The 288,358-nt window shown below is 42.1% G+C and overlaps 2 protein-coding genes, 1 long non-coding RNA gene and 1 other non-coding gene across 11 annotated transcripts in view; all 4 read left to right on the forward strand.

Annotated features, from left to right (window-relative positions):
* Positions 1–13,228: 13,228 nt before the first annotated feature.
* Positions 13,229–25,148, forward strand: LOC121139273. Its single transcript, XR_005876182.1, has 3 exons — positions 13,229–16,163; positions 17,329–17,499; positions 23,166–25,148. It is a non-coding gene; the product is annotated as an uncharacterized LOC121139273 (long non-coding RNA).
* Positions 25,149–29,799: 4,651 nt separating this feature from the next.
* Rps6ka5 (ribosomal protein S6 kinase A5) lies at positions 29,800–181,734 on the forward strand. 4 transcript variants are annotated; one of them, XM_005068407.4, is made up of 17 exons: positions 29,800–29,921; positions 75,384–75,455; positions 101,993–102,211; positions 120,520–120,635; positions 124,090–124,197; positions 140,776–140,859; positions 142,927–143,030; positions 155,653–155,803; positions 158,703–158,864; positions 161,300–161,425; positions 161,818–161,951; positions 162,572–162,665; positions 168,051–168,221; positions 173,574–173,765; positions 177,993–178,152; positions 179,396–179,559; positions 179,936–181,734. In XM_005068407.4, exons 1-17 carry the CDS (start codon positions 29,828–29,830, stop codon positions 180,173–180,175), a joined length of 2,391 nt encoding a protein of 796 aa, XP_005068464.1. In that variant the 5' UTR covers positions 29,800–29,827; the 3' UTR covers positions 180,176–181,734. The 4 variants fall into 4 exon arrangements, with proteins under 4 accessions (XP_005068464.1, XP_040598561.1, XP_040598562.1 ...); XM_040742628.1 differs by lacking the exon at positions 29,800–29,921 and adding an exon at positions 30,090–30,221; XM_021226201.2 differs by lacking the exon at positions 29,800–29,921 and adding an exon at positions 30,269–30,287.
* LOC121139647 lies at positions 107,049–107,155 on the forward strand. Its single transcript, XR_005876549.1, has one exon. It is a non-coding gene; the product is annotated as a U6 spliceosomal RNA (small nuclear RNA).
* A 29,447-nt stretch (positions 181,735–211,181) lies between the features above and the next one.
* The window catches only part of Ttc7b (tetratricopeptide repeat domain 7B), a 204,623-nt gene continuing 127,446 nt past the window's right edge, over positions 211,182–288,358 (forward strand). The window contains exons 1-6 of one of the 5 annotated variants that reach the window (XM_040742629.1): positions 211,182–211,344; positions 234,431–234,585; positions 239,904–240,072; positions 266,598–266,728; positions 278,236–278,357; positions 279,211–279,234. In XM_040742629.1, the coding sequence (XP_040598563.1) occupies positions 211,224–211,344; positions 234,431–234,585; positions 239,904–240,072; positions 266,598–266,728; positions 278,236–278,357; positions 279,211–279,234 (722 nt within the window). In that variant the 5' untranslated portion in view covers positions 211,182–211,223. Of the gene's footprint in view, positions 211,345–234,430; positions 234,586–239,903; positions 240,073–266,597; positions 266,729–278,235; positions 278,358–279,210; positions 279,235–288,358 lie in introns of those variants that run through there. The other 4 variants (XM_040742631.1, XM_040742630.1, XM_040742632.1 and 1 more) reach the window with 4 other exon arrangements.

The following is a 288,358-nucleotide window of genomic DNA, read 5'->3' on the forward strand; positions in this document are numbered from 1 at the left end:
TTTCAATCTAATAATTCTCTGAATGCCATTTCTCTCATTTGTAGAACTTCATATTGGAGAAGATGAGCAGCCATCAGCTTATAGTAACATGATAAGAAACCCAAGCTGGTCAGCTAAGATGGAAATGAAACCATTAGTATGAGTTTAGTGAATCCATTGTGAGTTTGGTACAACCCAAGTTCTAGGTGAAGCAATAGGGTTATGAATAAGCAGCAGGTGACTTTTACTCTACTCAGTAGCCAGGAAGACCAGGCATGGGTCAGTGTGACGGTGATGTCAGTGTAGGACCCACGACTAACTCCATCCTGTAGAGAATAAATGGAAATCAACTCAAGCCAGAGTCATCAGGAAAGGCTTCAGGGAAGAATCTGGGAGGATAAACTAGGTTGGAAAAGGGCCTGGGGCTCCAGGTAAGGCAGAGACCGAGATGAGGAAGGAGCATGTGGCTATAAAGTTGGTTTGCCTGAAGCACAGTGTCCGATGTGGAATGGAATTTCCACAGTCAGTAGGTCAAAAGACAGAGCACCAAGGCTGGAAGGGGGCTTGACAGGAAGACAAAGGCTGCTGGAAGGCTCAGAAGAGTTGAATAAAGCACGGAACCGGAAACTAAGTCTAGTTGAAGCAGAGACTAGCACCAGGAATGGGTGTAGGATGCTCAAAGATGTTGTCATTACCAGAACTCCACCAGGGATCAGGCTCTGCCTGCAGCACTGCCTCTTATGGCATGGTATCTTTGCCTTCCATACTAGCTGTCTTCTGACACAGATATGCAAATTTGCATTGCTCAGACATGCAATGGACCTTGGCCCCATTGCCAGAACCTCTTGCATTATTTCCAGGTTCTGGAAAGGGCGTATGCCTTCTGGGAGTAGACGAATGAATCCAGGTTGGCTTTATAGATGTCTTCTGGATAGTCTTTAAGGCAATGGCTTTCATGTGCTGAAGTCCACCCTGTCTGTGTTCCTCCCTGTTTTGTAGAGAGCAAAGGGCAGAGTACTGAGAGGCTGGTCTGTTCGGAAAGACCCACATCATCAGGAAAGACTCATATCATCAGCTGATTTACACCCCCAGATGCAGCCTCTTGGCAACACTCTGATAAGTCACCCTGACTTGTCTTCACATTTCTAGGCTCCTGAAAGGGACAGTGTTAAGGAGACACTGGCTGTAGAAGAAGGCATGGGCATCCCCTCAAAGTCTTCTAACCTGTGCTGGAAGCTCATCTGTGTGAGTCCTCAAACAGGACCACCTGGGGTCAAAAAGGTGGCACACCATGCCCTGGTGACACTGCTAGATACTTCCTTAGCATCTCTAAGCCTGTATGACTGCCTCTTCATTTTCTAAGCAGCACAGACTTCTCCAGAGCCCTGGCAGGAGTCAGAGCATCCTCCTTGGCCCTCACAACCAAACACTATGCAACCTGCAGGAAGTCCTTGTCCCCTTAGCACAGCGGACACAATATTCACAAAGTAAAAAGTAGCAAAGTGTTTTTAAAAGGCACTGGGAGAAGCCATGTGTAGAGGCCTTTAATTCCAGCACTCAGGGGGCAGAGACAGAGGCAGGAAGACGCCTGTGAATTCGAAGCCAAGCTGGTCTACATAGTGAGTTCCAGGACAGTCAGGGAAACATAGTGAGACTCTGTCTTGAACAAAACAAAGCAAACAATCAACCCAACAAAAAAAGCCACTGGGAGAATTTGTCTTAGGATGCAGTAGCACCTGGGGTGAGGAAGGTTTTGGGGAGCATCACCATCGCTCTTCCCCTCCTAAGTTCTTAGGCTTCAGAAACTGAAGACACACACTTCGAACAGGCTGTCCCCTGCCCTAAACTACTCTATACTGCAACAAACGGTGGGTTTTCAGGCTGTCCTTTGCACTGGGTGATTCCAATTTATAAGTAGTACTTGACTCTAGTTTGAGCACAGATGCAGAGGCAGGGTATTTATGAATCTTGTTGTGCATGTAGACACTACCACCTGCCCAGCACCACCCACGAGGCCCAGACTGATTCACAACTGTAAATGGGCACAGCCCTATAAACTATCAAAGTAGATGGGGACCGTATGAGCCCATGAGAATAATAAAATTACGTCAGAAGAAACAGACCTGAAAATGTACTGAACATGCCAGACAATGGAAGGATACAACACCCCCATCTGGACTCTGTAAAGAAAAGGACATCTAATGTGGCGATGGTGACTACCCTCTCCTGTGTGTGCCAAGGTATTAACATGCCGACAACTTCCGACTATCTCAGGAGCTTCAGCTCAGCTCAGTTCTTATCACTAACATGACCTACTCGAATTACCACCTGCTCACTCACAGTGCATCAGTCTGGACCTGGTCCTGCACCTCACCTCCATGGTCTTACAGTCTTGCACTTGCCTATAAGGCCTCTATTATCCTGCATCTCACCTCTGCAGCTCAGCTCAGGACCACTGGCCATTCTCCAGCTATGTCTACTAATGTCTTATCTAAACTCTCTCTCGGCATCTAATTCAGCTCTCTCTTTCTGCCTCTTTGAATTCCCTGAACTCTGTTGTGGCTGTGTTAACCTTTTAATGGTCATTCTGTAACCCCCACCCCCCTTTTAGGTAGGTAATTTGATAATTACTGTTATTAACTAGGATTGGGATATAAGAACCCGAGTTTGCTAATGGTCCACTTTCAAGGTTGAGACGACTTAGCAAACTGCAGCCAAAGAAACCAGTGTTACTTGTGAATTTATTGGTAGCCAATAAATTCTGACATTTTGGAAATTCACATCTATGTTTCTAAAAGCACACTCATGACAAAGTGGTCCTTGCCAAGATCCATAACTAGGCTGAGAACCACTTGAGTTCCTAACCTGGGGCTTTGTCCCATGTGTTAGTTATCCATTACTATGATTAAATACCCAAGAATTTTCTATGTGAGAAAAGATTTATTTTAGTTCATACTTCTGGAGGTCTAGGCCTAAAATTAGGTGGACTGTTGGTGGTCTATTGCTATAGGAACCTCTCATGGGTGTCAGATGGCAATAGAAGACCAAGGCCCCACTCAAGAACATTCCCGTAGTAACTCAAGACCATTCCTCTAGGCTCTACCTTCTAAAATCTCCTCCATTCACCAATACCATCCCTCCAGTCACATTCCAGATCTAAGCCACAGCGTCCCGACCCAAAGGCTCATTTCCATCTCAGTATGCAAAAGGCTTTCGATCCATTACCAAGAATCTCAGTGGTGTTTCAGCATTGTTCAGAAGCCTAAATCCAAAATCTTCCCTGAGTCTCCCAATTTAATAACCAAGTCCCTGTAAAAATGAAAAAGAAAGTCACGTACTTCCAAGATGCATTGGTAGGCTAGTCACAGAGTAAACATTCCTATTTCAGAAGGGAGGAACGGGAAATAGTGAGATTTTCTGAAAGCAAGACCAAATCACCCTCCAAACTCCACGTCTAGCATCTGGGGCATACTGAAGTGGAATGTGGTCACCACCCTGCTTCTGTGAATTTGCTAGTTGCAGTCTAAATGGCCACTGTTTGAGTCAGCTTTAGGGAGTCGACCCTAGAGAATGAATTCAACTCTTCAGGCTTGGTGGCAGGTGCTTTTACTCACTGAGATGTCTTGCTGGCCCTAAATGACTCACTCTTACGTCTGGCTCTTCTTATTGCCTACAGCTTCTCTTAGCAAACACTGACATTGCTGGCACCTCTACCTTCCTGGGAGTCTCCACTGCAATTTAGATTCCCATTCTTAACTCTACACATTACTCTTTTAGGTACTGCGTGTAGGGCTTTGGACCCTACCACAAACTGCCTGCCTTACACTCTCCTTGGAAAGTTGGTGGAAGCTGCCATGACCTTGGAACTCTTAGATTCTGCAGGCCAGGAAAGCCAGAATCATATGGATTGTGCCAGAGTCTGCTGCCAGTGCAAGCTGTACTTGAACCTGCTTAAGTTAAGGCTTTTGCATGCACAGAACATTTTGTCAGCTAAAAATGTGAAGTGTGTGTGTGTGTGTGTGTGTGTGTGTGTGTGTGTGTGTGTGTGTGTGTGTACACGGGTGGAGCGGGGTGGGGGTGGGCGGATCATGGGGCCATGCTGGGCATGCAGGACATGACATGATTCTTTTTAAATTATTCTGTCCTGAAAAGCTACTTTGTGTTTCTACATCTCTGAGACTGTGAAGGGTGGGGCACCTCTGCAGATTTCTAAGATGGCCTCAAGGCATCTTTCCTATTGTTCCCCATGCAAAGCACTTGGCTGCTCTTTAAGGGTGCTAATCCCTTTGGCAGTCCTCACAAGGGCTCCTTTTCTGCCAAGCCTACCCTTTTTGTTTTTCTCCCTTTTGCTGCTCCTCATTCTCACTAAACTTGGCTGAAAACAGCCAGTAAAACCCATGCTTCAGTCTGAACATTTCATTGCGTTGAATTTCTCCCATCACATTGACTACTCCATAATCTTTAAGTGTCACCTTCTACAAAGCATCAAGACAAGGACAAAATACAGACAAAAGATTCCATCGTGTAACAAGAATGGCCTCTAGTCCAATTCCCAACAGAGTCCTCATTTACATTTGAAACCTCATCAGCCTGACTCTTACTGCCTATGTTTATATCAATAGTCTAGTCTTCTGAAAATTCACCAAAATTGCCTGTTAAAATTCCAGAATTCTAAAAAGCCCTTTCTTCTTTGACATAGTAGCCTAGTGCTATACCACTGAGCTATAACCCAGTCCCATCACTGAAAACATTTTAAGATTTCTCTCTCTTGTGCCATCGCTACACCATGAAGTAGCTACAATCAGCAACCCTACTCTTGGTATCAGCCTTCTATTAGCTTCCCATCACTATAAAACATGGCAATAATAACAAATTCTAGAGATAATTTATATGGGAAAAGCCTTATTTAGCTTATGGGTCTAGAGGATCCAATTCAAGATTGGGTGATTTCATTGCTTTGGCTTCTGCTATGGTACTGGATGGCAATGTCAGGAATATATGATGGACAAAACTACTGACCTCAGGGCCAGGAAATCAAAGCAAGAGGAAGGGACAGAGTTCCATAATTCCCTCTCAGGACAGGCATCAATAAGCTGATGGCCTTTCACTAGGCACCACCTCCTCAATGACCTATTACCTTCCAATTGTGGCACACTCCTGCTGAGGCTTTAAGCCACAGACTCCAGATTAGCTGGGCAGTGGTGGTGCACCCCTTTAATCCCATCTGTTGGATCTCTGGTTCAAGACCAGTCTGGTCTACAGAGCAAGTCCCAGGACAGCCAGGCCTACGCAGAGAAACCTTGTCTCTAAAATCAACAAAACAAAAACAAAAAGAAAAGGAAATACTCCAGATATAAACTATAGCACTCCACAAGAACCTGGTGAAATTTTTGTTTTTTTAGTTTCAAACTATTTTCAAGGCGATTTGGGGACCAGTTTGGAACAAGGCATGTTCTTCATTATGGTTACATAGAAAACCATGATTAGGCTGAAGGAAGAGGGGATGAGTTATTTAGACACATTTCTACATCTTCCAACTAACACTTATACAATCAGATATTTCCTGAATTACAGGAAATTATTACTGCACCTTGACACTTGATGACTTGATTGTCTCTGTCTTCTTAAATAGTGGGTTTGAAGGCGTTGGGACAGAAGAAGCTTGCTTTACTTGGGACCATCCCAGGTAGTATCTGTCATGCCAGCCTAGTTATAGAGACAGACTTACACAGGGTATAAAAGCAGCTTAAGCAGGGGAGGATTTTACTGCCCTAACCACAGGCAAGCCCAACAGGATGGGAACCACAGGCTCAGCCCATAAATACTTGCACTGGGCCTCCTTTTTCTTTTCTCTATGTGGCTTTAATGGTTGTCTTTTTTTTCTCTCTCTCTCTCTCTGCCTGGTAACTCTTTTCTTCACCACAGAGTTTCCACTAGCCAGCCCTGAGTGGTGCATTTGAGTTTCTTAGTTGATTAGAGCTGAGGAATTTCTTAGTGGCTAGTCCCTAGGAGATACCAGGAGGAACTTGAGGGGACAGGTATAAGGTGGCGTCCCAGCCTTGCAGCCAAGAGACCCTGGGAAGACTAGAGGAAAGTACAGTTTTTAGAAGAGGTCGAGGGGTGCAGTTCCTTCAGGGTTCAGTACAATAACCCCATGTCTATTGAATGCACTTCTTGGCATTCACCTACATCTAACAGCCTGGTTACTGTTTTATGATCCAAACGAGAGTCCTGTTTTCCTCTCACTCCACAGGGAGAGGTGCAATCTGTCCTGCTGTGGAAGCTTGTTTTCGTTTGCTTCGCTTTTTTCTTGCTGTGAAACATACCATGACCAAAAGCAACCTGTAAAGGAAAGGGTTTGCCTTTCATTTCCGGTCACAGTCTCTCTTTGAGGGAAGCCAGGGCCGGAGCCCAAACAGGAACTGAAGCAGAGACACTGTTGCTGTTTTTCTTCGTCTCTGGCTTCTGCACAGTTAACTTTCTTTTTTTATTTTATTTTATTTTTTCATTTTTCATACCAAACCCAGTCCCCCCTCTCTCCCCTTCTCCCATTCCCCACACCCCCTTCTTTCTTACTGAGCCCACGTAGGGATGTTGCTGCCCACAGTGGACTGGCCCCCCTTCATCAACTGTCCGGCAAGACAATGCCCATCAGACACGATCACAGGCCAAGCTAATTGAAACAGGTGCCCAGTTGAGGTTCCTCTTTCCCAGGTGTGTCGTGTTGGGTTGACAAGAAAAACTAACCATGACAGACAGGGTTGACTTTGGAACAGGAAGGTCAAGGATTTCCTCTACTGAGGGAAGATGCAGCTCCCCGGAATGTATGCGGCCTCAGGCAGGTCCTACTCTGCCCTTGGAGGGTGACTCTGTCTCTATGTACGCGTTTGTGTGTGTATATCTCCACTCACAATACCTGATAAGGTCAACATGCTAAGACTCTGACAGCAAAGATCAATGCAGCTCGCAGCAACTCCTGCCTACTGAGGGGGACCTTATGGAATAGTGTCACTTGTTCCCGCTTCTTGGCCATAGCTGTCATCTTTACCTAGAAGCATTTTCTCCCTTGGACAGCCTCTGCCTCAAGTTCCAGGTTTCAGCCCAGGTCCTGCTGGCAATGACAATCGCAATAATGGGAGAGGACATACCCTCTGGGCCACTCATCCATCCATTTTTAAAATCTTCTCTCCAGGAGGTAATTACTAACCCTGTTCCAGGATACTGAGATATGGGACTTCCCCCAGAGGATCGAGGTGTCTCCTGAAGGTGGGTGCCCAAACCATATGACCTGTCAAGTGAAGTAGGACACAATGTTCTAAACGGTTGTCTTTTCATTTATCTTTTACTGTAAATTCCTTGAAGGCAGGGTCCCTGTTTTTACTTTGTGAAACCCCGGAGCTGGCAAGAGTATTTGGCACACATGCTGAATTCTCAGTAATTACTTGCAGTTCCCAAAAGGGCCCTGTTCTCTTCTCTCCTAGCACGCCTTCTCTGCCTGGAACATCTTCCTTTGGCCCTTTGCCAGCCTAACTCCTTCGTAGAGGGTCCACTCATCTGTCACCTCTCCAAGACTCTTCCTCTGACCTAAGCCCCTCTCCCCATCCCAGCTGGGTTAGAGGTCCCTTCGGTGGATATCTCATTATGTCTGGTTATAGGGCTGTATCTCCCACTAAATGTAGGGGCCTGTGGCGGGGGGACACACAGGTCTTGGCACCCAGTAGATTGTCAGTAAATATCTGCTGAATGGGTAAAGGTGGTTTTGTAAGTAACGTCTGATTCTAGGCAGAGATAAGATGAGACAGATAGTGGCCAAGTTACTTGAATATTTTTTGAGGCTTAATTTCTTCAGTCTAAAAAGATGAGATCAGGCGACAAGACCAGCTTCCACCAATATTGTAGCAAACTTTTAGATTCTCTTTGAGCCTCTGACATTCCTAAGTGGGACCCTCGATCTGCTGCCACTTGTAGGTACTACCCTGATTTGGACCCTAGGATAAGTCCTGTGTTGTTCAGGGGGAAATTAGAGAAGTCAAGCTTCTTTATTCATTAAAAGGTATCTACAGAGTGTCTTGTCCCTGAGGCTACTCAGTCTGACAGATCATTTGAATAGCTGCGGAACAGTGACCCATGAGAGCTGGGTCTGTGGAGCCGGGAGGTAACTCTACTAGGGAAGAGGAAAGCCCAGCAGGGCTGCCCAGGGGTGGCCTTCACGTGGTCCTTGAGGACCCCATGGCTGAAGGCACCAAGGGGTGGATTTTCAGCACCTATTTAGGAGAGAGAACCACTGGCAGCTCTCCTAACTTTCAAACAAGCCACACCCTAGTCCCCCTGATGGACACAAAACCTCCAATTTCCCTTAACTACCTTTGGCACACAGAGAATTCAATACTGTGAGTCCAGAACAAGCTAAGGAGTGGGAGAGAAAGCTCTGCTCCTTCTGCCTGTAGCTCTGCTCTACCTCAGCTCCTACAGGTTCCTTCCCTCCACCATCCTGCCAATCATCCATGGACTGAACTGAACACAGGGCTTACCGAGGGAGAAGCAGCAAACAAGTTCCAGGAGGGACACCCATTAGCAGGGTGGGACAGAGTGCGACAGAAAGCACAGCTAATAGCATCAAAATCTGCTGCAGCTCCCCAACACTGATAAACATTTCGAGACGTCTTGTGAATCCCTAACTCTCCCAGGTGAGTCTCAGAATCTGCTGCCCCAGTTTAGACTCTGAGATCAGTCCTGTCTCATCCAGGGCAGTTGAGGTCTTGAAAATGAATTTGTTAAAATGTATTTGCTGAGTGTCATTCCCACAAAGCTACCTAATGTGGTGGTTTGGATAAGTGCAAAATACTGGCCCATCAGCGGTTCGGACACAGCACTGAGGGATTCCACTGAAGGCGAAGAGGATATAGAAAAAGAAACTGGGAAGGGGGGCTGGAGGGACCGTTCAGTAGGTCAAAGCACTCAGTGTTCATGCTGAGGACCTGGGTTTGGTTCCCGGGCACCTATGTCAGGAGCTTCACAACTACCTAGAATCTCAGTTCCCTGGGTACCTGCATCAAATATACACAGTACATAGTACAAAGTAAACACACACACACACACACACACACACACACACAGAGAGAGAGACAGAGAGAGACAGAGACAGAGACACAGAGAGACAGAGGCAGAGACACAGAGAGAGAGATCTTTTAAAAAGAGACAGTAATGGGTGGATAGCAGAAGGGAGCACTGTTAACACTTGGAATTCAATGCATGTGGGGCACCTGGGAGCTCAGGGAACACCCCTCATTCATTCACCAGTAAGAATTGCTGAGTGCTGGGGAGATGATAAAGGACAATAAGAGAAACCCCTGTTCTCTGGAACCTGGGTGTTTCCACATTCTGGAAAGGGAAGACAATGGGTGGCCAACAGAAGCATGAACAAGATCGTTTCGGAAGGTAGTCCATGCTGTGAAGACAGCAGAGTGACGCGATGGAGAGAGATGAGTGCAAAGAGGTCCTATCACGTTAGGAGGGACCATGGAAGTGACCCTGTGAGGTGTCGGTGGAGAAGGACTCTGAATGGCACTGACAGTGCTCCATGAGAAGGTTTGGTGACAGAGTGCTTAAGACTCTAAGGCCAAAACACTTTTTCCTAATTAAAGAAAAAAATCTAGACGTTTTATTAATAATTTTTTGACCATGTGTCTGTACATGCTCCCATGGATACACCTGCAGAGGCCAGAAAGGGCCACGGGGTGTGTCCTGCTCTAGCACTTTCTGCCTTATCGCCTTGAGAAAGGAGATGGGTGAACCTGAAGCTAACTGTTTTTGTGGCAGCTGGCTGGCCTCCCAGGATCAGCCTGTCTTTGTCCAGTTTTTAACATGGGTGGTGGGGATCCAAACTTGGATCCTCGTGCTTGTATGGCAAGTACTTTAGTGAGTGATTCATGTCTTCAGCCGCAGGTTACTTTCTTAAAAATTAAAATGAGAAGGATTGGCAACATCTCTGCTGTCAAGGTTGGCATAAAAGTGATGGAGGTCTCCATTCTTCAGGAAGGAACTCCAAGACATGTATTCTTTTTCTCCTTGCTGACAATAAGACATCCGGTCAGCACTGGGAGATGCGTTCTTTTCCGTATTTCTGTGTTTTATCTGTGAGATAAAGCACACCCTCGGATATGGAGGAGATCTGCTTAAGGCAGGCCCTCAAACACATCTGCAAGTGCGGATGAGGCTTACAATGCCTGCAGATCTTCCTGAGCTAAAGATGCACAACCTATCTGTCCATCAAAGTTCACAGAGCATGTGTTTGAACGATACAGCTAATACTGAACATGCATGCCTGGAACTCTTGAGTCTCCCGTTAGTCAGTTTCCAGCCTTGAATGGTAGGGGTTGTGATTGACTGGTACCAACAAACCTCGGAACACTGGCCCTCAATGTTAGTAAAGACTGGGAAACATCTGGTCACAGGATCACCACCTCCACACATTGAAAGCAAGTCACATGTTCCAAAGACCAGATGGTATTCCTAGTATTGTGGCTTAAGAGAAATGTCCTCTCCTGAGGGGTAAGAGAATGTAGGAGATATTTCTTCTTAACAATGTTCTTGATGTAACCATCATAACAAGATTCACCTGGCCATTTCTTCTTCTTTTTTTTAAAGACTTATTTATTATATATACAGTATTCTATCTGAACGCATGCTTGTAGGCCAGAAGAGGGCACCAGATCTCATTATAGATGGTTGTGAGTCACCATGTGGTTGCTGGGAATTGAACTCAGGACCTCTGGAAGAACATCCAGTGCTCTTAACCTCTGAGCCATCTCTCCAGTCCCTCACCTGGCCATTTCTAAGGTCCCGCAGTACAAGCCCAAGAGGAATAGAATAAAAGACAAGCAATCCAGTCAAAATGAAGAGTGGAGACAACACATTACCGCCCTTGGTCCCTGTACCCCTCTCAAAGGAAAAGAGGGGGCAGGCTTGACATTTTATCTTGGAATTACTCCCAAGAAAGGCAAATATGCAAACATCCTCTCCATGCTCTATCACAATTTCTTTTTCTCCATTTTCCCAAATCTTACCCATCAGTGGTAGACCAAGTAATTCCTCCTTTCCCAAGGTGTCCATACCCCAGTCCCTGTAACCTGTGATTATGTCCCCTGATGTGGTTAAAGGCACTGTGGAGAGGTGGTTGAGGGTCTGAAGACGGGGAGGTGATGGTGAATTTTCTGGGTGTGGCTAATCTCACTCCAAGGAGGGCCAAGACGGGAGGGAGATGTGACAAAATATGGAGACTAGAAAAATGGTCTTTGAAGAAGGAGAAAGGGCCATGAGCCAAAAAATGCAAGAGGTCTTTAGGACCCAGAGGACAAAGACAGTGTCTCCTCTACAGCCTCCACACAGATCACAGCCCCGATGAAAAGCTGATTTTAATCAGAAAGACCCGTGTAGACTTCTGGTTTCCAGAAACCTAAGGGAGTCGTGCTGTTGTAGGAACTCATTCAGCCAATAGCCTTTGGGGTACCAGTCCATCAAGGTATGATCTCAGGTACTACATGTGAACTGATAAGGGAGAGAAGATGCAGGATCTTGCTCTTGGGTGCTGGGGGTAGATCTGATCGCAGCTTCCTGCGCCCCCAGGGCAGAAGACTGGTAGTTCTCTGCCTTTATTGTGTGAGTGTTCCCCAAGTAGATATTTGATATTCTTCTATTCATGCTTTTGTGGACTCCCTTACTTACCATTACACTGTGCTGTTTGAAGCCACTATGTAAAGCCACTGATACAAGTGATGGTTTCTCACTATAGCATAAGGAAGTCAATCTACCAGCTCAAGTCCTCTGGTCTTCAGAAAGTATGTATAGACTTTAGCCCATGAATAGCTTATGATTACCTATTAACTAGTATGGAGCCATTAGAAAGTTAGTACTGAGCAGCCGAGGTGTCTTAGTTACTATTGCTGTGATGAAACATCACGACCAAAAGCAATTTGGGGAGGAAAGCTTTTATTTGGCTTACACTTCCATATCACAGTTCATTGTCAAAAGCAGTGAGGAACTCAAGCAGGGCAGGAAGCTGGAGGCAGGGGCTGAGGCAGAGGCCATGGAAGGTACTGCTTACTGGCTTGTTCTCCATGGCTTGTTCATCCTGCTTTCTTATACAACCCAAGATCACCATCCCAGGGGTGTCCTCACCCATCTTGGGCTGGGCTCTCCCCCATAAATCACTAATTAAGAAAATTCCCTACAGGCTTGATCATAGCCTGGTGTTATGGAGGCATCCGCTCAGTTGAGGTTCCCTCCTCTCTGATGACTCTAGCTTGAGTCATGTTGGCAGAAACTAGCCAGCACACAAGGGATGAGTCTGCTGATTTCTTCTAAGTACTACTTTTGCTTTGTAACATGACATTCACTCAATTAGACAGAACAAGGATAGTCCCCTCTCCTTTTTTGGGACAGGATCTCATGTAGCATAGACTGTGCCTCAAACTCACTATGTGCTAAAGAGAGCCTAATCATCTTGCCTCCACTTCTTAAGTGCTACGGTTATAGATATTCCCATCATGCCTAGTTGGTGATTCCTTAATAAATTCTTTTGAATAGAGGGGTGAAAATTGAACTGCTTTCCTGTATTTCTTGTGCATCACAGAACTGAATGCAACGTATGCAAAGACATGCATATGTTTGCTGAACATTTTTCTCAAATCCAAAATATTTCCTCTAGGATTCCACTTTTGCATATTGGTCCCGTGTTGATACTTGAAGCTTGTTGAGGGAATGGTCCTTTAATAAGATGTTGGTTAAAATGGTACATTGTTAAAAGTTATATTCTCTAAGCATTAATTTCAACTTAAAACATAAAAACATGTGATCAAGGGCTGGAGAGATGGCTCAGCAGTTAAGAGCACTTGCTGTTCTTGTCAAGGACCCAGGTTCAGTTCCTCACACCCACATGGCAGCTCGCATTCATATGTAACTCCAGTTCCAAGGAATCCCAGGACCAAGTACATGCCTAGTACCCACGGAGATAAGAAAAGGGCATCAGATCCCAAGTAACTAGAGCCCATCCCCTAGGCTCTCATTTGCTAATCTTTTGATGAGCAACCAAGGACTTACGGTTATAGTCTACAGTTTCTTATTGTATGTCTACAGACAGGAATCCTTCTTAGAGCTTTGTATATATAATATCCAAGTTTCATTTGTAATTTCGCATTCTGGTCCCTAAAGAATGTTACGTGTTTCCTCAAAAACTTAGACATAGAATTATGACATGGTCCAATAATCTACTTTAGATAGATAGCCACAGCACTGAGGCAAGGACTCAAGCAGAGACTTGTACACTGGTGTTCGTTGTAGTATTCACAGCATCCCCAAAAGTTCAGCGTGGCATACTCTTGCTTATTTGGGTTAGGAGGTCACTGATAGACTGAGAGGGGCCTCACACAATCTAGACTGGCTTTTAGCTCACTACATAGCTGAAGATGACCTTTAAGATCCTGATCCTCCTTCCTCCACCTCCCTCCAGCCACCATACCTAATTATATGTGATGCTGTGGATGGAGCCTGGGGCTTTGTGCATGTCAAGAAAGCTCACTACCTACTGGGCTATGTTAACTTCTTCTTCTTCTTTTTGACAACTGTTTTTCTTTAACTTGTAGAGCTCAAGCTAATGTCTTCAAAGTAAAGAATATTCATCATAGACAGACAGACTGTCCAGTTCAGTGAAAGAACACATGAGAGGGTTGAGGAAGAATAGAACTCCACAGCTGAGCCCCACTGTGAGGAATAACCCATTCATTTTCCTTCACTGCAAATTCAACATAAAAATTGAAGTTCCCAAACCACCAGCTTTCATTTTTTTTGGACAAAAGCAGACCTCTAAGTCACTTACCAACAAATACGGTTCAAGGTTATTAAATTTCGCTTTGAGGGGAATTCAATTAAATCGATCATTAGCTATTCAGAGTGGATTTATTGATGCTGACTCAAATTTTTAAAAATAAAAATTTTGAAAATCATTAAGACAAAAAGAATTTAGTTTCTTAGAAGCCTGCCAATATTAATTGCACCAGAAAGGCTGTAATCAGGGTCTATGTGGGGGATCTTGCTTGTATTATTAAAAAAACAAAGTTATTTTAGAATGTAATCTTTCTGAAGCAAAACTCTCCCCATGGTACCACTCTGTTTCAAAGCCTTCAGGAGTTCTTAGATCCTGAAGGTCACCTGTCACGGAGATGTGGCATATAGACTCAGTGGACTAGCTCGTGGTGCCCCCCCACCCCAGCCTCATTGCTTTGGAGCTCTGAGCTTTGGCATCTTGGTGTTTGGTGCTTTTGTTTTGACCGCTCCTCTTAGTGAAATGCTGACTATGCATTGCCTGAATCCACTCAGCCTTCAGTCTTTCACCCAGGTATCGTCATGGCCATGAAGATTCCATTCCCTGGGCTTGAGAACAAGCCCCTTTCTACCTCCCCTGGTTCCTAAGCATATTCCTCTAGAATACCCAAGGGACTGCTGTATACACTTGTTTCCATGCCTCCTGTTGCCTGGTCATGGGCTTCTCAAGGTCAAGTGCTGTCTGTGATTCATCATTCCAACTTCTGAAGCCCTGCCTCCCAGAGGGGTTCAAGAAAGACTGAATGAATAAGCAAACTAACTACCTGGGCTAACACTGTGTCTCTGATGGTAACCAGAAGTGACTTACAAGAAGGTATCATCATCTCACTGGGTAAGGAGAAAGGGATGGCCCTTGTTCCATTTCCTCTTAGCCATTTCTTTAATCAGCCATAAGTCATGCTCCAAGAATCAGTGAATTATTCTCTCTGCTGCTGTCCTCTCACAAAGCCATGTGGATCACAAGTAGTCTCTCTATGTGAAACCTACCGGTGATGAGAGATGACACAGGAGAGTGCTACAAGAAATACTCAGGGTGTTCACTGTTAACTCTGTTTTAAATGCCTTTGTGTTGTGTGTGTGTTAGGAGGCGCATGCCATGATTAACTCTTTTTTAAGAACTTTGGCAATGCTTGCACATGGCAAGTGAATGTGGAAGTCATGGGACAACTATTTTGAGTTGGTTCTCACCTTGCACTGCAGGTTCCGGAGATCAAACTCACTTCATCAGGCTGTGTGCAATTTTTACCTGCTGAGTCATTTGACGGCCCACTATTATTTGTTTTTATTTGGCACTTATTATGTACTAATCACTTTGTATATACTAATCAATGAACTCTGATACAATTCCAATAAAATATATACTATTACTATTTCCACTTAAAAATTTTTCAGATGAGGAATACATGAGACTTAGAAGGTTGCTTGATGAAATAAAGCTAACAAGTAGCTGTTTGAGGATTTGAACTTAGTAGTCTAACTACACAGCCTCATGTTGCTATGCACATCAGTACTATAGCATCTAATTTATATTAAATAGATACATATGTATTATGCATGCCTCCATTATTTTGAGAGAGAGTTCCACTATGTAGGGTGGGTTTGAATTTTCTCTTCTTGTGCCTCAAATTTCTGAATGCTGGGGTTACAATGCCCGCATACTAGTTCATGCTCCAAATTGTTACTGGTGAAAATATAGAGTGTGTGTGTGTGTGTGTAAATATATACTAATTGTTTAATATAATATTTTATTATATAGGTCTACCAATAAGAATGTAACTCTTTCTTCTATGGACTGATTCCTTTCTGTTGTTGTTTTTCAAAACAGGGTTTCTCTGTATGGCCTTAACTCTCCTGGAACTCTTGCTCTGTAAGCCAGGGTAGTCTTGAACTCAGAGATTCACCTGCTTATGCCTCCCAAGTGCTGAAATTAAAGGCATGTGTCACCCACCCAGCTTAGAGTGATTCTGTATTCAAATGAAGTTTAAGTTAACAACCCTATCACCAGATTGACTGACTATTCAAATGTCTTACCTCATTGATCATAAGTAATGAGCAGAGCTGCCCTGTAGGCTGCAGTTTGCCGACCTCCAGATCATGCCTTCCTTTCTTACCAAAATTAGTGCCAATTCCCGCACAATGCAGTTCAAAGTGTCTTCCTTACTTAGCTCTCACTGTATTCCCCAGCATGTCATTATTTTCTACCTGGAGCATTGCTGGTTCTCCTTGGATGCTTCCAAAAAGCTTCATGGTACAGTAGATTAAAAGAAGTCAAGAAGAGCTGGTCAGTCTTGGATCTACAACTTTGGGTACATTATTATTATTATTATTATTATTATTATTATTATTATTATTAAAATTGTTCTCCTTGCCTCAGTTTCCCCCATTCATGCATAACCTTGTTTTTAATCCTTTACTTCGTGTGGACAAAAATGCAACCAGTCACCAGTTTCACTACTACTCAGCTCTGCCTTCTCATATAGGACCTCAAATATAGACCTATATGAGAAGTACCTTTCTTGGTGATTTATAGGGCACTTCAACTACATATCTGTTCGAACCTACACCTGCTGAGTGCTCCCATTGTTCAACCACAGACTCTGCTGCTGCTGCTGCTGCGGCTCCATCAGGTGCGATCACTGATGCTGTGCCCAGATCCTGCCAGTGACCCAGTAGTCTGGATGGTGATCTTAAATGGACCAAAATGGCCACATATCCCATCCATGGTTCACTAGGAGAAGGACACTGGAGCAATATTATCTAAGGTCCCACATATTAAGAGTCTCTCATGATACAATCCTTATGGGAGCCCCCTGTCCTGACATAATCCACAGCTGCAATCACTGGGGCTTGAGCCACTAGAACACTCCAAGGCTCAGTCAGGAGACAATTATCAGAACCGAGCTATAACATTTATGAGTATGACTTTTGTTTGTGATCAGGTAAAGTCTCTCCATGTTTTACTGAGATGTTGCTTCTGGGTTGTTCATTCCAAAAGATTCCCAAACCCCTTTAAACACAGTCTTTCATGACTCAGACTCCAGCCCCTGGACTAAAAGTGAGACAACACACATACACACACACACTCACACACACACACACACACACACACACACACACACACACGCACGCACGCATGTATGCACACACACATACAGAGAGAGAGAGACACTGAGAGACAGGGAGACAGAGAGACAGAGACAGAGAGAGAGGCAGAGAGAGAGGAGGGGAGAGAGAGATGACCATTGCATGTTCTAAAATGAGCTTAAACTTTCTTTTGTGCTAGCTCTAGGGTAAGCACACAGAGCTTCTTTTGCATTACACATAGGTGTCTCTCCTGGATCTCCAATTCTGGTCTGGCTCTTGTTAGGGTGACTCTGCTGATGGGGTAGTAGCTTATACATAGCCCTTTCAGGAAATGCTCACTGCTGAGGATTTTCCCAGGTTCAAGTGTGTCTTTATGTCACCTTGTAGGTCGGTAGATGTGTTCTCCTGATGTGAAGAGCCTCCCCTCTGACAGCTGCAAGCCTCACCTGCTCATGGTTTCCAGAGGCTTACTATATTGCACATCCCGGGGGCATTATTCAAAGCCATGCTTCTGTATGGTGAACATTACTAAAGTGCAAAACCCTTCATTTTATAAATGTGAGTTATTTAGTCATTCCTCTACTTTCAGCATGTATCATCTTCAAATTGTCTGTTGTTAAAATTGCTTCTGTGAATGTATGTGAATCTCTGCCATTCAATATGAAATGCACACATTCTGTCTCATGATGAGTAATGACAAAGCAGACACTATCAATACAGGAGTAGGTTAGACTTTGTCAACCAAAGGAATTTCGCAAGGGCCTGCTCTTCATCACCAAGTTGAATTGGAACTCTGTCACAGCCTTGACACTATAGTTCTGTCAATTTCTCGAAAGATCATGAAATGCAAAGGGGATTCTTTGTAGCAGATCAGCACACACAAAGTCCCTGAAAACTAATAACTGGTGTTTTCAGAATGGCTCCTCCCACTTCGTTATTTAGATACAGGAACGAAGATACTCCAAGGACTTTGGATGATGAGTCTCCAGCTTTTCTGATGTATCGTGTTATTTTAAGCATCGTGTTATTGAAATAGTCTTGATTATATAAAATAAACTATAGTCTATTGCATCAGATGAAATGACATCAACCCTGAAATGACTGGAAATTTCGTCACTGAATAACCTTGGGGTGTTTTTCAGTTTTTGTTTTCCTCTCCCAACCTTGTGCAATCCAAATGCATTCTTAATTTCTCCAACAGAGGCGACGGTTTACTCACATCAACAACCCCTCCACCTTGCACATTATCTCCCTCGATTCTCGGAACAATCCTCCGAAGTACAAACAGCTATTTTTATTGTCCCAGTTTTATGGCTGCAGAAGCTTGGGCTGGATGGCATGAAATGATTTCTGGTCTGCTTCCCAGTTTCCAGGCAGGCTGTGGTTAATGAAGGAGAGGCAGCTCTCAGATAGTGCTGATTGAGCCTGGGTCCTCCTTTCAGTCTCTCTCAGTTCCACCCAGCAAGGGAGGGGCAGCCCCTGTTCACAGAGCGGGCAAACAGCAAAGCATCCATGGGCACTGGACCACCTCTCAGGGACTCTGATCTTGGCCTACTTCCTCACTCTCTGCCAGGGCTGTGTGGAAGTCATGACATGCGCTAACTAGCGGCTCTGTCAGCGCCAAAGCGTGAGTGCTCGGGTTGGGATTCTTTCTTTAAGCAAAGTGACTCAAGAGCTGAAAAGAAGAGGGGCTTCCTGTTCTTCTGAGTTAGAGACACTATCAGATTTCAGTGTTAATTTCTGTTACTACTCCAGAGGGAGGAAATCGGCATAGTTTAATATTCAGTACTTCCTATCCCCCCCCCCCAGAGTCTTCCAGTTAACAAGCCTTGCCATAACTGGAAGGTACTCTGCATGATACCAAAGGTGAAAGGTCAACATCAACCTAGCTACAAACCCTATGATGGACAAACGCGGCCCTGCATGCAATACATGCTGGTGTAATAGTGGCACAAAGCTTGTAGGAGTAACCAAGCAACACCTGATTTGACTTAAAACCCACTCCACAAGATGGAACCCATGGACTATGCTGCCTGAATGGTCAAGAAGCTGTGACTAGATAGTCCAGGGACCTAAGGGGAAGCAAACCCAATACCACTGTTCTGCTAAAGGAATGTAGCAATAAAATGACTCCTAATGACATTTGACTATACTCATAAATATGTGCCTTGCTCAGCCATCATCAGAGAAGCTTCCACCTGCAGCAGATGGGAACAAATACAGAGACCCACAGAGGATATGCAGAGCCAGAGACCTTGGGATACTCAGCCCTAAAAGGAATGTCTCCATCCAATACTTCTCACCAAGGTTCAGGGAGTTCTTCAGAAGAGGAAGTGGGGAAGCAAAAGCCAGCGGGGATGGGAGACACCAAGGAATCAAGGTCTTCTATCCACTACAGGGCAAGTACACATATGAACTCACAGAGACTGTGGCAGCATGCACAGGTCTGTACCAGATGAGGTCCATAGAACTGAAAGGAAAAGTGAGCACGTGTTCCCATTCCTAACACAGAAGCAATCTCCAATTGACAGCCAATTGCAAATGAAAAATTAGTTTTCTCCAAGGGAGTCTCAATGCAGAATCTAACCGCTCTTAAGGGTAGGCCCCATGCCTAGTAGTAGATGACCAACACAAAGCTCACCCAATGGTATCTTTGGAGGTTCTTTGTTTTATAATATTAAGTCAGGGCAATTTGTTTCATCTTACAGGTCCTTTACATATATATCATGGCTTTTATTAGTTTTGAGTTTTATGAGGTTCCTGAGTGTGTGAACGTGTGTGTCTTTGCATATGAGTTTCTTGTGATTTTTCTTTGATTCTTTTTCTTGTTTATTTTGTCCTATTCTGATTTGTTTGTTTTGATTTGTCTTATTGGATTAATATTCCTTAGATGTTTTATTTTCTAATTAGAGACAGAAAGGGTGTGGCTCTGGATGGGAGGGGACGTGGGGAGGAACTGGGAGACATAAAACTAAAATCAGAATATACTGTATAAAAAAAATTATTTTCAGTAAAAGAAGGGAAACAAGCCCTGCCATAGTCAGTTTTTCTTCTAAGGGTGAGAGGTTTCATTTTCAAATACAAATGAACAATAAAGGACATCAAGGCATAATCAGAAAAGACTTCATTATGAAATAGAAAGACTACAATGAAGAGGGAATTAAAAAAACCCAGCCCAAATCAACAAATATAGGGGACACGGTTATGTTGAGAAAGAAAACCTAAGTGCAAGCCAACAGAACCATTAATGTTTTCAGAATGACTTGTGATGAAGATGTTTTTTCCACAAAAGAAGAAATAGGATGCATGACAGAGGACACACAGAAGAGTTTATATTGATTAAAAACATGACCATTAAATTACAGAAGAACCCCTGGGACTTTGGAATATTTAAGCTGTACCACTTTTCCAGAAAGTAGAATGAAAAGCTAAGTGCTTTTGTTTGTTTGTTTGTTTTGTTTTTTTAAGGTAACAAAGCTAAACAGAACCAGAAAAAAATACAGGAGGTCCAACAGTCCATAGGAGATTCAGAAAGAAAAGTCATACAAAAGCAAGGCAGAATGAGGTGTGGTGGCTCACACTCGTAACCCCAGTATTTGAGATGCTGAGGTAGGGAGATAGCCTGGGTTTCACAGCAAGACTCTATCTCAACAAAACACAAACACCACACCCACACTAACAAACCAAGGATAACAACAACAAAATGACCGAGAGAGGAAGAGATAAAGAAGAGGAAGAGGAGAAGGTGGTCAGAGAGAAAGAGACTCTTATGTTGGACCTCAGCCCCCAAGGGGTCTCTGTAAGTCAACAAGTCCATCCAGTCCAAGTGCTTCCTGTTTTCTACTCCTGGCTTCCTGCCCTAGCCTTGACCCTCTGACATCAATATCTAGCAGGAGGAAAACATGCTGTCTTACCTCCTGGGGTTTTTGACTGTGCTGTAAGCCTGTATATAAGGCTCCTCCATCTCTACAAGAAAGAGCCCTCTTAGCACTTGCAATAAAGACACACACATACTCTCTCTCTCTCTCTCTCTCCTGACAATAAAGGCAGCACATGCATTCTCTTAGTACAAACGGCTGGACGTCTTGTCTTTCTTTTCCTGATACCTTGGACTTGCTTGTGGCATGGGTGCCACACTCTTAGTTGATGGAACAAGAAATGAAGGTGTAAGCATATGAATGTCACATATGCTTGTTTGTTTTCAGTGAACCCAATTTTACTTCCTGGGAATAAAGCATTAGTATTTGGAATTTATCATCTGAATGGATTCCTGTAAAGACTAATACTGAGTAAAATTAAGTTTAATTGTATAGAAAAGCAAACTGGATGAGGAAGAGAGGAGAAGAGGAGAAGAGGAGGAAGAGACCCTCTCAACACTGATGGCCATATATCTTGACTAAAAAGGTACAGAGTTGGAAAAACAACTAATTTGTCATATAATCTGATTTTTTTAGACCATCTAAGACAGAAAACAATTGAGGCTGGGGAGTGGTGGCACACACCTTTAATGCCAGCACTCTGGAGGCAGAGGCAGGCAGATCTCTGTGAGTGTGAGGCCAGTCTGGTCTACAGAGAGAGTTCCAGGACAGCCAGGGCTATGCAGAGAAACACTGCTTTGAAAAAAAGAAAGAAGGACAAAAGAAAAGGAAGGAAAAAAGAAAGAAGGAAGGAAGAAAAGGAAGAAAGAAAGCAAGCAATTGAAAATTTTACAAAATAAAGAAAAGGCTGGCTATAAAGGAATGGAAGCAAAACACACACCAGACTTCTCACTGACAACTCCAAACTCTTATAGAGGCAATAGTGTGATGCCTTTAGTATTCCAAGGGGAAATAACCTTTGATCTAGAATATCATAGTTAGCCAAAATATCAGTCAAAGGTGAACATAGGATAAAGATCTTCTGGGAGAAACAGGGCTTGGAAATTGACCTGTGACATACAAGTTCTTAGGAAGTTATTTGAAAACTTGTCCAGGTAGAACAAAAGTATAATGTAAGAAGTAGGTGATCCTGGCAGATCTGGAATTGACCAATGGAATTGACCCATGATGTTATGGGTTAATTTAAGCTTAAGAGCTTGCTGGCAACAAGCCTAAGCTAACACCAAGTTTTCATAACTAATAAAAAGTCTCTGTGTCATTACTCGGAAGCTAACAATATAAAGAAATCTTAGCTACATCCTTTCTTTTGGTTCATTTCTTGGTTGAGTGAAATTCCTCATAATGAACAGTTTTTCCGATGATATGGCAACCCTAAATTTATGCATTCCCAGGAACAACTGTTGGTGGCTTTTATAACCAAGGGATAACTTGGCAGAATATGAGTCACTAATCATATCTTTATCTTATTAAATTTTGTAGGGCTTTACTGTCATTTAACATTAAGTATTAATTGGTCACCATCATTATCATTATTGTTATTATTGATGGGAACCAATGAGCTCCACCCCAGTCCCTACTCTTGACTACGTTTATCTTGTGTATTTTATTACTGATTACTCTGCAACCATTTTTACCTTGACATATTGTGAAGGTTTGAGAGAAAATGCCCCTCAAATGGAGTAACACTATTAGGAGGTGTGGTCTTGGAGTAGGTGTGGTCTTGTTGGAGGAAGTATATCACCATGGAAGTGAGCTTTGAAATCTCAAATACACTCAAGCCATACCTAATGAGACAGACCACTTCCTGTTGCCTGCACAAGATGTAGAACTCTCACCTACCTCTCTAGCATTGTGTCTGCCTGCATGCCTCCATGTCCCACCATGATGATAATGGACTGAATCTCTGAACTGTAAGCCACCCCAATTAACTGTTTTTCTTTATAAGATTTGCTGTGGTCACGGTGTCTCTCCACAGCAATAGAAATCCTAACTAAGATACACACAGTATGTGCTTTCTGCCTATGGACTTAAGTTTTCGTTTAAGTTAACTTTCTTCTCTTGTTCCACTTATTCTCAGTACTTCAGGAATGCCAATTATGCACATGTTAGAACGCTATAGTCCGTTTTTCCTTAACAATTTTTATTTCTTTGTATTTTTCTCATAAGGTTCCATTGTGTTTTCACTTGTGTTTATTCTGGTTTTGATTGAGTTGAAAGAGCTTCCTCTTTTTCTTTTTCTTTTTGAGTTCTGTAGCTCAATTTACCCCCTACTTTTGTTGTTCTAGAATTCCTTATTTATAGTCCTGAAACTCCTGTTTGAATCATTTTTATTTTTCCTAATTTCAGAGAGAAGAAACTTTGTAATTTTCTCCAACACAGTGGAAAGTTATTTGTTAAACAGCATGGCCAAAGGAGGAAGAAGGATTTCCAGGCAGCTGACAGCTTACCTTTGGTGTGATTCTGAAATACTCTTCTCCTTGAGGCATGTCTCTGAGATTCTCGGATGCTGCTTTGTGGGAGGCTACTGAAGTCCCTAACATCCCTGGGCCCTTAGGCTTGCCTCATCTATTCCCCCCTCCCTTTCATCCTTCCATTTCCAGGAGATGCTTGACTTGGAGGCCACAGACCACAGAAATAGGAAATTGCAGCCTGGTTTCTCCTGGATTTTGACTGTGGAGATGAACTGTGCCCTGCTTTAAGTTACTCTCTCTTATGCCTTGCCCTGGGTGATTCCATTTTTTTCCTTTGTTGGTTTGCTTGTAAGATGATATAGCCCTGGTTGCCTGGAACTCTGTAGATCAGGATAGCTTCAAATTCACAGAGCTCTGTCCATCTCTGCTTCCCAAGATTCCTGAGATTAAAGGTGTGTGCCACCATGAAGAACTTTCTAGTGGCTCCATGAGGTGGTCTGAAAGAAAATGGTTCCCAAAGGGAGTGGCACTATTAGGAGACATGGCCTTGTTGGAGGAAGTGTGTCAATGTGCATGTTGGCTTTGAGGTCTCCTTTGCTCAAGCTAGGACCCAGTGAGACAGTCTACCTCCTGTTGCCTGTGAGTCAAAATGTAAGAACTCTCAGCTCCTTCTCCAGCGCCATGGCTGCCTGAGTATGGTCTTGTTTTCCACCATGATACTAATGGATTGAACCTCTGAACTGCAAAGTGAGCCACCCCCAATCAGATGTTTTCCTTTATAAGAGTTGCTGTGGTCATGGTGTCTCTCCACAGCAATAGAACCCCTAACTAAAACACTCCATTTTAAAAAGCAGCAACTGACTCCATTCTGAGTATAAATACAGAAGCAGAATGACTCGGCATCTAGTTTGTATACATAGACACCACCACCTGTCCAGCATGAATCATAAGGCACAGAATAATAATTATTCATACAAGTACAAAAAAAGTTCATCTATGATTTTTTTTTAAAAGTAGAATGCAATCGTATAAAAAAATCTAAGTTTGTGAACTTATGGAGCATTCTAGGCCAATGAAGGATGCAGCAAAATCACGCAGACCCCATAAAATGAGAAATACCTAACACTACAGTGACAATTGCTGTTACCTGACCACCCGATGACCATGCATCAAGGAACCAACAGGCAGAAACTGACGGTCTCCAGGGCTTCAGCTTAGCACAGTCTCGTTGCCTGACATGAGTCACACGAAATTGCTTGCTATCCACCCAGCCATCCATCCATCCATCCATCTTGAGCCAATCCTGTGCCTTCCCTCCACACTGCCCATGCCTCTGGAGACTCTCAGCAGCTCTCCAACTGTGCTAATTACGGCATCTAACCACCTGTAATGATTCTTTTGGAACCCATATCAGATCCCTGACTCAATCTTTAGAAAGGCTACTTCAACAGTTTTGTAAACATTCTGTATTTGTGTGTGTGTGTGTGTGTGTGTCTCACACATATCACTCTGTGAAATATAATGTGTGATCTGAGAGTTAATGTTAATAATTGAGATTGGAATAAAAAATGTAATAGGGCTTGAGAGATGGCTCAGCAGTTCAGGGCATACTTCTCTCACAGAGGACCAGAGTTCAGTTCCCAGCACCACATCTGGCATCTCATAACTGCCTGTCACTCCATCTCCAGGGGATCCAATGCCTCCTTTGGCCTCTTTCTGTACTTGCACTCATGTGCAAGTTCACATTAATATATGCAATTAAACAGTAAAAACTAAACCTGAAAAATAAAAGAGCCTGGGATTGCCAAAGGCCATGCTATCAAAGGAAATCAAAATTACTTGTTAAACTGCAGATAATGAAACTGATATAGTTTGTGGATTTATTGTTAACCAATAAACTCTGACACATGGAAAGATACAAACGTGTTTTTTGTGTTTTTTACAGGGTGCTCTGACATGTGCCCTCAGTCAAGGGCAACAGAAATAGCCTGCCTTGTTTTGGGAGACTCTTAAGTACCCTGAGAGACAACTAGAAAGGACGTTTCTCATGCCTGGTACTGGGATTTTTATTGGATAGTCTGTTGCACTTTTTGAGAGTAGCATTACCATCCCAAGTGACATAACTTTATTTAAATGAGCCCCCCAAATGCCCCCCAAAAAGCCAAAACATAAAAAAGCATAACTCCCCATGGCTTTTCAAACCCTTATTGTTACTTATCCTTTTCCTTTCCCTCTGTGTTGGTCTCTCCCCCATCCCCAGTTAAAGCCCTCTGTAGTTCTCCCAATGCCTGTTTCCTGCCATTTTCTTTCCTTGAGATACTTTGACCCCTGCTTGGGATCCCCCTTTCCTTTCCCGGTTTCTGTGGGGATTCCTGTTTGCATACTCACTTGTGAAGATTCCGAGCTGGAACCAAAGCAAGAGAGAACATGTGGCATTTGCCTTTCTGGCGCTGGGTTACCTCATTCAGCACAGTAGTTTCTGGTTCCATCCATCTATTGTTACCACTATTAAAACCAATATCCTTTTTTCTAGGTCGATTTCTGCTAGAGTCATACCACTATCATAATTGGAAAACCTGTATCACATTCTTTAAATAGGAATTTCCTGCCTGCCTGCCTCCCTCCCTCCCTTCCCTTCTCTTCCCTTCCCTTCCCCTCCCCTTTTATCCCCTCCCCTTCCCAGTCTTTCTCTGGGTCTCACTCTGTATCACTGGCTGTCCTGGAGCTCACTGTGCAACCAGGCTGGCCTTGAACACAGAGATCTGCCTGCCTTTTAAAACAATCAAGGAAGACAAGAAGATTCTGGCTAGATATATTTCTCACTGGGAGCTAAGTCTTTTCTTTGTTAGGAAGGGAGATTAGCACGAATTACAGCAACACGGAAGACTACTGGCATCATATTAAGATGTTCTTGATATAATCAAACTGAAAGATAACTAAACAAAATTGAGCTACTTTCAAAAACTGTTAACCTAACATAGCTAGATGGCTGTTCTAAGCATTTCCTCAGCAATGTAAGTCCCCTCTCCCTTTTGAGACACACCACTCTAAATCAAGGATTTTGTCCCTTAGGCCTGTGACACTAACATCCAAGGAGCCATATTTTCTGCTCAAGGCTGGAGGCAGTATATGTCAGCACTCAGCATTTTATTAACTTTGCAGTTTCTGGCAAAGGGACAGAAAAAGGAAGTTCTTGGATGGCGATGGTGCACACCATTAATTCCAGCACTTGGGAGGCAGAGGCAGACAGATCTCTGAGAGTTCCAGGCCGCCTGGTTTATAGAGAGAGTTCCAGGACAACCAAGGCTACACAGAGAAACACTGTCTAGAAAACAAAAAACAGAACAAAACAAAGCATTCTTCCTGTTCGCTCAAGAAGAGGAAATGAGATTGGTGAGCATTAGGCCAGTTTCTTCAAAGTCCTGGTTAAAATTTTATTCATCTTCAAAGATTCAGAATTAAAAATACTTGCAAACCAAGGCCTTGCAGCAACTCTAACCTAAACTAGGTACTCCTGATGGGTCCCATTTCCCCTTACGGTGTGATTATAATGGAAAGCCTGCAATTTCTTTATGTGATTACCTAGAATTTATTTCCATTCTTTAACTGAAAGCTCTATAAAGAGCAAGGATGGCAACTGTTTTGTGTACACTGTGTCCTTGACACCTACCACGGTAATTGGTACATAATGGGTGTGGAAGTTGTTGAATGAACAAATGAACAATTGCATCCAGCCATTGCTTGGTTCCAAATAGCACAGCTAAATAGGTAGTCACGGTGTAGAGGAACAGGCATTCTGGGCAGGTTAATCCAGGGAGCTATATCTAACGGGGGCTCCAGAGATGTTCCTGTTTTCTCTTTCATGGTAACCTGAGGCGGCAATCTGTCAACTATGGAGACCAAATAGCGACCACTGTCTATTTCTAAAGGCCCATGAGCTCAGGATGGGTTTTGTATTTTTAAACAATTGGAAAGATATTAAGACAATACTGTGTTATGACATGTGAAATTCAAATTTCAATATCTATTAAAACATCTTATGGGGCCAGACGTTGGTGGCGCACACCTTTAATCCCAGCACTTGGGAGGCAGAGGCAGGCAGATCTCTGTGAGTTCGAGACCAGCCTGGTCTACAAGAGCTAGTTCCAGGACAGCCTCCAAAGCCACAGAGAAACCCTGTCTCGAAAAACCAAAGGGAACAAAAGCCATCTTATGGGAGCACAGCCATTTATTTCTGGTTCTGACTACTTTCCAGTGGAGTTGAGTAGTTATAAATGAGAGCATATGGCTCAGAGAACCTTGAATTTGCTATCTGGCCTCTAACAGGAAAGTAGTTTGCCAGTCCCTTATTTAATCCATGCTCAATTTAGAAGATCATTTTTAGATTATTTATGTTCATGTCTTTTCTCATTATCATTTATTTCTGCTACCATAAATTAAGCTTACAGTGCCAGACGCACAGTAGATTCCTTCCCTGAGAGTTCTCCCTTCCTTTTAGTCGCATATAAAATAACGAGTTACAAGAGAATGGCTTTGCTCTTCTAACTAGTATGTGGGATTTCTCATGCACTTAATACAATCTGCAATTCAGTATAGCATTTAAGATTCTCCATTGTCTTACTGACATGGTTCATCTTCATTCTCAATTTGACTGGATTTAGAATCACCTAGACGACAAACCTGGTGGTGTCTCTTCTAAGGTTTTCTCTGGGGAGGTTTAACAGGGGAGATCTGCCCTAGCTGTGGGCAGCACCATCCCATGTGCTGGAGTCCTGGACTCAATAAAAAGAAATCTGACTGCCATGGTTCATCTCTGTCTGCTTCTGACTACAACAGACACATCAGGTCAGTGGTCTCCTGATTCTACCATTATGCCTCCCCACTCTATGATCCAATCTATCCTCAAATGTGAGCCAAAAAACCTCCCTCTTTAAGTTGCCTTTGGAAGGTTTTTTTTTCCAGCAAGAAGAATAATAAAGATACACTCACCTTGCCTATTGCTTTGTTTCTCTTACATTTCCATTCAGACTATCAATCATTCCACCTAGCAGTACTTGGTCTCCTGTTGATTGAGGCTCACAGTTACCTGTGTGAAATGTCGGCAGTGATATTTTTGTCTTACTTGTCCTTTAAATTGACTGTTCAGATTTCCTTCTTGCCCCCAAAACCTTGAGAATGATTGTTGCCATCTGTTCGATTCTCCAATGGTTTATATTGCTCCAGATTTGTTTAAATTATTTATAGTTTTCTGTGTATATTATGCAAGTTGTCCATTTCTCAATTTCTATTAAGGGCTGTTCAAGAGCAGGAATTGTATCCTATTTCATGGCTCTACACACCCTTTGGTGCCTGGGAAGAGTCTGGTAAACATGCAAAAATGTGGGATGCACATGTAGCTTAATTGGGAGAATGCTTACCTAGCATTCATAAAGCTCAGGTCCAGTCTCCAGCACCACATGCTGCTAATTCCAGCACTTGAGAGGTGGTGGCAGAAGGACCGGAGGTCAAGGTTGTACTGAGCTACAAATGAAAAAAAACAAAACAAAAAAAACCAATTTCTCATCGTGAGCCAGAACCTTGGCTTTTTATGTAGGAACTACCTGTATTTACTTAATTTTTAAAAACTTGTTTTTGCTTTGTGTGTGTGAGTGTGTGTGTGATGGGTATTGTAGAACTGTATCCAGGGCAAGTTGTTCGTTCTCTCTTTTCAGTTAAGGGGCGTTGCATTCTGGCTGTCCGCGAGCACTTTTACCCACAGAACCATCTCGCCGGCCCCTGTACTTAAACACAAAATCCACTTAACTTATTTTAGTACTAACTACAGCGAATAACATCTTACGAGGACATGGCATCTCCCAGACGGTCACGCATTTCTACATCGCGTCCGAGGTCTCTTACACGCGCGCGCAAACACGTGGGTGACAAGTGCTTCTCAGCAGGACCCTCCTTTGTCCACGGTGATTGGCGGACCAAACGGCCCAATCACCTTTCCCCGCCTCTTTCCGCAGTAGCCAATCAGAGGTCCGAAGCGCCTCCTGACTACTAGACTCTGTTTACTAACAGATCGAAGCTGGGGAATAAGGGGTGTGACCATTCTGGGGAGGTCAGGAGAGGGAAGGCCTCCGTGCGCGTGCGCACCAAAGCCAGTGGGTGGGGCCGAATCTTGGGTCTTGCCAATCGGAGCGTCCGCGCTCCTCCCTCTCCTGCCTCCCCGCCAAGCAACAACAATTCGAGCAGCGGGGCGGGGCGGCTCGTGAAACGTCTGGGCCGGCCGCCCAATGGGAACGGGCGCTCGCAGACGCGCGCGCACTGCGCCCAATAGCGCTGGGGGCTCGGGCCGTCTCCCTGGCAGGCTGTGGGCGGAGCGGCCTGGCGGAGGAGGTGGAGGCGCGGGGCGCGGGGTTGCGGCGTACTAGCGGTGCCCGCTGAGGGGAGGAGGCGGAGGAGCTGCGCGGCCAGAGCGGGAAAGAGACTCGCCTCGGCGACGGAGTTGTGGCGTTGCCGCAGCTCGGCTCCTGGGGCTGGGAAGAGACGGGGCGTCTGCTGTCCCATCAGGGTCCCCTCAGAGCGACCCGCGCGATCGGAAAGAGGGTGAAGATGGAGGGGGAGGGCGGCGGCAGCGGCGGCGGCGCGGGCACCAGCGGGGACGGCGGCGAGCAGCTCCTCACTGTCAAGCACGAGCTGCGGACCGGTGAGCGACCCCGCCCTCTGCCGGCCGGGCCGGCCGCGGAGGCGCGCCTGGGAGCCCGCTGGGGCGCGCGCGCAGCCCAAGGGGGGCGCGGGCTGGGGAGGCCGGCCGAGGGCGGGGCTTCGTGGGCAGAGGCAAGTCCGGGGGTCCCGGGAGGCTCTGGGCAGGGAGCCGAAAGTTTGCCCGCACCGGGCCCCCAGTGTCGGGTCCTGGCCTGGGAGGATGCCTTCGCGCCCCCCTTCCTGCACAGGTGACACATCTGTCACTACACGCTGTCTCCAGCGAAAGGTGCTCTTTGCCTGGGTGAGCCGCGCGTTGTCCTGGAGCGTGAACTCACTTTACCCTGCACCTCTGCCTCGGGTGGTCCAGGTGCGGAGGTGCGGAGTGTGTATGTGTGAGTGTGCGCGTGTGTGTACGTGCGTGTGCGTGTTTACCATCCCTAAGGGATAACGATCCTGCGACCGAGACACGAGGGGTAGTTGGTTCCTGGCTAGTCTCTGGTGAGGTAGAGTCTTCGAGTAGTCCTTTCTCCTAGAGTTATCGTGAAGTATCTATACTCGCCTTGAATTTCTTGCCAGCGTCTTTTGGGAAGCAGCCTGTATATAAATGTAAAGTTCTAGGTCTTCTAGGAGGCTTCAGCGCTTACATCCCCGATGCTGGAGATCAGTAAAGCTGTGTGTGCTAAGCTTTTTACTTTTTAAATTGCTTTTTCATTGTGTACGTTCAGGCTTTATTTCGGAAAATCCTTACCTGTACCAATGTTACAGTTAGGGCCTCCCCTCACACTTTTTTTTTGAACGGAGAATGTATTTTAATGACTTGTTTGTTATTAACGTCAGTGGTTTAAGATTTTGGACACTAAGTCTTCGGGCATACTGAAGCACTCTTATATTTTTGGTTGTGTGCCTAGTAATGGCGAGCCCTCTCTCCAGCCCAAAGGAAGTAGATAGAGAGGGTAAGTGGTAGGTTTCAGGTGTAAGATGGGTCCACCTTGCATTTATTTTGGACAGATTGTAAAGTTAGCTCTGCTCCAGAATTAGTTTCGTTATTTCTAATGAGATTGCTCATTAGTATTCCAGTCTTATGACTTAGCATAAGATGTCAAATTCATGCTTTCTTAATTCAACAGTTTTAAATATTGTCATTTTTGATTGTTCTGACTCTATAAAATATCTTGAGTATTTTTGAGTTCCTAACATGTGTAGATCCCCTTGGTTGAACTTTTCCTTCCAAATTTAACCAACAGCTGATGATTTCAATAGGCTTTTAAGTCATTTTCTCAGTTTACATTTATCCAGTATTAATACCTAGCTTACACCAGGTGCAGTGTCATATGCTTTCTAGAAGTGAGGATTTTGGTCCTCCCATCTTACATAACGATTCCCTGTGTTCTCGTTCTCTCTCTCTCTCTCTCTCTCTCTCTCTCTCTCTCTCTCTCTCTCTCTCTCTCTCTCTCTGAGTAATCATACTGTACAGCAAATGCTACTTGAATTCTTGCACCCCTCAGCTACTGATCATGGAGCAACAACAGTCTTTTGCACAAGGATCAAGGGGCAACCCTACTTTTTAGTAGTCATCCAGCTGCTCAGTTTCTGAATTTTGAAAACATTGCTGGTTCTGTAGAAAACAATAAGCACTGTTTTATTTCCCCTTCTCAACAAACTGTGAATCATCCGCTTTAAGTTTGCACTTAGAGGCTTTGCTGATGGGTGATGAGATTGTACTGAACTCACTACTGATGTGAAAGGAAAGGAACAGTCAGTTTATTGTATTGCCAAACACTTGAACATCTGATCACATGTAATGATCAAAAACACTGTTTAATACAACTTGAAAGAGTCACTCACCCATGTTCCTCTTAGCACTTGGTGCTATAATAGGCTCTAGACTCTAGCAATGTGATCTGATGTGGTCCCTTCTCACGCCTTTTGGACAGGTAGTGGGTGATTGTATTGTTTGCCAAAGGAAGAGTGAAAATGCAGTTAGAAACCCAGTCTGAGGGCGTGGAAATGGCTCTGGTATGTAGACAATAGCATGGCACACTTGGACGTAGAGTTGGAAGACAGTGATGGATGTTACTAGCTGTGTCACTCTGCTGTCTGTATAGTCACTGCACTCTGTCAGGGTTACTGCTTTCATCTGTAAGATGTGACAGTTGAATGAGACACTCTTGGAAAAATGTTAGTCAGCTTACCTGGCACATAGTAGGCAGTAGGAAATGTTAGTAGAATGAAAATCTAAAAAGTTACTTCAAAATCAGATCTTATTGTAAAATGTATGAATTAACCTAGTGTACCCGAAAAACAAACTAAATCACTTGGTAGTTAGTCATTACCACATGGTTTGGTTATTATATTTTTCCATAGTTGTTTTCCCTTCTCAAGCAAAGTGTAAACTCCTTCCAGTTTTTCTGTTGTTGAGCAGGCTGTGCATATCTTGCACATCACAACACATAGTACTTTAATAATTCATTTATCTGGGCTTGAGGCGATGGCTCTGCGGGGTAGAATACTTGCCATACAAATGTGAGGACCTGAGTTTGGATCCTTAGGACCCACAATAAACCTGGGTATGGTCATGTGTGGTGGTTTGAAAGAAAATGCCCCCCAGAGGGAGTGGCACTATTAGGAGGCATGGTCTTGTAGGTGTGACCTCGTTGGAGAAAGTGTGTCACTGTGGAGGTGGGCTTTGAGGTCTCCTGTGCTTAAACTACTCCCAGTGAGGTAGACCACTTCCTGTTGCCTGTATGCCAAGATGTAAGAACTTTTTAGCTCCTTTTCTAGCACTGTGTCTGCCTGCACATCCCCATGTTCCCTGCCATAATGATAATGGACTAAAACTCTGAAACTGTAAACCAGTTTTCCTTTATGTCGAAATAGAAACTCTAAGACACAGTGTGTGTCTGTAATCCTAGTGCTTGTGTAGCACCATGCAAACTGGAGACAGAAGAGTCTCTGGAAGCTTGCAGGCGAGCTAGCCTGGTATACACAGGGGTGATGAACAAAAGAGCCCTTTCTTAAACAGGGTGGAAGGTGAGGATGGATACAGTGGCACATGTGTATCCATACACAAACAAGGTGTGTGTGTGTGTGTGTGTGTGTGTGTGTACACTCGCACATATGTATGTATGGGTACACACACACAACACACACACACACACACAGAGCTATCTGTCAGATGGTAAGGTCCTTGAGGATAGAAATCATGTTTGTTCCTTTTTTTTTTTTTTTTTGGTCTATTTGTAACCTGTGTGGTAGGTGTTCAAATATTTGTTGGGTGAATTCAATTGGATGAATAATAAGGTAAGGTTTGCAGATATTAAGTCTTGATAAGTTGATGACGGTAACTATAAAAGTTGAAGTATACAGAATTGAAGATTAAGCAAGTCAATATAAATCTTGAGCATTTTGTTTTCTGGCTTACATGGTATTGATGATACCAAAAATGATTAAAAAATGTTCTGCTGTCTGTTTGTAGAGGAAGAGCCCATAGACCATAGATACCAGTAATCAGGATATAATATTTAAGTATAATAATAGAAAGACACAAAATATATAGATGCAACAAAAGGAAGATTAAACCTTTAACCTCTAAATAGTCAAATGTAACTTGGTTAAAAACCAGTGAAAAAGGGGGCTTATTTTACTCACTCATTTATTCAACAAATACATTGTCACCTTTTATGTACTGAGTGCTGTTTTACATGGTGAAGTTAATACAGTGACTTCTCCACTGGAAAGATAGGTCTGAGGAATCATACTACATTGCCTCTGCTGTGTCTGAAATCTCTTGTAGTCCATGCGCCGTCTTAATTCTTCTTCACTGTTGTCTAACTTTCCCCCAGGAGGTAGAAAATGGACAGCATTGAAGTTCTACATTTTATAGTTTCAGCTATTGAAGGATACTATCTATTTTCCAGTTTCAATTAAATTCTGAGAGAAGGACTTTATTGGCTTAGTTTTGATCTGGTGTCTGTTTTTGGCAGATTCAGTTAAGACTATGTGATAGGATCATGTCCTAATATGCCAGCAGCTACAGCAAACCTATCCATAGAGGATAAACTAAATTCTTAGAGGAGGAGGGGTTGCTGGGTGGATAATTCCTTTGATTCCTGTCCTTGGGAGAGTGCCTAACATTAATGAGAGTGTTGTAGAAGGTTATCTATTATGTGGGAACAATGGAAACTCCAGTGGCTTATAGAACATGATTTGTGTTTGTTAGGGATTTGATGGTTCTACTCAGACCATCATCAGTGGGAAAAGTCTCACTAGGCCATATCCCCAGATGAAGAACTAGGAAATTAATGATTGTTCAGAGAGGGAGAATAAGTCTTCCCTAGGGATGAGACCCCTAATGCAGTGTCAGTGGTTAACCCTAAAATTATATGCGTATGAGCAGCACTAAAATGGACCCAACAGGTGCACTTATAATTTATTTGCATATTATATAACAATAAATAGTAATGAAAGATAAAGGAGTCCCAGATTTGAGAGAGGATAAGGGAAGAGGTACGGGAAAGGTCAGAAGGAGAAAAGGGATGGGGAAAAAAAGGATGTAAATACAGTATACATATGTGAAATTTAAAAAATAAATTTAAACCCTGAAATAATTAAGATGTTAGTCAGAACTACAGTCAGCTGAACTTGTCTGCAGCTAGTGACTCCCCTTCAAAGCCTGCTCACTCATATGTATTGCAAAGGCTGTATTGGTTCCTTTCTGTGTGGACCTTTCCATAAGGATGCTTAGTATTGGAATGACACAGAAGCTGGCTTCTTCCCAGACAAGTGGTCCAAGAGAGCAAAGTGGAGGCTACATGCTGCTTTTGTTAAATGGCTTTATCTAACGTATATATATACTATATACATACAGCAAGGTACTTTTAAGTATACAGCAAATTGTAGTATAACCATCACTGAAACCTAATTTTAAAACATTTTTTATCATCCTATGAAGAAACTTCATACTCATTTACACTTAGTCATCCTACATTCCCACTACCCAGGGCTAGCCAACCAATATTTTCTGTCTATACCTTTGCCCATTATTTTATTTTAATACAATTGTGCACTTTTATAACTAATTTTTCAGCTATTCAGTTGATTGACATTTGGGTTGTTTCTACTTTTTGTGCCATGCACATTTGTAGACAACAATTTTCATGTGTCTGTTTTCATTTCTTTTGGGTATTAACCAACAGTAAAATTGTTGGATCTTATGGAGCTGAATTTTTTATACTGAACTTTTTCCCTCAGCAGTTTATGAGGGATTATGTTTTACCATAGCATAGCCAATGTTTGTTATTATCTGTCTTATGTCTTACACTTTTAGCCATCCTAGAATGGGTGAAATGTATCTTACATTATATTTTGACTTGTATTTCTCTGATGATGTTGCATATGCTTTTAAGCACTTAAGATATGCAAGTAGACCTTGTATATCTTTGGAGAAATGTTTACTTCTATCTTTGGCCTATTTTGAAGTTGGTTATTTCTACCCTCTCCCTCCCCCCCTCTGTTTTGAGACAGTCTCACTATATAAACCTGGCTGGCCTGGAACTCACAAAGATCCTAATTCCTTTTTTATTATTGGAAATTCTTTATTTTAGATACACATCTCTTATTAAATACATGATTACAATTCTTTTCATAAAATCATCTTTCCATTTTTTTGGAGGAGGGTGGTATTCTGAGTAGCATGAAAGGCTTGAATTTTGATGAAAACTAATTTGTTTCCCACCCCCGTTTTGTTCTGTCATAGACATGCCTTTGTTTTCCTTTGAGAGTTTTAGGCTTTTTAGCTGTTAGAACAAGATTTCTGAATTTGAATTAATTGTTATATATTGTATGGGTTAGTGATCCAGATTCATGTTTTGGTATGTAGACATTAAGTTGTCCTTGTGCCATTTTTGAAAAAAAATGCTCTTTCCCTATTTGTCTTGGCACCTTCTTTGAAAAATCAATTAACCATAGATATATTGGTTGATTTTAGATTTTCAGTTCTCTTCCATTGTTTCTCTTTTAGCTAACACCATAAAACTGCACTCTACAAACTTAGTTTTCAAGTTGGAAAGTACAAATCTTGTTGCTTTCTTTTTTCCAAGATTATCTTGGAAAATAATTATTATTCTGGGTCCCTTGATTTTTTTACATATGAGTTTAGTATCAGCTTGTTTCTTCAAAGAAGCTATTTGGGTATGTTCTGATATGGATTGCACTCATTTTATAGATTAGTTTTGAGAATGTTGCCATCTTAGCAGTGTTAAATCTGGCTCATGAACATGGGATGTTTTTCTATTTGTGTAGTTCTTCCATTTTTTGGACAGTGTTTTGTTGTTTATAGAGTATAAGTTTGTCCTTCTTTTGTTAAATTTATTCCTAAATATTTCATTTTTTGATGTATACTATAATAGTAATGAAATTATTCTATTTTTGGAATGTTAATTCTAGGTGTCGAGATCTATTATGTCTTGTAACCTTGCTTAACTAGTTTATTAGTTCTAATAGTACTTTAATGTATGACTTAGTATTTTTATTCACTAGGTTATATTGTGGTTATCTTTGTACACAAAATACACACATATGTGTGTGTGTGTTGTGTGTGTGTGTGTGTGTGTGTGTGTGTGAGAGAGAGAGAGAGAGAGAGAGAGAGAGTGAATCAGTTAGTTTTACTCCCTTCTTCTAACATGAATGCATCTGCAGGAGTAGGCATCCTTGTCTAGTGCCTTATCTAGCAGGAAAGTATTAATTATCCATCACTAATTACAGGGCTAGCTGTGGGCTTTCTGTGGATGCCTTACACAAACTGAGAAAGTTTCCTTCTGTTGCTGGTGTTTAATGGGCAGAGTGCTAGACTTTTTCAGATGCTTTTCTTCATCTATTGAGATAATGATGTAGTTTTGTTTTATTGATGGGGTTTATCAAATTGATTGATTATTCGATGTTAAGATGGCCTTACATGCTGGGATAAACTTGGGTGATCATTATCCTTTTTTACAAGCTGCTGAAGTCAATTTACTATTATTTTGTTGAGGACTTTTGTGTTTATTATTCATTAGAGGTATCTGTTTTCTTATTTTGTGATGTTTCTCAAAAAAAATCTTGACTTTTTTGCCACCAACTATAGAGTTTCCCTATAGAGGTTGAGTACTGAAATTCACATTTAAAGTCTTTTAAGTAAAGATGTAACAAAGGTCAGAGTATAGGCCATAGATTTGAATTTGCTCCTAATTTGTTGTGTGACCTGGAGTAAATTATTTGCCTTTCTGAGCCTAAATATTCTTATTCATAGTGACACCCAGACTACTTACTAGAATTAAGCTGGTGTTTTATGGTATTTCTGTGTAGCAGACAAGGTCAAGAATTATTATTTGCTTTTTGAAATTACTATTTTACCAGATGAATCATGTGGAATTCCACTTAAAAAGAACAGTCCCCTGATGGATGGAGTTGGTTCTTTCCTTCCACCTTTATGTAGGTTCCAGGGACTGAATCCAGGCCACTAGGCTTCAGTTTTACCTGCCAAGCTGTCCTGCTGCTGCTCTGCTCCCCCCTCCCCCAACGATTCCCTGCAACTAGGTTCTTGAGAGTCTAAAAGAAAATCACTTTTAAATTTTCTATTGTGAATGTCAAGAGATTGAGAAAATAGTCTCTTTAAACCAAGAGAGTGGCATCTCAACCCTGTGTCAAAGGAGATTCAAGTGTATTTTATATTTTCAGTCTGGGGAGAAGCCTCAGGTGACCTAATGTATTAACCCAACATTAACCTCTGCTTTACAGTGAGGGAACATCTTGAAGCTACAGACAGATGTGTTTTGATGGGCAGGGTTAAACTCTTTCATGTGAACAAGAGGTTTGTGAGAGCTCCTCTAGGGAAAATCTGACACCTTTTTGTGTTGGTTGAATTTCACAGTTAATTTCAGGTTGAGAGATGTCAGTCCTCAAATGCAGTGGGAGGGGGAGGGAAGAGGCTGCCACAGGCATCACCTTTGAATTCTGTGAATGATTTGCAGATCTTTGTATTCACCTCAAAGGTGTATTTTTTTGGGGGGGGGGGGGGTCAGGGAACATGAATAGGTTCTAAAATAGTATCTTAACCTCACTGTGTTTGTCCCTCTTGCTCAAATGTAGTTATTCCTCCCCAAATCAAATGAGTTCCCTAAAATTGTAAGTGAACTCTCACTTTTTCCTTTTTTTTTCCGATCATGTTAGACTGCAGGGAGAATAGGGAGATGAGGTTTTGTGTGTGTGCCTGGAGCTCACTTTTTCTAGACTGGCTGGCCAGAAAGCCTGTAGGATCGGTTTTTGCCTCCCAGTAAGGGGGTTACAGTCGAATGCTGCCATGCCCAGCTTCCCTTTCCTTTCTTTCCTTTTGTTTCCTTGTTTGTTTTTGGAGACAGGACCATAGCCTTGGTTGTCCTGGAACTTGCTGTGTAAGCTAGACTGGCCTTGAATTCACAGAGATCCATTTACCTCTGCCTCTGAAGTGCTGGGATTAAAGCACCACCTTGCCCAGCTTGTCTGTGGGTGCTAAGTATCTGAACACAGGTTCACATTGCAAGCATTTTACCCACAAAGCCTTCTCTCCAGCCCTCAAGTTCCCAGGTTTTAGTATAGTGCTGGGTATTGTAGTTATTTTATCAAATTCATGCTTGTCTTAATGGGCCTCTTTTTAAATAATGTACATATTCTTGACCTCTGAAAAATCATATAAATGGTATTTTTAATATCATTATTTGGAATAGAGAAAGTAAACTTGGTACTTAAAATAATTTTATCTTAACTCTTTTATTTAAATTTTTTCTGATTGGGTTTCTATTTCTGATTCATACTTTTCTAACATGCCATCTTTATCATTTAGGCAATGTTAATGAGTTTTTGTAGGTACATATGCAAATGTGTGTGTTTACAAGTGTGCAGATGAGTGTGTTTGTGCCTGTGAAGGCTAGTGAACACACTCAGGTACCATCTGTCTTTTTTTTTTGGACTTGCCACGTAGGCTTATGCTAGCTGGCTAGTGAACCCCAGGGATCTGCCTGTTTCCACCTAATGAGTATGGATTACTTATAATCTGTGTGTTCCTAACCTGAAAATTGTTAAGTAACATTTTAAATACCAAATTAGTTGGGATATAGGGGAGTGTGTATTCCAATTATGAGGCCCAGATTTTTTTTTTCCTATATGGGTTCTGATGATCAGACAGGTCACAAGCACATTACTAATTGAAGTAGCTCATTAGCTCATAATGAAGTCTTGTGTATTTGGCTGGATAATGACCTCTCTTCTTCCTAAATATACCCAGGTTCTAACCTCAGGAATCCTGGGAGTATGCTACATATTACATGTCAAGAGAAACTTTGCATGTGCGATTAAGCATCCTGGGGTTGGAAGATTATGATGGTTTGTCTAATCACACTGGTAGGAAAATTGGAGAGCCAAAGTCAGAGGTGACTTGAGAGTGGAGGCAGGTCAGCATGATGCCATTGCTACAAAGGGTCAAGACTTACAGCCTCTAGATGTTGGGTAACTGATATTTCTCTAGAATGCCTCAGAGAAGCACAGCTCTGTAGTCATCTTGATTTTTACCTCAGTTTCAGACTTCCGATTTCCAGAGCTGTAAGAAAAGAAACTCATGTTGTTAATAAACCTTCAAGTTTATGCTAATCTTCCCAGCAGCAATAGTAAGCCAGTACATTTCTTTAAGATGTATTGAACCAGCAGCTCAGTTTGCTCCAAGAGACAATTTTGTCCCAGTGTTGTGATAACAGAAATTATCACAGATAGCAATAAATTAAACCATTTACGTTGAAAATAGTGTCATTTTGTAGAGTTAGAGTGCTCTCCTTTCTGAGGCCTCCAGATGTGACATTCATTTCTTATCTTACCCTAAAGCTAGCTGTGTTGCTTTGAACCAGCTGTTCTGTTTTTCATAGGAATGCTCTGAGTGGGCACCTGAGTAGATTTTTTTTCCATAAAGGTTCTTGCTATAACTCAGGCTAGCCTCAAATTTGCAATGAGCTTCCTGCTTTAATTCCCAAAGCTGGGATTACAGGAGTGCACCCGTAGTCCTGACCCTAGGAGACTTGCATTAATTAGGTGGGTGGCACACAGCACCTGACTGTGCATATAGCCTCAGTTTTCTCCTTGTGTCAGTTGTGCTGTTCTTATTTTTCTCCTTTCATCTCTTTATGTAATCATAATAATACTCCTTTTATATTTTCCATACTAAAGCATGGATTGAAAGATAAAGATAAGTATCCTTACATTTAAATATGTATATTCATAGCACAGACAATATGGAAAATGTGGGAGGGAAGACAGTTGACTTTCTAGTATTTTGCTTTAGTAAAATCTTGGTCATTCTGTTTTTATTTTTTAACTTTATACTAAAGAAAAGAAAGTAAATTCTCTTATCAGTAGATCTTTTATTTTTTGATCAGATATAAAACAATAAATCAGTAAAATAGAGGCATACTTAAAGGAATTCTCTAGGCAAACATTCTGAGACTGTACACAGCACTCCTTTTATCAGGCACTTGTCTGCATAAATGGGAAATCCTATCATTAACTGATATATTCAGTCAGCTGAAGCACTCTGTCCTCTAACCCTGCAAGTAATCTGATGTAGGAATATGTGTTTTTCTTAAAGGAAGAATTATCTAAAGTACATTGTAAAGTAAATGTCACTGCTGTCCAAATACAATGTTTTAGCAGTATACTTGCATTCACAACTTCCATGATCTTATCTTGTTTGCCTTTATACTCATGCTATTTATTTTGTAATCAAACATCAGAGTTAGGATTAGTATGGAACAAATGTAATTGGCCACTTACATATAAAACTCAAAGTTTTACTCCAAGAACAGATTTAGAGACCCACAGCAAGACATTGTGCAGAGAGAGTGTCTAAATTGGAGGTCTCTGTCAAATTCTTCTTCCTCTGAGCTCTGGGAATCCAGTGGAAGAGGACACAGAAAGATTGTAAGAGACAGAGGAGACAGAGGACTCCAGGAGAACAAGGCCCTCTCAGTCAACTAAGCAAGGCTCATGTGAGCTCACAGAGACTGAAGCAGTAAGCACAGGGCTTACAGGAGTCGGTCACAGCAAATATGTTTTAGCCATTAGCTTAGTATTTTCATGAGCCTCCTGACTGTGGGAACAAGTGGGTCTCTGACTCTCGTGCCTACTCTTGGACTCTTTTCCTCCTGTTGGTTTGTCATGTCCAAATTCTATATGATAGTTTTTTCTTTTATCTTACTGCATTTATTATTGTATTTTATTCTTTTTGTTTGTTTGTTTTTTGAGATAGGACTTCTCTGTGTAACAGCTCTGGGTGTATTGGAACTTGTTTTATAGACAGACCAGACCAGACTGCCCTCAAACTCACAGAGTGCTGGCCTTACAGTTGTGCACCACCACTGCCCTACTGTTGTATCTTAACGTTACAGAAATAAAACAGAACACTCAAACTTTTGACCTAAGGTTTTCATTGTAAACTGGGCAAAGCAGTGACAGTGTCTATTCATCCATTTGAGATTATTAAATTTTTAGTAGAGAACAATTAGAAATGACTTCTGCCATCACTATCTAATACTTGACCTTATATATCTGATCATGTAACTAACTTTAAGACTGCAGTTGTCATAGACGGTTTTGTCTAATGGTAAGTTAGCACTGTGCAATGGATGAGCTAGTCTATGAATGCCTTGGCTGTCATGGATGGGGTGAAAGATGACAGAACAAAGCATTTCTGTCAAAGGAGCAATGGAGATGGTTCAAAAGTCAGAAATGACATAGTACACTGAGGTTTCTGGAGGAAAGACTTCTGACTAGATTATCATATCCAAGAAATGTACAGGAAATATGACTGAAGTGGTAGCCAGGACCATTTATTGCAAGATTTAATAGGTTATGATGAACTATTAAGGCATTGTGTATAAACATAAAGCCATTTGGGAGCTGATTAAATTAATTTGTAATGTACAAAACGATTCCCATTGCTTTGAAGAAGATGTATGAAGAGGGCCAGGTAGGACTCTATTACAGAAATTCAGATGGATTATAAAGGTTATGGTTAGGTAATAATTGGTATTGAGAATTCTGAGTGTATTGGAGAAGTATTTAGGAGGTAGAATAAATAGAACATGGCATTATATTGATGTGAGCTCTTTAGCAAGAGGTAGTTCATTGAAGTAGTATGCTTAATTTCAGTTTGCTTCAGTAGCCTGCCATAACTCACACTTGGGTTGCTCTTGGTCTTCATGACCTGATTGGGTTCTCTGTTTAGGGTATCACAAAATGGAGACCTAGGGGTTAGCCAGGCTTGGTTGTTTTTTGAAAGTTCTGGGTAAAAACATACTTTCAAGTTCCAGCTTCTTGTTGCTAGAATTCAGGGCCTGTAATTGTCAGCTTGAAGTTCCAGTTTCTTTGTTGGCTGTCAGTAAGGGATCACTTTAAGCTTCTAGATCATTGGTTCTCAATTTTCCTAATACAGTTCCTCATGTTGTGGTGACCTTCAACCATAAAATTAGTTTTGCTGCTATTTCATAATTAATTTTGCTACTTTTATAAATCATAATGCAAATAATCATGTTTTCAAATGGTGTTTGGGATTATAACCCACAGGTTGAGAACCTCTGTTCTAGATGGTATGCATTCCTTTTCCAGTAGCTCTCCTGTTTTAAGCCAGCAAAAGCATATCAGTTCCTTCAGGTGCTTTGACTTTGGCCTTTGGGTCTCCTCTGACCTATAGGCCCAGATTTAAAGAGACTCATATGATTAGCTTGGAGCCTACCTGGATTATTTTCCCATTTACAGGATCAAGTTATTTGGGACTTCACATTTGTAGACTCCCTTTATTATAAAGTGATTTATTGACTCTGGGAGGAGAGTATATGAAGAGTTAAGTAACTGGGGCCATTTTAGGATTTCCATATGGTGGACTAGGAGAGATGAATATATAGGTCTGCAGGAAGCATGGGGCCTTGTTGAACAGATGAACTTTACCTTTTAGGGACCTTTGACATGTACTGATGGATATATATGGTGATAGTAATTATGGGTCATGAAACCTTATATGTTACAGTACTTTTAACTCATTCAAGTCAGGAAGTAATGTTGTGAAGCTAGTCCTGTTATTGTTATTGTACAATTGCTAGTCCTGTTACTTTATCAATGGGGAAACTGAGTCTTAGAGAGGTGACTTGCCTAGTGTTACCCAGGAAGTAAGTAGAAGAATTTGTTTTGAAATCCAAGCATGTTTGGGCACAAATAAGAATTCTGGTGTCACAAAAAATGTAAATACCCCTAAAGCCAAATTAGTAGGGGAGATCTCTTTAGAGGACATAGAACTGAGTCCTGAAAAACTAAAAGAAAATCATCAAAAAATAAATTCACAGGAAGAGCCTGGAGAAACCCTTGGGGTCTGTTGTGTTATGGATGCCTACTGAAGAGGATGGGGGTGTGTATGTGGGGTTGTCTATTCTGCTGACCAAAAGGTAGCTTTGTTAAGGGCATTCTGGTGAAAGTTGAGTAGGGGAAAGTCAGATTGGAATGGGTTGAAGAGTGAGTTACAAGTGAGGTAACTTTGGAGAGACTTTGTTCTGGAGGGGATTGAAATAGGGTGTCAGGGAGGGTTATTTTCTGTTTCCTTGTTTCAAGATGACTGATGTTAGATCATGCTAAAGCACCATTAGTAGTGTCACAGAGACTGAAACTGCACTAGACCGTAGTTATGGTGTCAAGAACCCTGAGAAGGGGTAGAATTTAGTTTACTTGGGGCTAGAGGGCAGGTTGGTGAAAAGAGAACTGTTTCTGTTATAAAGGAGTGGGGGAAAGGATACAGGTGCATTTGTAGATTTGGTGACAGGAAGATAAGTTTTGAGGGCATGATTGTTTTGTCCCTCAGTGAATTGTGAAGAAAAGGCAATTCTTTATTCAAAAGAAACAACTTCATTGTTTAAAAAAATTGTTATTCGGATCTTTGGAAAAATCCTAGATACAGAAAAACATCCTAAGAATATTTTTCCTTGCAGGCTGTACAGTTCAACTTGTAGAGTTGCAGAACAACTTACTGAAGAGGTTTTCAGGCCCAGTCAACCAGTTTCTGTGCCTTCTATGGCTTATACCAGATTCTTGGCTTAATTTTCTTCTTCTTTTTTTAAGTATTCTGTGTTTATCTTAGTTCTAAATTATTCTTCCTTGGTACGTATATTGGAGGGAAAGGCAGTTACTGCTTTATTCACGCTTTGTTTTTGACTCAGTTTTTGCATGGGTTCCACCACTTAATTCCAGAATCACTTGGATAAGTGATAAAACATTGTTATTTTATACACACAGAGTACAGTAAGTCTTCAAGGTAAGTGATCACAGCAATAAGAGAAATAGGCAGCATTGTTTTAAAGTGCACAGTTATTAAATATAACATTGTTCGGCTGCGAGAGGAGTGCTCTCCAGAGACATGGTTTGAGGCCCCACCACCAATCTAAACAGCTTCAGAACAGCTTACCACATGGCAGTTAAAAGGAACCTAATGTGCTAGTGATTTTGCTGATTTTTCAAGCTCTCATGCTTTTGCTAGGATTGGGTTATTTGGATTTTGTAGACAGGAATCCTGGCTTTAGCATTCAGTTAGGTATTTGCTGTTAGGACTATGCTGGACACTTCTTAACTGTAGCTTATCTGATAAGTTGCTTTATAAATATTTTCTCCCATGGACAGGAAGGAGGAAAAAACCAAACCCTTCAAATAGCATCAATAGACTTTTTTTTTCCTCACTGCATACAATTGTCACCTTTGGACTGAAATTAAATTAGCCCAGGAATATTATGCTTTGTAATGCTGAATAAGAAAAGATAAGATTTTATGGGAAGATATATTTTATGTATCTTACTTGATTGGTCCCAGAAAATGAGATTGTAAAATACACATTTTTCTAGTTGGTATATTAAAGGTAAATGTTAAGCATATTAAATAGAGAGGCTCAATTCAGCTTGTGCTCTACACCTATTAAAAATGACTACTTCAGATTTTGCCCTCCCCATGTTCTCTTTTCCACAAACATATGTGTGCCTTTCTCTTATGAGCCATCCAGCCAACTAATCAACCATCTGAAGTCCTCTAGTTACTCTTATCGGTCCTCTTTGCACAGGATTTTGGATGGGCTGTTTATTCCTTTAGTTTCTATGTTTTTATCTCCCTTCACTCTGATGTGCTTTAGTAGCAGGCCTCCAATCTCAACAGCTCCATGGAAACTAAGTTCTTTAACCTGCTCCTCTTTTGCCTCTTTGGAGCAGCTGATGCTTGAGTGTGGATGCTAGTCTCCTTGCTTAACAACAGAATACTCTTCTGCTTGGCTCTTTCTCCCATGGACTTGCCCCATTTCCTTCCACCGCTGTCTCTGATTCTTTCTATAGTTCTCTTTTGAGTTCAGCCCTCTTTTTGTGTACCTACTCTTACATGGAGACCAAGATATTATCATTGTTCGAACTGTTAGCCAAGTCTCTGTTTTTAGACAGATCTCTTGTATTCCTCATTATTCACTTCCATCACATAAAACATTCAGATTGTCCACAGATACCTTAGTCTGTCAAGCTAAACGGTGTTTCTTCTTCCAGCTTTCCATGTTTTATTATGTGACACTAACATCCTCATCCTGCCAAGGCTCTAGCTACAAATATTGGATTTCTCTCTCTTATATGTTTCTTGCTTACCAGTTTACTATCCCTGTTGTGTCAATTATAACTGAACTGTCTCCTTTATTTATTTCTTGCTCATTATTGAAATAGAAAAGTCTTAGTTCAGTGTCTTAAGTTAATGATCACAGCTAACATTTATTGAACTGTGTGTGCCTGGTCACGGACACCCTTTTGCACTGGAGACACTTGAGGGTGGCAGTCACAGCTTGATATTGTATCTCATAACCTTTGGTGCACAGTCTTCCAACCTTTTGGTCTCACTTTGAAGTTCATGTGTAGCTGTGATAAACACTTCTGGGTCAGCCTCAGTCTTCTTCAGGTTGATGGCATTTTCCTTGATGCACACATGCTACACGTTTTGCACTTTTAATTCAAGAGCATTGATTCTTGCTTTAAGGCTTTAGGATACTGGTGAGAGCTGACTCAGCAATCGTAAATGTTTGCTAAAGTGAAAAGCATTAATAGTCCACTGGGGCAACCTTTAACTTACAAGGTGTGGGAGCTGATAATATACGTACTGCTTCTCTGTATTGATTCTTGAGTGGAAAATTCTCAGAGGCATTCCATCTGTTTTTCGGAAGAGCTAGATTAGATTGAGTTGATAATGTACCCTTGTTTCTCTCTTTTACTCTTGTCAATATCTCCTTATTTCATCTCATTGGGATTACCTTCCAAATAAACCACTTGCATAGCAGTCCGGGATAAGACTGTTAGTGTCTATAAAGTGAGTTAAAAAGCATACCCTTGGATGGGGTGTTAGAGAGGGTTACTCAATAGAGGGTTACTCTTTAGATCCTATTGTTTGTAGCAGTGGGTAGTGACAGGATCAATACTAGCATAGAATAGAAGGGGGAAGAGTTGCACATATATGATAACTCTAGGAGTTGAGTGTTTGGGGGACAGTGGTACTATTAAGACCTCTGAATTGGCTGACTCAGCTTTTGAAACCTTGGAAACAAAAAAGAGGATTCTCATGGAAGCCTTTGGGAAGACCTATAAAACCCATGGCTGTAGATAAATTATGGTAAAAATATTGGACCAGGGATATTTAATCATAAGGGTAGAAGAGCTTTATACCTTTTGTTGTGGTAAGTTTGTATTGTCAGTTGGGCTTAACTGGTATTGTGTGTCAGAACTTCCTTCTGGATTTTGGGCTAACACTTGATGTAAGAACATTTGGGGTGAATAGACAGAGGGGCAGAAACACTGATGGTTTAAAGTGATGTTCTAACCCCCACACGCTGTTGCTAATCTGCTGTGTCATATCATCAGTATGGAGCATTGGCTAGCCCTCCAGTTTCCCCAGATCTGTTGGATTACCTCCATCTGCTTCTGGGAGTCTAGGGCTAGTGTGTGTAGCTTCTCTGCAGGCCACTGACACCATTGAGGTTAGAGCTGAAGATACCTACAGATACACACTTTTGTTTGTCCTTGTGGGTTCCAGCTTGTTCTCAGGGGTCTAGTTTAACCTTGTTCTTTATATCTTTTTATTTGCCTTTCTTTTCTAACTACATGCCCTGCTGTCCTTTACTTTAGCTTCAGATGTGGAGCAGGCAGTCTCCACAGAGACCAACTCCCACACTTCTGTGAGACCCAAACCCTCTTTAAGTCTCTTATTATATATCATCTACAATAGTTATAACTTAAAAAATGTGTCTTTGACAGATGTTCAAGGCCAAAGACAGGACCCTAATATGGAAAGAGTAGGACTCTTAGAAGCTAGGAAACAAGGAGGACCCTTGGAAAGACATACAGGGTCCCCTGGAGAAGGGGAAAGGTACAAGATCTCCTGAGCAAATTGGGAGCATGGGGGTCATTAGGAGATAGAGAAGGGGAGAAGAGGGGGAGGAGGAGGACATGAGGGAGCAAGAAGATTGAGTGGAGGGAAGACTAGAGGAGAACAAGAAAAGAGATACCTTAATAAGAGGGAGTCATATAGGTTTAAAAAGAAATCTGGCACTAGGGAAATGTTCAGAGATCTACAAGGTTGACCCCACCTAAGAATCTAAGCAATAGTGGAGAGGTTACCTTAAATGCCCTTCCCCTATAATGAGAATGATGACTACCTTATATGCCATCCTAGAGCCTTCATCCAGTAGCTGATGGAAGCAAAAGCAGACACCACAGATAAACAATGAGCTGAACTCTGGAATCCAGTTGTAGAGAGGGAGGAGTCAAAGGGGTCAAGACCAGGCTGAGGAAACCCACAGAAACAGCTGACCTGAACAAGAGGGAGCTCATGGTTCCCAGACTGATAGCTGGGAAACCAGCATAGGACTGAACCAGGCCTCCTGAACATGGGTGTCAGTTAGGAGGCCTGGACAGTCTATGGGGCCTTTGGTAGTGGAACAGTATTTATCCCTAGTACACGAATGTACTTTGGGAACCTATTCCACATAGAGGGATACTCTCTCAGCCTAGACACATGCCCTCCCCAAGATGTCACAGTCTTTGATGATCCCCCATGGAAGGCCTCACCCTCCCTGAGGAGTGGATGGGGAGTTGGTGGGGATCATGGGAGGATGGGAGGAAGAGGGAACTGGGGTTGATATGTGAAATACAATTATTTCTAATTTAAATAAAAAACTCTAGAAAAAAAAGAGTAGGACTCTTAGGTGTCTTTTGGCTCAAATTTAACACATTGCTAGACAAGAACAGACCATGGTTCTTTGGAGACTATGCAACGATTCCATTGAATGGAGTGCCTCACATATTTTTGATATTAAAATTTGCCCCAAATTTTTGCTAGAACAGTAACTAGGCATAAGTCTCAATATAATTCAAACAGAATGGTAGTGTTATTGTACTGGGGGAAAATAGACAATTCCATTCCAGTGCTGGTCTTGTATATGTCAATAGAGTAGAAAGGGGAAGTGGATCTGGGAGATAGTGGATGGATTAGGAATGGCAAGGGAGATAGGCTGGATAAGGAGAGAATCTGTGCTACCAAACTCAGGATGAAGTAGCCTAGTCACTTGGTACTAATATATTGTTGGATGATCACTTGAAGCTTGAATATGAGTTTAACCTACAGTAGGTTAGATAACTATGGACTTTTTTTTTCTTTTTTAGTCAGAAGTCTCAAAGAAGAAAGAAAATTGGAGTGAACTTAGTATAGGATAGGAGAACACACTCCAGGACTGGTCATAGGTGGACTCAAAGAAGAAACTTTACCCAGTTAATAAAGAAGTTTCTGGTGAGGCATACAGCCTGGAATTGCTAAGAGATGCTATTCTGGAATTGGATTTTCATAGGATTCAATAATATTCATAGAAACAGCAGTAGTCTTCTTTGGTAGTGACAAGAGCATATGTAGTTCTTATCTTTTGGGTCAGGGTGGATATGACTGTTCTAACAGGCTGAAGTGGCATTAGATACCCTTACAGATATTCCCCTAGAATGGCTAAGTCATAGAAAGATGGGTATTGTTTGACTAATGTGAATCTAACTTTCATCTATGAGGAATATGAGCCTTCAATTAGCTTTCACTTGTTGGGTTATGGTTGCTTCAAGCCTTGATATCATTATGCAACAATCATGGAAGTAACTAGAGACATCCTAGTCTACCCATTGAGATCTAGGTAACTTCCTAGTCACCATTATGTACTACCAGTTATAACCCTTTGTAAACTCAGGGGAAAAAAAGGCGAGAAAGGATTTTCTGTTTTCCTCTTAAGCACTGCCTTTTAACATTATCTTCACATTCCTCTGTTGCAGGGTTTAACTTTGTCTTCCCCAGCAGTGTCTGGTCTCAAGTTTGCTCCTTGTGTATCTTTTCTTTTCTGGTCCAGGGTTTCTTCAGTGCCCACTGGCAGGAGATACAGATGGGGTGGTCTGTAAGCATAAAGTACTGGCAGTGTAGGAAGTTAATGTAACTCCTTTAACAACTTTTATCTAGTAGGGCAGAATCCATTGGAGAAATGTTTCTCTCCACCGTTGCATTTCAGTCATTTTCCAGAGAGGCAGCAAGATTAAGCTCCAGTATCCACAGTAGTGGCCATGTCAGCAAGGACCCTTGAATTGGCTTATGCGACACTGGTTTCACCCCCCTTGTTGGTCTTTTATTTCTTCCAATTAAATTATATTCAATACAGTGTTCTGATATCTTTTGGGTGGGGCTGCATTTAGATAGGTACAATTGTCATTTGTGTACATGTTTTGTCTGCCTGTCATCCATCCATCCATTACAGATTAGAAATAAAGATCTTTTTTTTTTTTTTGGCTTTTTTCGAGACAGGGTTTCTCTGTGGCTTTGGAGGCTGTCCTGGAACTAGCTCTTGTAGACCAGGCTGGCCTCGAACTCACAGAGATCCACCTGCCTCTGCCTCCCAAGTGCTGGGATTAAAGGTGAGCGCAGAAATAAAGATCTTATAACGGTGAAAATAATTATTATGCATAGCTTTAATAAATGTTAAAGCTTGAGTTCTGAACTGAATTCATTTGAACCCTTCCCCAAAAAAAAAGTATTCCTGATTAAATCTCTTCCTCACCTTTGAAGATGAAATTGATAGGCCTTAGCTTGTTTAAAGTCTTAGCGGCTTGTCCTGTTGCTTGTGGGTTGGACTGGTTGTTTATAGTTCACCAGTCTAAATTTTTCTAGTCACATGCTCATGGCTTCCGTCTGTCCTTTCCCTGTGCTTGGCTGTGGGGGTGTACCCCCACCGTCTCTCTGGAACATGTCTGTGTACTTGTGTTTCTTTTCAGAGTTCAGTCACTCCTTGTTTTATTTGTTCCTTTTTGGTTGTTTGCCTTGTTCTATTCTTGGTTTTTATATTTCTTCCTTAGGATTTTTTTTCATATCCTAACTGGTTGGTTGAAGATTTTAAATTGAGTTTGGAGTATTACATTCCTGTTTTCTTCAGCTGTGTGTGTTTCTTTGTTGTTGAGAAGGGAGGGATTCCTGGCATACTAGTGGGGTTGTTATGTCTTATTTCCTTTTGATTTCTGTTGGATCCTTGATTTTTTCCCTGTACTTTCCCTTCACTACAGTGTAGTCAAGGATATGTTCTTCTCTATCTGATTAACGGTAACAGTCAGAAATTGCTTTTCCAAGGTTGACCCCCTTTCCCAGCTGGTGTTTAAATCACCAACTGACCTGTTTTCAGTATGTTGATTTATTGTTGTACTCTTTCTGGGCATGATTTTGTCTTGTTTTGTCTAAGTTTTTGGTTAGTCCTCCATTCATGCTCAGTGTTGCATAAGCCTTTTTCTTCCTATACCCAAACCAGACTTCCTATGGTAGGAAACTCTGCTGGAATTTGGCTGGTTTTTCCATGACAATTTGGAGGTTGTGGTAGTCTCTGTACTGTTGGAGGTATGGGTCATTCATAATTTTATTTGCTTTCTTTGTTGTACACACACATACATGTATACACACACACACACACACACACACACTTTTTTTTTAAGGATAGATAAGGGAATTCGGGTTCAGGCAGTATTAGTTGACCTTAAAACCTAGACATTCCTTTGTACTTTTAAGGCTCTGGTTAAAGTCCTATCTTGTTTTCTTTGAAACCTTACCTGCTAAATTACTTAGAACAGGATATAAACAACTAACTGATGAATGCCACCTTCATCAGCCATGAATAATATGAATATTTTGGATCAGATTGATCTTCAATTTTAAAAGAAGTGTAGGTAGAAAAGTTGAATAATGATCAGGTTTTATTATCATAACACTAAGGTAGTGGTTCTCTACTTTCCTAATGCTGTGGCCCTTTATATAGTTCATGTTGTGGTGATCCCTAAATAAAATTATTTTCATTGCTGTTTCATAACTGTAATTTTGCTATTATTATGAATTGTAACATAAATATCTGTGTTTTCCAATGGTCTTATGTGACCCTTATGAAAAAGCCAGCCATTCAATCCCAAAGGTCATGACCCACAGGTTGAGAACCATTAGTCTAAGATCATCACTTTCTTCTATATAGTTTATAATGTTAATTCTTAAAATTTAATGTGTCTTTCATCCTTTCTTTAATATTGTTAAATAGTCTGGAATCTGAAATAACTTTCTTTTCTTATATAGTATCTGTGAAAAGGATTCTGCAAAAATATTGTTTTTTAAATAAATAATTTCAGTATATAAATGATGTAATATCTTTTTGTTATATGAAATGTATCCTGTCAAGTGAATAAAAAAATCTCATAACCTTGTGAAAAAGAACAATTTGGGTTATTTTTCTTCTTTTTTTTTTCTTCAAATTCAGGGCCTTAAACAAGCTGGGAAAGCTCCCTATTACTGAACTATCTCTCCTGTGCCAAATGTACAGTACTTGGTTTTCCAAATTGACTTTGGATGTGGGTATGGCGGAATACCATTACATGCTTAGTAAATGTGCTTTTTAGGGCCTAGAAAAATGTGGCCTATGATTTGGGTTTTTTTCTCGGTAACTGGTTTTGAAATAAAAGGTTCAATGATATAGTTATGTATCCTTAGAAAATTGAGTATATGAAAATTCAGACTCTTTGCATGTTAGTGTTTCTAGTGATAGAAATTTGGATTTTTAATTCAAATTTTCATGGCATTTTAAAAACTTGACTCTTTTTTTCTCAGATCAACAGATTCACTTAATCCATTTGTTATTTATAACATTCTATTTTATTTTGTTGCCATGAGTATTGAACACAAAAATCAGATAAGGTTTTGGGAACTGTGTGTAAGTAAAGGTCTGTGTATAACTTTATGATAGCTCTCAGAGTGCTCAAAAGAACTGACTTCTTCAGAAATCCCTAAAGAAAAAAATACTGTTACAGATAACAGGCATTAGTGTTGGGCCTCACTGATCTACTGATGTGTACATCAGAAGGAGAATGGCTCACAAATAGATTTCTAGTTTTCTGTATTCTGAAATTTAAGTAAAAGGATAGGAAGTAGGATGGATATTTGTCCTAAGATGCATTCATTCATTTTTTTCTTTTCACTGAAAGATAGTTTCTTTAATTCTGCTTATATAACTTTAACTGTCCCATTACATATGAATTTCTGCCTTTATCCTCTTCAGAAAAAGTAAGCCATATGAAATTACACTCATAAAGCAATTTTAGTTCTAGTTGGACATTATCTCTGATTGACCTTGCTGTGTTTGCACTGTCATCTGTAAGTCATTCTAGATTGTGAATGTTTGTTATCACTGGACTATAATTTCTGTTGGTAGTAGTGTTATTCGGGCAAGTGCTTTGCCTGTGTAGTCTCATGGAAATCATGATAAATACCTTTATTACCTCTGTGTTTCAGAACATATGAAACTAAGCATAAAGGCTTGTTCACATCTTGTAAATGGGGTGAATCCAGAACTCTGGACTTTGAAATCATGTTTGGGTGTTTTTCCATGAGTGAAACATGCTGTCTTTTTTGTCCTGCTTGAGAAGAACATAATTTCATTTGTTTATTAAATGCCTGTTTCTCCATTTATTCATTTTCAGATGGTAGTAGTATATAGACAGTGGTGTTGGGAATAAGAGAGGAAAGCCAAGGAAGACATTTAGTTTTAGGGATTGCTACTTTATCTTTTCAATTCAAATTCAACTCAGTTAAATTTATTTTTGAGACAGAGACTTGTCATGTAGCCTAGGCTGGCCTTGAACTGTCAGTGCTAAGATGTGTGCCACCATGCCTAGTTGGTCAGCTGGTCTGTCTCTGTCTTCTTCCCCTAACCCCTTTTCAGTTGAGACAGTAAAAAGATGATGTGTTATACACGTGTTGTCCTTTTTCATAGTGAGAACAGAACTAGTTCGGGATGCTATAGCTCTGGGGTAGAGGTTCAACAGAGGCTAGTTTGGTTGTAATCAAAGAAGTCTCTCAGAGGTGATCATGGGGATAAGATACTATGAAGTTCCAGATTCACTGAGAAAATTTTTGACAGTAGAATAAACGCTATATTCCTTGTAGAAACTCTTGCATCATGAAGGTCTCAGAAGAAAGGTGAGTCAGAGTTCCAGGTAAATGTGCATCTATGAGGCTGCAGGAGCAGAATTGAGAAATGGTGGTTATCTGGTTCAAATTGCAGCTCTCTAATTTTTAAAAATTTAAAAAAATTTGTGTGCACGCGCGAATGTGCTCACATGCACACGTGTGTCTGAGTATATGTATGTATACAACATGTATGAAAGTACCTGCTGTTATTGGAAGAAAGCCTCAGATCCCCTGGTACTAGAATTACAGGTAATAATTCGCTGCCACATGGGTGCTAGGCACTGAGCCCAAGGTCCTCTGTAAGAGCCGTAAATGCTCTTAACTCTGTTGGGCTATCCCTCTACTCATGATCTCTAGCTTTTATTTTTTGTTTTTGTTTTATGAGATCATTTAAAAAGTGTGGATCTTTTCTGGTGACTAATAAAAGTACACATTACCTTCTTCGCATTGCCAGTTCAGTTGAAGGTTACACATGTATCCCTCTGTTCATCAGCTTTGTGTTGCAGTGATATAATCACTTAAGGTGGTGTCATAGGGTTTCTATTTCTGTAATAAAACACTGTGTGCAGAGCAACTTGGGGCACTTAAGCATGGCAGGGAGGTATTTTCAGTTTACGTGTTCCATACACTATCCTAAAGGGAAGTCAGGGTAGGAATTCGGGGCAGGAACTGACACAGACCACAGAGTACTGCTGCTTACTGGCTTACTCTTTATGGCATGCTCAGCCTGCTTTCTTCATACAGCTCTGGACCACCTGCCCAGGGTTGTCCCTGCACAAAGTGGGCTGGGCCCTTCCACAGGGTTGCCATAGACCAGTCTTAGGGAAGGATTTTCTCAGTTGAGAGTCCTTCTCCCCAAATGACTCTAGTTTGTGTCTAATTGACAGAAAAAAAAGCTAGCCAACAAAATTGGCTTCTTGCAACTTGACATACAAACTCACCACTGTTCAACTCTTAACTTTCCTTCCTTGTTTATCCCCAAGATCCCTGACTAATATCAGCATCACAATATAAAACCATACAACTTTTACAAGTTCCACACTCTCTTCTGAAATATCTCTAAAAGTCTCTAAAATTGCAAAGTTTCTCTGAAATATTCAAGGTATCATAACTATGGGTTTCTGTAAAATCAAAAATAAAGTTACATACTTCCTTACTCCAAGAGGAAGAATTGGCATAGTCAAAATCAAATCAAAGCAAAACCAAAATTAAACAGTTTAAAAGTTCAGTGTTTGATGTCTGGGACCCACTCATGATCCTGGGCTCAAAGGGCTTAATTTCTCCAGGCCTGCCATTGGCAGTGCACACAGCTTGTCTCAGAGACTCAGTCTGGCTTCACTCCACAGTTGTTTCTCTAGAGGGACTCTAACCATGCCGCATGGTGCCAAGCCACAACTTCTCTCAATGACCCCTTCAGTCCTGGAGCTTCAGCTGCAGCTGAAGACTTATCTTCACCAGTGACCTCTCCTGGCTGGCCTCTCACAGTGCCAAGCCTCAGCTGTTCTCCACGACTCTTCAAAACCACCACCACATGAGAGACTTACACATGACTAAGTTCAGCTGCCAGCATGAGATGGAGCCTTGGCTTTCTCTGAAGTACAGCTTCTCTGTGCTATCCTGAGGAAATACTCCCAGAAGATTCACCTCAATACTGCTGGCTTCTTGTTTGTTTATTGTTTGTTTGTTTTGTTTTTTGTTTGTTAGTTTGTTTTTGAGATAGGTTTTCTCTGTAATTGTGGAGCCTGTTTTGAAACTCATTCTGTAGACCAGGCTGGTCTTGAACTCACAGAGATCCACCTGCCCCTGCTTCCCGAGTACTGGGATTAAAGGTGTGTGCCACCACTGCCCAGCTGCTGGCTTCTTCTTTAATCACAGCTGATTTCTCAGCCCCAGCTGACTACAACCACAATTCTCCATTCTAAATATCATGTGAACAGTCCTGGCAGAGTCTTTGAATTCTCAGACTTTCCTCTGAAGTTTAACAAGCCAGACAGCAGTGTCTACATGACCGTCAACATTCTCTTCCAAGCTTCCACAGAGCACTCATTAAGCTCTGCCTCTGACCAGTTTTTCCTTCTACATTCCTCCCCAAAACAACATGGTCAGGTATGTCACAGCCAATAGTCTATTTTCTGGTACCAGTGTCTGTAGAGTGAGGGTTTTTATGATAAAATACTATGACCAAAGCAACTTGGGGAGGAAAGGGTCTGTTCAGGTTACATGGCCAGATCACAGTTCACCATGAAGAGAAATCAGGGCAGGAACTGAAGCACAAACCATAGAGGAATCCTCCTTATTGGCTTGCTCAGCCTGCTTTCTTATACAACTTAGGACCACCTGCACAGGGTTGGCATGGCCCACAGTGGGTTGGGCCCTCCCACATCAATCATTAATCAAAAAATGCTCAACATACTTGCCTAGCCAGTCTTACTGCAGGCACTATCTCAATTCGATTTCTCTTCCCAAATGATTCTAGTTTTTGTCAAGTTGGCAAAAAGCTAGCTCACACAGATAGAAAGGTTTATTTTGGCTTGCAATTTTAGGCTCTTTAGTCTATGGTCTTTGCTGGCCCTGTTGCTTTGGGCCTGTAGTAGTGTAATCTACTATGATAAGAGTACATGCAAAGGAAGCCATTACTTACAGTTGTAAGAAAGGGCTGGAGTCTTCAAGAGCATGTCTCCTATTAATGACATAACTCCCTTCTACTAGCCCCACCTTCTTTCTGCAAGTTCCACCACCTACTAATGGCACCACCTACTAATGGCTCCTGACCAACCTTTGAACATATGAGCTTTTGGGGACCTTTAAGATTCAAACTACAACACCGTCCTTAATCCCTTTTCTCTTTCTCTTCTTTTCCAGACTTAATTACTATCTTGAGTTCAGTTTTTGTTACTCCAATTTACATCTTTACTTTTGGACACATTGGTATGTGTTCATCAACTGTAGTACAAAATAATTTTACATGTCTTTCTCTTTTTAGAAATGATGTAATCACTCACTATCAAACCTATATATATCTTTATTTTGCATATTTTACATATTTTAAGTATTGTCAGTGTGGGCACTTATAATATTTAACTTCACTGTTCAGTAGGATTTCACTAAATGACTATACAGTAACTTTTGTTATCCTGTTGATGTACATTTAGGTTTTTACTCATTATGTATCTATGTTTATGATGCCATTACATGTATGCCCATATACATACATGGTAGAGTTTCCCTATGGTATGTGCCCATAAGTGTAGTCAATGCGTGGTTTGCATACCTTCCCCTTTACTCAGTTTTGCCAAACTGTTTTCCAAAGCCCTCAGAAGAGCCCATATCTCCACCAAGAGAATGCCAAGAGGAATTTGCTTTATTTACCACATTTATATTATGAGCTTTTATATTTTAATGACCTGATAGAAATCATTTTTAAATTATTACTTTTCTGACAATCTATAGGTTTAGTAAATTTATTGATCATTTTAGTATTTTTTGTGAATTTGTGCTTCATATCATTTTTCTCTTATTTAAAAATTGGATATCTGAATTGTCTTTGGTAAGTTCTTTATGTTGTGTACAGCATAACCTTATATTCTTGGGTTTATCGATACTGTTACATATATGAATATTTTATTCATTTTTGTGGTTTTGCATTATTACTTGTATTAAGACTGCAATTTAGTTGATTATCCTGTCAGTGAACATTTTAAGCTGTTTTCTTTTTCGTGTTAAAAACCAGTATTGCTGTGAACATTATTTGTTATGTCTCCTAGTGCATATATGCTAAGAGTTTCTCTTGAGACAACACCTTTGTTCTCTTTAGTTATAAGTTGTTTGTGTATGTTCTAAGTGTGATTACTATTGTTAGCTTTTTGTTATTTATATCCCTAGCCGGCATAGAACTCACTTACTCAATAGACAATGCTGGCTTTGGACTTGTCTAGAGTTCTAGAATTATAGATTTGTGGCATCACTCCCAATGTTCAGTACTTTTTATTGTCAGTTTTAAAAAGTAATCTTTGGTTGGGGATGTAACTCAATTGGCAGAATGCTTTCTTAGGATACAAGAAAGCCTGGATTTCATCTCTAGCACTACACAGACATTCCTGTAGTCTTAGCATTCAGGAGGTGAAGGCAAGAGGATCCAAAGTTCAGGGACATCCTCTGTTAGGTTAGGTGCTAGGTATGGAGCTCAGTGCCTGCCTGTACTACCAGAAACCCTGCCTCAAAAAACAAAACAACAACAAATAAACAAAACTCAGCCTGTGAAGTGTGAATCTCACTGTGATCTTGTGATGTTGAAATTTATATTTTCTGGGTTAGAGGTCAAACATTTCTACTTGCTTGACTTTTAAATATCTTTATAATTTTTCTTTGATGTCTTTTTTTCCTATTAAGTCACTATCTTTTTTTATAGGGGTTCTTTATACATTTTGGGTAGTAATCCCTTGTCAACTCAGAAACTCTGGCTTTTCTTGGAAATGCTTTGTATTTTTATTGTACATTTATTATGTTACTTCTCTAAAAATCACTTAGTTCTTTATACCCATAGCAGTCAACGAATTGAAAGTGCTGAATTGGAGGTTTTTCTCCCTTCTAGTTTTCTCACCACTGCAATTGTTGTAGTGTATGCATTGAGCTTTTAGCTGGACAGTCATGAAACCAGTTCTGGCCAATGAAATTGAGCAGCCTGCATATAAAGTTTTTTATGGCTAGTACTTTTAATTGTCTGTATGGTTTCATTAAAACCTTTTGTTTCTGCTTTGTTAAGAACTGACAGTTTGTTTTTCAGTTGGTGACTTCTCTGTGACCTTGGGTTCTCTGAAGAGTTGGAATGTAACTTCTAGATAAGCCGTATTGGTCATGTAGAATGAATGAAAAACAAATGTTTTAAGCCCCTGAACTTTTAGGCTAATATATAATGGTAATTTTTATTTTTGAAAGATGAAAATCTCCTGTGAGGAAGGCTTGGTAGTAAGCGTCTCAGAATGACTTTTTAGGACTGTGTTGCTTCAGAGGAAAGTGTTCTGTTTTCACTGAAGGTCAGATGGATATAGGGTTGGAGGATTTTTAACCTTTGAAAACAATACTTAAGAGACTTGTAGACTTCTACTGTGCCTTGGGAATTTTAGGAACATCAGAAATTACACTTTAATAGTGAACAAAGGACAGATATTAGATATAGAGAATAATGACAGCTACCACCTCCAAATTGCCCATACCCTGAGCATAATATTGAAAAAAGTGTAAATGAAATCATACATTGCCCATACTGTCAGTATTATTAAGACAAAAGGGAATACAATACAGTCTTCAGATTACTTGTAATTAGGTAAAGGAAAATACCATAAATTCCATGGGCTCTGGACCCCCAAAGAACATAGAAGAAAGGAATCATAAGCAACATTGTGAAAAAAGAGGATAGAGGATCCCTCTAGATAAGGCAAAAAACACTTGGAAAAACCACCTTAGAAAATGTCATCAGTGTATGACAAGCTGTCCAACTCCAGTTTGGAACTTGTTGCCTTACAGCATTAGCTAAGGAAAGGGGCATGGAAGTAAGGAGGGCAGCAGTGGCAGCTCAAGGAGATACTGCTTCCGGGTAAGACCCAGATAAGATGAGATTATTCGATCTTGTGTAATAAAGGGTGCACAGCAGTCTTTCCTCCAGTCTCTTAAGTCAAAGTCACTGAACTTCAAGGTAGATTTTTAAGGATGTTTTCTTTGACATTTGTGCCTGTGTGCGTGTGTGCATGCCTTAGTACACATATGACAGTCAGAGGACAACTTGCAAGAGTTGATTCTCTCCTTTTACCATTTAGGCCTGAGAATTAAACTCATGTTGTCAAGCTCAGATACAAGGACATTACTCACTGAGCCATATCACCAGTCTGAACTGGTAGAAACCCTTTATGTTCAGAGCCCTGAGTGATTAGAAATAGAAAAAATATATAAAGTGATATTAATAATAATACAAATACAAATCAAAACATGTTTCCACACTGTGAAGAAAAAACAAGAACATAACATTCTGAATAAATTGAATAAATATCCTTAGGCAAGGATTAAGTGATGTAGAAAAAACAAAATCAAATGAAGAAAGAAATGTATTTGGAAAAAAGAGAAAATACTATGAGAATAAGCTGGAGTCTGGAAAAAAGATGAAGGAAAAGACACATGATGACCATGTTTATATGGTCTCCAAGGAAGAACAGCTAATAGAATCCAATACAGTTTTAATATAGTATTGAGAAAACAAGGAAACATTCCTTTTTAAAAATATGAGATACAGGAGGAATCTGTACCTCTCCTGGTGGGTATGGGTCCAAGGTTCCCTTCCTGTGGATGCAAGCAGGTCCAATACTCCAATGGCTCTCCTCTTCCCATGGGTGGAGGTGAGACTAGTATTGGGACCTTGGCAGTCTTCTGGGTGAGCTGGACTGCCAGGATGATTTCCCCAGTGCGTAGTCCCCAGGCCACAGGCAGCTCCGAGCAGTGCACTGGAAGGCAGGCTGGAAACAGGCCCATGCTTACCTCGTCCCATGGGCGGAGAAAAGGACTAGGAAACATGGTGTGTACTCACTCGTATATGGATTTTAGACATAGAGCAAAGGATTTCCAGCCTACAGTCCACATCACCACAGAAGCTAGGAAACAAGAAGGACCCTAAGAGAGACATACATGGTCCCCCAGAGAAGGGGAAAGGGACAAGATCTCCTGAGCTAATCGAGAGCATGGGGATAAGGGAGAGAGAGTTAGGAGAAAGAGAAGGGGAGAAGAGGAGGGAAGAGGAGGACAGGAGAGATCAGGAAGATGGAGTAAGAGGAAGACTAGAGGAGAGCAAGAAAAGAGATACCATAATAGAGGGAGGCATTATAGGTTTAAAGAGAAATCTGGCATTAGGGAAATGCCCAGAGATCTACAAGGTTGACCCTAACTAACAATCTAGGCAATAGTCGAAAGGGTACCTTAATGCCCTTCTCCAATAATGAGTTTGATGACTACCTTATATGCCATCCTAGAGCCTTCATCCAGTAGCTGATGGAAGCAAAAGCAGATACCACAACTAAATACTGAGACTGAGCTGAACTCTGGAATCCAGTTGCAGAGAGGGAGGAGTGATGAGCAAAGGGGTCAAGACCAGGCTGAGGAAACTCACAGAAACAGCTGATCTGAACGAGGGGTTGCTCCTGGACCCCAGACTGATAGCTGGGAAACCAGCATAGGACTGATCCAGACCCCCTGATGTTAGTTTGGAGGTCTAGTTAATCTATGGGGCCTCTGGTAGTGGATCAGTATTTATCCCTAGTACACGGATGGACTTTGGGAGCCCATTCCACATAGAGGGATACTCTCTCAGCCTAGGCACACGGGGATGGGGGAGTGGGGGTGGGGGGCTAGGCCCTGCTCCAAAAGTTATGACCATCTCTGAAGATCCCACATAGAGGGCCTCACTCTCCCTGGGGAGCAGAAAGGGGATGGGATGGTCTAGGGAATCAGTGCAGGAGGCAGGGGAGGAGGGGAGGGAGAAGGAACTGGGATTGACATGTAAAATAAGCTTGTTTCTAATTTAAATTTTAAAAAAGGAAGAAAAAATATGAGATACAGAAAAAAAGAAAAAATTTTCAGAGAAAGTAATTGAATAAAAGCAAAGCCTATATAACATAAATACAGCAGGGAAGAAAAACAGTAAACTGTCCAAGGAAATAGTCCCAGGAATTGAAGAAGAATTATTTGTGGAAAGGAGTCTAGAACATGAGCTCTCAAGTGCTTCATGTCTTTTCTTTAATTGCTGCCTGTATCCTGCAGTTACTGGTGATTCTGGGAAAGACAGCGATTTGATTTGAAGTGACCTGGTGATGCCATGGCAGGCTAGGCTTTTGTAATGTCTAAAAACATGAGAATTATTGGTATCCGTCACATTCTGTTGCTTCAACATAATGTTTGGGTTTCGTCATTCAGTTAGCTCTTGACTCTTGTTGTCCTCATATTCTTCTTTGTTCTGGATAAGTAGGCCATATGCTTATTTGTTCATTGGAGATTATTTAAGCCACTGTACAAGTTTTTAATGTCAGGTAATTTCATATCCAAATAGTTTCCTATATGAGAAAATTGTAAGCAAATTCTCCATAGAACATTATTGGTTGCTAAGCTTGGAAGGAATGGAAGAGTTGGAATACTATTGTTTTCTACTTATTAGGCTAAATATTGGCTTGGGTGAGACTCATCAATGAATACCAAATCTAGGTCAGTGAGCTTTGGTGATGAACAGGGTATTTTAATGGTCCTAAATATCTCCACACAGGTTGCTTGTTATATGGGGTGCCAACATAGTGGAGAGCCTGGATAGCATCTGGCCTGGGTGATTAAAACTACTATCAGATAGCCTGACATCAGATGCTGCTGGCAGTGATGCACCAAGAAGCATGGTACTTAAGTACTGGACACTGTAACCCCAATCATGAGAAAATGTCAGAGGAGCCGAAAACCAGGCCATTATTCTTCAAAAGTCAGTCATAAGAAACAGAATTTGAAAACCTGTGCTAAGTGAAATATGACAAAAGGAACCTGACAAAATAAAGGAATTGTGTAACTTCTTACTTGGAAATGCTGTGGAGGGTGTATAGATGATTCATGACTCAGTAGTTTAGCTTGGTCTGTATTTGTGTTGATGTGAAGGTGACTAATGTTCATACTCTGAATTTTTATTTCAGTTTCTTCCCTGGAGAGTGGTACATGATTCAGTCCTCTCTTCGGATGCTAGGTAGCACCCTGTGTCCATGAGGGGAATCCTTTGCTTTTCTGCCATGTGCTGTATTAAGGTAGGGTGTAAAGCAGAGTGTGTATTCAGGGCATCTTTTGACTTTTAATATTTTTAATATAAAGACAGGTTTATCAAGAACATGAGCTTGGTGCAAGTCAGGAAGCATCAATATAGCGTAGATGTTACCCTCATAAAAGCTTTCCTTTTATTATGAATTATAACAGGGATTGTGTCTGCTAAAACCCAAGATAACCCCACCTTCCTCACTCCAGCCGTTCTTCCTCTTGCGTGCTCCTTTTGTCATTGCTCTGTGTCCTAGTTAGATGGGATTTGCCAGCCCCCCTTTATACTGACAGGTAGACTCAAGTTTCTTAGTTCAGGGACTGTGAGAGCATAATGCCTTGTATGTCTGCCAAGATTTCCCTCAATTTCTCTGAACTCTTGGCGCCATTCCCCACCATTTCTGTTCTGCACTGCCTGATTATTTAACCTTTGCAGTAGGGGAACAAGTCATACTCCAGATAAAGCAGACTTGAGCGAAGATGTCTGAAGAAAAGCAGAGGTATAGGGTACCAGGCATCAACAGCTGTTCTGGCAAGGGCAGCAAAAAGAAACAGCATTTGCTTCTGTCTGTATCATCTGGCTCGAGGGAAGGGGTTGCTTATCTCACCTTTCCTCTGGCTTCGCATCATTTTTTGACTTTTCTTTGCTCCTCTCCACTTTGCTGTTAGTCAGATCCAGCAAGTCTGTGCTTTGGCTTCCCTCTGCTGCTTCAGATCTGACCCCAGAGATGTCCACACTCAGGGTGCTCCCTGTCATTGGGAAGGAGCATGGCATTAAGGCAGTGCTCCCAGTGCACTTCCCTCTACACAAGGAATTCTAGTGCCTTCTGCATGTAGTTATACAGGCTACTAATTGAGCAGACATCTTGAATGTTTACTTGTATCTGGTGTTGCACTAAGCACACAGAACCAGAAGATTTCCCCTGGAGCCCAGGCATCACTGGGTCCAGAGGAGACACTTGAACAAGTGATCAGGAAGTGCAAACACTAGGGAAGTCTCATGTAAACAGAGTACTCATGAGTGCAAGAAAGCTTCTGAAGGTTTAGTGATGTCAGACAGTCCAGGAACGGGGTGGGAGATGGGCATCAGGGTAGGAAAGAACCTGGAAAGTCAGGAGAGACATAGTAAATCACCAGGACAGCAGAGAAGGTGGCAAGGCAGGAAATGTAGACTAAGTGTAGACTCGAGTCATAGGTAACAAGGGGCAAGCCAAGCACAGGACAACGCCAGGAAGGAGCCAGCGTGGGAGAGAATGTGCCTGAGTTTGGAAGACTTTAAGTAGAAGAATAAGATGGTTGTTCCTTAGAAAGCGGCTGCAGTATGGAAGATAGCTGTATTGATCAGTACAACAGTAGATGCTCAAATGACAAGGCTAAAGCCAGCTCCTGGAAGAAGGGAAAGAGAAGAAAAAGTAAATTCCTTTACTGTGTTATTTACCGATTCTGCACACAAAGAAAACATCGGGAAGTACTAATGATACGGCTTCTGATTAGCTGCACTGCATTCAGTTCATAAGGCTGTCAGAGATAATCCTTAACTGAGCCTGAGATCCTATAAAGTACTAGGGATTCAAAACACTTCATCTATTAAAGTATTTTTATATGTTGCAAGTTTTTGTGACTGTTTTAGTAGCATGATTTAATAGCACATCATTTATTTGCAACCTTATGCATACATTTAGATTCAGTGAACATGAACTTTATGAACTTAGAAAGGTATGAAATGTATATAGTGTTTCAAAAGGAATATGGCACATCAGTAGCAAATCATTTACTGTAATGAAATATTTGATATGTTGTACCTATTTTAAGACATAACTTTATTTAAGAGAACTGTACATTTAGTTCCTGCATTTCCTGGCCATGTAATGTGACTGAAATTTAATACTTTTAAAATTACTTTTAAAAGATAGTTTAGGGAACAATGCAGCAAATCCAAAGGAGTGTGTAGAGATTTTCAGATTTGTATTCTCCTATTGTTAGCACATAAATTATTAGCCATTTGATATAATGATTATAGGCAGTCATGCCTCAGATCTTAATCTAAAATAGATAAAGAACACATCTGCCCTATTTATACGCAACACAGCATTTCTTTTTAAATTCAGATTTTCATGTACAGTAGAAGTTATACTTCAGTATTTTGACAAGTTAAAATTAGCTTTTTACAAGCGATAAATTCATTAAAATAAGGAATATATTCCAGCTTCTAAGGTGCTACCAAAATTATTTTTATGTTTTTTTTGATAAATTTAGAATTGTTTCATGCAGGATGTAAGTTTTTTACAGTACCAAGTAATGTTCCCAAGGATCAGCTTTTAGTTTGATATATGAAAGTGTAGCAGCTCTTTGCTCCTTGTGAGTTACAACCTCATATTTCCATTCCAATTCTTTTGTCACCTCTGCTCTCAGTTCTATTGTGAGAAAATACTTTACCAACACCTTCCCTTTTGCTACTTTTCAGACTATTTGCTGGTAATAGTGCCAATTTGATTTCTATTGGCACTAAATGTAGCAACCTTAAGTCACGTGTTAGTTTGGAATAATTTGTGCTTACAGCTCTAAAACTTTGAAAGGGTTACTGACAGCTCATTTATTAACAATAATCCTACTTTAAAATGTTAATTTTAATTCACAGCAAATTATATAACCCAATGCTGTGAAAACCAGGGACCAAAGAAACTAGATGTATAATATGTAGCCTCCTTTTTTAAATCTCAGTTTTACTGTCAACCAAATCCATGTCCTCACTTCAAAGAAAAAAGTCAAGCAGTGCTAGGGAGGAGCTTAGAATTGGTAAAGAGCTATAGGTATAAGCACCTCACTTTTCCTATTTCAGACTTAGTATGAACCCTAAAACCACTTAAGCAATGCTTGTAATTTTCTTACAAGGTGTTAGCATAGTGCTACCCTGCAGAAAGTTACAGATCTTTGTGTTTTTAAATACAGGTACAGTATACACTGGTCACCGAAAAAATGATGTTAAAAGAACTAAATTCTGAAGATGCAAAAATAACCACATAACTTGCACATTTATAAGCTTTGATTAATTTATAATATAAAAGAATCATGTATTTATTTACCTTTATTTATTTGCTTGTTGATGTTTTGAGACAATGTCTCAAATAGTCCAGACTATCCTTAGAGTTGATATTGGTCTTGAACTCCAAGTTCTCATTACTGCTGCACTGTTGCCTGTTCCCTGTCTATGCCTATGGTCTTATGGAGAGTCCTTTATGGTTTGTTGTCAGAGGAATAGGAAATGTAGGCATGGCTTTCTGCATGATACACAGGCACCACATCAAAGTGGGCATTTGCAGCTTTACCACCTCTTCGTAAGACATCCCTGGGGAGCAGTAGTGAAGGGAACTCTTAGAAGTGGGGGACTCTTGAACAGTGTAGTGGATGCTTATTTGCTTGGAAAGAGTAACAATCAGATGGGTAATTCTACACTAACTTGTGGACTATATAGCCATTTATTTGGCTAGTTAGGGACTAATGAACAAAATGGCTATGGCAAAAAAGGATGGGGATCATACATGGACTCATTAACATGGATTTTTACTCATGGAGGCCAATCTGGCTACAGCTGATGCCAAGTATGCAATCTGCTTACAGCACAGACTAACACTGAAACCTAATATAGTAACATTGCTCAGAGTGATAAGGAACTATCTAGTGGCAGTTTGACAACAGTGAACTGCTTGTGTCATGGAAGAGGCCACATTTGTTCTTACTGTATTCTAGTTTCATTTTCATTGTGTTGACAGAAAGCCACTTAAGGGAGAAAGAAGTTTATTTCTGTTCAGAGTTACAGTCTGTGATTGTGGGGAAGTCAAGTTAGGAACTTCAAACAGCTAATCCTACCACCAGTCTAGAGCAGAGAGAAGTGAATGCATGCACAGCTCACTGGCTTTCTTCTGTTCCGCTTAGATTTCTCCATTTGTAAACAGTTCAGGACCCCGCCTAGAGAATGCTCAACCATCCTTCTGTTAAGAATTCTTTAAAAAAATTGCCCTAAGTTAGGACGTCTTGGTCTTCACACATTTGTACCATCCTGCTGCCATTGACTCCGTCAGTACTTTTATTGATGTTCTCTGTACTTGCTTAGGTTCAGGTGGCAGCTAATTTTGTAACTATTTTTTATTTGTTTGTTTTGTTTTTGTCTTTCTCCTTCCTGATAACTCCAGGTAATGGTCATGTTGTATGTGTGTGTGTGTGGGGGGCTCTTAAAGGTTTTTCTTATTTAAGTTTTATCCATAGCCCTGTCTTTACAGCTTTGGTCAGATGTCTGCATAGAACTTTAGTTCCTCATCTAGAGCAAACACAGCAGCCCTTTGAGATGCTCTGCCATCGTTTTAGAATTAGTATTGAAACTCCAGAACTTCCTTTTTTATTTCTTATTCTGCCAGTAACACTGCCATTCAGATACCAGACTTATTTTTGTTGTACTTTGCTGTGGGACTACGTTATCTGTTTGGGCTATAACAAATAGCTTGATCGGGTTTTTGTAAACAATATAAATGTGTTTCTCACAGCTCAAAAAGTTCAAGATCAAAGCACTGGCAGAATAGGTGTGTAGTAAGAGAGCTACATCATAGATAGCCCCTCCTGCTATGTCCTCATATAGGTTCTTTCAGGACCTTGTATAAGGGCAATTATCTTACTCATGAGGGTAGAGCCCTAATTACTTCTTGAGAGACCTGTCACTTAATGTCATTGCATTTGGGATTAGATTTTTGCATTAATTTTTCAAAGGGCCACAAATATTCGGCCCATAGCAGAAGCCAGTAGAGAAAAATGGCTGAGCATGTATCTCTGTAGAAGGATACCCAGGAGTGAATAGCTGGGTTATATTAGATGCTCTTTTGGTTTTTTTGAGACCTCTCCACACTGATTTCCATTGTGACCGTACCTGTTTACAACCCCACCACAGGATTTCAGCGAATCGTTGGAAGTGGTGATCAGATGTTTGCTTTTTGTAGTCACAGCCTACAAGGCAGGTATTCAGTGGTGTGTTGGAACTGAACACTGCAGTGTTCTTGGATTCAGTCTTTCCTCTTCTTTCTAGTTTGTATTCAGGACAGACTCTTGCTTGACTACAGCTTATTTCAGTAACCTCACCATCTTTTAGCTTTGAGTTCTTCTTTGCTTCCAGCTCTGTAGTACACTATTGCCAGAGTAATTTTTTCTGAAGCATTATTTTAATCATGTTAAAGGCTATTGTTACTTACAGATTTAATTAAAACCGATTAGTTGGACATTCCAGGTATTGAGTCAGCTAGTCTCATGTGCCTTTTTTATATTATAAAAGTTTTCCATATAATATAGCTAATTAAAACACCCCTCATAATCATCTATTAGGGAAAATTACTTCTACCTAGGTACATTATTCTGGCATCTTTGTTACCTATAATTCCTCAACCCTTCCCCAACCTCTTTTGTGGTACAAAGGGTTGAATCCAGGGCTTCGATGAATGCTAAACAAACAATCTACTACTGAACTATACCCCTTCAGACCCATCCCTACCCACTAAGAATCTGTGAACTTTCCTAAAATGAGTGGGTGAGGGCCATATATTGTCATTGTTGACAAATATGTCAACTTTCTGACCAGTTCCATGTGATAATAATACTCTACATGTCATAGACCTCATTAGCCTATTAATTTATATTTCTCTATAATATAGTCATGCAAATTTAATAAGGATTAACTCATTAAATTGAGTGCCTCAGTCATAATAGCATGAAACATTTGAAATGACTTCAGAAACATTATTCTTATTTCTGCTTTAATTTGAATTTGTAAAAGCACATTTAAAAATTAAGCCTCTACTTAGCTTTAACGTAAATGAATGTAATCAAATGAATATAACCGAATGATTTTTAGCACATTTGATTACTTGTGCTTAGCAGAAACTATGGCAACAGAATGAAAAATGTGCTTTTTCTGATTGTTTTTCTTCATGACAGTGGGAAGTTCTGAGTGAAACATTTACAACTTAAGAAAAATATTATAGGTGATATGTATTATAAATTATGTTTGATAATTGTCTAGAAAGTTGGATTAAGAAAGTATTCATCAGTCATAGATTTGTGGCTGAAATATGTGGCTAAGAATATGGTAAAAAAACAAGATAGTTATTTTGGGGGTATAGGGTATTTTAAAGATCTATTTAATTTTTTTAACTTTTAGATTTATTTTTATGTATTAGTGTTTGTGGGTATGCGTGTGTGCCATGTAGGGCTGATGCCTGAGGACACCAGAGAAGGGTGTGAGATCTTCTGGGTTAATGGGTGACTGTCAGCTCCCAACCACTGAGTGTAGGTGGTGGGAGCCAAACTCTGGTCCTCTCTGAGAGCGTACATGTTCTTAACTGTTGAGCCATCTCTCCAAATTCAAGGTCTACTTTAGACTACCGAATGTTATCCTTGTTTGTTAAACAGTGACCCCAGATAATTCTACAATCAAATTATCTAAATATGGGAAGACAAATTTTAAGAACTAGTGTTTTTAAAATTACATCTGTTCTGATCTTATAACTATCAAGATGGCTATTATAAAAAAAGAGATAGCAAGTGTTGGCCAGTCATGGGGAACTGACCTTTTGTAGTTGGTAGGAATGTGAAAGGTACATAATAGCCTTGATGAAAAGTAATGTAGAGATTCCTCAAAAAAATTAAAAACAGAATCACCAGTAGCACTTCCCCTAAGATTTTAGTTCATGTAAGAATTGGAAGCAGTCTCCATTTATATAGCTAAAAATGTGAAAGCAACCCATGTGTTCATTGACAGTTGATTATATAAGCAAATGTAGTATATACATACAGTGACATGCTATTTAGTTTTTAAAAGGAAGATGAATTTAACACATTCTTTAACATGGATGAAATTTATGCTTAGTGAAATGATCTAGCTGCAGTAAGATGTGATCCCACTTATATAAAGACACATGGAGTCACAGACACAGAAAGTACAGTATTGGTTGTCAGGGGCAAGAAGATTTGAGGAGTAGCTACTAATTGATCACAGGTTCAGATTCACAAGATGTAAGTTAGCAGGTGGTGATGTTAGCAGGTGGTGATGGCTATGCAACAGCATAATGCATTTAATAACAGTGTCTGGTATACTTAAAATGACTAAGACAGCCAATTTTGTGTTGCATGGATTTTGCCACAGTAAAGATTGAAAAGATAGTTTATTCATAGTCCCCAAACTGCATGTGTCTGTATTAGAATATATTTATTAAATGTAGACTGGGTTAAGAGAATTTAGTTATGATATAATTTTCTCTTTTGCTCTTTCTCTCCCTTGGAAACAGGAATTCAGTTCGTAGGCCAGGCCAATTTCAAAGTGGCAATCCTCCTGCCTCATCTCCCTAGTGCTTGGTACTATTGACACATACTACATACACCATGCTCAGGAACTAATTCTTTTAAATCTGTTATGTAATGTGAGAATTTTTTTCTTTAAGAATTGTTAATGAACCAAACTTTTTAAAGTGAATCATTTTAGTATTCATTTGAGTTTTGACATTTAAAAAACATAATGTGATGTGCTTACAAAGAGATTTTAGTTAGACTCAGTTTCAAAAGTGATTATTGAACCAAAGAGCATGCATTTAAAGAAGATAACACTAATCAAGAAGTGAAGGATTCTCAACATATTTTAATGAGAAAAGTATTTGGTTAGACTTGTTTTGTGAAAGTATTAAAATGGTTTACACCTTTCTTTTCCTAAATAATCATTTTGATTAAGCTCAGTAATATATTACTGCAGAAAGAATCTGTAAATGTAGAGAGCTATGAGGAAGAGGAGACAGAAAGAACGTAAGAGCCAGAGGGAATGGAAGACACTAGGGAAGCAGAGCTAATAGGACTGATGTGCATAGGAACTCACAGAGACTGTGGCAGCATGGATAGACCAACACATGTCCAAGCCACACATTGATGGGGTGAGATCTGGGAGGAGATAGAGAAGGGGAAACTGTGATCAGAATATATTGTAAGAATTTTCAGTAAAAATTCTATTTATTGTTTGTTTTTAGGCAGGGTCTTATTGAGTAGCCCCAGCTGGACTGGAATTCATTTTGTGGACCAGGGTGGATTTGAACTCCTGGAGATCTTTCTGCCTCTGGTTCAGTTAATTAGCAATAGAGACAGACTTGTAGGAGACCTTAGAAAGATCTCAAATATTATTTTAATCCAGTGTTACTAGTATTTAACGCTTGTCTCATGTGGGCACCAGGATAGATGCCAGTTCTGGACATCTGATAAGCTCAGACTGCTGTTTTGTTTTAATTTGTGAAGAGTTCTCATAAGGTATTGTTTGTGGGGGAAGGAGTTAACTCTTTCAGGGTTTAGTCCCATGCTGTGGTTTGGTGTCATTTTGCTGTTAGAACCAGAAATGCCCAAACTCTGATCTTCCAGTCTGCTCTTTTAACCCTCAGGAGCCTCAAAGGACCTGTCTGCACAGAACAACAGTAGCTCCCGGGATTCAGAGTGCCACCTTAGTAATAGCCATGTGTACTTCCAGCATGTCAGTACAGAGTTTTTATATAATCTCTGCAGGAAGTTTAGGCTTATGGCCCAGGTGAGGCTTTCTCCTTCTCGACCAGCTCCATCTATTCATAATCTTTGAAACAGCGTGTTTAGGCATGTGACTTAGAATGTTAGAAGAGAGAGCAAATTAGTTAGTGGACTCCAGTTGTCTTATTCAGACTCCCATAATCAAAATACCATCAACTGAGTGGTGAAACCAACATACAAGTTGAGAATGGTGGCTCACACTTATACTCCCAGCACCTAAGAGGCCCAAGAAGAATTGCTGAAAATTTGAAACTAGCCTGTATGGCAGAAAGCAGAGAAAGAAAGGAAGCTTGTTCTTTTCTGTCTCGTTGTAGAAATTACTTTTTACTTAATTTTTGACCATTTTATTCATGTACATGGTGTATTGTGAATGTTTTCCTCCTGTTACTCTCACTTGTCAGACAAGCAAACAAAATGGCTAAAACAGAGCATCACGGCAGCCATATTTACTTTAACTACTGTGTGTACTGAAAGAGAAGAGCAAGAGAGTAGTCTGTCTCCCTAAGAAGTCAGGCCATGCTGGAAAGTTGAGTCAAAAGCTCAAAGGGGAAGGCAAGATAGATCAGGAAGTGAAGGTGCTTTCTGCGGAGACTGACAGCCTGAGTTTGCAGGGGACCCACAGCACAGGAGAGACCTGAAGATCAGACAGAGATGTGCTCTGATTGTCACATGTACGACACACACACACACACACACACACACCACACACACACACACACACACCACACACATACACACATACCACACACACACCACACACATACACATATACCACACACACATACCACACACACACACTACACACACCACACACACCACCCACCCACCCCCACACACACACACCATACACACATACCCCCCACACCACCCCCCACACCACACACATACCACATACACACATACCACACAAACACACCACACACCACACCACACACACACACCACACACATACCACACACACACATACCATACACACACCACACACACATACCACACACCACACATACCACACACATACACATACCACACACACATACCACACACACATACCACACACACACATACCACACACACACACCACACACACACACACCACACACTCACATACCACACACACACCACACACACACCACACACGCATCACACACACATACCACACACACACATACCACACACACACATACCACACACATATATACCACACATACACCACACACACACCACACAGACATACCACACACACACATACCACACACACACATACCACACACACACATACCACACACATATATACCACACATACACCACACACACACCACACACACATACCACACACATACCACACACACACACACCACACACACACCACACACATACACATATACCACACACACATACCACACACACACCACACACATATACCACACACATATACCACACACACACACACCACACACATACACACATACCACACACACACCACACACATACACATATACCACACACACACACACCACCCCCACACCATACACACATACCCCCACACCACCCCCCACACCACACACATACCACACAAACACACCACACACCACACCACACACACACACACCACACACATACCACACACACACATACCATACACACACCACACACACATACCACACACATATATACCACACACACCACACACACCACACACACATCACACATACATACCACACACACACCACACATACACTTCACACCTCCCACACATCACACACACACCCCACACCCCACACACATCACACACACACACTACACACACACCACACACACCACACGCACATACATCACACACACACCACACACACACCACACACACACACACACACACACACACACACACCAAATAACTAATAAACATTTAAAAACAAAAAAAGACCTGTGTAGGAGACGATCATTTGAACATAGTAACTCTACCTGCTCCTATTGATGTGCCCCCTCCCCATTCATGTATTGAAAAAAAATTGTACTTTTGAGTTTTCTTTCAGAATTTTGGATTCATTCATGGGTTTCTAAGCCCTCTTATCTGTGGAGAGAATTAGGAAGGGAGTCTACTGGAGGCATAGTTGGAATTGGAGAAGGAACAAAGACTGCTGCCTCTCACAACCACAGTAAAGTACCAGCTCCTTTGTGGTGTGAAAAAACACTGGGCAGTTCTAATTGCTCCAGCAGTATTGGCTCTGGTACCTTGGTCCCAGGCCTGAAGCTTGTATTTTCTGAGCAACATGATTTGGACTTAAGTCTTGTGACTGCCTCACAGATGTAGAAGACAGTTACATAGTTGGTAATGTTTATTTCACCTTTGAAGTGAAATACAATCTGTAAATATTTTAAGTCTTTTTCCAATAATGTTAGTATTTTTATTTGGAAGTTTAAGCTCTTCTTGAGGCTAGCAATTTAATTAAGAAAAAATAGAGTTTATTTTTAGATCTTTATGATGAAAGGCCTTAATTATATTGACAAAACAATAGCACATTAGTGAGGAGCATTTAGTATGTGTTTGCTTCAGAATGTATGTAATATAATATTTACTGTTTGCTTTCGTTAAATCCTGTTCTCTGCCTTAGTCAGGGTTCTATTATTGTGAAGAGACACCATGACCAAGGCATCTCTTATAAAAGAAAGCATTTGAATGGGGCCTTACTTATAGTTTTAGAGGATTAGTCTGTTATGAATGAAGCAAGTAGGTATGGTTGTTGGAGCAGTAGCTGAGAACTTTACATCCTGATTCACAGGCAGCAGGCAGAGAGAGACACTAGGTCTGGTGTGGGCTTTGGAAACCTCAGAGCCCACCCCCAACTGCACACTTCCTCCAGCAAGCCCGTGCCTCCTAATCCTTTCCAAATAGTTCATGGTGGGGGGACGACAATACAAATATATGACTATGGGGGCCATTTTAATCCAAATTACCACATATCCCTAACAAAGAGACCTTAGTCATGATGAGCAGATTGGACCCATTGACCTGCTTAAGACTTACTGGTACCTTAAATTTTTAAAAATTAAAATAATTAAAAACTTAATTTAAATGTGAATTTAGTTAAACTTGGACAAAATACTAAAGTTATTTACTGCACCAAACTTGTAGCTCTCAAAGTCCTTACTTGAGCCTAATTTTCTTAAAGTTACTGTCTCAAATTTTTAATTTATTTGTAAATACTTGCACACACCAAGTACTGTATAAATTTACTTTATAAAACTTGACTTTTTCGATCTTCATTACAACTTCATGAGGTATGTCTAATTCTATTTTCTGTTGTTTTACAGACATCTTGAAAGACACTCATACTCACCGTCTAGATTATATTGGTTATATTTGGTTTATGACATAGCTATTTATATTCATCCTCAGTCCAGCTTGCTTTTCTAATGCTTCCAAAGTAGATTGTAGACACCAGTATATTGTATGGGTAGAGTTGTTGTTAATTATCCCTATCCTACATCATTGAGAACTGATACACAGAGAAGTAATTTGTTCAGGGGTACACAGCATATAAGTAGAAGACCTAGTAGTTGGATCAAGCATTTTTGATGACTTCTACAGAAATCTGGTTCACATAATATTCATAGGCGTTATTATACAGACAATTTGTTAAATAAATTTTAAGAATGCAGTACCTCAGCCTTGAAGATTTATAGGAGAATCTGTGAGGTCCTGGGATAAAGAAGCCATTTAACTTTGCTAAAGCCAACCATTTTCAGTTTTTTTTCCACCAGAGTACCCTGTTCCTCACTTTTCTCCCAAAACCCTTTCCACATGTGATTGGGTAGGACTAGGACCCAATGAAGAATACTGTGGAAAATGTTCACATACAGCATACCATTCTTTTGCTTATTTAGGACAGAATATGTTACGAAGAGAGTGTATATTTAAACACACCCCTAGGATTTTAGAGCTGACAGGGATCTTAGTTTTCTAACACAGTGCTCACACTTCAGATGGGGGAAACGGAGTCAGTGTCTGCACATAGCTAGTGTACACTAACTCATGCTACATTCTTAGTGGTACAGCTGGAACTAGAATATAGCCCAGAATCTAGGATGATAGTTAGACTTACTATATTTGTTACATAAATGAACATTTGGAAACCTATCTATTTTCATTACAAATCTACCTGTGTATTATAACTTTTGTTTATTATTAGACTTTCTGTTGATTTAATCTATGGTACAATTAATATCTAGTCACTAAATTTTTAAGAAAAGTTTTATTATAATAACTATATTATATAAAATATATTATAATTAACATAAATATTATGTAAAATATAACTATACAAGTAATTATATAGCAATACCCCAGGTTAAGAAATAAAACTTTGCTGATATCCCCAAGAGCCCCCACACACCCCTCCTGTTGCCAACCCCTTTAATTTTTTCTTTCTTTTTCCTTTCTTTTTAGCCAACTTAACAGGACATGCAGAGAAGGTGGGAATTGAAAATTTTGAGCTGCTGAAGGTCCTAGGAACTGGAGGTAAATCTCAGGTCTATCTCCCCTCCCCAGCCCCAAGAACAAAAAGTACTTGCTATTTTGTGACATAGGGTTGATAACTTCCTGCAGAAGTCATTGACAATTTTAAGAGCATGAGGAATCTAATAAGAAAACTAAAGAATCTCTTCTGCCTGGCTCAATCTCAGCACTCGACATACCTGGGTCAGCACTAACAAGAGTTTAAGGCTAGCTTGAGCTTAAAAGTAAGACCTTATCCAACACATAAGCCAACAACAAAAGCCCTTTTTAAATCTAATGTTGGAAATGTAAATTAGTATGTCTTTACTTACACAGTATCGGTTTTTAGAAATCACTAGCTTATAGAGAGCTTATCATACAACAAGCACCTTATGAAGTGATTTATATTGGTTGATTTAGTTGATTGGTTGGTTTCTCTTAAGGCTGCTGTAATTCAGGGTACATCATTGTAATAATGAACAAGTCAGGATCTGTCATTAACCCGACACTTAAGAGTCTGGCTAATTGAAGCATGGTTCTATTTATATCCTATCATCTATGTAAGATTGAAATGATCTGTGCTCATTAGCATTTTAGAAAGCTTTTCTAAGTCATAAATTAAAAAAGCAGTCATAGAAAAGAATATACACTGTACAAATATCAATAGAAACAATTGTATTAATAAACGTCTTCATGTGTTAGCATGGAGAAAAATATCTGGGATGCATCCCCAAATGGTAACATATCCCCAAAAGTCTCTGGGTGATCTCTTTTCTTCTTCATTCCTTTATCTTTGAAATTTTTCTGCCTCAACCCCTGTTGTTCAGAAGTCAGGCTGGTCAGGCAGGCCTGGCATCTGTGCAGTTCTAGAGATCCCCACACTCACAAGAGCCTGTGTACAGGGTAATGCTCTGCTGTCACCCCTCTCAAGTTCATTCACAAACAAAGCCACATACGTTTGCACGGGGCCCTGCCAATTTTGTAACTGGTCTTGTCATTTTATACCCGTCCTAAGCCTGGAATGTCCTGCTCTGTGGTTCCAACAGCTGTGAGAACTGGCTATTCTCCTTCTCCTATCTCAAATCCTAATGAAGAAGCTCTGAACTCATTTCTGTCTTAGCAGGCCATGGGCCCTTCCATGGCAGGAGAAGCAGGGACTCAGAGAACAGACCTTTTTTCTTTCTCACTAAAGTTTAGCTTCACATTTTAAGGAGCGTCTGCCTTTTTAGATTCCCAGCTCTGGCAGGAAGTGGCAGCTGCCAACTTTCCAGCAGTAGACAAATCTGGGTTTCTATAACGGTCACCTTGCCTTATCCTACACATGTTTACATTCACATGCGCAAATTATCTTGAGGCCATTCAGTAGTGTTTGTGCTCTGGGTCCTGGCATGCAAGAGTTTGTTTTCTAGCCACCCTGAGTTATTTAGCATACAGCGTAGAGCCAACTTTGAAGTACCAATGAACAAGCCTAATGGTGTGTTCCTACCAGCTAAGGCTGTGATGCCAGAAAGATTCTTAGTGAGTTGTCAACTTGAACAGTTTCCAGTGCTTGCTCATCTTTAGGTCATTAATAGAAGTGTATTTTTAAGGAACAAAACCAGCCCCACCTCACCTAATCCACAAGAAAGAATGCTTTCAAAATAATGTTGGTTATCCCTACCTTTGTTTCCTTTTGCAACGGCAGTATCTATCTACTCAAAGGGAAAACAAGTCCAGGCCTATGGTTCCCTTAAAAATGGTGTTTGCAGCGTATTGTCAAAAGCTTTTCAGGTCAAATCCTCACATTACATGTTACATTTGCATAGTTTCTTTCTTTTTGGTGATGTCTTAATTGAGATACAGTGCATGTATCTCTATTTAAAGTGCAGTCAACACTTTGAGTGTTTTTAGTGTTGTACAACCATAACCACAATCAATTTTAGACCTTTTTGTTTTGACCTAAAGAAGAAACATTGAATCCTTTAACTCTTCCATTGCATGCTTACCATCCTTTCTGCCCCTTAACACCCACTAACTGTTTGTGTTATTGTGGACATTTCTTGTAAGTGGATTCATATGATATGTAGATTTTGTTGACTGGCTTTCTTCATATAGTATACTATTCTCTGGTTAAAGTATGTTGTAGCAGATAATACTTCCTTCCCTTTATGGTCAGGTAGTTCATCGGATGTCTGTACCACATTTTGTTCATCCATTCATTAGTTGGTGATTGTGATGGTCAGCTTTACTTGTCAACTTGATAACTATAATCTCCTATAAGGATAGTCCCAACAATGCCTTATTTGCATCGGGTTGGCTGGTGGGCACGTCTGTTGGGATTGTCTTAAGTTAATCAGTGTGGGAAGACCAAGCCTTGTGTGTGTGGCACCATTCTTTAGCAGCAGTGGTTGTGGGACTGTTGTAAAAGTGGAGAAATTGAAACAAGCAAGCAAAAGCATGAGTTCATTGCTCTCTGCTTTTGACTATGGATGTGGTGGGCCTAGCTGTTAGTCTTTCCTGCCTTGACTTCTTCACAATGATGAGCTGTAACTGTAGAATTAAACCCCCTTTCCCTTAGATTGCTTTTTGTTAGGGTATGTTATCATAACAACTGAAATGAAACTAGGACAGTGGCCATTGGAGTTGTTCCCACTTTTAATCTGTGGAGTATAAACGTTAATGCTGTGAACAGTCAGACATGGTGTTTCATGTCAACTTAGTTTTTATTTCTTGGGTATATTCCTGGGAACAAATTGCCAATTTAATAGTGACTCTGTTTAACTTCTTGAGGAACTGCTAGACTGTTTCCCCAAAAGACTGCACCATTTTCGTGAATGGCATGTAAGGGTTCTAGTTTCTTAACATCCTTATCAATATCTGTTATCTCATTTTTTATGATTATTCTACTGTATGAAAAATTACTTAGGTTAATCCTTAAGAACAAAATCCATTAGTGATCTCTGTTATCTGGCCTAGTGATTAAATTAGTACATTTATTTTTCATTTTCAGATGTTTTATAAAATGTCATGCATAATTTTAAATATTCTGTATAAAGGTTATGCAAATGCCCTCCTAAATTGTCTCCAGTTTTAAGCTGTCTTTGATATGACAGTGGTCTTGTCTGTTTACTATAGGTTGGGCTTAACAATTTGTGTGTAAGTAAGAAACCTGAGACAGACTAACACTACAAATATAGATCTTACTTTGGTTTGTATTGTTTGGAGAGTTTGGAGTATCTTGGTGTTTCGAAGAGCTTCTCAGGTGAACCAGGGTTCTGTTACCAGAGCATCCGGGAACGCTTCCAAACAGGGATGAAGGGAAGCTGGTTTTGCTGCAACAGAATATTTTTCACTTGGTACATAGCCTAATGCCTGCTTGTTTGATTCACAGTCAAGGAGACTCTCATAAAAAACTTGTTTGGACTCTTGGATGTCTTTTGGCCTGTGTCTGCTCATGTATAGTTTATGTTTACCTACTCATTTGCTGACACCTGGAGCACATCTCTGTGATGTTCTTAGCATCCCAGGATAAACCTAATGGGGTCTTCTTTAAGTGGAAGGCACAGACCAATTCTGGGACAACATCAAGTTACAAGAATTCAATACCTGTAGTGTGTTGTCTTCCCGCCAGCCTGGTTCCGGAGCTGCATCAGTCCCAAATGAACACACAGGAAGATATATTAAGTATGAAGCTGTTAGCTGTTTGTTTGTTTTTTACTGGCTAGCTCTAACTTAAGTATTTAACCCATAATTGTTAATCTAAATATTTCTCTTACAAGAGAAAGGGTCTGGACCTCTTACTTCTATGGCGGCTACATGATGTCTGCCTGTGTCTCTCGTTCTCAGAATCCTCCCCAACTCTTAGTCCCACCTGTCTTGCTTCCCTATTGGCCAACAGTGCTTTATTGACATATACACATAACTTCCCCATCAAATACCTTTGGCACATTTTTTCCCATTAGAAGTTATTGCTATTTCAGGAAAATAGCCTTTGGAGAAATACCTTCCCCCTCATCATTGTCTTTATTGGTAGAAAACTTAAGATATTTTATAAATGAGATCCACTATATAATACATAATACAATGATCTTGAAGTATAAATTTTCTTTTTTTTTTCTTTCTTTTCATTTTTTGTTTTTTCGAGACAGGGTTTCTCTGTATTGTTTTGGAGTCTGTCCAGGAACTCACTCTGTAGACCAGGCTGGCCTCGAACACACAGAGATCTGCCTGCCTCTGCCTCCTAAGTGCTGGGATTTTCTCTTAACTGTCATTTCCTATTTCATCATCATTGTCGCCATCATTTGTTTTTCTTGGTATGTAGCCATTGCTGGCCAAAATTTGCCATGTAGACCAAGCTGGCTTCAGACTAATAGAGATCCATTTACCTCCTTACTGAGAACTGAGATTAAAGGTGTACACACCACACCTAGTTCATTTCTCATCTTTTTTTTTTTTTTTTTTTTTTTGGTTTTTCAAGACAGGGTTTCTCTGTACTGTTTTGGAGGCTGTCCTGGAACTCACTCTGTAGACCAGGCTGGCCTCGAACTCACAGAGATCCGCCTGCCTCTGCCTCCCAAGTGCTGGGATCAAAGGCTTCATCTCACATCTTTAAACAACAAAAATTTATTCATCTGTTGGACCCCAGCCCCCATGGGGTCTCTGTGAGTTGCTTGTCAGCCAATAATCACAGGTGCATCCTGTTTTCTATTCCTGGCTTACATCCTGGGCCTTGCCCCACTGGCATCAACCTCTAATTATGAAAACAGGAACTCTTACACCTGGCTTTTCTCTACTGTGCTGTAAGTCTCTGTATAAGGTTGTACCCTCCTTGCAATAAAGACACACACACACACACACACACACACACACACACACACACACACACACACACACACACACAGACATTCTCTTGGCACAAATGGCTGAACATCTTGTCTTTCATTTAAATCTCCAGGCTTTCGCCTGATACATTAGACTTGCTTTGATGAAAATAAAAAATATCCATATTAAAATATTGAAACCACATTAATACTGCTAGTTCTCTAACCTCTTTGCATTCATTAACTACTACTTTGTAAGTACTCTAAGGCTGATGAGTTTTACATAGCTTCATATGTTTAAAAAGTAATACCTAAAATAGTTTCCATTTGGGAAACATGAAAGTAAATGCTATTTGGTTTTAAATTGTGTGTTGCATTTTGATTGCCAAGCTGAATGAACTCATCACAAGAAAATGGTATTATTCCATAAAAGCTGTCTCAGTCCGGGTTCACTACTTGTACTCATACTTTTCTCCTTGCTCTGACCATTTACCTGACAGACATTACCTGGGGAAGGATGATAATTTCATAGTGAAAAGGCATAGTGGTATTCATGGGAGCAGAAGCATGAAGCAGCTTGCTCACATTTCTGTGGATCAGGAAATAACGGAGGAGGGCTCTGGCAGATACTGATGAGTCTGTAATCCTCAGGGTCCATCCCCCAGGAACTCAGCTTCTTTCAGCTAGGCCTCATCTTCTAAAGATCCCATAACCTAAAATAGTGTCATCATCTGGGAACCAAGTGAGGGGTGAGGGGACACTGCACATTCAAATCATAGTACCATCTAATCAGGCACCTTAAAATTAATTCCTAAGCTTTAGATGTCTAAATAACATGAGACAGAACAATGTCTTTAGTAAACTTTGAAGCTTATTAGAACAATACAGTGAGAACCATTTTTCTTACCTAAATTGCAAGATAATTAATACTTTATAACTTTTAGACTTATAGCAAACTGTATCATTTAAAGAACAGAACAGAGTGCTCCACATCGTACTTGACATGGGACAGACTGCATAATAACTTTAACAGACACAGAATTCTTAGATTTCAGATAAATTTAGTTGACCTCATAGATCATTAGTATTACTTCAAACAGTCCAGTTTACAAGCAAACAGCATCTACAAAAAATTCTTACTCTAAATAGTTCTTAGGAAAAAATGTGCTTATTCTTTGAATGCTCATGTGGATATCATAAAGATGGGGTGTACATCACTATTTGGTGAAATTTCATGCCATCCTTCATGATTTTTCAACCTTTTTCAGTAGACAAAGCTTTTCAAAAAAGTAGGAATTTTCTAAGTACAGATCATCATTTGGTATAATAATAACTGGAACAAAGCATCTGCAATTACAAATATGCTCAGGGACCAGCAAGATGGCTCAGTGGATAAATCACTTGCTACCAAATCCAATCACCTGAGTTAGATACATGTAATATACATAGTAGAAGTAGAAGAGTGCCTCCTGCAGGTTATCTTCCAACCTTCATGTGTCCAACACACACGTGCACGAAAATGTTTGACAGCCATCTTTCCGTTCCTTCTAATGCTTGTTCCACACAGAGTCTGTGCAGGGTAGCGAGAGTCACAGCTTTTAAGAAAGGCAAGTTTTCAAGTCATCTAATTTCACTGAATGGTAAATCTTCCTGTGCCTCTGCTGCAGGCGACCATTTGTAGTTCACCTTGATCACATCAGGTCAGTGAAGGTGCAGGAGCTCCAGGTGAGCAGCTGGACAGCCTCTCAGTATAGCTGGTCTCAGTAAGGAACCCTAGGGCCATGCAGCAGCCCATCCCGCTCTGAAATTTTCTCTGGTTAATTTATCAAGAGTAATGCCTGTACATAGTAGCTTCTTAGTAAATGCTGAATGAATGAATGAATGAATGAGATTATCTACTTCATATTACAGGACTTCTGTAGTAATCCTTGAATATTTGAAAGCAGACTGCTTTTTTTTTTAATTTGCAACATTTGCCTTTTCTGTATTTTGGAGATTATGTTCTAGAAAAGAATTTAGATATTTTTCCATATTATAATTTTGGAAATGTTAGCTTTTATTATGCTCTTCATTAAAAGCAGACATTAGCAGCATAAGTGGCCAAAAGAAACTGTTTACATAGTTTCATCTCTGCTTTCAGAAATTCAGTTATCATTCATTTTATCATTTCAATAGAAGTATATGAGTTACCTCAAAAAGTAAATTACAGGAAAACCCTCATACTGAGATTATGCTTTATTCCATATATAGATAAAGCCACATGATATTTAAGTCAGTGATAATAGATGACTTCTGGCATCTACTGAACTTTCTTAAACATCCTATGAAGATGAAATATTAATTAGTTCTTATATTGCATTGAATAGCATGTAACAAGAATTGTAAAACTAACTCCATTCTTTGGTCTGGCAGTTTTATATGGCAAATGTTCCAGTTACAGAAGTAGAAATGAAAAGATACTTTATATTCTCCTTTGGGTTAGATTGACAGCTGAGATGTCCTGAAAACCCCTTTCATTATTAAATTCCCAAAGTGCTAGATAAAATGTATTTTAAAAACTAGGTCTGCTGCTGACTATAGGTTAACAGACAAGAATAAGGAAAAGCCTTAGATTCAAAGAGTAAATGGGAGCAAGAATCTCAAGAATTAAATAAACTCCTTGAAGACACCAGTTTTGCTGGGAAGTCTACAGTAAAAGTGAGCAGGTTTTGATAAATGACCAATAATCATTTTGTAAAATGAAGGCACTGGTGAACTACTTGGTAAATACTTTAGATCTATCTCATAATGCTAAACATGCAGACATCACATGAGCCAGTAATTCCTCTTCTAAGTATCTACCCAGAGAGAAATGAAAATAAATGACAAAATATTTGAACATTAATGTTCGTAGCAGTATTATTTACCATAGCTCAAAAGTACAGACAGCTCAAATATGCACTGGTTGATGAATATAAATACTGCATGGTTTTACAAAAAAAAAGTGAGCAGGTTTTAAAATTTGCAGTTTGCATGCTTAGTATGGGAGATTGCATGGTAGATATACAGACAACTACTGCTCATTAAAAGAAAAGAAGAAAAAAAAATCAAGCGAGCCTGCAAAGGGATGGAGAAGAAACTCTCTGGCTCAGCATCAGCTGGAGTTTGGGGGAACAAAGGAAATGCAAGCTTTCCAAGCTTGCTGAGCCATAAGCTGGACATCATGTAGGTTTGCAGTTTCAACACTATGTATTATGTAATAATTAAAGTCAAACCGAAATTTAGTGGTTTCTGGGTAAAGTAATTATTAATTCTCTTAGTAGGAATAAACTCATCTTTCTGTGTAGGACAGTGTGTACGTATATATATATATATATATATGTGTGTGTTTGTGTGGGTATGTGCACATGTATATATATGTGTCTGTGTGTGGAGACCAAAAGTTGGCATCAAATGTTTTACTCAATCCTTTTCTCTCACCTTTTCTTTTTCCTCTTTCAGTCTGTCTGTCTGTCTCTCACTATGTCTGGAACTTAGCAAGTCAGCTAAGCTGTCTGACCAGTGAGCCCCCATCTCAGCCCCTCAGCACTGCCAATGCAGATGAGTGCTGCTGCACCCCGATTTCACATGTTGTTTGAGAATTTGAATTCAAGCTTCCTGCTTGCAGACACTTCATACACAGAGCCAGCTCCCATTAAAGGAAATATTAAAGTTATACAAGTTAAGACCGCATTATAAACATGCAAACATCCAAGAGTAAGGCAGCAGGTCTGGAGGAGTGGAAACAGCAAATCAGCAAAGACACAGATTATTTATTTTCGATTTGAAATATGAAGTAAATGCTTATGTTTATTTAATAACCTACTTCAGTTGGAAAATAATTGTGTATATTTATAGAGTAGAATGTAATATTTTGACTTATTTATATGTTGTACAGAGATTTACTCAAGATATTTTCTAACATACTTATCATTTCACTGGCTTTTTATGTAGTAAGGATATGACAAGAACTATTAGCAATATTGAAATATACAGTACATTATTATCTTTAACTGTGGTTACTGTGAAATACAATAATATACTAAAACCTATTTTCTCCAGGCAGGGTATGGTGATATATACTTTTAATTCCAGCACTTGAGAAATAGAGTCAGGCAGATCTCTGAGTTTGAGGCAAGCCTGTTCTACATAAGAATTCCAGGACAGCCAGTGCTACATAGATAGGACCTTGTCTCAAAAGACAACAAACAAACAAAAAATTAATAAGTACAGCACTTATTCTTCAGTTACCATGAAACTATCTTTGGATCAACATCTCAGAGATTTTTTTTCTTACTATTAAGAACAAGATGTAGGGTTGGAGAGATGGCTCAGCAGTTAAGAGCGCTTGTTACTCTGTAGAGGACCCAGGTTCAGTTTCCAGTGTTCCTATGGTGACTTACCACCACCCATAACTGCAGTTCCAGAGATGCCTGGGCACAAGGCATACACATGGTTCACATACATAAGTACATGCAGGCAAAACACTCATACACATAAATAGTCTTTAAAAAAGCCCTCACAAAACATGCTATCTGGGTTTGGCATGTGTCTATAATCCTTACACTTAGGAGGTGAGGAGAGGAAGATTATGATTTCAGGGTCATCTTAGGCTTTCTCAAAAAAGAGAAAATAGAAGAGAGTAAATGAGTAAGATATGCTAAGAAAAACTACTGTGCAGATTTCCTCCCTCTCCTCCCTCCCCCTTTCTTCTGAAAAAGGCCTTGGCACTGGAGAGATGACCCAACAGTGCTTGCTGCTCTTTCATTGGACCTAAGTTTGATTCCTAGCACTCACATTGGATATTTCCCAACTGTCTATACTTCCAGCTCCTGGGGATTCACACCCTCTTCTGGACTCTGTATACACATACAAATACAAATTAAAAAGAAAAATGTAAAGGACTACATATAGTATAGATCAGCACAATACTACTTAAATAACCAGTACTACTATTATAAGTAGGAAAATAATTACTCAAATCATAAAAATTATGGGTTGTTCATTAGTAGGTGAGATGAAGAATATTAGTGAATAGGAAGGTAGATTAGATAGATTTGAGAAAAGATGAAGAATACATTGTTGTGGAATTTTACTTTAACTGTATAAATCTGTTACATTTATTTATGTTGTGGAATATTACTTTATGTAAAGGTGTGCTACATTTGTCTATGCTACATTTGTTTAACGATGCAAAGATGCATTGCTTTGTCTGCTTAAGGCACCTGATTGGTCTAAAAAAAAGATGAAGAGCCAATAGCTAGGCAGTAGAGGGATAGGCAGGGCTGGTGGGCAGAGAGAATAAGTAGGAGGAAGAATGTAGGCTCAAGGAGCAAAAGAGAAATATGCCCAGCTAGCCAGGCAGCCACCAGCCAGCTGGACACGGAAGAAGCAAGAAAAGTAGGACATACAGATTGAAAGAAAGGTAAAAAGCCCTGAAACAAGATGTGGATAGAGAGAAGCAGGTTAAATTAAGTCACAAGAGCTAGCGGGACGAGCATAAGATAAGGCCAAGCGTCCATAACTAAGTCTCCATGTCATGATTTGGGAACTGGTTAGTTGTCCAAAAGAAGGCCTGCTGCAATACATAATAAGGGAAATTAACATATGTAAAAAGTGAGATTAAAGTGTGGCCGACAAAGAAGATATAACAGTTATCTAACCAAGAGTTACAGAAGGAGATAACAGAATGAGGAGAAACCTTTTTTTCAGAGAGATGACAGCTGAGTATTTTGAAGGTTGATAAAACATGAATTCTGAGAATTAGGAAACACAGCAAATCAGCAGACAAGTAAGAAGTAGTTCTTACGGAAATAAAAGAGAAAAGCTGGTTGAACATAAGGACACAGATACCCCAAAAGCAGCTAGGGAGATACTTTTTCACATGAAGAAACAATTATTTTTAACTCTGTCATAATTGTTGTCTTCAACAGCAACCATGGAAAGAATAGGACAATACTCTTTGTACATTGTACAGAGAAATGACTCAATCTAGAATTGTATCTCTAGCAAAATTGTTTTCCAGGAGTGAGGACAAAATACATTCATATATGTATGTGTGTGCATGCACATGAGCATGTACATATATGTGTGTTTCTACATGTGGAAGCCAGAGCATAACCCTGGTGTACTTCCTCAGCAGGAATCCACATTGTGTTTTGAGACAGGATCTCTCACTGGCCTGGGAGGAAGCTAGATTGGCTGGCTAGCAAGCCTCAGGGGTCCTCCTCTCTGCCTTCCCAGCACTGACATGATGAGTGAGTGTAACCATGCTTTGCTTTTTTATGTAAGTTCTGGAGATCGAATTTAGATCCTTGTGCTTGGGGCGACAAACACTTTACACACTGAGCTGTCTTCCCGGCCTAAAATAGACATTTAAGACATACAAACATTGAGCATGTTTTCTACCAACATTTCCTCACTAGAAAACTTTGTAAAGGTGAGCTATTAGGGGGAAGAAAAATGATGCCAGGAGAGCTCCTGAGATACAAAAAGAATTGAGAATTAACAAAATACAAGCAGCATAATTATACTGTCTCATTTGTGCAATTAAGCTAAGACAACTGGAATATTGGACAAAATCACATGATTTCAGAGGTGAAGGGAACTGATGTTCTGAGGTATATACTATAAAATGCACATCAATCTTCAGCGTATAAATTACCAAATTGCTGGGTGTAGTGGTGTAAGCCTTTAATCCTAGCACTCTGGAGGCAGAAACAGGTGGATCTCTGTGAGTGTGAGACTAGGCTGGTCTACATGGCCAGTTCCAGGACAGCCAGGGCTACATAGAGGGACCTATCTTAAACAGATTACCAAACTTAAATAAAAAATGAGAGTAGAAAATACACATAGTCCTATAACATTAAAGTAATCAATAAGTAAACCCTGTCTCAAAAACAGCAACAACAACAACAAATAAAATGCTTGGTACAGTCTTAAGATCTTGAAGGTAATTCTAAGTTTGTAAAACTTAGAAAAAGGTCATTTGCTCTAACTGATCTTCTGAGAACACTAATACTTTGATTCACAGAGCACGTGAGGGCAGTATAAGGCAGGGAGACCAGAAGCCTTTTCATGTGTGCAGGACCAAACCCTGGCCTTGTTTCAGCACTCTTGGCCTGTTTCCTCTTCGTCTCCCTTGCCTTTGCCTGCTGTGCTTTCAAGGTGAGGAAGTGGTGTCACTGTCGTGTTGTACTTCTCCCTCCATGTCCATTTCATGCTCCTCACTCGCCTTAATGACTCAATTGTTAGCCACAGATGCTGCTCTTTCTTTCTTGTCGGCGACAGTGCAGCTTTTAAGAGAAGACGGGATAACTAAGAAATGTCACTGTAGACTTTTCTGAATTCAAAACCAAAGTTTTGATGACTAAATGGAGTAGGTGGACACTCTTATTATGAATATAATAAAATCAATTTTTATTCGAAATTTTGCCACTAATCTTTCAGTTTTATTACCTTTTTAAAAAGTTTTTTTTGGCACCGCTTAGAATAATAGAACCTCATCATATGCCTTTGTGTGTCATGTAAGGTTTTTCTTGGGAAGTAAAACTGAAAACTCTTTTCTGATAAATTAATTTTTATGTATTTTGAACTAGATAAATTCTGCTCATCAAATGCTTACATGTAGCATTGCTGAATGTCTAAACATGGAAGATCTGCTGTTTTGTTCTCTTACTGCAGGTTGAGCCTCAGGCCTTGTGCATGGTAGGCAGTAGCTGCAGCCCTGAGTTACACTACCAGCCCTTTGAGACAAGATCTCAAGAAATCATACAAACTGGCCTTGAATTCAGGCTCTAGCCTAAGTTGACCTTGAACTTCGGATCCTCCTGAGTATCCGTGTTATAGACCTGCTATGTAAGACCAGCCCAAGTTCTGTCCTGTTGTATTAAAAAAAAAACTTACATTTAAGTTCATGTAATATTCATAAATTTTTATTTGGAAGGTGTTTTATTTCTTCTTGAGATTCCTTTAGTCTGTTAACAATCTGTTAACTACTTTCATAATCTAGAAACTGAAATAAATTAAATTCATCAATCTTCTCCTAGTTTCTTATGAAGTCTTAAACATGACCCTTAGTCTGGAGATGTGTACTAGAGTGAGAGAGTGCGGATCGGTTCTAATAGGTAATTTATTGGGTAGGAAATTCCATAGTGAAATTGTATCCTAAGTTGAAAAATAAAATTATTTAGGACTTCCATGTAAGGAGACATTACTACTTATTTCATGTAATTGCTGACTTTGTTAGCATTTTGGGGGACATTTTTAACTAAAGTAATATTTCTAATAAAAATTCAACTGTGAACAATATTTTATAAATGAAATGGTGGTACGTTGAGATTTTATTAGCAGTTACAAGACATTGATTTTAATGTTGCCTTGAGAATAACATGTCAAGTGAAAAGAATGTATTCTTTATTTTCTTCTCCTAACTTCAACCATTGGGCTTTTGAAGTAAATAAATAAGTAAATAAAAATTTTTACTGAAGTAAGTAGAATCTCCAACAGTGTATTGTAGACTAGCAGTTACATTCTAAGATGTGTATATGTGCACACACACACACACACACACACACACATATATATATATATATATATATATAGAGAGAGAGAGAGAGAGAGAGAGAAGTAATATATTCAGATTGCCTGATACATTGTGAGTGCCATGTATTCTAACTATTGTGGAAGCTGAAGGGAAAGTACTCCTTCTTCTAAAAGAGCCAGTGTAGCACACTACCACCTCCAGGTTCTCTTGATCCAGGAAGTATCTTCCACTTAAAAAAAAAATTAACCCATTATAGAATTGTGAAGCCTAAGGGAGTCTAGCTACCTAAAGGGACCTACAGCCACCACGGCATTTGGGGTCAAGTTGTCCTTTGCTTGTCCACTATCCACATAGTAAGAGAGATTTTGTAAAGTACAAATTAGATCATACCATTTTTCTACCTAAAATATTTCAGTTCATTCCTATTGATTTTTGATTGATTGATTGATTGATTGATTGATTGATTGATTCATATGAATTAGACTTTTTGGGTGCTGGGCATAGAGTAGTGAGTTATTTTATTTCTTTATTTTTTTAAAGATGCATTATACTTACAACTTGCAATACAGTGAAGCCTTGAAATGAGGCTGTCTGTGTGGAAGTATAGACTTTATCCACGGTGGTGTCTAGTGAGCACTACCATCTCTTCCCACCCTCCTCCCTAGGGCTTCTTATATGGATGATACCATTGAACCACTTAACAGTTGTTCTGTGGAAGTAATGATGTATGCCATAGAGACTGCCTTTGGGTTGCTCACCCTAAATTCAGTGAACCACCTGCATATTATAGTCTGTGATACGTCTTAACCCAGTGGCCCCAGATTCTGAAAACGTGTGTGTGTGTGTGTGTGTGTGTGTGTGTAAGCATGTGTCTATATGTGTATACGTAGAAGCCAAAGGTTGAAGTTGGGTGTCTTTCATCACTCTCAAAGAGGTTCTCTCACTGAATTTGGAGCACACCATTTTGGCTAGCATGGCTGGCCAGTGAGTCCACCTAGCTCTGTCCTATCACTGCCGGCACACCACTATACCCATTTTCCACATGGGTGCTTGGGACCAGATCTTAACACCAGTTGAGCCATATTCCCAGCCCAGTATCGACTGATTTTTGTTTTTCTTTTTTGTACAGAACTTCTCTAAATATATTTTATTTATTAAAATATACTTCCATTTTTTCCTGTGTAATTTGTCACTAGAGTGATCTAGAAATTATATGACTTGACTTGAAGGTTTTTTTTTGAGACAGGATATCACTACATAACTCTGTCTTGGAACTAACTCACTATGTTCTGGCCTTGAGTTCACAGAGTTCCACCTACCTCTGCCTCCCAAGTGCTAGGATTAAAGTTGTGTACCATCATGCCTGGCAAGATACTTGCTTTTTTTTTTAAAAAAAGTTTATGTGCATTGGTGTTTTCCGATGGGTGTTCAGATCCTCTGGAACTGGAGTCAGACAGTTGTAAGAGCCATGTGGGTGCTGGGAATTGAACCCCAGTCCTCCTGAAGAGCAGTCAGTGTTTTTAACCACTGAGCCATCTCTCCAGCCCCTAAGATACTTGCTTTTTAATGACATGATAATGGGAAACACTTTAGTTGAGTCATATAAAAGATTGTTTTAAATAGTTTGATAACTTAGTCATCATTTGTTGTCTTATGCTCTTTTAAATGTTTGGGAACCATCCCTATTAAAAACATGTTTGAAAGTATATGCTCATTAAATTGTCATTCAAAAGTTTATATTTTTGCCTTTGTGCATACCCCACTATGCTTTATACTTCAGTGTAAGCTTACAAAGTGTGTACAATTCCTAGAGGTCAAATGTTTATGACATTTCCTGCCATACGAAAGATATTGAGTGACTTTGCCTTTGTGGTATCAATAATTTTTATTTGTTAGTGATGCCATATGAAGTCATGGAAACATAGCTAGAAACACTGTGGTACCTGTGATTTATTCTGAGATGTTTCAGAATAACGAGAGTGAGGGAGGTGTGATGGGTCTGGATGAGCCTAAGCAAGCTTTTGTTGTAGTAGAGTCCAGATTTAGCATGAACTCATGGGTAGTTCTGGATAGGAAAGAGGAAGCAGACTTCCTTTTCCCATGTTGTTTGCTGGCTGAAGGCTGCCTGGATGGAGGTGAAATAGAAAATGTGGTGGCGCATGTCTAGAATGGGTCAGTAGAAATCAAGGCAGCTGGGGTATAGTGCACCAGGCTAGAGATGGGGTGGGCTCATGGTTCACATCTGCATCCTTTGCAAATGTCCATCAACTACAGCAACTAAGATATCTTGATTATTAAGAATATGTGAACATTATTTCTGGATGTACTGTCTTTGAATTCTTGCTTCTCATTGGAAGCTTTTTCTTTTAATAAGATCCTCTGGGAATCAAATACATGGATAGTTTTTTCTAACCTAAATTTGGAAAAACTTACCCATGGAATTGATTCCCAGAGGATCTTATTAAAACTCCAGAGTAAACATGTTGGATTTTTTTTCAGTTTCTCTTTTTTGTTGTTGTTGTTTTTTCAGTTGTACCAGTACTCTGAATTTTCAAGTTATTTGGTACCAGCCACAAGAAGTAGTACCTTATTAGTGTCTTCACCAACTGAAGAAAATGGTTACCTCCCATAGTAACCATTAGCTGCCTCTAGATCCTCAGGGAGGGAGAGTGTGGGGCCTCATGAAAACCTCCCTTCTCTCTGAAGGATATTGATGGGCCCAGTCTTGTACAGGTCCTGTTCAGATGGTCACAACTACCATGAGTTCAGGAGTGTGAAGATCACGTGATACCAGAAACTCTGCATTCCACAGTACTCCCATTCTTCTGTTCTCTCTCTTCCATGGTGTCCTCTGAGCCTTAAAGGGGGTAATGTCAATGCTTATTTATATCTGAGCATTCAGCAGTCACGTATTTTCAGCACATCCAGTAATTAATGGTCTGTGTAATGTTCACTATGCATTGTAAAAACAAACAAACAAACAAAACCCTCTCTGCTAAAAACAGCACATGGTCATAAACATAAATATTTAGAAGGCAGTTTCATGTCCATTTAGCAAAACAATGGCAGGAGCTTCTATATTATGGCCTGTGACCTCCCCAGCTATGGGCTGACCAGGTTTATAATAGCAGACATGTAGAGCAGGTCTCAAATCCAGTCAGAAAGTGTTTGGCTATCCCTGTAGCAGACTTGCTGCTGTTCTTTCCTGGCAGGTCAGTATTGTTAGTGTGCAGGGTCACTTCGAGGGCCAGACAGCGGGAAGAAGCTTCCAGTACAATTCTGTCTTGAGTTCTTTATGTCCTATTACTAAAGCACATGGTGTCTTCAGCAGAGGGTCTTAGCATTTAGTTCTGATTTATACCCAACAGTAGTGGCAGTACTCTTTGCTGTTTTGGGGACTTGAAGGGCTTCAATTTTGTTTTTTATTGTCACCTATAGCAAGAAATAGATATGTTTTTGTATTGCAGCTCTGTAGCTGGACTTTCTTTGGACTACCAACTCCCAAATAATGACACAGACTTCTTAAGTATGAAATCTTGACTGTTTTTTAGGCTTGTTTCCAAACTAGCTCTTAAAACTTAAATTAACTCATATATATATATGGTTTTTATGAGACAGGGTTTCTCTGTATTGTTTTGGAGGCTGTCGGTCCAGCCTGGCTTCGAACTCACAGCGATCCTCCTGCCTCTGCCTCCCGAGTGCTAGGATTAAAGGCGTGTGCCACCACCGCCTGGCAACTCATTTATATTAATCTATGTTCTGCCATGTGATTTGTTACCTCTCTTCAGTACTATATGTCCTAATTTCTCCATGTCTGGCTGGTGAATCTCTCACCTCAGATTCTTCCCAGAGTTCCTGATTCTACCCTTTCCTGTCTAGCTATTGGCCATTCAGCTTTTTATTAAACCAACTAGAAGGTACCTTGGGCAAATGAGGTAAAACGGACACATTTTCACAGTGGACAAAAAGATTATCCCACAACATTACTCAATATTATTTTGGCATATGTGTATAAGCACAAAGATACATACACATACATTTCACTAATACTTAAAACAGCGTTTTTTATCTTCCAAATCCTCTTCTAGTTAACTTAATCCTCAAACTACATAAAAGAGTTGTTTCTAATCCTAGTGAAAACTGAAACAGATGTGTTAAATATTTTTCCAACATCACAGTTAGTAAACTACAAATCTGGGATTCAAACCCATGTAATCTTGCACCAGAATCTGCTCCTCACTCTGCAATGTTTTCCTTCCTTCCTTCCTTCCTTCCTTCCTTCCTTCCTTCCTTCCTTCCTTCCTTCCTTCCTTCCTCCTTTCTGCTCAGATTTATTTACATTTAGAAAAATATGCATGTATATGTATATGTGTATGTATAGGAAGCATGTTTCATTAGGTGCTTTTAGTATGCTTGATCTTGTCTCAGGGCTTGGAAGGCCTATTAACATTGGCATCATCGTCCTCTACTGATACACAGCCCAGTGTTTATATAAACACTGGTGGACAGACTTAACAAGGACTGACATTACCAAATGGTTTCTATGTTATGAGTATTAAATAATGGGAATTGCATCCTTGGTAAAAAAATAAAAAGATTACTGGAAATACTCTGTATATTAAAAAGTGGCAGGGGCTGGAGAGATGGTTCAGCAGTTAAGACCACTGGCTGCTCTTCTGGTCTCCATGGACATCAGGCACACACATGATACACAGACACACCTACAGGCAAAACACCCATACACATAAGATTAAAATAATAATTGTAGTAAATATGTGACAAATTAAGTTGAAGGTTGGCTTCATTTGTGTCCCAGTCCCTCCATTTGAGGCCTTGACTGGTCACAGAAGACGGCTGGTTCAAGCTCGATGTTCCCCATTATGAGAGTTCTTTGCCAGGGTTACTGCCATAGATTCCATGGAGTTTTCCATTGTACTAGGTTTCCACCTTCCCCTGAAATGTCCACCAATTCCAGTCCTTTCTCCCCCAAGATGATCCCTCCTGTTCCCAACCTGACCCAGCCCCACTCCACCAGCAAAACGTATTTTATTTCCCCTTCCCAGGGCGAACCTTGTATCCCCCTTCAGTCCTCCTTGTTATGTAGCCGCTCTAGGTCTGTGGACCATATCATGATTATCCTTTACAACTTATGTCCACTTGTAAGAGTCCATACCATGTTTGTCTTTTTGGGTCTGGGTTACCTCACCCTCAGGATGATTTCTTTCAAGTTCCATCCATTTGCCTGCAGATTTCATGATGTCATTGTTTTTAACAGCTGAGTAATACTAATTTGTAAAAATGTACAACATTGTATTTATCCATTTCTAGGTTGGTTCTAGTTTCTAGCTATTATGAATAAAACTACTAGGAACATAGTTGAGCAAGGACTCTTGTGGTAGGATGGGGCGTCCTTTAAGTATATGCCTGGGGGTGATATTGCTGGATCTTGAAGTATATGGATTCCCAAGTTTCTGAGAAACCACCATATTGAGTTTCAAAGTGGCTGTACAAATTTGCACTTGCACCAACAGTGGAAGAGTCCTTGCTACGTATCTACCACTAGCATGAGATGTCACTTGTATTTTTTATCTTAGTTATCTGATGGGTGTAAGATGGAATCTCAAAGTCTTTTTTTCCCTGATGACTAAAGATGTTGAACATTTCTTTAAGTGTTTCTTGGCCTTTTGCCATTCCTCTGTTGAGAATTCTCTGTTTAGATCTGTACCCCATTTTTAAATGGGGTTACTTGGTTTGTTGACATCTAGTTGCATGAGTTCTTTATATATTTTGGAAGTTAGCCCTCTGTCAGATATAGAGTTGGTGAAAATCTTTTCCCATTCTGTGAGCTGTTGTTTTGTCTTAACGATAATGTCCTTTGTCTTGCAAAATCTTCTCAGTTTCATGAGGTTCCATTTATTAATTGTTGATCTTAGTGCCTGTGCTAATGGTGTTCTGTTCAAGAAGTTGCTCCTGTGCCAGTGTGTTCATCTATCAGGTTCAGTGTGTCTGGTTTTTATGTTGAGGTCTTTGATTCACTTGGACTTGAGTTTTGTGCAAGGTGGTTGGTAGATATCAGCCTATTTGCATTCTTCTACAAGCCAAATTCCAGTTAACCTAGCACCGTTTGTTGAAGATGCTTCCTTTTTGCTTTATTTCTGGCTTCTTTATTAAAAAAAAAAAACAAGTGTCCATAGGTGTGTGGATTTACATCTGGGTCTTCCAGTTGATCCATTAATCAAAATGTCTGTTTTTATGCCAATATCATGCAGTTTTTATTGCTAAAGCTCTGTAGTACAGCTTGAAATCATGAATGGCGATACCTCCAGAAGTTCTTTTATTGTATAGGATTGTTTTTAGCTACCTGGGTTTTTTGTTTTTCAATATGAAGTTGTGTATTGTTCTTTCAAGGTCTGTAAAGAATTTTGTTGGAATTTTGATGCAGATTTTAGTATTGAATTTCTATGATGTATGAGTTCCAGAACTATTTGCTAATGAAAAAGTAAGTAAAGTCATACCTCATCTGGGATTTTATTAATTCATTGAGTAGTGAAAATTCAATGAATTAAATGTAAAACACATTTATGATTATTTTTTGAAAGGAATGCATTGGGTTATAAGATTGTAAAATAAGAAGTGTTGTGCTCGTCTGAGAAGTCAGAAAAGCAAGAATGAACCAGGGCCTGCAGAAATAAGCCAAGTGTCATAGCAGGAAGGTAGGGAGTGAGATGATAAGCCAGCCAATTTAAAACTTCTGAGGTTCTGTTTAAGATGGTCTGAATTTTAAGAACAATGAAGAATGGAGTATTTTGACACAAAGGGTATTTTTTACGTTAGATGGCAGCACAAAAGATGTGTTTATCAGGTTATGGATGAAAGCAAGCTAAAAAGCATAACTTGAAAACTTGATGTGCCTCGCCTTGTTTAAAAGATTCTAATAATCCAGGAGGAGGAGAGGGTTACATTTCAGCAATAGTGTGTCCTTTAGTTAGTAGACGGTCTCTTGTTTTATGCAATCAAGACTGGTGTCTAGTCAAAGAAAACAGAAATCATAAAAGGATAGTCTTATATTTTTGGTTGTGAGCCTAGCTTATATGCCATCTTAGAGCCTTCATCCAGTGACTGACGGAAGCAGAGGCAGACACCCACAGCTAAACACTGAACTTTACTCCTGGAACCCAGTTGCAGAGAGGGAGGAATGATGAACAAAGAGTTCAAGACCGGGCTGGTGAAACCCAGAGACAGCTGACCTGAACAAGGGGGAGCTCTTGGACCCCAGACTGATGGCTGAGAGGCCAGCATGGGATTGATCCAAACTCCCTAAACTTGGGTGTCTGTGAGGATGCCTCTGCAATCTATGGGGCCTCAGTAAGTAGATCAGTATTTATCCCTAGCATATGAATGAACTTTGGGAGCCAGTTCCACATGGAGGGATGCTCTCTCAGCCTGGACACATTGGGGAGGGCCTAGGTCCTGTCCTGGATGATATGACAGAGTTTGGAGATCCCCACATGGATGGCCTCACCCTCCCTGGGGAGCGGAGTGGGGATTGGGTGGGGGGTTGGGGGGAGCTGGTGGGGGAGGAGGGGCGGGAGAGGGAGCTGGGATTAACATGTGAAGCAAGCTTGCTTTAATTTAAATTAAAAAATTTAAAAAACAATAGTTCTATGTATTTCTTGGAACACTGTTTTTTCACTTAAGATGTACCCATATGAATTCATTGCCAAAGTTTAGCTGTAGGAATATGATTTTGAGAACTGGCCCATAATGGTTTAATTTGCTAAAAGTCACATGTGCAATGTTTCATCAAAAAGCCACAGCTTCAGATTCTTTGGATTGGAGTCAGAACTAGACATATTTGAAGTAATCTGACTGCAGAGGCATCTTGTATTTAGTTTTTCTTAGCCTTTCCCACACCTAATATTTTAGAAGTCCTATTTCTAATCGGTTCAGAACAATCAGTTCCATTTTTCTCATATTCAGTTTCTGTGGGTTATGTAATATTTAATGATAGTGTACTACAGAACAGTATATACAAAAATTGTAAACCTGTAGGGAAGCAAATATCAGTGACAGGTGACATATAAATGAAATAGGCTCAAGTGTTGATTATGCAAGTTCACTTAGAGAAAGAATGCAATCTTGGGAATTATAAGTGCAAGTCATTTAGAATTTCTGCTATTTATAAAAAAAGATATTTTAATATGAACTTAAATAAGAGGTTTGTATAGTTTTAAAGAGCATTAGATAGATTTTGAGTGGCAGGGACAGGAGTCTCAAGGTGGCTGTAGCATAGGAATCCCAGTGAGAATAGCATGCCCAGGTTCAGTGACATTATAAAGGATATAAGCCAGAAACTTTCTAAACAATGGCCCTTAACCTTTTATGACCTGTAAGTTCTTCACTCAAAATAATGCATGTGAACAAAAATACAAAGTTTATGTATCTTTAATTACATTTGCTTGCTTTGTTGTTACATAACTTTCTGTAGCTATGATTAAGAACAATACAAAGGGAGCAGTTGCTTATTTGTTTTACAGTTTCAGGGTTTTTTTCTTTTGGCTTTGCTGATTCCCTAATCCTTGGCTTCATTGCTGGGGAGGTGGGAGAGGGATGCCTATGGGGACAGTAAATAATGCATCATGGTTGAGGGAACAGGTGACAGAGGTCATTCACCTCGTAGCAGACAGGAAGTAAGGAATGAGGAATGGACAGGGGACCAAGTATTAATAACCTCCAAACTTCCTCTGCTAGTCCCTGCCTCCTGCAGTTTCCACCATGAGTAGAGCCATCCTTTGGCCACTAAGTATTTAACACACAATCTTAGGTAAGGCATTTTATATTTAAACTGTAGTACCTTGAGAATTGATAAATTTATAGGTAGACTATAAGAATATTTTTAAACAAATTTAATTGAATTTAAAGTTAAAGACTACTTGAACATGTATTTATCAATTTTGCGTGTGTATGTGTGTGTGTGTGTGTATGTGTGTGTCTTGGTACATGTACCCTTCCTTTGTGTGCTTGCAGAAGTCACAGGAGAATGTTGAGTATCCTGCTCTATTCCTCTGTACTTTATTCCTCTGAGAGAGGGTCTTTCTCTGAAGCTGGATTGCAGAAGACAGCAATCCTTGGTGGTCCTGTCTAGTCTCCTCACAATGCCTAGCCACATCCAGTTTTTTCACAGGTACTGGGGATTTGAATTTAGGTCCTCATGCTTATGTAGTAATCTCTTATTTGCTGAGCCAATTCCCCAGACCCGATTTGAACATTTTAATAAATTCAAATTTTACAAATAAAATGGTAAATGAATCCAAAAATTATGTAAATTTCCCAACACTACAAATACAATTTGAATGTGTTTCCTTTCTCGGTGTGGTGATTTGAGTGATAAAATTTCTCCATAGTCTCAGGCTTTTAAATATGTGGTCCCTAGTTGGTGGCACTGTTTGGCTAGGTTTAGGAGGGGTGGCCTTGCTGAAGGAAGTGTGTCACTGGTGCAAGCATTGAGAGCTTGAGGACTATATCATCTCTAGTTCACTCTGCTTCCAGCTCGCAGTTGAAGAAGTGAGCCCTCCGCTTCTGTATGAACTGCTGAGCTCATACCTTCTGTGGGCTGCTCTTATACCTCCCCAGCACGGCAGACTCTTAGCCCTGTGGCACCATAAGCCAAATACACTCTTAGAATTTGTTTTATCATGGTGTCTTGTCACAGCAATAGAAAAGTCACTAACATACTTGGTTGTTTTTGTCAAAATAAAATGTGGGTTATTAGATGTGCTGGCGCCATTCCATAAGCTTCAGTCCAAGCTACCTCATTGTACTGTTGCCATGCCGTCACCATCATGAGGATTGTACACTCAAACTGTGAGCCACAGTAAACCCCTACTGGAGTTGCTCTTGTTGGGCATTTTTGCACAGCATCGAGGAGAGAAAGAAATGCACATGATAATAATGATGATTTCATGTTATTTTGCCAATATACATTGTCATCCTATGCTATTTTATGCTTGCCTGGAGTAAAATACAGCTTTTGAGAAAAAAAAAAAGGATACAGGAAAGGAATGAATGAAACAGTGTTTACAGACAAATAGAACACATCAGTGAGCATGCCTAATGGTGAGGTCTCAAGATCATATTACTTTAAGATTGGCTTAAAGAGATTGCTTTTAAATACTTAAAAAGTTACCTTAAAAAAGAGTAACATTCTTTTTTATATATCTGGATGCACCAGAAAAGAATATTAAGAACAAAGCTGTTTCTACTCAAAATAAATAACATTTTCTACCATTTAGAGCTGATCATCAGTGAAATAATAGGCTGCCCTACAAAGTTTTCTCATCTCAGTAGTAGTAACACTGGGTTCGTTGCACTGTTAGAATGCCTCACCTGCATGTGGTTTCTGTTTGACGTCTGGTTTCTTATTTGTTTACTGATAAGATCGCTCAGTTTAAGGGACTCAGCAGAAGCAGAGCTAAGTGTGTACACCTAGAAGTTGGGCCAACTGGGTAACTGTGACCATAAATGAGTCAGCAGTTGTTCTGTACTTGAGTTTCCTCTTGTAGTGATTGAGATGATCACGCAGCCCCTCTTAGGAAGATGTTTTAAGAACTGAAAAGGTTAATGTGTCTAAGGTACCTGGCAAGTACTTCATTTTAGGTGTTTCTACCCTGTGTCTGTCACAGGATCCACATTCTTTGCTACAGACAAATATAGTGTGCCTGGAAGAGGCTGTTCCAGGTGTTTTGGTGATATAGAAATTATTCTTACATGTCAGAGACTAGACAGATTTCATAACTTCTAGGACCATAGCGTTCTAGAGACTGGCATCTGGGAGAATGTAAATGGGGGTAGGTACTGTGTATGTGTGTATGTATGTATGTATGGAACATGGAAGCACCAAGACAGCCTGTATAGGACTTTACTTCCTCTGCAGTTTGTATAGTGGCTTCCTCTGTTGGGAGATAAAGTACATCTCATTAGAATGGTTTCTATCTTGGTTTCATTGCTGCTGTACAAAATATGCTGTTCCAGTTGTGTTCTTTAGGCTGATCTGTTAGATCCTGAAAGTTGTAATTTTCTTTCTTGATTCACTTGAGCCTTTCTGAGATCTCAGCCTGTAATTATCACACATACTGAAATGTAACACAAACTTTTCTGAAGCTTTCTTTTCTTCCAGAGTATGCTTAACATTTTATCACACTGGTTTATGATAATCTAGAAAATCAGGTTTCTAGCATTCAGGAATATATTTATTTGCAGATAGAGTGATCCTGGAAGTCACTACTTGCATTTGAATCAAGACTGTGTTGCTGCTGCTACTTTTTAAAAAATTTTAACCCTTTCTTGAAAATATCTCCATAATCATCCTGGGAACTTCTATGAGAGAGAAAGGGAGTGGGGGAGCAAGGCGGAAGCCATAGAGTGGAGCCCCCTTTTTTTTCTGCCCCTATGAGCCAGAATCCTGGGGAAGATGTCCTCATTTGCCAGCTCAGGCAGCAGACTGGAATGGGACTGGCTCTTCTCCACATACTGTTCCTTTGTTTATCTTTCCTCTGGATCAAGTCTTTTGGCCAATTGCTTAATTACTCTGAACGCTTTTCCTTATCTCTGAAATAGAACTACCGAAAGTACCGCTTCACTGGTGAGGATTATATACATTGGTATGTAGAAGGGTGTGTTTAGCTGAGAGCCTGGCATGGGCCATTCCATCTCAAGTGCTGGAATCCTTCCCTCAGGATTAGTCTAGTCTAGCATCGATCTGTGGCGTATCGAGTGTCAGTACTGATCTAGCTCTTAGAAGAACAGAACTGAGTCACAGAGTTGAGAGCCCTTCCCATAAAGCTCTCTTACTCCACTAGGTGGATGATAATAGAATTATAGGCTCAATACAGGGAGCTATGAGCAAGGTAATAGTAGCCATGACCTGGATCAAAACTGAGCCCAACTTGAAGTGTCCTGAGTAAAGCTTTTAGTTCCTGAAATAGAATTGAGCATAACCATTCCAAGACACATTTGAATTTCAAAACCCTCCTCCTCCTGCTTTTCCTCCTTTCCTGCTCTCTCTTCCTCATCCTCTTCTTCCTAGTCTTTTCCTGCCTCCCTCCCACCTCCCTGTCCTCCTTAGGGAAATAAATCCAGGGAGCTCTTCCCACAGGGCTCTGATTTCTCAACTTGGAGGAGCAGTACCACATGCAGGATTGTACCTCCTACGGCCTTCACTTACGAAACATGATGAAAATGACCCAGGGAACCATAAATTATTTCTGCCTAGAGATTCGAAGGGGTTTCTGTTGATACTGTCTTCAGTTTGGGGTATTTTAATGTTTGTTAACTGTAAAGATCTCTTTGTTTTATACAATGTCTATATTGCTTTGGTTCTAAAAGGATAAATATAGAGGAATACTTGAAGTACTTTACTTACTTGCCTGTATTAGTAGCAAGTCTAGCTGTATTGGCGACTTCTGGTTTTGATTGAGAGACTCTGCCTAAATGAATAAGGTGGAAGAATGTCCAAAGCTGACTCCTGACATCAACTTCTGAACACCTTAGGCATGTGAACACTTGTGTTCATACATAGAACACATGCATGCACACATACCACACCTGCAGATGGAAGAGGACCCGAAAGCATTTGGAGACCAGAAATAATGATACTCACATGGAATCTCAGACCTTAGGAGTCTTAGTTAGAAGGATAGAAGGTCAAGGCCAGGCTGGGGCATATACTGAGACCCTTTCTTAAAATAAAAAGAAGTTAATGAGTAAGAAGAAAAGGAAGGAAGAAAAAGAAGGGGGGAATCCAATAGCAAATATATAGCTCAAGGTTTTATCTGATGTCGATAATGTCCTACTTGTTCCTAAACTGGACTGTGGTTAGCTGACCATAGTAACAGTTAGTTTCTCAGACCTAAAAATATTGAGAGGAGAAGAACAGAGTGAAAGCAGAACTTCAGCAGCAGTGGCTAAATATGTAAATACTGGGGTTAGACCTAGAAACATGTTTGGTGAAAGACTGAAGAAATTATCAAAGAAATATTTGAAATAGCACTGAGCATGCTTTTCCCTTGAAAGTGTATGTGTGTGTGTGTCTCTGTTGGCTGTGTGCATTCATTTTAGTTCCATAAATTACTATTTTGCCAATGTAGCATTTTAATTCTTTTTTTCGTCAGCTTATGGAAAGTTTTTCTTTTCTTTTTCAGCATATGGGAAAGTATTTCTAGTTCGTAAAATAAGCGGCCATGATGCTGGAAAGCTGTATGCCATGAAAGTTTTGAAAAAGGCAACAATAGTTCAAAAGGCTAAAACTACAGAGCATACAAGGACAGAACGACAAGTTCTGGAGCACATTAGACAGTCGCCATTTTTGGTGACATTGCACTATGCTTTCCAGACAGAGACCAAACTTCATCTCATCTTAGGTAAGTGTCCATTGTCATCATACTTTCTATGAGAACGTTTTCCTTAGGTCTGGACTTAGAAGATGTTGTGTGGCCTCTCATTCTTCTCTTTGTTGGTGGTATTTCTATTTCTGTTGTCATTTTGCTTTGGAGTATGAAGACATTTGTATACCTCTGTTCCATACTCCACAATTATTCAGTGTGTATCCATGAAATGCAAGGTCCTTGATGGCCGTGAGGGCTCTGATTTGTTCTTTAGTTCTCAAGAGTGTGCAGGTTTGGGCTGACAGGGGACAGCTGAGGAAGCCAAGAGTTAGGCCCATTCTCTGTCTCTCTGTCTCTCTTTCTCTCTCCGGATCAGGATGTAGCACTGTCAGTTATGGCTCCAGTGCCTACTTGTGTGGTTTCCGTACTCCCTGCTGTGATGATAATGGACTAAACCTGTGAGACTGTAAGCAAGCCCCCAATTAAATGCTTTCTTTTATAAAAGTTGCCTTGGTTATGACAGCACTAGAACAGTGAGTAAGACATTTCCTAACTAATATGTTTTCATTTTACTCAATACTCAGTTGTTGAATTTATCTATAGCTGTCAAACAAACCACCTAGAATGGAGTAGCTAAACAGTGATTTATTTTCTGAAGACTCTGGGGAGCTGGGAAGGGCATTTCTCTACTGCTTTAGGCTGTTGTCACATACATGCTGTGTAGTAGGAGAGCTACCCGTGTCAGAAGATCCGTGGTAGATAGGGTTTCTTGTTTGACAATGGGTGCTCTTGTTGGCTGGGCCGCCTTGTTTTCTCTCCAGTGTGACTTCCCATCCCTTAGTACTGCAAGTCAGCTTCACACTTGCCTCTTGAGAGCAGCGCAGGAAGGCGCTGAGAGTGAGTGGTGGAGGCTGTACAGCTCAGCCAGGAACCAAGCAATCTTCCTGTCAACACATGATCAGCCTAGATTTATATCCTGCCGAGAGGGAACTGCATAGTCTGTGTTCAGACATAACAAATTACAAGCCGTTTGTCCAGTTCAGGAAATCTTCCTTGCCTCTGTCTTTTAGATTATTTTTACTTCTTACTGAATTTCAGTGTTTGGGAAGTTCGATATAAAGGCTAAATATATTGAAGTTAGACATTTGGGGCTGGACTATACAGTAACAATATTTCATATTGTAAAGCATTAGGAGAAGCATGTTACCTGGTTGTTACTGCTTCAGAATGCTAAAATTGGATTAGTAGATGACTGTATGAGTCTTTCACTATTATCTTTTTTTTCCTTAAAAGTAAATATGTCCTGTGTGGTATGTTGAAATTCTGTGATTTTAGCACACTAAAACATGGTTAATATAACAAAACAAGCTATGTAAACTTCATATCAATTCATAAGGATTTTCCTTGGTCTTTTAAATTTCTGCATAGTACTCCATTCCACTCCATTGTGTTATTGTGTAGTTCCCCATGACTGGATCCTTAAGTTGTTTGTAATTATTTTTTTGTCTTATGTTGATCCTTCAGGGTTTAACTTACACATGTGTTTTTTTTCAAGCCTCATAAAACAATCATTTAGGCAGAATCTCTGTGATTGTGTCAAGTACCCTTCCATTGCATGTGTATGTGTGTGTGGTCCTATGCAGAGTGTATCTCCAAATTTCTGGATATTTGTGCATCTTTTAAACAAGGAACGGTGTGTCATTGTAGGGTTAACTTTCTTTTTATTTTTTCTCCTGAGTCTGACATCTTTTTATATTCTTGAAAAGTCATATAATATGTTCTGAGTTTGAATATTCTGAGAATTACGTATTTGTAATCTTTGCTCATTTCTTTCTTCTCAGTTTCTAGAATCTTCTAGAAAGATTAGATGTTTGTGATAAGTATTTCTTCATTTTTCACTTTTTCACTTTGTTAACAATGCTTTTATGAAACAAATTGAATTTTATATGTAGTAGAATTTATTTCTAAATTTTATGGCCTCAATTTTGAGTCATAATTGAAAGACTTTCTGTTCTATTAAGTTTATAAAGGAATTTGCTGGCTTTTCATTAGTATTTGCATGCTTCTTGCTTTTGTTTGGAAAACTTTCATCCAAGTAGAGTTTTTGTTTGAATATGATAAGAAATAAGGATCCAGCTTTTTAGATGGTTACTCAGTTTTCCCATATTATTGAGAGAAAAGCTCATTCTTAACACTGACTTGAGGTGCAGCCTTTTTCATCTATGATTGTCTCATACGTGTTTGGATATATTTCTTGACCTTCTCTTCTGTTTGACTTAATGAATAATGCCAGAGCACTTACTGGAATGCCTTTATGTGGGCATTACAGTGTATTCTAGTATGCAGTAATGCCAGTTCTCCAACAACCCTTGGTTTTTATTGCTGATACCCGAACTTTATGGAGGGCTGTTTCCTGTTATTTTTCAACATGAGCTTGATAATCAAATTGTCTTGTTAATGGGTTTTACTGGGATTTCTTTAAATTAAAAAATTAACTTTGTGCAAACTGACATTTTGATGACACTGGTTAGTCATGTTCAAGAAGGTGACCTGTCTTTGCCTGTAGAGCTCTGCATCTGAGATCTTCAAGAGTGTTTGAACATTTTCTTTCTGCCTGTATTATTGTAAACCCCACCCACTGTATCTTATAGCTGAAGGGCTCTACTTTTTTTTTCTGTAATTTTATACCTTGAGACCTTACTGTCTTGTTCCTTCTCAGCCTACCCTAGGACATATTGTTTGGTTTCTGTGACTTCTGTATCTCTTATTTTCCTGCACATTTAAGTCAAAGAGATTCATAGCCTTCGCTGCTGCTTTTCAGGATGTTTTAGAGATTCAAATCTAGGCTAACATCAAATCATGCTCATTGCAGAATGCTTGACAGGGCTTACTCCAAGGGAATAAATTTTGCTTGGCTGGCACAGGCTTCTCCAAATAAGATAATTATAATGATAGTAGTATCTCACCAGATGCTATCTGTGACATTTGTTTTTAGTAGCCAGTTATGGAATAGACTAGCATTTCTAACAGAACTGAGCATGTATGATTGCTTCCCACAATAAGCTTTAATTATAATTATCTCTCATTTGTTTATATTCTATCTCCTATTCTCTAAATCAGTAGGCAGTACTTTTTCTGACCAGTAAAAGACCAGATGGTAACTATTTTAAGCTTTGCAGGGTTTTCAGGCTCGTTGACCATAGATTGTAGTAAACAAAAAGGCATAGTACAGTTCCAATAAAATATAGAATTGGGAGTGGACTAGATCTGCTCTCTGAGTTATTACTTGATGACCCTTGCTCTAAACCCATTTCTTGAAAGTGTGTGCATGAGTATGTATGTTACACATGCATTCACTTGCGCACACGTGGAAGCCAGAGGTTGTTGACAGTAGGTATCATCCATAATCTATCTCCACCTTATCTTTGAGACAGGATCTTTCACTGAACCTGGATCTCATCAGTTAGACTGAACTGGGGATTCAAAAGGCCCCATAGGGTTGCTATTGTCTTGGCTTCCCCAGCTCTAGGATCACAGGTGTGTGCTTCCATATCTGGTTTTTATGTGGGTTCTGGGGATTAAACTCAAGTCTTCACATAATAACAAGGCATTTACTGAGTCATCTCTCCAGTCAGTTAAATCACATTTGAGTTTAAAATCTTTCTCTATAGCATTAATAGCTCTTTAGACTCTTTTGTTTTATCTTAACTGTATGACATATCACACACACACACACACACACACACACACACGATGGAATTTTCCCCTTTATATTTCTTGCAGCTTTCCCAAATCCTATAACACGGACAACTTTCTCTTTTATAACTTTCTGTCTACCTGTGTTGATATAAGAAATATAAAAACATTTTCATCTATTCTCTCTTTTTTAGAGCTCATATTATTTCAACAAAAGTTGGAATTTTGTGTGGGAAATAGTCAGTACAAAACAGTTTCTTTTTTAGTAGTCTCTGAAAATGGTGACTTTTTTTTCAAGACACCAGCGGATCTTTGGCTTTAATAATCAGTCAAGTTAATCAGCGGGATTCATCAGACATTGAAGAAGCAAATTACAAGTGTATTTAGAAGCTGCTGCCAGGGAACATTCTTAACGAATTCTCCGTCAGTCTTGTAGACAGTTCTGTCCTCATGTGTTACTTCAGTGGGAGTTAGTTGTTTAAGACATTAAAGTTCACTCTTGAGGGTTAGTTTGATCTCAGAAGCTGCAAAGGTGCTGATGCTTGATGAGATGGTAACAATGGTTCATTGTGCATTGTAGTCACTAATGTGGCAGAGCAGACAGGAACTGCTACCTGTCTAACTCTCAAGACTGAGAAGAAGCCCTTCTGCGGTGGCTGTGATGAGCTGTGATAATGTAAGGTGTCACTGTATGAAGCGGGGGCACACGACACTTGAAACAGAAAGGGTAGTGTGTGTGACTGGAGAGTGAAAGGAGAAGGGAGACTTTCCTTGAAAGCAGGGGGTTGCAGTTGGCCTGTTGTCAGCTCTGCTGCTCACCTCCCACAGAAGGCTTGTAGAGCTGTGAGCCAGAATCCCAGAAGCAGCTCTCTGGCTCCACCTGTGGTTCTTCTGCTGCATCTGCAGTGAGAAGCCTCAGTGGAGGCAGTTCTGGAGTTCTCCGCAGTACTTAAACCCGTGGCATTTCTCCACTTGCTGATAAGAGCAAAGGAACTTAAGAATAATGGGGAGATTTCTGGATTCAAGATTAGATGGTGTGTCCAAAGCTGTGAAAACCTGTAAGTGTGCTCTACCAAAAGGAAAATGTCTGCTCCGTCTCAACAGAGGGAGTTAGCTCCTTTGCTCCTTTGCTCTAATATAAGGGCTTCTTGCTAGAGATGTTAAGAGTGCCAGGAGAGTGCTTGCTTTGGCAGCACATATGCTAAAATTGGAACGATACAGAGAAGATTAGCATGGCCCCTGTACAAGGATGACACACAAATTTGTGAAGCGTTCCATATTTTTAAAAAGAATGCCAGGAGGAAAAGATGTTACAGTATAGCTGAATCTGATTTTTTATTTTGAAATGTACCAATGGATAAATAGTCTATGCTTAAAAGACAAAATTTTGATTTAGAACAAGTGTCATTTTAACCTAATGAAAATACTATTTATTCATAGCAAGTGATTATTTGCAGTGGCCGTTCTCTGTTTACTACACACTTGAAGAGTTTGATGTATGTTATCTGTTCTTCAGAATAACCCTGTAGACTATGGTTGCTTATTTGTTTTAAGGTTTTTTTTATTTGACAGTTTCATACACATATATAATAAATTTTAGTCATTCTCACCTCCCCATACTACCTTCCTTATTGTCCCCAGCTTCTTCCACTGGAACCTTTCTTCTTCCCAGTAAGCCTCCTCCTTACTTTCATGTCTTTTAATGTATGTGACCCCTTGAATTTAAATAGGGCTTTAGCACGAGCCTGGTTAGAAGGTTATTTACTAGGGAGCTTTATGTCACCCAGGAGAGTGGCGCTCCTTTCCCCCCATGCACCATTAACTCAGTAGTCCTTTAGGGAGGGGTGTGGTCTCATAAGGTCTAACACCTTTTGTGAAGAAGTTTTGATGATCCTCATCTTGCATGGGTAGTCACAGTTGTGGTGAGTTCATGAGTGCATAAGGCATGTGTGTCATGCTCAAAAGACCTTGCTTTGCATTAGCTTCCCCAGTATGGCTCTTAAATTCTTTCTGCCCATTCTTCATTATGTTCCCTTAATCTTGGAGGGGGAAGTGTATGTGATATACATGTCCTTTTAACAACTGAGTGCTACATAGTCACTTTCTCTGCACTTTAACCAATTGTGAGTCTTTTTTTTTTTTTTTTTTTTTTTGTTTTTACGAGACAGGGTTTCTCTGTATTGTTTTGGAGGCTGTCGGTCCAGCCTGGCCTCGAACTCACAGAGATCTGCCTGCCTCTGCCTCCCGAGTACTGGGATTAAAGGTGTGCGCCACCACCCGACCCAATTGTGAGTCTTAATATTTAACTGCCGTCCACTACAAAAGAGCCTCCTTGGCTAAGGGCTGCACTATCCATGGGTATTATGGTATTATGTCTGTTTAGCAAAATAATAATCATAGGTTCTCCCCCTTGGAACTATGGGTTTGTGACCGGGTTTACAGTATTAGACAAGAGTTCCATTTTGTGGAACAGGCCTTAAATTCAACCTGAGGGTGGTGTGTTGCCCCCATAGCATTCATGCCAATGTTGCAGCAGCCACGCTGGCTGATTGCTGTTGTGGCTCACAGAGTTTGTCTTTGGGTGAGACTCTTGATGCCTTCTCTCCTAGGAGTCTCCACAGAATCTGTCACACATAAAGCTTCATCACTGTCTTCTCTCTGTCTGCAATGGCAGATCTAGTTGCTACAGATTCAGATTTTCTTCTACTCTCTTCATTACTTTAAAATTATTTGTATCTTGGGACTGCTTCATAGATTGACAGTGAATAGGATATTGATTGTAGTGGTTAGTGTAAATTGTCAACTTGACAGAATCTCCTTGGAAGATGGGCCTCCAGACATGCCTATGGGGAATTACATTACTTATGTTGGCAAGGGACGACACATCCACTGAGGGTAGCACCATTCCATGATGGGATCCAAAACTATGTAAATGCACAACTAGAGTTGAGCAGCAGTGTGTATTTTTCCTTCCCTGCTTCCTGACTGGATGTGTTGTAACCAGGTACTTCAGGTTCCTACACCTTGACTTCCCTACTATGGACTGTACCTTTGAGCTATGAACCAGAATAAACCCTGTCTTCCTAAAGTAGCTTTTGCCAAAGTAGTTCATCAAGGCAATAGGAGAAGGAATTAAGACTGATAATAATAAGAGTTACAGCTTTTTTATAGGACACACTGTTGATGTTGAATATAAATGGCTTCTACCTTTAAGAATCAATGATTTTGTTTTTAATTATGTGAATATGTGTGTGGGTTTGTGCATGTGGATGCAGTGCCCAAAAAGTACGGATGTGGGATTTGGACCCTCTAGAGCTGGCTTTTTTAGGTGGTTGATAACCCTCAGATGCCTGGTGTGGGAACTGGAAACTGAACTTGGCTCCTCTGCAAGAACAGTTTGTCCTCTTAGCTACTGAGCCATCTTACCAACCCCAGCTTCTGCAGTATTTACCAAATTCAATATGTAAATATATTGTGACTCAGCAATCCAGTTTTAGGACTCTGACCTACCAAATAATACCTGACCAACTTCATAAAATGTATCTTGAAGACATTTATGTCAATACTTTCTTACTCTATGCTAAGAATGAGAACATCAGTACAAATATAGGTTGTCTGTAGGCCAGAAAATCTTAGATTTCTTTTCCCAGAGTCACAAAGGAGACAGGTTTGATAAGAATGTGACAAATATTTTCATAGTCACTTTTAGATGTTTGAGTATTTGCTTGCCACCACGTACCACGCTGGGTATTTTTCACATATCAGCTTGTAAGTCTTTGCTAGCAGCCCTACAAGGGATGGCGTATCCATTGTTGTAGTAGAGATAAGGTGTCTTGAGCCAAATGGCTGGCATCTATGTGTTTAGCTCTTGTGTTACATTGTTGTATCAGGAGAGGCAGCAGATTGTGAAAAACAACTGCATTGTCTATTCTGTTACTTTCCTTTATCTTTCCCAGTTTACCCCTCTTATTTACTTTTTAAAAGTCTTCTTGCCAGATGGTCACCTTTGGGTCACTCCATTGCTTAAAGTAGCCCACCCACTTTCATTAACTCGGAACGGTCTTATACATAATAGTTAGATTTTGTTTTTTGTCTCTCAGACAACTGATTTTAAAAGGAGGGCAAGTTTGTTTTGGCTCCTAGTTCCAGTCTGTTATTTCTAACTCCATTTCATCCATGTCTGTAGTGAGGCTTCACATCATGGTGGAAGGGCGTGGTATAAAAATGCTCCTCACCTCTAGTATTCAGGAAGCAGAGAAAAGTAACAGGAAGGGTAACAGTAACAGACATGACCACAGCGATACATTTCCTACAACCAGGCCTCACCTTGCACCACCTTCCAATAGTTTATTCAGATTTTAAATTCATCAGTGGATTGTTTAACTATTAGTAGTTAGATTCCTCATGATCTAGTGCATGTTGGAAATACCTGCATAGACAGACCCGAGGTGTGCTTTAATGTAATCTAGGCATCTCTCAATCCAATTGGACTGACAATCAAGATTAACTATGACATACTGAACTCCATAGTCAGACTTTCAGGCTAACATCTCCAGCCTGTCTCCTCTCACACTCAGTCTCCTACTGTTCTGATCTGCTACCTGTGCTGTAACTGAGCGAAATGATTCCCTCACTCCTCTATAAACATGCATTTCCTATTTAAACAGTTTGAAAACTGTTTCAGCATTTCCAAGCTGAGAGTGCCAGATGCAATCCCTTGATCTCCCCAACCCTTTGCTATCCCACTTTTCCTAGAGTTGTTTGACTTAAGTAAAATGATGTCTGTAAAATGCTTAGTGCCATCCCTGGCAGCTAGTGATCATCGTGTAACTGTATCCAAATAAAGTTGAGAAAAGTACAAGATGGAACTGGAACATCTTGTTGTGGTATAAAGAAGAAAGTGTAATGGGGGCAGAGGCAAAGCTCTCCCTTGTGGAATAATACTGACACAGAGGAGGAAAGGGAGTTATAAAATCAGCACTCCACACTAAAGTGAGTGGGTGACAGTTGAGTGAGAAGCAGGATATTTTTGCATAATCTCAGTTCATTTCTTCATGGTTTGCCAGTTGATGACAAGGAAAAACATAGTAACTAGAGTGGAGAAACTTGGCAATCAATACTTTAATGGCTCTAAATTAATGACATCAAAATTAACTCTAGTGTTGGGAAAACTAACTAATCCATACTGTCTAAGAAGATACCATCATCTGTTGGTATTTGCTCCAGGAGTTTATTACTTTCCTCTGATCATGACAAAACATCCCATGTTGAGGATTAGCCCACACTGGGACTGTATCCTTCAGACATGTCGGGAACAAGAAAAGGAAGGCAGAAGCTTCTGCATATATGTTACACAAGTTCTAATGCCGTGTATGATCTTGAGCTGGATTTTAGAGTGGTATAAAGTCACTACAGAACATTGGACAGATGACACAGTTTGGTCAAGAAGTCTAGATATGGTAAGGATGTTTTGTCATGTGATTATGGAAGAGAATGCCTGTGGAAAGTCTTTGGAGTAGAGAGCAGTGTTTTCAGCTGGTTCAGGAAAGACGTGCACATATGTAAGAGCAGAGGAGAATTCCACAGCAAATGAGCTAAATATAAGCATTTTCTTTTTTTAACTATTTATTAACTTTATTTTATTTGCATTGGTATAGAAGGTGTCAGATCCCCTGAAACCAGAGTTACAGACAGTTGTGAGCTGCCATATGGGTGCTGGGAATTGAACCCGGGTCCTCTGGAAGAGCAGACCAGTGCTCTTAACCTCTGAGCCATCTCTCCAGCCCGTAAGTGTTTTCATAGTAGATTCATGGAAATTCTTTGTATTGTTATGGAGTTTTGACAAGTTTGAAGTTGTAGCAAGTTAAACTTCTGTTTTTGTTTTCTTGCTTCATTTTGTCTTTAAAGGGCCATAGTTGAGGCATTGTATCCTAGGAGAAACTTAAAAAGCACCTTATTTGGGATCACTGTATAGAGTAATGGATTGTTTTTTCAACTCTCTAAAGACAGGAACAGTATGAGCTGGCTTAGTTAAGAGTCCACCAGGCAGATGGACATGTATAATTCTAGTAGCAGCTTCACTCAGATACACTTACTCAGTTTGGGCTTGTTATTGCCTCTTCAGTGGAAAATGTAGTGTATGCCTAGCTCAGGAAGTACAGGTATCTGATGAGTGTCAAGGTAGGCTTTCCTGAGCCAAAGGGCTGAGAACCCTCAGTCTCTGATGCCAATGTGAGGATTTGACTCTTCATGATATCTCTGACCATTTTGAAGCCAGTGGTTTGACTCTGGCTCAAAATTGTTTAGAATGCCTGGTTCTGATGTTTTTTCTGTTTGCCATTGTTTTGGGATGAGACTTTGTACCTTTATACCTCAAACTCACCTTGGGTAGGATATATAGGTGACTTTGAACTCAAGATGCTTCTGCCTCTGCCTACTGAGTGCTGAAGTACAGATATTTCACTCTTATACTTGGCTCAATGCTGTCCTTTGAATTAAAACGTCACAGTCCAACTTGGTATAGCAATATCAGCAGTGCCCTTTTCTGTCTGGTTTGTTGTTTTGCTGTCTGGTGGACATGCTCCAGTTTTACCCAGAGTGTTTTGATCTCCTGATGAACAAAGAAGTGTAACAACCCCGCAGCCTCAGTTTTGGGGCATCCTTAGTAGTCAGCTCACTGGATTTAAAAAAATACCGTGTTCCCTATTACTCTTCTTAAGCTCTGAAGCCTACCAGTCTGATTGGAATTGCAGGTAAACTGTGGAATAGCTGTGCCAAACTTGGTGAAGATATGGCAGAGTGACCAGATGCTCAAGAAAACATGGTCCTGTGTGAGTGTTAGAGCCAGTATAACATCCGGAATTGTCCTCCGACCTTCACATATGTGCTATGGCATGTACACACTGAACACACACAATAATAATAAAGTTTTAAAAATGGATTTGGATTACAATTGATAAAACTTGCAGCTAATATTTTTATTACATATTATCAAAGAAGTATATATTTTCATTACTGCATTCATCCTTTCTTTCTAAAAATAAAGTGTTTCCCTCCAAAGAATCCAAGAGGTCAAAATGTAGTTGACAGGTGATAGGGTTTGTAACGAGAATCTTTTTCCTTGAGAGAAGCCTTCCCGCCAGCCTGGTTCTAGAGCCGCATCAGTCCCAAATAAACACACAGGAGGCTATATTAATTATGAAGCTGTTGGCCTTGCTTGTTTCTTACTGGCTAGCTCTGATTAAGTAATTACCCCATAATTGTTAATCTAAGTATATCTCTTACCAGAGAAGTTTCCGGGCTTCCTACCCCATGGCGTTACATCTCGACTCTCCGTCTTTTTCCTACCCAGAGTCCTTCCGGACTCCTAGTCCCTCCTATCTTGGTTCCCTATTGGCTCAACAGTGCTTTATTGACATAAGACTTCCCCAACAGGGTTACAGGGCTAAGGTATTAGAAATGGGGATTTGAGGCCAATAGGGTGGCTGTTGTTTATGGAAGAAGAGAATCCTGCAAACAAAGAAATAAGTAAGTATATAGAAGAAAATTGTCAGTTGCCCAGCTACTTAATACTTGGAAGGCTAAGATACTGAATGGAGATTTCAGTAGCTCCTTGACTTGGGGGACAAAGGATTTGGAGTTAATTACTCCCATAAACACAACAAAATTTTAGTCAAAATTCTAGAAGGAATATTCTTTAGCCGTACTAATCACATCCAGGGCTGGAAAGATTGGTCAGCAGTTAAGAGCATGTACTACTCTTGCAGAACCTGAATCCCATTCCAGAACCCATGTACCTCACAACTCCTGTGACTCAGTTTCAGAGCAGCATCCAGCTCCCATAGGCATTTACACATGAACACGCACGCGCACACACACACACACACACACACACACACACACACACACACACACACACACACACACACACACACACACAGGGTGGGAAAGGGACGGAGATAGAGGGAGGTAAAAGACTAACCACAGGTCAAGCATTGTGTCTCATGCCTTTTATCCCAACACTAAGGATACAGAGATGGGCAGATCTGTATAAGCTCAAAGCTAGTCTGATCTACATACTGTGTTCCAGGCCAGGTTATCTAAAAAAATTGAGAATTAATGATGACAGTGAGGCATTCAAGGACCACCCAAGAAAGGGCAACATGATTAGATGTTAAGAAAGGACTTGATCATTTCATACTTACTTTGTTTTCACAGAGAAGTCAAACAGTTACATACAGGGAAACCCAGGACTCAAACAATGTTGCTAGAATAGTTACAAACTTATTCCACTAACACAGTTATAAGCAAGGGCTAGCTTCCTGAAAACTGGCCTCCCATGTTAAAGGTAACTAATCATTCTCCAACTAAGCTTACACATTAACCATTCAGGACTGGACAATCCCTGTTTGCATGAATTTTGCCAAGACCTTGTCCTATGTTAACCACCCTTTTACTTGTTCTTGGTCAGTGTTGTGTTTCCCATATGGCTCAAGCTGATATTTCTATAAAGCCTTCCCCTATATTCCTTTGGGTCTAGTCTTGTCCTATAGTTTCTGTATCAAGCTTTCTTTTTGATCACCAATGCCTAAATAACAACACGGAGACTTACTATTAATATCAAAAGCTTGTTCTTTAGCTTAGGCTTGTCCCCAATGCGCTTTTATAACTTAAATTAAACTGCTTCTCTTTAGTCTACATTTTGCCATATGGCTTTTCGACTTCTCTTCCATTTCTGTATATCGGACTTCCTACATGTCTTTCTGGGAAAGAGAGGCAGAGAGAGACACCATGTACACTGCCAGAGTAAGAGGTCCGGACCCTTTTCTCTGGTAAGAGAAATACTTAGATTAACAATTATAGCCAATAAGAAACCAAGAAAACTGCCAACAGCTTAATAATTAATATAGTGTCCTGTGTGTCATTTGGGGGTTCAGACAGTGTGGCAGGGCCCAGGCGACTGGTGGGTAAGGCTATACTCTACTCAGGAGGGCAATCAGCTAATACTGAAGGCACCCAGTTTATTGATTCATCATCTTAAGTAACCATCCAAAGGTGAGGGACATGGCAGAAGACATCTGTTATCATGTATAAAGGGCTGATAGCAGTTATTTCCCTTACTCCTAAAGACACTCCTTTGCAGCACGTACTCAAACCCTCAGGCACCTTTACCCCAGCATGTCTCACTAGCCTTCAGGGTGGGTGTAGACTTGCTCTGGCCCAAGTCTGTTGTTATTTAGAATAGGAACCATTCTCCACAGAGGTCAGAACATCCAGCAGCTATTAGCTGCATCTAAAAGACAGTAGAAATTCTGGGCTCTTCTGAACTCATGGCAGGGTGGAATAGATTTCCAAAATATACAGGCCAGATAGAGCTAAAAAAACTGAATGTTTAATGAGGGCCACGATAGCTACATACTTTCAAACTACCTCACCAAAGGTGGTTGTTAATTATAAAGATGAAATGTGGGCTTTCTTTCTCTTAAGGTAGACTTACTGAAATGATCAAAGTAAAAGTCATTGACGGTAGCATGAGTTGACATAGTGTGCCAGCTGAGAAGATGCCACAAGCAGAGCATTCTCCAAAGATGCGCCTCTGCGTATGCTGATGGAGAGGTGTAAGGTCAGATCACATTGTGACATGGCCTACAAATTGACACACATGTAACCTCAAGTGCCAAGGTTAAGAAAGTCTAGGAAATATTGAACACTTATTGTAATTTGAGAAAATACATTCCAGGTTGCATCTAGAAACTATAGCAGTTATTCAGGGAACAACTTAAATAATAAATTCAGGATTGGGAGTTAGATGGTATGATAAATTGATGTAAATTTTTTTATTTGTAAGAGATTATGTTGTATGAAAGTCTGTGTATGACGAAGCATCAGTTTGGTTGTTTGTTGACTTAGCTGTTTTGTAAAAAGAGTTCTGTATGCTGTACTTACCAGTCTTCTGCAAGTTAATGGTTGATTCAAAAAAACAAAACAAAACAGCAACTTGTATTTCTATATACAAGTGCCAAGTAACTATAAGGCAAAATTTTAGAGTATATTTTTTAAAATATGATGTACTTGGTTAATGAATTTACTGTCTATAAATTAGAACTCGTTGCTGTTTACAGCAGAACTATACCATTTTTATGATTTGAAACTCAATATTGTTAAAAATTCTTGTTCTCACCAAATTGAACAATTGTGTGCAAAGTTGTCTAGATAAGCACCCCTCCCCAACAGGCTTTTTTTTTTTGGCATGTTTGTAGTGATGGACAAATAGACTTTACAATTCCTATGCAAATACAAAACAAACTAGAAAAATAGCTATCCTGAGCATGCTACGTCAGAAACATAGATGGGCACGTTTATGTCTTTCCACAGTGTCAGAGTTTATTGGATGACTAACTGTAAATTCACATGCTATGTTGGTTTTCTTGGCTGCAATTTACCTAGTAGCCCTGATATCCCTTGATAGCTAGCTGAGCAAAACCAGGTTCTTTCATTACAATCTTAAGTCAACGTTAGACCACATATTACATATCACAGAAAATAGACCAGCCTATATAACTATCTATGTGGGTTAAGGTTAAGGAAGTTGCAGCAGAGTTGAAGAACGGCTTCCTGAGAAACTGGGAAGCAGATAGTAGATGGCAAAGAGATTCACCATAGATGGTAATGTAAGGTATTAAGTACCCACCAGAAGGCTTGCTGGCATGTTAGCTTCAAAGTCTAGCTATTGAGGAACCTCAGAGTAAAGTGGAGTTGCCCAGTGTGGGATTCTGGAGGTTCTAGAGATAAAGTACAGAACCAGATGTAGACTAGGCCTTGGAGTAGACCCAGTCGGCAATGGGGACAGAGCCCAGTTGACACCCTAGGGAAACTTGGAAATTCCCTTAAGGTATACAGTGACTAGTCAGATGATAGCATGTGAGGGCTGTTGACAGCTCCTCTTTATGTGGTCCAGATGTGAGCATTGTGGAACCCCTTCCACTGTCTGGTATGTTCAATAAGCTCTCAGGTCTAGTTTTCCTGGTATGATTTTTTTCAATATGCCATGTGCTCATATAGTCCCATCTTACTTACTTGTTCTACTTTTAGAATAAATTAATTTTGTGTCTTGAAGGTAATTCTAGAGAGATAGTACTTCTTTTAAAAATTGTGCGTGACTGTGTGTGTACACCTTAGTATACATGTGCATGCAGGTTCAAGTGTGTCTGCATGTGAAAGCCAGAGGCCAATCTCGAGTGTTTTCTTCAGTTATTTCTCTGCCTTATTTTTTCACCTAGGCTGGTCACTGGCTGCCTCCACAGTCCTACCCCACACCCAGTGCTGGAACAATAGGGCAGCACTGCTTTGCCTATCTTTTTACATGAGTGCTAACTCATGCTTGTGCAAACACTTTGCAGACTGAGCCATTTCCTTGTTTAGGTGCCCAATGAGACGCAGAGTCATCTTGCCTTTGTGTTTTCACTTAAAATGGAGTTCAGTGATGCTTGTAAATTGGAGTCTCTTAGGACAAGGCAGTCATTAAAGAGTTTTACCAATATGGAGTAACTTAGAACAGTCAACATTAACCCCATGCAGTTCTCTAAAAAGATGACACAGAGAATAATTAAGGCATCTGAGAAGTTGGGGATTCCTTTCCTCCACCTAGCGTGTATTGATTGCTAAGATGCAAGCTCTATGTTGGCTTGGGAGGTTTAGTGCAGAGCTCTGGTCATCCCAGTTCTGCTTTGCTTGTGGGGTGAGAGAATCTGGCCATTGTCCTTACTCTCAGCTCCAGGGCTGATCTTGTTGGAGGAGGCTGGATGACACAAGCATTTAATCCAGACCTTGAGTTGGGCCACACCTTCTGTTGGAAGTGTGTCACTGTGGGGGTGGGCTTTGAGGTGCTTTTCCCGGGCTAAACTCAGTGTGACAGTCAGTCGACTTCCTGTTTTCTGTGAGTCAAGATGTAAGGACTCTCAGCTCCACTTCTGCCTGCTTGCTGCCAGGCTCCCCACCATGACGGACTAAGCCTCTGAACTGTAAACAAGCCACCACAATTAGATGTTTCCTTTATAAGAGTTACTGGGGTCATGGGTTCTCAGCAATAAGAAACCCAAACTACATGGGTTAAGAATAGATCTCAAACTCTGTCCTCAAACTACTCATTTAAGAGTCTGAATTTATTGTATCAGAATGGAGCAATTAGTGCCCCAGAACATTATTGGAAACAATTGGGCAATCAAATAGCAATTAGTGGAGCCTAGCAGCTGTTTACAGTACTAACAGAGGCAGAGAACCTAGCCAATGAAGGAAATTTGGGCAAATTCTAGGGCTCTGTTCTCTGAGGAGCAACTTTGGAGGTCTTATATTGCAGATCAGATAGACTTGACTAATAGTCAGGCCAAACTATTAAATAAGGAAAAAAAAACAATAAAAACAAGTCAGGCTGACTTACACCTGAAATTCCAACAGCAGGAGAATCACAGTGAGTTTGAGGACAGCCTCAGTTACCATGTGAGACTGTCTCAAACAAAACACAACAAATCTTGCCAAAGTGGGCATGGGGGAGTTCAAGTTTTAACAAATATAAATATCCACTTTTAAAGACAAAAATGTAATAATCATAGCAACATTTTAGATGTGAAACATATAGGTGCCCTATAGAAGTAGGGAATTCAAGGACATAAACACTACAAGTGTCAGAGTGTGATCAAAGTATCTCACTGCAGCACTTACTGTAACCTCTGCTGTTAGAGTTACTGGGCTGCTTCAGTTTCTTCTTTACTACTGAAAGCCTGGGTGACTGAATAGAGTTGCTTGTAAAGTATGTAATATATGCCTATAAAAATACTGACTTTTATGAATATCCGAACAATCTATACCAGAAGTAGAAAAACAGGTAACTTGATGTATTAAGCTTGTCTTCTTGGATTTATAGTTTCTTTTTCTTGAGTCTCCTCAGCAATGGAAAAGCATTTCCTGTGTCCCAGTTCTTTAATAGATAAAGAATTAGAGATCAGTGACTTAATTTGCTTAAAACAGGACAACAGTAGAACCCATGTCTAGTTTGGGTCTCTCGGTCACAAATCTCTCTTTCTTCTATGAGACAGGAATATGTTGGAGTTTTTTTTGTTTGTTTTGTTTTACATGGACTGACTTTTTGGGGTTTAAAGCTCGTTTTCAGAGAGGGGAACCCTCGTTAAGGGGACAACAAGAGAATATATGATGAATGAATATGAGCAGATTTCATGATGCATAGAAAGATGTCAGAATGAAAGCCATTATTGTGTATGCTGACTAAAAATAACAAGGCAAAGATGCACATATGAAACAGCAATAAAATTAACTTTTATTAAATTAAAAAATCTATTGAGTGCTGCATGCAGGCATTTGTGGGGTAGTTGAAGTGTGGTGACTATATTGGCCCTGGTGCTTAAAAAAGCAGTGTAGCAGAGAGGAGAGTACAACTAACATTAGGAATACAACAAGATAATTACATTGGTAAAAAGTCTTTAGTACTATGATGATAACATGAGGAAGAGGATGACTCTGTTGAAGTCAGCCCTATATAGAAGATGAAGTGACTGAATTGCACATTGAGACTATGTGGGAATTTGATCATTCATATATAGGTATATATTTCTGTACTGTGACTATGTAAATTTAGACTGAAGTAAATAACTACTGAAAATAGAAAAATCCATTGTTCATTTATAGGAATGCTGTGTTCCTTTCTGCCTTTTAAATAATTAGTTTTGTCTTCAGATAAATTAAAAATCCTCGGCAAAATACAGAAGCCTTAGAGAACAAATGTTTTTTTGTGGTTAGTCTCTAATGAAATTAGAGTTTAATTTTTTTAAAATGTTACCGTCCTGTGCAATTTTAAACTCTTTATAATATTAATCTGTTACTACCTAAATTCACCCATATGTGGGTCTTCAAATAATATCTTAATACTAATGATTAGTGTTTCTTTTTTCCCCCAATTAGGCAATTCCCCTTTTCACTTCAGCTGTTTTGTCTCCTCTTTGATTATTTCCCTTGTGATAAAAGGACACATTGGAGACAAATAGAATCTTTGGGTTTTGAATACTTTCATTTAGCCGTGCTGTGCTGCTTTTATTCCATGTTCTTTTCTACTCCATGTTGTATGAAGCTGTAAGAATGCTGCCTGCTGCCTAACAATACATTCTTTTAAAGTGTGCCCAGCCAGTTCCAGAAAATAGAGAATCTATTTACAGATCTTACACCTAGTGATTGCATGTGGCAAGATAGGATTTTTGCTTGTGTTTTGTTTGGGATTTGTGTGGCATTTGGGGGTGGGGTTGGTTTGGTTATTATGTGGCTGATGTTTGATATTCTAAGTTACACACTGGTGGCAGAGGTCTCTGATATGCTGTCTTTGGAAAAGAACTCTTAAATCTATGTGGATTTTGGTCATAGTTTTAATGGTGGTACTCTTTGCACATTAATCTGACTGGTTTAGGATGATCATTGTGTTAGGAAATTGTATGATGATATGAAACTAATTAATACTTGCTATGAAGCTGCTAAATACTAAAGGTCATGCAAAAATAAATTAGTGGTTAATCCAAAGTAATTAAAAGGAGTTATTTCCTTTCATTTATGAATGCAAGTCAAAGAAAGAAAATATATTTCATTTTTAGATTATATAAATGGTGGAGAACTTTTTACTCATCTTTCTCAAAGAGAGCGTTTCACAGAGCACGAAGTGCAGATCTATGTTGGAGAGATCGTGCTTGCCCTGGAACACCTGCACAAGGTAAGGCGCTTCATCTTTGGAGTTTGCTTTTGAACAGTTCGTTAACTGCGGTGTTGATGGACCTAACAAGTTGATGTTTTCACAGGTTGTCTTGGGGGTTGTGAATGTTGCTGTGTTCTTAGTTTCATAGTTCCATTTGAAAATGTTTACTTTTTGCTGGACATGGTGCAGCATTCCTATAATCCTAGCACTTGGGAAACTGAGGCAGGAAGATCATGAATTGAAGGCCAAACTAAGTTACAAAGTGAGAACCCCAACTCAATAAATGAACAGAAAATAAATTCTTGTCTATTGTGTTTTAAAACATCAAGCAAACAAAAGAACCTGAGGGTTTTCTTCTTCTTCTTCTTTTTGTTGGTCTTCATGGAAAAAAAAAAAAAACAAACCAAAACAGGATTTTGTTTATTGTAAAGTATCATCAAAATAAAAGCTGTTGGTTGTTAAAATGAAACCCCAAGTTGTAAAATGTATTTTCTTAATTGTGATTTGCTCCATGGCACAGTCCATCTTCTGTTTACAGAGGGCACTTCCTGATTTTCTACTGGTTCTGAGTTACTTTCCTCCCTCCTACAATAACTCGCTCTGTACCTGCCCTGCTCTATTCCTCCTCATTGCCTCCAAGTGACATGAGCTCAGACAGGGAAACCTTTACCTGGACGTTGTATCTACGATCCTGTTAGAACTCTGTACATACTAGTTTAAATTTGTGTTATTGCAGATATTCTTAACCTTGATTCAGGATATTTTGACTTATTTAAGTTATTGAAGAAGCTGCAATTTCTGTGTTGTCTCGGTGTGTATGGTTTTTGTCAGAAGGAGAAAATGCTAAAGTAATTTATATCGAAGGCATGCAAGTTCATAAAGGAACAATCTGATTTGAGTCACTAAGTTTCGACAAGCCTTTCTTTGTCATTTTTGTCATCCCTCCCTTAGCTTGAGATAAACAGATTAAAGTATAAGTATGCAACACAGAAAAAAAGAGGTGAGAATTGAGCAAAATGGCAAGAAAGACATCTTAAAGAGGCAGGAAGTTTTGATCAGAAATTGAGTCAAAGATGGAGACAATAGATGAGAAAGGTTGAGAAAAGATTCTGGAAGATACAAGGAAATGATACAAAAGTCAAGAAACTATAGGTCTAGCCCAGAGCAGAGACAAGTCCTGACAGAAACGCCTGTCCTGACAGGTGGAGGGAGGCGGTTAGAATTTTTAAGGAAAAGTCCAGCACCTGGGAGCCTTAGGGGTCAGGTTGTGATTTGAGATCAGCCTGGCTTTACATAGTGAGACCCTGCCACAAATGAAGAGAGATAAGAGTGGAGAGAAGAGCACAGGAACAGTCAGTGACCATTTGTGCTGCCTTTGATAGAATTTTCACTGTGGTGACAAGCTTCATGTCTATACTTTTGTGTGATATGACTTACCTTAAACATCTTTACATCAGAAATATTACTATTCAGAATAAGCTTCAAAACCCTAGAAGCTTATATTAAGATATAAAAATGACAATAAAATTCACTATAAGTACCAAATTAAAAACAAAAAACCCACAAAGCCAAATGGTTAAGCTAGAAAGCACAGTCTATAATTTATATGATATTTTAATTTTGTTCATTTTGTTCTAGTAAAAAAATTCCACGTTCGTTATTACTAAACTAATAAGAAACATGGATATAGAGAACATAATGGATCTGGGAATAAATGTGATGGATATCTAATGAAAGCAGTATAGCAAATGATTTCTCAGCTGTGTTACCTTAAAAACACCACACATACATAAAGGAAGCAATATTAATTTTGATAGAGATACTAGTACTAATTCTTATAGGAGAAGAGAAAAGTACACATTTTTGGAAGTGTTGAAGTACATTGGATAGTAAATAGTTTATCTCTAAACATCTTTCCCAAGGAGGTAGCTTAAATTAAAGTACCTCTGGTTTGTAAGTAAATACAGTGCTTCAAGTGGACTGTCTGTTCAGCAGACACCCTTAAGTGTTTCCTTCCTGTCTTTCTCATAAACCACTGAAGTTTTCATAGGAAAACAGCCTACTGTTTTGTTTGTTTTCTGTTGTGGTTTTTGTTTTTTGAGGGGGTAAAATTTTTACTTCAGCTTTGAGAGATTATTAGGAATCTGCTTTTTCCTGTATTTGACGCTGAGGAAAACATTATTTCAAAGAATTAAATCACTTAATCCATGCTGATACACCTGAAAATATGAAGTCAGACACCTCTTAGATTTGTGTTATGTATTTGAAATGTTTTACTATACTGCTTACATGAAAAACAAACTAGAGAGGCATACAGTCTTGAACTCTGTAACATTTCACTCAGTGATTGGCCATACATTTGACAGTGATCCCATAAGATTTCAGTAGAACTGAAAAACTCCTGTCACTTGGTGGTTATGGAGCTGCCAAAATGCTATACTTGACTTCATCCCTGTTTGTTTGTTGCTGGTGTAAATAAACCTGCTGTGCTACCACTCATGTAATAACCCAGCACATATCATTATGTACAGCAGAGTAAAACCTGATAATGGTCAAAAGTCAAACATGCTTCTGGTTTATATATTTAGTATATATTTTAGCCATCATTTTCGGAGGTTTACATAAGACAGTCTAGTGTGTTTCAGTGGCAGCAGCTTCATACATCTCATGTTTACTCTGTTTTAATTTTTGTTGATATGCCTATTTGCTGTTTTGTTCACTGTGGTCTCAGGAGGAATAGGATACATGTACTTTTCCACTACACTCCCAAGGTTTGTGTAAGTTCACTGCAGAATGCTTGTATAATCGAAGTCATCTAATAGCACACTTCTAGAAAATATCCTTATAAAACAATGCACGACTGTATGAATGCTATTTAATGATTTGCTTTGCTGATTTAGAACTAAACATCAAAATTTACCTGTGCTCTTTAACTTTTATGTTTAAGAGCTTGCAATTTAAAAAGCCTTTACCTGTCTGACACATTGCATAATACAGGATACTCAATAAGTGCAAAAAAAATCTTTAAAAGCAGACAGTATGGATATATTAAGGTAAATAGTAAAGGTAAGTACATAGTTTAAAAACAGAAATGATCAGCATAGGATATGGCTCCCTAGGAAGGTTTGCTGAAGCCATTACCGAGTTGTGGGCAAGAACTAGCCAACAAGGACCCTGAAGATAATTTGGAATGAGTGTGAAATAAGGAGAATGGAAACAGAAAGAGGCAATAGTCAACAGGGAGATCCTGAAGAAGCCGATTCCAGGGATAGGCCCTTGTCACACAGAACTAACGTACATTTGGAGAGCTTTGGGAAAGCCAGCACTTGAGCCCCAAGATGGAGCATTCGCTCTCAGAGTTGCTAAGAGCCTCAGGATCCTGAAGACGCACCTCCTCAAAGGTAGAAAAACGCTCCCTTAATTGATTGGGAAAGTATCTTAAAATGCATTTTGTTTTGTTTTGTTTTTACAGTTGGGGATTATATACCGTGACATTAAGCTTGAAAATATTCTGCTTGATTCTAATGGCCATGTGGTGCTGACAGATTTTGGTCTGAGTAAGGAGTTTGTGGCTGATGAAGTGAGTATTATATTTTAATTTGAAGTTAGTAATACCAAAATGCAAACAAGGATGAAAACTTATTTACCAATAAGCATTTAATAGGACAGTAGTACCATGTGAGTTACAGATTTTTGTTCAGATTTGTTCAAAGGAACTTTTTGATATAAATGGACTGTTGAGATTTTTAGTTTAAAATCACCATGAAACCATCCCATTAAAGTCACAGTAAGCCTTTTAGGGATATGTCAGACTTCTCCACTTTGACATGGTACACACAACTTCTCCCTAAAATTTGCGTCAGATACAACTGATATCTAAAACAACTCTTGTTCCTCTTTAGGAGAATGGCCTGGGTTGGGATGAAAAAGAATCCAAAGTGAAACTTATATAGTTTACATTGTAATTAGCAGCTAAGGCCTGCTGCAATGACCCTTAGAGTTCATTGGGAAGGATGGCAGGACCTAACAGACTAACACTTGAATGATCTTGCTGGGATTTTCTCAAAATGAACTGAAATGTAGTAGCTGATGTGCTGACAGTGGATATGCACAGAAGGTCCCACATTCACAGTGTTAGTTAAGGACTGTTTAATATCACAGTGCCTCCAGTTGCATTTAAAGCTATATGTCTACTAATTATAATCAAGTGTTATTTTTATGTAGGAGTTATGATAAAGCTGTATTTTCAAGTACTAATTATTCAAAAGAACTGTTAGTTTGGGGGTCAGTCTTATTTCTATCCAGGAAATTATTGGTGTAGAATAGAGAATCATAGAGTTTTGTAGCTGGGGTGTTGGTGGTGCATGCCTTTAATCCCAACACTCAGGAGGCAGGGGCAGATGGATCTCTGTGAGTTTGAGGTCAGCCTGATCTACAAAGCAAATTCTAGGACAACTAGAGCTGTTAGAGAAACCCTGTCTTGAAAAACAAAAACAACAACAAAAACAACACATCTTTATTATGTTCCAAATTAAGTATAGGTTGAATAACCCTAACCCAAAATTTTTGAGTGCCAACATAATGTTACAAATGAAAAATGTCATGCCTGCCATCCTGTAATGTGCTACCATCAAAACACAGACATACAATATAGTTTATGTAATATCCCTGAGGATCAGGAAAGTCTATCATGATACATCTTTTGCATGAATGCCCAGGTCCCCAGTGCATACCCCAACCATATAAGGCAGTAAGACCAGACATATGCAGCTTCATGCACAAGAGCAGGTTCTTGATGACCCCCTGCATGTGCAGTCAATGCCCATGTACATTGCTCACGTTGTTTTTATTTAATGTTGACTTAGCCTCTGCTGTGTGGTGTAAAGATGTAAAGCTGTACATCCTCATGTGACTGCTAAGAAAAAGAGGAAGCATTTAAGTTTATTTCTAACACAGACATGCAGGCTACTGGAGAAGCTGCACAACAGTGCTCATAGGAATGGCTCATTGAAGAGCATTGTGTAAGAACGGCCATTGTATTAAACCTAAGGAAACAGAAGGAGGGACTGATAAGATTTAAAGTAATAAGTAGAAGTTAATGAAAAATAGAAAAATAGTATAGCAAGGTGCCTTATGAATAAAGATACCAGCTACCAAGCCTGACAACCTGAGTTTGATTCCTAGGACTCACATAGTAGAAGGAGGCAATCAATTCCCTCAAATTGTCCTCTGACTCGTGCACGTGCGCGCACACACAAACACACACACACACACAATAAATAAAAACATAAAAGAATGTTGAACAAGTAGCTCTGTTACTATCACAGTGAACTCAGTGTAATGATTGAGCAAGCAACATTGTATCATGATGAACTAAAATCGGAAGTAACTATATATATTCATAGGCTTGTTGCAAGACATAGTTTTAAATTTTAAAAGATTCATAGTTATATCCACCTGGTGGCTCAGGCTTATAATTCTGTCTCTTTGGGAGGCTGAAGCAGGAGGGTCTCAGGTGCAAGCCTACCTAGACAACAAAGTGACTTCAAGAGCAGACCAAGCAACTCACTGTTGGGCCTTGTTTCAAAGTAAAAGGTAAACGGGTTGAAGATAGAGCTCTGTGGTAGCTTGCCTGTCTAGTGTGTGCAAGGAGCTATAATTGATCCATAGTATGATGGACACGTGGATGCCAGATGATAGATAGATAGATAGATAGATAGATAGATAGATAGATAGATAGATAATAAAGTAACTGCATAGATATAGATAGGTAATAAAGTTACTGCTTATATAAAGCAGCAGAAAAATTCCATCCCATATTAGCCAAGATCGTTATTGAGAAAAATCTGATGCTTAAACAAGTTTGTAATACTGATAAAATATAACCCTTTAACATTATTGCCCAGAAAGTCACTGTCCACACAGCCCATGATACAGCTCCCAAAGGAATTAAAATTGCCCCAAACAAAATAAATCCAGGCTGGTGGTATGTTGCACAGATTGTAAGCTTGTAGCAGGAGAAGGTTACATCCTTGATGTTTTAGGAGCTGAATTTCTTGGCAGTCTATTACTGCATGAACAAGAAAGCTGGATCACCAAAGACCTCTTTATTGATTGGGTTCACTTTTTTTTTCCTGCAACTAATGAATATTTTAAGGTAGCTGAACTGGATGAAAAATTCATGGTTCTGATTCCTTGACAGCTGTTTTGTTTACCCTCCAACTGATGTTCTTATCAAAAATAATGTTGTGGTACATACTTTCCCCCAAAATACCTTTTTTAAAATTCAGCCATATGAACAAAGAAAATCCTAGATCACTGAAAAGTAAATATGAAAATGCTTGCTAGAGTAAATATGAAAATGAATGTCATGCTGGCACAATGAACAGAAGCATGGGCATGGACCAACTGCCCAAGGTATATCTTCTCACCAAATCTTAAATAAAATAGTGTCCAGTAACCATTAGACATCCTAGCAGTCAACCCGAGATTCCTGGATAGGTCATCATGCTGCTTAGTTAACAGCATGTTTGTTTTTATGCCATATTTTTATTACTAAATCCATATTTGTGAGTAAGTATAAGAAAATGACTTTTTAGTCATTGTAGATAAACTTAGAACTTGGAGTGAGGGTGATGTCAAACAACCACAGGTTGTCCGCATGGGGACTGAAGGAGTGCGAACTCTGACTGTAGTGGGCCCATGTGTATACACTTCGCTTCCCACACAAAATTATTTAAAATATCTCTGAGAACTACATTCAAGCTCTCTCTGTCGTGTGTGTGTGACACGTACACATGCAGATATGTATATAAACCTAAATTCCCCAATTAGAATCATGTCTTATCCTCAAGATAATCATTTTTATATATGCTAGTATGCTAGAATCAAGTTTAAAAAAATATGAGACCCAAAACACTTCTGATCTCAGGCCTTTTAGGTAAGGGTTAATCTGTCTGTATGTCTGATTGCTTTTTGGAATATTTCCAGAACCAGTCCTGAGTGTCTTAGAGTTTTTGTTGCTTCAATAAAACACTATGACCAAACACAACTTGGAGAGGAAAAGGGTTTATTTTATCTTACAACTCTCAGACCATACTTCATTACTGAAGGAAGTCAGGGCAGGAACCAGGAGGCAGCAACGGAAGCAGAAGCCATAAAGGAGTGCTGCTTACTGACTTGCTCCTCGTGGTTTGCTCAGTATGCTTTCTTGTATCACACAGGATCACTTGCTGTGGTTGGTACCCCCACCCCTCTGGACTGGGCCCTCCCACATTAATCATTAATCAAGAAAATCCCATACAGACTTCTTGCAGGCAGTTTGATAGGAGCATTTTCTTAATTGAGGTTCCTCCTCCCAGATTACTCTAGCATAAAGACTAAATGTTCTAATTTTTTTTTATCATAGCTCTATTTACTTTGGTTACTCATTCAGTATGTACTTACTGATCACCTCTAAGCTAGCTAGTGCAATAAGAAATAAAGTAAGGAAGACTTTTGCCTTTAGGATGCTATAGTTGTAGCTATAAATTTTGTTAGATATAAATTCGTTATAAATAGATGAGATGGATTTTAAGAAGTTTGCTTTTGATTTTAAAAAAGCTTATTCTTTACGTGTAGAGTTGTTTTTATGTCTGTGCACCACATGCATGCAGTGGCCACGGAGGCCAGGTGAGGGCCTTAGATCCCTGGAACTGGAGTTTTAGATGGTTTGGAGTGGCCTGTGGGCGTTGGGAACTGAACCTGAGTCCTCTGCAAGACCAGCAAGTGCTCTTAACCACAGAGCTGTCCCTCCAGCCCTATCCCCAAGTTTGTTTTGTATTTTTTTTAATTTACTTCTTTATAAAAATTTTAGTGGCAACTCTAATAAAATGTAAAGGATCCATTATTGTTGCCTTCTCTCTAAATCCCACTAAAGTAAAAAGAGTGAAATGTGCACACACCCAAAAGGAAGGGAAGATAATGGTAACTACGTTTTGATCTATGAGATGGTAGTTTTAACTGAGTCCTAGACCAGTAAAGTAAGAGTCTCAAAAGAAGACTCTGCACCTCTGACTCCCCAGAACTGCTCAGGAATTGTAGCCACCAGGTTCCTCAAGTAGAAGTGTGGGTGATTAAGGATTTTTGGGACTCAGGTAAGAAAGATGAGGCCCTATATCCCCTGGCCCTATGTCAGCTCTGTCTACTTAGGTACCTATACCTTCTTCATCTTCAGGGAAGAAGGTAAAGGTCAGACATTTTGTATTTCAGGCACAGTTGAGAGTGGAGTGAGGATGCCATATGGAAATTAGTGAGGAAAGCAAAAAGTGGCATTCTATATTATGCAAATCCTATGACCTGTTCCCAGCGCCTCACCATGAGCACAGGAGTGCCTTAGACAGAGTGTGGAGGATTGTCACTGAGAAACCAAGGACAAACACTTACAGATGGGGCTAGAGAGATGGCTCGGTGTTAAGAGCACTTTCTGGTCTTGCAGAGGACTAGACACAGTTCCCAGCACCCAAGTAGCAGCTCACAACCTTGTGTAACTCCAGTTCCAGGGGATCTGATACTCTTCTGACCTCATGGGATACATGTGGTTCACCTACATATGTGCAGGTGGAACACTCATACACATAATTAAAAAGTAGATAAACCTTTTAGAAAATTGACAGTTGTTGTCATTTGGGGGTTTTGAAAGTGGACCTTCAAAGAGATAACCTGTCTTTGCAGAGGAGCCTGTAACCTGATATGCTTAGACTGTGCTACAAAAGCATGTCTGTGATAGTGTCTCAATTTTGTGGTTACTTTATTAATTCATTCCAATACAATGGTTTCTTTGAAGTGACATTTAAAGTATCTCACTAGACTGCCAAAGGGTCCTTGGCATGTAGTGTGTGAGCTGTCACCTGACAGACCTACCGATTACTTTCTTCTTTCTCCATGGATGCACACATCTATTTTCTCATTCACTCTATCTGTGTTGAGGGCCTTTACATATACTAAATATTAGGCTAAATACAAAGCTGAAAATAATCACTTGCTGAATACATTCAGACACATGTGGCTGATTATTTAGCAATAGGAGAAAACAGACCACATCCATAGAGAATGGTGAAATTTTGGGACCCATAACAAAACTAAGAAAAAAAAACCAAACAAACTAATATCAGAGCTAGTCAGAATTAGGGAATCTTGGCTAGAATAAATGATAGATCAGCAGATGTCCTGTGTGACTGAAGCAGCCAGGTCTTCTCTTAAGAAAAGAAAGGTCCCGTGTTTTCTGCTGGACAGGTCAAACACTACCCCTAAGAGAATGCCAGCACTTGGTTATTTAGGTGCAAAAATGTTAGATTCAGGATAAAGCAGAGAACTAAGTCATTGATAAGTTAAGTTTTTTTCACTGACCACAGCCAACTGTATTTTGACAGAACATCACACTGTAGGGTTCTTTTAGCTCATTCTTTCTCTTTGCCTTGAAGGTCATACTGTCAGACTAGACTTCAGTGTTTACTCTTAGGGATCAGATAAGAATTTTTTTTTCTGAAGTCTCCTAAAACTTGATCTAATGGCCTTTTTGTCCCCAGCTCCATGCAGCACCTTTATAGTAAGTAAGTGCCCTGACCCAGACCCTCCCCATTTAACAGATACCCCCGAGACTGTTCCACTGGGGCTAGCATTTCTTTCCAGGTTCCTTTTGGTTCATGTGTCAACCTAAGTCACCCCCACCAAAGCATAGTCTTTGTAGGAACTTGTGAATGTTTACTCTATCCCTTTAGCCCGAATGTCTGTCTGTAAGTGTCTATCTCCCGTTTACACTTTGGTCTCACTGTCATCATTTAAGCATGCCTAGTAGCTTCAGTTTTAAACTTAGAAAGAGGGAGATAATGGAAATTGACTGACTTAAAACAAAACAAAACAAATCCCTGGGTGGTCCATCTTCTCTCTAGCTATTTTTGCTCTTGTTCTCTGTCCATATGTCTGTATACGGCCTCTGCTTACACACGTCAGCACTCCTGAGTCTACTCCAGTTTGTCTTCTACTTCCTTACCAATTGACGGTAGCTGTCTGTTTAGTATCACTCTACTTTAGTGTGTTCACTTCCTTATCTTCCTCATATGCCCAGCAATATTGAACAATAAATTACCGCTTGTTTACCTTGGAGTTGGGGCACCTCCAGCCCCTGACTTACTGGCTCCCTTTTGTAGGCTCCTCTTCCACTGCCTGCAGCTTCTCCATAGCTCAGTCTCAGGGCTTGTTCTTGTCCTCTCTCCTCATATGTCATGCATGTTTGAATATGCACTGCCAACCTGACCTCCTCTGCTTTCAAACTTTCAATATGCCTGTAGTGTTATGTTTATCTGATTCCTCCTAGGCATCTCAAACTCCTCATGTCCAAAATTGAACAGACCATCTCTCACCCAGGTCTGCTTCTGTTTCAATATCTGTAAATTCTGGCCTCACTTAATCTAGAAAATGTACTTACATTTAATTTTTAGCTACATACTTTTCATGTATGGTTATCTCTTTATTTTCAAATGATATCAAGAAACTCCTGTATGCTAAGAATTAAACTGGATCCTAGAAACAGGATGGTGACCTTAACAAATCATGAGCATATATTTTAGAGATATTTGTTAAATATCTACATGATTATTTCTAGATAGATGTTGCTAATCTCAATTATATACAGAATCAAATTTTATTTTAGTAACTAAATATATTTTATGATAATGTTTCCTTTGTACAGTTTGATACTTTTATTGGTACATTCTTTTTCTCAACTGTAAAATTTGTAAATTGGTAAAAATTGAGATTCTGAAAGTAAGAAAGTTCCTACAGAGGAGGCTATGTCTTCCACAAGAGTAGCTTTGATAGTTAAGAAATGTGTGTTGGGCTGAGTAGTGGTGATGCATGCCCTTAATGCCAGCACTCAGGAGGCAGATGCAGGAAACAACAAAAGAAATGTTTGTTGAGGACTTTTGAAGTGGCTCAGTAGTTAGGAGCGTTGGTCCTTTGCAGAGGACCTGGGTTCTATCTACAGCAGCACATGGTAACTCACAACTGTCTATATCTCTAGGCCCGTCTAGGGATCCGATGGCCCGTTCTGGATTCTGTGGGCATAAAGGAACATACAAGGTGTACACATACAGGCAGGAAAAACATCCATTACATATGAAATTGAAGATCAATAAATCTTTTTAAAGAAGAAATGTTTGTTAAGAAATTAAATATTGCATATTTAAATCTAATGTAGAATAAGACAGTTAAAAACAAAAATAGGTTAAAATGAAGATGATAAATTACTTTGAGAAAATTGTCTTTTTATTCATAAACAGTGAAATAATGCTGAAAATGATATGTTCATGTGTTACCCTTATGTATATAAATACCGTGTTTAAAATTTTTCATAACAACCAAGAATCCCCAGGTAGACAAAATTTTAAGTTTTAGTCAAGAAAAATAAGTCTTGAACTCTTAAAAGTGAGATAGCTAAGTAATAGCCCACTGCTGTGATATCTATGCTTAAAAGAAAAAGACCCATAATACAGGACTTTAAAAAAAAAAGTGGAGGCTGAAGAGATAACTAATTGGTTAAGAGCACTGACTGCTCTTCCATAGGACCTGCGTTCAGTTCCCAGCACCCATGTGGCAGCTTACAACTGTCTATAACTCGTTTAATAGGGGATCTGACACCTTCACACAAATGTACATGAAATAAAGTTAAATTAAAATTATAAAAAGTGAACATTTGAACCTTTGATAAATCTAGGTACAGGGAGTCATTATATTGTATTGAAGATGGGATCTTTTTAGCAATATAATGTTTTTAAAGCCACTTAGTTATCAATCCTACCGAATCCTAATTTCTTCATCTGTAACATAATAGTTATCTTAGCTACTTATTGGATTGTCATACCAATATAATAAGCTTTCTCATGCAAGTGTGTTTTGAAATGTAAAACATTTTTATATATCAATTTCTGTTTCAAGTTGTACTATTAAGATTTCAGATTATTATGAGCAAAGTTAAAATATACACAAGAATCTTGCTACTCCTTTATTTTTATTTGTAAGTAAATTACATCTTTTTCTAATAAGTGCCTAGGTAATAATGCAAGAATTTCAAGATAGCTAGGTGCATTAGTTACTTTCCTATTGCTCTGATAAAACACCGTACCTGAAAGGAAGTTATGAGAGAAGTAGTTTATTTTGGCTTATCATTCCTGAAGGGTGAGTCAGTCCATCATGGCAAGGAGTACATGGTAGCAGCAGCCATGGCAGCTGGAGCAGGAAGCCAAGAGTTCACATCCTTTACTGAAAACGTGAGGCAGAGAAAGCAAACTGCAAGTAGGGCACAAGGTTTTAAATTCTCGAAGCTCACCCTCAGTGACGTACTTCTGCCAGCAAGGCTTCCTCCTAAACCTCCAACAGCATCACCAACTAGGGACCAGATGTTAGAATACCAGAGCCTGTGGGGCCATTCTCATTCACACCACCATACGGATAAGAGTCAGGATCCACACAAGTTTTTTTGCATTCAGAATCATATAACTCTCAGTGGTAGTTTGTGAGTACCTTGATCTCTCTCCTGTCTCGATTGATTTGTAATGACATGTATTCATGATTGGTTTTCACTTGCATATGCTGCTGGAAAGCCTACTAGGACTCTCTTAATTACTCGTGTCATTCATTTGCCAAAATAAGTGACTGTGGATAATTACTCTTAGTAAGCATTGTGCTGGGGGTGCTGGGGAAGGAAGAGGGTTAGAATCCAAAGTATTCACCTGTGACCTCAGTTTGTTCTTAGCAGACATTAAAATCGGGTCAGCGAGATGGCTCAGTGAGTAAAGGCACTTGAGTTTTATTTGTGGGGTGCGCATGGTGGAAGGAGAAAGCTGACTCTGCAGAATTGTCCCCTGACCTCCACACACATAAACAGACAAAAATAGACAAAAGGTATTATAAAATGTTTTAGTGCTGTCGTGTTTAACGGTAGGCATTTGTAAAGTCCTCCCTCCTCCCCCGCCACCACCCCCCAACATCAGAGCAGATCTTTGGTCTCTTCAAAGAGCAGAGACAAGATGACTTCACAGTTCCCTTTTACTTTTTCTTGCAGCAGACATTACTGGTTCTAGTAAGCTTGCTCAGGAGAGTGGTTTTTTTCCTTCCTTCCCTCCTCCCTTCCTTCCTTCCTGTAAATTCAATGTAAACGATACATCAGCAAACGGGATGTCCTGATCACTTTTGAATTAACATCATTTTCCTAGAAACGCCCAAGTGTTGAATATTCCATTTGTTCAGATAATGTTAAATATTTTTGTTTACTTGAAAAATAGTTAGCTGTCAGTTTTGTCTGTTTTCCTTTCTCTTTTGCCTTTTATTCTGATGGATAGCTATTGGAGGCCAAGCAGGTGTTCCTGAGAGTAGGCTTGCTACTGCCTTGGGGATGACGGAAAGCATTCCCAGCATCCCCATGATGTGTCCACTAGAGAGCAGGAATGGATGCGGTGCATCTGTCAGGATAGGGTTGTCTTGTTTATTTTCTGAGGGCAGTGGCTCTCAACCTTCCCAATACTGCAACCTTTTAATACAGTTCCTCATGCTTTGGTGACCCCCAATCATAAAATTATTTTTATTGCTGCTTCATAACTAAATTTGCTACTGTTAGGAATCATAATGTAAATTTTTTGAGATAGAGGGTTGCCAAAGGGGTTGCTACCCACAGGTTATGAACCTCTGCACCTAGGGGTATTTAGGAGAATTTACCGTGGGATAATAAGATTGGAAATATAGGATTACTGTTGGTATTTTATAAATGTTCTTTATTTAAAACATTTTTTAACTTTTGGCAATTTTACTGTTTTTATGTCATAGCCATCCCCCCTCCCACAACTCCTCCCAGACCCTTCCTTATTTTCCTACCCATCCAGTTTCATGTTCTGTGTCCCTCTTTTTCTTCATTCTTCTCTCATTCCAATTCTTAGATCCGTGGAGTCCAGTTTGCGTTGGCTGACTACTCCTGGGCATGGGGCCTGCTCTGATAATAGACCAGCTGTCACACCATTAAAGGAAATACTTTTCTTCTCCCAGCATCAGTTAATGCAATAGCTCCTTGATAGGAGAAAGCCCTTGTGCCTTCTCTCTCCTCCATGCTAGGATTCTTTCTGGCTTGAGCTTTGGCAGGTCTTGCGCATACTATCACAATCACTGTGAGTTCAAATGTGCCGCTGCCCTGTTGTGTATGAAGAAAAGTACAGTTTCTTTGAAATATCTACTCCTACCCCCTTATGGTTCCTGCAATCTTTTTGTGGCTGGGACATGGGGAGGGAAGGTTGGCTGGCCTGGGACTTGCTGTGCACATGAGGTTGGCCTTAAATTCATAAGACATCTGTCTGCTTCTGCCTCCTGAGTGCTAAAATTAAAGATTATACCACCATGTTCTTGATTTTCTTGCTTTTTTCCTGCTCCACCCTCCACATAGAGCCTTAAGGGGAAGGGTATGGTATAGACATCCCATTTAGGGTCAAGCACTCCAAAGACCCTTATTCTCTGCATGTTGACAAGTTGTGGGTCTGTGTGTTAATTGTCAGCTGCAAGAAACTTCTATGATGAGGCTTAAGTGAGGCACTCATTGATGGGTGTAGTACCAGGTCATTAGGAATTGTTTTGTCGCATTGTCCATTTAGCAGAATAGTAGTAGCATGTTTCTTTCTACATTGTGTGTGTATACATGTATGCATGTCTGTGGCTTGATATGCATATGAAAATCAGAGAGCAAAATAAATAAAACACCATATGAACTCATCATTCACATTTTTAGTTATGGACATTTCCATTTTTTCTGCATATTAGGGACGTACTGAATCAGTGTCAGCCATGATCCAACCGTTGTTCAGTCACAGTGTGGAGACCTGATAGTGAGCCAAAGAGACAGCGGCTTCCCCTCTAAATTGGGCAGCAGACAGTAACACAAGTAGTAATAGGTTGCAAGGAATCAAATTCAGTAGGAATGAGATGGAAGGGTCAAAGCATACCAGGTTGTCTTGGAGGTGCTTTACCAAGAAACTGACATGTGAGAAGAGAGGCGTGAAGGAAATGAGAATGGGTGCTGTAGGTCTCTGGGAATGTTTTCTCTAGGTGAGGGGTTATGCACTATTAAGGCCCGAGTGTTTGTCAAACAGTGAGGCAGTGTAGGCTGTATGAACCGTGAAGATTAGAGTAGTGGGGGTAAGGACATGTAACTCTATGGAGGATCACAAGTGTAGCTGTATGAACCATGAAGATTAGAGTAGTGGGGGTAAGGACATGTAACTCTTTGAAGGATTACAAGGAAAGGGCGAGTAAGTCGCACGTTTCTCTGCACAGACCAGTAGCCACTAGCAGGTCTGAGTAGCATGACATACACGGAGCTGTTCAGAATGTGATCCTGCTTGGCTTGAGTGGTAACTCAGAGTAGAACAGGAAATGGGTAGAGTTAAAGAAGCTCTGTGGTAGTCTTAGCAAAAGACGTTGTTGCCTTGAGCCACAGGTAGTGGGTGGAGTTTCAGAAGTAGATTTGGAGTATATTTTGACAGTAGGACTAATGGAAATTTTTATGAGTTAGATGTGGAATATGAGAGAACCCAAGAATCTGGGAGAGCTCTAAGGTGTTTTGCTCTATGTGGAGGGTGGAGCAGGAAGAAAGTAAGAAAGTCAAGAACATGGTGATATACATCTTTAATTTTAGCACTCAGAAGGCAGAGTTCAGTACAGTAAGCTGAATGGGAATGACCCATGAGACATGAAAGCAAGTGTCTACTCACTATTATCTGGGCTAGGTACATACATTTGATAATTTCCTATTTTGTTTATAAGGGAACAGCAAAAGAGTATGAAAAAGAAACTGGGAAGAAGAGAGACAGTCCTTTAAAGCCAAGTGGGAAATTGTCTCAAGTCAAAAATGATTAGCAGTCAGTTGGATTAAATAAGATGAGTACTGAAGGTTGAATCTTACTTAAGAGAGAACAGGACTTAAAATAACATCTGTGCACAACTCCGGTACCTATGAACAAGGGCAGGAATGGGTGGAGAGCAGCACAGAGGATCAGGTAGAGTTGAGAGAGGCTGCTTCTATACTGTAAAATGGGAGAAATTATCTGGGTTTGGTGAGTACAATCCAGGAGGACCGTGAGTTCCTGGTCAGCCTGGACTGTATAGTGAGTTTGAAGCCAGCCTTGGCTACAGAGTGAGATTCTGTCTGAGAGAGAGAGGGAGGAGAGATAGACATGTCACATGCCTCTTAAAGTAACCCTGAAAACACAGTGGGAGTAAATATACTAATGATACAGGAAGAGGAAAGAAAGGAAAGGACTTAGAACACTCTTGAGAGTGAGATCAGCAAGTGCACAAGACAGTGTGGATCTTAGCCAGAGACGGAAGGGCCAGTCATTCAAGGTGAATAGTGGGCATGAGCACGTGTGGAGGCTTAGAGGTAGCTATGGAAGGTCTTTGTGATTGATTGCCTTCATTTTCTCACTGCGAATAAGGGAAGCAATGGAGATACTGAACATGTAAAATAAATGGATTAGAAAAGCATGACTGTTTTGTTGCTCAGCATGAGTTTCAGATGAAATTGATCAAACTGCTTGCATATTTTTGTGCAGCCTCTTTAGTTGTATAAGTTCATGTAAAGAGTGAGTGGTGGATTGAATTGAGCTTGTCTTTGTAACTAGTTTCCCTTGTGTGTGCCCATAAATAATGCATACTATTATCTCGGCGTTTTTAAGATGTGCATGAATGTTGTATTCTGTTATAAATTGATTTTGCGTATGTGTTCGCATACTTGTTTGTGGATGTGCACGTGTGCATGCAGGTACATGTTCACATGTATGCATGTGCATTTAGAGACCAGATGTGATGTCAGGTGTCTTCCTCTAGTACTCCACTTTTTTGGATTCAGAATCCGTCACTGAATCTGGAGATCTTAAATTCTTCTAGGCTGACTGATCATGAGCTTCAAGGATCAGCCTGAAATACAGGGACATTATTAATCTTGTACTTAACATTGTATAATTCCACATATTATAGATTCACCTGGGGATTTTATATAGATAACCATATTAAAAGAATAAGTTGGAGCTGAAAAGATAGCTCAGGTAGTAAAGTACATACTGTGCTAGCCTGAGGACCTGAGTTCAATCCCCAGCATGTATATAAAAAGCTGAGCATACTGGCATATGCTGTAATCCCAGTGCTGGGGAGGCAGAGACAAGAGAATCCCTGGAGCTCACTGGCTATCCAGCCTACTCTAATAAGTGAGCTCCAGGTCCCATTGAGAGACTCTGCATCAAAAGTCATAATAGCCTAAACATGTTCTGAACAAGGACAACACCAGAAGGCATGCTGGTGTGGAAGGGGGACCACTTACCTCTAGACAATGAACTAAGGAATACGAGGTTTCCATAGAAGAGCACACCAGTTGGTTATCCAATACCAAATGGTCAGCCCTGAAAGCATATACATACAAGTATCACTGTACAGACTGAGCAGGTTGTGTTTATATATTCAGGAGTAACAGAGAGAGAGACACAGACACAGACACAGAAAGACAGAGATAGAGAGAGACAGACAGAGAGAAAGAGAGACACAGAGAGAGAGAGAGAGAGAGAGCGAGAGCGCAGGCAGGAGACAGGAGAGACATTTACACATGTAACAAGAATTAAAAAGGCCATGAATTTGAAAGAGAATGGGAGGTACATGAGAGGGATTGGAGGGAGGAAAGGGAATGGAGAATAATTTAATTCTATTATAATCTCAAAAAGTAAAAAATTATTTAAAATTTCAATCTAGATAGTTTCTGAGAATGAGATTGAAAGTTGACCTATGGCCTCCATATATGCAGACACATGAACATGCGCGCGCGCACACACACACACACACACACACACACACACACACACACACACACACACACACACACACGAAAGAGCCACAGTTTATAAGTAGCAATGGTTTGTTTCTTTTCTGTTTTCATGCCTTTCAGTTCCTGTATGTTTGGGAATAGTCGATATATACCACATGTGTCTGGGGCCCACAGAAGCCAACAGAGTCAGATCCCTTGGAACAGGAGTTCCAGATGGTTGTGAGCTATCATGTGGGTGCTGGGAACCAAACCCAGGTACTCTGCAAGAGCAGCCAGTGCTGTTAACTTTATTGTTAGTTTCTGGAAAGCGTGTTTTTCAGTGGTAGAGCATTTTTCAGTTCCTAGAACAAACTTGCATGAATTTATTTACTCATTGGATCTTTATATTAATTAATATTTGTTAGAAATGTTATTATTTAAGTTGATAAATAATTTTCTTTTGTAATATTGCACTTTTCCAATTTCGCTATCAAGGTTTTGATACAATAAAATGCATTTGGGATAGTTTTACAGACATTTTTTTAATATACATATGTTTACAAACTTCTCTAAGTTTGGATGAATGCATTTCCACAACTAGAATGGATGATGTTTTTTGTTGTCTATTTTCATGATGGGCAGCTCAAATACTTACATAGGTATATATATGCTTTAATTACCTTTGAATTAGTTTTAGTAAATTGTAAATTTATATAAAATGCTACATATGTCTAAAATTCTTTAACCTTCATTTGGTCATAGAATTTCTGTGTACTTTTAACTTCTGTTACAACTCCTATAATGTTTACTTTTATGTTATCAATATTAACAACTTACAATCTGTCTTGCCACGTGTTTGCCCTTTCTTAGTCCTCCATAAGACATGCTCTACACAGTCCCCCAGGTTTGCCACATCTTTAATTAGTTCTTTTGTTCCTTTTACTCTCTGTAAGTTCCTTTTGTGTTTTTTCCAGAGCTTGGAATTTTATACTTATTTTACTAATAATTGGTTTTTTAAAATAACAAATAAGAATTTTTTAGAAACAACCTTTAGCTATCTCTCTCAAGCTCTGACTTTGTTATTTTTACTGTTTTAAAACAGTCATTTTTTTCTTTGGGTGATGCATGCATTATTTAGAAGTTCATTTTAAGACAATAAAGAATGAGATACATAGTTGTTGCTTCAAGGTAAAATAAAACATGGCTTAGAATGTAGTATAGCTTCTTGTTCTTATTGTTTATCCAGTGCAGAGTGGTTAGCCCTGAAACCATATACACACAAACAACAAAATGGGTTCACTGGATTGTATTTATGTTTATTTGTGCATATATATACACATACATACATTATCTGTAACAATAATAAAGAAGAAGCTGCTAACTTGGGAGTGGGGAAATATGAGGAGTTTGGTGGGTATCTAGGAGGGGTTGGGAGGAAGAAACAGAGACTAGAAAGTGATATAACTCTATTCCCAGTAAAAGAGTTTAAAAGTAAAACGTGATTGCTAGTGATTGTATTTGTCACTAACCAATACATATGTTTCATATACTTTTAACATAAAAGTTACAAGTATCTTGTGTTTTAGAGAAGAAAATCCAGATTTTTGAGACTTTTAATTTGAAATTTTTCTATATTTATTTATTGTATGTGTATGCATGCCTAGACACACATGCCACAGTGCATGTATGGAGATCAGAGGACAACTTACAGGAATCAGCTCGCTCCATTGTGTGGATTCTGGATATCAAACTCAGGTCTCAGGCTTGCTGGCAATTGCCCTTATTTACTAAATCATCTTCTCAGTCCCAATTGAACTTTTTATGAAACTGAAATTTTATTTTTATTGTCTCACACTGGGAAGGAAATCCAGCATAGTTTCAAAATGTGTGAAGCAAAGCCTCCTATAAAATGAAGATGAAGTTTTATTAGATTTACCTAAAAGACTGGTTTTCTAAGCAAAAATCAAGAGAGGCAATACCTCTAAAGTCATCAAATCTCGGAGAATTTTTTTTCTGTGTTCTGAAAATTGATTTGGCATTTGGTGTTTTAGAGATAGATGTCTTAATGGCATATTCTAAAGTAGTATCAAATGAAGTGGGAGAGATGTGTCTATGGTTCACAATGCTTGCTGCTCTTGTGGGTCCTGGGTTGGAGGGATGCTCAGTACCCATGAGGTGATACAGAGGGTGTGTCAAGCAGATTCTACTGCCACTGCTGCAGTAACTCAACCACTGACATGCATTACTTGTCATGCTAGCGTGAAATCAAATCCCCTTTTTGTTTGTTTGTTCAAGACTGAAAGAGCATATTCTTTTTGTGGAACTATTGAATACATGGCACCAGATATTGTCAGAGGGGGTGATTCAGGACATGACAAGGTATGTTCTACTTTTGATACTATTTTGTGTGTTTCTGTAAATTGTGTAATAAGAGTTACTAACTTCTAGTCCAGACCTTAAACAGAGCACATCTCTGGTACTTCTTCCCTTCATTTGTTTCTCTGTTTTGTATACTGGAACACACTATGAGTTTTCACATTTTGTCTTGAAAAATACAAAAATGAAGAGATTTTAGGTTTTCCTTTTAAGGTTTCATTGAAAATCTTTTGCTTTGTAGAGTGACATTCTTGTTAAAGTTGAGATCTTGAAGTTACTCTTCAAATAATTTAGAAGTTTATTTTCACTGGAAGAACCTATGATCTTAAACAAAGTACCATGACTCCATTAAAAAAAAATCATTCATTTTGTGTTGTATGAGACACATTTGAACCAAGTATAATAAAGAGGTGTGACTGGATGCCTAAGCTGTGTATGTGGCTCCTGTTGCATTATGGAGAAAGATTCCGGACAGTGCTTTGTAAGCTTGGTTAAGTTCTTCAGGAAACAGACAGAAACGGATGGTGGTAGTGTTTGCCGCCTTTGGTTAGTAAATCCTTCTACTAAGATGTTTAGAGACCATTGAAAAAGAAAACCACTCATGCAGCCGGGCATTGGTGGTACACACTTTTAATCCCAGCACTTGGGAGGCAGATGCTGGCAGATCTCTGTGAGTTCGAGACCAGCCTGGTCTACAAGAGCTAGTTCCAGGACAGGCTCCAAAGCCACAGAGAAACCCTGTCTCAAAAAACAAAAACAAAAAACACTCATGCTTTATTCCCAGTTTCTGCCTTTAAACTTCACAGAAATATTGATGACTTTGTTGATTATTTTCCAACAGAAATAGCATTTTTTCATAACCTTGAAAGGAAAATTCTACATTCAAATTACAGTCTGTTTCCTAACCCTCTAAAGAGCTTGGTTTTTTTCTTTTTCTTTCTTTTCCCCCCTCCTCTCTTCCCTGTATAAGTGCCAAAGATAATAAAGAAGCTGTCCAGTCCAGTCTAGGTCATTTTTCTATCCTGTATTAAAGGTAATTCTTCCCTATCACTTTGATTTAACAATAACATTCTCTAAATGAATTCTGGCTGGCTTGTTCTTATTGTTCTCTCCCTGGTCTTCTATCAAAACACCACATATACGATTTCTGTATCTGGGCTGACTGCTTGGTCTCCTTTCTGATGACCTGTTCTATATTCATCAATCCATTCCCAAGTTTGAATGGCAGTGGCTACTGGCCCACGGTTAGAATCTGTGTTAGCCACACAGCATGGTTTCATGCCCAGTGCATAGCATTCTGAGGGCAGACTCAACGGCATTGCACCTGCTTATGTGAATTCTGGGGTTGGAATGCTGGCTTTATGGTATAATTTAAAGCAATTGTGCAATTCAGTAGGAATTTATAACTTGGTTTTGGAAAATTAACTATGAAAGCTTTAATTTTCAAATAAGAAAACCTTGTTTTACACCTAGAATCTCTGCATGGCTAAGATCCATGCTATGACTAGCCAAAAAACATTCTCTCTTGAATATTTATTGTTCAGATGATTATATTTATAAATGGGTTTACAGTTTAGAGTAGATTTTATTTTTCTGTTATTTTAAACATCCCCATTGGCTTAGAGACGTCACCACATTCTGTAAGAGAAATTGATTTTTAGGGGGCTGTTTTAAAAGTAACACCCTTATAAGATTTTTACATCTTTGCCTTTGAGTTTAAAGAATTCTATCTTGTTCATTGGACATGAATACTTTATAAAATTCTGGTTGGGTACTTATTTTCCACAGATCATAAATTCAATATTCCACCTACTTAAACTTTTAAATTAACAATGGTAAAACTAACTTATTTTAGGAAATCGTTAAAGCACTTTCTATTCTGGGTATATGTAGGCATTTTTTTTCTCAATGTCTCTTATATGTGCTAACTTATTACTCCTGGAACAGAAATCTATGAAAATGTTTTTGGTAAAATATTTGTAAGTATGTAACTTTACTTTTGGTCCTTTTTTCTTGTGACATATATTTTAGTTGCTAATTCTACAAAACGAAATTATTATTGTTTTATAGGCAGTTGACTGGTGGAGTTTAGGTGTTCTAATGTATGAACTACTAACAGGAGCATCTCCTTTCACTGTTGATGGAGAAAAAAATTCCCAGGCTGAGATATCTAGGTAAGACCTAAACAAATACCTTGAAATTATCCTCTTGTAACAAGTATTATCATTGCAGTATTATGTTTTTGTCCTATTTTTACTTGACTTTTCTAACACTGAGGACAGATTTGACAGAAGTAAATATTGAATCCACTTCAGTGAAGATGAAATAATAGGGATCCGTTTGCCTTCTCACCTGAAACAATTTTAACAATGAACAAAATATATGAAACAGCAGTTTTGAGGACATTGGACATCTGGCAAAGGAGAGGGCCCTGGTTTCAGAGATACAGAAAGTAAGTAAGGTATGCCCTAAGGTCACCCCAAATGACTACAAATACAGGGAGGGACAACCCATGTGACATTGAAGAAATGGAGCTGACAGTCTAGGGAGTGCTGCCTGGAGTGTCTGAGAGGAGAAGGAGGAGTCCAGAGACTTCCAGAAGTATTGTTATATGGAAAAACATTCCCAATGAAACATTTATTATTTATAGTTATTTATTTGTACTATATTTATTTTCCTCCAGATTGATCTATAGATTCAATACAACTGTAATTCCTACTGGCTTTTTTGTTTTGTTTTGTTTGTGGTCATCTGATCTAAAACTCAGGCAGAAATGAAGTGGATCTAGACCAGTCAGACTACCTTTGAAGAAGAACAAAGTTGATTTCAGGCTTGTCATAAGTGGTAATGGTTGTACTCTTTGGTTTTGGTGTTAAGACAAACAGATGAATCCTGATTGATTTGCATGCCTGCAATCCCAGTACTCAGAAGATATAAACAAGAGGATTGCTACAGTTTAACAAGGCTAGCTGGTTAACATCCCAAGTGCTAGAGCAGCTCCAGCTACACAGCGAGACCTGTTCTCTAAAACATGAAAAAAGAAGGGAGAGAGGAAGGAGAGAAGGATGAGAAAAGAAGATAAGTGAAACAGAATAGAGCCCAGAAATAAAACTGTGTGCACAGGTAACAGACTTTTGACAAGGTTCAAAGATAACTGTCACTTTGCAGGGGTTGGAGGGACACTTTTCAGTAAATGATTGCTAGAACTACTGACCGCTCAGATGGAAAAGACATGAACTTCAATAAATGCTTACTACTATATATGAAAAAAAATTCAAAAGAGACAGTAGGTCTAAATATGAAAGCTATAACTATAGCCGGGCGGTGATGGCGCACGCCTTTAATCCCAGCACTCGGGAGGCAGAGGCAGGCGGATCTCGGTGAGTTCGAGGCTAGGCTGGACCAACAGCCTCCAAAATAATACAGAGAAACCCTGTCTCGTAAAACCAAAAAAAAAAAAAAAAAAAAAAAAAAGAAAAGAAAGAAAGCTATAATTATAAAACTTCTGAAAGAAAACATTTTTAAAAAATCTGTTGAACCGGGAAATGTCTCAACAGATAAAGATGCTTGCTGTTCAGGCCTAATGACATAAGTTCAGTCCCCCAAACCCATGTAAAAGTGGGAGCATACTCCATAAAGATGTCTCTGGCCTCCACTCTGTGGAGCTTGTGTTCCCCCTCCATATAATTAATTTTCTAAAATTCACTGTGGCCTAGGGTAAGCTAAAAGGTTCTTAAGTGTTACTGTCAATAAAGAAATCATTTAGCCTGGCACTGGTGGTGCACGCCATTAATCCCAGCACTTGGGAGGCAGAGGCAGATTTCTTTGTGTTTGAGGCCAGCCTGGTCTACAGAATGAGTTCCTGGACAGCCATGGCTACACAGAGAAACCCTGTCTCAAAAAACCAAAAAAAAAAATCCATTTATAAACTAGACTGTTTCAAGATTGAATACTTTTATTCTTCAAAGCATTAAGAAAGTGAAAACAATAAGTCACTGAGATAAAAATTTTAAATCATATATATGATAAAGATCTGGTATAGAAAATATATAAAAAACTCTAAAAACTTAAGAAAACAATCAGCCTTATAAAACATGCAAAAAATATTGAAAAGACATTGCAGTGAAGATGATCAGCGAATGGCAAGTAAAAGTTAAAAATTGAGCAGTGTCATTTGTCTTTAGGGAAATATAGACTCAAACTACAGTGAAATGCTCCCATACTCCCCCAGCTGGTTATGAATAAAGACAGTGGTCATGCCAGATACTGGTAAGAATATGGAGGGAATGCAAGGGGGTGTGAGCAGGGGGAGACATCATAGTACAATGTTAGAAAATAGGCAGTTTCTCTAAAAAGCAAAACATTATCTACTACATGAGCCATCCATTCTAGCCCTAGATGTTTACAAGGGAAAACAAAACGTGTCCTTACAAAAACTTGTACAGCAAGTGATCCCAAACTGGAAATAGCCCAAGTATCTGTTAACAAGCACTTAAACAAATTATGGTGTACCCACGCAAATAAAGAACTACTTAGTAGTAAAAGTGTACACTGTATTAATACAAACAAGAAGTTGAATAAATCTAAAAATAACTGTACTGAGTGAAAGAAGCCAGGCAATATAGAGTGTCTAGTGTGATTCCAGTCCTGGAAAATGTCAGCTCATCTATTTTAACAAGCAGAAGGTTGGTTAGTATGGGTCTGGCAAGGGAGAAGAGAAGAAAGTTTACAAAGGAGCATGAGAGACTTTGGAAGGGCATGGGTTTCTTCATTATCCTGAGTGTGGTGCCAGTTTCACAGTTACATGCACAAGAAGACAGGCTTTATCCAGCTGCACTTTGTGTGAATTTATTGTGCGTCAATTGTAACCAATTAAGTAAAGTAGTAAGATGTACCATTTACAGGACAGACTCAGGAGTTTTTTAAAAATTAGCTAAAATTACACCTGTTATAAAACTTCTAAGTACTGTTTTTAAATTTTAATTCTAAATGGATTTTGACAGTTTGAAAATGCCTCCGGTGGGGTGTAGTGATTCATATCCATAATAAAGGTGATCATGGAGTCACAAGACCAGATTTGAAGCCAACCTAGGCAAAATTGTGATACCCCATCTAAAATAATTAGTAGATTAATTTTTGGAAAAAATTCCCTTAATTTATTGGCAATCAGTATAAGAATTTAGGCCATGGTTTCCCTTCTGACTCTAGCTCTGTCTGCCTGTAGAGAGAAGTTTATTGCTCATGATAACAGAAATTCTTCAAGTGGCATTCACATTTAAATTGATCTTGTTTCCTTCCTTTCAACCATTTGGCATTCTGGTATTAGCAAGTGAAAGATCGTGAATCAAAATCTATCTGAAATCTTTAAACAAATGGATGTTCAATAATTTAAATAGAATTTCTTCCCTTTACCAGTTAATCACTTTATCATGTTAATTCATTTTGTTTAAAACTATGTGTTAACATGATCATTTGGTGGCTTTTGATAACTGAATTGTGGTACTCCAGTTTTTCCTTTTAGGATAATCATTTTGATTATCTTTACTGATATAAATCTCGTAGTTTGTTCTTTTAAATGTGTCATCAAGATAAGTGTCATTCATAATCTTATCTCTAAACATTTTAATTGGTAGAGGCTTTTTTTCATTGAATTCTTACATTATGTAAGAATTTTGTTTCGAAACAGGGTCTCATTATGTAACCGTGGTTAGCCTGGAATTTACTGTGTAGCTCATGGCCTCCAATTCATAGAGATCTACCTGCCTCTGTTCATTGAGTGCCTGGGATTAAACATGTATGCCACCAAGCCCTGCTACTGTTCCTTAATTTTTGTAATATTCAAGAACTCAGCTTAGTACCTGTACTTTTGTCATTTTCTTGTTATTACTGTCTACATATATCTAAGATCAAATAAACATACTTGTTTAGTATATCAAATTTCATAGTACAAACTTTAAATGAGAAGAAAACCTAAGAGTTTAACCTTCCTCCTGAAATTAGACTCTCTTCTTGGATGGGAATGAAATCCCTTACTTGCCATATGCTGTCATTGAAAGGACTGTTAGGTAGGCATTTGCATGAGTGCCCAGACTCGCAACAACCGGTAACAACATCACTGTATTTGAAGACAGTTTTGTGTAGAGTGAACCTTTTCAGTTCTGTTGACTATTCATAAGAAATGATTTCAGATTCCTCATATCTTGGTACCATTTTAGACAGATGTTAAGTTGTTAATTTAGACTTGAGTGGTTTCTGTATACCCGTTTCTTATCTTTATCCATGTATGTATGTATGTATCATGGGCTTGTATGTTTTATGTGTCTTCCCACTAGCTTTCTGTCTGCATAGAACTTCATCTTTTGAGCATATCTTACTGATGAACAGGAAGGAAGTCAGTTCTTCTATCTTCTCTTACAGTACTGAAGCTTTGAAAGCCATGATAAATGAATATCTTCTTACCTGAAAACCAAGATGTAAATGTTTTATCTCCTGCTATCCCATTATCTCTTGACAACTTTCTTTACTCTATCTAGTTTTATATGCCTTTGAAATGGAGAAATATATTTGCCATGAGATGTTTATTTGTTGTTTCATTTTCCCTCAGTAAAATATACTATATAAATGTTTCATTACACTGTTGTAGTGTTTTTAAGTCTAAGCAGCCCCCAAGATCTACAGGTTCCACATCCTTGTACCAATAATAGATCAAAATATTGGAATAAAATGCATTTCAGAAAGTTCCAAAAGTAAAAATTGAATTTAATGCATTACAAGGTACTTGCTGAGCCTACATGAATAAGTGACACAGAGTTCCTGCCTTAGGCTCTTGCCTTTTACAGGTCCTCAGTCTGTAGTTCTCATTGCTTGAGCATTGCCCACTTCAGATCTCACTCTGAATCAGATCTATAATTGATACATCTGTAGTATACAAGGTCAGTTTTTTTATAGTTATCCCCTAAACAATGTAATAGCTGTTTATACAACATTTATATTGTATCAGGGATTAGAAATACCCTGGAGATGTTTTAAGTACATGGGAGAATGTACATGGGTGTATGCCCACACTGTGTCCACATCATTTTATATAAGGAACTTGGCATCCTCAGATTTTTGTATCTCTGGGGTTCTGGAACTAATACCAAGGGATGGCTGGATTGGAAGAGCTCCAGTTAGTACTGTTTAGTAGCAGTCAGCTAACTGTAGTTTGCAGACAAGGTTTATTCTGCTTGCAATTTTGTTTTGTACCTACAGTTTGTTTTTATTGGGGAGAGGATGTGAGTTATGAACTAAGAATGCTTTTTACATTCTTTAAAAATAAAATTCATGATATAAAGTTTAAATTTGTGTCTATCCGTAAAATCTTATTAAAACATAGCCATATTTGTTCTATGGTGTATTTTTTTCTCACAGCTTTTTATAACAGCAGCAGAGTTGAATAGTGACCACGGAGACCCTCTAGATTACAAAGCCTGAAATACTTACTGCCTGTCTCTGTTAGAATTCCCTTATCCATCCATTAACAAGTAACAAATTGCCTCAGAACTAAGTGGATGAAAATAATATACATTTTATAGTTTCTGGGGTTTAAGCATTTAGGGTACAACTCAGCTACATCTTCTACTTGAAGGCTGTGCCAAGAGTCTTGGCTATGCTGTAATTATTATCTCAAGGCTCAATTAGGAAAAGATGTGCACCCACACTCACATGGCTGTGGCAAGATTCAGTTCCTTGTAGACCGGTGTAGTGGAGCCTTAGTCCCTTGCTTGCTGGTGGCTAAGGATTGTCTTCATTCCCTTACTGTGTAGATAGCCCAACATGGCAGCATAATCCATCCAAACATGTGCAGCCTCATCACGAAAGGCATTTAGTCCAGTGCACACCTAAGGGTCTGTGAATACAGAGCTAACTGTGACCTCTAGGGACTGTCAACATTTACAATCTGCCTCCCATTTTTACTTTATGAGAAAGATTACTGACTTCTAGTTTGGGTGACTTATTTATTGTTGTCCTTCATATGACATATTTCTTTAGAGAATCATTTTAATATAGTGATTTTGTATGACTTGCTCTATCCTTCTGACCCTCCAAAAAAGGCCAGTAATTGTGATGTATTTTATATTTTCTCCAGGTTGGTTTGTCAGTTATCATTTTGAATTCATTTGAATCTTGAAAGTTTTTTCCAGTTGCAAACTACTTGCTTTGGTGGGGTTATGTGCAAAATGATTACAAGTATACTGGGGATTTGTTGTTGTTTAAGAGTAAATCCACAGATCGATATGGTGGTATACACCTTTAGTCTCAAGCAAGTCTCTGTGCAACCAAGGGCATCCTAGTCCATGAAGCAAGTTCCAGGCCAGCCAGGGCTACATAGCATCAGGTGGGGGTGGATAGATAATTTATTTTTTCCTTGGCTTCTTATGTTCTCAAGTCTTTACGATAAAAATCTTTATTAGCATATTGTGTAAGGTCCTTGATTCTGAGTTTGCTGTTTGGTGTTTTCTTGTTCATTATAAGTATTATCTGTGTCTTTGCTTCCCAGAGTGTTTCGTTCATTACCCAAAGTACCTAAACATTTGTCACCATTGCTGTCTGCACATTGTTCTGCAAGGCACACTTATAGCTTCTTTTCACTAAATCCCAGGAGCAGAAGGGGCATGACAGTGGGGAGCAGAGTGTTGTAAATGATCCTTCCCCTAGCACACATTTTGTCTTACTTCCTCCACTATCTTTTTCATCTTCTCACTCTGGGATAGGGATATGGATGAATCATGTGTGATATCAATTGCTCTGAGGTTCTCCCTTGGTGTGTGTGATGTGGGGCAATGGAACTCTGAACAAAACCTCAGGATAATCACACTAGCTTTGGAAGAGGTCTGTTAGAAACACTATGCATCTAGTCTTAGGCTCTCCTTCACCTAAGATGTAGTCTTTTTCCATTTTCAGGTTGTCACCCCAGATACCCCACCACTGCCATCATAAGCCATTACTTCATTCTGATGTATAAATGCCAGCCTTCCACACTATGGAAAGGACCATGGAGGGAAAAAGTAGCCTTCAGTATTCATGTTCCCCAGATCTTGGGTGTGACCTGCTTTTTCTTACGGTCATATGTCCTTTTAGATGAGTGTCTTGAATCTCTACTCTGGGTCTTGTCCATTTAGCAGTCTTTAAAATCCTTTACATTATATTCTTCTGTGGTTCCAAACATTACCTTTGTTTCTGTTGTCACATGATACCACTTGGCCCCATGTAGTTCTGGGTCCTGCACCCTCCACTATCATTATTCTCTAACCCCGTTAGGGAAAGGTACTCAGGTAACAACACAGTCGATAGGAGCTTCAAAAGCTTCCGCTGAGCTATAGAAAAGCATGGGAAGGAAGAGGTGGGAAGTATTTCACCAATAAAAGCCATAGGAAAGTTTTTACCAAAACCTTTCTCAACAGTTGAAGAAGCCTTCAGGCACATCTGATAACCCAAGCCCACCAGTAGTCCATCTGACTTCCTATGAGAGGAGGCACAGCATCTTGGTGTGCTACTGAAGCCCTGACCACAGAGGAAGGGCAGTAAATATTAGGTAACTCTTGCCTCTTTTAGACAAGATTCTCCAAATGAGGTAGGCAGAGACCTCTGTTCAGCATAGTTCAGTCAGACATGTCTATGTCCTTGTTTCTCCTGTCTGCGAGAAACAAGGATTCCCTCCTTGACCACCAGAAGGGGTGACCCGAGAAGGCACGTGTCAGAGGCTTTCCAGGAGTAGGATTAGAGACGTAGAAGTGTATAGGAAGATAAAATAACTTATATGAAAGTGAAGAGGGATGCAGCAATGCACCACTTAGTGACAGGGATATGGTCTGAAAGTGTATCATGTGAGCATTCTAGAAGAGCTTTGACTAAGGTAACTCTGTTGTCAGTAGGCACTGTAGTCTTTGGGGACCATTATATATGTGGTTGAATGGCTTCCTGTGAAGACGAAACATTATTAAAATACATAACTGTATTTATAACCACACAGATACTACTGGATGACTGGATAGGCAAAGATTCTTCAAAAGCAGACAAAGCTGCCAAAGAATCATTGCTCCCAGTGAGTGAACTGATTTGGCTAAGGGAGGTATAACCTATAGGGACCAAATGAAGACTCCGTAACACCCACAGGAAAGTGATAGCTTGGAATGTTCTGTCCACTTTGCAGCCCGTCCCATGTCTAGAGGAAGATACCCTCATGGTCCCCATAGCCAGGACACTGCATGCTGGCATCTAAGCTGAGAAGTTACTAGTGTTGCTAGGTAAATTCTCAATGCTGACAAGTAGACAGCAGCAGCTGCTGTTGTACAGATGAAAAATAGCATGTCCATTTGTCCTAAGGACCCACCCAGCTGCTGTGAGGCTGGGCTGGGCATGATGACTGGGAAGTTACTTCATAGGAATGCTTATCTCCACACTGCTGTTTCCTTTCCTAGTCTGGTAAGATGCTTATTTCTGATAACAACAACAACAACAAAAAAAACCCTGTCAAATTATGGATTACAGACAATAAGAAAATAAATTTAATTGGTGAAGTATTTGCAGAGTGATTTCTCCTAAGGAGAAAGGAAAATACAAAGGCCTAGTCCTTGTCCTAAGTAAACTTATGTAGTGTGTAGGAAGAGATGGAAAAATACATGAAAATTCATATCAGGAGTTTTGAGAAATGTATGAGTCTTAAGACACTCTGAAAGTACAAAAGAGGTGTGGTTCCTCAGGGACCAGGTTGTCAGGGAGGTATTCATAACAGCTACAGCGTGGGCTGTGCCTGAGGGGAAAAGAGAATGCCTTGCAGATGGTGACAACTGTGTACGGTGGCACCCTAGGGCCTGTGCATAGAAAGTTCTAGATTCCCTTGTCACACTGTGTTCTTAGTGAGTCTGTGAAATGAAGTTCATCCTATTCCTGTTTTAAAAGTAATGTTTATAATAGTTAAAACATGCACAAGAGAAGCTGTCAGTAACAACACTCAAAGTTAGGCATGATGGCACATAGCTGTAATCTTACTTAATATTAACATGGAGACAAGAAGATCAAGAGTTCAAGGACATCCTTAGCTTCATAACCAATTCATGGCTATCATGAGCTACATGAGATGAGACCTTCTTTCAAAAACAGACAGACAAATACTGCTCCAAAGACAAGCAGGATTTTTTTTGAAACAGGATTTCTCTGTGTAATCCTGGCTGTCCTGGCACTTGCTCTGTAGACTAGGCTGGCCTTGAACTCAGAGATCCGCCTGCCTCTGCCTCCCAAGTACTAGAATTAAAGACATGTGCCACCCCTGCCCTGGGACAAGCAGAATCAATCAATCAATCAATCAATCAATCAATCAATCTATCTATCTATCTATCTACCATTTATTTGACTTTGCTTTTTAATTATACTTTCGTTCAAGGTATTTTGGTCGTATTCACCTGTCATTCCCCCCCCTAATTTCTTCTAGAGCCACTCCCTCATTTTTTAATAACCCATGGAGTCCAATTTGTGCTGTCCATGTACTCTTGGGTGTGGCACTGCCTTCTAGAATGGAGTGACCTGCCAGAGCCACACCCTTACAGGAAACTGACTTTCCCTCCCCAGAAGTTATCAACTGTCAGTAGTTCCTCAGCTAAGGGTAGGGACTTGGGAACCTTTAAACAGAATATTTTGATAGATACAGTTTTACACTTTTTCATTGGTATGGTATTTTATTCAGGCTTGAAATTCTGTATTTCTAACTCAGGGTGGCTTCTGAGTAATTCTGTGAATCTGGCAACACCATAGAAACCAGACCGTGAGAGTCAACAACATTGTCATGAATTGAAAAAGTTGTAAAGTTGAATGAAGACTTAACCTGTGTGTCATGGTTTCGGTGGGAAGTGTCTCCCAGCTGTTGAAAGCTTGACCTCTGTTGGTGGAGGGTGCTGTTTTGGGAGCCTGTGGAAACACTAGAGGCAGGGTCTGGTTGGAGGAAATGGGCATTGAAAGTCGTGTCTTGCCCTGTCTCCACTTGGCAGCTTCCATGAGATGTGTGGCCTTTGAACGTTGTACCCTGCCCTGGCCTCCTCTTCCTATCTCTGCTTGCCAGCTTCATGAGATGGGCATCTTTGCTCCCCTGTGTCTTCCCTGCCCCCATCAATGTGTTAAGCCTTATCTGAGGTCCACAGTAACAAAGCCAACCAACTGAAGACTGAAACTGAGACCAAATTAATCCTCCATTGTAAGTTGTTTTACTTTACCCAATAGGCCCAAAGATGCTGTAAGAGAAAGGTAAACCCCAGGTTATGTTCCCACAGAGTAAAGGTTAAATTAGCTATTTTTCCTTGCTGCTCCTCACTGACTGAGGACCCATCCTGGCCCTGCACCTTTGCAACAAAGGCTTCTGCTATTCCCCACCTCATCAAGTGGTACCTCCTCCACACCAAATGAAGTGGTGCCTCACCACCCTCATTTCACACACTCCTTCATGCCTCCTCCCTCCTGCTCCTAAGCTTAGGAAGAGTATGTATCATCATCTCCCAAGCTGACTCCTGGTTTTGGCCACATTGTGACTCTGGATTGGTTCCTGTGGGTCTCCACACTTCATCACCAGTTTCCAGCAGAAATTCAGACTTCAGCCCAGTTTCTTCCTGTTGTGCTCCTGACCTGTCAGCAGCGTTCTCTCTCTCTCTCTCTCTCTCTCTGTCTCTCTGTCTCTCTCTCTCTCTCTCTCTCTCTCTCTCTCTCTCTCTCTCTCTCTCTAACTCTCTCTCTCTCTCTCTCTCTCTCTCTCTCTCTCTCTCTCTCTCTCTCTCATGTGGGCATGCTCTCCTGCTCACCCTTGTGGGTTCATGTGTTCTTGAGACAAGCTTCCACCTTGGGCCACTGTCTCTGTGAGCCTGTTTCTAGGCTGAGTGTCACAACAGAGCCATCTCTTGTTTTCGATGTACCTTCTCTTGACATGCCCACCAAGGTGGGTAATTGGTCTCTGTGTGCTGTTTTAGATGGCTTTGTCTTCTCTGTGCTAGGTACATAGTAGATAGACCTCCAGCAGACATTGCAACCATGCTAAAGCTTAAGTAGTGGATGGCGAGTTGGACCCCAAGACGATATCAGCCATATGCACATTTTTCTACCCTGGTGCTGCAATAGACAATGCAGCCAAGTCTATATCCTAGTCCTGTACACGAAAGTACAGCAAATATGGAGCAATGGGAAAGGCTGTGTTTAGTCTTCTCTGAGAAAGGGTTTCTGGTTTCTCAGGTATGTCTGGGCCCACTCTAAGAAGTCTGCTTCTGGTGGAGTTGAAAAGCCTGCAGTCATTGAACAGTAAGAGATGACTAGATAGCAAGAGCAAAATGGCTTATTTCTCTTCTTGAACCAGTCATCTCTTTGGTTTCCAGAGTAGAATTTTAGAAAGAGAATTAGCTTTTATACTAACATCATGGCTATAATTTTCTGCCAAAAATTATAGTTCCAGTACCATTTCATGATTCTCAGTGGCTAGCTGATATAAGTTCTCTGTCTTCTTTATGGTCACATTAAAATGAGGGCCTGTAGCAGTAGCTCACATTTACTAAGCATTTGCTGTATACCATGTGCTGCATTGGTCACTATCCAAGTCTTTTAATTCATGATACTCATTCCAGGTGAATACTATTGGATTCCCATTTTATAAGTGAGAAAACCGAGGAACAAGGGAATTCATTAGCTACCTCCTGGTCAAACAGCCTGTCAGGAACAGAGCCATCTTTTAACTTCCATCTGACTTGAAGTCCATGGTTTTACCATATACTATGCTTTCATGCATTTATTTTTTAGCACTTTTTTCTACCTGTTTTTATTGTGGTTGTTTGGTGTTTTGTTTTTGTTTGTTTTATTTAGGTTTAGATTTGTGTTACTGGATATTAAACCTAAGGACTCATAGTAGCCAAGGCTTTCCCATTGAGCTATATCCCCAGTCCTGTAATAGTTATTAACTCGTACAACACAGAAATCTTGCTGTAAACTAAAATAATGAAGCTTATCACCATGTGTACTACGTTAAGGTTTTCCATTTCACTGATCTCATTGTTCCTCTCATTAAATTACTGAGGTAAAATCATACACTTGGATTGGATTGTTGCTGCTGCTGTTTTTAATATGACCACAGAATACATTTCTCACTGTTTGTGACTCCCACTTCTCGTGGGCTTGCTTGTCCATGTTGTAATAGCCCATGGGGAAGCAGATTTTTTTCACCCCTGAGAAACCAAGATCTAGTTTCAGACAGTGAGACAGCCCACAGTCACATGGCTCCGGCTGTTGGGTCCTGGCAGATCTCCCTTGTTCCGTTTGGATCTTTAAGGTTGCTCCTCAGCTGGGAAGAAGTGGGGTAGAGGGGGTTAATTCACCTAAGGTTGTTAAGAGTTGTTTAGAGATACAGTTAGAGGATCATTCTAAATTGTACATGGGAGGCGGAGTCTAGCCCAAAGTTACCTCTTCTTTTCACCAGCAAAATATTTGAGATAATAGTGTCCTTTCAAGACTGACTTTCACTGAAGAATAATCCAGTGATTTCCTTTCAGTCCCTGCTTACCCCTGTATTTGTTTGATTGGTTGGCTGGCTGGTTTGTGGGTACGGAGCTGGTGCACATGTGCCCTGGTCTACATGTGGAGATTAAAGAAAAGCTTGTGGGTCCTCTGAGCCCTTTCCCTGGCCGCTCGTCTCTAATATATGGTTCAGTCTCAAAATGTTTCACCAACTTGTTTTCACTCAAATATCTAACCTCATCCTCTGGTTTTTCTAACGTAAGTTTTATCTGTCTGCAGGAGGATCTTAAAAAGTGAGCCTCCGTATCCCCAGGAAATGAGCGCTCTAGCTAAAGACCTGCTTCAGCGCCTTCTAATGAAGGATCCCAAGAAGCGGTTGGGATGTGGCCCCCGGGATGCAGAGGAAATCAAAGAGCATCTCTTCTTTCAGGTGAAATTTAGAAGATGAGTGTACTTAACTCCCTTGGGGTCACTTCCCCCTTTCACCTATACCTTAGTCCCCCAATTATTATAACAGATGCCATTTAGGAAGGACCAGAATTCTACTTGTATAGACTGAAGCAGTAGGAGTGAAGAAGATCATGGTAGCATTACATTTTCTCCATACTGAAGTTCAACCTCTGACACCGAGGGTTCTGTCGGCTACAGAGCTCTGGCTTGAAAATGGAACAGTTGAGTTGCTAAAATATTGCCCCCCTGAAATCTCATGTCTTGATCAGGCTTATCATGTTGTGTTAGGCCACATTCATGGCCATCAAGGGTTGTGTGTGGCCTGCAGGTTGGACATAGCTGGTCAAGTTCTAGGTGGTGGCTTCTGTAGGTGGCTTTGGGGTTTGCTCATGGACTGACGACTTCATGAGCTGTTGTACCAGATTCCACCTTTTGGTCACCAATTCCAGTGCCTCTTCTGTTTCCAGGAAAAAAAAATCTTAGAATATTCTGAACCTGCCTGTTTCTCAGCCAGTATTTGTGGCATAAGTTTCCATTTGCTTTCTTTGCTCTATAACAGTGCTTTTCTTCTGAAAAAGCCAAGTGACAGTATTCCACAGAGCACTAGCACATCTGCCAATTTCATTTGCTCAGTTTATTCCAAAAAAGGCTAACAAATATAATTGGGGGGCACTGCTTAGTAATTTCAGTCTAAATGGTAACCTGGAGTGGCAAGGCCTCATTTCTAAAATTCTAAACATATATCCTCTGAATGACTTCACATATCAACAAGCATGCCCTTAATGTTTAATGGTTTGGAGGATTTATCTGCATTATATGTTTTTTATTTTATAAGCTTTTATATTATCACCAGGACAAATGAACAAAGTATAGCAAACAAAGAAGAAACAATTATTTCAAATAAGCTTTCATAGTGTTATATATTGCTTTTTAAATATAAAAAATCAAGGCTGGGTGTAGCTCTTGCCTGTTGTGCATGAGGACATAGATTTTGTCCTCTGCATGAGGGCTGAGAGGTGTTATCCTCATTGAAAATGAGATCTCTTTACTTCTCTCTGTGGACACAGTATTTATTTTAGTCTACCCAACCATTTTTTTAAACTATTACTATAAAACTTACAAAGTTCAGTAACACTGAGACAAACACATTTAGAATAAAATGAACTTAAGTATTGTGCATTGACTGAGAAATAACACTTTTTGAACAAACATTATATCCTGTTCATATTTTGACTTAAAATTAAAAAAAGAAAAACTAGCAAGTAAGTAAAATTCAAACAAATGTCACCATTGTCTTTTTCTATAACCTTTTTCTTTATTGTTCCCTGTGCTTGTGAATATTGCAGTATGTCTTTAGAACATGGAGGTATTTGTCTTCTTGATAGCTTGGAATAGTAATTTTGATTTATGTAATTGCTTTCATTTTTAAATGACAGGGGTAGGCCAGAAACCTGCTTACAAAGATCTAAATGATCTTTTCTCTGTAATGGTATAGACGTGGGGAGAATCATAATAGCATTCAGTTTTCTATGAATTGAACATTCTTCTGGCAATGATATTTCTTTAAATTACCCTTTACTCTAGAAGTTTGTCATGTGTGTGTGTGTGTGCGCGCGCGCGCACACGCCAAAAGACAACTCCTGGGAGTCAGTTCTTTTCTTCAACAATGTGGGACCTGAGGGTCAAAGTCAGATTGTCATGTTTGGCAGCAAATACCTTTACTGAGCTATTTCACCTGCCCTAGAATTTCCCTTATTCCTATAATAGAAGTCATTTCAGCCACATAGAGGAATGAACTCTAACTAGAGAGTTAAGATTCTGTAAGATTCAATGGAGTGAGTACTATCTAAGGTTTTTTTAATTGACAGTTGGAGCATAAATAAACAACAGAGGGTTGAATTTGAATAATATAAGACATGTCAGTTACGCAGTGTGTATGGGGGGGGGAGACAAAAGGCAGCATCTAAATACTGCTTGGGGTTGAATGAGAAAAGAGCTACTGTGGCAGTGTTATTAAACCTCAGGTATAAGCAGATACTTGACTCTCAGCACTTTTACTTCATAATCTGTCCAGGTGACCTAAAGGAAAATCAGTGGAAGGGAAGAACTTAGTGAGCCCTAGGAAATAGGAGTTAGCATTACATTTACAGAATGTGTTGAAGCCCTTTATAGCAATATTTTATGGCTTTTGGGAGTCGTTGGTTTGTTTTCATTTTGACTCAATTCTTTTCTGCTAAAGCTTAGGACATATTTTTCTTTTTTCCTGTTATCTCTAAGGGTGATCCAGGGAGAACAAGAGTGTTTTGGTGCCCCCTAGAGGACACTGAGATTCCTTTGGTGGGATGTTACAGTTTGAAAATGGGATCCTGCTTGGAAAAAGATATTATTTTTAATCCTCAGTTTGAAATATGCATTCTTACTTTTAATCTCACTTACCAGTAACTAAAGTTTTAGCCAAGTGTGGTGACGCACACCTTTAATCCCAGCACTTTGAAGACAGAGGCAAGCAGATCTCTGATTTCAAGGCCAGCATAGTCTGTCTACATAGAGAAGTGATTCTCAGCCTGTGGGTTACTCGACCCCCAAACCTTTCACCTATCGGAAATCACAGATATTTATATTATGATTCATAACAATAGCAAAATTACAGTTATGAAGTAGCAATGAAGTAATTGTATTGTGTGGGTCACAATATGAGGAACGGTATTAAAGGGTAAGAACATTAGGAAGGGTGAGAACCACCAACACAGAGAGTTTCAGGCCTGCCAGAGCTAGATACCCTGTCTTTAAAAACAAAACTTAATCATGTTTGTTGTTCATAATGTATTTTGACATTTTTTGATTTCTGCTCTATCCCAATCTTCTTTTTTCTGCTTTAGAAAATAAATTGGGATGACTTAGCTGCCAAAAAAGTGCCTGCACCATTTAAACCAGTGATCCGGGATGAGTTAGATGTGAGTAACTTCGCTGAAGAGTTCACAGAAATGGACCCCACCTATTCTCCTGCAGCCCTGCCCCAGAGCTCTGAGAGGCTGTTTCAGGTAACGCTCCAGTGTGTCAGGTGTGCTTCAGAAGAGTCGGCTTTCCCTAGTAAAGTGGTTTTGCTGGCATCTTAAAATCAGGCTCTGTAATCGCTTCAAAATTGAATGCAGAGCTATGCTGAGGTACTGTCCTGAAGCTTACCGTTTGCTAAATAGCAGATCGGTCAGTTTTTATGGGTTTGCTTTTGGGGTTTTTTGTTTGGGTGCTGTTTTGTTTTTTGTTTGTTTTAATGGCATATTTTGTTTGTTCTTTTGAACCACGGTCTCACTGTGTATCCCTGGCTGTTCTGGAGGTCACTATATAAACCAGGCTAGCCTTGTACTTTCAGGAATCCACCTGCTTCTGCTTCCCTGTTGCTGCCATCAAAGGTGTACACCAAAAATCCCAGCCTGTGTTTGTTTTTATGAGTAGATATTCACTTTCTATTTGATAATTCATTTTTGTTGAGGTTCATCTGAAAATTATGGTGATGTTTTATTTTTTACTCTATTCTTATAAAGTATTCAGTGTTATGTGCACCTGTATCTTCAGTGAATAATAAATCATGCATGTTCTCTAATCTTTAAAATCTTAGCATGATGGTGCCAGACATGTAGAGTCTCATCTAGCCTGCAGGAAGCTCTCTGGGTTCATCTCTAGCACTGCATAAAACTGAGTATAGTGGCACACACCTATAATCCCAGCATTCCAGAGTTTCAAAAGTTCACAGTCATCTTCAGCTGCACAGTGAACTGAAGGCCACCCTAGACTAATGGAACCCTGTTTCAGATAAATACACAATATGTTAAACACCTTGGGTTTGTAGAAGGCTTATTTGTATAGAGCAGCAGGGAAAGATGAAGAAGGCTCAGGGAGAGCAATAACTGGTGTGAAGGAGCAAATGTGAGCCGAGTACAATGGCAGGCGCGATGGTTAGTGTTGATGGTCAGCGTGACAAAATCTGCAGTCAGCCGGGGAGTCTTAATAGGGGCTGTCTAGATTTACTTGGTATCTGAGCATGCTATGACAGATTTTCTTTCTTTCTTTTTTAATCTTTTTTATTTATTTGTAGTTTTTCGAAACAGGGTTCCTCTGGGTAGACTTGGCTGTCCTGGAACTCACTTTGTAAGCCAGGTTGGCCTTGAACTCATAGAGATCTGCCTGTCTCTGCCTCCCAAGTGCTGGGGATAAAGGTGTGAGCCACCACTGCCCAGCAGAGAGATTTTCTTCATTGGGTAAACTGAAGTGGGAAGACACACCTTGAACTTGGGCGGAACATGGGTAGGTCCTGTTCTGAATGAAAAGGAGAAAGGATGCCGAACACAGCATTCATTGTTCTCTGCCTCCTGACTCTGAGTGCAATGTGGCCAGCTGTCTGCAGCTCTTGTCACTGACTTCCCTGCAGTGATGGACTGTAACCTGGAACTGTGAGCTAGAAGAAGCCATTTAGTTTTAGTTTGTGGGTGTGGGTGGGTGCATGTGTGTGCAGGTGCCCAGGGAGGCCATAGGAATTGTTGGATCTCCTGGGGATGAAGTTACAAGTTGTGGGCTGCCTGATATGGATGCTGGAACCTGAACTCAAGTCCTCTGAAAGAGTAGTATACACTTTTAATTACCGAGTCATCTCTTCACTCCTCATTTGTTTGTTTGTTTGTTTCAGAGTGTTTTATCACAACAATATGTGTGTGAAAATTTTATAATAGAACACATTGCTTTGTATCTCTAAAAATCTAAGGAATTTTCCCTTAGGGAAGTTCCTTTATCTGATAAGATACTGTGTCTATTGAACTGTGTCATAGCTCTACTTCTCTGAGCACTGTGCCATCCAGAGTGTGACTCTTGCTTACTTACCCATGTCACTGGAGTACATGGCCAACCATGTGTAGATGTTTGTTGGCAAACTAGTAAGTGTTGTTGCAGAGTAGCCGTCCATCATTTATCACTGGCTTATTCTCTCATTCTCTCATTCTCTCATTCTCCCATGGGGCTTATTATTTTTCTTAAACTTAAATTTTAAGTTCATTTATTGTAAAAACACAGAATGCAAATCTAATATTTGCTAAATTAGAAATAAACCTTAATGAAACTTGTTACTTTTCTTTTATGAAACAGTACTTGGACCACTTTATGTGTGGTATAGACTGTATCTTTTTTGAGGTCAGTTGAATTTATAAATCAATATTGTCAGTGCAAAAAAATTACAGGCTTGCATCAGATTTGGGGGGCTAAATAGGGAGGAAGTCTTTCTACCTTTAGTTTTGAATTGACCTAGTTCTACCAGAAGATGGCATTGTCTCCTCTGAAAAGCATTTTTTCTGTTGAGTTAATGCTATATTTCAAGTGAAAGTAAAATTATCTCATCTGACCATTTTTTCTATGAGAAGAAATCATCACAGTTTAGACTGTCTAACTGTGAACTACAAATCTTTGTTCTTTACCATTCCTCCTCTTTTAGGGTTATTCCTTTGTTGCTCCTTCTATCCTCTTCAAGCGGAACGCAGCTGTCATAGATCCTCTTCAGTTCCACATGGGAGTTGAACGTCCTGGAGTAACAAATGTTGCCAGGAGTGCAATGATGAAGGTATATAGGTGTGGTTGCCTCAGTGATATATTTGTGGCTTGTATGAATGTTTAAATACTAATCGATGTTCTTAAGTCCAGTAAAGTTAGTCGATTATCACTGAACTGAAAGGCAGTTTTAGAAAATGAGTAAGTAGGTGGAAATATCAGTGTCTTCTCTAGAGGATTGTTAACATCAAGTTGAATGAGCTCCTTTTTACAGTGATAGAGTCCAGTATATCTTGAACAAATATATACATGAATATATAAATATAATAAATGAATTTTAATGATTCAGTATATTACATTAAAATTTGCTGAGGATTTATTTCATGCTAATTTACAGCTTTACATATCTTTTTGTGTATTGCTATTAATCTCTTATTAAATTAAATGATACTGATTTCTTATCAGGACTCACCTTTCTATCAACACTATGACCTAGATCTGAGGGACAAACCTTTGGGAGAAGGAAGTTTTTCGATTTGTCGAAAGTGCGTACACAAAAAAAGTAACCAAGCATTTGCCGTCAAAATAATCAGCAAAAGGTATGGCCAGTCCTAGTGATTCTTAAGTATTTATACCACTCAGTGAGTTCTGTAAATTAAGATTATGGAGAAGGAAATCAACTGTATATTGTGAGGCCTTTTACACACAGGCTTAACCATTTACCTTATTAGCTGACCCCAAATCTAGCATTAGGATTATATCAATTTTGGATATAAATCATAATCTGTTGTGTTTTCATGGGAGAATTTTCTTGTAGTGATGATATATCTAACCAGATTTACAGACTTCTTTTAGTTAAATATTTGAAATACTTTTCTCCAAAATTATTTAGCCCCTGGTAAATAATTAAGAACACAAAGCAAGCCAGCTAACTGTTCTGGCCATGGATTATTACCTTCATGATTGTTTAATATTGCTAAATTGTCAGGCAAGAAGCGCATCCATTTCTTTGTATGACTAGTTCTTTTCTGACTCAGAGGGAAAATTTTCTTTTAAAAAAAAAGTTTGACTTTCCTGGTGGGTGGTATGATTCATTACTTCTGTGGAAATCTCATTTTGAGACTTTGACAAAGGTAGTCTGTATACCCTGTAAATAAAAACAATTAGGGATGGGATCCACTGGTAGAGACATGTAGATGTTAACTGTTTGGTTTTGCAGGATGGAAGCCAATACTCAGAAAGAAATAACAGCCCTGAAACTCTGTGAAGGACACCCCAATATTGTGAAGCTACATGAAGTGTTTCACGATCAGGTATTTCGCAGGCTTCCTCAATCCGTGCCCATGTACTAGTTCATATACAGGGTTCAATTTCTCACCAGTTATATTGGTACAGCAAAATGAGAATCAGCAACATTTAATATCGCCCAGTCACTAAGAAGGAGAGAAACTGGCACACACTGACTGTCTCACCTCAGCCTCAGGTCATCCTTCCACTGTGGTGGTATATTATCTATGATTTATTAAGGCTTACCTAAGGATTCAGAAAGCAAAGCCAGCCCTAAGCTATAGAGATCAGGCAGTGGTGGAACACACCTTTAATCCCAGGACTCAGAATTAAGATGTAGATGGAGCTCAGCTAGTTCAAGGCTACACTGAGCTACACGAAATATATCCAGTTCTAAAGAGAAACAACTCACACAAAGATGATCTCAGTACTTGGGATCACACTCCTTTAATCTCAGGACTCATGAGAGATATTTAAAACAGGAAGAGGGTCTCAGAGCTGGCATTCATTCTTCAGCCACATTGAGGATTGGAAGGCATTGAGTCTCTAGCCATGTTGAGGAGAGCATAGCAGTATGAGTGAATCTGAGGAGCAGTGAAGTCTGGAGCAGTCTGAGGATCCGCCCTTTGGTCTGAGTTGAGGTAGAGGTAATAGCTAATAGTGGGTTGTTTTGCTTCTCTGATCTTCAGCTTGAAACTCGAATCCCAGTATCAGTCTCTGGGTCTTTTATTTTTTTCCTGTTACATTCCACTTCCACTTTCTTCTATTTATTGTTGGCATATTAACATGGCGGATGCCTGAGGGGCAAGAGCTCAATGTGCTACTGTCACAGATTGCAGTGTGCTTAGTGTGAGTGCTGCTGCCACCCACCATCACTTCATCGGTGTGATTTTAAGCCTTCAACATTCTTTTCATGTCTAGCACTAAACAGTCTCTTTTTTTATTGTAATTTATTTTTAAGTTTAAATTTAGATTAGAAACAAGGTTGCTTCACAAGTCAGTTCCAGGTCCCTCTCCCTTTCCCTCCCCTCCTCCCGTGCCCTTCCCCCAACCCCCCCCAATATCCCCTCATTTCCCCAGGGAGGGTGAGGCCCTCCATGGGGGTGTCCATTGTCTGTCATTTCATCCAGGGCAGGTCCTAGACCCTCCCCCAAGAGTTCAGGGTGAGAGTGCACCTCACATTGTTGGATGGGAGTCCAAAGTCCGTGTGTATACTCGGGATGAATACTGATCTACTGCCCAAGACTCAATAGATTACCTAGGCCTCCTCACTGACACCCCCAGTCAGGGGGGTCTTGATCAGTCCCATGCTGGATTCCCAGGCTGACGCCTGGGATTCAAGAGTTAACCTTTGTCAGGTCAGCTGCCAAACAGTCTCTTAAGCCCAGTTGTTGCAAGCTAAAAGACAAATGGGAAGCAGAAGACAAAGATGCTCCCTTGCATCTTGTTCCAGGTGGCAACATCTGCTCAGCCTCCAGGACAGGTCCTTCTGTGTTCTCTTCTGCCCTTAGTTCTGCTTTCCGACAAAGTCTCACATGGAATCTTGTCACTTGGACATGGGAGAGTCTCACTGTGACAGGTCCATAGCATCCATCTCTCAGTTTCCTCCATTGCTCCATTTCAGTATTATTTTCCCTGACACTGGACAGGCATCACAGCCTTCTTAGGACAGCATTAAGGCACAAATGCCTAAACTAGTCCTGATGGATGTTTTGCTCTGATTTTATCAACAAAGGATCTGAGTCCTAAAGGTCATGAGACTTGTACCAGGGTCACAATCAGTGAAAATCTAGTAGAGAGAACATGTCCCAGGCACTCATCATTGTGTTGCTGTGACACTCTTGACTAGAATAGCTGGGACCTGGTTCTGAGTACCACAGCTAAGAGTGACTCATCATGGTGCTATCAGGTGGCAGCAGGAATACATTGTAAATACAGGTTTTGCTGCCAGTTATGCAGTATGTGGTCCAGGCACAAACCTAGAAAACAAAAGTCAGAAGGTCAGTAACAGTTTCACAGTTTGTTGATGGTGAGGCTGGTATCTGAGCCCCACCCATCCAACTTCAGAACCCAACAAACTTTTAATTACTTTGCTCTGCTATCTTAGAGGAGGCAAAACCAGCCTTTTATGTCAAGTAATAAGCATCTAAAATGGGTATCATCTTCTCCCTCTACTTGTTCTCATGAAAATGGATGCTTTTGAACTCTGAGAATGCTTTCCTTGCCACTCCATTGCCTACTCAGATTCTCACGGGAACAGTGAGTCCCCTGTCCATTGCAGTGCACAGTAAAAGACAGTGTTCTGTTGATGCAAATACAGAGAAACTGATGGATGACCCCAGACATCCCCACCTGTAGTTTGGCGTCTATGACCCTCACTGTCTCAGTCCAAACATTTGATCTTCAATCTTCTGACTAATGTCTTATCTCAAGAATTACATCCCTAGTTTTTTAATCTATGTTACCAGTTGATTGTTGGCAATTTTTAACGATTCAAGAGTCACCAGGATAGAAGTTTTTTTAAGATACAATGTTATATGTACTGGTATAAATATAATAATAATTCTGCTATGCACTTATTGAAATATGTGTTTAGTTTTTCCCAAAATAATGATATGGTTAATCCTCATTTCTGTACGGTCCTATTTTCAATTAGTGGTGGGTCTTCAGCCTTTGGCTGTACAGGAATGCAGCTCATTTTGTGGGCCATGATCTGTTTTACATCCTCTGTGTTCCTAATTGCTGCTATAACCACAAACTTAATATGCTCACTCTTTAAACAATGAATGGAGATAACAAGTCCCAAATTAGCCTTACTGATTTACAGTCAAGGAGCAGACAAGGCTGGCTGCCTCTGGAGGCTGAGGAACAACTTGTATACTTTACTCCTAGCTGCTGGAGACCACTTGTTTTCTTTGGTTTGTTGTCCTTCGATGCAGTACTCCAGTCTCTTGCTTCCATAGATTAGTCTCATACCTTACATGCTGATGAATAATTCAGGGTAATCATCCCATGTCAAGAATCTTGATCATAGGGACTGGAGAGATGACCCAGTGGCTAAGAGCACTGGCTGCCCTTCCAGAGGCTCTGGTTTGAATCCTGAGAACCCATGTAGTCCTATAGGGTCCAGTGCCCTCTGTTGGTGTGCAGACACACATACAGACAAACATTTATTTTATTTATATATAAAGAATCTTAATCTAGTGTCATCCATTTGCCTGAAAATCTCAGGATTCCATTGTTTTTTTTTTTTTCTGCTGAGTAGGACTCCATTGTGTAAATGTACCACATTTTCTCTATCCACTCTTCGGTTGAGGGGCATATAGGTTGCTTCCAAGTTCTGGCTATTACAAATAATGCTGCTATGCACATAGAGGAACAGACATCCTTGTTGTATGAATGGGCATCTTTTGGATATATGCCTAAGAGTGGAGTTGCTGGGTCTTGTGGTAGGTTTATTCCAATTTTTCTGAGGAATCTCCATACTGATTTCCAAAGTGGCTGAACAAGTTGGCATTCCCACCATCAATGGAGGAGTGTTCCCCTTTCACCACATCCTCTCCAGCATAAATTGTCGTTGGTGTTTTTGATTTTAGCCATTCTGACAGGAGTGAGGTGGTATCTCAGAGTTGCTTTGATTTTCATTTCCCAGATGGCTAAGAAACTATCCTGAGTGAGGTAACACAGTCACAAAAAGAGAAACATGGCATGTACTCTCTCATATATGGATTTTAGACATAGATCTGGGGAATGCCAGCCTACAATCCCATGGCCAGAGAGTCTGGGAAACAGAACCTTCATTCAGTGGCTGATGGAAGAAGAGGCAGACTCCCACGGCTAAGCACTGAGCTGAACTCAAGAAAGCCAGTAACAGAGAGGGAAGACTGATGACCAAAGGGATTAAGACTGGGCTGGTTTAACCCCCAGAAACAGCTGACCTGACAAGGGTTAACTCTTGAATCCCAGGCTGATGCCTGGGAATCCAGCATGGGACTGATCAAGACCCCCTGACTGGGGGTGTCATTGAGGAGGCCTAGGTAATCTATTGAGCCTTGGGCAGTAGATCAGTATTCATCCCAAGTATACACATGGACTTTGGACTTCCATCCAACAATGTGAGATGCACTCTCACCCTGAACTCTTGGGGGAGGGTCTGGGCCTTGCCCTGAATGAAATGACAGACTGTGGACACCCCCATGGAGGGCCTCACCCTCCCTGGGGAAATGAGGGAATATTGGGGTGGTTGGGGGGAGGGCACGGGAGGAGGGGAGGGAAACGGAGAGGGACCTGGAACTGACTTGTGAAGCAACCTTGTTAGTAATCTAAATTTAAACTTAAAAATAAATAATAATAATAATAATAATAATAATAATAATAAAAGAATCTTAATCTTCTGGATTTGGTGGCATACAATCCCAGGACTCAGGAAGCAAAGACAGTTCAAGTCCTGTCCTGTCTACATAGTGAGGCCCTGTCTCAAAAACATAAAACAACAGTAATTACATCTACAAAGTTCCTTTTGCATTCTAAGATAAAAAACGCAGGTTTAAAAATTGAGATATTGCTATCTAGAGGACCATTATTCAAGATGTAGCTTTTCTTATTACCTACATTTTATTGATAAGGAAAGGTCCTAGAATTTATAAAGGTAAAACTAATTCTGAAGATCACTTTTGATAGCTACTGTGCTGTTTTCTTCATAGAGATAATGCAAAGCATAGTAAATATATAACAAACTACTGAATCAAGATAATGCCAGTAGAGTTGTTTTAAATGAAACATACACAGTAAGTTACAAATAATTGCAATGAGTATCTGCAGGAATCCTATAATTAATCATTGAGCCCTGAAATTATCAAACAAAGCAAATTTTCAGTTAGATGAGTGTCAGCAGTTGCATGTAACACTAGTTAGTGATTCTCTGGATCATTTCCCATAGATTATCAGATTATTGTCAGCTCAATTCATGTTTTTAAAATGAAAATATAAAAACTCAAGAGAGAAGATTAGAATAGAGTCTAAATAAAAGGAAATTAATTAAAAGATTGAAGATTTTGCTGAAATACTTGTAGCTTTTTTATTACTAAAATGGAGTTCTAAAAAGCTACATCATCAGCCGGGCGGTGGTGGTGCACGCCTTTAATCACAGCACTCGGGAGGCAGAGGCAGGTGGATCTCTGTGAGTTTGAGGCCAGGCTGGATCGACAGCCTCCAAAACAATACAGAGAAACCCTGTCTCGTAAAAACAAAAAACAAAACAAAACAAAAAAAGCTACATCATCCTCTAGCTCTTTGTTCTAAGTACAGTGACTGTTGTTGGTTGTTTAAGCAAGGATTATTTAAATGTACTGATCAGTAAATACTCTGTACAGAAATACCTTTCAGAAAGGCCCCATGCTCTTCTTTTCTAGCTTCATACATTTCTCGTGATGGAACTTCTGAATGGGGGAGAGCTGTTGGAGCGCATCAAGAAGAAGAAGCACTTCAGTGAGACTGAAGCCAGCTACATCATGCGGAAGCTTGTCTCAGCTGTGAGCCACATGCATGATGTTGGAGTAGTGCACAGAGATCTGAAACCTGAGGTATGACAGTGGGGGCCCCGCAGTTGGACCCGCTGCCATTATCAGCTGCCCTCCTGTAGTTGTCAGGCAGCAGGAGGGCCCTTTTCTCTAGTGCCAGTAAGTAAACACTGGAAGATGTTTCTCAGGTTGGGTTTTTTTTTTTCTTTCTCTTTTCTGTGTCAGTCTAAAATAAGTCTGTCCTCTTTTTTTTCCCTCTTGCCAGCTGATCATCTTGGGGTTATATTTGTAAGTGTGAGAGCCTTTTATGGGAAAAATACTTCATGCAACAGTTGTATACTAAAAATAGCAATGGAAAATTTTGCAGCAAAAAATAATAGCCCTTCTGTATGTATTCTATCTTGGGGAGTTTGTTCGTTTGATGATGTATTTTGAAACCTATTTTTCACATTTTTAAATCAAATTGACATCTCCTAAATAGTAATGTAGGTAATTCTATTTTGCATTGTTACATGTGAAGAATTAGTAAAACTGTCCACTGTATGTGTGTCTGTCTGCTCGTACAGTATGGTATTTATAGACCTGAAGAACAGTGCAGAGCATCAGCTGTTTGCATTTCTTTCAGAAGGTTAATGAAGAAGGTTTTAACTCAGAATGATCCCTTTTTGGTATCAAAAATAGGAAAATCGCCCCCTTTTTAGAAACAAGTAATAATAAAACTTTAAAAACAAAAACCAATAACTTTTAAAAAAAAGCATTTAATCATTCTTTACTGTACGAGAAATTATACATATTTCTGATCTAAAATAGAACATTATTTTAGTACCCTTGTGATTGTAATATATTTTCAAGTCTATTTAAAATATTAAAGAGTTTGATATTCCTTTTGTATTAAACCAGAAAGAATAATTCTGTAAAAGCAATTTTGTCTTGTACTTAAATTATTAAAAGATGTTTTTAAAGTGGAAATATATGCATGCAGATACATAGTTATCTCTCTGTATCTGTGGAGGATTGGTCCCTGCACTTCCTTCAGACATAAAAATCCAGGAATGCTCAGTGTCTTACATAACATTGTATGATATTTTCATACAACCTACAAGTATCCTTTTCTATACTTTAAATCCTCTCTTTAGATTGCTTACACTATCTAATTTGATATAAATACTATGTAAATGGTTATTATACTGCATATTTTAGGGAATAATGACAAAAACAAAAAAATCTTTATATTTTCTAGACAATTGTTTTGTGAGTTTGGGGCGTTTTGTTTGTTTGTTGTTTTATAAGGTTTAAATTCATAGTTGATTAAACCCATAACTATGGTCCTCAGGAATACAGAAGGCTGGTTCCAATTGTCTTATTCCTTTAATGGAGTTAAATTTCTGTACTTTCCATTACTGTTATTCACATTGCTAGTAATTAATCAAAAGTGACTTGTTTCTTATGAACTTGCAACTATGATAGCTCCCCCTCTGCTTCCTTCATCATAGTTCTCACTCTCCTACGTAACACCCACTGAAAACATGGTGCTCTGTGCCTCGGAGATTAGCTGTCTATTTTTAAATGCGAAAGCACACCACTTAAATGTTTGCTTGATAGACAAGGAACAAGCATGTAGCTTTTTAATGGAAAAGATCTGTTCCATGACTGTATAGAACTCATTTTCACATGTTTTATTCTTTGATAACTGGCCATCTGTCATCTCATGAGTCTCAAATGAGGCACATGTCCTCTGCAGCAGAATTTAAATTTGTCTTCTACTTTCCTGATAAAAAAGATACTTCTGTAGCTTGAAATGAAGCAAAATTGTTGGATTATACAGAATGTTCCACCACCATTTTATTCTTAAACTAGATTTTAGGAAAGTAAAAATGTACCTTTGAACTAACATTTTCCTAACCATAGCTCTCACTTTGACTTTTAAATGGCAGAGTATATTATTTCCAAACTAAAAGTTTAATCTCTTTCCCATGCAGCATTTAGATCTGACTATTTTTGGTAGATGGTTAAATGACATTCCTTCCTTGCATAGACATATCTCTTAAGTTCTAGGTGAGAATCAGACAAATTTAGAAGCTGGCTGACATTCTTAGGCTGCTTTGTAGTCTTCATATTGATCCTCTGAAAAGCTTATGAAAAGTTCTCTAAATGATAGTATTTCTAGGCAGAAATTGAAATGAGGATCGAAGTAGATCGATGGTTATTCCCTACCGTTCCTGACCATGTTTGCACCCCGTGTAGAGCTGTCCTGACACATGGGGGCGAGAGGTAGGACATAAGCAATGCGCTCTCAGTTTACATGTTCTGTAATATGATGAATGGCCTGCAGTCATCAGATGAAAGTGAATGCCCCATCCCCTCATTTCATCCAAGAAGTGAGACCACGGAAGTCCTTCACTAGCCTTGGTGGGGTAAACTTACCATGTCCAGAGTCTTGGCAGGCAGGCCCTGTGGAGATGGAGCTAGATGTGCTTCTCCAAGATGTATAGCACACGCCCTGGCTCTGAAGAGACCCTTAGGTATTACTGCTGAAGGACAGACATCTCTGCAGAGACCCTTAGCTAATACTGCCGAAGGACAGACATCTCTCAAGCAAACACCGGTGAGCTTTGACTTCTGCTGTCCAAAATAGAGGTCTGGGCATTCATTGTATGACAGAAAATTTAAGAAAACTGTTCAAATTTTTTTACTTCCTCCATTTTCATTGTCTCTTTGTTTTTTTACGTTAACTTTAAGGGTTTTTACTGTTTATAATTTCATAAGTACTATTTACATCATTTACACTCACCTTCTCCCCACTCCAGCTACCATGTCCCCTTCACTCCCTCTTTGAGATTGAATAATCTGGCAGGGGCCATCAATTGACTGTAGCTCTTCGTCTGGGACTGGGGCTTTGTGAGATTTCCCTCATCTACCCTGAAATATCCACTGGTGGCATCACTGCAGGTCTTGTTTAGGCAGTGGTTTCCAACCTGCCTAACCATCCTCTTTTTATCAGTAAAACATTATGAAATGTTCTTTATTTCAGCTAGGTGAGCAAGATATGATTTTTCCAGAACTGGAATCCTTTAATCACTATAAGAGCATAAACAACATGTCTTAAAAACAAAATAATCAGAATGCAAAGTCAAAATTATTGAAGGAAATGAGTATAACTCCAGTGAATACATAAATGATAAAAAAACGAAAAGTCTTCTTGTTCACATGGAGAAAATCTGGATAGATCAAACCCACCACGGCATTCCCTTAGCTAGCCCAGAAGCAAGGCCTTAACTCATAAATTCTGTAAAGGCTGCAAGACGTGAGAAAACTGTAGAAGAGAAGTTTAAAGTTAGCTAGTAGAGTTGGCTCCTAAAGTTTATAGAAGTAAATATACTCTGCCTGGGTGCTTAAGTGGACCAACAGAGCCTGAATGACAGCCTTTGTGCTTACATCAGGGTTTACTGAGCATTTGTAGGTTCACCATTAAGACCAACTGCTCAGAGAAGGACCCATTTCAAAACCCAGTACATTGCTAATGAGCAATGTACTGGGTCACCCAGGAGCTCTGCTGAAAAGGTGCATGAAACGAATGCGTGCCAACACAATACCCATTTGGCAGCCCCTATATCAAATAGTTATTTAGCACTCAAGTCTTACTATTTAAGACATACACTTAAAGTTATACTACTATAGATCATAAATCTTCTGATGGATCTGAGCAAAATGCCCAAATGAAAGGAAGAGTCATATGTCCCTCACTTTAAAAGAAATGATAAAGTTCATTGGGGAAGGCAGATAGAAAAGACAGAAAGCAGAGGCACAAGATGTCTTGCCTTTGGCCCTTGATATCTGCCAGTTTATAGGGATAGTACTTGGCCTAATTGCATCAATGTGTCTCAGAGAATAGATTGGCCTGAGGAAAGGAGAGAGATGGGAGGCATCTGTCCCATGGTAGTGTCAGCACATATGCTAATTGATTAAATTCACCATCATGCATGCAATTCATGGTCCCTAAAGCAATGACAACAGTAGTAGTAATAGCAAAGATTACTGGTTACTGTAGCTGGAGAAATGGCACAATAATTAAGAGCATTTGCTGCTCTTCCAGAGGACCCAGATTCAATTCCCAGCATCCGCATGGTGGCTCACAGCCTTTAGTAACTACAGCTTCAGAGGAACCAACCCCTCCTTCTAGCTTCTGAAGGCACCAGGCACAGATACTCGTGCAAGCAAAAAATTCATATATATAAACATAAAACAAAAATAATCTAAATAAATCTAATCTTTAATTATTGAAGATTACTGGTCACAGATCTTCACATAAGTGTGATAGTCATGAAAAGCATATTGTGAAAAGTAACCAGATCTGACAGATATAGAATAAGCATGGCCTGTTGGGAACGGCGTTGAAAGATATCCTTAGCACAGACCCATAGACTGTTTTTAAAAAGACAGCCTAGTAAAATGAGTTACACTTGTGTTTACCTATGCCACGCCCTAGGAACAGCATCATTAATGAAGTGGAGAGAGCCCTCTCCCTTACACATTTTTGATCTGAAAGGGACCAGAACATTCAGCTAAAACATAGAGACGATAAGTGCCCTAAAGGAAAAGTAAATCATGATAGGAGAAAACGGGGGCAACTGGAACTTGAGTTTGGTGCGATGGTTAGGGCAGCCTCTGTAAATGAAGAGTAAGTGTACAGGAGTCAGGAATGTAGGATGCTAGAGGGTGGGAGACAAACCCAGACAGAGGTTGTACCTAAATCTATTGATATTTTAACTACCTCCTGCAGCCCCGCCGCCTGTGGCCTAACAGGTCTTCTGGTCCTGCTGCACTGCTCCTGCCTAATGTAGTTCCAAATCAAGTCTATCATTCTATTTACCAGTAAAGACTTCAGAGTCGGATGTTGGGGGAAAAATCTGCTAGCTCAGAGAGGCCCGAGAAGCAAACAGTTAACCTTCCTTTTTGGCTGGAGACCCAGCAAGACAGATTCTCTCCAGCCATCCTAAAAAAAAAAAAAAAAAAGACCGCAAAGCTCCTAAGTCCCTCCCTACTTCTACTTCTTCCTCTGCATCTCTCTGTCTTCCTTACTTCTCCATACTCTCCTTGGATAATTTTTGTAAACTAGTTGTTGACTCCGCCCCCTGATCCAAGATTAGTTTTATTAACACGGTCGGTCTTGGAGTTCACAGTACAATCAAATATCCCACAACAGTGATGTCATTGGGAAGTATTTGACACAACACTGTAAAAACTGAAGTGATACAAAACAGTATAAAAAAGAGGTCAGTGATAAGCACCAGAGTGTCCCATGAGACTGTATGCTTGAGTCAAATACCAGAATACACGGTCAATGTTCCATGGGTAGATTAGCTGATCTCCTGCCATTTCAATGAGAATCTAACCCTGAGTGTTGGCGCCTTACAGAACCTATTGTTCACTGATGAAAACGACAATTTGGAAATTAAAGTAATTGACTTTGGGTTTGCACGCCTCAAGCCACCTGACAACCAGCCCCTCAAGACCCCATGCTTTACCCTTCACTATGCCGCACCAGAGCTCTTGACACACAATGGCTATGACGAGTCCTGCGACCTGTGGAGTTTGGGTGTCATCTTGGTGAGTTTGTCCTGACAGTCTCTAAACTTGGTCAGCTCTTTGGTGGCTTTAACTCTCTCTCACTGCTATTTTTCTTAAATCCATGAGAAAGCTGAATGCACTGGCTTCTTTTCTGTATAACCAGTGGAGGGCCCAATACATATTTCTACTTCTTAAAGCCAGCAATAGAAACAAATGTACAATTTAGTTATTGGAAAATTTAAGTTGCTGTGGTTCATATAAAGTATACATTGTTGTTCTGAAAGAAGCAAGTGTTGTGCATATACTATGTTATATATAATGTGAAAATAGTGACTCCTTACTAAAAGCATATTCTCCGAAATTCCACACTAAAGATGTAAATAAATAAAATCGTTTAGGATAAATTGACAAGTTTAACAGATACAACAGAAATATTTATAGTACCTTACAGTGATATTGGGAGCATGCTCTTCACAAAGCATGCATGATGAGAAGCCTCCATATGAGCATGTTAGGGAGGAACATACAGACACTGCAGAAAGATACAACTGAAAACCACATCTTGCCAGTCAAAGATGATGCTGTGATGCTCTCCCGTGTTCCCTCGCTGCATGGATGTGGATTTCTAAGTCTGCCTTTGATTGCACATGCATACATGTGTAGGGTGGCTATTTAATTTTTTTAAATCAATGTGTTATATCTGTAGTTTTAGTCTCCAAAATTTATTGAACCATTTCTTTGATACTGAGCAATTAGTATTTCCTCCTTTTTCACTAATTATAAGCAGTAAGAATGAATCTTCATATATACAATTGCACTTGTCTCACAGTTTCCGTAGAATTCCCAGGAGGGTACACATATTTTATTTTAACATAGATGACTAGATTTTCTTCTGTCAGGCTTACCAGGCTCAGTACTGAACTGCTCATGAGCACACTGAATGTCATCGATTTTAACCTTCAGGTGTACCTCACTGTCCATAAGATTTGCAGGCATTTCTTTGATGAGTATCCAGTCTGAACATCTTTTCATACAAGTGAACATTCATGTTTTTGTGTCATGAATTGCCATGTATGAGTTTGCATGTTTTCTGCTAGGCAGTTTTTTTTAATTAAAGCTCTAATAAAGATTCTTAACCCTTGTCTGCCATCAATAATTAGAAATGTTTCTCTGTCTTATCTTTTGTTTATAGTAAATAGGATTTTGATTTTATTTTTAGAGAAGTTTGAGTAGAGAAGTATTCTCTTTTTTAATTTCTATGTGGTAAGATATCAGTCTTTTCTTCATGGTGTGTGCATTTGGTGTCACATTGTCACTACCCTTGCCCTCACTCAGGATTACAAAAATAATCTCTAAACTTCCTCTAGAATCACTCTGTCTTATTTTTGTATGTCAATCTGTGCTCCATCTGGGGTTTATTTTGGTGTCAGTTTGTTTTCTCCCAGGGGCTAACCACTTGTCCCTGAATGATGGCTCTTTGTTTTTAAGCCTTGTATGGCTTTCATCTGAGCAATTTATCACTTCAAACTAAACTTACATATTTAGGGATAAGAATGTTTAATAAAAGTAAACGAGCAACTTTTGTAGGTCACAGAGTTTTAAGGACTTAAATTGATGGCATTTTCATTAGTAGCGATGTCCTTAAAATGTAAATAAAAATAAAAAATATGTAAATAAAAAGGCTTTCACTTTTCATACTTCCTTTTTCATTATTGTGCTTTAAATTTAGGCCCAGTGTGACCATCAAGCTCTTTTAAGGTTTCAGAGTCTCAGCCATGCAAAGAAATGTAGTCAAGCTCCTAATTATTTCATAACTATTGCCTTTCTGGAAAGACAAGGATGGAAGCCCTCTGCCTGTTAGATCTAATGGTCAAATGTTTAAGAAAACAGAATAAAAATCAGGTTAATGGTGGCATAGAGCATAGTCACAGTGTCCAGACTGTGGGCACTGCTGTTGTACCGAGTAACAATTTTTTTTCAGTAAAGAATTTATAAGAAAAAAATGTCATGACTTGGTGGCTTATGCCCATAATCCCAGCACTCAGAAGGCTGAGGTAGCAGGGCTTTCAAGTTCTAGGTCAGCCTGAGCTGCAGTTGAAATGCTATCTCAGCAAACAATGCAAGGTGAAGTGCAAACCCACCCATTAGAGACCCTTCAGGAACAGTATTTGTGTATTACTCGAATCCTGATTCCAGAAAAATCTAATTCTAAATACAATTGTATAGATATAATTATAGTATATCCTCATGTATATAATACAGTGTGGAAAATGTGGACATTGATTAGATACTGAATACTACGAAGAATGACTGCTAAGTTTTTAGGAGTGGAAACTGTGTCAGATTGTGGTTTGTTAAAGTCTTGCCTTTTGCAGAAACAAGAGACAACAGTTACAAAAGAAAATGAACAAAATCAGTACCTGCATTAAAAGATTCAAAAAGTTTTTTTCATTTTCTCAAATAAATGAATGTGTCTCAGACGTCTAGCTCCTAATTTATCCTGCAGCAAGCATTACAAACACCAAGTTTATTGGGAGTTCTGTTTTACCTTGGAATTAGATACTCCTCCTTCATCTCTCATTTAATAAATAGGAATGTAAAATAAAAATAAATTGTATTACCTTTATTGAATCAAATAAATGACTCCAAGGAAAGCATCCTTTGTGGTTTGATTGTAATCTAGTATACACTGTGCAGTCATTGTTTGAAATGCACGGACCTTAATTAAAGTAGAACTTGCACAGCATGTCAGTCTGCTTGTGTGCTATGTCATAATGCTGCAAACTGAGTGAAACAACAGAAACTTACTTCCTCATCGTTTGGGGGCCAGAGAGTCCAAGACCACGGTGTTAGGATTAGTGTCTGGTGTAGACCCTCCTGCTGGGCTACAGCTGGCTCCCTGCTTGGTCTCTCCTCACTTAGCCTTTGCATGGCACAGGCTTACATAGCACAGTATATATAAAAACAATGGACAGGACCTATAGCATGCCTATGAAGTAGCACATGATTCCATCTAAAACATTTTATTCTTGCCTTCTGTCTTTCTTTATTCCCAGATCTTTACTCCTATTTTTTTAACTAGAGAATATAAGAGAATACTGTGAATGTCTAAGATTTTGCTGCATTTGCCTTTTATGATCCCCGCGTGTATGATCCCTGTCCATGCGTGTATACAAATGTAAAACATGTTGACACAAACTCGTGTGTGTGTGTGTGTGTGTGTGTGTGTGTGTGTACAATCATACAATCATAGTTATATGAAGGTGGGCTTTAAATGATGCTGTGACTTGCTTGTAATCTGGCATATTACTCCTTTTGCAGCATGGTGTCTCCTTGTGGCCTCTCCCTGCCCCTTCTCCCCAGAATTCTCCTCGTCTCACAGCCTCGCCTATACTTCCTGTCTGGCTATTGGCCAATCAGTGTTTTATTCATCAACCAATAAGAGAAACGTATATACAGGACACCCCCATCATCTATATCATCTGATTTTTTTTTTTTGCTATAGTGCTTTCTTTTTTCTTTTCTTTTTTTTTTTTTCTTTCCTTTCTTTCTTTTTTGGTTTTTCAAGACAGGGTGTCTCTGTATTGTTTTGGAGGCTGTCCTAGAACTCGCTCTGTAGACCAGGCTGGCCTTGAACTCACAGAGATCCTTCTGCCTCTGCTTCCCGAGTGCTGGGATTAAAGGCGTGTGTCACCAACACCTGGCTGCTATAGTGCTTTCAACCAAAGACAGAAAATCATTCTTGATAGAATTTGATGGCTAGATATTAAACAGAAATCATAAGATCTCATCCCCCGTTGATGTTGGGCTCCTATAAAGTTATAAACATAATTTTCAATTTATCATTCTTGATAGGATTTGATGGCTAGATATTAAACAGAAATCATAAGATCTCATCCCCCGTTGATGTTGGGCTCCTATAAAGTTATAAACATTATTTTCAATTTATCATTCTTGATAGAATTTGATGGCTAGATATTAAACAGAAATCATAAGATCTCATCCCCCGTTGATGTTGGGCTCCCATAAAGTTATAAACATAATTTTCAATTTTGATGTCATAAAAGCCAGGTTACTTCACTTTACAAGTCTTTGAAATGTGTGGGTTATTCTGGTGATACAGTCAGTCTTTTTGAGCCAGTAATGCTTACTGAGGTATCAGATAAATCATGCTCTTGGAGTTAACTCAGAATACTAGCTTATTGGCATGGCTTGATAGCGCTTTTTGCAGCCATTCTGATTTTCTGCTTTCTTTTTCCATGGCAGTATACAATGCTGTCAGGGCAGGTACCATTCCAGTCTCATGACAGAAGCTTAACGTGCACCAGTGCAGTAGAAATCATGAAGAAAATTAAAAAGGGAGATTTCTCCTTCGAAGGGGAAGCATGGAAGAATGTATCCCAAGAGGCTAAAGATCTGATTCAAGGTGAGACTCAAGAGATCTGGTACTCTGTATCACATGTAGTGACTAAGTAGAATCATGCCCAGTACGCAAGTCTACGTCTGCTAATTATTCCAGAAACACACGAGTGTTCTCAAAGTCTTGCTAAGTGGCTTGTTTTCTCTTTTCTGGAACTTTCCCTTTGTAAGCTCATCCCCATTCCCAGCATGATAACCTCATGGCTCCCGCTGGATTGTCAGCCTAACAGATCCAAAACAAACCTCATCTTTTCCCATGCTCCCCCACAAACACATTCTACTTTCATCTCTTGTCTTTTGAATGATGGCGCCACCCTGAAGCCAGACCACAGAGACAGAAGCCTTGGCGTCACCTTGACTGCCTGCTTTCCAGGCACGTAGTTCTGCAACTCCATGAGTTGCCTGGTTCCCTCCTTTCTATCCATAGGTTGCTGCCATCATTTCTCTGCCAGTGGCCTACAACACCCTTTAAACCCACCCCACATAACTTTCCTGCCAATCCTGTACCAACAGAAGGACAAAGATCATTATACTTTTTCTTGGTGCTGGGTGGGTGGGGGATCCTGTGAAGACTGTCAGCTTTGCATCTAACTCCTCAGGCTGGCCTTCAAAACCAGCTTTCAGGTCCTGGCTGGCCTGCCTCTCCTTCCTCATCACCCTGTCTCTGCTGTTGTTGAGTTCCTTCTGGAATTCCTCCAATGGGCCAAGCGTAACACATGCCCTCTTAATCCTTGCAGCACCTCCCAGTCTAGCGCCTCCTCTCATCACGTGGGGCTCATGTCCTAGGAGCCCTGTAGGCTAAGCACATTTCCTGCATTTAGCTGTGCCTTACGCATTGCTACTGCACTGGTCCCCTCAGGTTAGAATAGCTGTCTTGGTCTCTGTGTCTCCTGCTCTCTCCTTTTTGAGTGTCTGTCCCTGAGTCTCCAGTGCCTTACCACATCCCTTATCCTAGAAGATGGCTGGGGAGTGAGTGTTTGAGTTATCTGGAACTTGCTAAGTCACAGTGGAGTCTTTTGAGGGTGCTTGTCTCCTGCTTGAAAAGCCAGGTAGCATATGTACAGCCTCATAGACATAGGCTCTTGTGGCCTTTTCTTAAATTACAGTGTCCTTCAGCAGCATTTGTAGGAGGTAAAGGCCTGTTAAAACCATCATGGCACAAGAACATAATTGACCTTTATATACGAGACTGGTTGTTAAACTGTGTTTCAAGTAGAAAATTCTAAAATTAAAATGCCTTATTCCCACAGGACTTCTTACAGTTGATCCCAATAAAAGGCTGAAAATGTCTGGCTTGAGATACAATGAATGGCTTCAGGATGGCAGTCAGCTGTCCTCCAATCCTTTGATGACTCCAGACATTCTGGGATCTTCAGGAGCCGCTGTGCACACCTGTGTGAAGGCAACCTTTCATGTAAGGCCCTGTTCTGTGCACGTGGATGTTTAGAAAGGGCTCCTAGCCGTGTGTTCTTACTGGGTACCTTTGGAGACATAATGCCCATTAGTACATTTAAAATAAGTGTGTACTAACCATGGCGCTGAGACCGCTCAGCTGGTGCAGTCCTCACAGCTGCATGGTTTCAGAGCACTTGCCTGCCGTGTGCATGCAGGCCCTGCTCCACACCAACACCAGAGGACTCTGTCCTGGTCTTGAGGACTGGACAGAAAGTTTTCCCAGCTTTGTTCTAAGAGCTATTGGAACTGTGGTTGCCAGAAAAGCTGTGTTCTGCTTAGTCAGAACTGTTAGGCAGTCTTCTGTGCTATTATCCTCATGACCCCTTTCTCCCCAGGCCTTTAACAAATACAAGAGAGAAGGGTTTTGCCTTCAGAATGTGGACAAGGCCCCTTTGGCCAAGAGAAGGAAGATGAAGAGGACAAGCACGAGCACAGAGACGCGTAGCAGCTCCAGCGAGAGCTCCCGCTCTTCCTCTTCCCATTCCCACGGCAAAACGACACCCACCAAGACGCTGCAGCCCGGCAACCCCACAGACAGCAGTAACCCAGACACTCTCTTCCAGTTCTCGGACTGAGTGCCGTGGGAATAGTGGGGTGTCTTGGCTGACCCTTGCTCCTTAGTTCCCTCAGCATGTGCCTGAGGTATGTTCTGTGCTTTAAAAAGATGTCTCCCATTGTTCTCATTGGAATCCGCTTCTTAATGAATTTCTTTTTCCGGGGAAACCTGTTTGGTTATCCTTGTCCAAAAGCACTGGACAGACAGCATTACTGTGAATAGAGGATATGTGATACTTTTTAGTGGACTAGCATGCCAGCTCAAGTTTCTTCTTGAAACAGCAAAGGTTTCTGTCATTTTAGTGACTGGATAGATAAGTCACAGATTTTCACATATCTGCCAAGAAGACTTGACAACTTCTGCTATGCCTGGTGGACAAGGTTTTTAAGAGACTTGCTCCCTTTGAGAGTGATTTACCAGAGAAAAAGGTCTGATTTTTAAAAAAAGATGCTATAATGTACTTTATGTGTGGCTTGTTTCTTAAAAGAGAATTTTAACTTATTGTTTTTATTTTATGGTCATATATGCTGATAACCTACTATTATTAACCTTTTTCTAAAAGGTTAAAAAATATTTAAGAACTTAAGGTCCTATGTTCTGCACTTGGGGCCATCTGAGCTGCATGCTAAGCTATGTTTGTTTTTAATTTTGCACTGCTCTTTCCTGGCAGTTTGTTTTAATGGCTATTGCAGGAATTAAGGTACATGTCTCTTGGTTTATGTAATACAGCACTTTATAAAATAGTATGAGTATTGCAGTCTGTCTTATAAGGTGCACTGTTTAAAGCATATGTACTGTATTTTTGCCATTCTTTTCATGATCTACTTTAATTTGTCCTCACATCGCTCTTCTGCTTTCTATGCAGCAAGTAGAAGGGGACATGTTGTATAATGACTCATTAGCCACTTATGCATCAATCTGAGGAAAAGAAAAGGGAAATTATACTCAACACTGTGCTTCATATCTGTACACTGTGTTGTGCTACAGTGAGGCATTTTCTCCTGTAGTCATATATTATGTACATAATATTTTAGAACCATACCTATACTTGTTTTGAAATGTTTCTGTTAAATTTTAAATCCATAAGGCATTTTATAAACTTATGCAGAGCACTTTTATTGCTCCAAAGTTATGAATTGATACAGACAACAAGTGCTATGCCATGAAGACATTTCATTGAAAGGCTGATGCATTTTACAATTAATACAAACTGATTAATTCCCTATGCAAAAAAGAAATTACAGGATTTTTATGTTTTTTTTTTCCTTTAAAGCCATTGCGTGGAATGTCAGGACTGAGAAAAATTATCTTTGCTATGTTTACAAGAATCATGTTTAAAAAGATACTGCCCAACATGTTTATTTTACAGTTTTATTAGTGATGACTCCTCAGCATTAGTTTGGAATTTGGACCTATTTATTTCTTTCTTAAGGTAATAACAGCATTAATTCTAACCAGTGATGAGTACTAAAAATACTGCATTCTGTGTAATGGTAGTATATTTATTACTAAATCAATGTATATATTAATAGTATAGCCAACAAAAATGGCAAATATTAAAATATTTTGAAAACATTATATTATCCTGTTCACTTTTTGTTCACAGTAGTTACTGGGGATATTTTTTGATACTCTGACTGGCCAAATGGCTATATAATTCTCATTGAGTTAATAAAAATTTTATACTCCTAGCTTTCAATAATTTCTAATAATGATAGGAAACTGTGAATTATTCATAAGCTATAGCTGTTTCACAAAATGTGATGTCCTTGGGTACTGATTTTTAATAAGAATATGCCCACTTATTTTTACACTGGATATATTTGGACTGTATTTGGAAATGTATAAGTTAGTTCTTGAAGTCATTTGTAAATGTGTGTCCTGGTAGGAAATATGAGTTGCAAAGTCCAAACTAAGGAGACTATGTCGTCAACAAAAAGTAATTCAGAAAAGAGGCTCAACCCTCCTCGTGATTGATTAGTTCATGTGAATATTGGAAACTGATGGAAATTTCTTCACCTTGTGTCTTCTGGAGAATTTGATAGTCACTGAAATGGGCAAAAGTCAAGTAGCGTAAGAAGAAAAGATAAGACTCTCTGCAACTGTTAAGCCTTACTGAATCATCTAGAAAAGACCTCAGGAAACTCACAGTCCAGGCCTTGCATAAGATGCTCCACCGCCACCCAGTTTCTAAGAGCCTGAGAGACAGCATCTAGTGATCCCTGCTGATTCTATGTTAGCAGACAGCAAGTGGTCCTTTAAGAATCGTGGAACTTTCATTTGGTCACATCAAAATTAAACAATACAAATGCTACATGCAAAACCATTAAGTGAGGGTCTGGAGAGGTGACTAAGTGTTAAGAGTAGACACTGCTCTCAGAAGATGTCAAGTCCATTCCCAGCATCCATGTCAGACAGCTCACCACAGCCTGGACCTCTAGCTCCGGGTCTTTCCAGGCCTTCTTCCAGTGCACAAAATATTAATGAAATGACTTTTGATTTTTGGAGTAAAATAGAAACAGATCAAAGAAAAATAAATACCTGCTTTAGGCTCCCTTTATGACAATAGTTTTGGAGGTAGAGCCAAATTATGCTTCCCTTCTTTATTGGTTACATTGTGTATAATTTATACCACTATATGTCCTGAGTCACACATTTTGTAATTGCATATGTCTAATATATTGAAAGGCAAGGATAATAAGAAAAGGGATGTGATGGGGAACAGAACTAAAGTAGACCAGTTTCTTGTAATTATGCCAGATCCTGTTGCTGAATAAACTAATTTAGCTATTTGAAATCCATCAGTTCTCCCAAGCCTCTATAAAACTATGAAATTATTAGAGTGAAGTGAATTTCTACATAATTATCTGTCTTGAAGTTGCAGGTTCATTTGTGCATGAAAACCGCCTTTTTCTTTTGAGATTACTTATAATTAAATAATTATGCAAATGGCTATATTTTAAATGTAAGATGATTATTTTAAAGAATCCTACTAGGGTAACAGTGAGTGATTTGTTCTTTTTTTAATAAAGGGAATCCTTCATCTAAATATGAACTCAAGTATTTTATAAAAGCATACAATTTATTGTCTACTTGTTCACTCTTCTTCTATTTCTTTTCTTTTTGGTTTTTGGAGACAGGGTTTCTCTGTGTAGCCCTAGCTGTCCTGGAACTCACTCTGTAGACCAGGCTGGCCTCGAACTCAGAGATCTGCCTGTCTCTGCCTCCTGAGTGCTGGGATTAAAGGTGTGTACCACCACCCAGCCACTTTTCTTCTACTTCAAACATCTATTTTTGTTAGATTTACTAAGGACCAACTGCTTTAAAATGTTGGAGATTTTTAATTATTTGCTCTTATGCCTTAGAGCTCCTGGTACTTTGAGTTGTTTCCCAGAGGCCAATAATAACAGCTCAATTGGGGTCCCTGTGTGGTAGCACTTCTAATACACCTTGGTCTACTAAGTTAAATTCTTGTTACTTACATGCAGTCAGAAAAATTGTCTCGCAGATGAATTATTAGAATAAAATACCTTCAGTTTACACTGCTTGACCTCTCAAATGTCTTACATCCAAAAACCCCAATTTCTGGTCTCTAATTATACTATGTGAATGCCCGTTGCCACTTGATGTCATCATCCATCACTAAAATGAACATAACAAGCTCTCATGAAGCACAAGTCACTTTTTTGGGTTTGTTTTGAGACAGGGTCTCTCTACATAGCCCTGGCTGCCCTGGAACTCAATCTGTAGACCAGGCTGGCCTCAAAGTCACAGAGCTATACCACAAGGCATGCGCCACTATTCCTGGCCACCATGAGTCACTCTTAATTCAAGGATGGGGGAACCCATAAGATCCAGAGAAGGGAATGTCTCAAATGTTATAGGTTTAACCTGCTCAAAGAAAAGAGCAGCTTCATTAGCACAGGTTTTATTCACGTTCTTAGGTGAGGATGTTTTCCTTAGGAGTAGTTACTTACTTGGCAAACATGGCGCCACATGCCTGTGATTGCAGCACTCATGAGGCGGAGGCAGGGTTAGGAGATCCAGGTCTACCTGAGCTGCTTAGTGAGACCTTGTTTCTATGAGGGAAAGGGGTGTGTTTTCAAAGAGACTGCAGCATAACATTTGATGAACCCCACTTGTCATTGTCAGCATCTCTTGCTCTGGCACTTTCAAGGTATTTCCACTGAGCCCCTTTCAATATGCATGCAGTCCCATATCCCAGGTTATTTTTAGAAACTAGCACATTTCTATTCCGAGTGATTCCTCCCCCACCTCTGGCTTGCTGTTCATCCTATTTGATGAATTTGTGAAGTAAGCAGGTGCCAGTTCTTCCCCCCCTAAGGCGGAGCTGAAAAGGAGTGAGAAACCAAAGCAAGCCCCAAGTGTGTATCTCCTTACACAGGGTGAGTGCTGTTGACTGACAAGTGTCTTTTTCCCTTCATCATGAGACTTAGACTAAAAGACAGGATTCTTGGTAGTGATTCACCAGGCTTAATTTCCCTTGTGCATTTCTACTGGGATAGGAGGAGGGCATGTAATATTTTCCTAGTTAGAATGTTGCTTGACTGAGCATAAGGCCTTGAATTCTAAAGATGCACAAAATTGGTAAGTCTTATGTCATCTGACCGTCAGATCATGGGCATCTGGGGACTGTGCCTGGCATTGTGTTGTTTACTTCATCCTCTTTGACTGCATAACACATTTCATCTTTATACAGTTATAAAAATTTGTTCATTTTGGAAACCCAGTTTTATTCTTGTTCTTTTTTACATTAAGAGGTTTTTTTTTAATCTTTGAAGTCCTGTGTTTAAGAAAAAAGAAACATAAGCAATTTTTCAAAAAATGCCATGGGTTTATTTTTCTGATATTTCTTCTTGTAGACAGATTTGGAAATTATCATTCATCTTGTTGGCTTTATTTTAGAATCCAGTAAGGTTATGGTAAATGGCATTTACCTGGATGATATTTTTCCCTTCACAAGGTTGATTGTTTAAAACCAGCCCTGCCTGCTGGAATGAATATGTGGCAGTTAACCTCATTAAATAAATACCCATGACTATGGTGAACATTTAGTTGTTCTTCAGTGTGCTGTAGGTTCTCTACTCCTGTCCAGTAAAAGGACTAATTGCATATATAATAATGCTCATCTCTTGATGAGTGTGGTAGTTTGAATGTAATTTGCCTCCATAAGCTCATAGGGAGTGGCACTATTGGAGGTGTGGCCTTGTTAGAAGAAGTGTGTCACTGTGGGAGTGAGCTTTTGAGGTCTATGCTCAAGCAACTGTCAGTGTGAGAGACCATTTCCTGTTGGCTTCAAGATATAGAACTCTCAGCTGCTTCTCCAGCACCATGTCTGCCTGCATGCTGACATACTCCCCACCAGGATGATAATGGATTGAACCTCTGGAACTGTAAGCCAGCCCCAATTAAATGGTTTCCTTTGCTAAGAGTTGGTAAGGTCATGGTGTCTCCTCGAGGCAATGGAGACGCTAACTAAAGCAGCGGGTGAGAAGGGAAGCAGAGATGCTGCGGCACATAAAACATGAATCCTTAAGTACCGGGGTTTGGAGAACATTTCAACATGCCTTACCAGCATGTCGTTTTTTAAAGAAGAGGAAGCCTCATGCACACATAGAGGATTAAGGCGGGCATTCCATGTGCAGTTGCATAGTTCTTAGAGGTGGTGCACACCTATAGATGCAGGCTGAAAACTTGGTGAGAGTAATTTGAGCCGTGACCATTGGTAAAACTGTTCTCTCACAGCTTTATGAAAAACTAAGAATCCATCTCCACAAAAGGTAAATGGGGGAAGGGGAAAAAGAGTAACGTTCCTTATGTTCTGTGTGGATATTAGGAGTCAAAATCCAGTCAAGCCGTAGATCAGATGGACCTCATTTCTCTCCATGACCATCTGCACTGGCTTGCATCATTTTTCCATTTGCCGGTTATAAGTGTGTACAATAATGCACCCTACATGAACCTCAGTTGTTTTGTTTGTTTGGCGGAAGAGTGGCCCCCAAATTGAAGTGTATGTAAACTGTTTATTTAATTGACCGCTGGTGACTGCTTTTAAGTATGCCATGTTTTCCATTTGGCCTATTTCCCCACTGACCCATATTTATTTACCTTTGCCCTCTTCTTTTAAATAAAACAAGATTTTACATTATATGTTTCAAAGTATATGTTTTATAGCCCTTTGATTTTATACTTTCTGGTAATTTCCATTCCATCTCACCCTGCCTTATTTCCACCTGAGATTATCTTTTCCGTCTGGAGCATTCTTTTTAAAATGGTGTTAGGTGGGGTTGTAGAGACAGCCCAGTGGATAGGAGTACCTTCTGTTCTTGCAAAGAACTGTAGTTTAGTTTTCAGCACCCATGCCAGGCAGCTCACAACCACCATAACTGCAGCTCCAGGGGGACCCAGGGCCTCTGGCCTCATGGTACTTTCACTTATGTGCACATACCTACACAGTCCCATAATTGAAAATAAAAATAAATATGTGAATGGGTTTTTAATCTGTGAAATACAACTAGATGAGTTTACCATTATACAAAATTCAGCATGTTTTACACAGACAAGGCAGCTGTGACATTACTACATTGTATTATCTTCAGGGCCACTGTCACCTGTGGTTTGTCCTTGACTAAAACTTCATTTTTCTGACACATACTGGTTCTTCTAATTATCTACCACCAGTGAATTCTCTCGGGTTTCGATTTTTTAATATGTATTTTGCTTTTATTTTTTCTAACACCTTTGTTGGGATAAGATTTGCTTATCTGTATGAATCAAGCACTTAAAATGTACAGTTCAATGTTGCCTTTACTTTTGAAGAATACTTCCACTAAGTAGGAAATTCTAGGTATGCCACTTTAAAAATGCCATTCCATTCCTTACATTCTGTGGCAAAGTCCGCTGTAAGTCTTGTTTTGAAGGTACAATGTCTTTGCTCTAGCCATACAGGAGGGGGATCAGTTGAGACAGGGTCACACTGTACTATCTAGTCTGGCCTCAAGCTGGACATCCTTCTGACTCAACCCCTCTAGTGATGAAATTACAGGTATTGCCATTACCTACTGCTCTTTGACCACCTTTAAGATTTCTTCTTTGTTTTCTTCTGGTTATCATATGAAATGAAGACAGACCAGTATGATTGCATCAAAGATTGATGCTACACTGAATTGGGACTTACATATTAAATTCTGTTGTTACTCCTGGAGATTAGTCACTGCATTCCCAACTGAAAATCTGGGGTGTTTATGGGGACGACTTTACTGTGGTGATCCTGAATTCCCATATCTGTCTCTTCAGCACCAAGAGCTCTTAAGACCTCTGACCAATTCTTGTATAGTTCCCCTTTGCTGCCTCTGCCAGGTGTCCTGCCTTGTGCATATGAGTTTAGGATGGACAGGCACCTCCAGGAGATATTATAGGAGTTAGCACTGCCTTGTTTATTTTATTGGGGTGGTCTCCTCTCTGGGACTTTGCCCTCAAATTCTAGCCCCAACTCCAACTTTACTCTCTTAAACTAAGTGCAGTGTTGCTTTCTGCCAAACTGTTTTCAGAGCTTTCCAAAGAGTCAGAGTGACGGCAGTGCCCACCACACACTTCAGTCATGGTTGTTTCAATACGTTTTCTACCTCAGGCTAAGCTACTCCAACTATGGCCAAGAGCAGAAATCTGGTAATCATTTTCAGTGGTTGTTGAGCTGTGAGAGGGTCCCGGGTTCCTCTCATGTTACAGGTCTTCATTAAATGGTTTTGTGCCCTTACTTCAGAACAGATATTATTATAGATACCATAGATACCGACAATATGATAGAAAGATAAGACTTTTTTTGTCTTTGTCTTATAGACAGGATCCTAAGTGGTTTCTGACTTTTTATTCTGCATGTTAATTATGTAGACTGATGACTTCTCCTTGATGGTTTCATGCACTAGTATCTTGTGCTTTAGTCATATCCACCCTCCCTACTGTCCCCTTCTCTGGATCTCTTCCCTAATAATAGCAATCATCCTTCTCCTACTTTTGGAATACTTTCTTCTCTCTGACCAGCTTATTTTGTCTGACATGCTGTTCTCCAGCTCCCTTCATTTCCCTGTGAATGACTCAATTTCATTTCTTCTATATGGCTAAATAATGCACTGCTATATATATGTGTGTGTGTGTGTGTGTGTGTGTGTGTGTGTGTCTTCTTTATGTGTTCATCTGTTGCCGATTGATCCTTTATATCACTGGCTATTCTGAAACACATGTTACAGGGAGAGACTGGGATCTTTGGACCTTTGGGATGATCACATTGTTATTTTATACAAAAAATTCTAATTTTTTAAATTATTTGAACTGGAGTTATATCTCAGTGTAGAGTGCTTGCCTAGTGGGACAAGGTCTTGGGTTCAATCCCCAGTGCCAGGAAAAAAAATCACATGAAGACTAGCCCAGTACATCAGGTTTGTAAACTACCTGTTGAAGACTAAAAACAACCATATGTATTTAAGTTGAAACTTCCAGCAGACAATATGAGCACATGAAAAGCTTGCTTTGAAGTATAATTATTGAACAATTTAAGCTAAAATTCTAGAAAGTAGCTGTGATGTCAATACACCTGTGATCAGTACTCTGGAGGCTGAAACAGAACAATTGAGAGTTTAAGGTCACCCTGGGCTGCATAGTGAGACCTCCCATCAAATCAGACGCTGGAAAGGCGGCCCCATTAGCAAAGTGCCTGCCGCACAAGCATGAGGACCAGAGTTGGGATCCCTAGCACCCAGAGATATCATCTGTAACCCAGCACTGGGAGGCAGAGACAGGATGATACTGGGACCTGACTGACCAGCAAGTCTACAAAATGGTGAGTCTCCAGCCTTATTTACATTCCCCATCTCAAAAAAAGGGTGAAGGAGCAATAGAGGAAAATGCCCAGTTAGCCTGTCTCCATGTATGTGAGAGTGTGTGTTCAGAAAAGAAACTCACTAAAGAGGTGTAATTATAAAAGGTTTTGGATCACTAAAAGATAATTTAATAATGCAAATTAATAAATTAATTATAAGACTTTGGTTTCATCAGGATAGGATAGATAATGGAGTTATTTTCTCTGAATTTGTCAAATGCAAATGTACTAAACATTGTTGATGTACTTTTTTGTTGGTTTTTTGTTTTGTTTTGTTGTTTTATTTTTCAAGATAGGGTTTCTCTGTGGCTTTGGAGGCCATCCTGGAACTCACTCTGTAAAACAGGTTAGCCTTGACCTCACAGAGATCCACCTGCCTCTGCCACCTGAATGCTGGGATTAAAGGCGTGTGCTACCAATGCCCAGCTGTTGATGTACTTATTGCCTGTATATATTTTATATAGTTATTGTACTTATTGCACATAGTTTTTCTTATATTCGTTATAGCTGGTTTTGTATTAGACAAAAAAGGGAAATTGTGAGAATATATTGTTTATGATTTAATAAAGCACAGACACTATTTTTAAAACAAGAAAAAATGTAATAAAACCCATAGGAACAGATGGAGAACAAATGAATCTCTGGGAGGAATTCCTTTTTTGTAGGTATTAACATGAGATTTGATCATCAATACACCAAGGTTTCCTATTTTAGCCTCAGTTTTTGAAAAACATTTCACAGGTGACTAAGCACTCGCTAAATGTATTGAGATACTATTGAGATACTAAAAAGTGTCTCGTGCTCTTAGTCTTCCAGAGTAGTGTAAATGTCAGTGTTGTCAAGAGAAAATGCACTCTGGACGCACGTCACTACTAAGCACTGTCGTCAGTGAAGTAGTTCAGCGTCTTTGCTATCCCTTCTCCCTCCCCAACCTTATCCACTCTGGAGCATTTGCACTTGTGATCCTGGTACCTGGGAGCTGGAGGCAGGAAGACCGTGAGATCAGTTTCCTCCTGTAGGGACTGGAAAGACCGCTAAGCAGGTCAGAGCTCTTGTTCTAGCTGAGAACCCAGTTCAATTCCTAGAGCCCACATAGCAGCTCACAACCATCTATTAATCTGGTTCCAGGGAACCTAATCCTCTCTGACCTCTGAGGGTGCCTGGCACACACATGATGCGTAGACATATATGGAGCAAAATACAAACATAAATCTTTTTTAAAATTTAAATAATATTGTCCTCATCTACTTACTGAGTTTGAGGCCCACCTGGGCTAAATGAGACCCTGTTGCAAAAGACAGAGAGAGAAAGAGAAGGGAGGGAAGGAAAAGGAAAGAAAAACCAACTTCATCTAAAAGCATTATCTGTACTCCAAACACAGAGTCAAAAGATAATTTGTGTGTGGTTCTGAGTCTTTGTACATGCTAGGCAAGGATTCTATCACTGGGTTACGCTGATGCATTCCAAGGGCCAAGCAGCAGCACTGAGTGTTCTGGGTTTGGTGCTTGGGACAGTGGCTCTCTTAAAATGACTTAGAAACTGCCATTTAAAGCGAAAAAAGCTAAACACAAGTGCCCACATACTGTACAGTTAGTTCCATTTATATTAAAGGTACAGAATAGGCAGAACTGTAGAGATTGGAAGATCTGTGCTTTCCACAGGATGCTGGGAGTGAGGAGTCTGGGTGACAGATAGTGAGTTGTGTTACAGGGCTTGGGATGGTGAGGTAGTCTGCAGCTAGGTAGCTATAATAGTTGTGAGTGTACTAAACTTCCTGAACGGTGCATTTAAAACAATTGTTGGGGAAAAATGGGCTTCTCTCGGTGTTGTCCAGGGTGGCCTCTAATGCCTGAGCCCCAGAGAGCCTCCCACTTTGACTCACAAATAACTGAAAACTAGAGGTGTCTAACTTTCACCTTTTGGAAGTGGGCTGCTTCCCAAGACAGGATTTCTCTGTAGCTTTGGAATCTGTCCTGGAACTCACTCAGTGGATAGACCAGGCTGCCCTTGAACTCACAGAGATCCACCTGCCTCTGCCTCCTGAGTGCTGCCAGGGGCCACCACTTGGCTTCAGAACACTTTTTAAACACTGCACAATTAAAACCACTTGTGATCTCATTGCTCATAATGCCAACATTTATATTTTATTTTTTGAAAACAGTACTGGAGGTGAGGGACCAAACTCAGGTCTTGGATGAGACAAGTCCTCCTTCTGAGCTATATGCCTTTAGCCCTAAAGTGTCTTTATTTTGGGTAATTTATACTCACAAAACCTAAAAGTTCTATCAGTGTAAGACTGGACCCAAAGATCTTTTTATCCACTGATTGAGATGCCACATGGCATAGCATTGGTTCCTGGAGAAGGCGAAGACAAACTTTTGGAGAAAATGAATTAGGCTTTGAAAATTTCAGAATGCTTTTTATAGCAAATGTGAACAGATTTTTTTTCAAACTGCAGATTGTTTTTCATAAAAAATCTTAATGTGAAGACTATATATTGCCATACAATAAAATCAGAACTTTGATTTTTTTGAGGGGCAAATGTTTTGAAATGATTTGTAATAGGAATTATTAAAATGTTTTCTTAATAGATCATAATAAAATATGCCTACATGTAAGAATATGGATAAGTATCATGTTGCATCATAGTATATATAGTTAGTTCTTTATCTTTTTTAAAGCAAGACTGGACTAGAAGGTAGACTTATTTCTAGTTAGTCAGTTGACAACTTCCTCTGATCCCGTTAGAGTAAAGTGTCCTGTCAGAATGCTCTAGAACACTCTCCGTGTTCTTACTTCTGAGTCTGATATTGGCTCTTGATTATTTTTTGTATGTTTGCTTTTTATTTTTGGTTTTGGGACAGGATCTTGTGTAGCCCAGGCAGGCCTCAGACTCACTATGTAACCACAGATGGCCTTGAACTTTTGATCCTCCTTCTGACCCCTCAATTGCTGGGTGTTTGCCATTGTCAGCTCCGATGTTTAAGTCAGGATAATCAGACTCTTCCGAAAAATCCACAAGACTTTTATCTAATGATGAATACATTCAGTGAAAGCCTGAGTTTTTGAGAATTCTAATTAGAATTTTAATTTGAGCAGCATAGATGTTATAAAACCTAAAGATATAAACATTGCTAAGTACAGACAATATGCAATCTTCCTTATGTAGGCTTTTAAAATATTGCTTCTGTGTTGGATTTGTGTGTATTTTTCAGTGTTAGAGTACAGTGGCTGTAATAGAAAGTTGTGTTTTAAATCGGGTGGCATATGTGGAATTTGTTAAGATTACACGTGAAATGTGAAATTCATGCTTTAAATAGGCTCCCCGCATTATGATTATTTAAAATTCAGTTGTATTAATACTTTATCTATTCATAGGAACATTCTTTTCTAGTTACTTAAGTAATAGAACAGTATTATGAAATGTACCTATGTGTGTTTATATTGGTATATATATGTATACACTCACACACATACACACACATATACATATTTGGGAGATAACAGTGTGCAACTGACCATCAGCTCTCCCAGGGATCCTTGCCCATCCCTGTCCTGAAGTACTGTCTGCTGAAAATGATGAATGAGAAATTCCTGTTAGTTTCTTTTCCACGAAAGGTACAGGTACAAACAGTTCACTCTAGTAACAGCACTTTGGTTTCCTGAAGACCTATTGGACTATAATAGTAGATAACTTTCCAGGTTTATTTACTTAGCATCAAACATAGGATTTGAACTTGCTTTCTTCATAGTTACTTTTTGGTGATGGGGCTTTCTTGTTGGGTTAGTCTACTCCATGCCAGGTTGTAGGGTTTATCTTGTAAGAAACACCCAAAGTTCATGTTGGAAGACAGGAAAATTAAAGTGTCATAGCAAATTCTTTTTCTTCTAAAAGAGCTCACTCCGTAAATGGCAGGTGTCTTCACAGCTCTCTACCCAGTTTCTTATTCTCCTTCCTTGGAGACTTCTTTGAAGACGTCATCACCTTTCTCCCAGCAGAGGCTTGTTAAATGTTTTGGCTTCAAAACAAGTGTTTTTAACCCGGAGAAAATAAAGTTGCAGGTGGAGGGGAAATGAGCGTTCTTCTGTTGCAGTTGTAGACATCAGCTGTCCCAACAGCATTTGGCTGCAGTGGGCTTCTTCAGGGAAACTTAGAACTTTGGAGGCCTTTCTTCTTGGGCTTCTTGCAATTAGATTAATGCGTAATCGGCTTTCTTTACCCTCTTGATTTTGAAAATTAATGGTTGACTGGAGGAATCTTTTAAGATAAATTTTCCAATTTTAAAGAAAAATGTTTTATGGAAAGGAAGCAGGAAGACAGTTTTGCACATACTGACAAACTTGGTGACTCTGACTGAATCACCCAGCCATCTTATGCCTCTGTTTGTTCATCTGCAAAATGGAGATACTTGTACCTGACCATCTCCCTTAGGACCAATTCAGGAGAAAAACCTTCACTAAGGTCCATTGATCCCAAAAATGGGCAGAGCAAAGGACTGGGTTTTAATGTGGAGACTTGTTATCTAGCCAGTCAAATTTAGAAATGCAATGAATACTGACTTGTATGAAGTAGAATCTGAGGATGTGCCCAGTGTAAAATAGATCGATCTTGAATATTTGTTGCTAGCAAATGCATTAGTAACGAGTTGTAGTATGTATTGTAGGTCTAAGCCTGGGTTTATAATACATCTTCTCACTTGGGTAATTTGTAGAATTTCTTGTCATTTCAGTTGGCTGTGCACTCGTATGGTTTCCTGCCGAAAGCAGGGTTCCTCCCTGGTGACCTCACAGAGAGGTGCCCATGTGTCCTCTTCCTGAAAACCTTTGGAGAAGGTTGAGCTGCTCCCACACTCTAATGTATACCGTTGCTCCAGAGCCACCCTAAAGCGTGGACCCATTCATCTTATTTTAAAAGATACAAGCAGTGAAAATCACCTTCCTTAAAAGGCCTAGCCTGTGCAGTGTTTTCAAGGCTTTTTCCACGATTTCTTCCCTTGATTAGATTTTTTCCCTTAATTTCCTTAATTTGAAAATAATTTCTTGTATTGTCTTTTCTATTGTGTAACATTCATAGCAGCGAGGAAGTGAGAGCTGTTTTGTTTTGTTTTGTTTTTTAATCATCTGCATTCATACTTGCCTTGCGTCCTGCTGGAGTTACAAGGTTGTTGCAGGTCGATTCTGGAAGTAGGGCTGGGACCTGAAGGTGGGGGCACTGATGGGATCCCAAAAGAAAGGAATTGATTTGGTTAGTGCCCAGAGATGGCACAGAGGACCAGATCCCTTCCCAGAGCAGACCATAGTGTTACAATGTTCTCAGCCTGTTTCCTTCTAAGGCATGTAGTCGAGGAAACTCAGTTTCTAAGTGAGTTTGTATGTTGATCCTCTTGCTGCTCAGATTTGGACTGTCACGTGCCATGAACGTTTAAGTCCACTCTTTGTTCCATTTGGGGGAAATTAGAGAACCTTGGTTTTGCTTACTGGCCCCAAATTAGCATCAACAAGTGAATGACTTTAACTGTATATTTCCTTTGGGTCTTTTGCGCGCGCGCGCGCACACACACACACACACACACACACACACACACACACACACACACACGCATGTGCCATGGTATTCCTTCCTCTCCCAGCTAAAGGAAGCAGTCCTTCATCAGGTTGCCATGTTACTTATTGTACCACATAAGGCCGGTATCAGGAATTATCCGTGTGTTTCCACCATAAACCATTTTACATGATTTTCTGTGCAGTTACGTCTGCCTCCTAGCAGTCCATGGAGGTCTGCTGGGCAGAAGTTTTTACAGCCAGAGTGGGTATATTTATGAAGCACAGACCCGTACTCTTCAGTAGGCCTTTTTAAAGTTTGTTTTCAGCCATGGGAATGCAGATTCGTCTCATGCCAAAGCTGTCTTGGGTCTCAAAGGAGTAGTGTTGAGGGTGCTGGGAGTGTCTCTGTAGCCTTTATGTCTGCCGGCTCTGTTGCTTCCTGATAAGCAGGAGCTAATTCATCACTCCCAAAGCAGGAGCAGGCTCCCTGGGCAGCCTGAGCCTCTTCCTCACACTTGCCAGTGGGCAGACTTGCTTGCATTTTTTCTTCCTCTGATTTTTGCCATTCTCTATCTGGCATGATGAGGCTCTTTGCCATCTTTTGCCATCTTTCTCTCCCCTCTTCTCCCTCTCTACCCCCATTGGGCTTTAAAAAGAAGCAAAAGCAACCTGACCCTGTGTACAGGGTTCTGCGAAGGATGTGGGGGAGGCTCGCTTTTGGAATACATGCTTTCTTCTTGTTTCAGCGGAAGAATCAGTCTGGACTGTCAGTAGAACAGGTCTTTGACCCCTCAAGAGCTGCTCTAGGGGCTTAACTTTGGCAGTCACCTGCTGCACACAGCTCCCTTTCCTTTTCTGTGGCTTGCTTTCTTTTCCCTTGGAAGAAGCACATCCTTGCTGTGCAAAGAAGACTTATTCTCACAGAAGGATTGGCTTTATTTTGTAAATCCATGCCACCTCCATTATTTTTACTAGTCTTTTTTTGTTTGACACCACCTGCATTTAGTAAGTGGCAGCTTTTCTTAATATGTTTTCCTGAATTTTGTATTTATATTGTTATGGCATTTTTTAATTGATTGATTCTAAAATCTCCATGTATTAATTTATAGTGAGCATTTGCTTTCTGGGATCATTGAGGAGGACTAAATGGAATATGTTCCTTTAGTTGCTGTAAATACACATGGTTGTTTTAGTGTTGTTTGGACGTTTTCTTATATTGAGAATTGATACTGCCTTTGATTAAAGGTGAGCCGTCTGAAGCTAAACAATGTTATAGTCAAAAATCCTCATGTAGAATTTCCAGAATTCTGTTGCTAATATCTAACTGCTGTCGTAACAGGCATGTGTATTATCCTTTTGGTGTCTAGTAGTGAGTTTTTCCCTTGTTCAAGCAGATCTGTTTAAAAAAAAACACATGAATCAAAACCTAAATGTATTGTAGACATGTGCTGTGTGCTTGTTTAGGAAACTAGTGGAAAAGCTTCATGTGTGGGTTTCGTTTTTAATGAGCAGTAAGGGCTTCCTTTTTACCAGCTTTTGTGTGTATACAGATGCATTTGTTCAAGCTTTAAGAAAATAATAAACCTGTCAGTGTTTAATCACCTGATATCTGGTCTGGATTTTGAGAATTTTCTTGGGGGGAACTTGGGTTTAGGGTTTTAGTTTCTTTTTAATTAGAATTCTTAAAGAATGCAAGGTACATAGCAGTACCTATATATTGTATATGACTCCAGTTACTGTGTGTTTGAACTGGCATTGTTTGTGGAGAATGGGTAACTGTTTGGAACCACACTGTCTCTCTGCTCTGAATGTACTTTCAAAGGACCTCTATCTACCCATCCGTCATTTATCATTCATCCATCCATCCATCATCCAACCATCCATCATCCATCCACCCATCATCCATCCATCCATCATCCAACCATCCATCATCCAACCATCCATCATCCATCCATCCATCATCCATCCATCCATCATCCAACCATCCATCATCCATCCATCCATCCATCCATCCATCCATCCATCCATCCATCCATCCATCCATCCCTTCTGTCCATATCTCGCAGCCAGCATGTTTAGGAGGAAAAGCCCCAAACAGACTGCTAAGGGGCATCTATGTGGGTCTTCTTCAGTACTTCTCAGTAGCTGGTTCCCTGGCCCCCTTAGCTTCCTCCCCACTGAGTCTCCCCTAAACTACCCTCTACCTCTGCCCCAGTAACCACTTAATCCTTCACCTTTGTCATCTGAAGCTCGCTGCCTTCATCTCTCAAGTCCAGCTTCTCTCAGTCACCCAAAGAAGCAAGACACATTAACTAGAAAATTTGGGAGACAGCACAAGTTGATGTAATGGAACAGATTAACGATCTACTGCTGTAGCACAAATAACACCCGAACTTGGTGAGTAAATAAGCATTATTTTTCAATTCCTCCACAAGCAGCTTAGCTGGATTGGTACTGACCCAGAGCCTGACTTAACTGAAGCTGCAGTTAAGTCAGAGATGTCCGCCCGGAAAAGCCATAGCCTGGTCAGAGCAGTTCTTTATGCTTCTAATTAAGGCTCAAAGTTTTTATGCTTTGTTTTAAACTGTACAAATAAACAATGAGTTATTGTTATCATTATTATTATTATTTGCTGAGGAAGCAGCATTGCAGTCATGATTTCCTGCCTTTGTCTTTTTCTGTGTTTGTTTCTTAAGCAGTTTCAGGACTCAAGAAGTGGCTTACTGCCTGTGCTCACTGCTCTTGAAATGCACCTGAGTTCAATTCTCAGCAGTCACATTGGGTGTCTCAGCAGTCACATTGGGTGGGTCACAACTGCCTATAACTCCGGCTCCAGGAGAGTCAACACTCTCCTCTGGACTCAGGACACATGAACTTACGTGTGTGTGTGTGTGTGTGTGTGTGTGTGTGTGTGTGTGTGTGTACATATATTATTTTTAAATAAAACTAAATTGTAAAAAATTCACAGCCTACCTTCCAGTCTCCAGAGTCCTTTTTTTTCCCCGCTTTCAAGCTTTCTTCCCTCTCCCTGGGACCTGAATTCTCCTTCCCTGATGAAAGGAACTAACTTTTCTTCAACAGTGTGGTGGGCTCTTACACATCTTGAGGGATGGGAGCCTGGAGGCAATTCAGGGTCACACACGGGATCTCACCACACAGATGCTTCAGCAGGCTCCTCTCTGATCTAGTCTTAGAGCTGGCTGCAGACTGCAAATAGCCTGAACTCGACATTGCATTTAACTCCGGTCAGCTCAACCACGTGTGCACCTCTAACTGACAACACTCTGAAATCTTCAGAGCCAGCCCCATGGACTAACAACGAATTCAGACATGTGCATGGCTTATATTGAGAAGACCAAAAGGTAGTAATCCCCAAGGTAAAACCCAGGGTTGCATACCATGAACTAAGCTGCCACACAGAGGTGTGGAACAAAGGAGCTAACCTTAGACCATCTATCCACCCACTGAAGGCTGGATAGCTCTGGCCTATTGTTGCCTGCAGTAAACGTCTAGTCTGTAGAATGATTGCTTACAAAGAAAACAGATGATTTTTAAGTTGTCTACACTCAGAGCGCTTTTTCTTCTATTCTCAGTGCATATAACCCTGGGGTCAACATTTCTCTGTCTGGGCTACATCTTGACACTTCTGTCAGACTGCTTACATGCTAGCCATCCTCTCTAATCTCTGTGGCATCTAGAAATCATTTACTAAGTGTGCCACTGAGACAGTGGCTGAAGCCATTACCTTCATACACCTTGCCACATCAGTAGTCACTTGGCTGATCCCTAAGTGGTAAAGATATTGAGAGAAAGGATGATGCTTTGGGGTGAAAGCCATTTTTAGTGTCTATTAACATAACTCAAGAGTTATTGCTTCCCTGGAATGACTTCATCGTTTATTCAATAAAAAGTATAAGACCACCACGTAAAAGGCCTGGTGGTGACTGTGTTAATGTGGTGAGGGTTTCTGAATCTGCACTGGGGAACATGTTCAGTGAAGTCCTATAGGGTAGGATGGGATTCAGCTAGAATGAGACCCTGAAATTCTAGTCACAGAGGAGATAATCTTGCCAAGACTTTCCTGATCCCTGCCCTCCTGCAGACCAGGGAAGCACATTTGCAGGGACCAAATGTTTCCTGAGCCACAGGAACCCTGGCTAATGAATACATATAAATCTTAGAATGATTTGGACTCATCTCACACCATATAGAAAACACTACTTGAAAGTGGGCCAGACGCTTAGTCCTTAGAACAAAAACAGCAAATCCTTAGGGGACATAATCGTTAACCTTTATGACCTTGAGTTAAGCATTAGTTTCTTGAATAGCATGCAAAAGTATAAGTGTCAAATTTTCAAATACACCAAATTTGGTGAAAATTAACATTTACACTTCAATTGAACATGATGGAGAAAGTAAAAATGAAGGAAAGATGTGTATAATCAGATAGCTGGTAAGAGAGTTCTTCCTAGAACAAAGAACTTTTACAATTCAAATTAAAAAGATAAGATAAGCAAAGTCAAAACTATACAAAGACAAATGACCAACAAGGCACTCATCAAGAAGAAGATGAAAATCCAGACCACAGTGATAGCTAGAATAAATACCACAGCCATGGAGAATAAGAGTGCCATGCTAGAAAAATATGTATTTGATATTCAGCTTCCTGGCAAAGAACTAAAATCCTTGGACACCTCTCAGTGATAAATATCTTTGTATACTAATGGTTCTGGTAACTGCAACCCCCAAAGGGGTGCTGTTTCCAGAGCCTTGAGGTAGCTGAACACATGAAGTTCCTGGAGGAGGACACACCCAAGAAGGCATGGAAGCCCCATACACCTTCCTACACACCTCCCCCTGTGTTTCTCCCCATCTGAATTCCTGGTAATGTTCTTTCTAATAACATCTCCTTGAGTTCTGTGGGCTGCCTTAAAATTTAATAATCAAGAAAGGGGTTGTGTGATGGGGGAAGTCCTTCTATGTATATGTTTGTCTGATTGGTTGATAAATAAAACACTGTTGGCCAATGGGGAAGCAAGATAGGTAGGACTAGGAGTTGAGGAGGATTCTGGGAAATGTAGTCAAGAGTAGGAGTCGCCATGTGATCCAGGGAGGAGAGAACACATCAGGATGGCATCCTCGGAAAGATAAGTCCTTATAAAAATATATATTAGCAATTATGGGTTGATAATTAAGTCAGAGCTAGCCATTAAGAAACCATAGCAAACGGCCAACAGCTTCATAATATAGAGTCTCATGTGTTATTTGGGGGCTGACAGCAGCAGGACCCAGGCAGATAGTGGGAAAGAATGCACATTACAGTTGTGGAAACCTGACTGACAGTTGGCCAGAAGTGCAGGCAAAACAACCTGGGGGCTGAAGTTGGCCTCTGAAGTTAGGGTCTGGGGGTGAAGGGAGCAGTCGGGAACTGAACCTTCAATGTATGGGAACTGACATTTTTATCGGTTAGTTGGTGTTGGAGCTGAATTGCATTGGGGGGCACCAGAACTAGTTGCCTGTTTGCTGGCTGATAGAGTTCTCAATTTTTAGATCATATACTGTTCCGTCGATTTTGAGGGTGAGGGCATGAGAGAAAGAGCTCACGATTTCTTTACAGAGGAGGACATTAAAGCTCTCATACCTTGATGGTGAGGATATAGCATGGTGCATCTGTTTGGGAAAGCAGGCTGAAAACTCTTCCAACAGGTTAAACACCCAGTTACCCTATAGTCCAGTGTGGTGGTTTGAATGAGAAACTCTCCCTGCAAGCTTGTGGATTTGAACATGTGCTCTTCGGTTGGGAGCACTGTTTGGGGAGGTTATGGAACCTTTAGAAGGTGCAACCTTTCTAAAAGGAAGTAGTCACTGGACATGGGCTCTGAAGGTTTATAGTGTTTCCCCACTTCCTGTTCATTTTCTCTGCTTCCCATGTACCAATGAAACGCCACGTCATGCCAGCTCCCTGCTCCTGTTACCATGCTATGTCCTCCCCTCCATGATGGACTCTGTTCCTGTGCAACCATCAAAATTAAAGCCTTTCTTCCTCAGGTTGCTTTTGGACATGGTACTTTATCCAAGCAACTAATTCACAGTGCAGTTCCACTCTTGAGCAAGTGTCAGAGTGGAGTGAGAATGCACAGTCAGACAGCACACAAATGTACATGGCAGCCTCACTCACAACAGCCCAAACTGGAAGCAGCCCAACACACTGGCTGATGAATGGTTGGACTGATGCGGTGTCCACACAAAGGAATGTTATTATCCATTCAGTTTGATGAAGTTTGGATGCATGCCATGACATGGAGGTACCTTGAGACCATTAAGTGAAAGAAGGCAGTGTAAAATGCCTGTGTATTGTATGATGCCATTTATATTACATGGTTACAATGGGTAATCCATTGAGACAGGACATCCTAGGCCCGGGAGCCAGGGACTTATGAGGAGTGGCCAAGTATGGACTTGATTTAGGAGGTTGACAAAGTTGTTCTAAGATTGATTGTGGTGACGACTATTCCAACACGGGATTCTAACACGCACCCAAATGTTGTGGAGGGGTAGGTGGCCTCCTGTGACAGTTCCCCACAGTGAGTGCTCCTTCATCCAAAACCTGGATGGTGTGTTGAACACTTGTCAGGTGATGTGGAAAGTAAGAAGTAGCCAAGATTCTGTAGCTGGGAGAAGCAAATGCATATCCAAACATCTCCTTCGGGTGGATAGTGTGTACTTACTATAATAAAAGCACAAAACCTAAGGAAAAAGCTAACAATGCTAACTTCTTCCCCATGGAGAGGAGCAGCCTGGGAAGAGAAAGAGGCAAGCCCAGTGAATGCGTGAGTGGGCTGATTGGGCCTTCCAGAGACAGACTAAGGCTCAGTCCCTGGCTTCTGGGCCTGCTGAGGTTATGAGGAGGCTAAGGCATGGGCAGTGTTGCCCAAGTAAGAAGGTGCCATCCAGAGGAGAGAGATGCAGGATGCAGGAGGAGATGGGTGCTAGCTCATGGACCCAGGGTGGTAAGAGGCGAGGTCCCGCTTCACCTTTCTGGACTGTGTTTCTTTTTTTCAAACATTGTTTAGATTTATTATTTATTTATTATATATGCAGCATGTCTGTATGCCTGCAGGCCCGAAGAGGGTGCCAGTTCTCATTACAGATGGTTGTGAACCACCATGTGGTTGCTGGGAATTGAACTCAGGTCCTCTGGAAGAACAGTCAACCTCTGAGCCATCTCTCCAGTCCCTGGATTGTGTTTCTTAAATCCTGGGTGTGGGCACATGTCACCAGCTTGTCCATGTACGTGAGATCTATGGTGACAGACTAGCAGCCCAGACCCTGGAAACCATTTCTTTCCTTTTCTCTTTCTACCCCAGGCAAACCAGAGGAAGCTGAGTGTGGGACTTTGTCTTGTCTACAGTGAAAAGTGATGCATCTTAGCTCTGTACACAGAAGGCCTGAGAGGAGAGTAGGGAGACTGCCTGGGGCTGCCTCTCCCTTGCCTTCTCTTGGTTCTCTTGGCCTTCTCTGTCTCTAGGTACCCATTGATTTCTCAAACCCTCTTTACAAGAAAGCCCCGTTTATGCCTATGGAACTGCAATATGGCCCCAGAGCTGCCCAAATGGGAAGAATGTGCCTAGGTCCCAGTGTCCTTCTGAGACTCTCAGCTATCTTAGGAGGCAGAGCTGGGAGCTGCATCCATCCGAGGTACAACCACGGAAGCTGTGTTGGGCCAGGGAAAGCCTTACATTGCTGTGTAGACAGAAAGTTTTACCATAGCTGAAATAGTACTTGAGGCGACAGATGACTGCCGGCAGCAAGAGAAGTGCCAGGAGCATTTGGATTAAGCCACAGGAGCTGCCTGATTCATCTCTGACCATCTTGCACTGGAGGGACAAGCCCATGCATCTCAGAACACCAGGAAAGCAGTGAAAGGGAAGACATTGGACTTGCAGGAAGGCTTCTCACCCTAGCTGTCTCTGTTCCCATGACCCTGTGTGACTCTTGAGAGGAGCTGCCGGATGGCCCCATATGACCTGGCTATGACTCACTTCCCCCTGCAGCCTCAGGACTTCATCTGAAGTCAAACTCTGGAGCCTGTTCCTCCACAACTCTGTTCCCTTTTACCTGATGCCATTTCCACTGCCTGGGCCTCTTCTTGCCTGGCAAGTGCCTGTTGCTCCTGCAGGAAGCCTCTTCCATCAACTTAGACTCTGCTACAAGCTCAGGTCAATTTAGATAAGCAGGAGTAAGTCACAGAGGCCCACCAGCTCTAGAAGAGCCCAGGCTAAGCAGCTGTGCCGCCAGGACAGAGGTTAGACATCCCTTGGGACTCCACTGCCCAGGAGAACACTGCCTCTCTGCTGAACTCCGTTACCCTGCACATGGAACTTCCAAAACAGCTTTGGCCCAGGAGCCTCCACACCTGATCTCTGAGGGCCCTGAGGCTGCCACAAGGGTGTCTGAATGACAAGCCTTTCACTTTCAGCTTCTAAAGAGAGGGGGGTCTTCCTCACCACCTAGGAGTGTCCTCTACACAGGAGAGCAAGGTCCCAGGTCCTACAAAGCATGACAAAGACTTCTGCCTTATAACACCCATCTTCCCTGACCAGCACAGGTCCTCTGGTGGCTGTGGCTGCCTCAGGCTCTCAGCACGCTGTGCTTAGGACTGCATTTCCTCTGGTTCAAGAGAGAGAGAGCTGTCTGGACTTCTTTTCATCCCTGCTTGCCCTTGACTGCCAGGACTCCTCCTGGATCCCTAGGACCGTGAATCATTGCCCTATAAAATGAAGGCATCATGGAGATTCGAGGTACGCTTTTGTTCTTAAAGGACATTTTGGTGGGGAGAACCGATATAATACCTGTCCAGACCCTTCAGCCACACAGATGCGCCATCCGCTTTCACTGCCATCAGGAAATAATGTCCTAAAATAGACAACACTGTCAGCCTCTAGTGGCCGTAAACTATTCTGGGCAGTACTTTGAAAGGAAAATGATTTATTAAAAGCAACGAAGCCCCAGGTTTTTGCTGTCCTGCTGTGAGTCAGTCCCCTGGGGAGGCAGGGACCTGGGGCTCTCTTCTGTCGTCCTCCCTGCCCCACTGACTGGCCAGGTCAGTTGGGTTGTTTCTCTGATTACGAACAACAACAAAAACATAGCTGACATTGGGTGTTCTCAAGATGGGGAGGAGGTCACCATAGGGAGGGCAAAGGACTAGACATGGGTGACCTAGTGTCTTCAAACGGTTAAAGCATGTGTGGCTGGATTAAAACGCAAAATAAACGAAACCTCCGATTGCACCAAATTAAATAAGAAAACTCAGTCTCGGGTAGGCAATGAGCTTTCTTCTTCTTCTTCTTTTTCTTCTTCTCCTGGGACATTTCCTTCTCTGGATGACTAGACTCCCCTGGACGACTCCTTAGTTCATGCTGAGGCTGGGAGAAAGCTCTGACTCAGGCTCCGGCGCTCACCCCGCCCCCAGGCACATGCGTCCTAAAAGCCTCCAATGAGATGCCGAGAGACTCCATGACCTCATCAGGGAGGTCTCTCATTGGTTGTTGCTGCCGCTCCTATCCATCCATTGGAAGTCTAGAAAGCTCTGCTAGCCCCGCAGCCCACCAGCAGACCAAGTTGTTCCTAGGCAGGTCTGCAAACCTGGGCATCTTTTAACAATGAGTCTCATAACAGGAAAATCTCGAAGAGCCTAGTAACTCCGTGCAGCCAGCCAGGGTGCAGGTCTCCTGCTCTGAGCCCGTGACTGCCGGCATTTCCTAATACCTGACATATCGTGCCTCGGCTTCTCACCCTACCCATGTATTTAACAATGAGTGAACCTCGCTGTTCGTCCCTAACTTTTGTTAGTGGTAAAATGTTTATAGTGAAAATTTCAAAACTGATCTGTCTCCCTGGTTCCTCTTTTTTTTTTTTTTTTTTTTTTTGATTTTTCGAGACAGGGATTCTCTGTATTGTTTTGGAGACTGTCCTGGAACTCACTCTGTAGACCAGGCTGGCCTCGAACTCACAGAGATCCGCCTGCCTCTGCCTCCCGAGTGCTGGGATTAAAGGCGTGCGCCACCAACGCCCGGCTTCCTGGCTCCTCTTTAAAAGTCTGGTTGTGAAATGAACCGCATTTGTGTATATGTGTGTTTGCAGGTACCGCCCCCTCCCCCCCCACCCCGGACTGGAGATCGAAACCAGGGCTCTGTGCACCCAACCCAAGCCTGCACCTTCTCGGAGCTACGTTCTCAGCATCATTTGCCTGAATTACCTCAATTGCATCATGTAAATGAGACTACCCCACATGTGGGAGCAACCGCTCTGGACCTGATTGGCTAGGAGGCTCACAGAACAGCCAGGTGTCTCTCTCAGGAGCCTGGCAGGGTACTCTCCCTTGTATCTGAGTAGTTTCTGGCCCTTGGGCTCATTTACACATGTAGGTGTGAACTTATAAGTCCACTCTTCACTTTTCTAAGAGAGGGTAAGGCAGGTGCCAGATACAGCAACAGAAAAGTGTCCCCGTGTTACAAAGGGATTCCCAACATGCAAGTGCTGTTCTCGAAAGTGCTGTTCTCTCTTTTCCTTCCTTTTTTTTTTTTTCCTTTTAAGATAGCGCCTCACTGAATAGTCCTGGCTGGCCTTGAATTTGTGATCCTTCGGTCCTTGCCTCTAGAGTGCTAGCATCGAAGGCATGTGCCATTACACAGTCTTGAACAGATAGGCATGGTCTTAGCTATGAACAGAAAGCTATGGTGTCCAAACTCAGTGTGAAGTTAGCATGGATGAAGATGGGAGGTGAAATTCAGGACTGGTCTAGCCTGGACCTCCTCAGAGGTCACAGACTAAGTCACGTCCTTGGAGAGGTAGATGGCACACAGGGCTTTTCCAGGAACAGGGCCGTGACTTTCTCAAGGTTGCCCTTCTGACCGTCCATGCCGGTCAACTAACAGCTAACAGTTCTGCCCACACCCGGACAATGGCGGTATGTTCTCTTGAGGTGGGAAACTGGAGGGTGCCCTGCATTGTAAATGGAAGTTGGCATGTTCAGTTGTCTCTGGTGAGCATTGCTAGAGGCATAGCACCCTGGGGCATCCAATGTGTTTCTAGAGTTTCAAAGCTAAGAGCACACCTCAGCTATGTTTCCTCATTCTGGGTCCGCCCTGAGCAGTCAGTGGGCTTTCTTCATCTAACTATCCATGGCATGTGACAGCGGATAGTGACTTAGGAGGGCCAGCTCTCCTACCTGCTGTGTTGTCACCAACCAGGTTTCGTCCCTGTAATGGGCTCTAGGGCTCCAGAAGTTACAGGTGGCACTTGAAGGGTAAAGGCAGGGGGCCCCAAGGTACTGCAAGGGAAGGGACACAGAACTATGTTAAATTTATCCTTAGAAACCCTGCTCCAAATATCAACGTGGGTGTGGCTTTTGTGACAACAGTCTTGTTCACAGAGGCCACCCTGGGCACCAGAGGCTTTGAGCAAGCTGCCAATGTCTCGTGAATTTCTGCATCACAAAAATGTGGAGCTGCTGTGTGTGAAACTCAGATGAGTTCAGGGACTCCAGGTGAGTGGAAAAGCAAGTTGTACAACACGCTAGTTTTACAGAGCTCAGAAACCACCCACCCAACCCTGCCTTGTGTAGGAGCACACTGTACACTCCCAAAAGAGCAGCAGAAAGTTGTCTTACAAACAACGGAAGTACAGAGAAGCAAATGCCAAATCTAGAGGCAGCTGGGGCTGGGAAATCAGTAGACTTGCCTTGCTGGTGTGCATCTTATTGTTTCATGGTGTAAGCTTTTGATTATATGCAATCCCACACATCAAATATGACACAATTAAAAGCCAGCCAAAGGCATTACAGACCTTGCTACTCATACCCCGGGCCTGCAGGCCTCCACGAACCTTCTCAGCCCCAGCTTTCCACAGCTGCCCACTGCTTCAACTTCAGATGGATCACCCCTCCCAGAGCAGCTGAGAAGCTTCCTGGACTAGACAACAAGGCTACTGCCCTGGCGGTGCAAGGTTAAAGTTTAGTAGTGGTTGCTCTCTTAGTGTGCTTAAGTCTTGTTGCTTCCTTTTCAATGTAAACTCAAGCTGTCTGCTTCAGTCGGGAGGTGCCCACTTCCTTTAGGTATATCCTTAAGGAGACTGGAGCCTGGAGTGCCTGAGCAGTGTCAGCCCGCCTCCTTCCTTCCATTCCCTCCCTCCCTCCTTCCTGCTTCCTCCCTCTCTCCCTCCCTCTGTCTCTCTCTCCCTCCCTCCTTCTCTCTCTCTGTCTCTCTCTCTCTCTCTTTCCTTCCTTCCTTCCTTCCTTCCTTCTGTCTTTCTCTCTCTCCTTTTTTCCTTTTATTTTTTTATTTTTTGGACAGGATTTCACATACTCTAGGCTCACCTCAAACTCACCATGCATTAATAGCTGAAGATGATCCTCCTGCCTCACCCCCAAGGGACACACATAGGAAAGCCTTACCAGGCTGCCTTCACACAGGGCCAGGACTGATTGCCCAGCAATCACTCTACTGACTAAGCTACATCCCTAACCTTTATGTTTATTTCGTGTTCACTACGTGCCAGGCATTTGTCTCCTGGGTGGGGACACATCAGTGAACAAAGGCACGCAAAAACTCCCTGCCTGCCTGCAGCTTCCCTCCAGTTGAGGCAGGCCAACAATCCCCTCACACTAGTGAGTACTGAACAACTGGCAAGAAAAAGCCCAAGCAGATTGAGGGGAAAGGGGGTCAGAGGTGTTGTCTGAGGACATGACTCAGGGCAAAGTCCTCAAGGAAGGATGAGGGACCACGTGGGGAATCTGTTGAAAACTTTCAGGACTAGCAGGCCCAGGCAGGACAAGAACAGAGGCACCGACCCCTGCTCTCAGAAGCGCCTCTTCCTTCCTAGGGGCGCCCTCTGCACTAGCCCCGCCACAACCCCACCCTAAAGACCTCCTGTCTGCTGGCCTCTTCCTGATTCTAGTGGTGTGGGGACTCCAGGTTCTGAGGGCCTTGGAGTTGTTACCATAGCTACCCGGTATCCCTGAACTTCTGCACCCAAACTCACCTGTTCCTGGCAACCTCTTTCACAGGGATTTTGCCTGAGGTCTGACTTCCCTCCCAGTCTTTTCTATGTCTGATACTAGCAGACCTCAGGCTAAATTCTTCACAAACTTGCCAAACTTGTAATTCCTGAATGAATGCTCAGAGAAGATGTTGATCTAATTGCTATTATACCATCGTGGATAACCTCCTCCTCCTGGATTTACCTGTGTACTACCTGCAGGTAATCTCACCTGAAACCTTCTCTCATGGGTCACTAATACCTCTTCAGGGCTGATGTGGTAGTGGCCAGCATAGGACAAGTGATAGGCAAAGAGGAAGCTGTTACCTAGTTGAAAAGGGTCTTGGAAGCTACAGGGCCCAGCTCTCTGGCTACACACGGTGAATACCAGACGTTTCTTTCTCTCCTGGATTAAGTTGACCATGTTCATCAGACTCTGCTCCCAATCACTGTACCCACAAATTCTGGCACTCAAAAAGATGATCTGAAAATTTTCTCATTTGTGTCAGTTCCAGTGAACGTAGACGCCTGGAATGTAGTCTTGTGTTAGTTCACTTTTCTTTACTATAAGAAAACACTGGAGGCAAGTTAACTCTATAAAAAAGGAAAACAAAACAAAAAAGGTTCATTAACCTCACATTTCTGAAGAGTGTGGTGTTGGTATCAGCTCAGCTTTTGTGAAACCCTCAAGATGTGTGGTAGGAGTATAGCTATGATGGATTGAATGCTCTTTGGGGATGCTTAGGAGGTATGGCCTTGTTGGAGGAAAAATGTCACTGGAGACCGGCTTTGAGAGTTTAAAGACTCATGCCATTTCAAGCTCCTTCATTCTGCTTCCTGCTTGAGGTTCAAGATAAAAGCTGTCATCTTCCTGCTCCTGCCTCCATTCCTCTGCTCTGCCACCATGGATTCTTACCCTTCCACGGCAGGAAACCCAAATAAACTCTCCCTTCTGAAGTCACCTTGGGCATGATTGTTTTTGTCCTGGCATAATAATATAGTATAATATAATAGGATTACATCATTTTCCCTCTCCCTTTCCTCCCTCTAACCCTTTGTAGGCCCCTCACCCTTGCTCATGGCCTTGGTTATGATGGAAAGTAACTGACTAATACAGTGTTAGAGAGGGAAACATACATCTACAAACAGGAAGCTAGAGCTGGGGGCTCACTCTTAAATAACTCATTTGTAAGAGGGGGGCCCCACCCACATAGCTACATTAACCCTTTGCAAGGGCAGCTTCCCTTTTGACCCAACACCCTCCTCCCATCAGTCCTCACCTCTTAAAGGGTCCTCACCTCTCAGTATCTCCACCCTGGGGCTCAAGTTCCCCACAAATGAACCTAGGAGCATACACTCAAAACATAACCAATCCAAAGCAAGCCACGGGCATTTGTTGTGCACTAGTTGGTTCTAGACTGTGGTAAGAAGCATAGAGCTGTTAGAATGGTGGCCTCCACTCTATCATTAAGTTCTAACTGTTGCATTCCACAGGAGACATAGGAAGAGAAGACTGGGGATGGGGTGGGGTGGGGTTAAATGACACTGTCTGGCATCTCCCACCCTCAGAAAAACAGGCAGAAAACACACTGGTGCTTTGCCTTACACTGTGGCTACAGAGGCCAAGTTATGTTATGACATTGCTATTTTGCATGACACTATGCAGGGAAATTGCCACTCCTAGGGTTGGTCACACAGGAGCTGTCAGTTGAATAAGGTTTCTCGGTGACCTCTGGCTTGAGGAGACCTTGATCCTGAAGAGGGAGAAAATCCCAAGCAAACACATTCAGACAGACCTCTTAGCTGGATTTGGATGTGTGTGTGTGTGTGTGTGTGTGTGTATGTTGTAAGAGAGAGAGAGAGTGTGTGTGTGTGTGTGTGTGTGTGTGTGTGTGTGTGTAGCAGCTCCTGAGGAGGCTATTTCACTTTCCTTTCCTCTGGCATTCGGTCCGCCTGTCCTTGGGCTGTCCTCAGTGTCTGAGCCCCATCTGCTCTGCTTCCATCTCCTCCGAAGGCCTTGGGTTGCCTTGGTTGCTGTGCTGGTCATGTCCCAAGCACATCTTTCCTCTGGGCACTTACTGAGTGTCAGTTTGTGCTCAGGTAAACAAGGACCCTGAGTCTGGAAAGCCTTCGAAGATAGCTTTGGAAAGCTGGAGGAGACACACCCAGGAGGGTGTTCCCTTGAGCCTGGTGACAGGGTACTGCCAGAATGACCGCTCGATTTTCAGATGCAGTATTGCAGAGTCCAACACCCACACTGCCCTGCAGCCGCTTTTCCTGACCAACTCTCCGAATACTGGCGATGCCCACCTTGCAGGCAGAGCCATTCCTAACGTGCAGGCTCCCTCTTCTGCCATGACTGCAAGCTCACCTCACCAAGGAGAAAGCCGGTCCTTTTAATGGTCCACAAGGCCCAGCATGAGCGAAAACTCCCACCCGCTCCTCTCTGAGAGCACACGCTCTACTCCCTTCCCTCACTCCACTCCAGCCACTCTGGCCTCTTTTCTAACTCACCAAATATGGTAAGCCTGAGGCCTTTGCTCTCAATATTCCCTTGTCTGTAATGTTCTGCCCTTCTCCCCATATCCACGGCCCCTGCACCTTTAAGACCATCAAATGTCACCATCCTTAGTCATTCCATTTGAAATCCTTCTCTCCCAACTTACCTTCCTCACCTGATCCTGCTGTTTCTTTAGCCTTATTTTTTTTAGCTTTTCTAATTTGCTACTCTATTTTGCATAATTCATTTCCATGAATGGAATGTAAAAGCTCCAGGAAGGCAGGCTCGATGCCTACTTCATTCCTTTTCCAGAGCTCTAAAGCACTACCTAGCTCAGTGTAGGCAATGTCTAACTATATAGCTATTGAATAAATAAATGCACAGGTGAAATAATGCACAGCTTAGACACCTGCCCCTGCTCTCAATGACAGGGTCAAGAGCAGAAGGCCCCACGGATGACGTGGCATTCTCTTCAGAGGGCAAGGGAGCTGGCACCCTGGGCTCGCAACTGACCCCCTGCCTCACTTGCTTCCAACACAGATTTAAGGAACTTGGGGCAGGTTCTGGAGAAGGATGAATCTCCGCTCCTCCCGGTCGCATGGGGACCAAGGCTGCCTGGGGCAGAGGGGAACCTGAGGAGGGGCGCGGGCCAGCACAAGCCACCTTCAATGGCAGGGCGAGCCGAGGCAAGCCCGCCCTTCACGCCCCCTCACACCAGGCACCCGGGCCTGCGGGGCCCCAGAGCGTCCCCGGGATGGCTGCCCTGGCTTGACCCCGCACCGCCCCAGGCTTGCTCCTGAGCCGATCCCGCGCTCTTCGCGCCCCGCTCTCCTCACGGCCCTCCCGGCCTCCTCCCCGGCCCGCTGCGGCTCCGGCCCTGGCCGGCAGGGGCCGCTCCTCGCGGCGCCCGGGGCCCCGCCGCGCCCGCCGCCGCCCGCTCCCCGCCCCTTCCCCGGCCGGCGTTCCCGTTACGCCGCCGAGCCGGGAGACGGAGCCCGAGCCCGCGGCCGCAGCGGGAGGCGGCGCGGGGCCCGGCGGCGGCGGGGCCTGCGGGGCCTGCGGGCGCGCGCCGGGCCGGCCAGGGCGGCCATGGCGACCAGGAAGGCGGGCTCGCGGCTGGAGACGGAGATCGAGCGCTGCCGCACCGAGTGCCAGTGGGAGCGGATCCCCGAGCTGGTCAAGCAGCTGTCGGCCAAGCTCATCGCCAACGGTACGCGCGGGCGCACCGGGGCTGCGGGGCCGCCGCGGCCTCCCGGGCTAGGCCCGAGGCTCCCGGCCCGAGCAGGGGCGCGGCCGGGCGGCGAGGCGCAGGCCGCGCGGTGTGCGCGGGCCAGGCCCTTGGGGAACGCGGGGTCCTCCGGTCACGCGGCGTGCGGCTGGGCTGGCGGGCGGTGGCGGCGCCTGGGAGTCCAGACATGCAAGGCAGAGGATGGCCCAGTCGCTGCCGTCCCCCGACCCCAGAGGCCAGAGGCCAGCCCCTGGCTTCCAAGAAGTTGGAGCTGGTGTGTGTGTGTGTGTGTGTGTGTGTGTGTGGCGCCCCCAAGACATGCCTGTTGGCATCTGGGGGTCACCGGAGTGTGTGTGGTGTGCTCAGAGGTCCTACGAGCGGGATTGTTGTAAACATATGGTATCCAAGGGCCCCAGGATGGGTGGCATTGGCAGGTTGGGGTGTGTGTCTTGAGGTCAGGCAGTTGGATGTCAAGTCTGCAGACCCGGGGAGGTCAGGGTGGAGAGTATAAGGGAAATAAAGTCAGGGAGAAGGTTACTGGGCAGAGGTGAGGGTGTGGTGGAGGACTCTGAAGGGAAGTGGAGCTGATTGGATGAGGGGCTTGGTGTGCCCAGGAGCTGGAAATCTGAGTTGGGTACCTGGTGGCTGGACTTGGCCAACGACCCCGCTTGCTGGATTGGATCTTCCAACCCATCAAACCAAAATTGCAGCCAAAATCACATTCCAGAGTGAGGCTCCACGTGGCCTTATTTGTTTTGGAAGCAAGTATGGTTAATATTTGCTTGTGTTTTAGTACGCGCCAAAACCACAGACAGGCACTCGGAGCACAGGGAGAGAGAGGGCAGAGGACTTTGTCCTCTGTCACCTCTGGCTCCCCAAGGCTGTCTGGGCCGGTGTGGGTGAAACGCCCCAATCACAGAGTGAATGAATGAAGGAATGGCACTGATCACTTGCCAAAGGATGTGTGCTGCCTTGAACCTTCTCTCCTCACACTACCCAGAAATGGACGGGGAAGTCACTTACCCTCTTTAAGGTTGCTCCCTGTGCTTTTATGGAAATGGTGCCTGGAAATGACAGTTTTCCTTTTAACTGGGGTTCACTTTGTCTCCCTCACACTCACCACATAGCTTAGGCTGGCCTCACGGTCCCCAGCCTCCATCCTTGCCCCCGGGTTTAGGACGGTAGACGCAAATCACCGTGCATAGAGGGCTAGAGTGTGTTTTGGCACACGGTCGACCGTAGTGCCTTGCTTTTGGGTAGGTGTTTTGAGGGAAAGGTGTTGAGTCCTCAGGACCCCAAAGACAACTTGACCTTGCTCTGTTGTGTCTTCTCCGTACCTGCATTCTCTTTTGCCTTGTTGAAGTCCAGTCCCGAGCCTCCCCGCCACATCCATCCTTCTGTGCCATTGGTGTTAGAATTCGGTGTGTTTGTAGCTTTCCCGCAGATCTGCCTGCTCGCGCTTCAGCAGGTTCGGTGCCCACCTGTGCCAGGTGCTGGCCAGGCCCCTGCCCTCCTGCTCTTCCTGACCGTGGGAGGACCACTGAGAGTCAAACAGGGAAGTAGTCGGTGAGAAGTGGGTTGAAGACAACTGAAAACAATGGGCAGGAGGAGAGAAGGGACGGACTACAGTGGTCCCTGGAATGACAGGATGAGTGGAATTTCCGTCCATGGGCCCATCTTACCTTCATGGCCCTCCCCAGCTTGAGTCTCCTTCCAGAACCTGTGGCCCCAGCTGTGGCTGTGAACAGGGTGTGTGGTGGGCAGGGTGGTGGTAATTAGCACAGCGCTGTGGACCATGGGGCTGTGTGTAAGTAATACACGGAGGATAGATAGTTCCTTTGGAAAATCCTGGGAGGATGGTTTTATCCCAGAACCTCACATGGTGAGCAGCAGCCATGGGTGGGGAAAGGTCACCGAGACTTGAAAAGGTCAAAGAGACTTCTCAGAAACACAAAAATAAAGCAGAGAAAGGGATGAAGCAAACCCAGAATGATGTACCTTCTGTAGGTGCAGAGAATTGTTGGAGGGTGGGTCTTCCCCAGACTGACAGGGCCTTCCTGGGCCTGCTGGCTTTGGGAAGTCCCGGGTCCTCGATAGCCCCCATGGGTTTGCTAGCACAAGTTTTATGCAGGGACACTGCTTAAGTTAAAGCTTTGCTTCTTAAAGCAAGGAAAGCAAATGAATGTCATACTGAGCTTGTCATACTAAGACAGCTTTTTTTTTTTTTTGATGGCAGCTGCTGGCCAGCCAGAGCCTTAGGTCCTTGTAGCCTGGGGTCTGATCCTGCTGTGGCTACTCCCTGCCTCTGTGACCTTCCTTGGTGAAATCGTTGAACAGCTGGGAGCCTGTTGCCTCACTACTGAGTTTCCTTAACATTCGTAGCCTCTCTACCTTACCAAGCATAGTGACACACCTTTAATCCTGGCACTCTAAAGGCAGGCAGATCTCTGTGAGTTCCAGGCCGGCCGTTCATTTTAAAAGAAGTTCCTGGCAGGATCAAAAGTGGGCTGGAGATGGAGTGGATTGGGAGACTTGCTTAATACGTAAGCAGTTCAGGCAGTGGTGGGTAGATCTCTGTGAGTTCTGCCTGCCTCGTGTGAACTCATCTCTGTGAGCTCCAGGACAGTGAACGCCACATAGTGAGACAGTACCTCAAAAAACAAAACAAAAACCAGACAACAAATAAAGGAAGTTTTGGGTTTTACCCCTAGCAGTGTATGTGGCCTGGGTATGGTATGGCGTGTCTGTAATCCCAAGCCCTCAGAGAGTGGGGTGAGAATACAAGGTCAGCCCTGGCTGTACAATCTGTTGGTGGCTTGGGCTGTAGGAGACCCTGTCAGGAAAAAACGACTGAGGTTTCTGAAGTCTCCTGTGGATGCCACAGAGCCTGATGCCATCGTGGCAGCCATTCTTGTTTCCTCATTCATTCCATCAGTCCTACAAATATTGAGTAACCTGCTGTGAGCTGCAGGAGGCTGCACTATGAACAGAGACAGACATGCGCCCTGCAGCTCACCTGTTGGTGGGTAAGGACCAGGGAGGCAGATGATGCGCTCATCGCATCCTGAGCTGGATGTTGAGGAGGAAAGGGAAAGGTTGGGAGGGAAGTTGTGGGGACTGCTGATTCTAAGTGGTAAATAGGTGGCTACAGTGGCCTAGGGAGCCCTACTGAGAAGGCCTCGGGGGAGACAAGACCAAAGGAGCTGAAGGAGTGCGTTCTAGAGAGGGGCTTCATGACTGGGTCTGGGTGGAGGCATAGCACGGGGACCTTATGGGTTACGGTTATGACTCTGGGTTTTCTCTGCGTGAGGCAGGAGCCAGGGGAGGGGTGAGAGCCTCATTCATTGGTTCTCTGCTTCTACCCAGCAGGGACAGGTCCTTCTGGGAAGGATGGGCTGGCCACTCCCCACTAGCTGTGGACACTGGGAGTCACTGTTCCATCCTGACTCTGGAGATAAATGGGACTAAACATTTTACCAAGAAATGGGTACATTAGAAAAGGTCAAATGCCAAGTTGGAAGGGAAACCAGTAATCTGTCTTCAGCCTCACACCCCACTGTGTGCACCATTTCATTCATTGTTTTAAAAAGCAATTTGACTGTTTGATGTGTCCTAAGCTAGCCTGGCCTTAAACTCACTGCATAGCTGAGGGTGACCTTGAACTCATGACCTTCTGCCCTCACTTCTAATGGTGTTGAGATTACGGGCATTTGTATGTATCTGGTTTATGCTGTGCGAGGGATGGAACTCAGGGTCTTGTGCATGCTAGGCAAATATTCTCCTGTTATCCAGACCCTTCTGGGAGCTGGCTGAGTGACATTGAACCCACTGGTTAACTTCTCAGAGTCTTCCTTTCCATTGGTAAGACAGGCCTTATCACTTCTGCTCCATGGGCTGCATGCATCCCCAGTTCCTCATTCCACACTGTCTTAAGAAGAAAAAAAATCAAAACCTGGTTGTAGTGGCTGGCTCTGTGCCAGCCTGCTCTAGAAAGAGGATAATCTCTTAAGTGAAAACAGTGGAGAAATCTCTACTGGAGCCTAGGCCCTTGCTACCTGGAGTATAGTATGGATTCTTAGCCTACCCCACATGTACAAAGTCACCGTCTGCATCTTGGCAAGGACAAGGGATTGGGGCTCAGTGGGTACAGTGGGGTAGGGTTGAGGAGCAACAGGAGCCTAGGAGTAAAGGTGGGGAACCAGTTACTCATCAGCCTCTGGTTGGCCCACTGGGTGCTCCACAGAACATTTCCGTCCTTCTGACTTCCCAGAGTGTCATCTTCCAGCCCCTTAAGGGTCACTGTGAGTGAAGTGTAGTCCACCTGGGCTAGTATCCAGACTCCCTGGAACTGACTGAGTGACCTAGAGCCAGCTGTCACCTCTCTGAGCCCACCTTTCCATCGGGTAGATAGCCGCTGTTCCTTTACGGTGACCATGAGGATTGACAGCTGTAAAGCCCAGTGTGTGGTGAGCTGGTGTTCCTTGTCCCCAGTGGCTTCATATGGCCCCAGCTGGAGAAACAGTGAGAGACAGAGACTTGAAAGGGTGTGTCTGAGCAGGCGCTTGACGAGGGCCTCATATATTACTGTGGCAGGAGCTGGCGTTCATGGGACCCAGACAGCCACTGTGAGGTCGTGGAGTTGCTCTCTCCAGCCACTTAATCTCCTGAAAGTGTAAGGTCCCAACCAGTTGGTTTAGAATTAAAACCTTTTTGTGCTTGCATTTGGGTGTCAGTGATTCCTTGGAATCTTGGGGGTGTCACTCTTTGGGCACAACATTAGGCAGCTCTGCTCCTCAGGTCACTTGGGGCCGGGAAACCCCACATGGTAGTTCTCTCATAAGGGATCTCATCCCATCTGATTTGGTGACACTTGAAGGCATTTTAGTCACCTCCCAGTGATAGGTTGGTAGGGCAATGGCGCCTTTTTGGAGTCAAAGTTTGGCTCTAGAATCTATTTGGCCCATGCTATGCTATTGGTTTGCCTATGGCTGACCCCCTTGCTATTTGAAGGCATGGATGGCATCATGGCTTCCTTGTCTAGACTCCTTGTATGCAGTCTCTTAAGAAGCCGATGCAGATTTCTCAAGAGAGGCAGTTATTACTGGCCTGAGGGCTTCTTGGGAAATACCTGAACCTCTGCTGTAATAGTGGCCTTGCTATTTAGGAATGACGTCTCAGGACATTTCTGGGCGCCCCCACACACCTCTGGGAGTCAGACTGTCCCCAGGTCAGCTTCTCTGACCCTCTAGCTGTGCTTTCTGGCCACACCCTGCTTTTAAACATGGTCTTGTCACACCCACTGAAGTTCATGCTCTGTGGTACAGAGTATGGCCTTCGTTTTGGATTGGCTGGCACTAGGCTTTGGTGCTTGTGGTCCCTGCTCTCCCTATGACCTCATGCTTGGAGGGACTTTGGGACTCTGGACTGGAGGAGGATTCTTGATTTTCATCTGCTTGGTCTAGCAACTCTTGGAGCACATCTTCCTGTAACCTTGGAGCAGTGTCCTTTCCCCTCCCTTTGGGCTGGTTTGGATTCCTGGCCCCTGACTTATGGTTCCTCTTTTATTCATGCTATTCATCTCTGGGATCTTCACTGAAGGTCAGAGCCTACCCATCTGTCAAGGTCTGGTCCAAGTTCCTCCTGGCTGCCCTTTCTTCACAGAAAAGGCAGCCAGAACAGTCTGGACCATGTAAGACCTCAAACATCATTTCAGATGTCATTTTTCAAACAGTGCTGTTGGGGGGACCTCTCTTGGGGGATGGAGTGGGCCTCACTTACAGAAGCTACTGAACTTTTCCCTAAGGTTTCCTTTGAAGGAACGGCCCATATGCTTAGAAAACAAAAACAATGATGTCCACCAATCAAGTTTAAGCTACAGAGGAGGCAGCCTGGAGAAGGAGCTCTCCTCTGTAAAGCCTTGGGCAGCTGGCAGGAGAAGCAAGGAGAGTGGGTCAGAACCCCAGCCCTAGAGTTCAGCTACTGAATTCCCTGTGTGAGGGGCCTTGTGAAACTCTGGGCTAAAGGCCTGGCACACCCAAAATCCTTCTGAATCCCTCAAAGCCAGGCGCTTTCTAAGTGAAGGCTGTTTCAGAATATGGTGTACATCCTGAACACTGCACTCAAGTGTATGATGAGTTGTTGCAAAGGATAGGTTTTCTTACCCAAGTGAATAGCAGTAAAAACCAACTTTGGGAGGCTGAAGAGATAACTCAGTGGGTAAAGTGCCTTCTTAGGGGCATGAGGGCTGGAGTTCTAATCCCATGCAAAGAGGCTGAGATGTGGAAGCAAGCAACAGTTACCTCAGTCCTCGGAGGAGAGACAGGGATCCCAGGTTTTTCTGGCCAGCCAATCTAGCCAAAAAGATGGAGTCTGTTTGTAGTGAGAACCTCTATGAAGATGATTAAGGAATATATACTCGTCAACCTCTGACCTCACCCACATAGGTGAGGGCATCCACATGGGTAAACACAACCACATACATGCATGGTCATGCGAGTGCACACACACACATCTACATACATGTGCACGCACACACACACACAAATAACTTTTAATTTTTAGAGAGTTCTTGATTTCAGAAATTGCTGCTACTGTATTGTGCTGTAGTATAAGTGTCAGACTTGTAAGGTAGCTGTAAGGACAACCTACACTTCTTAATAGTGCCTAGTCCTTGGTCAGAGGAAATGACACCATGGGCTGGCCATTTTATGCCACAGGTGGCAGTGTTACCCTCTTCATTCCCTGTCCAAAACTTCCTCACATCACCTCTCTTGTTTCTTCACCAAGTGGCTAACTTTTAGAGAGCTGAGGGCCATTGTTTCTCTGGCCTCAGATTGTGGATGGAGTTGGGCTCACAGCTCACTGATGGAGTATTGTGTGGACTTGGCCCAATAACAGACTTAGGAGCTCAGTTCTCTGAGCAGATAGAGCAGGCCTCAGGAAGTAAGGTTGAAGGTCTCTACACACACAGACACATACAGACAGACATACGCACGCACGCACGCACGCACGCACGCACGCACTAGCGTACGTGAGAACTCTGAGTACCACTTTCCACCTTCCTTCCCACCCTTCTTCTGCTCCCAGCCTTTTCTTGTGCTGAGCACTTTATTGGGGTTAGACGGGGTTTATGATTCCAACTTCATGCCTATGATTGGTTCTGAAGTTTCACTACCCAATAAATGAATGCTTGGCAGTGATTGGCTGAGGCATAAGCATGTGACAGCTCTAATCAGTGAAACAGTAGGAGGTATTTACTTGATGCAGGGGCTTCTGGGAAAGACTCCTCTTGCTGAAGAACCGCTGTATGTGCTTATAAGGGAAGTATGGGCACTTTTCTTGCCTGGAAAAATGTGTTCATGCGTGAAGCCTGGAGCTGCTGCTCTCCTGAACCCATTATGGTTGCCGGTCCGTGAGAGAGGCTGACCCATGGAGGGTGACAGCATAGAGAGACAAGAAGAATGTGGCTGCTGAGGTACCCGAGGCTTCTGCCTGGAGACGTTCTTCCCCGGGCTGCCTGTTGTGTGAGATAATGTGTTTCTCCATTGAGAGCACACTGAGTCAGGTGTTTGCTCATTACTCACTACTGAAGGCATTTCCACCTCCTCAGCCTTGGGGCTGGTCTGGGCACTGGGGAATAGCCTTTGCTCTCCATTCCTATTGGCCTCACATGGCAAGATTTCTGTCTGGGTGACCTCATGCTTGGCAGATGGTGGACTTTTACAGGCAGCTGATGTGTGTGAAAGCTGGTGTTCCCATTGAGAACCCAGGAAGAAGGTTTTCATGTGCCTTCCAAAACCACCCCCTCAACCACAAGACAGGGAGGGCTGTTTAGGCTAAACAGTGTCATGCAAAATATAAAGGATAGGAACAAGCTACCAAAAACCTAGTACAGGGGCAGTACCCCTTGCCACCGGAGGGCTTGTCTGTCCCTGCTTATCGGGTGTAGCAGAGGGGAAGGAGCCAGCACCAGGCAGAGCGATCTTTTGGGTTATTTCAGAGGCTCGCCAGGCCTGGAGTCAGCAAGTTCACACACCTGCCCCCACCCACCATAGGCCTTACTTGATCCTCTACAGCTAGTTTCCTGATTTGCAGCTGTGAGAGCAGTGCCAGTAGGGGAAGAGCCTGCACAGCATTTGTTGGGCCTCTCCTCTGTGTTAGACGCTGGGTGTGAACTTCTACATGAATTCTTGGTAATTTCCCTAGCAGCCAAGTAAGGCCAGGGGTCATAATACTTCTCACTCAGAGGATGGGTAGACCAAGGCCCAGAGCTGCTCACTGAAATGGAGTCTAATGTGACGAGTTTCATTACTAGCACTCAGTGGAGACAGCTCATTTGGAGTTCAGGTTACCAAGCTCTACTCCTGGAGATCCCATGCAGCAAGTCTGGGAGGGGTCTGCATTCTCTACAAGCCCCCAGGAGGTACCAAGCGTACTGAGCCCTGTCATGGTTTGAGAAGCAGTGACGACAAGGGCTCTGGACAGTGTAGGTTTTCAGACATGTCTGGGGGAGTCTCTGACAGGTGGTGACCTTCTTGGCTAAGGTAGTGGTTTAAATTACTGCATTTTAAGGCGGAATCTTTGTGGCTCAAACTGGCAGCTGTGAGCCCCTTGCTTTGAGTCCTAGTGATTAATGATGGCCTACTGTGTGCAGACAAAGCACCAGGTGGCAGAGGGATGAGCAGGTCACCCCAGACAGCTTTGACAGCGGAGGTTAGGGACTAAGACTCCTGGGCCTGGGTGAGCTTCTTCTTTGGGCGGTGCTCTTGGGGTCAGGGAGCAGGACTCTGTTTTTGCTCTTTAAAGATTTATTTATTTTATTATGCGTTTTATGGATGTTTGGCTTACACTGCCTGCAAAGGTGAGAAGAAGGCTTCAGGTCCCCAGTGGCCATGTGGGTGCTAGGACTAGAACTCTGGTCCACTACAAGAGCAACAAGTGCTCTTAACGGCTGAGCCAACGCTCCAGCCCATGGAAGCATGGCCCTTAACCCCTGTGCCAGCTATCTGTGCTCCAGGGAGTCCCTGGACCACATGTGAGAATGATTGTTCAAGTGGTGAGACAGGTGACACCCCACAATCTGAGGACAAACAGTGGCAGTGTCATTTATCACACAGGGTGTGTCTGGTTCGCTGGAGGGCTGAGGCCAGGTGGGACAAAGGTGGCAGTGGATAGGCCTAGCAGAGTATGAGGCGGGGTTGGACAGGAGGATGGTAAAAGTTGACAGGCTGTCTTAGTTACCTTTCTGTTGCTGTGATTTAAAAAAACAAAAACCAGAAAGCCCTCTGCAAAAGCAGCTTGAGGGAAAGAGCATGTTTGGCTCACAACACGAGGGCACGGTACGTCACGGTGGATAAGGCAGGGCAGGAGCAGGAGGCCAGTGGTTCACATTGTCCGTGCACTCAGGAAGCAGTGAGCAAGAGGTAGGTCTGTAGGTCTGGGCTAGAAAGCCTCCAGTCCCCCCCCCCAGTGACTACTTCCTGTATCGAGTCTCCGCCTCCTAAAGGTTTCACACTCTTCCCAAGCCTTTCCACCAGCTGAGACCAGGTATTTAAACACATGAGCCTGTGGGCACATTTCGCATTCACAGGACATCATCCTAGTGGACAGACTGTGGCTTTAGCACTAGAAACCCCGAGTGTGTTGTCAGGTACGCAGTGGTGCACAGTTAATGAACACCCCACCCTTGAGGAGCAGACTTTGAACAGGAAGATGCAAACAGGGCATCTGGATGGAGTGTTTTAGCAAGGGGAAGGAGCTCTGGGGCAGGAACAGTAAAGACACTAGCCTGGCTGGCCTCAGGGGAGGCATGCTGTGCCTCACCTTTTGAGGAGCACAGAGCAAAAGCAGCCGGCTGGGGAGTGAAGAGCCTGGGTTGGGGAGGAAGCGCCGTAGTCAGTGTTCCATTGCTATGAAGAGGCTCCATGACCAAGGCAACTCGTATCAGAGAAAGCATTTAAATGGGGCTTGCTAACAGTTTCAGAGGGTTAGCCTGTGATCATCATGCCAGGGTGCAAGCAGGATGGTGCTGGAGCAGTATCTGAGAGCTTTTTACCATAGGCAGCAGGTAGAGAGTGGGACGCTGGCCTCAAAGCCCACCCCAGAAACACACCTCCTCCACCTACGCGAACAAGGCCATAGCTTCTAGTCCTTCCAAACAATCCATCAATTGGGGGCCAATTGGGAAATCTATGAGCCTATGGGGTCATTCTCATTCAGACCATCACAAAAAGTGTTGGGTTCTAGATGTCTGGCTCTTCAGGGGGGCAAAGGGAGCGGGGTCTATGATGACAGTAACAGCAGTGATGGCAATGTGAGCAGGGGTTTCCTGTGGGGCTAAATGTGACAAAGGCCCAAAGCTGAGCTAGGGCTTCTCCCCATGACTGACAGGCTCCATGGCCCTCCCCATCCAGCCATCCACTCAACACGCTGATGAACCCAGCCCAGGCTGTCAGGGAGTTGTATATGTAGTGGGGATGCAGATAAATGTCACCACTAGACTGTCATGTCCCTTTGGTTGGCTTTGTTCATTGCCATACTCCAAGCACACAGTTAATGATTTAATGTACCATAAGCCTTAATATCTGGGTCACATACACAGTGGAGCACAGTTAATGAACAAGCTACCTTTGAGAATTTACAGACTCATTAATTCCTCAAACCCTGAATCTCCACTGAGGACCACCCACTGCCCTGAGGAGCAGATGGGCAGGTCAGGGCTGGGTGTGGAAGTAAGGTTAGGGCCATGGCGGGCCCATAGGAAGGCGTGTGAAGCCTGGCCCAGATGCAAGACTGTTGGTGTTGGGTGACTTCCCTTGCTGGCTTGCCTGAGGCTCTGTGTGTATACTGGCTGATAGATTGCTCTTAGGGATGACCTAACATCCAGGCTCTCTCCTCCCCACAGCTCTTGTGGGCTTCTGAGGAGTCTTTCCCAGGACACAGAGGTAGCCCTGGTCCCTTCAACTGCCCTCTTTATCCTTCTGGTCCACGTACTTTGATACTGCTTACCCTGTCCCAGGAGGCCTGATTCCCTGGAGGCACTGCCTGCAGTGGCCCTTGTGGATGCAAAGGCTTTCTCTCAAGCTCCCTAGTGCCTGGGAGTGGCCCAGGTGATAAGGGTGCCCTACAGGACACGCCAAGCTCATGACCTGCAGCAAATGACGCTTTTGCTCCCTGGCCCAGGCCAAGCCTGGGGATAGAGTCTGCGAAAAGCTGTGCAGTGTGCTTCACTTCCTGTGGAGCCCCGCCTGCCTCTGCCCATTGTCCTAGCACTGGAGGATTCACCAGGCCCAGCCCCTTTGTCACAGTGCCTTCCCAGCTGAATGAGTGCCCTCTGTGGTCCTCACACAGGACTCAGTCCCTGTCTCCTCACAGGCCATGCTCCTTGACCCGGCCCGGCCCGCGCTTTGACTCCTCTGGGAGATCCCGTCAGCTCTCTCAGGGTGTGTCTGACTTGTGTACATGGTGCTGACTTCCTGAGCAGCCAATTTCCTAGCCTCTGGGCTAGCCTGATAACATCCTCTGCCCTGTGGTTACTTCCTGTCTCAGAGTTCTGGAAACAGGCTATATCAACTCGAGGCAACTGGCTTGAAGGTTTTCTTTCTTTCCTTGGGTTGGGTTTTTATAGAGAAAGTGTGTGTTCATGTACGAGTTTGTGCATGTGTGTGTGTTAGAAAGTAATTGTAAACAAGTATGGGGTGAGTGTATAAGAGATTGTGATAGGGAATGTGTGTGAGCATGTGTATAAGAGTATATAATTAAGTGTGTGTGAGCATGTGTATGAGAGTGTGAGTGTGAACATCTGTATGAGTATGAATGTATAACTGAGTGTGATAGTATGAGTGGATGTGTTTGTAAGAATGTGTATTAGTGTGTAACTTAGAGTATATACACATATAACAGAGAGTGTGTGCATGTGTGTAGTGTATAACTGAGTGTGTGTGTGTGGTGTATAACAGAGAGTGTGTGCATGTGTGTAGTGTGTAACTGAGAGTGTGTGCATGTGTATAGTGTATAAATGAGTGTGTGAATGTGTGTAGTGTGTAACTGAGAGTGTGTGCATGTGTGTAGTGTATAAATGAGTGTGAGAATGTGTGTATAGTGTATAACTGAGAGTGTGTGCATGTGTGTGTAATGTATAACTGAGAGTGTGTGCATGTGTGTAGTGTGTAACTGAGAGTGTGCATGTGTGTAGTGTGTAACTGAGAGTGTGCATGTGTGTAGTGTGTAACTGAGAGTGTGTGTGTAGTGTATAACTGAGTGTGCATGTGTGTAGTGTGTAACTGAGAGTGTGCGTGTGTGTAGTGTATAACTGAGTGTGCATGTGTGTAGTGTGTAACAGAGTGTGTGCATGTGTGTAGTGTATAACTGAGAGTGTGTGCGTGTGTGTAGTGTATAACAGAGAGTGAGGGCATGTGTGTAGTGTATAACAGAGTGTGTGCATGTGTGTAGTGTATAACAGTGTGTGCATGTATGTATAGTGTATAACTGAGAGTGTGTGCATGTGTGTATAGTGTATAACTGAGAGTGTGTGCATGTGTGTAGTGTATAACTGAGTGTGTGCATGTGTGTAGTGTATAACTGAGTGTGTGCATGTGTGTAGTGTATAACAGTGTGTGCATGTGTGTAGTGTGTAACTGAGAGTGTGTGCATGTGTGTAGTGTGTAACTGAGAGTGTGTGCATGTGTGTAGTGTGTAACTGAGAGTGTGTGCATGTGTGTAGTGTATAACAGAGAGTGTGTGCATGTGCGTAGTGTATAACTGAGTGTGTGCATGTGTGTAGTGTATAACAGAGTGTGTGCATGTGTGTGTAATGTATAACTGAGAGTGTGTGTGTAGTGTGTAACTGAGAGTGTGTGCGTGTGTGTAGTGTGTAACTGAGAGTGTGTGCATGTGTGTTTAGTGTATAACTGAGAGTGTGCATGTGTGTAGTGTGTAACTGAGTGTGTGTGCATGTGTGTAGTATGTAACAGAGTGTGTGCATGTGTGTTTAGTGTATAACTGAGAGTGTGTGTGTGTGTAGTGTATAACTGAGAGTGCGTGCATGTGTATGAGTGTGTAACTAAGAGTGTGTGCATGTGTGTAGTGTGTAACTGAGTGTGTGCATGTGTGTAGTGTATAACTGTGTGCATGTGTGTAGTGTGTAACTGAGAGTGTGTGCGTGTATGTAGTGTGTAACTGAGAGTGTGTGCATGTGTATGAGTGTGTAACTGAGAGTGTGTGCATGTGTGTAGTGTATAACTGAGTGTTGGCTGGCATGTTCTCTCTTTCCCCAAGTTTCTTCCGTCTCTAGTCCTGTTTTCTCTCATTTCTGTGCCGTCTATGGATGTAGAGAGGAGGTTTGGCATGAAGCCTGGACATTGACTACCAAGATTTCTCTAGAAGATCTTTTATGCCAACTTGTGGGCCCCGTAATCTTTGTCTTTGCCATCGTTGCTTTGGGTCAGGAGTTCCAGTGCTCTCACGCTGTGAACTGGGTCACAGTTTAAACAAGGACAGCTGGAGGAGTTGTCCAGTAGAAGCCCTAAGGAAGGGACCGGAAGGTCTGGGTTTTCTCAGCAGCCATGGCCAATGTGTGGGAACGCTTTGGGGGAGCAGTCTCCTGAGACCGACCAGTGCACTTGGTTGAGTCCTGTCTAGGGAGGGGAGACATGTGCATTAATTGATTTCAGAAGTACTTACTGAACACCTACTGTGTGCCAAGCACTAGTGTTAGCGCAAAGATAGATTGAGTACTGAGGGGACAGGCTAGTGCGCACCTTGGGGAAGAGGGTGACATGGTGTGTCTTACGTTTTAAACAACAAATCCCTCTTCTGTGGGAGAGGTGTGTGCCTTTCTTGATCTGCTTCTTGGTGCCTCCTGGTCAGACTCCCTCTGCCTGTCCAGGCCGGGCTTGCTGCCACGCGGCTGGTCACTGCATGCAGGCGTCATTGCTCTCCTGTAGGTTTGTGCGTTCCCCTTCCGAGGCAGACGTGTCCGTCTCTCTCATCTCATGAGCTTACCTCATACTTAAGCAGGGAAGCTCCCTGCCCCACAACCACCTCTGTCAGCTTCCCTCCTGCTGCCGCTTTGGGCTTCAGCTCCCTCAAAGGCAGCATCCGATCACCTCTGCTCACGACTCTGCCCTTATTCCCTCACCTCAGGCCTGTGCTGCTTCGCCATTCTCTCTGCTTCTCTGAGACTGTGCCCTCAGCACATTCCGGGGCCGTGCTTTCCTCTCAAGGCATTGTTAGTCCCAGCCGCAGCAGTCCCGTTCAGTGTCCCTGCTCTCTGCCCCATTTTCCAGCAATCACTGCCTGATACAGAGTGTCCTTGGCCTCAGCACCACTAGTTCCACAAAGGCTACCCCTCTCGTGTCGATGCCATGTTGCTGAAAGTAATGGCTATGCCTGCATGCTCGCCTCACTTGATGGTCCAGCCTTTGTTGCCCGCCTGGCCTCTTTCCAGAAGCACTAGACCACACCCTATGGACTCCTGCTGAGACGTCTCCTCCCTAGAATGCTTTTCCTACAGGTCTAATTTTGATTTCTGTAGCAGACATGTCCTGATTTTTCTTCCTAGGCATTTCCCCTTAGTCTCCTCTACCTTTGGTCCTGAAAATGAATGTCAGTGCGAGTTGAACTTGGCTTCATTTCTCTGCTTCAGTAAATGGTGCTGTGGTGCCACTGCCCATCCCGAGGTCTGCACCTTCATCTTTGGTACCTCTCCTTCTCACTTCCAGGCTGCTGCAACAAATCACCCCACATTGTATCCTCTTAGCTCTGTGAAGGTGAGGAAATGAAACCCGGGCCACATTGGTTAACCAAGGTCATCGTGATCTTTCTGGAGCTCTGGGGGAGGGAGGGCAGGACCTGTGTCCCTCCTCGGCCCGGTCTGTAGCCTGTGTATGCTGTGTGGCTCCTACCCTCTCCTCACTCTTTAGGGCACGCGGTGACCACACACACAATCCAGACAATTCTTCCACCTCCAGGCCCTTCACAGTCACCCGTGCGGAGTCCCCTTTGACACAGAAAACGCACACGCACACCTTCCTGAGATCAGGGCTTGGACTTGTTGGGGCCATATCACCAACTGAGTCCAGGAGTAAGCCTGCTTTGCTGTGCCTCTGAATTACATTCACACTCGGTCTGTTCCTCACTTTCTTCACTGTTTCCTACCTCCCTCTTGTCCAACTTGCTGTCGCCTCTCACCTGAATACTGTAGTAATTTATTTCTGTCCTTGTTTCTCTGCTGAGTCCACTCCTCACACAGCAGATGGAGGGACTTTCAGACACTTGAGTCAGAATGTCACTCACTACTTACACCCTCCAAGGCTTTGGCACTGAGAATGCATGCCGCTCTCGGTCGTGTCTGCCAGCCCCAGTGCTGCCCTCTGCTCTGACTGCACAGTTTTCTAGCTGGTCCTAGACCATGCCCCTTGAGACCTCCCCTCTCTGGAATGCCCTCCCCAGAGGTCTTTGCGTTCCTCACTCTGTGTCGTCATTCCCTCAAGAGCCCTCTCCATGGAGACTTTCCCTGACCTGACACTCAGTCTGAGGAAGACACCCCCAGTTACTGTCACTGAGTGAGTCTCCTACTATATTGTTAGTAAACCTGGAAAAGATATCCACAACCCAGACACTGATTTTTGCTTTGCGTCATTCTGAAGTTGAGAATTATTACATTTACCACTGTAAGCGAAAGGCCTTCTGTAGTGTGAAATGACTGTTCCTCCCATGCTGCCTGCCTTCTCACAGCATTTTACCAGCACAGCACTCGTGGGACAGTGTGGGGCCGTCTCAAAGCAGCTTGCCCGTATGCATATTTCACATCTTATTTATTTGTATGAAGGTAAAAGGACAACTTTGGGGTTGGTTTTCTTTTTCTACCTTTCCATCCATCCCAGAAATTGAACCCAGGATGTTTGGCTTGCATGGCAAGTGCTTTACCCACAGAGCCATTCATTCATGCATCCATCCATCCATCCATCCATCCATCCATCCATCCATCCATCCATCCATCCATCCATCCATTCTTCTTCCTCCTCCTTCCACACAGTAATGACATTCTATAAACCTTCTTTTGTATTTTGCTTTTTTAACCTCCTGTCTTTGAGACTATTAGTTCTTACAATGTAACAAACCAGCTGGAAACACAGTGCCTTACAGTAGCCACTCTGGATGCTTGGGGTTCCGGGTTCACCAGTGCTCATGCTTCTGCGACCTGCTCTCGACTCTCGGATGGGCTCTTGTGCATCAAGTCCTGGCTCAGACATCTCCACTGTGTTTCATGTGGCCTTCAGTGGCTGATCTGGGTCAGATGTGCACAGGCCCAAGCAAGTCCTGGTGACCACAGAGAGCAGAAGTAAGAGGAAGTGAGTCAGCCCTTTTCTAAGGGTCTGTGTACATCACAGCTCATGCCGTCTGTCCTGTTGGTCAGAGAAAGGTGAACACATGCATGTGCTTAAATAATTCCATCTGTTTAATTGTTTAATGGATATCTTGAGTTGCATTGAACAGACACATCTTAATTCATCAGGTCCCTATGTATTGTTTCCTGTCCTTTAGCATCTCAGGTAGGCTGGGTATAGGAAATTGTCTCTTTATTGCGCATTTGTGCTAGAAACTTCTATGGGGAAAGTTCCTAGACCTAGAATTTGGGTCAGATGGTACAGGTACATAAAATACTATATATAAAATACTGTATACAAAGGAGCATAAAGTACTATATGCAAAGGAACATAAAGTACTGTATACAAAGGTAGATAAAGTATTTTATACAAAGATACATAAAGTATTGTATGCAAAGGAACATAAAGTATTATATGCAAAGGTAGATAAAGTATTGTATACAGAGGTAGATAAAGTATTGTATACAAAGATACATAAAGTACTGTATACAAAGATACATAAAGTACTGTATACAAAGGTACATAAAGTACTGTATACAAATTGCTGATTGCCCTGGATACACTCATTCGGTTTACATTCCCGTCAGCACTACTTGATGTGTCTTGTCAGTATTCCTAGGAGTTAGGGATTATGGGTCCTACAGATGCTGTTCTGTTACCTGTCACTGGTAAAAAGCCAGACTAGTGGGGATGGACTCAGCTCGACACTGTCTTTGCTGTGTGATAAAGGGGTGCTGAGGAACCGGCTCTTCTCGAATAGAGGTTTGTTTTTCCTCTTGGGTCACAGCCACGCCAGGAATGGCTTGAATGGAGCTAAGTGAACTGAGGGCTGGGATTTTTGTGTTAGCCTCAAGGGCTCCCTAAAACAGAGAAGAAACCTGGAGGTTTTTGGTTTCTAGTATCTGATCCCTGCATACCAGCTGCTTGTCCTGCCAGGGTGCTGCTGTGAGGAAGGCAAAGGCTGCAGCCCTACCTTCCCCGGGGGACCGAAGAGCCAGGTGCCGCAGACGTGAGCTGTGCTGGCAGGCATAGGACTTTCAGGTTTTCTGTTTAGAGCTGAACCGGGGCCCTGGGTCCACCAAGGCAAATGCCTGCTCTCTCTTCTGCCAGGGGCCTTGCTAATGGTTTCTGTTTATCTCAGCTGGTAGCTCTGTTTGGGTTACTGGAGTCCTCCCTCACACCAGCCTGACTCAGGCCCTCACACCCCCTCCTCACTGTGATCCTCTGAGAGTCAGACCAGATACGACAGGAGGGGATTCCAAAAACACCTGTCCAGCCTCAAACCTCAGGACTCAAGTGGTATGGGATGGAGACTGAAGTAGCTACAATCAGCAACCCTACTCTTGGTACCAGCTTTCTATTAGCTTCCCATCACTATAAAACATGGCAATAATAACAAATTCTAGAGATAATTTATATGGGAAAAGCCTTATTTAGCTTATGGGTCTAGAGGATCCAATTCAAGATTGGGTGATTTCATTGCTTTGGCTTCTGCTATGGTACTGGATGGCAATGTCAGGAATATATGATGGACAAAACTACTGACCTCAGGGCCAGGAAGTCAAAGCAAGAGGAAGGGACAGAGTTCCATAATTCCCTCTCAGGACAGGCATCAATAAGCTGATAGCCTTTCACTAGGCACCACCTCCTCAATGACCTATTACCTTCCAATTGTGGCACACTCCTGCTGAGGCTTTAAGCCACAGACTCCAGATTAGCTGGGCAGTGGTGGTGCACCCCTTTAATCCCATCTGTTGGATCTCTGGTTCAAGACCAGTCTGGTCTACAGAGCAAGTCCCAGGACAGCCAGGCCTACACAGAGAAACCTTGTCTCTAAAATCAACAAAATAAAACAAAAACAAAAAGAAAAGAAAATACTCCAGATATAAACTATAGCACTCCACAAGAACCTGGTGAAATTTTTGTTTTTTAGTTTCAAACTGTTTTCAAGGCGATTTTGGGACCAGTTTGGAACAAGGCATGTTCTTCATTATGGTTACATAGAAAACCATGATTAGGCTGAAGGAAGAGGGGATGAGTTATTTAGACACATTTCTACATCTTCCAACTAACACTTATACAATCAGATATTTCCTGAATTACAGGAAATTATTACTGCACCTTGACACTTGATGGCTTGCTTCAGGAGGTACTCACCGCTGTGAACAGTGGTCACCATTGCCTAGAATTAGATGTTTGTGACAGGGACTCTAGCCAAGGTCCATGTGGTTTGTGACGGCGTGTTGGAGAGATGGTGGGTGTCAGAAACCAGCTCCAGGGGAAACTGTGACCTTGGTCATGCTGCTTTCTCTCTCCTGTCTGGTTCACTGTGTGAGATGGTGACAGTGATAGCCTCACACCTTAATGTTGCTTTTAAGAATTGCTTCTTGGCACATGGCTCTGTGCTTAGTAAGAGCTTGGTATGACTAGGCTGTTAGTGGTACCCAGTGTTCCTTTACTCTGGGTCTTGCAGACTCCTGTAGCATAGGGAATGTGTCTTACAGAGCTTTGAGACCCTATAGTATCAATATCACTATTCTGGGACATCATGGGTCCTTCAAGAAAAGATAATTTTTAGTAGCTGGTGTTACTTAGCACCTGCTGCATGCTATATGCATTGCATATCTTGTGTGAGCCTTACAATTGCCAGCTGAGGAAGCTGAAGCTAAGAGAGATTAAGTGACTTGTCAGTCCTATACAGCTAATAAGCCTGGACTCAGGTCCCAGGCTGTCTAAAGCTGAACCTTGCCTCCATCTGGTGCTACTGGATTTCTCTGTCATGGAAACCACAGGCCTGGCCACTTTGCCTGCTGGCTGCTCCCTGTGCATCTGGGAGACAGCACCCGTGCTCTCTCTTGTGCTCTGGTGATTGCATGCAGGAGCAGGAAGGTGCTAAAGGCAGGCCTGAGCTCCTGAGTCATAAGTGGGAATTGAGGGCAGCTCCATGTCATTAGCTGGCTCTCAGGGCTCTGTGCTGCCAGTTTCCCTATCTTCTGTGTTGCTTTTGTGACTAAGCCAGATGAGGCAAACTTGTGGGAGTGCAAGTCTGATTGGTCTTTTATACTTAATCCTTTAATCCACCTGAAATTAATATTCCCGTGGCTTGGGGTGCCTTTCTTCTTTCTTGCCTCATTGTCCCAGCATGTAGACAGATATTTCTGGCAATAAGAGCTGGTTTAGTGATGGCTACCTGTTTTCTTGGTGGCAGATTGTAAACTGGGGACCCACGGGACCCTGACAGGTACAGGCAGTGTCCATGAAGCATGGGTCTGACCACCCAGGACCCACCAGTATTAGGACTGAGTTTTGTCTTTGAAAGGTATTTTGACAAGATCTCTTGATGTCTGTAATTCTCTGTTCTCCTGGCTGAGAGGATGAGGACAAAGAAAGCATGATTTGCTTGGCAAATTAAAAATGAGCCCAGAGAGGGAAAAACATTCAGGAGTTCTTTTGGTTATCATGCTAAACTTAAAGTTAGGCCATAAGCATTTGTTGGCCAGGTGTGGTCAGAGAGTGCCCCTCAGTGGAAGCCTGCTTCTTCCTTGACATGTTAGGACACTGTAAGGAAGGTCACAAGAGCAGTGGCTTCAGCTGCTGCTCTGCCCTTCTCTCTGGCCCCCACCTGGTGCTCTGAGACAGCGGGTGTCTAGAGAGGAGAGCCAGCGTGGTGGCCGTGCTGTTGCCACTTGCAAGCACATAGCACTAGGGACCTAGAAAGGGTAGTTGCATTGGTAGGATCTTACTGGACTCTTCAAGGAATAGTAATGGTGGCATCTCCAGGATGCCCGACACTAGGGCTCTGCTGACCTGTGTGGAGACACTTTAAGGCTTTGACTGTCACATTGTCTCCTGTTCTTTCCCAACCTGATGCATCAGCCTTGTTCTGAGCTTACACACCTGCTCTTTTCTCCAGACACTTTGTTCTCTGTCCTTCCTGTCCTTGGCTCTGGTGCAGAGTGTGCCATCCCTCATCCTGATGCCTTTCCTGCTGGGTTCTCCCGTCTAGGCCTGTTATCTCCCTGACCTGTGGCTCTCATTTTACACACGGGACTGATGCTGTCTAAGGTCCCATAGTGAGAACAGGTAGCTGGCTCCTTATCTGCTGTCTGGGTCTGAGAATTCTGCTTCAGGTCCTGTAGCAGGAAAGTGGGCAGATGGGTGGGGTTGTGGGGAAGTCATGGGAGGAGTCATCAGTTCAGGTGGACATCAGGCTTTCTCAGGATTCTTGAGATGTCGATGCAGAGTCAGAGTACCAATCTGAGATTAAATTTAGGGCCCAGAATGTCTTGGTCTGTTTTAACCCTCTCCCATCCCTTACCTTCCCCCTCCCACCCCGCCACGACCAGTAGAACTTGTTTAGCGTGCCTGAGGCCCAGGATTTGATTTTCAGTACTGCAAAAGCAAACAAAGTAGACAGGAAAAGGTTGGCATGGATTGATGATCAATAGTCTTATCATTGTGGTTGATAAATATCCTAACATAGAAACTGCTTAAGAACAACTTCCATTTCCCCCTATAAACAACATAAAATGAGGTACCTGCCTTAATCCCAGCACTCTCAAAGCAAAGGCAGGCAGATCTTTGTGAGTTTGAGTTCAAGACAAGACTAGATTGGTCTATACAGTGAGTCCCAGGATAGCCAGTGTTACATGTTAAGACCCTGTCTAAAAAATAAAAAAAGGACTGGTGGTGATGGCACACACCTTTAATCCCAGCACTCGGGAGGCAGAGGCAGGTGGATCTCTGTGAGTTCGAGGCCAGCCTGGTCTACAGAGCTAGTTCCAGGACAGCAAAGGCTATACAACAAAACCCTATCTTGAAAAACCAAATGAGAAAACAAAAACAAAATGAAAACCACTGAGCTCTGCCTGGCCTGTGGCACACTGGTACCCCTGGCCTGTTGCACACCAGTACTCATGCGATCCCAGCACTTGGAAGCTGAGTAGAAGGATCACAGGTTCCAGGACAGCCTACACCAGGGAATTTTAAAAACAGATTAATAAAAGACTGTTCAGTGTACATAATTTAAAATATAAAGATAAAAATGTAAATATATCCCCAATTTTGTTACTCACATATTCTTGTTGATAATTATTTTAGGCATCTTTATGGGGTCCTAGACATAGATAAGATGAATATTGAGACAGGCTTCTACAGTGGTCACACATTCTACAGAGGTCACACACTCTTATGACATCCACTAGTCATGGGTAGATATTGACAGCTTGCCATGTAGCCAGCTTCCGTTGAGATGTGCTGTCCTTGTGAAGTTCTAGAAGACTGAAAACAGCTTTCCCTGCTTCAGGTTCTCTCCTACCCACCTACTGCATCAGCTGTTGCTGTCTGCACCAGCTAACCTCTGTGTCCCCGTTCACTCTGAGGACATAACTTCTCTTCTGGCAGTAGAAGCTGCTGTAGGCCACCTGATTTTATGTTACAACAAATTTGCTTTCTTTACAAACATCTAAGGAATTCTATGCCTAAGAACCGAGCTTAGCTGTGCTCTGGGGTTATCTGGCTCCTCCTAGGACTCTAGTCTTGTCACTAGGACACAGTCAGAGCAGTGCCAAGCCTTGCTGCTCCTGCAGTTTAGGTGGACTGATGCAAAGATGATATGCACTGGGCTGCTCAGCTGGTCACCCAGATTTTAGTGGGTGACTGTTTTAATTGTAAATTTATGCAGTATAGGTAAAGCTGTTCTCCATTTTATCACCAGACTGTTGACCAAAAACCAACATAAAGTCCACTGTAACCACTAGACCAAGCTGAGGTTTCCTAGACCCAGCTAGTAATAGGGTCCTTCTAAACCTTTTCAAACTGGTTGAGTATTTTTAGTATACCTGTGTCTGTCTGTCAGGTTAGTGTATGAGTTGTTCATCCAGAACAGTCTGGATGTGTGGGTTCCAATGAGCTGTACTGGATTCTTCTTAATGCAAATTAACTACCAGCATGGCATGGAGATCATAACTACTTTTTTTTTTTTTAACATTCTGTACATTGGCGTTTTACCTGCATGTGTGTCTGTGTGAGAACGTTGGGTCCCCTGGAACTGGAGTTACAGACAGTTGTGAGCTGCCATGTGGGTTCTGGGAATTGAACCTAGGTCCTCTGGAAGAGCAGCCAGTGCTCTTAACCACTGAGCCATCTCTCCAGCCCCATTGTATATACTTTTATGAGCTAAACTTCTACAATGATTCCTCAGAGGCAGGGCTATGTAGTGGTGGTTTTTAGAGAGATGTCGTTCAGGTCAACTCGACACAAAGCTCTTAGACTCTGACTAGGAAGGTGTTCCCAGGTTCACTGTCCATACTCAAGGCCACAGACTTTGGCAAGGAATTTCACTGCTCTTCTCTTGGAAGTAGATCCCACTGGATCCTGTGTGTTTAAGATCATTATATTTTTACTATCACAGAAGAATTTTTCTCCTTTCTAAACTTTATTCTCCATGTTAAAATGTAGCCATCTTTCTGGAGTTGGTAAATATGTGGTAGAGGAATGACTGGGTGTTTGAGCCAACACTGCTGCAATGGTCCTTGCTAAGGAGCAATCCCTCCCTCACATAGACCACAGTCTTAGGTTGTAGGGTTCTGGAAGAGCCTCTCGAGGAACTTGGATCCTTGGGCTTTCCAGACTCACGGGCCATTTCTTGCTCCCATTTATCATCTCGCTTGGCTTTGCAGATGATATGGCTGAACTTCTCCTGGGGGAGTCGAAGCTGGAGCAACACTTGAAGGAGAAGCCCCTGCGGCAGGGAGCCAGTCCCCGGGGCCCCAGACCCCAGCTCAGTGAAGTGCGCAAGCACCTGACTGCTGCCCTGGACCGAGGGAACCTCAAGGTACTGTGGGCCTCTGGGACCAAGAAGGGGTGGTGGGTGGTGCTGCCATCGTCTCCTGGGGACAGTGTGTGGCTTGGGAAAGGGCATGGTGAGCGGGGTATGTTTGGAGCTCGTCTGGGCAGTGCTGGGGTTGTCTTCAGCAGACACCCCATGCGTGGTCAGTACATCCACCCTAGGCTTCCTGCCTGGCCTGTGGGGCTTCCAGCTCAGTAGGGGTCTCCCATGAGAGTCTACAGTGACACATCCTTCTGAATGAGGGGATCATTTCTCCCCAGGTACTTGAAACAAAGTCTCATTATTAATCATAATTCAATATTCATACATAGCTTCTTACTTAAATCACGTGGTTAATGAATGTCACATGCCCTGTGGCCAAAGCTGATGCCAATAGCCAGGTGTTGCTTCATCGTGGGAGGGAGCCAGGAACCTCCCCCACCCTTGGCAACCCCTTCCCTACCTCCTGGTCCAGGCCATCTCAGGCACTGCCCCTCCATCTTCCGTTTCTCTCTCTTCATTGCTCGTCTGTCCCTTCGCACACATTTCTCCTTGCTTGCTTCCTGTGAACCTGGCCGCCTGCTTTGCCTTTCACAACGATGGGCTCTCCTTGCTTGCCCTGCTCCTCCTCCCCTAGAGTCCTGCCCCTGCCACTCCCCGCTATTACTCTCAATGTATTAGTTTCTTTTCCTAGTGGTGTGATAAAATACCCCAGCAAAGGTAACTCGGGGGAGAGGGTGCTGTCTCTCAAGGGAGAGAAGCCAAAGAACGCAGGAGGAGCTGAAGCAGCCGGTCACATCCACCATCAGAAAGCAGAACTCATTATAGATAGTTGTGAGCCACCATGTGGTTGCTGGGAGTTGAACTCACAACCTCTGGAAGAGCAGTCAGTGCTCTTATCCTTTGAGCCATCTCTCCAGCCCAACTACCACAAGATCTAGCAACTCCACTCTTAGGCATATATCCAAAAGATGCCCATTCATACAACAAAGATGTCTGTTCCACTATGTTCATAGCAGCATTATTTGTAATAGCCAGAACTTGGAAGCAACCTAGATGCCCCTCAACTGAAGAGTGGATAGAGAAAATGTGGTACATTCACACAATGGAGTACTATTCAGCAGAAAAAAAACAATGGATTCCTGAGATTTGCAGGCAAATGGATGACACTAGAAGAAACCATCCTGAGGTAACGCAGTCACAAAAAGAGAAACATGGCATGTACTCTCTCATATATGGATTTTAGACATAGATCTGGGGAGTGCCAGCCTACAATCCCATGGCCAGAGAGTCTGGGAAACAGAACCTTCATTCAGTGGCTGATGGAAGAAGAGGCAGACTCCCATGGCTAAGCACTGTGCTGAACTCGAGAAATCTAGTAACAGAGAGGGAGGACTGATGACCAAAGTTATTACGACTGGGCTGGTTTAACCCCCAGAAACAGCTGACATGACAAAGGTTAACTCTTGAATCCCAGCCTGGGAATCCAGCATGGGACTGATCAAGACCCCCTGAATGTGGGTGTCAGTGAGGAGGCCTAGGTAATCTATTGAGCCTTGGGCAGTAGATCAGTATTCACCCTGAACTCTTGGGGGAGGGTGTAGGCCCTGCCCTATATTAAATGACAGACTATTGACACCCCCATGGAGGGCCTCACCCTCCCTGGGGAAATGAGGGGATAATGGGGGGTTGAGAGGAGAGGGCATAGGAGGAGGGGAGGGAAAGGGAGAGGGATCTGGAACTCACTTGTGAAGCAACCTTGTTTCTTATCTAAATTTAAACTGAAAAAAAAAAAAGCAGAACTCATGGACGCTTGTGTTCAGGCAGCTTTCTCCTTTGTATACAGAGTCAGATCCCACCTCAGCTAATCCCTCAGGCATGCCCAGATGCTAAATATAGCACACACAGGTGTGCCTGGAGGCTTGGCTCCTGGGCATCCTAGATCCTGTCTCACTGGCTTAGCTGATGGCCCCTCCTCCAGCCTGCTCATCTTATGCTCTCTCTGTCTGTCCGGGAATATGTTTTCCACTGAGGACAGTAGTTTCTGGGGAACTTTGGAAGATATGATTTCTATTTTCTTTTATCTGATAAGTTGCCTTCATCTTTTTCTTCCTGTCCCAGAATTCTCCTGGGCTGCCTCCTGGCGTTTACACTTGTCTGTTGTGCACACCTCTCCTTTTTTTACATGTATGGGTGCTTTGCCTACATGTATGTCTGTGCAACACGTGTGTGCCTGATATCCCCAGAGGTCAGAAGAGAGTGCCAAAACACCTGGAACTAGAGTTCCGGAAAGTTGTGAGCCACCATATGCGTCCTGGGAATTGAACCCAGGTCCTTCACAGGAGCAACAAATGCTCTTAACCACTGAGCAATCTCTAACCTTGAGGCCATATTCTTTTGGAATTCTAGATTGGAAACTTGTGCTTCCTGTCAGCTTGCTGTGTGACCTTGGGGGTTGCCTTCTGTCTCTGACTCAGTTTTGGTAGGTCTGGAGTGGGCTTTTTGAGATGATCCCTTCGGACCCTCCAAGTTCCTGGCTGCTTCAGGCTGCGATCCTGCATTCTGAGCTGTTGTTTCTCTGTCGTCTGCCTGCCTCCTCTGCCCTGTTGCAACAGGTCTTGGACAATGTTGGCACAAGCATTCTGTGTGATGGGCTCTGGAAGCTTCTCAGAGTAAACAGTCTTCATGGTCGTCTGCTGCGTGAGCATGGCTGTAGAGGCTATCTCAAAGGCTTTATTGTCACATAGGGCACCCCGGTGATCAAGGACACACTGTGGCAATGGAGCCATAAAAGCTGGTCTTCGGGCTGGAGAGATGGCTCAGAGGTTAAGAGCACTGACTGCTCTTCCAGAGGTCCTGAGTTCAATTCCCAGCAACCACATCTATAATTCAATCTGGTGCCCTCTTTTGACATGTAAACAGAACACTGTATATGTAATAAATAAATCTTTTTTAAAAAAAGCTGGTCTTCACTAGCTAACTTGTGACCTGTGCTGGACCTCAGCTCTCAGTCAGGGTACCATTATCTACCTGGCATCTTTTCCTAATCAGGGGGCTCCTGGTGACTTTGGTGGTGGGTGCTGGTCAGCAGGAGAAGGTAGAGGAACAGTGGGTCCCCGGGACATGAGACAGCCAGTCAAACCCAGTGTTGTGGAGGTATTAAGAGGATACATCTAGCTCCTTTCTTTTCCTAACCCCTTACCATCTTCTGGCAAAGCTAGCCATTTGTTTCACGTGCCTGCTCTCCATACTCTGCAGCCCAGCATGGTAATAACGTTGAATTTCATGTTGCAATTCCAGAGTTGGTGTGATCTTGGGAAGTTCCTCAGCATCTCTGAACTTACTGTCTGTCAGGATTGTCCCGAGGCTTGGATGTGGAGGGTCTTTAAAACTGTACCTTACTGCACCAGGCACCTGTCCTTTCCCGGTACCTCACGGCTTCCACTGCAGTTCTCTCCAGTTGCTGGTTTGTGCCTTCCCCCGACTTGTAAAGAATGTTCTAGAGCTGCACAGATTTTTCTTGGATGTGTTCTCTGTTCACTGGCTAAAGTGAAGCTACTTTCTTTGACCATAAGTCCATTGTGTCTCCAGGGACTCAAGACGTAGAAAGAGCAGAGCAATGCAGCCAGAGAGATCGGGGCCAGAAGTCAGAGGACAGGAAATCCACTTGTGATGAGCAGGGCAGCCCTGGCTCTGTGCTGGGCTCTTCTTCCCACAGCAGGGAAGCTCAGTGACCTTGGCCGGGCTGGGGTGTTTGCTTACTGTACAATGCTGTGGGTCCTCCCAGACCGTCTGTGCCTCTGGACTTGTCATCTCCTTCAAGCTGATTCAGATGGCCCTTCAGCTCCCTACATGTTGCATAAAATTCCTTCTTGTTTTACCATTTGTAGGTGTATAGCTCAGTGGCAGTAAATGGTACAGCCACAACCCTTTCATCTTCTTAAACAGAACCTCTGTCCCCATTAAACATGAGTTCCAGAGGTCTGAGGAAAGTACCAGAGGATTCCCTAGGAAACCTTTCTATGGTGGAGGGCCCCTGTGCCGGGAGGCTTCTTTGTACCCTTCTCTCCCTTCTCAAGTCTGCTTTAGTCTTTGTCTTCAAATAAGCTTCTGAGTTCTTACACAGTTATGTCTCGATTGGGCCACTCCTGATGCCTTTTGCTACCATTGACCCCCATGACTCACCCTCTCATCTTCTCAGGGCAGCCTGGTGCCTCTGTTCCCTTCTGAGAATTGCCTGGAAGTCATCTAGCCGGCACAGCTGCTCTGCTCTGTGTGGTCATATGTGTTCTGTCATCCAATCCACCGAAGCTACAGGCTCTGTGTTTCTAGAGTTTAGCCTTGGATTGCTAAGTTCAAGAACAAGTCCTGGGAGAGAACAAGGGTTGTTGCTTTATCTAGGTAGCTAGGCACTTCCTCTCTCTTTGGCTGGTAGGATGTAGGAGAGGCAGGCAGAAGATGAGATTGGTAGGTAATGGTGAGGGGTGGGAGGGGACCCCTTAACTGTCACAGCCCTCAGCCCCAAGAAGGGGACGCTTGCCAGTAACCTCAGCTTTCCAGTCATGATCAGCTTCATGGGGAATCCTGTTTTACACCCTTTGGAAATCTTGACCTGTGTGGTTTGGGTTCCGTCTTGGGTTAACTCCACCACCCTGAGCAGGACCACCTGGGTGTCAGGCACCTCCCTCTTTTGGGATAATGTTCACATTCTCTACTTTGCCCTGGAAGCCTGCTTCCTCCTCAGTCCAGCCCAGGCCTTCAGAGAGCTGCAGGGCTTTAGTTGGTTTCGCTTTCTCATAGCTTAGTTGAGGTATAAGTCGCATACTGGCCTGACTACTGCTCAGAGTATACAGTTGAGAGACTTTTAACATATTCATGAAGTTGTGTAACCATCAACTTTTCTTTCATTACCTCAAAAAGAAAGCCCATAGTCCTTAGTAGTCACCTCCTACTCCGCAGGCACACTCATAGTGATGATTCTGTGAATTCAACCCTTCTGACTTTTCTTACCAATGGGGATCACTATGTCATATGGCCTTTTGTGACTTCTTGTTCACTTGGTATGCTCTACGGAGTTGTCCATGTTGTAATGTGTATCGGTAATTCATTTTTTCTTTATGACAGTAATTACTTTATGACTATCTCGTGTTTTGATTGACACTTGGGTTGCTTATACTTTGGGCTATTGTGACTCCTAGTGTTATGTGCAAGCATTCAAGTTTTCCTGGGAGACTCTGTGGGGTTTCCTGCAGCAAGTGGCAGGGCCCTAGGGAACATTGCATGTAATATTGTAGGAAACTTTTTTTCTGTGTTTTTCCTTCTAGTCAGAATTCCTACAAGAATCCAATCTGATCATGGCCAAGTTGAATTATGTGGAAGGAGATTATAAAGAAGCCCTGAACATCTATGCCCGAGTGGGCCTCGATGACTTGCCGCTGACAGCCGTACCTCCCTACAGACTGCGGATGATCGCTGAGGCCTATGCTACCAAAGGTGAGGACTACGTGCTTTCCCCCCGGCCCCTGTTTGGCCTTTGTGCTCTTGGCTGGTGATTAACTTGGCCATTCCCAACAAGGACACCAGGGTCAGGCCTACTGCACATGCTGGCTGACATTAAGCCCATTACCCCTTGCTTCCTCAGAGCCTCAGTTCTGTAGTTTTCACATTTTGGTGGAGTTTCTAAATACTGTACTCTCTGCAGTGGGTTTTTGGTAATTAAGTGGCTGCACAACATATACAGGAATTCACTTCATATGGCCATCTGGCCACCTGGCCAACCTTGTTATTTGTTAGTGTTACATTTGGGCTAATTAAGGCTGGTTGATGAATCCATAGACATCCCTGTAACAGTCCTCTGATGGGTGTGCATTCAAGGGGCAAACAAAGTGTAGCTGCTCCTTCCTGCTGCAAAGCAGCTTGCAGTCTGTGTGAGAGGCTGCAGTCCCGTGAGGAGAAAGATGAAGGCAGTGTGCATGCTGTCTGGCCGGAGATATCACCAAGCTGCCAATCCCTCCTCTGTCATATCTGTGTCATACGGTTATGAGGAGGAGGCCAAATCATGAACAGAAAGCACTTGCTATGGCAGCTGACACCTACTCAGTGCTCAATACATGATGCTTTCATGTCAGCCCAGACAAGAAACCCGTGTGACAAGGCTGAGTGAGGCCTTTCAGAAGTAGAAGGTTCTCTGGACTGGCAGGACTAGGGATGCTTCCAGACAGAGGGACGCTCAGATCTGGGCTTCCCAAGGCCACAGCACTCATAAACAGGCAGCATGAAGCTTCTCCCTGCCCAGCCACCCGCCCTCCCAGTACACATGCGCCTGACTCTGTGGCTGCACAGCAGCAGGGAACTGCCATCTGCAGAGATGTGGGGCTGCCGCTGGTCCAGTGTCTACCTCACCCATCCCATACAGCACTGAACGAGGCCTCAGTCCAAGGTGTGCTTCTGAAGAGATTTGTGACAGGCTTGATGGCCTCACCCAGTTCTCTCTGGGGCCTCCAGAACTGCTGGGTTCATCTAATTATCTAAATGTCCCTGTGGCTTGGGAAAAGATACACCGCTCTTGACAGGCCACTCAGGCGTTTAATGGGCATGGTCCTTCGAGGCTGTCTCCCAGGTCCAGAGAACGCCTGTCTTTGTTTGCCTATGTCTAAGGAACTAGGGCTGAGCCACGTGGTGCACTCCACCTCCTCACAGGCCTTAGGCTGCTAGAGCTAGCTGTGTGTGCAAGCACACATGCATGTATGTCCCTCCACACCAGGAACAATACTGTAGAATGAGCAAATCTTCCTTAGGTAATTTCCAGTTACCTGACCAGCCTGGGACCTGGTGGGTTGTAGCCAGGAATTGGCTTGTTGGCTAGGGCTATTGGGTGACTTTGGGCCTTCTTAGCATCAGAGTTCAGGGGTTTGGGTTTTTTTTTCTTAGTTTTAAGATGAAGAGTGAAGGTTGTCTGTCTACAGGGCATTGCCTGCTCAGTCTTGTGGTCCCTGAGTTTGGCCCTAAGTAATAATGTGCTTAGCAGTGGGCACTTAGGTACAGGGCTGACACTGACTCTTGAGACCTTGGCTACCCAATGAGCCTTTCTGACATCTGCAGCATGTACAGAGTCACATATGTAGTGGGTCAGTGAATGGTCACTTGGCCTAGAGGAAACAGCGGCAGTCTTGAAGGACATGGATTCTGAGAGCCTGGAGAGCTGGTGAGAGGCCATGCGCAATGCTAGTGTGAGCACCAGCTCTCAGCCATCTGCTTGGGCCTGTGCTGCCCCTGCCACACGCTGGCAGTGTTTGGGTGGAAGTGTTATAGCTCTTGTACCCCAGTTTCCCCACTTGTCGAAGTCTCCTTGGGTTATAAGGATCATGTAAAATTCTCTATCTCTCTATGTGTCCATCTGTCTCTCTACCTCTATATAAAATTCTCTATCTATCTTTCTATCTGTCCATCTGTCTCTCTGCCTCTATATAAAATTCTCTATCTGTCCATCTGTCTCTCTATCTCTATATAAAAATCTATCTATCTCTGTATCTTAAAATGTTACCTATTGTACACACAGTACAATAGGAATGTTAGCAAGGTTGGAGAGATGGCTCAGTGGTTAAGAGCTCTTGCTGTTCTTGCAGAGGACCTGGGTTTGATTCCCAGCACCCACATGGTGGCTCATAACCATTAGTAGGCATGTACATGGTGCACATACATACATATACACAGGCAAAACACTCATACACAGAGAAGGATAGAATAAAATGAAAAAAATTTAAGAAGTATTAGTGGAGAGATGGGAAGGGTCTGGATGTGGCAGTCGCAAATACCTTGCCCACCTAATTAATTCATGGAGACGTCCAAAGACAGGTCAGCTCTCTGGGGGAGCTCTTGAGACACTTTCTTCACTGAGATCCTAGAGATTCTTCAAGGGAGAGCTCTTACTCAGGAGTCTGGATCTATTAGTGTGTGGACTACCCTTACATCAGAATTGCTTTGCTGGCATGAGGCCTCCTGCGGTGAGTTTATTCTGTCGGAGTTGATTATTACTGTCTTAAAATCAGAAGCACACAGCTCTCTGCTTTCCTGTCTCCTTTGGAAAGGGAGGAAGAGCTGTCTAGTCAGGCTGGAACTGACAGGTACCCCGTGGGTAGGCACGCCTTCAACCTTTATCTTTTCTGTGCTCCCTGCACACACTGTAGGCAGAGTTATCAGCACACTTTCTACGTGTGTTATGATGTCACAGGGCCTTGCTTGAACAGGGCTTTCCAGGGACAGCAAATGTCATTGAACCCACAGCTGGAAGCTCGTCCTCCAGCCAGAGAATGCTAGCCCTTGCTTACTGAGAATCAGAAGCCAGGGTCGGTTCTCTGTGGGCCACAATTCCAAATGTAGAGATGAGAGGGGGCTGGGTAAGATTGGTAAGAGTGACATCCATGGCCCATGGGATACTGAGGCAGTCATGTGGAACACATTTTATGAGTGTAGCTTCTGACTTTACTGGGAGACACAGTCTCACAGCCAACTCCCAGATTCTCTGACTCTTACAGTTTTTCTGCCCAAGGAGAATTCTTGATGAGAAACTTTTCTCCTTAGCTCTGTGACTTCTGTCCTAGGTAGAGAAAGCATGCTGTGCTGGGGGCTTTGTAGAACCCCTCCATTGGCTTCTCACTGTGCCTGAGTCTGACGTCTCTGCTCTTACTCAGAGGGTCTTGCAGTCCAAGGATTGTGGACAAGGCGTGGCTTGCTGGTTCAGTTTTCTCATTCCTAGAGGATGTAGCAGAGGGTTGGGGGAGGGGTGCACAAAAAGCACTCAGCACACCTCTGGCAGAGGAGCAAGGATTGCTTGTTTCTGTTCCGGTGTCCCTTGGACTTGACCTTGAGTGGATGCACCTGACAACCGGAGGAGCGTGCAGTTAGGGGCTAGAGAGAGGCTGGCTCATTGGCACGAACACACTGCTGCCTTTGGCTATACTTCCTGGCTCTGCTGGACAGAACACCCTAGGGACAGCCTACCTGATGATGAGACCTGAAGAGCTGCTTAGGGAAGAGGGTGTCAGTGCACAGGGCAGCTGGAGAGGTATCCAAACAGGGTTGCTTGGGGGCGGGACCTGGATGTGTGCCCTGAACCTCGTTAGTCTTGTCCAGGACTGACTTGGAGCAGCCTGCATTAATGGTTTCATCACAGAAGGCCTTCCGTGTTGGGATATGCAGTCAGTTCAAGAGAGTTTCTTCAGGAGCAAAAATTCCCATGGTTCCCTGCAACTCTTCCTCTGGAGTGGGCTAGAGACGCTGGTGAGGAGGGATTGCAGGGGAGGGGAAATATCCTTGGGCTGGGCTCCTCTGCTCTGACTTCCCCTGCCAACCAGGAGCCAGGGGCCCATTCTGTGGTACTAGCTAGCTTTCTCCACAAACTGTGGTCTTTGTGTTTGTCCCTCATAGTTTCCATAGGAAGTTCCCGGAAGTAGAGGGTCGGTGTCAAAAGAGAAGGATTTCTAGATTGTTCTACAGAGTGACCGGGTTTGTGTTAGGATTTGAATATGAAATGTCCTCCCAGGCTGGTGTGGTGAAGCCTGTACCCAAGCTGGTAGAGCTATGTTGGGAGATAATGGAGATTAAGAGCTGGGGCCTGGTGGTTAGAAAAACGAGGTTCGCTGGTGTCACACTTCTTTAATCCCAGCACTCGGGAGGCAGAAGCAGGGGGAATCTCTGTGAGTTTGAGACCAGCCTGGTATACAAGAGCTAGTTTCGGGACAGCCTTCAAAAGGAAGGAAGGGGGGAAGGAAGGAAGGCCGAGGATTCCGGAGGGCCTCTGGAAAGGTCACCGTGTCCCTGCCTCCTTCCATCTCAGCTCACTGTGCCCTTTCCACATGGTGTCATAGTTCAACACAGGCCATGTGGTGGGACCAGGTGAAACCTCTGCATCTGTGGGCTCGGAGAAGCCTGCCCTCCTTTGAGTCCATCTCCTCAGGTGTTTGTTACGGCAGTGGAGAGCTGAGTGGTACGACCTGTCTGCCTTCAATGTGAGCGCCAGCCTTCTCCATGTGGCCAGCACTGTGACAGGCAAATCATGCCTGTCCCTAAGTTGGAAGACAAATTTCTGTTCCACCATCTTCCCAGAATAGTTTTTATAGCTTAAAAAATATTTTGTGTGTGTTTGTATGTGTGCATACCTCAGCATACGTGTTGAGGTTGAGGGGAATATGCAGGGTTCATTGCTTTCCCTACATGGGTTCTGGGGACTGAACTCAGGCTGTCGGGTTTAGTGGCAAATGCCCTTACCTGCTGGACCATCTTGTAGGTCCAATAGTATTACTTTTCTTTTTCTTTTACAGTATTATTTTTCGTAGCCAAAAAGTATAAACAACCCATGCCCACCAACTAAAAAGACTAACAAAAACAAGTCTCACTATGGAATATTATCCAGCCATACAAAAGAATGATACATGCTCTAATATCTAAGAATCTTGGAAGCATGCTACATCAAAGAAGTCAGACACTAAAAACTTATTGTAAATTTAACTTATATAAAATCTCTGGAATAAGTAAATCTATAGACATAATGTATAGCAGTTGACTATGGGTGTTGAATGGATTGTGTACTGGGAGGTAGTTGCTATCTAATACGTTTCTTCTGAGAGGTGATAAAATTTTCTAAAATCAATTGTGGTACTGGTTATATAACTCCAAATATACTAAAAACCGTTACATTGTATACTTTTCAAACTTGAATTTCATGACAAAACATATGAGTTACCTATCAATAAATTTGTTCCTTAAAGGCAAAAACCTAGGGCCAATGAGCTGTCCCAGTGGGCAAAAGTACTTGCACACAGTCCTGACAGCTTGAGTTTCATTACATCTATGTATTATTTGTGTGTAATTGAAAATCTTTAAAAAGAATAATGCTGCTATGGATAGCTGTGTATAGATTTGCACACACATTTGCCGTGTGTGCCCGTCCTTGGGTCATGGGGTACCTCTGAGTTTCCCATTTTGAGGAACTGAAAACTGTTTTCCAAAGGATTTTCACCTGTACACATGTGATTTCTCCCTTACCAATAGCCATCAGTTGCAAATAGCTCCTTTGTTAGGAGTGAGATTTTGTGCTCTCTTCCCCTCCTCCGTGATGGGATTTTGTCTAATTTGCAGGTCTTCTGTGTGCCATCACTGTCTCTGTGAATTCATGTGTGTACCAGTCCTGTTGTTTGTGCATGACACTGTTTCCTTGGAGTCATCCACCTTCTCCTGGCTCTTAGAATCTTCCCACCTCTTCTTCTGCTTAGACTCCTGAGCCTTGAGGAGAGGAGTCTGATATAAACATCCATCCCATTTAGGGCTAAAGGCTCTCACCCTGAGCTTTCACACTGCCCAGTCTTGGGTCTCTATGTTAACAGCACATACTTCAAGACGAAGCTTCTCTGGTCTATGGGTGTTGCAATGTGTTGTTACCGTGTTCCTGGAGCAGAGTAATAGTGGTAGTTCTTCCCAGCAGTGTCCTTTGAGAAGCTGAGTTCTCATTAAGCTCAGTGTCTTTATGGTTTTGGTTTTGTATCTGGAAATCCTTGCCTAATTAAGGTGTGGAAGGTTTATTCCTTTTTTTATTCTACAAAGAACTTTGTGGTGTTAACTCATAAACTTAGGTCTCACAACTCCGTTGTGAATTAATTTTTATAAGGGTCCAAATTCATTCTTTTGCATTGGAGTTCCTGTTGTTTTAGAGCCATTGTTAAGAAGACCATTTTCCCATTGAATTGTCTCCTCATCCTTATTGTTGAGCATAATTGTGATCGCTCATCTCTGAACTCCACTGTCCTTTGTACTGTCTGTCATCAACCCTGTAGCCCTGTGATAAGCTTTGAACTTGGGCAGTCTTCTGATTTGTTTTTCTTCCTCAAGGTTGTCTCAGCTCTTTTGATTCCTTACATCTCCACATAAACTTTAAGACAGATTGTAAATTAGTGCAGGACAAGTTTTGACTGGGGCGATGTTAAATCCGTAGGTGAATTTGGACAGTGTTGTTATCTTCTAATCCATGAATGTGGAATTCCTTTTTTCACTTAAAAATATTATCTAGGTTTTTTTTAGTATATCTTATATTCCCTTTAAACATTTTATTCTAAGCATTTTATTCTTTTTTATATTACTATAAGTAGGATTGGTTTCTCTGATTTCATTTTGAGATTGCTCATTGCCATTGAAATGCAGCTGGTTTTCTTGTGTTTATTTCATATTCCAGAACCCAGCTGCATTCTATTATCTCTAATAGTTTTTTAAAGGATTATTTTAGTGTTTCCTATATAATGACATCTGCAGACAGATAGTTTCACTTCTTCCTTTGTTCCTGTGTCGCATAGTTGCACAGGCTGGTCCTTCCAGTACCTTCTCACTAATGGTGTCAAATGGAAGTTGACCAGAGCTGGTGTTGTTATCATGGGGGAAGTGTTCTGTCTTTTATGATTCAGTTCAGGTTACCTATTGAGTTCTCATTTTTTATTTTATCAACTCCAAGGAGTTCTCTTCTATTTCTAGTTTACAGGATTTTTAGAAATATCTTATGTGTGCTAGAGAATCCATGGTGCTTTTTTCCCTGTTATGAAGGTCACGTAATTTTTGTGCTTCATTCTTTTAGTGTGGTGATTTCCATGTTAGATCAATCTTATATTCCTGGGATGCCTCCCATTTGGTCATGGTGTCTGGTCGTTTTCTGTGTGGCTGGGTTTGGTGTGTTACTCTTTTCAAGAATTTCCACATCTGCATTCCTGCAGGACACATGTGCTGACTGTGTGCTGAGCTTGACCCTTGTGGTGAAGACGCTGACATCAGAAAATGGCTTGGTGAAGCATGCCCTCCAACTAGGGCTTCTTGGCGTTACTTCTGTTTTAGACATTCCTATGTGCCTGGGGTTTTCTTCGTAGAAACAAGATATAAAGCCTTTACCCACGCTCCACATTGTTCTATATGTGGCATCTGTTGTCATATGAGTGTTTGTTGTGGGGGTGTTCTGCTTGTTTTGACTTTCTTTTGGAGACAGTCTCACTCTGTTGCCCAAGCATGCCTTGAATTTTCAATCCTCCTGCCTCAGCCTCCTGAGTAGGTGGAACTAAAGCTATGCACCATCCAGCTATATGGCACCAGCTGTATGGTGTCTTTACAGAGGAGTGCTGAGCTACTCAGTAGTGACGAACAACCATGATTCTTTTTAGCTGGTTCCGCTTTCAGGGCTGACTGCTTAGAGAATTCTCTGACTTCATCTTTCAGGAATAACTTGAGTAGTGACTTGCCCCATGTTATTAAGCCGACTCAGTACACATCTTGGTCAAAGCAAACAGCACTTCCTGTATATGCAGTTGGTTGACAGCGTCAGTCCAGTGGATAAATTCTGCTTCTTCTCTTGCCAGGAAGCTGCCAGCTATTGGCAAAATTTAAGCAGGAAGAAGGGCTTGCATGAATGTATAAGTAATAACATCTTTCTAGTGCAGAGTGTAGATAGGAAGGAATTAAAGACTGTAGGGGAGAAGGGTTTTGGGAGACTGTGAGCTGGCCCTGGGCCCCTCATCTGTGTTCTGTATCTCAGAGGCTCTGGCTTCTGCTGATTCCCTGGGCTGGTCAGTTGATTTTTGCCTGCTTTGGCCACCAGGAGGCACTGCTGGAAGGCATCAGGTAGGGTGAGAGAAACATCATGTTATGTCCAGCTCCTGACAAATGAAAACTCCCCTCTCTTTTAACTCCCATGCGATGACCCCAGCTTCAGGCTCTCTCAACTCTACCTCCTCCTCTGTGATGGTGGCAGCTTCCTGCTGACGCTGGATCTGTGGTGGTAACCATGTTACTTTTCTCCTTCATCTTTCATCTCTTATACAGACAGTTATAAACATTAATTCCCCTTCCTTCCAAAGCACTAGCATGCTTCCTCTGTCCTCATTGGTCCTGACAGATACCGGCACTACAGCTAAAGCCTAGATTCCAAGTACACAGGGGTGCACCAAGGCCAGGACAGACATGCCTTTGAAAGACACTGAAAGGCATTTGAAAGAGACTCGGCAGGTGGTGGGGACACACTCTGTGTGTGTGTGTTTGTGTGTGTATGTGTGTGTGTTGTGTGTGTGTGTGCGTGCATGCGCGCGCGAGCGCTCGCGTGTGTGTAAGGGGCTAGGGAGGCACGTGAGTGGGGAGAAGGAAGGGCAGGGAATGACTGAAGTCGCTGAGCATCACGGGAAGAGCTGTTCCCTGGACTGCAAGGACATGCAGGGCTGGAGTTGAAATGATGAACTCTGATCAACCGGGAGTGCTGCCCTGGGAACCTGCTTGGCCTGAAAGGTTTCTAGGCTACTAGTTTATTGGTTAGGATTAGAGGATTCTCCTGCATATACAGTAGGGTGAATACAGAGGACCACAGGGAAAGAGGAGAGTAAGGACTGAGCTGGTGCCCCAGGAAGTTACAGGGTTATCTGTAGGGCTCAGGTCTAGGGAAGGAGGTGTCTGAGTGACATGGACTTTTTCCCATGTGACCCGAATGTCAAGTCAAACTAAAATATAAACTGGACCGTGGAAAAGTGAGATTTTCAAAAAAGTCATCTTTTTCCTTTGCTCGGAGTTTAGGTTCTTCGTAAGTTTTCTGCTAAATGTAGGCACATGTTGTGTTTGCAGATTGGTGGACTGTAGCTCGCAGATGGCCAGTCTGGTGTCCACCTACCCTTTTCTCCAGACTGCCTGCCTGCCCACTCAGCTGCCTCACCTCTTCCTTGCCTACTCCCTAACCGGGTTTGTCTTCCTCCAGCTTGGCCGGATTCTGTTACCCTGAGCTGGGTCCAGCCTCAGTGGCACCATTCTTGCATGTAGACTCCGCCCCGCCTTCCTCAGATCCCACCTCTATTAATAGTTAGTACAATCGCGGTTGGCACTCAGCTTTTGTTTAATTATTTCACATCTGCCACTTGCCTCTCTCCAAGTAGATTGTATAATTAATTAATTCATGGAATCAGCAAATACATGGGCTCTAGGCTGGGCCTTGAGGCTATGTCATGTCTAAACTTCTCGCCTTGCCCCAAGCACTGGCAACAAGGATAGTCTGCCACATAGGTGCCTGCACGAGACTGGTCATTAAAGCCCTGCCCTGGCTTGCAGGGTGCACAGCTGGTGAAGAGCTCTACTCACATAGACACCGGTTGCTTAATCAGAAGGAAGTTTTCTGTGTGTTTGAAATCCTGTCTACTTTAGATGGACATTGATGTGGTTTTGGGCACGCTTTGAAGCCCATCATCCTGTTTGGAGCCCCTCTGCTGCCCACACTCACCTTGGGGTGTATGGACTCCTCTCAGCCTGCTTGGCTAAAGGGCCTGTGCAACGCAGGGGACTCCTGCATTGTGTGCTACTCACTCGGGACTCTGCTCTTGGGAGTCAGCTTCATCCTTCTAGGATCTCCTAGGGCCCTGGGCTTGTACAGAGCTGGTCTGTGTGGACTATCGCCTGACCTGGCTCTTGTGTTTTGACTAACTGGATCCTGAGTGCAGGCCTTGCTTGGTCACAATCCCTCTTAGTCTCCTTTGGCTGCTAAACCATGTCTAGTGCTCATTCTCTTTCCCCAGATATTCATATGCTTTGGAAATGAAGAGGAAGAAGAACACACACACACACACACACACACACACACACACACACACACACCCATATTTGGGAAGCTTTCAGCTCTGTTGGGGTGGAAGCAGAGCACAGACCGTTCTGTGGAAAATGAGGGTGTTGCAGGGAGGCACCGAGTGTAGCTGTCTGTAGTGTTCTGGGGAGGGTGCAGAGCAGGAAGCTGAGTCCCACTTTGGCTGGCTGTCCCTGCCCAGTGCCCTGAACAGTGACCAGCAGAAGTGGCAACTGCTGTGTAGAACATACCGCAGCTCCCAAGACAGGCGGCCTCGGGTTATGTAGGGACTAGTGCATCCCAGGTCTGGGTTGTAGTACTAAATTCCTGGTGATCACAGCATGGAAGATGTCTTCTAGACATGGTCTAACACTTTTGCTTATCCCCCTTGATCTTTGCTACTCTAGAGACAGACATGGATAGAGTCCCCATTTTAGAGGGTTGGCAGGTGCAGATCCATCAGTCTGCCTCCTCATTGTTGTTTCCCTGTGAGATTGCAGGCCCTGACTGACAGAGAGGCTGGTCCTGGTTGCTGTGAGGTGCACTGAACAAAGGCTCTTATAGCCAATGTAGACCCTGCAGGAGGTCATGGAAAGACAGCCTTTCCTAAACAGCGCAGCCAGTCCTCCGGCTTCTTTATTTAAGGACACTGGGGGCACTTTGGAGCTCTGGACACATTAAAAGCCTAGAGCCCAGAATTCCATAGCAAGTCGATCAACTGAAAGCTCTGACTTGGGACTGCGCCTATCAGGATCAGGACTTTTTATTGCAGTGTGTTGGCAGCTGCCACCAGGGGTCGCAGGAGCCCTGTCAAGGCCCAGACAAGAACCACTGTCTTAAACGCATAGTCGCTCCCTTCCAGGTGTGTCCCACACCCACTGCTTGCTAGTATCTGCTTGTCACTTGTGTCTTAGCACCTCATGGTTCCTGCCCTGCCACAAGGCAGACAGACACAGCGTCCACCAGGCCAACTTGGCATCTGTAGTCTCAGAGATCAGGATAGTTGTGTTATTAACCTGGAATTCAGAGATGCCAGGAGAAAGCTGAACTTAGTGAGGACGGTCTGGGGCTCACAGTCCTGTCTTTGTGCAGCTGGGTCACACCCAGGATTATCCACCCATCTTGGGCTGATATCAGTGCCCTGGGGACAGCTTCAGCAGAGACTCAGAGTTTACAAGGGCCCTTTGAAAAGAGAAAGGAAGTATGTACTAGGGTAGTGGAGCATTAGCAGGAATTGTGCCCTGTATCTTTCTGGGTAGAAAATCCTAGGTAATAAGGATGCCCATGTGGAAGCCAAGAGTTTCTTGACAGTCTTTGAAGAGATGGAATCTCAAGCTTTAGGAATTGCATGTTTGCAAATGACCATGACCTTCTAGGTGAGTTCCCAGAGCTGTGGAGCAGACAGTTCTCGGGTCTGTTGGGGGCTGTGTCCCAAGCAGCTACTGAAGTAGAAAGCTTTTTGGGTCAGGAATCAGGATGGGCCCTGCTAATACCCTATGAGACCCTGTGCACAGCCTACACCCCAACATGCTTGTGTCTCCCTATTTCCCAAGGGAACAGGACCATTGTTTTCCTTTGAGAAACGCTTCTCTGCATTTGAAGCTTTGAGATCACTTTGGGTGATGAAAAACAGTTTACAGAAAAGTAGATGTGGCCGGGCGTTGGTGGCGCACGCCTTTAATCCCAGCACTCGGGAGGCAGAGGCAGGCGGATCTCTGTGAGTTCGAGACCAGCCTGGACTACCAAGCGAGTTCCAGGACAGCCTCCAAAGCCACAGAGAAACCCTGTCTCGAAAAAACCCAAAAAAAAAAAAAAAAAAAAAAAAAGTAGATGTGTGCTGGGTATGGCTGGCAGAAGTGGATCGGTCACTGCAGAGCTCCTGTGTGCCGACTTTGCTGTGGTGGGAAGCCCAGCTGTGGAGAAGGGGCCTGTGGGCGGGAAGCTGCCTGGCCTTGATGGAGTGGAGAACTAGCAAGCTGTCCCTCCCCTCTGTCTCCCCGCCATCCCCACTGCAGAGGTCATGTCTGTGGTAGGAGGCTGCACACTATGGAATGGACCATGCATCTCACATTGCTGGTCAGAGCTTCCTGTTTATATTTAGATGCTGTAAGAAGAGCACGAGTCCTTTTACTGCCGCTGACCTACATTCACATTTTATGTTGTTTGTGTCAGTTGATTTCTCATTGGTTTTCCTTTTGGAGGCAGCAGGAATTCACAGAGTCCATAGAAGGGTCGAGGACAGAACTCGAAGTAAAAGTCTGCAGAGGTGCCTGTTCTGAATTATTTTTAAAACTTTAAAGTTTACATGTTTATCTAGTACCTTTGTGCATGCATGTATGTGTGTGCTCGTTTGTGGGGGTCAGAGAATAACGTGCAGGGATCAAACTCAGGCCAGCAGGCTCAGTCTTAGCTGCTTTTACTGGCTGGCCGTCCTACCTGCCCTGTTACCTTGTTAAAGAAGGGACCGTTCTGAGAAGTTCATCCCAGCTAGGACACCACATCTAATTGCTGCTCACTGGGGTTTTGTGCAGTGAGGCAAGAACAGTTGCATGTATGCCCTGGTCACTGTCACCCTTGCTGTAGTGGGATGGACAGAGGTTCCATTTTGCACTGCAGAGTCCACAGTGTGTGACAAATCTTCTCTGGGAGCAAATGAACCACAACCAGAGTGACAAGGCATCACACTGGGATCAGGGGTGTGTGACAGTTGTGCTAATTGCACTTAACTCTGAGGGGCTGGAATGTGGGAGATGCTAATTTTCTGCTTGAGGCTCTCCTGTATTTTTAGATATCCCTGAAAAGAAAATAGAAGAGACTTGTCACTGGCACCAAGAAGATGCCTGCTAATGAAGGTTGTGACTATTTGCTGAGTGTTTTCTGAATGCCAGGCACTGGCATTGTCACCGGCACGTGTCACTCTGCACATTTGTGTGATGAGGAGAGTCTCCAAAATGTTACAGTGTGCCCCTGACTCACAGGGTAATTGTGCAGAGAAGCAAGGGTTCAAAGTCAGCTGTCTGCTCAAAGCATCCCCCACCACGCCCCTTTACTTCAGTATTTTGTCCAGCAGATCTATAGTTAGGTAGTAGCTATGATTTTTCTTTTCAAACAAAGCTTTAAAATAGCACAACAGAGAAGAGTTGCCCAACATGGTCTACGGACTAGTTCATGCCTGTCTCTGTAACCAAGAGAATTGAAGGCATAGGCTCCCATGAGAAACAGTGCACAAAGGTTTGTGGTAGGACTCTTTGGATATACAAGAAGTGGGGGGGGGGCAAAATTCAGCAGTCTACGAATGGATAAAGAAAATGAAGCACTTTGATACAGTGGAATATTATTTGGCAATCAAAAGGAGTGAGGCTTTAAAAATAGATAATAGTAGTCATACAGCATTGTACTAAATGCAGCTTGTAAACGGTTAATCTTACCTTTGTGCATTTTACCTCAATTTAAACAGTAATAAAGCTGTAATACTTGCTAAATAACTGTGAAGCTTGAAAATACTTTGATACATCTAGCCAGACACCAAAGATCAATCCCATATGACTCCATTTTTATGAGTTCCTAGAAAAGACAAATCCATAGAGGCAGAAAATGAGTGAGCGGTCTCAGAGTCCAAGAGAAGGGGCATGGGAAGGAACTTCTGGTGGGGGCTTCTTTTTGGGGTAATGAAAATGTTCTGGAATTAGCTGGTGATGTTCCACTGAGTTATATACTATAATACATTTTATAATATTTGAACAGTGTCTCAGTCAAGCTGTTGTTTAAACATTGATAAACATCAGAGCAAATGGATATAATTTCCCCACCTGGAGTCTCTCCAGCTACTGTTACCCTAAGGCAATAGTGATACAAGTAATATTCATCAGTGTCATTTATCCACTCATTTATTTTTGAAGACTTATCATGTGCCAGACACTGTTTTCATCATTTAGCTTTTTCTTTCTTTCTTTCTTTCTTTCTTTCTTTCTTTCTTTCTTTCTTTCTTTCTTTCTTTCTTTCTTTCTTTCTTTCTTTCTTTTTTTTTTTGAGATAGGGTTTCCCTATGTGACCTGGCTGGGCTAGAACTCTGTCTGTAGACCAGGCTGGCCTCAAACATAGAATATGCCTTTCTCTGACTCTCATTTAGCCATCTTACATGGAGAGCCTTGCTTTACAATCCACAGGCTTGGCCATTATAGCTATTGATTAATGCATGGAGACTCGTGCAGCAGAGACTTTACAGAATGGAATATATTGCTAGAGAACTACAGCTGTGGATTCAGACTGGCTGGCTGGACCCCAGCTCTGCCTTGTTTTTGTATCATCTTGGGTAAGGTGATTTATTTGCCAGCTCAAGGCCCAGTCCCTCTGTCATGGAGCTCTCAGTTATCTGGCAAGTAGCACTCAACACCTGTTATTGTCGCTGCATGTTAAATACATGTTGATATATGGTTATTAAATGCAGACTTAAAGAGCATAAATTCAAATCACGGACTGAGTACTTCAGGTTGAATTTGCGTCTCGGTTGCTTGCAGAATTATAGAGTGAGAAGAGACATCACTGAAAGAATGTTTGCTCTGGCAGGTAAATGTCGAATCTAGGACTGGCTTCATGTCTGTGTCTCTGTGTGTAGATATGTATTTAATGCCTAATAAGGATATGCTGAGCCTAGAAGGAAAATACTTCTTGGTGGTTCTCAAAAGGGCCCGGCCATGACTTCTAGCCAGGATCCACTTAAACTCACAGAAGCTGTGGGTTGACAGAGACCTCCCCGGAGACCCGTGACAGCTTCCCCCGCCCTTCATCCCCAGCATGGGTGATTTCCATAGTCATGTCCCTCTCGATGCCCTGCACACCTCATCTCCCATAGATCACAGCACACCTGATACCTGTGGGAACCCTGAGCCCCTAGAGAAAAGAACACAAGTTCAGCCACCCAGGGCGAGCTGCCTTCATTATAGCTTTGCATTGTGAGTCGTGAGCTCTTCCTGGATTTCCTTTCAGCTTTGAAACTTGAGATCCCAACCATTGTCTTACAGCCTTTAAAGGCTACACCATGGTGCTGGGTTATCAGAGATGTGAAATTATACTAAGTTTAGTACGTCCAGTTACAAAGTCCAGTTCCAGACTCCCCGTGGTCCGGTTTCAGCGGCCCCAGAATGTGTCTTTTCCTGTGTCTGAGTTCCGGAGCTGTGGCTAAGATAAACGACGAAAGAATGACTGGTGCTGTGGCTCACAGGTCCTCTGTTACATTTACAACTTTAGCCGTGAGACATGGTTATCCTGTTCATGACTGTTCAGCCTGTAGCTCAAGTTAGTGTCTCAGAAGTTCATAGCACAGACAAGGACTGGGAGGTTTGGCGGTCCTGGAATTGCCCAAGGTGGGAGAGAAAAATCTGCACTGGACTTTGGTTTATAAGACTCAACTTGAAACTCATTTTTATTGCCTTGGTGGGAGTGGGCACTGAATTCACTGCTGTTAGCCGCTCAGTAAAAGATATTGCCAGACGGAAACAGGGAACAAGGGTCAAAGCATGGTAGCTTTATTATTTGTTAGCTGTGGAGTCCTAAATCCAGTCAATCTACAAGATTGTGAGCACCTTCCTTGTAGGGTAGCTGTGGAAATCAGAAACTGCACATCAAACCCCAGAGAAAGACCTAGCTAAATGAACTTGGATTAGTATGGGACAGTCTTATACCCAGAGAAGGCCAGGGCCTCTCAAATATAGCCAGGCATGCAGGAATTAAATAACTAAATAGGACAGTACAGAGGCTGGACATGTTGCGGGAGGCTCTCAGCCCAATTCTCAGCTGTCTAGCACCCTGTCCTATGGTGGCCTTCCCCTGGTCTTTTGCCCCCTAGTAGTATCTCAGCTTTCAACACTGTACCCTGGACAGCCTGGGAAGGGCGTGACCCCCAGCTCAGGGCTTCTTCCACAGCACATGGGCTGTCTTACAGTGTCTACTTCTGACTCTTCCCCAGCACTTGGGCAGGTCACTTAACTTCTCAGAGACTCTTCTCTGAGTCTTGAGGAGTGGGCAGATAGTACATACGGAGTGTTTACTAAATAGTCAATGTGTGGGGAAGAGCTTTGAGGGTATACAATACAAATGATTTGATCATTATTCATTCATGGGACATGTATTAGCCTTCGCAGAAGGACCTGTAGTTGTTAATCCCTCTGTAGAAACTTCATCCAGTAGCAGGGAGATGAACTATAGACTGGGTGGGTATTCTGCATTTTCGAAACACAGCAATATGGTTAGCTATATTTATTGCTAATGCTTTAAACCTGGTTTTGGATGTCAGATAGCATTTTGTTACGGCTTGGCTGTGGCTAGAGTGTGTCCCCCAAAAGGTTTGTGTGCTGGTTCCTAGGGTGCTAATGTTACTGGATGATGGAACTTCTAGATATGGGAGCTAGTGGGAAATGATTAGATCACTGGAGCATGATCCTTGGAAGGTATTGATGTGGCTGTTAAGTGACAACCATTAATCCGACACCATGAGGACCTTCCACAAGACCACAGGGAGACTGGTTACTGTGGACTCATGCAGCCCAGACCCTAAATGTTACAAACTTTCTATCTAGCTCATGATCCCACCCAAAGCACTGGGCCTCATGTGGTGGCTTGTAGGTTGTAGAGCTGGCTTGAAAACCCTTATTAACTATGTGTGACTGTTGCTTGTAGACCCTGAGGACTGACTTTGGCTTTTTGGAACCTAGTAAAATACAAGGATAATCAAGTTATACTAAACAGACTTAGTGTTTCTTTGATTCAGAGGCCTTGGCATGTCTCTGAATAGCTTGGTCCTTGCCATGGACATAAGTGGTCAGAGACCAGCCTGCAGGGATACAGTGTCAACCAGTGGAGCCAACTTTTTTCTTGACCTTTTAACACGTTCTGGGGGATTGGTTTTCCTTGTATTAAACTACCAGTTTCAGCTCTGATGTTATTTGGTTGGTTCTTATTCAAGAAACTATGAAATAATTTCTCTTTTTTCTTTTTCTTACTTTTTTTGTTTTGTTTTTTTGTTTGTTTCAGAGATCCACCTGTCTCTGCCTTCCAAGTGCTGGAATTAAAGGTGTGCGCTACCACCACCCAGCTCAGTGGATTGATTTATGCAGAATAGATATTGCAAAAGAAAAGATTAGCAAATTTGAGAACAAAGCAATAAAAAATATGTAAAACTAAACAGGGAAATTTTCTTAAGTGGAAAGAATATAGAGTGTAGCCCTTGTCCTTCTTAGTTTTAATTGTTGATTTGACACAGCCCACAGTCGCCTAAGGGGGGCAATTGAAGGGTTACTCAGACCAGAATGGCCAGTGGATGTGTCTATGGGGGTTGTCTTGGTTGTTACTTGATAGAGAAGGGCCCAGCCCACTGTGGGCGGCACTGTTCCCTGGCAGGTGGTCCTGAGCTGTGTAAGCAAGCATAGAGCAAACAAACAAGCAGCATTCCTCCAGGCTTCACTTCAAGTTCCTGCCTGAGTTCCTGCCCTGACTCCCCCTAGTGATGGACTGTGGCATGGAGGCATAGGCCAAGTAATTGCTTTGCCGGCCACACAAACACTTTATTCTCCTAAGTTACTTCTGGTCAGGGTGCTTTTTTCACAGCAAAGAGATCAAGCTAGACTATAACTGAACCGTATGACAATGCTAGGTGACTTGATATACCTGTAATTAAAGTCATCTAGGAAAGGAAATGGGGACCACAAGGATTTTGTTTTTATCTTTGTGTGTATGTGGTCTGTATATTGTCATGTGTGTGGGTGCAGCCATGTGTCTACTACAGGGCACATAGAGAAGTTTGAGACCACCTGCATGTGGGTTCTTGCCTCCCACTTTACATGAGGCTGTCTCTTGTTTCCCCATTGTGTATACCATGAGCTGGACCACAAACCTTTGGGGGTTCTCCTGTCTCTGCTTCCTGTTTCTCTGTAGGAGTGCTGGGATTACAGGAAGTGCTACCACATTTCTGTTCTGGGCATCTGAACTCGGGATCATGGCAAGTATTTTATCCACTGAACCATCTCCACTGCCAACATAAACATTTCTGAAGAAATAATGGCTAAACACTTTTCTAGTTTTTACAAAACTATAAACACTCAGTTCTAGGAGCTCAGTGAAGCTCAAGTACTTCATAATTCAAACGCTCACACCCAATGATGAAACCTGAAAAATAGACCCATATAAATGAACAGACTGAGAGTGAGAAATGGGATTCTTTTCAGGAAACATGCAGGGGGGGATTGAGTGGAGCAACATCTTTGGAGGGAGATTGAGGGGGAAGCAAACCACCAACCTTGAATTCCCTTCCTAGTGAAATAGCTCCAAAGATGCAGATCATATATAGCATCCCCAGACATAATACAGCTAAGCAGTACTAGGACCATCCCACCTAATATATTAAAGGGATTACTTTGGGCACCAGAAGGAAATGAGAATCAACAGTGGATGCTTAGCACAGAAGAGCCCAGCTGTATTGCTGAAAGTAGAAAAGTAAGTTTCTTTAATATGTAACTGACTACTTAATACAAATACCAGCTATAAGGGGACAGATGAAATCATCCATTATAAAGGCTGTTCACAGCATGTGAAGTCATTTGAAACAGATCATAGCAGATAGAAACCAAAAGCAACAGACAAGTTAAGAAGTGAGATAAATAGTGCTAGCCAAATAGAGGGCAGAAGAAGAGGGGGAAGGAACAGAACACAGGCACATGGGACAAACACACGCCTCAGCAAATGTCACTGTGGGGATCTGTTTGTTTTTTGAGATAGAATCTCACTGGGTAGCCCAGGCTGGCCTCAAGTGTGTGAGCCTAACCTTCAGAATACTGGGATCGTGGGCATGTGTCACCTTGTTTGGCTAAGTGTAAACGTTCCAAACACTAAAACTAAAAGATCATCAGAATGGAAAATAAGGAAGGTTCGTTCCAGTGTTGACTATATGAAGTATTTTAAAAACAATGACACGGAAGATTGAGAGGAAAAGGGACGAGACCAGTGCTGTGGTTATGCTAACCAGATGAGAATCAGAGGAGCAGGATTAAAGTCGACAAAGGTGGTGTTGAGACAATGAAGACAATCTATTAAGGGATATAGTAACAATTCTAGAGTTTATATAGCCAGTAGAAGAGCTTTAAAATACATGGACAGCTGATAAAACGTCACAGAGAAATGGGCAGATATACAGTTATGCTATGACTCAGTACCCCGTTCCAATAAATGGAGAGCAGGATGACAGATCAATAAATTACAGAGAGAAGCGCAGGAAAACACTGTGTTGACTTGACCCCACCGACCTTTGTATGGCATTCCACCTTACAACAGAACACACATTCTCTTCTAGCAAGACTTACAAGATCGACTGTATTCTAGGTCAGAAACATGTGACAAAGTGAGAAGAATTCAACTATGTTCTCTAATGCTTGTCAGTGTTCCTCATGGCACTAACTACAGGAAAATGTTCACACTTTGGAAAATTTATTCATACTTACTGTGTGTTACATAAAGAGACACAGACCAAAATCAATAGAGGTAAAAGGCATGGAGGAAAGAGTTTAGAAAAGAACATACTTCATCTTAGAGTTGTCCTCTCCCTCCAGAGTCCTGCCAGCAGCCTTCAGTTCTCCCAGCCGTGAGTATGATGGTGCTCACCAGGCACTGGTGTTAGTATAGAGAGATCACCGTGAGGACACTCACCAGACACTGGTGTTAGCATAGAGAGATCACTGTGGAGCACTCACCAGGCACTTGTGTTGGTATAGACAGATCACCGTGAGGACACTCACCAGGCACTGGTGTTAGTATAGACAGATCACTGTGGGGCGCTCACCAGGCACTGGTGTTAGTATAGAGAGATCACCGTGAGGACGCTCACCAGACACTGGTGTTAGCATAGAGAGATCACTGTGGGGCGCTCACCAGGCACTGGTGTTAGTATAGAGAGATCACTGTGGGACGCTCACCAGGCACTGGTGTTAGTATAGACAGATCACTGTGGGGCGCTCACCAGGCACTGGTGTTAGTATAGAGAGATCACTGTGGGGCGCTCACCAGGCACTGGTGTTAGTATAGAGAGATCACTGTGGGGCGCTCACCAGGCACTGGTGTTAGTAGAGAGAGATCACTGTGGGGCGCTCACCAGGCACTGGTGTTAGTATAGAGAGATCACCGTGGGAAGCTCACCAGGCACTGGTGTTAGTATAGAGAGATCACCGTGGGAAGCTCACCAGGCACTGGTGTTAATGTAGAGAAATCACCGTGAGGACACTCACCAGGCACAGGTGTTAGTAGAGAGAGATCACTGTGAGGATGCTCACCAGGCACTGGTGTTAGTAGAGAGAGATCACTGTGAGGATGCTCACCAGACACTGGTGTTAGCATAGAGAGATCACCGTGAGGACGCTCACCAGGCACTGGTGTTAGCATAGAGAGATCACTGTGGGGCGCTCACCAGGCACTGGTGTTAGTATAGAGAGATCACCGTGAGGACACTCACCAGACACTGGTGTTAGCATAGAGAGATCACTGTGGAGCACTCACCAGGCACTTGTGTTAGTATAGAGAGATCACCGTGGGACGCTCACCAGGCACTGGTGTTAGTATAGACAGATCACTGTGGGGCGCTCACCAGGCACTGGTGTTAGTATAGAGAGATCACCGTGAGGACGCTCACCAGACACTGGTGTTAGCATAGAGAGATCACTGTGGGGCGCTCACCAGACACTGGTGTTAGTATAGAGAGATCACTGTGGGGCGCTCACCAGGCACTGGTGTTAGTATAGAGAGATCACCGTGAGGACGCTCACCAGACACTGGTGTTAGCATAGAGAGATCACTGTGGGGCGCTCACCAGGCACTGGTGTTAGTATAGAGAGATCACTGTGGGGCGCTCACCAGGCACTGGTGTTAGTATAGAGAGATCACTGTGGGGCGCTCACCAGGCACTGGTGTTAGTATAGACAGATCACTGTGGGGCGCTCACCAGACACTGGTGTTAGCATAGAGAGATCACTGTGGGGCGCTCACCAGACACTGGTGTTAGCATAGAGAGATCACTGTGGGGCGCTCACCAGGCACTGGTGTTAGTATAGAGAGATCACTGTGGGGCGCTCACCAGGCACTGGTGTTAGTATAGAGAGATCACCGTGAGGACGCTCACCAGGCACTGGTGTTAATGTAGAGAAATCACCGTGAGGACACTCACCAGGCACAGGTGTTAGTAGAGAGAGATCACTGTGAGGATGCTCACCAGGCACTGGTGTTAGTAGAGAGAGATCACTGTGAGGATGCTCACCAGACACTGGTGTTAGCATAGAGAGATCACCGTGAGGACGCTCACCAGGCACTGGTGTTAGCATAGAGAGATCACTGTGGGGCGCTCACCAGGCACTGGTGTTTGTATAGAGAGATCACCGTGGGACGCTCACCAGGCACTGGTGTTTGTATAGAGAGATCACCGTGGGACGCTCACCAGGCACTGGTGTTAATGTAGAGAAATCACCGTGAGGACACTCACCAGGCACTGGTGTTAGTATAGAGAGATCACCGTGAGGACGCTCACCAGACACTGGTGTTAGTATAGAGAGATCACTGTGGGGCGCTCACCAGGCACTGGTGTGAGCACAGACAGATCACCATAACAGAAGACAGTCTGGAGATTCACCCATTGGTGCCAATATGATTTTCCAGAAAAGTGCATTTCCTTAGGGAAGGAAAATGTTGTTACGTGGAATTAGAAAGCTGGAGGTCTATTTGTAAAAAGGTCAGCTCAGTCTTTACCTTGCAATTTATGTAAACATGATGGCAGTGTGGATCAATTCCTACATCCCAATTTTAAAGGAAATTTAAAGCAAAGCCTTGTTAGCTCAAACTCAGTCCTTTTAAAGAAAAATGGATACGTTACATTTCATCAAAAGTTTATTTCTGCTATTTAAAAAATATCCTCTTTGTGCCTAGGCTCATGGTGCTGGGTGGTTTGTGGTTGATCTCTAGCCACCCAGGGCAAGTGTCCTCTTAAAAACTGTTTAAAGAAAAAAAAAAGAGAAGAATTCATAGAATGGAAATATTTCCACACCACAAATCTAACATTTGTATCTAAAATATACAAAAGCTGTCAAGTCAGTAGGAAAACTAGCAACCTTGTAAGCGCGCTAAACACTTGACTAAAGATGTGTAGATAACAAGTAGGCACATGAACAAGTGGATGGTTGGAGTCAGTGGTCATGGAAATATGACTCTAAACACAGTGAGATGCCTCGTCCTGCCCTCTGGGGGAATGCTGTTTAAAAGTTCCATGGTAGATCTGCATAAACAGCACCCTCAGCTCTGTGAAGACAGGACCTTCAGCTCTGTGGAGACAGACAGGACCCTCAGCTCTGTGGAGACAGGACCTTTGGCTCTGTGGAGACAGACAAGACCCTCAGCTCTCTGGAGACAGACAGGACCTTCAGCTCCGTGGAGACAGACAGGACCTTCAGCTCTGTGGAGACAGACAGGACCTTCAGCTCTGTGGAGACAGGACCTTCAGCTCCGTGGAGACAGGACCTTCAGCTCTGTGGAGACAGACAGGACCCTCAGCTCTGTGGAGACAGACAAGACCCTCAGCTCTCTGGAGACAGACAGGACCTTCAGCTCCGTGGAGACAGACAGGACCTTCAGCTCTGTGGAGACAGACAGGACCTTCAGCTCCGTGGAGACAGACAGGACCTTCAGCTCTGTGGAGACAGATAGGACCCTCAGCTTTGTGGAGACAGGACCTTTAGCTCTGTGGAGACAGATAGGACCTTTGGCTCCGTGGAGACAGACAGGACCCTCAGCTCTGTGGAGACAAACAGGACCCTCAGCTCTGTGAAGATGGAGTAAACTATGGAGATAATAGATTGGTGACAGTCTAAACCTGAGGGCAGGACTGAGAGCTGACTAAATCCAAGCAGAAAGCATCATTTGAGGATGATGAGAATATTCTAAACTTGACTTTTGTTTGGGTTTCTGTTGCTATGAAGAGATACCAAGACCATAGCAATTCCTATAAACATTTAATTGGAGCTGGCCTACTGTTCAGAGATTTAGTCCATAGTCAGCACAGCAGGAAACATGGCATTGTGCAGGCAGACATGGTGCTGGAGGGGAGCTGAGAGTTCTGCATCTGGATCCACAGGAGCAGGGAGAGACTGTGCCACACTGGACGTAGCTTGAGCATATGAGACCTCAAAGCCCTTCCCCCAGCAAGGCCACACCTCCTAATAGTGCCACTCCCTATGGGACAAGCATTCCTAATCAGACCACCACAAATTATGATGATACTTAGTGCAAGACTGTGAATTTATTTAAATTTTTTAATACATAAAGCAGGCAAATTTTATCTCGTGTATGCTATACTTCGCTACTGATCTCAGAATGATATTTAATGATCAAGACAGATAATATTGGTAAAAGAACAGATGGGTAAGTCAATAGAACAGAGCAGAGCTAAAAGGTAGATCCATTCAACTAAGATTTGACAGAGGAGCAAAGGCAGCTCAATATAGAAAGATAGTCTTCAACAAACAACGCCTGGACTGCTGAACACAGTGCAGAAAAGTAAAGGATTTAAACCTAGTCATGGACCTCAAATATTATGTCAAAATAGATAAGTGTCAAAATAAAATGCAAAGCTATGAAGCTCCTAGAAGGTAACACAGGAAAAATTAGGTGACCTTGTGTTTACCAATGAGGTTTAGTTACAATATCTAAATATCCATAAAAGAAAAGGTTGATAAAATTAGAATTTAATAAAGTTAAATCTGTGAAATAAATAATAATGTTGAATCTGTGAAAGATGCTAGTAACAGAGTGGAAAGAACAGTGTTTGGCTTGGAAGACTGGGGGTGTGGCTCATCTGGTAAGGTTATGTCTGTGAAAGCATGCAGAGCCCTAGCCTAGTATAAAAGCCTGGCAGGTGCTCACAATGTCAGCACTGGAGAGCCTGACATAGCAGGGTCCCTGGGGCTTGCTGGACTCAGTCTACCTGAATTGGCAAGCTCCAGATCCAAGTGAGAAACCCTATCTCAAAAAGTGATGTGAGATAGGAAAAGACACCCCATGTTGAACCCTGCCTGCCCCAACAATGCATGCTCACCTACGCACAGATGAACATATTGTGAATACACTCTACAGAAGCCATAGATTTTGAAAAAAAAATCACAAAATAAATATTTCTGATAAAGGACTTTCATTTAAGACTCAACACTGGAAATCCCTGAATACCCAAACTGAAAAAGAGCAAAAAATTTAACCAGGCAGCACTTCAAATAAGGCGTGCAGGTGGTGAATAAGCATGTGAAAGTACTTGACCCCAGTCATCAGGGAAGGTAGAGTGAGACATCACTGTGCCCTTGACAGGCTGGCAACTCCCAGACCAGCAGCACCGGCGCTGGGCAGAAGCAGGGCAGCAGAAACTCTTCGGTTCTGCTGGTGAACAGAGCAATACAGTACCTTGGAAAACAATGAGACTCTTGTTCTGAGTCAAAAGGCCAGAAGCAGTATGGGGAGGTTTCTTCCAAACCTATATCTTCAACGATGTTTTGCGTGTGATCTAGAAATTACACATTTTAGTATTTACTAAACTGAATTGAAACTTAATGTCAACAAAAAAGAAAGAAAAAAATCCTACACATGGGTGTTTATAACTTCTTCAATAGCCAAAACTAAGCAATCAAGCATTCAACTGGTTAGGTAGTCGAATATTAGTTAGCAAGAGAAAGAAATGAGCTAGCAAGCCATGAAGGGACATGGAGTAGAGTCCACACTGAATATTAGTACCTAACATGATGTATGTCAGTCAGGAGACTAAAGACCCATTAACTGTCTGGTTTGGGACAAATCACTTTCCTTGTCATGACAGGTTTCTACCTCTTCAGCTGTACAGGGAATTGATCTGCCCCTTCCAATTCCAGACTCTCTTGAGCTGGAATGTGCATCATGTCATGGGGCCCTTGAAGCAGCAGAGATCCTATTGTAAAAATTCTGCCACATCATCCCACCACGTCTTCCCCCTCTGCCTTTCGGTGCCTAAAGACTGATTGTGATTTCTCCGGGCCAACTGAAGGTTGGTGGGCACCAGCATCAAATGTCTGCTCATCTTCACGTTGAAATTTTTTTTTGCCTTGCATGCTTTTTATATCTCAACTGTAGACTCTACCCTGTTAGAGTTGTTTCTATGAGAAAAATGCCTCCAGACAATGTTGTGGGTTTTCTTTTAGCCCAGAACTGAGAAACGATCCACATGTTCTAATTATTCCTAAACTCTTGGCCTGAGTGTTAGTCTGAATGGGAAAAGGTTTCCCTAGTTTCTAGGCACCGCTCCCTCAGAGCATTGAAAACGCGTTCCAAGGTATGCCCCAGTGACCCAGACACCTCCTACAAGCTGACACCTCTTAATGGATCCCATGTCTTCCCAGGAGCACCACTTTGGGGTCATGCCTTTGATATAAAGGCCCTTGGAGACACTTCAAATCGAAGCCAGAACTGCCAGATTTGCTTATTTTTAAAAATTGCCAAAGAGCTTTGGGCATCGTTGAGGGAGAGTGTTTGTATTGGTCAGGAACCTCCTGGGACAGGGTCCGTAGGAAGTAAGACCTTTAGTTGACTGCTGTAACCCCAGGGGAGCTGCTGGTGTACTTCCAGTCCAGTCTGAAGGCCTGGGAACCCCAATATACAGAGGCATGGGTTTCAGTTTGAGAGCCAGCAGGCCCCAGGCCAAGAGGAGCCAGTGCTGCTGTTTAGCCAGAAAAGGCCATGCTCTTCTCTGTCTTAGTTGTCCTATTCTATCCAGGTGACTAGATGAGGCCTGCCCACTTAGGGAGAGCAACACACTTACTCAGCTTACCATCCCAAGTGTAAACCTCATTCAGAAACACCCTACAGACACCCGGAATGTCTGTCCACATGTCCTGGCACCCCATTGCCCAGGCAGGCTGACAGATCAATGACACTGTAGTCTTCAGAACTGAAAGGTTGGTGGCGAAGGGCCCTCAAGTTCAAACTGAATCAAGCTGAAGTAGACTGCATTGTGAGCAGCGTCTTCTGTAGCTGCAACTATGCCTTCTGGTGCTGCACTTTGATGCTCTGCTTGTCTTAAGAGAGGACAGTCAGGGTGTGCTGTCACACGCCTTTCATTGAGAAGCAGAGGGAGAGGCAAGCAGATCTTTGTGAGTTCGAGGCCAGCTTGGCCTACTTAGGGAGTTCTAGACCAGCCAGTACTACATAGTGAGACCCTGACTCATTAAACGGAGGACAGGTTGGAGGATCTACTCCTCTCATAGCCTCTTATGGCGCAGACCATTTTCTGGCCCTCTAGAGGGAAACCTAAAATTGAGTCCCACGAAAACCAACTCATCCAGTTTCTGTGTGTTTGCTTTGCTCTCAGGACTTTGTTTAGAGAAGCTGCCTGTTTCATCCTCTACCAGCAATCTCCATGTGGACCGGGAACAAGATGTCATCACCTGCTATGAGAAAGCTGGGGACATCGCACTCTTGTACCTCCAGGAGATAGAAAGGGTAAGAAAGAACCGTGTTTATTACAGCTGGCATCCTCCCCTTGACTTCATACCAAATCCAAGTGTGCTCAGCTGTAGGCTATCTCTGGAACACCTTCGACCTGTGTACCTCTGGGTACAAGTTCTGCTTGCATTCCTGAATGTTATAGAGAAAATGGCCATCGGTGTGGTCTCTATGTCAGTGTGTGTGTGCAGATACGGCAGCATGGGCTGTCCATACCTCTGCCACACTGAAACTGGACAACCACTCTTGTTTTCCTGGGTTGAGATTCCTACTTCTTTGCATGCTCTTCCTACCAGTAGGTATCCAGCTGGAGTTTGGGCAGCTTTGCATTGATAGCATGGCATAGGACTGCCAGGGACTTAGCTAGTCTGTTTGGAGCAGAGACTGCCTCCTGAGACTGTCTGGGAGGTCCTAGAAGTCACATGTTTGCTCTATGGCAGGGGAAGGAAAAATGGCAACTAACAAGAATGTCATACCAGCAGAGACTGAGTGAGCAGAGGATGCGGGAGGCTGGATGGGGTCAGGGATGGGGCCAGAGAAGGGGTCAGGGATGGGGTCAGAGGGGTCAGGGATGGGGTCAGGGAATGGATCGGGGATAGGGCAAAGGAGGGTAGGGAAGGGCTCAGGGATGTGACTAGGAATGGGGTCAAGGATGGGGTCAGGGACTGGAGTCAGGGATGGGGATAGGGATAGGGCTAGGGAAGGGGTCAAGGATGTGGTTAGGGATGGGGTCAGGGATGGGGTCAGGGATGAGACCAGAGAAGGAGTCAGGGATGAGGTCAAGGATGGGGTCAGGGACTGGAGTCAGGGATGGGGATAGGGATGGGGCCAGGGAAGGGGTCAAGGATGGGGTCAGGGATGGGGTCAGGGATGAGACCAGAGAAGGAGTCAGGGATGGGGTCAAGGATGGGGTCAGGGATGGAGCCCAGGATAGGTGGGCATCTTACCTGTTCAGAAGGATCCTTGTCTTTCCAGTCTGTTCTTTACTAAGCTCCTTCAGAGCTCAGCCTCAGTTTTCCCATCTATAAAAACCTCATAAAAATAGTCCTACCTCATGAAATTCTTGCAAGAACTCTATAAGGTCATGTGGATAAAGACACTTACTCTAGAGCTGGAGCATATTAGATTCTTGGTGTCACTGATTTGTAATGACAACAATGCCAAACAGTTTCTTCTGTAGCACTTTCCCGGGGTCTAACCAAAGCTGGACTGTGATCTTAGCCCTCTCAGGTCCAGATGTGCATCTGTGACATTGTTTGACATGGTAACCAAGACTTGAACACTGATCAGAAGGTGTGTTGTTCAGAAGGTGTGCTTTCCATGAGTTTTTCCATGATTACAGGACATAGGGGGACTAACTAAACCTCCTCTCTCACGGGTGCAGATAGGGAGCAATTCTTACATGAATCATTTTATAGTGTATTGGTGGATGTGGGGAGAGTCAGAATTGTCTCTGAGCAGAGAAAGCAGAAACTGAGGCGTGGATGGCAACTGGGGAGAATCATTCGACCTGGGCCTACCTAGCCATGGGGTGTGAGTTCAGGTTGATAGACTCTCCGGCTGTATGCTGTTCATTGGAAGGTTCTATGAGGAGTGAATTTTGTTGTTGTCATCATTGATTGATTGTGCAGCTGATTTTGAAATCTATGTTCCTCCCTCTCTGGTGGCCAGCACGTGGCTGTGGAAAACTCAGTTCATCCTAGTTGGCCTCTTTTTCTGACCACACAGCTTGGCTCACCCAGAGATCTTTATTTCTCAGCTTACTGTCCAGTTGCCCACTTTGGAGCTGCCCTTCCCTGACAGGGAGAAAGGGACTCATCTGTCACATGTGTGTGCAGTGATACAGGAAATAGCAATATAATAACTCCCTGGTTCCTGCTGAGTTCTTCAGCGGCACATCAAGGAAATACATAGTCATGGAATTCAAAAGAAACTTCCCTTCCTGCTTCTTCACCACTTCCTTCTGTTTTTGGTTTTAGAGATCACAGGAGTTAGATTTTGAAAAGAAAATTAGGGCCCGAGGACACCCAGTAAGTTTGGCCAGTTAGGAATCAGCTCTCTCCCAACACCCAGTTTATCTCCAAGCCACTGTGTGGCCATGTTGAACTGTTACCCTCCCACCCCACACCCTCACTTGTGGAAAGCACTCTGAGGTATTGGACTTGGAGAACCTCGGCTTCCAGAACCACAGACAAGCACAGTTTCCTGCCTCCATGGGAGCCCAGCTTTTCTGCATGGCTCTTTCTGGCTCTGGTTTTTCCTTTATGGGAACTTGGATCTGCCCAGACTTGAGCAAGGAGAGAGGTTGACTGAGCCAAACATCTGTTTTGTTTGACTGCAGTAGGTACGTAAGACATTTTACGTTGGCCAGTCTAGAAACTGAGGGAAACTGGGCTTCGAGGAAGTGCAGAGATTCATCGACCTTATTTGTTTTTAAATTTGAACTCAGTTGAGTTGATTTTGAACTGTTAAAGAATCATGCTGGAGGGAAAGCAGGAATTGACTCTGAAAGGGTAAAAACCTGCAAGCCTGGGACAAATAGTGCCTCATCTTCCAGCTGTCCTACGAAGTCGCTGGCCAGAGGCAGTGTACAGTGGCTTCTGCCCTCCTACCACTCTGGGGTGAGGAAGCTGCTGTTTGCCAGGATTTATTTGCGTTTTTTAAAGACCACTGGCTTTTAACTTCATTCATTCAACAAAAATAAAGTTTTGGGAGAACTCTTGAGGTTTTTGTAGTGCGGTGGCTAACATTTCTCCTAATCTGTCATTCTCTGAATCTCCCTGTAACTGGCCTTTTTGTTCACCCATATAGGAACTGTACAGAGGGACAGTGAATGACTCTTCAGGAAGGGGACTGATCTTGCCTTCCCCTTGAGTCTGCTAGTTTAAGCCTGGAGAGGCAACAGAGCAGTACAGTGGGTTGGTGCTGGAATCCTGGTCAAGACTCCGCTTAGCTGTGGAACAGTGAGGCATGTCACCTGGCCTCTCTGTGTTCAGGAACCTCATCTATAAATAGCCACAGTAACTGCCATATAGTGTTTCTCAGTGCCTTGTTAGCACACAACAAATATTAGCATACTGTCCACTACAACCTTTAAAAGTTCCGGGTGTTTAGATGAAAATCTGGACAAGCACACTGTCTTGTTAGGAATGTGGAGATAAGTTCGTGTAGTATCCTTTCGGAGTCATGGGATTGCCCTGTCTGTTATGAAGCCTGCTCTTCCTGTTCCTGGGTTCTGGATTGTTCTTCACACCCAGATGAACCTTGGCCTATTCATTTGTTTCTTGTGATTCATCTTTCTGTTTTCATAGTGGGACCGAGGTTGTCTGATTTTTGTTTTGCTTTGTTTTAGTTTGTTTGTTTGTTTTAGTTTAGTTTGTTTTTCTGTGTAGCTTTGGAGCCTCTCCTGGCACTCGCTCTGTAGGCCATACTGACCTCGAACTCACAGAGCTCTGCCTGCTTCTGCCTCCCGAGTGCTGGGATTAAAGGTGTGTGCCTGGAGTTGTCTAATTTCAAAGGCTTTAAGATCCAGCTATATCAAATAGCATGCTAGGTGCTGGTCTCAAATGTGGGGGTGGGGTCAAGGGAGATGAGTCAATGAAAACTGTGTTCAGGGTTTGTTTAGGGTTGTCCTTGTCAAGTTAGGCTTATAGAGATATGCACCAATGATGTTCTCTGATAGTTTGTTTTCTGAAAGAGAATAAAATACAGCAAATATTGTATGTAAAATAATTTGATCAGACTTATCAAATTCAAGCAAATAACATTAGCAGTGACATAGGGTAGCCTTGATTAGTTTATATTCAGATAATGGCAGCATGCCAACAGTAAGTAAAGTTTTCTGCTCTGTAAGGCACTTCTGGTGGTGCAGTGATATGGATATAGATGATCTCATCCTGGCTGTCATAACCCAAGCCCTGCTTTTGGCACATGAGGTCATCCTGCATATACTACCTGGCCAGCTGGTGGTAGCATTCTAGAGCAGGAGCAGGGCCAGGACGGAACCCTACCTTCTGCTGACCGCTCATTTCTTCACACCCAGTTTTGGAAAAGAAGCTAAAGCTAAACTGCAGGGCGTCTGTAACTGTTTATGGCCACTTTAATGCTAAAGTTCCAAGAAGAAACGCCAGGTGCCCAAGTATTGCAGATCCCAGCCCCGATTCCTTCTCCTCAGCTGCTCAGAGACCTCAGGTCACGAAGATGTCTGCCATGCAAGGGAACTTGAGTGGCCTGGCTGAGTGATGGATCCAGAGCAGGATCACATTAAGGTCACTGTGTGTCCTGATTCAAGCTAGGTGCTGATGCTGAGAGAGGCAGGTCTTGAGTCGAGGGCCCACTGAAGTAGCTTTCAAATGTGAGACAGTCAAGAGACAATGTCCTCCCTGCTCAATTTCCATCTCTTCACTTTGGCCCAGAGCATAGGCCAGTACACGAACGCTTCCTTGCAGAAATGTCCAGAGATGAACTGACTACTCTTGCCCCTCTGGTTTTGAGCCTGACATCTGACTGCCTGGACCTGTACTCCACAGCATTCTTAACTCCAGAAAAGCCTAGTAACCAGAAGGAAACGGTCACTTATGTTCACTTCCACGTGTTCTTGTAATGCCTTTGCCTTCAAAACAGCAAAGCATTTTCTTTTCTTTTCTTGATTTTTTGAGACAGGGTTTCTCTGTGTATCCCTGGCTTTCCTGGAACTCTCTCTATAGAACAAGATCTGCCTGCCTCTGCCTCCCGAGTGCTGAGATTAAAGGTGTGAGCCACCAACTCCTGGCCAGGAAAGCATTTTCTATCTGCCTTGTTTTTACTATAGTATTAAACTTTACATCACTTTCATGGTTATATATTATTTCAGGTGATAACTTATTATTGGGTCTAATGTGGCAATGTGCTCCAGGCAGCTTTTCCCTTGCTTTACACTATTTCCTAGGGCTGGATTCCCAGACGTGGGGCTATTTCTACCTTTTTTGTCAACCATGTACTGGGTCATAGTCAGTTCTCACACCTTTCAACTTCTGCAGTTCAGGAAGGAGACGAGGTGGTGCTCCACATCTGACAAATTGCTACAAAGTTATTTTCCAGGTAAACATGATGTGTTGTGTACTTAGTTTACATTTTTCAATTATTAATGGGATTGACATGTCCCCCATATTTGCTTAATTGTTATTATTGTTGTTGTTGTTTTAAAGATTAGTGTCAGATCAGTATGATATCTCAATGAGAAAAGGCACTTGCTGCCAAGTCAGAAGACCTGAGTTCAATCCCAGGACTCACATGCTAGGCAAGAGTCAACTCCTACAAATTGTCCTCTAACCTACACACTTGCTCTACAGTGTGTAAAACTCCCCTACATGCAATAAGTGAGTAAATATAATAATGTTAAAGGATGTGTTGCTGAGATGCGATTTATACATTGTATAGTCCATCCATTTGAATTGGATAATTCTGTGTCTTTTGTATTTATCTACTTGTTTATGTACATGAGATAGGATATCACCTGAGCTGCTCATCCTGCTGCCTCAGCTCCTGAAGTAGCTGGGGCTACAGGTACATGAGTGCCTTCAGCCTTTTTTATTATATTTGGAGCTGTGTGAGCATCTCCAGTATTTAATCCCAGGATATTTTCATCAATCTGAAAGGAAGCCTTGTACCTGCCAGGAGTTACTCTGGCATCTATTCTCACAGTGCCGAACTCTTGCTAAGCTTTCTGCTTCTGTAAGTGTGGATGTTCTGAACATTTTGTATGACGTCACATAGTGTGTGAGCTACAGTGGCTGGCTTCTTAGACTTAGCATAACCTTCTCAAGGTCTGTTTGTGTTACAGCATGCATTGGTTCTTTTTATTGTTATGTAATCTTTTATTATATTTATTGTATCTTGTTTTAATTACTTTATTTTTTAAATTGTGTGTTTTTTTATCTGTGTGTGGGTTTGTACATGTGAGTGCAATGCATATTTAGGCCAGAAAAGAGCATAGATCTTCTGGAGTTGAAGATATAGACAAGTTGTGAGGTGTAAGATGTGGGCTCTGGGAAGCAAACTTGGGTCTTCTGCAAGAGTAATGTACTCTCTTAACTACACTTTTATTATTATTAAAACTTTAATGTTGGAGTAATCCCCATCTAAGACTTCAAAAGTTTTTTACTCTTCCCTATTTAAAAAAAATTAATTCACAAATCAAGATTAGGGTTTGGTATCATATAGTAGATATAATTAATTTTTATTACAAACTTCAATGCTTTTTTGTGGTGGCTTGATGAGAATGGACCTAATAAGCTCATAGATTTAATATTTGGTCACCAGGGAGCACTATTTAAAAGGCTTAGGAGGTGTGGCTTTCTTGGAGAAAGTGTGCCCCTGGGGTTGGACTTTGGAGTTGCATAAAGCCCATTCTAAGCCTGGTGGCTCTCTTCCTGCTGCCTGCCTGTAGATGCAGGTGTAGAACTCTTAGCTGCTGCTCCAGAACCATGTCTGCCTACATGCCGCCATGCACTCCACCCCCCCCACCCCCACCCCTGTCTTGACAAGAATGGACTAAACCTCTGAAACGTTAAGCAAGCCCCAATTAAATGCTTTCCTTCATAAGAGTTGCTGTGGTTATGGTGTCTTTTCACAGCAATACAACACTAAGATAGAAGTTGGTACTAGGGCACGGGGTATTGCTGTGACAGGTCTGATCTTGCTGCTTGTTGGCAGAATGTAGCCTTTGAGAGTTTGCACTAGAAAAGCAGTTGAATGCTTTAAGTGGTGCTTAATGGAACATTTACTAGGAGTGGGGAAGGCAGTGGTGCTGAGAGCAATGTAGATTATGATGGCTTGGCTCAAGAGGTTTCAGAGGAGAATGCTAGTAAGTAGACTAGAGATTGTTCGTGTGATGTCTGGGAGAAGAAGGTAGCTGCTTTCTGCTCTTGTCCCAAGAAATCTGAGTCTAAATTGAAAAGATTTTAAGGTTAATGGCCTTGGCAAAGGAGATCTCAAAGAAGCCTACTGTTGCCTCTGTCTTATGATTATTAGTGGTCAGTCTTATGCAGATTTATAATGAAAATTTTTTAAATGTATAGTTTGGGGGAGGGAGGGAGAGCCAGGAAGTGTAATGGAACCAAGTCCAGTGCTCATGGAGATAAAAAGGTTAAAGAAAAGCCTGATGCTAAATGGAATAAAGGGAGTGGTGACCTCAGAGCAAGACCCCATCCAGCTAAGCTTCCAGATTGTAAAAAGGGATTAAGGAAAAGCTTAATCCAGTGATTCTCAACCTGTGGATCACAACCCCTTTAGCGGTCAAATGATATTTTAACAGGCATGGTCTAAGACCATTGGAAAGCACAGATATTTACATTACAATTCATAACAATAGCAAAATTTGCAGTTATGTAATAGCAGCAAAAGTAATTTTATGAGGAACTGTATTAAAGAGTCACAGTGGTAAGGAAGGTTGAGAGCCATTGACTTAAGCAATGAAGAAAACAGAAGGCTGCTGCCTATGTAATTGAAAGAGGGAGCAAGTTCCAGCCCCTGGACATTGCAGAATTTGGTGGTTTCAGCTACATGGTGGCCACATTTGGCAGCTTGGTGTGGGTCCCAGGCCAGCTTGGTTATATTGCTGCCATGACAGGCTCAATAGAAGCCAAGTCAAAGAATAGACCTAAGTTTCAGGCAATACCTGGTTCCAGGAAAGACCACAAACTGAGACCACCCAGTCACCACCCAATAATGGACCAATTAGCATCCAAGGGGGAAAAGACCTAACATTTCAAAGAAAATGCTAATGTCCCAACCATTGTAGATAGGATCACCAGCTGTCCCTTAGTCCAGAACACACCCATTCCCTTTCACCAAGACACTCTTAGACAAATGTCAGCCAATTAGGGGTCCTGAACCTTAAAAATTCCCTCATCTCTACTATGATTAAAAAAAAAAACCTTACCCCACCCAGGCTTGACTCTTTCTTTCTGATCTTACAGCTGCATCAGACACATGGAGGGTCCAAGCTTCAGCTTGAATAAAGGCTCTTTGCTTTTGCATATGAGTTTGGACTCCATGGTGATTTGGGGCCACCCTACAATCTGGCCATCAGGGTGCCTTAATGAAAAAGCTTCAGAACATACCCTTAGGAACCTTGCCATCTCAAGAGGACCCAGGCTCTCAGCCAGCACGAGGAGCACTTTGGTGTGGGAAGAGCACTTTGAAATCAGAGAATGGTGTTTGGCCAGTGTGAAGTCAAGATCAGCTCCAGGAAGAGATGACACCCAAGTGCCCTCTATACTATATTGCTAACATATTCTGTATATAGGCATTGAGTACATTACATGAGCTAGTCAGTACTTTATTACAAAATAAATTTTATTTAGAAGGTTTTGCCCAACTGTAGGTTATTGTAAGTATTTAATATAAGGGAGATTAGGTCAAGTTGTGATGTCCAGTTAAGTGTACTAAATGCTCTTCCAACTTATGATACATTTATCAACATTAACATGTTGGAAGTTGAGGAGTTTCTCTAAGAAGGATTATATGCCATGACTAAGAGATGTACAGTTTAGGAAGATAGTTTATCATCTTAATGGAATGAAGCATGTTGGCATAAAGAATCTAATCATTTCAATAGATTCAAAGAGAGCATTTGATAAAACCCAACACCCTCTCATGGTTAGTGAAAAAAGATAACCAACAGTCTAGAAATGGGTGGGAACTTACTCAGCCTGGGAATAGAATGTATTCCCCTACGACCAGAAACAGGAAAATTAATTTTTTAATTACTTCTGTATGATATGTTACTAGGAATTCTTCCCAGTGTGTTAGGCCAGCAAAAGCAGTGAAGGACATTTCTAGATTAGAAATTCCCTGTCATATGATGCAATTGTATACACACAAAACCCACATACACAAATCGGTTGGAACTAATAAACAAATTCAGCAGGGTTATAGGATGTAAAGATTAGTATACAAAGCTATGTGTTTCTATATACTAACAAGGAATATTTTAAAATTAAAATTAGAGCATGTTCACTAATACAAAAGATTTAAATTCATAGGAATGTATATAACAAAAACACATGAACTAAAAGAAAAAGGGGGGGCTAAATAGAAAGGGAATCCTCAGTATTTGAAAAGATATCTCATACTCATGGATTGAAGTACTCAATCTGCTAAAATGATAGCTTTCTGGACATTGATCCACAAAGTAATATCTACTTTTTTGAAGAATAAAGACAAAAACAAAAATAACAAACTGGTTCATAAATTTGTGAAATTTCAGGCAACCCAGAACAGCCAAAACAAGTCTTGAAATTGATGAATCAAGTTGAAAGACCCATATGTCCTGACTCTGCATACATCCTACCCTCTGAACTTACTGTAAAACCACAGTTGTCAGCTATGCATGTAGGAATGAGTGCTGCTTGGTGGTAAAGCAATCACCAAATGTGAGTGAGCAAGGGCCTGGTTTCAGTCTTCATCACCAAGATCGAACCAAACCAACAAAAATCGGGCATCCAACTATCATCTATCCATCCATCCATCCATCCATCCATCCATCCATCATCTATCTATCCATCCATCTGTCCAACTATCTATCTATCCATCCATCCATCTTTCTCAATCAGACATTTACATAGCAATATAAAAATGGTGACAAAACAAGACTGGGAATCTTAAATCTAAAATAGCAATATAATAAAAATAGATGAAGAAAAAAATCAAAATAGAAAGCATGAATATACTAATCTCACCATCTGTACCATGTGCTATTAGTTACCATATAAAGTTGAAATATAAAGGTAAAAAATAATTATCTTCCCTTTTCCCTTATATATAGTTTTTATACACACAAACTAATACATATGTAGATACAATAAACTTATTATTTAACTTTAGTGAAACTTTTAATGAATTAAGTGAACAAAATTATTTTTCTGAGGCAGGAAATGTAACTTGGTGGTGGAGTGCTTGCCTTGATCCCCCAGCACTGGGAAATAAAGTTCTGATTCCATGACTACTTCAGTTACTTCTGTCAAACTATGAAAGCTAGCATTTATAAGATGGCCTCTTTTATAAAATGATTTTGTCTTTACTGAATACATATGTGCGCAGAGATGTGTGCATTGTTACTCAGCAGATATTATGTGGGTTATTTATGGTAGAATTGTAAGGCAATTTTTAATTTCCTTCAGACTGTACTGAATTATTTTTGCTTTTGAAAAATATAGCATTTCAAAAGCAAAGGCCATTGCCAAAAGAACATGAAGGGTAGTTTGGAAAGTTTCAGTGTTGGACCTCCAAGTTGCACAGTTGTTTCTTGAGTCTGGAAATCAGAGGAAGACCTGGATCGGTGACTGAACTGTGGAGTTGGTCACATGCCAGTGAGTTTTGAAGCTCATAGAAATGCTGTTCTCTCAAGATAGACATAAGAGAAGATGAGGAAGTGCTCAGGACATGACCCTGTCCGTCTCCGTGACCCTGTGACTTGACACACTCAAGGAGGAGAAGCCTGCAGTGGAGTGGAGATGCCTGTCCCTGCAGGAAGGACCCCTACAGAGTGGGAAGGAGCAGGGACCTTTGATAAGGTGCTGGGATGTAGTGTAGACGCAACCACCTGAATTTTGTTCTCCAACAGCTAGTTCTCCATGTGGTGCGTTCTTTCCTTTGTACCTGGAGGAAAGTTTGGAGGTTAGAGCCAGCATTTGCCTCACTTATCTTTGGAGAGTAATTTCAAAACCTTTAGGATATTTGGCTTTGCATCTTTCAAGGAGCCTCTGTCTTCTGGGAATTGTGAGTGGCACGTCTGCCGAGCACCTCTGTGTTCTCAAGTGTGCAGGGCGTCTGTCTCTTTGAGGTGTGCTTTTTTTGCTGATGTGCGTTTACAGTTCTCTCTGCACCCAGATCTCAAGTCTCTCACCTGATCAGTTGGCAGCCTTTTCTGTTCTGTTTTGTCAGAACTAAAGATTTTAATCTCAACCTGGTTATCTGTGGAACAAGGTATCAGGGGCACAAAGCCACGCTTAGGAGGAAAGGGAGTGAGGGTTACTTCCTCAACTCTTTCCATGAAGATAAATGAGTGTCACCCAGCCTCCTGACCTGAGCCCTGCAGCATGCACTTTGTCTTTTGGTGAATTCCACAGTTAGTGTCACTTGCTGGCTCTTGGTGGAGGAGTACGCCTGCCCGCCCGCCTGACCAGAGCCATTGGTAGACAGTGACTTTGTGCTCTTTGCTAAGACCTAACCCTGCTTCCCTCCACCTCCCTGGTAACGTCTTGGCATTTAGCAGAGCCTCCTGTTTGATGATTCTGCTGATACCATGCTCTGGGCTCTCAGAGCCGGCTTGCTGCAGGGCTGCCCAGATACCCCTGTGGTAGAAGGCATCCTCTGATGCCCATGCTTGCCCTCAGACACTGCACCTGTCTTTGCCAAAGGATGTTGGTTGTTCAAGTCTTACAGCGTGTTTGGAGCCAGGGTTTGAAGGAAGTAGGCATTAATCTGTATTTGATTAGTTTTCCAATTCTCTCCCCTTCTAGGTAATACTAACTAATATTCAGAACAGAAGTCCTAAGCCTGGCCCTGCTCCCCACGATCAAGAACTAGGTTTTTTCCTAGAAACAGGACTTCAGAGAGCCCATGTCCTCTATTTCAAAAATGGGTAAGCTTTCTTTGTTGTTGTCATTTTTTAATTCTACTTCCTAAGAAGGAAAATAGTCTTTTAATGTGCTGTCTCTGGTTCAGTTGTCAGAACAGGTGATTTTAATTATGAGTTAGAGACCTGAGAAGATAGCTCAGCAGGTAAAGTGCTTGCCCCACAAACATGAGGATCAAATCTACACATAAAACTAGGCACCACAGTCTTACCTATAATCCCAGTGCTGGGGAGTGGAGACAGGTGGATCCCAGGGGCTAGCTGGCCAGCCAGTCTAGTCTCAATAGTGAGCTCCAAATTCAGTGATAGTGTCTCAAAAAACAAAGTTAGAGTGCAACAGAGGAGTATGTCTCTCTCTCTCTCTCTCTCTCTCTCTCTCTCTCTCTCTCTCTCTCTCTCTCTCTCTCTCTCTCTCTGTTATAAGTGGAATGTTTTATGTAAAAAAATTAACGAACCCTGGTCCTTTTTGTGTCCTCTCTCCCTGACTCCCCTGACTCCCTGTGAGGTTTGAGGGTGGGAGCTCCAAGACAGGGCTAGTGACTCTGGTAGAGCCATGTCTTAGATGCCCTTCTCTACATGAATGGCACTTTCTCTCCCACTTTGTCAAGGATACCCCAGCACACAGAATCCCTTCCAATAGTTGAACAATTCAGAAAAGTGGATTTTCCCATCCCAAGAGCTTTATGCACATGGTGACTGCCAGGACCTTTCCTCCTACCGCCTTTGAGAAGACTGGAAGGGTTACAGAATGTGGATGGAAGGGGCAGCTCTCTAATGCATTGACGTCTGTTTTCCTTTTGTGTCGCTCTTGTGAGAAACACATTTCTTCAGTTGTCCTTGTTTTGACATTGTGCTGCAGGATAGATGTGCATGAAGACCAACAGTAGGTATCTGGTTTCTCTGTAGCTCCTAGGCTTTGCATGGGAGGCCCCTAGAGGCCTGTCCCCTCCTCTAGGAGCAGTAGTCCAGTAGCGCTTTAACTGACAGAGGGGACACAAGTCCCAGCCTCTGATACAGTGAACGTTGGAGCTGCCCTCTCTTCATTTTCAAGATCTTTAAACCTTGAGGTGTAGCTCTCAGAAGGGGTCTGCTGCATGCACTCATTTTTGTATTTGTTGAAAATAAATCCCTACGTAGATTCCAAATGGTATTAAACTCTTTGAGAAGAAAGGCCTGCTTTGCTCCAGCGTTCACTGGTTCAGCTCAGCATGGCCCGCCAAAAACCACAACAAACATCCAAGGTTTGGATAGCTTGGTGGCTTTGGCACAAAGAGGCTCTCAAATCTGATCTCATCTGCCACTGACTGAGATCGCCTGAGCAATGATGCATGTACCCTAGTCTGTTTTCTCTGCTTCTGTGAATGGAGGGAAAGGGAGGGCACAGGAATGCTTTTCACAGTAAATGCTGGCCCTCACAAAGAATCCCCAGTCCTTGCCTTCTCTATTTTAACCTGTGGTGATGTGTTGATATGGAAATCCAGGGGGAGAAATCGGTTCCCTTTGGGATTCCAAGCCAAGTCAATACCTTCTACGTTGTAGAATCTATAGGAAATGCATTCCGTGAGACTGACCATTTGGGCTGGACAGCTCATTCAGATTATTGAAGCTTGTTTTGGGGAGGTGGATTGGAAGGAGTACTATCAGGCTCTGGCCTTTGCCCCGACCCGTGGGACATTCAACGTGGTGGCTGGAGGGCCCCTAACAGGCCTTGTCCCCTGGAATGCTGGCTATCTATTAGGTACAACTAAAACGTGTTAATGAGAGGTTTGCATGGTCCCAATCTGTGGATTGTGTCCTGACTCATTTCCAACGAATTTTACTTTACCAGAATTTGAGGAAGTGCCCTTCGACCCAGGCGTCAGGGTCTGCCAATCTTTGAAGCCTTTCCTCTTCTTTCCTTATGCTCTCATACTTCTCTGTGCTCTACAGACCAGATACTCCGAGGGTTCCTCCCAGCCGCAGTGTCCAAAGCCTGGGCTTGGCCACACTGTGGGAGCTACTAAGTATGTGGAGGTGGGAGTCCATGTAGAAACTTCAGAATGTGAACTTTCCAAGTGCCCTGGAGTGCCTGACCCATTCTGGTGGGTTTCTTAGGACCCTGAGGCTGAGAACCATGGGGGTCAGCTGTCCCTGGTATTGAGCACAGTGGAGGAGCCACTGTCCTCTGCCCCAGGCCTCCCGCAGCTGTATCTTTTGGTGTACTACTTTTCCCTACATGGGTGAGCAGAGTGGTTTCCAGTGGTAGGAAAACGCAGTGTAGATGAGCTTGCTATAAAGAGGCAGAAATGCGTAAACATCTGAGAAACGTACTCAAATCCACACTTAGCATCTGGGTCACTCTTAAGTAGGTGCTGGGCTATGGGGATGAATCGTACTTTTCATAATCCCCATCATTCCAGGAGTGACTACCACACTAGTGTCCTCAAGCGTCTTCCTGAGACCTTGAGAGCAGGAGCAGCTCCTGACTCTGCTTGACTCTGTACCCACCACCCCACTCACCTCCACCGCCACTTGTGAACCCCCCACCCCCTTCTGGTGGTCCTTCCCTTCCCCCCTTCCCTCCCCCAGGCCTCCATCACTCCCAGCCTTCCTGTCTGGTGTTAGAATGAACTCACCTGTCTTTCATATGTATTTCTCTCATTTCCTTGGGTGGCAGCCACAAGCCTATTAAGAAAGAAAACATTGCTGGGTGGTAATGGCACAGACCTTTAATCTCAGCACTGGCAGCAGAGGCAGTGGATATCTTGAGTTCGAGGCCAGCCTGGTCTACAGAGTGAGTTCTAGGACAATCAGGACTACATAGGAAACCCTATCTCAAAAAAAAAAGAAAAAGAAAAAAGAAAAAGAAAAGAAACTATTTTACCAGCTGTGTGGTGCTACATACATGTAACATGTATTCAAAAGACTGCAATAGGAGGGTTGTAAGTTCAAGGTCAGCTTGAGCAACAGTGCTGTCCTGTCAGAAAATAAAAGGGTCTGAGCTGTGACTCAGCAGTGGTAGGCGCAGGAAGCCTATAGCCTGCTTGCCTGTCGGCCTGCTTGTCTGTCTCTGTTTTAACTGACTTACCAGCTAAAAGTCTGACAAGATTTAGGCTCAGTCAGTTGAAGTGATAGCTCTGAGAGAAGCAGGCATCGTTTGGTTGCTGGGCTGCAAAGACCAGCCTTGGAGCTGGACAGTCCTCTGCAGTGACTGCTCCAGGCAGGTGGCTTCTCACTGACAGCACCAGGAAAACAGCTGACGCCCCTGGACTTCCTGTGGAAGAGTGTAGTCCTCACTAGACAGCGTAGCAAAGGGCAGAGAGTCGTCTCATTCTGCCAGCCTTCTGAGGAGGAGAGAAATGTAACTTCCCTACTCAGTCACTATACAGGGGCAGAATCACTAGAGAAGTTCCGCTTGCTGAGGGGTGCGGGTGGGGGTGGGGTGGCAGTCAGTCGTTGCAGTTTGCTTCAGACTATTCAGCCATCTGTTGTAAACCCAGGGTAGCAAAGGATGGTTCAGGTAATTTTTGTTTTTGTTTTTTTGTCAGCTGTGTCAAGTGTCAAGCCAGGGGCCTCCTCTGCTTCTGAATTGGTTTTAGGCCGGGAGGGTTAGCACTGGTTGTCATGAAAAGGCAAGGGTCTCTTAGCACTGGGGAGACAGGCCTGTGAGGTTGTACCATTGGCTAAGGTGCATCCCACCTTGATGGTGGGCCCTGGAGAAACAGCCTGGTGGGTGGGGCAGATGTGAAGCGGCCCTGAGGTGCTGCAGTGTAGGAAGAGCCTCTGAGCTCTGTTTTCACAGAGAGCAAACAGACCACGAATCTCTGTAAAGCACGGGCTTCAAAGAGGTTTAATGTTCTCAGATAATCTTACTGACCTTTGCAGAGTGTTTAGCACAGCTCAGGGTAGCCTAGGCATAGAAGGCATGCAAAGGCATCAAAGCTAGATAGGGGGGACAAGAAGAGGCACAGATTCGGAAGCCTGCTTTTGAACCTGTTCTGTTAGGTATGCACCCTGAGGTGTTTTCAGTTTTAATAGGACAGGGGCGCGTGTGTGTGTGTGTGTGTGTGTGTGTGTGTGTGTGCGCGCGCGCGTGCGTGCGCGCACGCATGTGCACATGCCCTGTCTGCTTATGCACTCACTTATTTATTCATCTGTCAGATCTTTATACACTGAAAACTAGGGTCCAGATAGCAAATGGTCCCTGTGGAATTTCTATTCCATCAGGAAAATAATTACAAATGGACTAAGCCTTTTAAGAAGGGGGGGGAGCACAATACTATTTTTTCTTTTTTCTTCTTGCAGATTTTCCTTTAAAAGAAAAATCATATAATGTGTCTAAAAATCAGAGTTAACTTGTTTTTTGGGGGGTGGGGACAATTTCCTAGTAATTCTTGATATGGGAAGTGCTCACATATGGGTGGTAGTGTTTGCAGAGCAGTTCTTGGGCTGTGCTGTCGAGGGAGCGATGTGAAGAAATGCCACCAGGTGTAGATAGAGGAGTGTCACTCACTGTCACTGAATTGCAGGTGTGTTGTGACAGTCAGCTGTTTGGCTAACTCTGACCCGCTCCTGATATGGGACAAGGTGGTAAGCTAGACATAGCCCCTTACTTTCAAAGAGGAATCCCATCATGGTGTCTTAAAATAGCTACAGTTCTGAGCCCTTTTCAAGTGGAATTGCCCTAGATTTGATGGTTTGGGAGTTTCCTTCCCTTTTCTGAGCCAGTGAGAGAGCCTGAAATACATCAGTGACTAGTCACTAATGAGCTAGGGCAAAGGCCTGGTGACAAGGTCCTCAGAGCCATCTCATCCAACCAATCCACCCTGTTTTGTCTGTGTTTTTCTCTCTCTTCAGCACTTATTTAATCAGCAACAAATTCTCTATGAACATTCTGTTAAATATTGACCTGTCAGAATATTGCAGAGCACACTTGGTTCTTGTCTTAGTTAGCTTCAGCTGTGAGCTTGGCACCACCTATAATTGTCTGAGGGAATCTCAACTGAGAGATTACCTCGGGTCCTATTGGCCTATACCCATGTCTGAGGGATTGCCTTGATAGATGTGGGAGAGCCTTGTTCACTCTGGGAATCACCATCTCTTGACAGGGCTGGGCTATATGAGGAAGCTAGTTGAGCATGAGCCTGGGAGTGAGCCAGCAAGGAGCATTCCTTTACAGATTATTGAGTTCCTGCTTGAGTTCCTACTTTCCTCAAAGATGGATTGTGACCTGGAGGTGAAGACAGATAAACTGTTTCCAACTCAAGTTGCTTTTGGTGAGAGTATTTTATCCTAGCAACACAAAGGAAACTAGAAGAGGACCCCCAGTCTAGATGTATGCACAAGAGTCGAGAGATCAGCATCGAATGTGTCACCCTGTGAGGGTTCTTTCACCAGCCTCCGATGTCCAGGGCTGCTTTCAGTCCCTCCTTGCTATCCCTGAGCCTGACAGAACAGGATGGAGGGTGTTGAGCATCTGTGTCCATTACTTGTTTGTTGCTGTGATAAAGCACCATGACAAAAAGCAGCTTAAAGAAGAATTTATTTTGGCCTCTGGTCCAGAGGGCTAGATGTCCATAATGTTGAGGAATTGTGGTAGCAAAAAGAATAATCTGAGAGATCACGTCTCAGCCGCACACAGGAATCAGAGAGTGCAAGCAGGAAGTCAGATGAGGCTATAAATCCTCAAAACCCACCTCTAGTGACATACTTCCTCAGGCTTTGTTCTACCGCCTAAACGTTCTGTAACTCCCCAAATAGTGCCACCAACTGAGGACCAAGTGTTCAAGTGCATTGAGTCTACCAGGAAACATTCTCCTTCAAACTACTAGAGTATCAAAGAGTTTCCTTGACTCCAGCAAAATGAAATAAATTTTCTGGAATCTTTTGCTCGCTACCCTGTTTCTGAGCTTGGAGGATGGATGACTGTGATAATGCTGGCATTATTATAATGCCTCAAGCAAGCTATGATAGCATCTATTCTGCCTGGACTATGTGGACTTCCCACAGTGGAAAAGGATTTCCTTGGCTTTAGTGCCTGAGAGCATTTGCTTCCGTAGCTTCCCAGATTCTGATTTTTTTGAAGCCTTTAAGCATGTAGTTGGAACCTCATGGGGTTAAGTTGGACATGGAAGCTCACAAGATTTAGCATGGCCTTTGTAGGCATGCCTCAAGAGTAGATCATCGAAATGACACAAGTGTGGTCGAAAAAGGGATAATGTCCTGACTGGGCCAGAAGGAAGCCAGGTATTGTGGTATTGTCCTTGGAGCCTGCCAGACTGTAGGGATTTGCCTTGGTAATTTAGAGGTGTGCATGGAATGGGCATTGCTGTTCTGGCTCTTGCCCAGAACAAACCTCATGACCTGCTTCCTGCCTTCCCTACCTCAGGTGTCGAGTTCATTATTATAAGAAGAGGGGCTGGGCGTTGGTGGTGCATGCCTTTAATCCCAGCACTCGGGAGGCAGAGGCAGGTGGATCTCTGTGAGTTCCAGGCCAGCCTGGTCTTCAAAGCAAGTTCCAGGACAGCCTCTAAAACAATACAGAGAATCCCTGTCTTGAAAAACTGGGGGAAAAAAAAGAAGAGGGGACAGAGGCCCTACTCTTCTCCAGGAATAATTCCTTTTTATTTTCTTTTTCATTGCCACTTTCCTCTCCATTCTTATTTTGCAGAAATATTTTTAGCCAGCACTTAAAATCATAGAAGGAAAGACCAAGCTAAGACCCAGAAAATGACTGTGACATGTTGGGATAATTTATGACTTTTCTTAGGTATTACTAGAGAAGGGATTTCCCATTGTCTAACAGACATCTGCATTTTTATTGATATGACAATGTCTGCTATAGATCTGCCCACCAAGAAGGAAGCCTGTGTCTCTGTGTTCTAGCAAAATCCTGCATCTAATGAGATTTAAAGACTAATGAATTAGTGTTTTCAGTTGACATTTGGTATTTCCACCTTCCTCTCTATTTTAGGTTTACATTTTCAGTTGTTACACACAGTGCTTTTGGTAGTAATTCTCTGAGTTGGCATGAACACACTGTACCTTTCTTCTCCATCTTTTTCCTTCTGCCTCCCTTTGGCATCGTTTGCGTCCTTGCTGTCTCTGAGCTGGCTGGTTGATGGGCCCTTTGAATCTTGAAATGACTTCACTGAATGCAGTCTCCAGACTGCTTCTAGCCCCAGGCAACTGCAGGGGTTCTGTCTCTACAGCTTTCTTTTAGTAGAAATTTCATATAGATGGAATCACAGTCTATGTAGTCTAGTGTATCCCAATTCTTTCAATATGATAGCTTTGAGAGTTAACCTATATTGTAGCATGTATCTGTGTGGGTGTGTTCATGCATGTATTTGTGCATGCCTGTGTCTACATGTTCATATGTGCACTTGTGTGAGTCGGTATGTATGTGTACGTGTGTGTGCATTCAAGGGGAAGTCAGAGGATAACGTTGAGGATCATTCCTTAGGAGCCTTTCCTCAGGAGGTCTCTCAATGGCCTGGAACTTCACCATGTAAGTGAGGCTACCTGGCCTGCAAGCTTCTTGGGGTCTGCCTTTCTCTTCCTCCTATCTTGCCATTGCTGGGTTACAGGGGAATGCCTCTGTATCTGCTTTGTTGCATGACTTGGAGGGACCTGAATTCACACTTGTGAAGCAAATATTTGACTAACTTGCATCCTCCAATGCAAGTGGTCATTCCATTGTATCGTGAGCTACATGTCACTGATCCATTCACCAACTGATGGGCATTCAGACTGTTGCCACTTATGAGCCACTGTAGAAAATGCTGCTGTGAATGCTCCTGAACAAACCTTGGAGAATACTTTAATTCCTTTGCATAGATTCATTGTTAAGGAATTGGTTAAGTTTTTTTCTTTTTTTATAGGAAATTGATAAATTCTTTTCCAGAGAGGCATGCCATTTTTTAAATTATAACAATAATGGGAAGCTTTGTCTCAGAAACATTAAGGTGTGTGAGCATCTGAGGAGCTATAACTCACATCCTGTGGCTTCCACATGTGGACATACCAGCACATACGTGTGCACCCACCTCCACCAAATAATATTTTATGGTACCCAATGTACAGGTTTTACATTTTTTTGTAAACTTATTCTTAAGTGTTTTTATTCATTTTAAAGCTGCTGTGAATAGAATTGTTTCATTAATTTCATTTTCAAATTCTACTTTTTATAAAATACTAAGTTATATATATATATAGATAGATGTTGTATCCTACAAACTTGATAGCCTCATTACCAGTTCTTTTTAAAATGTCTTTATTTTGTGTGTGTATGTGTGTAGGCACATTGTCAGAGGACAGCTGGTGGGAGTCAGTTCTCTCTGTCTGTCATGTGGGTCTTGGAGATCAAGCTTGGGTTGTCAGGGCTGCCAGCAAGTGCCTTTACCCTCTGAGCCATTTCAGCAGCTCCATTATAGTTCTTTTCAAAAGATGACTTGGATTTTCTATGTATAGGGTTATGCCATCTGTAAAGATAAACATTTGTGCTGGTCTTTCCAAAGCTGGATGCCCTTATGTCTTGCTGACAAGAATCCTCAGTCCGGCGCAGAATAGAAATGCTGATGACAAACATCAAATCTTATTCTTGGTCTGGAGAACAGTTTTTAGTTTTTCTCGTTACATGTGATGTTAGCTACAGCTTTCTGGTAGATGACTCTTTGTCTCATAGTTTTAACAGAAGTCTGTCTTCTCTAATATTAATAAAGTCATTCCATTTCTCTTACAGCTACAGTTCACAGTGCTCTGTGTTGTATGTCCTGTGACTTTCAGCCTGTCTGTGTCTGTGAAATCCTCTCACTCTAATATGTAGCATATTTGATGTTGCTTTTTTATTTTATTTATTTTTTTTAAGATGGTTTCTTTGTGAAGCCTTGGCTCACAGAGATTCCTCTGCCACTGCCTCCTGGGAGGGATTAAAGGCATGTGCCATCACCACCCAGGCTCAATGTTGCTTTTTAATCCCATAAACTTACTTGCTTTTTTAATGAAGCATTTAATCATACCCATCTGATATAGTAATTATTGAAATGATTGGTTTTACACTGACTCTTTTGTTCTTTGTCTCTATATGCGTCTTGGGTGGGGAAGGTCTTTGTTTTTGTTTGTTTGTTTTTGTCTCACCATGTTGATAGGATGACTTCAAACTTGTGATCCATCCTCTTGCCTCAGTCATCTGGGTGGTAGAAGTACAGGAGTACACCACATGCCTGGTTCCTTTGTTAGTTTTTTAGGTGTTTTTTTTTAATGAATCCTCTATGGATTATGATATGCATGCTTATTATCTTAACATTTCTTTTTTATATTGGTTACATTTTTATTCCCCCAGCTGTGTGTGGTCAGAGGACAACTTATGAGAATTGGTCCTCTTCTGTCATGTGGGGTTCCAGATAACTACTCAGGTTGTCAGGCTTGGCAGCAAGTCCCCTTCCTGCCAAGCCATCTCACCAAACATATTCCGTATTAATAATGGACTTATTTTACTCCATCATAATGTTATTTTCTCCCTTTAAAAAACTACTGTTTCAAATTTTATTTTGTGTTTATGGGTGTTTAGCATGCATATGTGTCTGTGCACCATATGTGGGCAGAGCCCCCAGAGGCCAGCAGAGGGCGTCCCAGCCCCTGAGACTGGAGTTACAGAAGGTTATGAGCCACCCTGTGGATCCTGTGGAAGAGCAGCCACTGCCCTTAACTGCTAAGCATCTCACTTCTTCTTGACACTACTAATGTCTCTAGGTTACAAACACAGTGAGCCATATGGTATACTAGCTTTCCTTTATGTCATCCCTTTGAAGTAGAAGTTTTAAAAATAAAATAAAAAAATAAAGAAATGATGTAGTCTTTTGTATTTACCCACATATTGACATTTAGTTGCTGTTACTAGTTTATTGCTGGGGATTCATATTGCCATCTGGTGACATTTCCTCGTAGTCTGAAGGACTTCCTTAAGATTTCGTATTGGGCAGGTCTGTACTTGAAATTCTGTCACTTTTTGTTTTTTTTCTGAAAAT

Source organism: Mesocricetus auratus, unplaced genomic scaffold (assembly GCF_017639785.1).
Source record: "Mesocricetus auratus isolate SY011 unplaced genomic scaffold, BCM_Maur_2.0 Super-Scaffold_15014, whole genome shotgun sequence".
Classification (NCBI taxonomy): domain Eukaryota; kingdom Metazoa; phylum Chordata; class Mammalia; order Rodentia; family Cricetidae; genus Mesocricetus; species Mesocricetus auratus.

Coding starts and splice junctions, on each gene's coding strand:
- Rps6ka5 (XM_005068407.4), top strand. CDS start 29,828: ATGGAGGGGGAGGGCGGCGGCAGCGGCGGCGGCGCGGGCACCAGCGGG. Junction 75,456..101,992: donor GAAGGTCCTAGGAACTGGAG/GTAAATCTCAGG, acceptor TTTCTTTTTCAG/CATATGGGAAAGTATTTCTA. Junction 161,952..162,571: donor GTCAAAATAATCAGCAAAAG/GTATGGCCAGTC, acceptor TTGGTTTTGCAG/GATGGAAGCCAATACTCAGA.